The sequence below is a fragment of the Gasterosteus aculeatus genome, chromosome 1, assembly GCF_964276395.1.
Source record: "Gasterosteus aculeatus chromosome 1, fGasAcu3.hap1.1, whole genome shotgun sequence".
Taxonomy (NCBI): domain Eukaryota; kingdom Metazoa; phylum Chordata; class Actinopteri; order Perciformes; family Gasterosteidae; genus Gasterosteus; species Gasterosteus aculeatus.
Genome location: NC_135688.1, coordinates 13,197,022 through 13,452,175, shown reverse-complemented (window position 1 = coordinate 13,452,175; position 255,154 = coordinate 13,197,022). Strand labels below are relative to the sequence as shown.

Sequence of the window (255,154 nt, the reverse complement as noted above, 5' to 3'; positions counted from 1 at the left end):
TATTACATAATGTTCCACTAATTCACTTTGAGTTAGTGCAATTTTTTTTTTTTCGACAAATTTGTCACCCTGCAAGGAAGTCTCCAGTCAGAAACAAATGTGGGTGAGAAAGCATATTTTGCACGGGGCTCAGCATTACACAGCATTTCAGGCTGGTCTATGAGGGGGAGGTTAAGTTTAGTTTTTAGTCATCGAGACCACAGGATGATGAGAGTGAATGAAATGACGCTGCAGATACAATTGTTTTTTTTGTGGTCTGTAACGACTTTTGAACCAGCTGGTTTAAAACTATGAGCTGTAGTGACTTAATCCCTCAAGATGTAGCTGAGTTTGGAGAAGGAGTCAGTGCCTTACTGTTTGTGTTTTACTGACCTAGACTTGTTAACATTTCATAAACAAGGTACCTATAGATTTCACTGATGTCCAATATTGTGTGTGCATTACAGTAATGCACGGGCGAGCCAACCTGTGAAGGTTGCTTGGTAACCTATTTAACTCTGTGGGACCGTATCATCCCAGCTCACTGATCATCTGCACCATCTCTTCCATGTGTTATTTATTTAAAGAGTTATGACACTCCAGCCCCGCCCACACATGAGTTCCACACTGACAGAAAGATTGATTGTCACTATTTATGTGAATCACTTCACACAGCTGGCGTTTGTATACAGATGGAAATGAATAAATAGAGAATTAGATCGGAACCATATAATTACCATCAGCTTGCACCTCTCCAGCTTAATCTTAAAGCCCAATTTAATACCATTCACGTTTGAAATTCACATGTGTGGTCTGCGGCACCGAGAGAGGGCAGAAAGTCTTGTTGGAGACAAAATGATTCTACTATCATCGATAAAGACATGTTGTATTATTGAATATTCACATTTCAAAAAGAAATAAGTTGCAGTTTAATCAGGTTTCCCCCCCGCTTTTCGCTTATTATGCTAAGCTAAGCTAACGTCTGATGGTACTAAATCCAAATAAACACCAAGGTGGTATCACTTGTCTCATTGCACCCTCAGCGAAAAAACAAATGCATTCAATTCAGTACTGCATAAAATATTTATAAAAACAGTTTGGTTGTCATTATTTTCCAGGATAATGTTTCTATTTGCTATTTGTTTTAGAATAGTTTGGTATTAATTAATTAGAAAGGAAGTTTACAAAAGGTTTCATCAAATGATGCATTTAAGGACACGACTTTTGTGAATCCATTCACAAAACACCCTGACCTTGTTTTGAAAAGTCCATAATGAATCATCTCATGACTGTTCATGTGTCGTTGTCTGACAGCCTCTAAGTGCATCTCTTAATAGAGTACGAGAAGAAGTGAGAGAAAACATTCTCACGTTGAGAAGTTGTGATTCTTGATTAATCACAACTGATTCTGATTCTGATTCTACTGTGCTTTTATAGCGCAAGGTGACTCACACTGAAATATTGATTGTTGTTTCTTTCCTGAAAGGTCATCAACCGCATTCACACTGGCACTTCTCGCGATGCGCTAGGAAATCCCGTGGAATTTTGTCTTTATCTGATCAATCTCCAGTGGGCTTTAATGGCTGGGGCAGTGAGTGCTTAATGGTTACTTGGTTCACGGGAATCACTCAAACAGTGATGTGCAGTCTTGGTGATGATGCATGTGATGTTCAGGTCATGAGCCATTTATGTACTTTAACTGTTGAGGTCGAACTGCTGAGTGCTTAATGGTTATTTAGTTGATGCAAATGATTCAGAGACACTCATGGAGAGTGGAGAGGGGAACCGGCTTATTACAGTAAGTAGCGCATCGAGCTTGAAAGAGGGTTTATGATAAATGACACTGCTTCAGGGAAGTGGAGCTCTTTTTCTCAGGCAAAAATCCAAAGTGAGCCCAGCCAACTGAACCCGACGCTTTGGTGGCTCGTGTGAGGACGGGTGGATTCGTCTCGTTCCAGGGGTGAATAAGCGAAAAGTGAGAATGTAAGTGAAATGGACGGCAGATGGCTCTGGTTCGTGCACCGGTTGTTTGGGACGTGCTGAGCATGGCAGGCCTTGTGCACCCCTCTGGACCTGGCAACCCGTCCTGGCAACCGTCCTGGCTTCAGACGTCTGTGCTAATGCAACCTGTACAACTCCCATCAGGGGAAGGGTCAGTTACTGAAGCCCATCCAAAGAAATTAAGCCCTTCAGGCTGAAATAAAGTCTTCAGAACAGAAATATTATTATATTATATATGATTGTCACCATCAATGACGCATTAAGGAAATATGATATGTTGATATATGATGAATACTTACCTGGTTTTCATGAACGAAACACAAAGCTTCATCGTTGTTTTTGCAGAACCAAAAGGCCACACCCAAGTAACCACTGAAAACTCACTCACTTTGTGTGAGTTTTTAGGACAACTTGAAATTTGAAAGATCTACACAAACGTTCTGAGTTAAAATACTAGTCTGAAAATGTATTCGCTCATAGAGACCTCTTGCTTTTACACAGACAGCAAGTCAATACAAAATGATGCAACCGGCTGCCGGATCGGCACAACTTTCCGTGAGATCAACTTTCTCAGGTCGTGAAGCGTTGGTGGATGGGTTGGGTTCTCAGAGGTAGTTTTCATCATCTGACAGTGGTGACAACAGGAAATGAGGGGCGAGAGTAGAAAGAGAGGAAATGACACAAAAGGTCCCTCAATGGACTCAATACATTCAAGGTTAGCAACTTAGCTCCCAGCAGTCACTTTGCTATGATTAAAAATGCGGTGGTTTTAGTCTGTTAAAATGATAGATTAGCAGTTTTTGACACCAGAGGCTTGAGTTAAAGGTAAGGGGCGAACCGACCAGGTGTTTATAGGCAGCGTTATATAGCCGGCACCTGGCGCCAATCTAAAAATCAACCACACTAGAGGAAGTGTGACCCTATAGCCTGACCTTACAGCAATATACAGCAATATGCACAGAAACAAACAATACAATCATTCAACTACTTTCTCTCTTACTATATTATTATTTTATGCACGCATATTTTATAAAAGTTGTCCTAAAGTAAAGAACACCCTCCACTCATTACCACCTGGTATCTCCCAGAGTCTTAAGATCTGAACAACATTGCCTTTGCCCTTTAATAGAAATTGTGAGTTTTCCTCCACGGGGAAAGGGCCTTCAAACCACAAAACAAACCACATCATTAATGCACATAAAATACACAGCGCCACCTACTGATTACATTTTCTACATCCTGAATGACCTTCCGGGCACATCGGCTGCTCGTAAGAAGGCAGAAAAAGAATGCTAATACTTGATTATGCACGACACCAGATTATGGTCTGTTTAAGTGTTTGTGGGGGTGAAAAACAAACAGCTATTAAGATTAAGAAGTGTGTGGCAGCAAAAGCACTTAGTGAGAGTTTGTGTTTATGGTTTAATAAAAAGGCACATGTTAACTGCCAGTCTGTGGTGAGAAACAATCTATGACCGTCCTGCATGAAAGTCAGTGCCACCCGCCCACGCAAAATAAACAATGAACCCCTCCCTGCGCTGGCACTCAGCCGTGGCACTGGATTTTAATCACGAGGTGTGGATTCCTCTAATATGGACACTAAGGGTCCAGGAAAACACAGCCATGCATCTGGCAGTCTGATGTTGAATAAAAGCGTCCCTTCATATTCCGATTTCTGCCGCGGCTGCATGCGTGACAGGTTTGCACACTCTCTACTGTGGAAGATGAATTACTGCCGTTTTTGAGACGCCGACCAGAAGTTATAAACGAGTTAAAGATGCTGCTTTCGTTGACAGCAAGCGCTTAATTAAAGCATTGTGCGATAATGAGAGTTCACCTCCTCTCAAGCATGCACTGCATTAAACTCAGCTGACACAACAGAAAATTCACATGCAACCTTAGACCTGGGGGGGGGGGGCAAATTACCCTGGCATAGGCGAGGCAGGGACTGTGCAGAAAGGAGAGCAGCAAATCAATACAGTTTTATAGACCTGAATCATGCCTAAATGTTCCTTCTTAGCTCTGCTACTTCCATCTTCCATCTTTCTCTTTCATGGAGGTTGAGAGGTGGAGGGAGGCGACAACATCCTAACTGCTGTGATTGAGATGATTATGCTTCTATTAGTTGATGTGTCTCCGTTCTGCCAGTGGATGTGGTTTGGTTGCTTCCAGAGCATTTCACATCGCTCTGTGCACGTTCAGGTTACAAATGCAAAAAAGAGAAGGGAGTGCTTGATGTCAAGTTTGTGCAACAGGCTTGTGTTCAGGGTTCCAGATCAGCGAAACTCATGGCTGCCATCTATAGGCACATCTGATAAGGTTTGAAAGTGTTAGAGGAATAAAAATAGCGGATATATAGAAATGCATTTTAAAAGATGTAAAACATGAATTAAAGTCGTGTCTTTTTGTCTAGACATTGGGAGGGATTTGAGGTTCAAATATATTTAAATTGATTATATACATTGATTCTCATAGTGGGAAATATTATACTTTCATGTGCATTTGTTGTTTCATTAAGATGAATCCTACCTTTAACAGCAGTGTATTAGAGAGACACCTTCACTACATGCAGTGGTACAAAATAAAGCAATCCGAAATGGATCATTCAGCATAACTAATTTTAGTACTTTTGACTTCTAGTATTCAAGGCACATTTTCCTTGCATCTACTTTTGTACTTTAGAAACATGCCGGCCCTTTCCCTGTTTTTACACTGATCCTCAAAACAAAGTAACAATAAATTAACAAGCGTGCAGAGGGCATATTTTTATTTGAAAACGCTTATTGACGCTGATACAGTCGGACCCTGAAATGATTTGCAGCCAATTAACCACCTGAGCAGTCATACACACACACACACACACACACTGAGGAAGGGGGGCCCTCAGAAATCCCTGTGGCGCCTCTTATGTACGCAAGGACCGCTCAGTGCATTCCTGCAGCACATTGTACTGTAGGTCTGCCGTGCTAACACCAGTTTTACCGCCACGACAACAGAGTCCTGAGGGACATTCCCACACTTTCAGCCTCTAGCTGGAGGATTCACTCTTTCAAATGAGTCCCACGTCCCTGAGCGACTGTGTCCTCTGCCTCTGCCAGTAACACAGCCTGACCTTCTTTTTACTTTTGCAGACTCAGCATCTGCTGCTTAATGTAAGTTATTACAGTATGCTGGTGGTGAAGGCCGATGTGTGTCGAAGGCCTCAGTCAACATCCTCCTCGCCTCATTTATAAAAGCGTCAAGCAATCAATTCCAACTACCTGAGGTCGTTGATTGGAGACTCATTGATTCATTTAAAGGGGACAAAAGATAATGATGAGCATTACTTCTTTTACTGTGGTGCTTTGTCCCTTTCAATAGTGTATACTTACATCAATACATGGTTTTCGGAAAAAGGTGGAGCTAACTTCAAATAGACTGGAAAAATAAGTGGAAATATTAAATAGGCCCACTTACATTTTGCCATGAATTGAAGTTGAACAACAGATTGACATGTCACCAAAACCAAGTTTTGGAATCCCATTACAAATCAGAAGCAGTATGAATGCAGCCTCTGAAACCCAGCATGGAGTATTTGCACAGACTGATACATTACACCTTCAGTTTACCCTAAAAGACTCACTGTTCTTGCTTATAATTATACTTATTGTGAATAGGTCGACTGAGGGTCAGGGTTCAGTGTTTCAGGCCGCATGTTTGAAATGGATCAGTATTAATAAAACTAAAGTCATTAATATGTTTCTCATTTTCTTTTCTGTGGGACATCTTCTAGGCAATTGAACATGAATGCAATTCCTTAACATAAAAACCTTGAAACAATGCCCACTCGTCCGAGGCATTAGACAGAATAACTCACGTGGTATTAAGTGCATGCAGAGTGGGTGGATGTGCAGTAGCTGGAAGGGTCAAACAAACACAAGACCGTCGTCTTGTGATGCTGCATGTCAATGTCACGTCGGAAAATAAAAGTAAACATTGCCGTTGTCAGTCATCAGTCGTCTCTGTCGTACGTTTTGATTTAATTCGTCAATTTGTGGGTAGTCATGTAAGTCAGTTTATTTATAGCAACTGCAGTAACCCTCCTACAGACTAAATCTGATCAAATAAATTGTGTTTCTAACTCTTTGACAACTTTGAAGCCATGTCAGCTCACACTGTGATGATAAATGTCGCGTCCACAACTAGATTTAGCTGTCACCAAAAAACATCCCAATTTGCCCTCATGTACATAGTGGCTTCTACGGAACGAGGGAAACAAGAATTCAAATTCCTTTCTCCATTCGACTTTAAAAAACAGCGTCCAAGACAGTAAAAGCAAAGTCCAGAACGCATTTATTTGTTTTGAAAAGTTGACCGAAACCAACAGTGAGATCACTTGTAAACTGGGAGACACGCAGCTGAAACTCTCTCTCCAAGGTAAACACATCCTGACCAGACGCGGTGACCTCTGTCCTCGAAGGTGTCTTGGTTCGGTTGAGATGCAATCCTTCTTTGTAACACGTATGACTCTTTCTCCCTATGTAATTACTGAGGCTCTCCTGGCAAACGGCTGCGTAATGACGTCTCAAATCTTGCAAGTGAAAGGAGATAAAAGCTTTAAACGTCTATTTTGTGATTTACATTCTACTTAATAATATGTAGGGGGGGTTGAACATTTTTGCGAGTAAAGTTGGTCTGACTGGAGCCAGACGCAGGGCCCCGACAGTTTTATTGCATTGTGGGATTACCAGCTGTCTGAAATGAAAGTGAATTGTCACGGCTACCAGAACCCTGATCCTCACGCTGCTGACCTCCAAAGGTAACGCAGCCCGGGGTGATTTTTAAACAAGAACAAACGCGTACCTCAGGCAAAATAAGAAATGTGCTTTGACATTTGCTTTTAAATCCCCACAGGACACACCCAGACATTCAGCTCATTAGAGAAAAAAACACAACCTGACTCTGCAGAATGATATTCAACTCCGGTAAGTTGTTCATTTGCAATAAAGATTTTCTAATGAAACCGTAACAAAAATGCCAAAATAGATAATAACACTTTATTTTTTGGTCTTTTATTCAACTTTTATTTAACCAGAACAGGACACAGTCAACAACATTCATACAAAGAAGAATATATAGCATTTGACATTACCAGTCAACCTTTTTTAGTGTTTATGTGCCAATATGCAGCAGTGAAGGAGGTACTAAGTATACTGTGTATACTACAGTGAATGTGCTATGACGGGACATTATGGGACACTTTTGTGATCTGTATTTTTAGAATGTCGATACGAATAAAACACGGCAAGAATTCAATGCGGATTCAATGCGGCCAACGTAAAGGTCAAAGGTCAACATGAATATTATCATTCACACCATCTAACTAATGGAACCAGAGCGTCTCTTCATCTCTGCTCCAAGGAACCGATCCCCCCTGCCTTCATCTGAACGGCATTAACATGTGATTGGTCAGCGGGGAGTAACTTGGGATCATTACTGCCAATAAACCTGAGTGTGCATGAATCTGACAGGAAGAAAAAAGAGTTGTTATTCGTTGAAAATCCATCTCATCTCGACGCCATGTGGACAGCAGCGTGAGGCCTTAGCTGCTCTTATCTAACATTTCAGAAATAAAATGAAAATTCAATCAACCTTATTTTCCCCCTACTGCTGGTTGAGACAGTGGAAATGTCCTGTTTTGTCTTCAGCATTTGGTCGTCTTTCTTTCCTGTGAAGCCGCGGGAGTCAGCAGCCTCCAACTCCTGACCATCGCTGCGTGAGCGCTGCACTGGCCAGTGTTAAGTCTCAGTAATTAAGACTTCACGCTGTTCAACTTTAAAAGCTCATAAATGGGCCTCCCGCTGCCTCCCGCCCCTCCTTGTTTGAAGTAATTTATTTGATGTGACATGAGTTGCGCCTCACCTCATCCTCGCCTCTACCGCAACACACGCCTGTGTTATGCAGGAACAATGGAGTTCCTCTCCTCCTTTTGTCCCTATTTTTTTTGTCATCCCTGCTTCCTGAATATGATCGTCGCTGTGTTTAATGAAGCCAAAAGTGCCTCTGATTTAGATGAGGGTGCAGATAATTAAGAAGTCAAGTGGTCAATCGAGAAACTATTGTGATAAAAAAAAGAGAGAGTCTACGACATATAGAGAGAACAGTAGATCCACACTGTGCTTCTTTACTGACCTTGAAGAACGTTTTTCAGTCCATTATACATTTAACTATCTAGTTTACTTCTTTGTTTACATCAGTTTGTTTGGGTTAAATTACTGCTTAATTAGAATGCTCCCAAAGACGAATGTATTGATTGTTTCTTTTAAACCTAAGACTATACTGTATCAATAGGTCGTGGGCATGATTAATCATTGATCTGAATAGTCTTATTTTATTGTGAGTATGTGGGCTTCATCAGGGTCCTTTTACGTTTTATTTATACAGGTCATTTCTCAAAGAAAGTGCATGTTAATTAACAGTATTGGGATCATGCAAAGAATACAGAGAATCAAAGACAATAATCCAATACAATAATACGTTGAATATACAACAATTTTTCAACTAAATAAAACAATATGAAATACAACTGTAAGCAGAGGAAACATTACGTTGTGGCTTACTAAATTTTCACCTACTAAAAATAAGTAGTAAATAAGAGAGCAAGTCCTTTAAACCGCTTCAGGGAAACATGAAAAAACAACAACAACATGATAGCATGGTTCAAGAAATAAACAACTTTCACGGAATGTGTAGCGTATGTTTATTTATAAACATGAGTCTGTCTTCCTGAAGAAAAAACAAGCAGCAGCAACAACAGTCTTTAAAACATCTAAAATAAAACAGGCCATTATGACAGTAGGAGTCATGAAATTAACCCGGTTATTATCATAATCAGGTTGGCCTTTATCTGCTTCAGATATGTGAATGCTCTTTCTGCCCCTGCAGTAAATCACAGCCATAAATCAGATATGTTGAGGCGGCGCTGATGTTGTTGTAACAAAAAAGCACATGTCCTGACTGTAATCCGCGGGCCGAGGCGATACATCATCCAGCAGAACAGCTGAGTGTGACAGGCTCATCTGTCCCAGTCAGGAGAGGTCTCCCTGTTAGATAAAAGACTGAGGAAGGGGGGCCGCATGATAAAGGTAGCACACAAATCAGAGCCAAACAGCTGTATAAAACATCATGAAATCCAATAATAAGCTGAGTGTGCAGAGGCTTAATGTGAGGAAGGATTTTTACGGCCGCTCATTTGCTCCGAGGACCTGGAACCAACTTCCTGCGGTGGAGGTCTGCTGGCTGTTGAGCTCTGACACCGAGGCAGGCAGCAGTCACATGACGGGCGCCGTCGGTGGTGGCCGGGTGGACGTCTGGTCCGGCCTGTCAGGCAGCATCTGCACCACCCACACGGTCCAACTGTTTGCAGGAAGCATGCGGAGGGGGAGCGGTGGGTGTCTGCTCAGCCCGGATTACATGCCGCTTCTCGGGCCTTGCAGCAGTCGCGGACTGACGGACACAAGCAGGTGAAGCAAAACAAAGCATTAGCACTAAAAATAAAAATAACAAGCAGGCAATGCAGACAGACAGAAGTCCCTGGAAGTGATAGATGGGGCAATTATTGTGTCACTATAAAGTCTTTTTTAGCAGCGTGGCTCCGGGGACGGCAATGCCGGTTGTCAGTCATTCGGTCGATCCACAACTTTAGCTCAGGCTGAAAAATGTAGAACTAATGACTTTGGTGATTACGATCTCTTCCTCTAGCGCCACCAGGCGCAGATTGTTTACTGGACAGATTGTCATGGGATCGTGGGACAGAGAATACCACCTGGTGAATTTGGGTGACTTTTGTTATCCACTGACTTTTTCTCCAGCGCCACCAGGAAACTATTGGATGGATTCTCATTAAATTGGGTAGGGGCATTAGTAGTTCCCCAAGGATGAATTGTAATAATTTTCATCCACAGAGCTGCTGGCATACTCTTAGTATTTTTAATTGGAAAATGTAAGGTTCCTTCATGCCCCACATATAGTTTTCCAGGATGTAGCTGTAGTGGAGCCTCCTCCATTCCATTTTGTGTTATTGTTTCCTTTTATATACCCTATGGACATTTCCCAGGGAACATTGCATTGTTTTGCAGGGATTAAAATTCACTGAAGATTATATCTGCTCCAGCACTGCCGAACAATGGTGTGGGGCGTGAGGGTCTCCCTGTCACGGCCCAGTAAGATTGCTGCCCACCCATTCTGATCAGAGCCATGAGCCCAATTAGAAGCTGATCCATAAGAAACAACTCAGAACCTTGTAAGTTAAACCATGTAACTGTCTGCCCTTTGCACTCCAACATGTGCATGCTTTTGTCTTTGTAGGTGCCTGTTAAAGCAGTGAGCAGCACAGACGGTCCGTCTTTCAAAAGGTGCATTGATCCTATGGATTCTTTCTGTCCTCACTACGCCAATCTGTATGTTCATACTTCATCTATCCCAGAGAAAACCACTCTATCATCCCAGTTTAATTTCATACTTTGCAATAATGCTACTCTCAGTACTTTTCTTTAAACTGTCTCTAGAAAACGCTCTGCGTCAGCAGTGTGAGATGCAGGCTTGCAGAGCTTCGGAGCTTCGGAGCTTTTCCATGGTGGCAGAGCGAGCTGGGATCACAGAATGTGATCTGTGAATGGTCTCAGCGCAAAACTAGAGTAACAATGTGGCTCATCTATGAAAACCTTCATTGTCTTTGCTCTCCGTCTCGGAGCAGTCACTGCACAAAGAGTGTTTTGTCACGCCGCCCAACCTCTCGTTGTTCATTCCGCAAACAGGTCAAAGGTACTCCTTAGAGGTTGTGGATGTGGGCAGATTTGGGAAAATGCCACAATTCAGATATTTTTTTTGTTTATTCCTTATTTCTGCCTACTACTGCGGCTATCAAGACTGCTTGCATACAACTGGCGTGTCTGCACTGTTCAAATTTAAAATCACAATAAAAAACCATGCACTTGGCACATTACAAAAGGCGGCCTTAAAAAGTAGCTGGCAGCAAACAGAGCAGATGTCACAGATTCCTCACCAGACAGAGTTTGGCTGCTGGGCAGCAGAAACGAGGTGTAAACACAACTGTGAGCGATTATCACCAATTCAATTTTTATGGTCAACCTTTTGGGAAAATTCCAGACATTTTGGGGAAAATTTATATTTCATCCTGAAGTGTGTTACACTGGAACTGAATGTGAATGTGAATCCAACAGCACTCTATTTTTGGTCACGGGCAAGTTCAAAGGGAAATATCCTTTTCTTTGGCCGTTAAATGCCCCTCTATCTCCAACCAGCTAACTTTGTGTGCTGCGCGGTGCTGGACAGGGTTTTCACTTTAAAAGAGTGCTTATGAGATGTTAACCAGAGGATGATACTCTGACATAGCGTAATGCTCAGAGGGGACGAGAGACTCAGGTGAGAATTCTCTCTGACGTTGCACATCATCAGGTCGATGAGACGTCACTTCAGATGCCCAGAAAGGTTTCAAGTTCCATGACAAGTGGTCAAAATCCCGCTGTAGATGGTTTATTCAACTCTGACAACACAACACACCATCAACTTGAAAAATCATCCCACTATTCCCTCTTATGAAGAGCAGCTGCTTCTGACTGGGAGTTAGGGTTGTTTTTCTTGGAGCCCGTGGCCACTGTCTGAGCCACAGGTGGCTGCTGCCCTGGAGCCTCACACGCTTCACAGCGAGCAGAGGGCCAGCGAGACCGCAGGCCATGTGACAACATTTTTGTTGTAACTGCTTTGCTCTCTCCCACCCTGTGCAACATTTCATTATTTCCAAACCCACGAGCTCAAACAATTTGTCTGTTCAGCTCGGTCAGCTGTGGCCTTTGAAGTGAGCTCCCCGGTGCTGCGTCTGTGTTCATTAGCTAACGGTGTTTTTTTTGGAAGAGGGATGCACAAACTAGAAGCAACTCTTCCTTCTGTGTGAATGGATAAATCATGAGAGATAACAAACAGAAACAACAGTGCTCTTACACATGCAGTAAAAAAGAAAGAGACATTTTTACAAGAATAGTTTCTAAAGGTTAAAGTTTGATGCAGAACCCGTCCTGACTTTAACATCTTCGGGTGGGGTCTTAAAGAATGTTCAAAGGACCCGCTACTGTTTCACGAGGTAACAAAACTAAACACATTTGCTGACGGATTCATTAAGTGTGAAAAAATGCCCCTCACAGCTATCTGCCAAATACTCAAGAAAAGAAAAAGGAGAGGAAACTCGAGCCCACCAACGCAGCGTTATTTACCCACACGGCCTGCACAAACATGCAGATGGTAGCAGTGATGGATTAGGCCGGGGTTATCCCAGTCAGGCAACACCGTGATAATAGAGTGAGTGCTTTCGGGACGAAGCGACATGGACGTTGAAGTGATGAAAGTGAGGTCCAAGAAGGGAGATTTCTGTCCAACATGCCACAGAGGATTAAGTATCTGGTTTCTCCCCCTGCCCTTAATCTGGACCAGAGGGGGCGACTGTCAATTTGCTAAACAACCCATATTGATAGTGTTTGCGTCACCTCCAAAGCCAGGTTAACACTCGGGATTAAACACAGGCACTTAGAGTGGGAGGACTTGGATTAAGGATTCCATTGGAAATTCCTTCGTAAACGTTTTGTGGGCATAATTTGAGTGCGATAAGTCCACAATATTCAAGGAGACACATCTCCTTGAGGGGCTGATGGGAGACAGAAGGGGGTTGTGGGTGGTCAGCGGACCCGTTGTCGATGCAGGTGTGATGGGAAAACAAAAAAAAAGGTAGCCTCACTTGCTTCATTCTGTGAACCGGTGATGAAGAGGGTGCTGAGTTAGCCGGGATGGAGAGCTGTGTCAAATGGGTCAGTTAGTTACCATCACAGGTGTGGACAGTGGAAGAGGCACAACGTGACAGAGACTGATGGCCACTAGCTTGAAAGACCAAAACATCTTTACTTTGTGGGGGGGAAAAGGCAATCCATCTATTCATGGATGCAAGTCACTGTTATTTGAATCATCAATCGGTCGCTTTTGTTTCCTGTCTATAAATGTCAAAAACATGCTCATAATCAATGACAAATGATTAGATTGGATATGAGCTTCAAAGTTCCTTCTTCCTCGGAAATAGTATTTTGAAGAAACCCTTTGATTCAAGAGTGGTGTGTTTAATCAAGAGAAGGAAAACCTGGGAAAGCCTCACACTTCAAACCACAATTTATTGATTACAACAAACAGATTTCAATGTTTCTCATATCTGCTTTTTCAGGAGACAACACTGAATCTACAACATGTTCTACAAATTAACTTGCTAATATCAAAGCTGCCTGTTTTAAGTAAAATAATTGAAAAGGCAGTTTTTCAACTGCATAATTACTGTTAAAAAGAGTTTTAATTCCTTCCAGTCAGGCTTTCGACAACTCCACAGTGCTGACTTGTTCTGTTCTTGTTAAGGTTTTTTAACAAAATCCACTACGGACAATGGCAGAATTTCAGTCTAGGTAATACTGGATCTCAGCACGGCATTTGACACGGTCGACCATGACGTATTACTGGACAGACTAATCAACTGGGTGGGACTCTCTGGCACAGCACTTAATGGGTTAGAAACCTACTTGAAAGGATGAGAATACTTTGTGCCTGTAGCTATTTACACATCAGAGCTAAAGAAAGAGACATGTGGTGTTCCCCAAGGTTCAATACTGGGGCCCCTTCAGTTCAACATCGACATGCTTCAAAACAAAGTGTGTTATCACAGGTATGCAGATGACACACAAATATACACAACTATATCACCAGTGGACTACAATCCAATATAGGGGTTGGGTAAATACATTTAACAAATCCACAACTAGATGTGTCAAAACTTTCTTCAATTAAACAAAGACAAAACAGAAGTAATTGTTTTTGGTAACAAGGATGTTAAAATGTTTGAAAGTCAGCGCTGTGCTTCAGTTACTGATGTTAAAAATGTCCACTATCACCTAAAGAATATATCAAGGATTAGAGGACTTATGTCTCAACAAGATTTGGAAAAACTTGTCCTTGTATTTATGTTCAGTAGACTGGACTACAGTAATGGTGTGTTTACATGTCTGTAAAAAGTCAATCAGAAAGCTGCAGCTGATCCAGAACACCGCAGCTCGAGTCCTCACTAGGACCAAGAAAGTGGATCACATCACGCCAGTTCTCAGGTCTTTACACTGAATCCTGTCAAACAAAGAATTGAGTTCAAAATCCCGCCGTTGGTTTATAAGACACTGAATGGTTTAGGTACATTTAGGTACACAAGTACATTTCTGATGTGCTGCTACCCTTTGAACCGCCACAAAGTCTTGGGTCGTCTGGGACTGGCCTATTTCCGTTCCCAGGGTCAAAACTAAACATGGAGAAGTAGCGTTTAGTTCTTCTAACAAAATCCCAGAAAGCTTCAGGTCTGCGGAGTCCCTCAGCTCATTTAAATCCAGAATAAGGACTTTTCTGTTTGCTGCGGCCTTTAATTGACCATTTCGGAATTTCGGTACTCTACACTGATAGTTTTATTCTAATTTTAGATTAACATTGTCTCTTTGATAGTTTTAATGACTGTTTTTATGTTCCAATCAATTTACTTAACTGTTTTTAAATCCCTGTTTGGATGTTTTAAATATTTGTGAAGCACTTTAAATTGTCGGAATGTGCTACACAAATAAAATTGCCTTTCCTTTCCTTGCCTTTTTGGAGTTTCCAGTTGTATTCCAAAAACTGCCTAAGTTTGAACAGTTTTCAATAGTTGATCAACATTTTCATTAACCCAAACTCTTACCCTTATCTTAGAAGTGTTGACAAAAGTTTATCAAAAACATCTTTTGCAATTATTGCTAAAGTATGTAATGCAATAAAATGATCTACAGTACACTGTTTCTATCTGAAAAGCTCTCAAAAGGGTGTAGGTATTCTATATTAACACAAAACACAAAAGAACAAGAATATGCTCTCTGAAAATACCAGAATACCAGCAAACATTTGAGTGCAAGTCTTTTATTGCAAACAAAGAAACAAAATACAATCTACCGCACCTTCATCTGATTCCTGTGAGACATCAATCATTCAAACAAACATAGAAAATAATTGGTCAGAAACTCTCGAGAACAAATATAAAATGCAGTGAAAACAGACTCACTACAGTATCTCTCAAATGCACATGAGACCAACTAATTACAGGCTGCAACAAAAAACTAATAATAACATTTTTTAAAAAGCCAGCATATTTACAGGACAATATTTTCTTTGAGACTGGCATGTCTAAATTCCCAGTGAAACTTTACTTCTTAGTCAGTAACTAAATTGTTACAGTTGTCTTTTAAAGTATATAAGGCATGACAAACAACCTTTTGTCAACTCTGGTAACAGAAAATCTTAAATATGTAGATGGAAGACATGGAAACAGACCCGTTGTTCCTCCTCTTTGACGATATTGATATTCTTTACACTATTGCTGTTTTTCGAAGTTCCTGTGCATTGCTCAGCCTGTTTAAAGCACCAACTATTCAGCAGAGGAGTCCAGAACAAACTGTACATGAGCACATGAATCAAACTGCTATGCTAACCTATTAGCATGATGTACATGTATATAAGCATTAGTGATGAGATAAATGAACAAAGGAGATAGCAAATAATTTACATGCAACCTGTCAGTCAGTGATCCAGAAGTATAACAAAACATTCATGACTTTTACTTTTGTCAAACTTTCTTCAGAGATGTACAGAAGCTGAAAGAAGTCCATCTTTGGCGCAGAGACAACCGTTGAATGGCAGATTGAGTGCTATATAATCACACATTTTGGGCACTTGCTAAATGTAAAGTGAGATAAGTTAACTTAAGTTACTTTTCGAATGTGGACTGCGATGGCAGATATGACGCAGATGTGACGCAGATGTGTGGGGGATGGGTGCGCGTGTAAACGACGAGTGAGAGCGAGATTAAAGTAGTTTATTCTCAGACATCTAAATCTTTCAACCAAAGCCCTGGCATGGGAACACGAGGGCGGAGGAGGTTTTTTTTTAAAAATGACCCACAATCTAGAAAACCCCAATAAGAACAAATAACTCAGGACGTGCCCCCACCCATTATACAGTATTTGGTTCTGTCATGTAGCGACACGAGGGATCTTTCCAAATACCGCTTTTGCTTTTCCTTACACATGAAGTCCCTCTGATCGAGGCTTCGCTCCGCTGGAAACAACAGAAAAGAAGTGGAAAAGTCTATGATCAGACGAAGCAGCGAGAGATGACATCATCGATGAGCTCAACGCTTTTGTCTCAAGTGAACGTCACTGGGTCTGTTGTTGTTGGTAGGAGATGAAAAAAAAGAAACATCCCTTTGGGAGGTATTACATGGACAGCTCTAGCATTATATGGTTCCTTTAAGCCTTCTTTTATTTTCACTCATGGATTAAGTTTCTAGTTTCCATGATCGCCGTGTATCCTCAGAGGAGCCAAACCCCAACGTTAGAGCCTGTTCTGTGATCAGTGGTGATCTCAGCCGCACACAACCATTCCAACTCGCTGTGTGGTATAAATCATACTTCAAACACTTACTTAATAAAGCCGAAAGATCGGTTTATTAGTGCCCTTTTTTTCCGTTATTTGGCTTATTTAGCATCATGAATCGCGGCCCTGTGGAGTGTGGAGCGGGAGCAGTGAACTGGTGGTGGTTTATGGAGCCACATAACGTTAGACGATGACAGCTGTGACTGTCGCATCTGGAATTTATAACTCACCGCTTTGATCCCACGTTTAAAATAAAAACTGTAATGACCAATTGGTGTTTGTGTGCAGATGGAAATCAGACGAAACAGGCGGTGGGGGACGACGACACCCTGTTATCATGGAAAAGTGGAGAGGCTTAAAGCCTGGTCGGCTTCCTTTGATGTTCATGGACAACTGTAATAACCGAGTTGTGCTTCTTTTACTGCAAGAAAGTGACTAAGTTAACACATTTCAATAACCCAAAGCCAAAAGTCATTTCTGCAGTAATTATGTCGTTGGTAGCGGCAAGGATAAGAGGAATCAATACATGCATGTAATCAAGCACAGAGGCGGTGGGGGAGGGGTGGGGGTCTCTTATTGTTATTTGCCCACAGAAAACAAAGTATTTTTCATGATTAGCATTTACTGAGACTGTTTATAAAATTAAGAACAAAACCAAAACCAGATTACAGTAATTCTCTGGGGTTGTTTTTTTTCTGTCAGTGGAACATGTGTTTTTTTTCCAAGATTCACTCCTCCCGTCTGCTCAAAGGTTGCGGCAGTATTAAACCACAGCAGCTGTTACTACACTAATCATGTGAGGCACCAAATCAACCAGGACTGAAATATCTGTGAAACAGATGAAAGTAAGCTGAAAGTACTTTGACCGTGAGTGGCCTCTCTCTGTGTCAGGTGTACCATTTCAGAAATAATTTACAGAGGATGTAAGATTACAAAAGCTACAGAAACCAAAGAACCCAACGGTTGACATGGACTTTTCCTTGTAATGCACTTAGTCAGTTTGCTTTCCCTCAGAACAATGCCTGTCTGAGTCTCCCTTTAATCGTGTGAATGACAAAACCTTCCCTTTAACTAGATACATTTTGCTTTAAGAAAACGCATGCGTTATTTACTTTAAATACTGGTTGCAGCCATGATAAACCATTTAACAGAATGAAATCGTTGGAAGTAAATCAAATAAAAAGTTATGTAAATTCCACGTCGTAAAGTTATATGGGAGCAGAGCTCGGGCATATAAATACCTCACTAACAAGAAGCGGAACACCTGACCTTTGACCTGTGTTTAAGACAGGTGCAAACACAAACAAGCAGAATACAAAACCTCCTTCACATCAGTTGAAACTTCTCTTAAGCCTGCACACATAGCGTCACAGAGAGGTTGCAGATCTTTTGCAGCTCCTTGAAAGGCGTCAAAAGTGTCATACAATCCACAAACATGGTCCTTAAGGTTAAGTGTTAACAATCAAGGCAGAGCAATATTGTTCAAAGAGCTCCTACTCATCCTTTAATGATATTTCTGTCTCACTGGTTAAATCATTCTCAGTCAGTCGGTTCATTTGTCTGTTTTTTCCCTCCGCTCGGCTCCTCAAACATACCACTCCCTGCGTGAGATCACCGACCCGTCCATGTGAGACACGTAGTCGCTGTCTGTGCCATTGTCATAGCAGTCCTCCGGGAGGTAGGGGGAGCCGTTGATCACTGGGGGGCCGTGCACAGGGGGCCCGCAGGGGTGCACGTTTTGGTTGTTGTAATGATCCGGGTAGAAGTTTCCCTCCTTGAGGCCCCTGTGGGCCTCCCCCTTGTCGGCCCAGTCGTCCCTGTCCTTGTGGTCAGGGGTGTAGTCGGGGTAAATGATGTCCCCGCCCAGTTTGGGTTTCAGCTCCTGGCTGCCTTTGCTCATCTTGTCCCCGTAGACCTCCTGCAGCTCGTGCGGCTGCAGCACGTCCAGCTGAGACTCCTTCTGCATGTCGGAGGGTCCCAGGTACTGCTTGGTGTAGTAGTCCCCTCTGAAGGTCCTGCGCTGCCGCATGAAGCAGGCTCCGCAGAGGATCAGCAAGAGGATCAGGAATAAGACTCCGCCGACAGCCCCGCCCACAATGGTACCCAGGCTGCTGTCGTGTAAGGAGGCCAGGGTCGGGGAGGTGAACAGGGCTCGTTGCTGGTCCACAGCAGTGCCTGTTGCAGTGGTGTGACGGAGGACTGATGCAGTGGTGCTGGGGGCCGCCGTGGTGGGCGGAGGATCTGCGGAGGCAATGAGTGATGAAAAGATTTAAGACAGAGAGAAATGACAGCAGATGGAAGCAGGAGTCATGACAATCAAGGGGAAAAATACCTCACTTTATGTTCTGTAATGGCGCCCTTGAATGGTTTTTAGATTAAGTTATATCAACAGGACGCAGTGTTGGAACAGAATGCAGAGAATAAAGGCCGGGTTGAAAGCTGTGCCGTGAAGCAAAAAGAAGGAAATGAGAGGGGCAGAAAGAGGTCAAGTGCTAAATGTGGAAGACAGAGGACATGCAGTCATAAGCATCAGAGAGAGCGTGATCCCCCCCCCCCCTTTTCTTTCAACCCCCCCACTGTGGGGAAGTCATGAGAGAAGATGAAACGCTGTGTGATCGATGTGAGGTTTCTGCCTCGGATTTGTCCTCTGGTGGCCTGGCGTTTGTGATATCAGCCAGAGCCGGAGAGGAGAGGTCTGCTTGAGGCTCAAGGTCAGGAGAGCAGTCTCCATTTTGACCTCCGGCCCCTAGGGGTTAAGAGCCGCCTGATACCACTCGCTGATCTTGGTACAGGCACATCAAAAGGCCGCACTAATAGGAGGTCTGCATCTCCGGGATGGTTTTTGGCTACAAGTTATCAAATGGAGGGGGGGGTGCTTGTAATGATTTCCACAATTTGTGTAACCGAGAAAGAGTCCCGCACCTATTCTCTGTGAGCCTGAAGGATCTAAAGCAGAAAGCCTGAAAGATGATAATGGAGACGCATCAAGGTCAGTGAACTGATACACTGGCAAAGGTTCCCTTCGTCAGTCCCCATCAATCCCGCCCCGCACTGCGACATTTTAAATCCACGTCTGGTTTTGAGCATCTTTTAATCGCATAGCTGATCTTCGGAGAGAGGCAGGCAACCATAAACCACAAGGCCACACAGACAACTGGAAATGTGTAAGAGCTAAGGCGAGCAGCCGCGGAGGGGGGAGGGAAGGGAGCCGAGCTCAACTTGGCTATCTCCACAGGGGATGGGAGTGAGCGGCCGCATGCCTCAGTCTTAATATTTGACGAGTGGAGAAAGATAATTGCTGAGTGCAAGTCTGTCGTAGACAGGATGTCAGCTGTGCTTTCGTTTGGAGCGAGACTCCAATTCCGGGCCTGCACGCAGATGGAGCCTGACAGCCTTTTTTTCTGACTTCTCCAGCTCTTTCCTTTTGACAGTGAGTGTGTGTGTGTGTGTGTGTGTGAGCAGAGTTTGTGTCCAAAAGCAGCCGTTTCTGTGTTTGGAAAAGGATCTTAAAAAAAGAGCACAGGAGAAATGAAAACAAAAAGAGATGCAGAGTTCTCAGGATTCACACCCTGACTTTACAGTCATGACCTCAAGTAGAAAACCATGGGAAGACAGAGGAAGCAGACGGTTACTCCATCATCCTGGGACTTTTCTGACACGGGGTAATAGAACTAACCCAAACGCAGGGAAACCCCTTTTCAAGGGACATTCCCTCCACTATAGTTTTCATTTACTAATGAACATTTCAAAGAGAACAGCTACAAGAGTAAAAAACTGTTTAAAAACAAAGTGTTTGGAGTACATACACACACTTACAAACACATGTTAAAACAACTCATTAAGTCCCGGTGAGAAAGCTGATCTTAAACAAAGAAAAGACAAAGTGCATAGTCTGCTGAACCCACAGACGTAAACACCCTCTCTCTTATCAGAGAAATCTGATGTTGCCAAAACCACAACACTGGAACTGTTTGGGACTGATACTCTTTATCTGCACTCCGTGCCCCTACGTTGCCGGGAATGTGTGAAAGTGGATCTGGGCTGGGACATTCATACGGAGCCTCAGTGCTGTGAGGAAGTGTTGAACTGAAGACTGATCGCGCCTAGAGGCTAATCTCACATCAGAGAGGCACGCTGAATGTCAAAGGCACAGATTGCTATTTTAACCTCAGGTGTTAAAGTCGATCTATTTAAGGCAGCTGACGGGTTAAAAATGAAACACACAAAAGCACTTTATGTAAACCGAGGGGGAAAAAAAGAGACGCTACCTTGTACCCAGAGGTTCACGTCTTGACTGCGGAGCCCAATGTCGTTGATCACCTCACAGCGGTAGACTCCGGAGTCGTTGCGCTCCAGCGGGCGAGTAAATGAAAAGCTGTTGTTTGATTTCTCAACGCCATCCGGCATCAATCCATCCAACCTGTGCACAATGGAAACGATAAATTAATCTTAAGTAAAACGCATTGTTATTGCTGCATTTTTCAAAGTATAATTGAAAAATCTAGCCGTGACTTCAGTGATGCAGTGATGTCACTGTTGTGCTAGTTGTCCCGACTCTCCCGTTGATAGGCCTGTTGCAACTATCATATCATCATAATATCATATGATCACATGACCGACCGACACATGACGCTTTCAACATGCACGCAAGGTTTCAACATTAAAAGGAAAAGGAAGGGTTAGAAAAACGAGTTTGCTGTGCAGACTTTGTGAGTTCCAAAGCGGTCACGTTTCTTGTTTTTAAAGCAGGATGATGACAAAGTGTTGCTCTGATGGGTGAACTGTTTGGAACATTGTATTTATAACAGGGACTCTCCCCGATCGGTGCAGCAGCACATTTGACAATTTCAGGGCCAAGGCTCCAAAAGTCATGCCGATGATGATTTGAAGAAATAATCTTCTTTACATTGCTGCTTGAGTTTCTTTAAATCTGGTTTATTTTTACCCCACTGGACCAGGAGCTGATCCTTCATGTGGAATTTGCCATTATGTACTTAACAGAAGATCGGTTTGTCACACCACAGTTAACTGTGTAAGATTGTATTTGAACCATCAAAAACTACAAAATGACGTCCATTATTTACATTCTACAATGACTTTTCAATGGTCCAGATCATGCCATTTAATTCAACGTTAGCTGCCAATTATTAGACAAAGAGAAAACGGTTTAAGTCTAAAGGGTTACGGATCATCTAACAAGGATCATCGAGCATTTAACAAGGATTTAATACCAACTTAGCAAGGGCCGCAAAAGATATGGTTGTGTGAACAGCCGTGTCCCTGAATTTTGGACAGAGACGGCCGCCACATCTTCGTTTAACTGTGATAGAATGTCGATCCCCCTGTATTTATGATGAGAAGTTCACGGGGATACTGACCTGGTCCATGTGAAGTGACGAGCAGGTGGGTTGGCTTTGGCTCCACAGATGAACTTCACATTCTTTTGACCCACATACCAATTACTGTCAATTCCTATTATTGACACCACTGGTTCAACTGTAAAACAAAATAAAGGATGTATTTTATTATTTTACAACAGTAACTTTGTTATTATTATTAAAAGGGATATTAGAGTAGGACTCAATAATCAGTCACTGTGATTCCAGCAGCCTGATGACAAATGAGCTTTTACAGAAGGAACAAAGCGTCCATTATGAGCACAGCAGAGAGCGATGACAAAAACAAATGCTGTGCAGCACTGCAGCAGGGTTCATCTGCTGGGGAACAAGAGCCGAGAGAACAAACACATCTCTCTAGCTCGGTGGAAAGTTAGAAAATGACAGACTCACTCAGACAGTAGCGGCGGCTAATAATACGACTGCCACACCATGACTAAGAACAAAACAAAGGAGAGCAGGAGGCCTCAATGAAGCGCTGCACATGCCACTGTAATAAAACATGACAAACACAGAGTCTGGCATCCAATATGTCCTTTTGATTTCTCTGGAGGACAAATGAGAAACTCATTACAGCACGCAGGAAGACGCTTCAGCTCAGCCTGCCCATTGACCCTTTTCATGCAGCTCAACGCTGAAATTGTGCTTCTTTTGCACTTACATTCCCCTGCCTCTGCATTTGACATGATTTATTGAGCTGGAAAGCTTCTTTCTCCCTGTTTATAACCTTTGTTTTTCCACGTCTCCATCCGCTGCCCCCAGCAACCCCCCTGCTACTCGTGTTGCTGCTGAAGCCTGATCAATATTTCATGAAATACCTTCATTAGCCTGCACTCACAGTCCAAGCTCCCTTAGCACCGCTCGTCAAGGAAGTATGCGTCAACGATTATAACATTAAGATGACTCTTAAATGGCCCCTTTGTAGTAAAGGAGGGAAAGGTAGTGATCAGGGCTATTCATAAATCAAGCTCAGCACGGGTTAATGTCGATAAGATATACTGAGGCTGTTAGGGCTGCTCAATTAAAACTATAATAACCGTTACTTTGCCACCTAAATTGATTAGGATTATTAATCTTGATGATTTTTGGAACATTGTGTATTAATGAATACAATAGGAAGTTTCACTAAACTCCATGATTTGATAATTGAGCAGCCAGAGAGAGACGCAGATATGATGAAGCTACAAAAACATTCAGAGTAAAACTTTTTTTCTCTGAACATTTTGAGGTGGAGCTCGAGGCAGCTGATTATATATTTGTGTTATTGCAACTTTAAGAAGCATAAATGAAACTGTATGACATTTATTAATAAGCAAATAAGTGTATGTGGTTCACTTCTGTGTTTTTGGAGGATCAATGTGCAAAGAAAACAGCATATCTTTCCTTACTTTTATTATTGCCGCTCATTTCATGAAAAGAAACATCTTCCTCTGTAGCCGATGAACAACTAATTTGTGAAAGATGCACTTTATCAAACATATCACAGTTCTTAGCAACAAAGAAAAGGGTATGATTATGTATTGTAGGACTTACACTGAACATTTAGCATGTACGGGATGCGAAAGTCCGTCTGCAGGGCCGGGTGCCGCACCACGCAGGTCAGCACCTTCCCCTGGGCGTAGCTCTGCGGCTGCCACATGTAGTGCACTTGTACGGTGGTGGTGCCGTTGGGCTCGTCCTGACTTTGCTTCTCACTCCTTCCGTAAAGCTCCGTCTCCCAGAAGACCTCGGCGGCGGGCCGGCCGCGCTCCGCTATGCAGGTGGCCACCAGTGACTCGTTCCCACCGGCCAGCAGGGCGGCGGGGCCGGCTGACACGTAGACCTTCGGCTCCACTGTGGTAGAGAGAGGGGAAGGGGGGAGGCGGAAAAAGATTATATAATGAATATTGATCCTTTTCACTATGTATATGAATAAATAATGTCCATCATGCAGTTTATGGACAGATAGGAAGTGGCCTTAGTACACTTAACTGCCAGATTGACTTTCTTCCATTTCTAATATAAGCATTCAAAATTAATGAGCCATGCTGCTCGATCTTATGGCATTTCAGGGGAGACTGAGTGGTCTTTATAACAAACAGTGTGTTACAGGATGAGTAATCAATTGATCCTACTGTAAGGTTCCATAGTATTAACAGTATACTATTATTATTTTTGGGGGAAAGAAGTATATCCCAAATCAACATTGTGATGAGTTTTTATTCGACTCGGTGTATTGTAAGATGAGGAGCTCAGTTATTGTAACGTTAAACCAGCTTCTTGAGAATAACTGCAAGTTTGGAATGAACAGGGATTTTTTTCAATAGAGGCAAAACAGATCCATGCAGGAGGGACATGAACCCCAAAAACACAACCCCGTACCTGTAGCATGAAGCAACAAAACCGTTTGTTTAGCTGCACTGGCCGAGAACATATCTAGAGGCGGGTTAAGCTCTGTGTGTGTGGCTTCGTTGAGCAGAAATTCAACAATATACTTTTTATAATAATGTCATTCAATCGGTGCTCTGGGGAAGGCAGAAACAAAAAACAACAACAAAAAAAGTTCTTCGTTTGACGAACAGCCAATAAGAATGCATGAGGCGGTGCAGTAGTCTGTACTCTGTAGTAGTACTCTGAAGTCAACTGGCTACACAGGTTACACTTACACCATTACTACAATCTCCCTTTATGTTAATGTGTGCTTCTTTGTCTTCAAGCACAGCGCCTCTTCCTTCTCTGTCTCCCCCATAAACGAACAGCTGTCACACTTACTGCAATGGTGACCGTTTTAAAAGACACTGGGGAGGGGGCGGAGGCGGGGGGCGGCTGCACACGGCAGACTAATCCACAAGACCATCACCTTAAAGACATCTGTTGCCCCACTTCTCCCCAGTCGAGGCCAGAGGTCCAGTGACGAGTTCAAATAACTCCTGGCACCCCCCTTTTCCCCAAAAATAACCCGAGCATCTCCCGGAGCCGCTGCAGGGGCGGGGACAGCACCCTCAGCCATCCACCTCACATTCTTCGCTCTCCTCTCCGTGCCCCTCGTAACACGCCGGCTATAAACAGTAGCTGCTCTATGTTAAGAGGCGAGCTGGCCAAAGCTTCAGAATAACTAAATCAGAGAGACGTGTTAATTTGGATTTGCTGTCAGGAAGGGAGGGGAACGCTCGGGATGAGTGGAAATGCTTCAGGGGGAAAGGGTAACGATTTTCCTTCAGCCGACTGGCAGCATCGGCCCTTTCCCGCCTACGTACATGAACACCGATGCCAGAGCGGCCAGCCGTTGGAAGGAGCGATTTAACAATCTGTTCGATAGTAATGCATCACGTCTGGACATTTTTACAATAAGATTTAACATCCAAAATCTATAAATTGGCATTTTTACAATTTAAAACGGTCTCTTTGGTGTAATGATTGATGACGTTACTGAAATAAACAGTTATCATTTTATTTATTTTTTCGATTTTGGATGCTGTGCAAAGAGTTGATGCTTAAAGGAAGAAAAGCCAAGGAACTAAAACGACTATAGTTAACTGTGCAAAGGAAGCCACACACGGCAAGCAGGTGAGATAAATCTAGCAAATAGGTAACACAAGAAAAAAAGTAAGCAAAAGATGTCCATCATTTAAATAAACTGAAAAGGAGAAACTAAACCATTATAAATATGTCCCTCTTTTAGCTGAATAAGCAACTTTAAACGTCTCTGTGGGGCGAATTGTTCAATTGTATGACTCAGGAAAAAAAAGGTGGCATTAATGGTTACTTGAAGAACAGAACAGTTCACTCAAATATAATGCAGTTCATGGTTGTAGGATCATACGCAAAAGCTTATCAATAAAATCTGCTTTGCCAATTTCATGTGTGTCACATACAGGAAATTGAATTGCTTGATTAGATTTCCTCTTCACCATCCGGCACTTTAAACAAAAGGTTCATCCTAATTCATCCACTTGGCGTGTCATAACTTCCTCCTTGGCCTATTTTCTATTGCTTGCTGATGCCGACTTTTGGCTCACGTACTGCAGCGAACTTCCTGCTGAGCTGTTCCTAAAAAGCTTGGGCCCTTTCTATGAGATGCTGTGTACGCAAGAGGGAAAAGGAAAGCGAGAAAGCACCGGGCCAAAATAAAAAGTGTGCGAGTGTATCACGATGGAATATCAAAGTGTTACTTAAAAAAATGAGCCAATGTCCACAACGCCTGGTCATCATTATGTGTGTCGTGAGTTGAGTTTGTTATTCATGGGTTTGGGCGTTTTAATCAAATAATCTTTTAATTGCTTTAGTTCATTTAAAATGAATGGAAGTGAAATCAAGGGCTCCAAGCCAAATCCAGGGCAAACGTTTTTATCATTTGAAAAACAAATGTATACCTGATAGAGGGGAGCAAGGTGGAGTTGAATTCTTAACGTACATTCATTAGTCATCAGAGTTTGCTCCAGTCTCTGGAGTGGAGACATGAAACTACTGCCTACAGAGCAATCTACTTCTCTCAGCGCTGCTCGAATGCAATCCCACTACCAATTTAGGGCTCCAAACATACGCTGACCGCAGAGATAGGTACACGTCCATGGTCCTTGGAGAGGAGTCCGTTCAGTGTGTCGATGCAATACTTTGAGAAAAAAGAAAATGGTAATGAGAATCCCCATTTAGAATGTATTGCAGCCACACAGTGCGTATTTGATGTAGTGTTGTACATTTCTTATAGTTAACTTTTGGGGGCCTTCATTAGCGACTACAAATGACATTGTTAAAAAAAGACAACTTATGGGTGCGTTAAATGTGCAGATGCCCAAAAGTAGAGAATCTTACTGCACATTTTCTAAGCCGAAGATTCCCAATATGCTGCTCCTCCAGTGCATGGGAGAGCTTCAGAAACGCTAACGACTGACTCAGGGTATGATTTCATAATCTGTGACAAAAGGTATTCATGGCAGAAATGATCAGCGCCTTGACGGACATAACTGCAGATTGCAGAGTTAAGAGTGTTGCTGTGCATAAAACTTCCTCCTGCAGCTGGGTTAAATGTCACAAGAGTTGATCAACACACTGCAATTAACTTGTTACATGCAACTAAATTACTTAGTTGAGTTAAAACAGAAGGGACCACACCACAGCAGCTTATATAAAGGCTTATATACAGGCTGTGGCCTGAACAGAGCGGCCACCTGGGCTTTGCTTAAGCACAACTAACAGTGCCGTGGTTTGAAAAGTGAGGTGAAATACCAGCTTTAAGAAGCACTCCATGCAATGAAAATAAAGAGGTGACAGAGCGGTACTTTACCTAACACCTTAACGTAGGTCGATGCTTGCGAATTGCCTAGAGGGAACGTCACCACTTTGCAGGTGTAGGACCCGACGTCTGCAAAGCCCGCCCCTTCGATGGTGATGGTGGCGTCACGTGCGGAGGGGGAAACAAACGAGATGCGCTTGGCGAAGTCAGGAGGGATGTGGATTCCCAACTTAGGGTTGAAAACCGCCAGGGTGATGGTGCCCGAAGGCAAGCGCCGTTCCCAGGAGCTCTGTGTGAGGTTGGAGCCCACCTCGATTCTGCAGCCCAGCGTGATGTTCTTCCCCAGCACCGCATTCACTTTCTCAGGAACAATCACCTGGTTACCGCTCACGCCTGCTGAGAGAACGGGAAAGAGATGAGAATCTGACGAGCGACGAGTCACAGTTGATGCTTTAATTATTTGGATTCAGAGATTACAGTTTTTTGTTTTCCGGCATGTGGCAGCTGAGGAAAATGTATTTGAGAATCCAAATCTATCCGCCAAACGGAAAGTTCTTTCCCATCCACCGTGGGAGCTTTAGGAGAGATTAAAATCCAAAAGTAGCTGGGATGTGTCATCAGGGAGGCTTTGATTAAAACTGCAAATCCTTCAACAAGTGACAGTACCTGTGTATCCTACAATAATTCTGCAGCTCATCATCGACATAGTCTTCCCATAATCCAAGCTTTATCTTTTTTCATTGGGTTAAAAAAGGAACCATCTGGGTTACCCTGAGTGCTCTGCTCTCCCTCTTAATAAGCAACACACTTTCACCGCGGGACACTCAGACTGTCCGTCTTGCTAATCATCAGAGCACCTTTTAAGCCGGATAGGGAAAAAAAACTCACTGGAAGGAGATGAAACAAAACAAGTAATTTTATGGTTCTATCCCCTCTTTAATAAGGCCCTTAATTTGACTTGAAGCCCACAAGTTTTTTTTTAGTTTTTTTAATTTGAGTTACTTTAAAGTAAAGCAACTTTGAAGCTGAGTTTGGAGTATTAATGGATATTTGAATCCTATAACTACTAAAAGCAAGTCTAGACCAGATGAACATGAGACAACATTGTGCTTGCGGCAACAAACAACACAATATGAACACTGAAGAACCTGTGCTTCTGCTGTATGCTGTACGCTTTGGATAAAAGCGTCCGCTAAATGACATGTAATGTAATGTAAGGACATCAAAATGCATGATTCCATTAATAAACAGGTTTTAGAAAAAAGCACAAAAGAAAAGAAAATAAATAATTTCTTGCAAACCTAACCTGAAAAAAAATCCTAAAAACAGATGATTCTTTGATAAAATGTTGAAACGTACATGAACAGGCTAAACCAATTTTAAAGTGAATTGTAGAATAAATAATAACATAGACCGTGTGAAAATATTTGTGTAAAAAGTTGATTTCATTCAAAATATTCCAACAGTACGCCTCAGTAGTATTGACACAGTTGCGCGCAGTAAGCTATATTTGGGAGCCATAAATTTCCACTTTGTACGTAGTTTCGGATGTGTACTGGGTAGAGCTTATAAGTGGTCCACTGGCTGGTATTTTGAGTCTTTGGCATGAATTTGAATGGTACGCCACAGCAATGCTATCTTGGTTTGTGAGGAATAAAGCCAAAGCAGGGTAGGCTCCTGTGCTCCATTACGTCCCCTGTAATTTCAGTGATTATATACGCACACGCACGCACACACAGGCACGCGCGCACACGCAATCTCTCATCCAAACGTGCGTCTCTTCCCATGTGTGTAAGGCATTTTGTTTGAATGGCTGCAGAGTGCTAAATGTATGCTGCATTGTGTTGTGAAGGCTCATCCTGTGCTATAATACTTGGGCTTTCCTGTTTGTTTTGTTTCTCTGCTGACCCGCATTCTCAAAAGTATTTTTCGGATACCTTTCTCTAGTGTGTGCCCTAATCTTATCTGCACTGTATTTGGGCTGCTTAACTAATAAGCCAAAGTATTTAACCAAGAAATTTGAGAAAGTCCCTTTGCATTATTCCTGCAAAATAATTTAGGAATCCATTCCCACCTGTTATTCATGACGTTGTCTTAAAAAAAAAAAGACAAAAAGCCCACACTGCTATAATGTGCTTAGCAGTGCATGTGTTTGCATAGTGTCTGCCGGAGTCCTCTGGGTGCCCTGGGGGGTGGGGGGGGGGTCGGAGTCAGAGCCATGTGGGTTTTGCATTCTGCGCTCTGCTGTCATCTGAGCTGACACAACAGCTGTTTGTTGATACTTTGCAGTGTGACTCTGTAGTCTTCCTTAAGCAAAATATATACCACGACAAAAGCAAGTGCGATTATATCTCTAAATGCATATATTGTAGACTATAAATGTCATGCTGATGAGACTCTTGCTGCGGCCGCTGATTTTCTGATTGCTACGCGCATGGCATGAATGACACCGTGTTGATGCATGCAGAGTGCAGACACGTGGCTCAGACCCGGCTACGAACTGACATGCTCCACATTTTGCAGCCACCTGACACGACACCCCAACTGTTCCCGCACATAGTTTGTCCATCTCCCTGTGTCACCTTTCAGGACTCGCAAAGCATACAGAGAAACAAGACTCCATCTATGCTATGTTCTGTTTGTTTTACTGTAAGCATTTGGGAGTAAGTAGGAAAAGAGAGAGAGAATGGGGGGTTAAAGAGGACTCCACCCTTACTATTATGGGAGGAGAGACAGATGGCCTCTGCATGGGCCACCTACAGCCGGGAGGGAGAGTGGGGGAACTTGGCACTGCGAGTCTGAGGCAGTGGAGAACACAGCCAGAGCTCGCAAACTACTGCTCCTTGAAATATCATCAAAAATACGGCAGATAAATGTATGTGTAATGTAAGCAGTGTATTAAACAGAGCCGCCATGTGGTTTCTTCAAGGGACTGGGGTTAGTACTGCAGAGCAGAGACACCGCTCGGGACGGTCACTGGTTTCAAAAAAGGATCCAAATTTGAATGTGATAAACACAAAACGACTAGATTTTGGTGGCTCTCTTTGCACTGTTTTATTCTTCTCAAAGTGGAACACCCTTCAAAAAGCTATCACGTGTCCAGCGAGAAACAGGCTGCACTTTTGCCCCCTTCTTTTCCATGAGAAATCCAAGGAAAGAATGAACTCATGGGAAGGATATGCATTCCCTTTGAAGAAATGCTTCATATTTGTTTCTTTCCTTCCTGACATCTCTAATTGCGACAAGCTGCTCGAAAGACGCAAGCGGCAAATCAAAACCTTCCTCTTCGCCTGGCAACCGGCTCAACCGCTCCACGCCGGCCACTCGACGAGCCAAGATCTCCACCTACCCAGACCTGACCCAGCTCTGGCCTCGGACTCCCCAAAGTGGGAGGAGACGGGGGACAGCTCACCGCGATGAAGCCTGGGCTGCGCGTCTGGACCGTGTGACACACGGGAGGGATCCAAGGCCAGAAGGCTTCACACGCAGCAACCAAATAGACAACGTGTCACGTTCATGTAGACAAACGCGGTGCATAGATTATCATGTCAAGCAGCACTCACGGGGGACTCATGTGAAAACCTCACGTGAGAAGAATGCAGACATGCAATGTGTGCAGTGGGGAGTGTGCGGTTTAGGACTGAAGCAGGAGGAAAGTCTGAATGCTCAGCGCTACTAAATGAATACATTGAGGCAAGGAGGAATGACGACAAAAAGCAGGAAATAGGGCCGGAGATGGCAGCAGTTGAGAACTGAGCAGCGTGAGTTATGGTCGGACATAAATATGCGGCTAGGCCGGGTCAATCATTTCTACAAGCTGAAATTAGTTAGCACGCTGTCCCACCGTAGATGACAGTTGGACAGAGTGCTTTAGGTCAACAAGTCAAAACTACACGTGCAGTACGGAGGCAGGGTAGTTGGTTTGGACTGACAAATTAAAATGTCTAAATTTAGAACTGTGAGAACTCTGACTTCAGTGTTGGTTGCCTATTTAGGTAACGCGGTTTCATTTCATCTTTGGTCACCATATTTATCCTCTTTAAGATTTGGTTGGGTACAAGTCCAGTCTCAGTGTTTTTGTTATACACTTTTGTAAGAAATGTCATGAAGTTGCAACTAACAGGACTCTGCCGCTCCGTCCATTCCACAGAATTCCACTAGACTGTTGTCATGATCTCTCAATTTTGAGAAGGACTTGCAAATTCATCACTGAATAAACGGTGGGGGTGAAGCACTGTCACTCCGTCGGATGGATATGCCGGCAGAGGATGAGAAAACCTCATTAAACAAGACAAAAGGCAGATAAAAGAAGCTAACGTTAAGCTTCATATCAACTATTATCAATATATTGTGAAATAATGTTCCAGCCAACGTTAGCTGGTTAACTTCATGTTTTGTGCACTATACGCGCTGCACCCCCATAGGTATTCAAGACAATGTATTTTTAATGGACTTTTGAGAGACATTTTGTGATGCTGCTGCAGTAGGCAATGCGATCAACCAACAACATGAGTGTGTTCTTCTTAACCCCCTGTGATGGCAGCATTTAAGCCACACTAATCTTATACATTCATCTTTGCAGTGATTAATAAATAAAAGGACATTAATATATGGGTTTGGTTTAAGATATTTATTTGTCAGTAGGTGTAAGGTTAAAACATTAAAATTTCACTTTGGCTAAAACGTGATTTTGACCAACTTTGATGTATTAGAGGGAACATGTGGCAAATGTGATGTCTTGTTTAAAGGGATTTGGTTTAATATTTTTCTTTTTGCATTGACTAAAGTTTATCCACGCAAGCCCCCCTTGCTGTCCCTTGCGTCGCTTTTCACACCTCCTTGCGTCCGTCGAGACATTTTTCTAGGCTTGCGTCGAAAGCGACGTCGCTCGCGTCGAAAGCGACGCAAGCAACGCAAGCCTCCCGCAACGCACCAGGCTGCGATTGGTCCGCTAACTACATCCTTCACGGACTCTCACATTTCCGCTTTCATAGCCCGATACCGCCATTAAAACGAAGAATGTTTATAGAGAACGGAGCAGATTTAAGAACTTTTGTCGGAAGAAATGCGCAAATATGAGCGCTTATACAAGCCGCCATTGGCGGGTTGTAGAAGCGGGTTGGATTCACGGAGGGAGATCGACGCAAACGCCGGTTTGCCGGTCGAGAGGTGCACAAAGTTGTGGAGGAAAATACGGGACAAATGTGTCCGCGATGAAAAGCAACAGTGGCGATGCACGGGGCAATAAAGTCTATGATAAATAAATAAACAAATAAATAAATAGACGTGACTCTGTAGGTCGTCTTCAACAAAACACGTCACTCCGCCTGTTGTTCTGGCGGTGAATTGCTCTGCAACACACGCAAGACTTTAGAACCATGAATTGAAACGAGTGCGTCGACGCAAACCCAGAAGCATGCGCCGGCCTTTACTGCCATTAGAATATGCATCGTTTTGTTTCCCCGGTGCTGGCCACCTCTTATAAATTCACTGTAGTTTTGTCTTGAGGGGAAATGTTAAGGTACCCTGGGAAAGGGGTGTTGAATTTTGTTCTGTCAGTGTGAGATGCTAAAGCACAATTATGTCCTTTTTTGTTTACTGGATTTTTCCCATAAGGTAACCTGAATAGAAGAAAATGTTTGCATCTTTTTTTCTCACTAATGAGGCGTGTTCATGTTTTACCTTGCTTAAGCAAGATTTGATAAAAACTGTCTTAATTGAAGACTACTCTGTTTTGTGGCGATGGACTTAGTTTGTGTTGTGATTTGCTCAGGCTCATGGCAGATCCATCACCGCCCCCCCAGTACCCCTCCCCTCATGGCTGGGTGTTAAGGCTAGCGCATGCTTCTGCGTCGTTGCGTCAACGCACTCGTTTCAATTCATGGTTCTAAAGTCTTGCGTGTGTTGCAGAGCAATTCACCTCCAGAACAACAGGTGGAGTGACGTGTTTTCTTGAAGACGACCTAGAGAGTCACATCTTTGTGTGTGGAAGCTGTTGGTTTGTTTATTTATTTATCATAGACTTTATTGCCCCGTGCATCGCCACTGCTGCTTTTCATCGCGGACACATTTGTCCCGTATTTTCCTCCACAACTTTGTGCACCAGAGCAGAGCATTGCTATGATCAGCAATGTTGTGGTCTGTTAACTATGGGAAGCCATCATTGTGATAAATTCAATTGTGCAGCCTTGCGTTACGACATGTAAACAAACCACATAAATATTCAGCTGTGCACTCGAATTCAGACAGGAGGCATGCCCACTTAAAAATGTCCTGCTGCTCTTTTTAAATAAACTCCTGACCAGGTGGAAGGTGGGTTTGTCTGCCGTTCTCCACTCTGAGGGGGTCAGCACCAACTACAGATGCACCAGACCTAGACTAGTCCTCCCCCACCGTCCCTGCTTTTGGTCCTTTATGAGCGGGAGGTGAACACAGGCTGAAGGCCAGAGTTTCATTAGTGTTTAATGAGTGTACTAATTCATGCTCATTGCAAGCACTAAAGTTTATTTGTCTAGTGTGGGCAAATGGCAACGTTAGCAACATTAGCAGACTATTAAACGTCTATCTGACTCTCAAACTGGAAAAATTTCCATTGCCATTCATGTCTCAATGGGCTAATGTCCTTAATAACACCATAACAAAGATTCTTAAACCAATCCAAGAGGAAAAACGGCAAAAAGGTAAAAACAACTGACCCGTTACCGGCAGCAGCAGCCATATCGAGGACATTTGTCTGAAATGAAAAATTGGTACTGTCCGGACTTTGCATTAGCACTTAGGATTTTTTTTTTTTTTAAATAAATCCCCCCACCCCCATGGCCTCCGTTTTCTGAGAGACGTCTCTGCCTTCAAATAGTGAAACTCAAAGAAGTCAATAGGTAGCATGGAGCCATTTGCTTGCCATTGTTGCTCTCTAAAGAGGCATCAGGGAAAAGCAGACAATGCCTATACACCTAAAACAACCCCCTCCACCCCACACCCAACCAATGCTTTGCTTTTGTGAGGCCTATAACTCTTTTTCTGTCAGTTAGCGACAGGATAGGCCAAGTGGTGTATTGCTTGTTTTATTGCAAGTCTTTATCGTAAGAAATATTTGTGCAGCGCGAAGAAACCAATAGTTTCTCCAATCTAAACACCAGCTCTAATCTACCCCCTTCCTTCCTAGCATTGTACCCTGTGAGGGTGTGAGGCTTTTTCACTGGGCTAATTCATGGCGGAGACAAACACCGGCTGACAGGCGTTTAAAAAAGGGGCGTAAGGGCCTCATTCACATGTCACCGTCTTCTTCACAAAGCCCCTTTCTCATTACTCCCCCATTGCAAAGTAGACTCCGGTAGCCTTCTCATCCGGGTCACATTTGATTAAAGATCCATGATTAAAAGAAAGAGACCAATAGTGTTGACATACAGGGTGTCAGGATAGGTTACAACCTCATATCGGAGTTAACTACAGCTATGCTGTAGAGCTTGTGAAGGACAATGTCTGCCACTGTGCATCAAGGCAACACAAACACTCCTACACTGCAGCGTCCGGCCTCACTGTGTGGGATTCGTTATTGTTTGTTGTGGGGGTTAGGGGAGAACCCAGAGATGGGAAGAAATTTATTTTTTTCCATGCGAACAGTAAATGTTTGACAAAAATGTACAATTTCATAACAACATAAAAAGGACAAAGAAAAAGTCAGTGAAAGAAAGGACGAGTGTTTTTCAGGCTGCTGTCGGAATAAGCAACTTAGATTCCTGTGTTTTCTATTTAAGGGGAGAAGCTACAATAAGTGTTTCTCAATTAGAGTTTAAGTGTGTCACATCTCTGACACGTTAATGCTATTGGAGACGTACTGGTGAAAATTGCACTGGGGTAGAAATGTAGGTGTACAGGTCCGCTTGCTCATCAAGTATATTCTTCCTAGTCCTGTCGTCTTCTAGATCGCTGAGTGTTCCCCCACAAACGTTTTCGTGACTCAAAAGCTGACTGCTATGAATTTATGTTTAGACATTTACCACATGAAACAATTAGCCAGACATCAATCTTGAACAACTGTAGCCTTTATACATTCAGAACAAGGGCTTTTCTCACGGTTGTTCCAGTATCTGTTCGATTGAATTTAGTAGATTATTTACAACATCCACATCATGCCTACCGTCATGCAAAGCAAAAAAGACTAAATAGACCTAAATGACTTTTTTTTTTTCTTAAACTGGCTTTTGCTTAACTTTAGTCCCACTGCAAAGACAACCAACAAGTCCCAGACAATGAGGTGAAAACAAACGTAAACATAATTTTCCTCGTCAAAGTCTCCTTATGTAAGTAAGTGTAAAACCACTGAACCATACATATACAGTACCTGCGTGTAGCCAGATCCAACCAAAAAAAGTAGCATTCAAGAACCACGCATTGTTTTAACACAGGTGTTGTCACTGTCCTTTGAAAAAAAAAAAAAAAAAAAATCATTCCATTCATTAAGACAGAAATAAATCGTGCTGAGAATAGAGAAAGGCTTCTGTACTAATCACAGACTCTACTGCCCTTCACTGGCTCTAAATGGGCTTCTGTACTTTCATTAAGGCTGACCTAACGTAATGGAAACATAGTTTTCCCATATGCCACAGAGAGCCCAGAGGGAGTTACACTGTTTTTCTTTTAAATGATTCCCATCATTGTCCAATTTTAGATTTCTCACGTGACGTTTCTGTCAACAACCCTTTTGTTCAGGAGTGTACATGACATCCGTGGTCACGTGTAGGATACAAACACTGGCTAGTATTATTATGGAATGTCAAAAGATTTGTATGTACTGGAGTTACAGGGATGGCGCAAAGAAAAATACAGGCAAGTGGTACACTACCATCCAGTAAGATGCATGGATTCTCATGCATTGGGAATTTGCATGGATCTTGCACAATGACAACTATTCAAACACTATATTAGCAGATTTTGTGTTACAAGATGAAGGTAGTTTATTCAGTGTGGCATTTCAGCAGCATTACCCTGGTCAGACTCGTTTCCAACCCACTTTTTTCCCCCCGACAACTCTCACCCTGTTTCTGCAACAGATTAAAACGTTACTCTTGAGTTGTACTTACCACCCACTTTGAATGGTGGGAACCAGGAGATGTAGGCGCATTTAAAGTGACTTCACAGAAAAATAGGAATAAATGCGTTTGATAACATGCCAATGAAAATCATTTAGCCAACTCCATCCGCGATGACATTTTATTCCCCTACATCCTCTAAAACTTTGTACGGACTTCAATCGAAGGGGAATATCGTCGACACCCCTCGTTGCAATGTGCTACACACCTTCCTCCCACTCAGTAAAGTCCACAGAGAGTCAAGAAATGTCAGTAAGACAACTTTCAAGTGTATTTTTTCTGGGACTCGGGTTACATGTCTGGTTTGACATAGTGTTACCATAATATGAAGCTCACTTGGATGTGAAAGACAAATATTTCAAGGACATAAAGCTGTAGTACTCCCATTTGAATTGGTCAAACAGATTACATCAACCTTTAAACTGTGACGCTCTCTTCTTCAACTGCAATTCAATCGTAGTGTTGCCAATACTATTATAGCGGGGGGGCGGCCCTACCCTGAAAAAGTGTGCAATTAAAAAAAAAATATATATATATATATATATTAGAATATTTTTTGTTGTTATTTTTCCACGCACGGCAGTTGCAGACATTAATAGGTCGCGAATAAGTCTGTGTGGCGCTCGCAGCGGGGCAGAGAGACTACCACTTTGGCCAACTAATACGCCATCGCCAGGGCCCCTCCCTACTAGCCTTCTTGCCCCCCTCAGCCGGTCCATTTACCTGACTACTACACCCCCCACCCCCGAAGTTGTAAACCTGGGGGAAACACTGGATATCGGACTAAACAATCGGATATTCCAACATTGTTTATAAGCTCTAAATACCTGGCCCTTCATCCAATCAAAGTAGAGGCCAAAAATACAAACAGCACTGAAGCATCATGTTTGTTGTCAGTGAGCAGTAAGCTATGACTGAGCTGAGTCTATGTGAAAATGTAAAGGGCATCAGCAACAAAGGCAGAATAATGTAAAGTACAGTAGGGGAGGGAAGGGACGGAATGTAGCAGGGATGACAGGGGAATACAGAATAAGTTGGCCGATTACCAGCAGAGACAGTGCCATTACCGCAATATATCTGCATCAAGGACCAGGGCTGCTCAGCCTGCCAAAAACAGGGAAGTCTGGGACAGGGGAAGCGTCTTTATTTCCCTCGGTTTAAACGTCTGAGGTTATCTCACAGGGGGAGCACATGGTGGGCTGATTTTGTCTGCTTCAAACAATGCAAGTTAAACCTGAAGCCCTCCGGACTACAATAAACAGTTTGGGACCGTTGCTCATCAGCAATTCCATTTATAGTCAATAATGCATGCAGGGAATGTTTCCTACTCACCAGTGGTTTGGGGCCAGCAATCCTGGGATAGCTGGGAAGTCCACTACTAAATTTAGTTCATATACTATGTCATAGATTATAAATGAGTAAAATATAGCAGCGATGGATGGAAACTAGATTAACTGTGTTGCTTGATATCTTGACTCCAATGTTTTTTTTCTTTCTCCATTCCTAACACAAGAGGGGGGGTGCTTAATAAACATGTGCTAGAGACCTGAGCACTAGTGTATATAGCATACCGAGGGGCTCCAGCTGAAGCAGTGCTGAAAACACTCGCAGGGAAAAAGGAGATTAGGCTTGGGCAGTTTCAATACTATACAGGGTGTTTTGAAATCCAGATGGTGTGATTTGTAATACCCTTAAAAGATAGACTCTTCTTTCTATCAAAAGTTATGTGGGTAAGATCTGACTACATGCTCCGAAGAAATAAGAGGCAGTGTTTAACCTCTACTCTGGGTTTAATGAAAAGTGCCTGTAACAAATATACAAACATTTTCTGACGTGCCAGTATCTACCACAGCAACACGTTTCATGTGGAGCCTGTGGAGGAAGGACGTTTATTTCCTGTGCTTTCATCATAATATGGACCATCCAGATTTGAACTAGGTAGACTCTTTTCTTGTCATATACCTGGTGAAATGTCAGGAAACCAGAAAACCATACGGTACTATCCTTTACAGCCGAAACCCCAGAGAGATTCTTTCCACTAGCTACAGTATAACATAACCAATCCTTGTGTACAAGCAAATAAGACAACACCAATGAAAGCTCACTTGCTGAAGTCAGCACCTCCCTGTTTGACTGGTGGGTGTTAATAATCTCCCACTTGGGTGGTAGTGGGCGTGTCAGTGTGTACAACTGACTGTGTGCGCATCCCAAACATCATGACCACCTGCCAGCTGAATGAGTGAAACAAATAAGAGAAGCGGCCACACCTGTTTCCCATAACCCCGGTGCCCCCCTCCTGCGGGAATCGCCTGCCGACTGTGCACACCCTGCGTGTACCCCTCTTTAACATGAACTGTGAAGCCACAGTGTAGCCGAGTGACCTGAACTTCAGGGGAAAATACTGACTCCTGAAAAACAGCATGTATGAAAACGGTTTGAAAAGGTTTTTCTGTGTTCATTCACAGTAGCTAATTAACCATGGAAATATCTGGAAGCCATTTTCCTGTGGAGTTTCCTATGACTCAGTGATTGAAACAGTCCACTCCTGTCTGGCTAAGATGTATGCAGTCGATAAGACATACTAATAGCTAACAAGGTAAGAAATAGCATCCCTAATACAAGTATTTTCTATCTATATATTGTTTTGCATGTTCCCCCTTTTCCTCCTAATTGGCAATAGCTAATTACTGCCGATGTTTGCCCAGAAAGGAAGCACACAAAATAATAATGAAAATAAAATAATGAAAGCCCTGTGATTAGTCGCTAAGCCACACAGTTGGGTTAAAGGTTGCGACTGGCATTTTTCTATATTCCCATAGAACGCCCAAATTCAACAAAACATTAGTCTGCCTCTTAATGCATGGAAAATGCAATAACCTATCCGTAGCAACATGGCTCACGCCCATTCATTCCTGCGGAAGATGCAAATCTTTAAAAGCGGTCAAACTAATATAAAAAGTTAAATTGCAACAACAACTAAAAATACGTTTCTCCAAAACACTTGGGCACTGGGGTTTACAGCAAACACAAAGAGGACTGAGTGGGCCGTGCATTCGTTGGTGACTATAACCTCCCATTTGGTGAGCGAGCTAGTATTTATGCAGCGTTGAGTCGGAGTGGGATTGACTCAAAATAACTTGGCGAGCTGTTGTTGTCAGTTATTTCGTTTTTGGACAACAATGTCAGAACAAATGAAATCAGGACGTGGCCGTTAAGTCAATTGGGTTGTCTTTTCATGGGACTGCTTGACAATAACAAAACTGAAAGGATATTTCCAGCCTCAACCCACCAGGCAAAATATTTTAAATAGTACAGTACCTGCCATTGGTGAAACTCTTTTTCACCTCAAACAGTATAGCAATTTTTTTTGTTCTTTTCTTCTATGAAACCTCCACTTCCAAACAATCTTTGGGGAGGACAATCCATGCCCAACAGGTCGGTGCATCCTAAATGGACTTGTGAAAAAAGATAGTAATCAACAATTGACACGGCGATGTCTCTGTATTGGTCCGGGGATAAGCTAGGACTGGAAGGGGGGGTGGTGTTACAGCTCTGAATATACTGATGGACCACCAGGAAGCAGCTTGCCACACAAAGCCTCCGACAGTCAGTCACATCTGTCGGAGAAGAGGAAGCAACGGGTGGAGTCAACATAAGCTGGTGGCCACAGCCTGCTCCCTGAACCCCCCCACCCTACACACACATGCACCGCCTCCATGTCCCACAATAAAGCAACTCATCTGCTGATGGCCTTCCTTCAAAAAGAAAACACTGCATGCATTTGATGTGATTAGGAGTTCTCAGTCGGCTGCTTCGCAGCTGAGATTGAAGATGAAACGAGGGGATCAGATGAATGCCACAGCTGGGACTTTAGGACAGATGTAAATCCGTTGCTAAAACCTACTTCAACGCCCTTTCTTGTATATAATTCAGACAGAAAATAACTAGTGTGGATACTTAACACCAGACATTAGAGACATTTCGATGTTTGCGGGCGTGTTTCGGGAGTGGAGCAGAATTTGGTCTACTTTGCAAAGTCATGCTTAATCCTTGTTGGAAGAAGACTGACTGGAAAAATGGTGAAACTATGATGGGAATCAAGTAGAATTAATTGTAACAAAATTCTTCACAGTGTAATAAAACGCTGTAATTAGTCAGGGAGGAAGTGGACTGGAAGATAAATCTGTTCTAAAATGTTCAGTGTTGGGGGCCACATTCAGTTATCCAATCACCTATGCCAGACAAAGTAACCACAAAACATGAATTGACCAGAAATGTCCCTTGTCATGTGGTGTACACACACATTCATCGATTTGGTTCATATTAGCGATGACAAAACTAATTACGTGGCACCATTTTACTGTCAATTACACACAATCACGTTGATGAGGAAAAAATTTGGTCAGCTTTTTCAAATCTATTTCAGTTTGGAGTCTGTAATTTAAGTGGCTCCATTACAACATTATTTATTTAGATTTTGAATTATGAGGCCCAAAGAGAAGAAACCACAAAACCATGGTCTTCAATTACAAACCTCACCGGCTGTAGCCACGCCTCAAATAAATCCCCTCCTCACAGAGCCGTCGACACTACAGGGAACCTGAAATGGACACAGTCGAAGCGGGTTCCTCTGCCCACTTGTGCTCCGGTAAAAACAAAGCAGTCAGCCTGGGCCACATGGGCTCCACCATATGTTATTGACAGTAAAAAACCTGCCCCGCTTTCTGCTCCAAACACGACACCAAAACTGATCGCCTTTGGCTAGTTTGTCCTCTGTGTTAATAATAAGCTTGTCCAGGTGACTTTTTTAACTGAAAACCTGCGTGGGACACACACAAACACACACACACACACACACACACACTGCATTGGGACCTTTGCTGCATCAAGTTAGTTTACAACAATGCTTTGCTGATCTGTTCTCTGAAACAAGAGGTTTACAGAGGTCTCTGTAAAAGTATGTGTAGCAAGTGTAAGTGTGCAAATGATGAATATGATAAATATGAAATTGGCTACAGCCGCAGACAAACACACACAGGAGCTTGACAAATGAAACTACCATGCCAATAGGATATTGTCAGCATGTATTGCATTTTTTGGTACAACAGAAGTGCCAAAGGCATGTTTGAAAACCAATTCATAAAATTAAAAAAAATGTCAATTGTCATTGTCAACTAATGACCATTTATGAAACTTTTCATAGTGATGGTTGTAGTTTGCCCATTCTTCAGTATCAGCCTCACTTTCTGCCTTCTAGAAGAATGCTATATAAACACACACACACACACACACACACACACCATAAAGATGGTTTCTTTAATCTTGAACGAGTGTGGTCAGTTTTCTTTTTTTATTATCTCATGTCTTATTCTCCAGGAGATTATCTATTAACAGGGGAAATAGCTGCAGTGGTGGATGGCTGCCATACATGGGAGAATGTCAGTCATTACGGAAATAGTTGTGTAATTTTAAGAAACTGCTGCCATGGCATATCTCGATTTGAAGGTATTGTCCTTGCACTCTTCTTTTGTTTCAGCAGGCCGATCACCCATTTCGATCCCGGCCCACCAGTTGTTTGTATACAGCAGAACTCTCAGTAATGGAAGGTGCTCCGTCTGGCACGCAGCCCGACTGCAGGTCAATACTTTCAGAGACTCTGCAACTGCAGTGCCGTCCCTCAACAAAATATGTCTTCATTTCCCCTTGCCCACCCCTCACGCCTAAAGCGAGGGTCTCCGCCGCCTCTCGCGTACCACATAACGATAATCAACCCCCCTCCTCCCCCTCAGCTGTGTCCAACAACTACTTGAGCAAACTTTTCACAAAAGGAGTTCCCCTTTGCTCTCACCGTTGGGCGACGGAAGCAACGCTCAGTTTTACATTTTAGTACCAACACCAATTAATGGTGCTCGTCAGCGAACTAGTGATGGGACACGCATAGGAAACAACGTACACGTTGGCTTCAGAACGTGCGTGTGACTGCGCCTGAAGTTATCCCCCCGCCCCGCGTGCCGCGGTTCTGCATGTCTAAGTCTAACTTCAGTTGAGTTTGCTTGTGTGTCACCGCCCGTCGCTTCGTGGGTCCAAGTTAACGTTAAACCCGAGCGCGTGTTGGCGACGTTAACGGAGTTGTATCAAAATGCGAGCTTCGGCTAACGTTGTGAGCTGAGCTAGCTAACTTCACTCTCCCACCGGCGTGACGCAAACTCTTCACTGACGGGAGTCGTTAGCTCGAATAAAGCTAGCATTCTTTGAAACAAAGCCCGGTCTAACGTCGGTGAACTAACGGCAGCGGCTTGTGCGCGACTTCTTTCAAAGGCCAAACGTCACAACAACAAAAACCGTTAACTCACGGGTAAGTCCGTACAAGGTGAGGAGTGACGTTAAAAGTCGCAGTCCGTTAGATGGCCAAGTCCTCCCGTGCGGGCATCGTCTCTCCATGATTCCCGTCGCTCTGTGCGCTTTGGCACGCTCTGACCCGTCCTCTCCTCTTCTCTCTCTCTCTCTCTCTCTCTCTCTCTGGCCACTGGCGCGCGCTCCTGGGGGGAGCTGCTCTCCGTGGCAACCTATCGGCGTGGGCTGCACCACTACTGCTGGACACAAGACTGATCAAAAGCAGCCGCTGGACAGCTCCGAAATGCAGGTACGATGGGGATAAAAGTGTTATGTTGATATCTTTTTAACAAAATAATATTTATTTATCTATCTATCAATCTGTCAAAATTTTCATTCATCTGCAAGTAACTGTAATATGGTCTCCTTTCTACAATACTTCCTTTGAAGAAAGTTCATTTTACACAGGGAGTCTACCCTTCAGTATATAAAACTCGCCAAACTCACCATCTGCAACCAAAAAGAGGTGTAACGTTACACGTTAATGCATCCAAATGTATGATCCAGTATATAATATGTGAGCCATTCTGCGTAATAAGTTATTTTACTTCGAAGAAGTATTCCAATGCTAATACCTTTTTATTGAAGTAAACATTTAAATGCAGTATTTCCACACTGTGGTGTTTCTACTTTATAAAGATCTTCTACTTACTACTTACTTGCTACTCATTCTAGTAAAATATGGCATTGACAATAGTATTTAGTTGAGTATTGCAATAACATGCGGGTAGTATATAATTGGTCAGTTGTCAAAGTACCCAATGGGCTTTACTAATTTATGCCATAATATTACAATATCAATGTGAATGCATTTATGTGTCATATTTTACTTGGCCAGTCAAGGCCGATCCTAATTGGGGTTTTTTACAGTTGAGAATCTTTCTAATTTTTTGTGAAATACAAGTAGAAAGTTACACGGCCTGAACATATTCAAGTGCAGTACACATAAATGTGGTCAGTACCAGGGCAATTCACAACAATGATTAACATTGGCAACCAGACCGTCATTCATGAGACTTTTTAAAAACAGCAAAGAGGACTTAAGTTGTCAAATAGGACCTATGCTGGAGGCCCCAAAACCTCAGGGGGCCGAGGGCTCCAGGTTCTCCACATGACATTTAGTTTAAGTTAATTTGATTAATTCTACATTTGTTTAGTTATATGGGTTTCAATGCTAATGCACCACATAGACTCCCATGATAAGGGCCCAATGATTACAAGTTGTGGGCCCGCCTACAGGATTTGTATGACCCTAAATAGGTGGATAACTGCTTAATATATACATGTGTTTTATAAAAAAAGTTAACTTTACAGGAGTGCTTTCTCTAAAAAAATAATATAATATACAGGCGTAATATTGTTTGGTTGAGTGGGGAATCCCCTCGTTATGAGGACATACTAGCAAAAACAGGCACTCTGAAGATCTTAAAAGGGATCCTTTTTTTCTCAGACTGGCAAACGGTTACACAACAGTCTAACCACCAGCCTAGCTTAGTCATAGATCACGTTTTTCTATGAAGGTTTCGAATTAAAACCGATACAAATGTTGACTTCCAGTTACACATTTCCAAGGGCTCTCAGACTTTAAAAAACTCACCTATACCAAAGTTTACCAAAATTAAACATATGTATTGTCTGAATAAATTTAGGGTCGAAGAACATAAGCAGCAAATACTAAAATGTATTAACCAGCCTAACGCCACAGAAATATTCAAATTAATAAACATGATGATGATTATCAGTGATGGCTGACGTGCGTGTTTTGGAGGTAATTTGTAACCAATGTTCTAAAAGTATTTTAACACTGCAGAAAAATCCAGGAATTGAATATAAAAGTTAATATGGACCCCAGGAGATTTGCTAATGAAGGACAAATCAGTCACACGCAACAAAAGTGATGAAGTGCTTCCTGTTTCTCAGAATGTGCACATTTCTACAACTCTCTCCTAAAAGGAAGTAGTAATGAAGGACTCTCCTGCATTGTTCTTTTCTTTGAGATAATTACAGCTTTTACACATTCAGGAATCCGGCGTTGTGTGCGGGCGGCACTGTTATTATCATGCACCGCAGCATGAACTGATAAACATGCTTCCTCAGCAGTTTTAGACGCACATCATATTTATTCTCTGCACATAAGCAAAAATGCTCATCTCAATGAGATTCCTTCACGTTGAGCTGCCCATCTCGCACCTCTGTGACGTCCTCGGAGTCCGTATTACCTCATCAGGAGACACAAACTCTCCAGGGAGCCTCCAATCTGCTGCAAAATTTAACCCGCTGCCTCAACCAGCTCTATAACTCAGCATCACTGTGATTAAAGCATGACCCATGATATGTCACCAACAGCCTTTATACCCTGCGGCGGTTTATTTATATCCTCAAAGAGCTATAAATCCCCCAGGTGAAAGTGCTGCCCTTTTCACCAATCAATCTCCCCTCCCGGGCTACTTTGCATTGGAACAGTAACGGCAGTGCAGGGAGGAGGCTCGTGTATCCATGAGATGATGAATAACATCCTATTTTCTTCCACAAAACATGTAATGTGTTAATGTTATGTCAGTGGAATAGTTTCAGTGAGGCTTATTTTACACAGCTTACAGAATTTCTGCTGTAAGAAATGCTTAAACGCCCCCAGCAGCGCTAAATAGTTCATGAGCATTTATGGCCCATGACCTTAGTAATTGTGGTGACCTCACTGAGGTCTCTTAAATAAAAAATAAAATACTTCTGTGTAAGTAGCACATTTTCTTCCGGGCAAGCGACGCTGCACTGGCACCACCTCCCCTGTGACTAGTGGGTGCACATCCACACTGGCTGTCTGGGACATTTGGTTTTACAGCCTGTGAAAACAGCCTTTGTTAAACACAACATTCCTCACTAGTCACATTGGTGAGCCAGTCCTTGCTACCTCACCCCCCCTTCACCCCACCCATAGCCACTTTCATAGGCCAAGGTTTGACCACCTAGAGCAGGGAGATATCACACTGGTGTTTGCAGCTCCACATCGGCCTCCCACCGTAATGAGATCTCTCCACGCTGACCCTGTGCAGTAAACACTGACCTTTTGGAAGGCAAACATGCAGAGCGCAGTAACAGTCAGAGCACACTCACATTTGGGAAGGATAAGGCTGCTCAGAAATTGGTATTGAGGGTTCAAACTGGTTATGATCCATGCACAATCCTTAAATTGTGGTACTGTATGTAGCCACGCTGGGTTGGAGTCTAAATGCAGTGTGCAATTGTAGGGAAACGTGCCGCAGGGTGTGCAGCGTATTCACAGGGATGGTTCTCTAACAATCTTGTTTTTAAACACCATAGACAGTTAATAAAATGGGTCATTTCCATTTTAGTAAAAAAGTATAAACAATGGGAAATAGTTACTCCAGTAAACTCATTTGGACTGATTGGGAATGAAAATGGAAATAGTGCATCCAACTGTAGAAATAATTAAGTAAGAGGGCCACAATGGATTTAGAACGCCATCTGCAGGAATTAAAAGGGGTTCACACTGTTTAAGGCCCACTTTTTCTTACTGTAAATATGCACATGGTCTTTTTGGAGACTAAAGTACGATACAACTTTACTGACTGAACAAAGAGTTGAGTGAAAAAGAGATACACATAACGGGTTTTATTTTGGTAGAACACAAAAATTGGATTTCAATGAGTCAAAAACATAATATTCTTTCTTTAGAAGCAGTTGATAATCATTATTCTGATTTAGCCTTAAATGACTAAACATTGAACAGGAAGTGTTGATTTGTGGAGATGTCCTCATTTTGTGTGATTCGCTGTTTCAGAATTACAGCTGCTCATTTGAGCACAATACACATGACAATTCACAGTCAAACACATTTAAAAGTCAAAAAGAGAGAACAAATCAGTATGAAAAGAAGAAGAAGAAGAAGAAGAAGAAGAAGAAATTAAACCTTTTTTATGTGTTACCATTTCTTTTGGTACATTTGTTTCAGTCTTCTCTTAGATAAGCCTCAGGCACCTCCTCCTCTTCAATGTTATTTTGTGAGGAGGCAACATATTGCATCACCCTTTCAACCTCCATTACTTTAGTCTCGGCTAACTTCTTATCTGAATCCAATGACAGTTTCTGTGCTACCTCCACCTGCGATTGGGCTACCTGGATGTTGGACCTCACTGTGATGGCAGCATGTTCAGCTCCTGGAAACACACAGAAGAAAGAAAGAAAGAAAGATCAAAAGGTGGACATAAAACCAGCTTAAGTCCGGACATAGGCCGTGGTCATCGACAAGACACTCCTGTCCATCATCTCCATTTTGTTAGACAAAAAGCCCTACTGAGTGACAGCAAATGATCCATGCACTGCTCAACGTGCAACACTGACAGCAGCTGAATGGGAACGGGCACAGACGGCGACCTGCAAAGCTTTCAGAAGATGTTTCACAGCTGTACACATTTAATCATAGTCACAAAAACCCTTAAAAAATCAGGGTCAACACTTCAACCACGACTTCACAACAGTTTGCTCGCGCAGCCTTAAAACTCAACTGGGACATTGTCTTTTACACACCTGAGATGTATGCTGCCTCAGCTGCTGTTTCACACAGCCTGACTGCGCTGACCCAGGTTGACTCAAAGCGCTTGCATTCATCTTGTCGGTCTCTAATCTGTCAGGGCAAAAACAATCCTTGAGTCAAGACCTACAGATCAACAGGGTTTGCAAGTCCTTTGTCATAATGAATTAAATGAAGTCAATGAATTAAAAAGACAAAAGTGTTCTGCTACACTCAGGTTTATTTTGATGTACTTTTCTCAGTAGAAAACACAAACTAACCTGTGAACGTTGACCAATGATCACTTGCCAGATGGTATCTTCTTCTGTAGGACTCAGTTTTTCCAGTGATTGCAAATATCTTTTTTGCAGGGCTATGAGTGTGTGCACAGCCTGTTAGCAAACAGAGCAAGGACATATGCCGTTTACATTTGAAATAAAACCACAGAGTCGCACAGAGGATTCTTTGGCGTATGGAAGCTATTCAAAATATTATAGTCGATAGATTTAAACAAAATAGGTGTTGATTATCTCCACCACCGGACAGGACAGGGTGTTATTTGTATACAGATCTATTATTGGCAATACATGCTGAAACTGGCCATGAACCACTTTAAATGCTTAATGCTCTTCTATTATTCTGGTCTATTTAAAGTTGGACTGAGGCATAAACAACTTCACCCTCAAAAAAAGTCCTATTCAATTCATAGTATAAAAAAAACTGTGTCATCACCCTGCATCACACTGTTTAAGCTGCAACAAATTCTGTGGCGTAATGTTACTGACAGGAATCAGGAAGTATTATGTTTCTTGTATGTGGAATTATAGGGGGTTAACGTTAGATCTAAGAACACACGTTTGTAGTATGCTGTACGGATTGTAACTCATTGTCATGAAAAATAACCCTAAATTCAGTATATAGGCTAGGATATCGGAATAGGTTTACCACACAATCAAAACTTACTTTAGAGTACTCTGTAATGGCGTCTATGAGAGCCAAACTGGTCTGAGACAGAAACGTGCTTGAACTGTCTGTAACCAGAGAGGCAGCTCGTTTGATTAGAGAGTCGTGAGAGAGGTTTTCAACCTGCAAAAGAGACACATGGAGAGCAATAAACACCATGCAAGTGTACACTAAAGCAATAAGGTCCTTTCTCGTCGATAACGTTACAGGTCAAGGGTTAGGCCCGATGCGTGACGTCAGTTATAAAGTTGCCGCGTTTCTGGTAAATTGACCAGCTCACCTGTTTGAAAGGAACAGCACAAAGCCCGCCGCCCACAGCAAGAGACGCTACGCCCGTGTACACAATACTTGTCCATTTGACCGCTTTATGGACTGCAGGTTTTCTGCTGCTGAACAGGACAGGAGCTGAACTCCTGAAGAAAATTAAAAAAAAGAGAAAACGTTGCGTACCGCTGCACGAACACACCAGTTTACGTTACATCCCAGTTCTTTGCCACGTATTTATTAGTGGGTATAAAAGTGAGCTACCGCGCCATAAATAGCGTGTTGCCACCAAAGCCTTGCGATTGTGGGAAGCTAGTCCAACATTAAACGCTTATATTAATTCACATGAGTATGACAAGACACACAAATGCTAATTGTTGGCAATGAAAAATAAGTTTAACGTGCTTGTGGCAACTTCCGGTTGCTGCTGTTGCTAGAACCGTTTTGAAGCAAAACATTCTAAGTTCATCCCTTTAGAATCGGAGACAATATTCCACTTTGAGGTGCGGTTCATTTCAGAAAGCTCGGAGGTGTTACAAACGTGGTCTCTAAAGCCGCGTCTAACACAACCTACCTGAGGAGACGGAGGCATGTTGTTACTTTCCGTAGCGCGGCCATGTTTGTCCGACACTACAAATGTCCGTCGTCACTGAGCAAAGGTTCCGCCTCTGTGGAGCTGTCACAAACAACGCTGCTGCACTCACGTGGTGAAGAAAAAGCAACATTATTTTGTGCTCAGTTACGTTTTGACTGCTAAACAGCAACCAGCCATAGCATGAGGGGTGTGTAAAGTCCTGGTTGTCATTAATCATGCTGAACAATGCTTTGGAGGGATTTGTTCACTGACCTATGGAGAATCTGCTTGGTAATATTTAGACTAGTGTTTTCTTCCTCTCTATTAGGAAATTAAAGCTTCTCAAATTGAATTGATTGGTGAAGCAGTTAAGATTGGCCTGCATCAGAGTTACTTATCAATACATGATTTAATGAAGTATCATTTGTAATATTATTATATATTAATCAGAACCTGCAAAGGCACTGAACTCGTGAAAACATAGTTTTAAAATAAATGTAGGGGAGGTAATAGTCCTACAACACAGGTGTCAAACTCAAGGCCCGTGGGCCGAATCCGGCCCCTTGGGGGGGGGGGGGGGGGGGGGGGGTCCAGTGCGGGCGGCCAGCTGGATGTATTTGCTGTTGTGAGAATTACAAAAACCAAAATTGCATTTCTATAAAAGTAGCTGCTACTCCTAACGCGTCCACTGAGGGTCGCACTCTGTGAGTGAGCGCATTCGTTAGAACAGGGGGACACGTTCGCTCACTAGATCACCTGCCATTGGAAGAAAAAAAAATCACATCAAGTCACCATGCGATCGCTACTGACAGACGAGAGGCTCGTTGTGTTTTTTTTTATATTGATTTGTTTTGCGCTCCAGGTATGCAGCGATTTTGTTCCGTATTATTATTGCGGGCGACCTAGAGAATGACGTCTTTGTGTGTGGAAGTCGTTGGTTTGTTTATTTATTTATCATAGACTTCATCGCCCTGTTCGCGAACATATGTGTCCTGTTTTTTCCTCCACAACATTGTTCCCCTCGACTGGCAAACCAACGTTTGCGGAGATCTCCCTCCATGAATTGGAGGCCATCCGCGGGTCCTTATACCCAATGATGGGTTGTATAAGTGTTCATATTTACGGATTTCTTCTGACAAAAGCTCTTCAATCTGATTCATTCTTTTGTAAAAAATCTACATTTTAATAATGCTATGAAAAGTGCTCCGTAAAGGATGTAGTTAGCAGACCAATCGCAGCCTTGTGGGCTGCGTGAGGCTTGCGTAGCTTTTGACGTTAGTCTAGAAAAATGGGTCTTTACGCACCGTTGTGTCGACGCACTCGTTTCAATTCATGGTTTGGCAAGACTAAAAGTCTTGCGTGTGTTGCAGAGCAATTCACCGCCAGAACAATAGGTGAAGTAATGTTTTTTGTTGTCTTTGTGTGTGGAAGTCGTTGGTTTGTTTTTATTTATTTATCATAGACTTGTTTGCCCCGTGCATCGCCACTGCTGCTTTTCATCGTGGACACATTTGTCCCGTATTTTCCTCCACAACCCCTCGATCGGCAAACCAACGTTTGCGGAGTTTCCCTCCATGAATCGGCTTGTATTAGCAGTCATATTTACGCATTTCTTCCGACAAAAGCTCTTCAATCTGATCCGTTCTCTCGTAAACGTTCTTCGTTTTAATAATGGCGGTATTGTGCTATGAAACCGGAAATGTGACACTCCTTAAAGGATGTAGTTAGCAGACCAATCGCAGCCTTGTGGGCTGCGTGAGGCTTGCGTAGCTTTTGACGTTAGTCTAGAAAAATGGGTCTTTACGCACCGTTGTGTCGACGCACTCGTTTCAATTCATGGTTTGGCAAGACTAAAAGTCTTGCGTGTGTTGCAGAGCAATTCACCGCCAGAACAATAGGTGAAGTAATGTTTTTTGTTGTCTTTGTGTGTGGAAGTCGTTGGTTTGTTTTTATTTATTTATCATAGACTTGTTTGCCCCGTGCATCGCCACTGCTGCTTTTCATCGTGGACACATTTGTCCCGTATTTTCCTCCACAACCCCTCGATCGGCAAACCAACGTTTGCGGAGTTTCCCTCCATGAATCGGCTTGTATTAGCAGTCATATTTACGCATTTCTTCCGACAAAAGCTCTTCAATCTGATCCGTTCTCTCGTAAACGTTCTTCGTTTTAATAATGGCGGTATTGTGCTATGAAACCGGAAATGTGACACTCCTTAAAGGATGTAGTTAGCAGACCAATCGCAGCCTTGTGGGCTGCGTGAGGCTTGCGTAGCTTTTGACGCTAGTCTAGAAAAATGGGTCGACACACGCAAGGACGCAAGGAGGTGTGAAAAGGGACGCAAGGGGCTCTTGCGTCTGCGTGTCCTTTCATTTCCCTGAAAACGCTAAAGCTTAAACTAGGCTTTAGCGTCAAACTCATAGATATATATATATAAAGGCTATATGTCTTGTCCGCACATGGCGGCCATCTTGGTAGAGTCAGCTCGCTCACCCATAACATTGTGTTGGTAACGATTCATGTATGTTTTAAGTAACTGTTATTAACAATATTAACTTTAATAATAATAACTTTTTCAACCGATTGATAAACGGTTTGGCTTGTTATAAACTTCAGAGATGTAGCATGTTCTAAAAAATAGAATAATGTTCTAAATACAAGATTTCTCTTTACAAATATACATCAACAAATGCAGCATGTTGAAATCCTCACACTGTACAGAGAGGTATTTATGACACTGGAAATGTAATTATAATCATGGGTTTTCATACAAAACCATGCATGATATTAACCAGAACATTATACTGTCCTACAGTGTTACTTCTGAATTTCAGTGGAGTATCAGTATATATAAAGCAGCAGAAAGTACAGTCATCAAGTTAATGTACTTTCCACCTCTGGCAGTTTTATTGTTCAAAGCTATAAGACAAATTTAACCAAATTAAATGAAAGCAAACCAAAAATAAATGAGAGTATATTTCACAAATGATTGCAGGAGAAAGGTTTAATTAGGGTTACTGCCTGAGATGTAAGTGCTTAAATTCCTCCCAAGCATTTGCAGGCTTGCAATGATAAAAGAGAACTTTGTCATACATTTAGGCCCTTAGATGCCCTTTACTGCACACCTTTCTTCTGACCACAGAGTGGAGAGCCAGGAATATGTGCATGTGGAAAATGAGCAAACTAATTAAAACAGAAGAACGAATTGATGGCAAGACACTGACATAAGGATGGAGGATTGAGCGTAACTGTTGGCTTTTAGAAGGGATGTTATGTCCTGTTCGCAAAAGAGAGTATTAGAAAAGAGTTACATCCCATATGGAATTCTTGATTCAAGTGAAAGCTGAGAGGCTTATGAGCAGTGTTACAAAGTAACACATTACTGTAATTCCACTACTTTTAGCGGTAAAGAGCATGTAACAAAGTACTTTTTAAAATAAATTAACGCAGTTACAATTACTGAAATTGAAATGAGTTTGTTACTCGCGTTACTCTCTTTCGGGACGCGAAGCGGAGGGCCGGCAAATAGTAAGTAAATAGCTGCCTGTCAGTTCAAAAAAGTTGTGTCCACCAAACGTTGTGTGTCACAGAATAGTCGCCGTACGTGCACGTAAACAGCATCGCGTCGCTCATGACGAAAGACCGCAGGCCTGCAGACGCTGCAGGCGCCGCTCCACGCAAACAACCAATGCTCCACTTTACACGGACTGCAGTGCAGCCGATAAACCGGGAGGAGCTGAATAGATTGATTGCTCGCTATGTTGAAGATGAGATGCATCAAATGTCGAGTAAGATGCCTTCAGGCAAATGCCTGAAACAGTTATTTTGTATTAAGTTAAGTATTAAATATTACTTTTGCTTGATTTGAAGGCCTGTTGCCCTGTTGATTACAATAAATAGGTCTAACAAATATGTTTATTGTGTTTGACTGTTCAGTACTATTTATATTCATTACATTTAAAAATGAGACTTAAAAGTTACTTTCCAGAGTAACTTATTACTTTTGATACACAGTAACTGGTAAGTAATTCAATTACCTTTAAAAGAAGTAACTAGTAACTGTAACTAAATACTCATTTTTCAGTAACTTGCCCAGCACTGCTTATGAGTCAATAATTCTTTAATAATTACTTACTTTTATTACTACTTACTAATAATTCTTCATTCTTTAATATTATCTCATGTGATCTATTATGCATACCTGCGCAATGCCAGACAACAATACTTCCTTTAGAAAAATCGTGTCGCACAGTTTAGACAAACAGTTTATAGATTATAATCTGTAATTAACATAGATATAGAAAATAGTCAGTGTCATGTTAAATTGGCACACTATGGGGTCGGGTCAATGTGCCATGCATTTATTGTTTATAGCAATAAAGTAAAAAAAATGGGCGATGTATTAACAATGATCACAGATTGGGTTATAGTGACCAGTGCAATTGTTAATGTGTTTCTAAACTCACTTTACAATATGTTTTTCAATACCCGTAGGGACGATATTAAAAGAAAATAAAGATTAAAGTAACACATTTTATTCTTTCAACAACATTCGATTCAAGCATTTATTTTATGGTTTCATTAACGTGCTATAAACAAACAAGCGATTACAGAAGGTTTAATTAGCCGTGCCAACATCAACACACCGGTCTTTGAATAATTAATGATGCCATTAATCATCACTTTTAATAAGCTCCACAGGAGTTTATGTTACACAAGGGAATAAAGATTACTGGCTAATTATCATCATCATTATGTTGACAATAAAAATATTTGGACAACAAAAACACGCTAACAATATCAGTTTATTCCCTGAGAACACATCTGTCACGGTGTGGTTCACTTCCTGTTGTATTTTGTAGTTTTCTGCCACTCGTGTCCCCGGGTAACTTCACTTCCTGCCTTGTCCCGTCATCCCCTGTGATCGTCTAATAGTTTCCACCTGTGTCCAATCACCTGCACCTCCCTTGTGTATTTAAGCCGTGTGTCTCTTGTGTCACTTGTCGCGTCATTGTCTTTCGCCACGCATGTCCTTGGCCGTTTCTCAATATGCGTTCTTGTGTGGACTTTTGTTCTCGTGGACTCGTGAAACGTCATCAGTCACAGCCCGAGTACTGTTCCAATTCTCAAGTCCGCATCTGGCCGAGAACGGTCATAATACCCGGATGTGACTCGCCCCGCCCATTTTACCGGGCATGCATCGAAGCAGGCTCGTCTGTTCTTGTGAGAGACATATATCCCAGAATGCATTTCACCTCGGCAAGCTGCGATGGCAGATGAGATACTTGCGTGCGTAAACAAAGACCGCCTACTGTGGTGACGTCATCAAGTCAGCTGCTGTTCCAATTGCGGAAATGTCCGTTCTCCGTTCTCCCGTACCCGTGAGTCAGGACTCCCGAGTCTGTCTCCCGAGTCTATTCTCACGGGAACGCGAGTCCGTTCTCGCCGTCTTAGGTATTGAGAAACGGCTCTTGTCTCTCGTCGTTCGCAGTTCCTGTCTCCCGTTTTGCCCCTTGGCCTTTTGCTTTAACCTTTTTGACAATTAAAGTCCCTTTTGATTTTTAACTCTGCGTCTGAGTCCTACCTCCCGCAATCCCCTGACAATATCAGAGTTAACTATCAGAAGTTGTTTACTGTAAAGGGCACACCAAGTATTGTTGTTCATTAAGTGAAAGGTTGGTCTAAAATAAATCCATCCAGTTTTTGCCATAAGAGGCTGAAATTTGGTATTGAGTCCAAGTATGTGGAGACGGTGTGTTGGTGTGTTTTTGTGTTGCAAGGAGAGTGATCTAAAACAAAAATTCACGTTAGTTTTGAACGGATTTAGCTTAGCTTTAGATTTAGCTATAAGTAAAAACTAATTGTGTCACTAAAAGGTGCAGACCAGCCCACTGTATCAGTTCAATATTTTCTTTTAAAACCAAACACCTTCACACACAACAAACAATGTTATCCATCCGAGGAGGACTCATAATAATCCTGTTGCTGCATAATGAATTATGTAACAGCTGTTCTTTACTTCATGGGCCCTTTGAAGATTTTCTTTAACACATGATATATTTTTTTTAAAGAAACAAAAAGTAATGCATTCAATCACCAATTTGGATAATGATTGCAATGGCAACCATGTGGATGAAACTGATGTGTGGGTAGAGCCACAGCATTCGGGAAGGGTTACTAAATAATATCACTGGTTTGGGTGGGCAGTTATAAAAAGGACAAGACAATATTCAGGGTAAATTGATTTTTTTTAAAGATCAGTAGTTTTCCAACTATCTCAAAACTTTTTGTAAGTTTTGCTACATGCATCTTTGCTGAGAGCCCACAGAGGGTAGTGTGAATAATTGATGACGCAATTAACTGTGACCGTGAGTTTCCCCAGACTTTATTTGCCACTAATAGTGTCGATGGGCTCATTAGTAACGCTCCTGTGTTTTGAGTTTAAATCCACACAGAGAAAAACAAACCATATCTGCAGGGATATCTCTGTGTATGCTCCTGGTAGTTAGTGCTCAGACCTGACAACAATCCAAAACACAATAAAACACAAAGGATGACAAAGATAATGTATTAAGTTTAAAAACTAAAACCAAACGCATATGAACTTTTCTCCTAAGATAAAAATCAGTATTAATCATTTACTTTGTCCACTGCATTGGCTATGTATAATGACAAGACATCCAATACCAATACCCCCCTGGCCATGGGGTCAGGTAAAGTTAGAAAAGAACTTGGAATGGAAATCAATATGGAATATACAAACAAATGTACACATTTTAAGATCATTCATCACAAGTAGCGAGGCCTTACTGCATTAGCAAAAGAGTGCCCTCGCACATTCCTCAAAACATTCAGTCTCAGGTTGCATCATGTATGAGGTACAGGTAAGTGTACTTATTTCTACATGTGAGATACGGTGGCCCTGAAGTGCAAAACACAACGGCAAATAGGAAAACACAACGAAATTAACTTCTTACGGAAAGGGTAGGGCCTTAGAGCAGGAAGCAGAGGACAGACCCTTCTGATTGGACAGAAGGACTGTCTGTCTTTTAACCCTCTTAATTCGAAGCCTTTCGCCGGCGACGGAAAGTGACATAGAGGATTCAAAAAACTGTGACTCCTTAACTATTTGCACAATCGGATTGTGAAAGCTGAGAAATGCCGCTTTCTAGATATTATGGCAATCAATAAATCAGTGGCGGGACTGAGAGCCTGTGATGAGGGGGGGAAGTGAGCGCAGCAGGAGAGCCGCAGCAGAAAGTCACGGAGAGATGGCGAGGTTTTACGAGTGTCTTAAAAGTGTCCTACTAGTGTTTCACCATTGTTTTACCGGTGTTTTGTTGTTCAATTATATTTAGGTGTTGTAAATAAAAGGGGGGGAGGGTGCCGCGAATGCTACGGCCGGTGGACGCCGCGTACCACGGACGCTACGGGGGGTACCGCGGACGCTACGGCCGGTGGACGCTGTGGACGCTATGGTCGACACAACTCGGGGACCGGAGTCCGATTCCGTGGCGTGAGGAACTGGATGTGTGGCGGGAGTGCGTGACTGTCTCGCTCAATGCGTGATACTTGAGAGCCCTGTATCATTTCCTGTTAAAAGACAGACAGTCCGCCTGTCCAATCAGAAGGGTCCGTCCTCTGCTATAAGGCCCTACCCTTTCCGTAAGGAGTTAGTTTCGTTGTGTTTTCCTATTTGCCGCTGTGTTTTGCACGTAGTGAGACCACTAGGTGTTCCCTGCCACCATGGTTCACATTGTTATAATATTGGATCACTCATTGTAGGCCGCTTTAGTGAGCGTTCATACCAGGGATGATGATTACTTCTGAGAGGATATCGGGTCAGCATCTTTTCTTTACAGCGTCCATGGAAGTAATGTGTAATGGTTCATGCCAGCACACAGCTTTTTGTTGAAGATTGGCTTGTGGGTCTGTGCACCAATCTTCAACTTAGAATCGTGTGTGGCACACGCCGTTTCCATGCACAATGTAGTGAAGACCACTACCACAAACATGCAGCTTAGACTTTGATCATTTGTGCGCTGTAACGCAGATACACTTTTTGTGAAGGCATTGTGTTTCCAACTAAAAGGAAGACAGGGAATCTTGGACTAAATAAATATATTGCCGGGCATTGAATCCATGCATCCTTTCTAACACTAAAATAAATACAATAACTATTGTCACGAGTTGTCATGTTTACAACTGTGGTGATTCCCAGTGATCAAATAACAGAAGACACTGTGGCAATCAGTCATGACAAAATCCTTGGAATCGTGCAAGTTTACACTTAATAAAAGTAGCAGAACAATACTGAGCTGAGGATGATTGACAACACGAATGACATGGAGGGAATGAGATGGCAATAGTGATAGGGATTTTCTATACATGGACGCATTTCCATTCAACTTTTGCGTGTCAAAGTTTGAAAAATGTATTAACATTTTGTTGGACAGCACGTCTAGCACAATCTAGCTTTGAAACATGTCTTCATACTTACACCTGCAAAGCTGATGTGTATGCAACACACAAAGTGATTAGTTGAAGTAACAATGGCCTGTGAGGTGTGTTAACAATAATTAGAAGATGACGACATTGTCTGATTTGGTGTTCCCTCTGCGTCATATCTGCTCCTATAAAGTCTTAAAACACATTCCTCTCCCAGAAGACAGGACCGAACCCAGCAAAGGACCTTCATCTATGGATCTGTGCACTTCCATGTCCCATTAAGAGATGGTTTGGTAACGTGAAGCTATTATGTATGTCCCACTTATTGTTGGTACTATATAAATATTCTAGTGTGTGTGTAATCGGCTAAAATGTAAAGTTGTGAGGTTGTTCTTTGGGCTGTGTGACTGAGGAAACCTGTGTATCAGGCTGTTACAAATATCTTTGATTTCAATGATAGTTTTTTTGATAATGAATTCTTAATGTTGATCTGTCTTTAGAGCTACAATAGGTTGATTGTGACAGTGTTTCAAACCTTTGGACAGCTGGCTATAGCTGAAGATTATATGGCGGCCAATAACTCAGTGGTTGGTGTTGAATCTCCAACGTACAAGATTAACTATCGGGTAGTCATAGTTCAGGTTTTGGTGTCAGTCTTTCTTTTCATCAACTTTTTGCTAATAAGAACTTTTTTTGTGAAAGACTTCTACACAACCATGCGGTACATCTTGTTTGCTACAACCCTGCTGTCTGACTCTTTATTTTTAATCATATCTGACATCCTGCTCATTTTCAGTTACATTAAGATTACCATGCAAGTGTGGCTGTGTGTTATCATATACATTGTTTCATCTCTGTACACTTATGTCACACCGGTTACTTTGACAGCAATGACCCTGGAGCGCTATGTGGCCGTTTGCAGGCCCCTGAGGCATGGAGAGCTGTGCTCAACTCGCAGAGCTCTGCACTGCGTCCTCATCATTCACAGCCTCAGCGCTATACCCTGCGTATTTATTCTTGCCGCCTTCTTTGCATCAGCGTCCCACAACTTCTATTCCCAGGGCAGAGAATGTGGTGTGGAAATGTTCACCTTTCACAAATGGCAGGGTCATCTTCGGTCAGCTGTAAGTCAGTTTTACTTCTTCATAATGTTCATTGCTATTGTATTCTGTTATGTTAAAATAATGAAAGTAGCCAAAGCTGCATCAGGAGAGGATAAAAAGTCAACAAGGAAAGGTCTCAAAACAGTAATTTTTCATACTTTTCAGCTGTCGCTCTGTCTCTTCCATCTGTGGTGTCCATTCATAGAGGCTGCTGTACTTCAGATTAATTTAATATTATTCATTAATGTCAGGTATTTTAATTACATTGCTTTTATTCTCGCTCCAAGATGTATAAGTCCTCTTGTGTATGGCCTCAGGGATGAAATGTTTTTTCATGCACTAAAATACTACGCTCTCTGTGGCTTGTATAAGAAACAGTCGCCAAATGTACCTTGATTAATAAATATTTGTTTAAGTGTATCTTGCTTCATAATACAATAATATGTATGTACATAAAATATATGTGTGATTATATTACATTGATAGCCCCAGTTTCTTACAATACATTATAGTGACCCACACAACCTTCTTTTTGGTCTATTCACAACGTAGCAGTCTACTACTGGACCTTCAGACATCCAGACGACCTAAAATTGGACTAAGTATCTTTTCTTTAAACCAAACTAGTCCAAAGCACTAGTTTGCAGCTCGACTGGTCTTTAACCTCCCGAAATTCTCCCACATTACTCTGTACATGCGCTGCCCGCATCCAGTTCAAAACATTGCACTCCCTTGTTTATTGTTCTTTTTCTCTAAATGACATGTAGGCCTAATGTAACATCTAAAAGAGTAGTATATAACATATGTAGTCTTTATACAGTAAAAAATAGTTAACAGTTAATCATATTCCAATGGATTTGAACTTCAATAAATAGCCAAACCTAGCAGTTGTTTAAATGTATTATACAATATTTTAGATTCATCAAGTCTAAAAGAATCAATAAAATCATCATCATCATGACGTCAGCATTACCCTTGAAATCAACTTTATTCGATGAGACACTTTGAAAATATACTTTCAATAAATACATTTTGCAGCTTTTCAAAGCCCTCTGCCATCATGGTAAGCTTTATGGCATAAGTATTTTATTTTCAGGCGTATGCAACCAAAAGGGTGGTTCCTCAGTGAGGTGGTGTGTATGCACCACAGTAGTTGATAACTCAAATACATTTAAAATACAATTTATTGCACACTGACTGTTTTAAACTGTAGTTTGTGATTCAAACTCAGTATAAAAACATTGTCTAAAATGACTGAATCTAAAAGTAGTCTCAGATTTTGCAACACTGTGAAAGCCCAGTAAAAGAGATTCACCTCTATTTAAAGACAAATTAAACAGGACACTAGATTGGGCCAGCACGGACAAAGCTAACGTGGGTAGTTACTGCACGAGGACAATTTGCTTACCAATATATTTTGGGTTGCCAACCGTCCCGAATTGTCCGGGACATCTCGAGTTATAGGTGATTTTGATATGTCCCGTCAGGGACAGCTCCAGTCCCGTATTCCAATCCAATCCAGCCGCTAATTGGCTAAAAATGTGTGTCAAAATAAGTAATTTCATTGGTTACATTTTCGTGTAGTGACTTATCAACACATGGCTGATTTTAATATTCAAATGAGCCATGTGTTGATGCGGCGTAACACGTGCTCGTGCGCAGTTGGTACCACAGTAGGGTTGCCAACTCTCCCAACCCCAAATCAGGGACACTGATTTCAGGGACACGCTGACGGGGGAAGGGGGTGCTAGCGGTCTGCGGCCGGGGGGTGCTAGCGGTCGGCGGCCGGCCTGTGTATTATTTCACAGTGTAAAAGGACAAACTACTACTTTATCTCACTGCTCATTTTAACAGATAGGACAGCTCACACCTCACATGCTCCGCTTTGGCCACCCCCGCGCACGGGTGCCCTCAGAATGTCATACAACTCAGTCCTGTTCATGTCAATTAGCATAAAAAATATTATTAGACCTATGTAATCTGAATTGGAAGGGCACGTTGTCATGAGCTGTATCTTGTATATTTTTTATTAGCTATGTGGTATGTGTATGCACCTTTATGTAATCTGGTGGAAAAACATTTAAATTTAAAACCGGATCATACCAAACAAATCTGCTTGCCTGTCCCTGTGTATGCAAAGTGTCCTCCTTTTTGACGTGAAGGAATTGGCCACCCTACGAATAGCAGGTCCTTACAGTGAGAAACATTGCCAACCGACAGCTGCACTGTGTAAAAAGCCTCAGTGGACACCACGTTGTAGGATATTAGAAACAAATTGACGACCCGGTTCATAAAATTAATAAAAATGCATATAGTGTACACCAGAATACAGCCATGATTCTAAAACTATGTAATCAATAAAGTAATGACAATATTGTAAAACCACTGTAATTCTGTAATAGAATAACATAGATGTACAGTTATGATTGAATTTGATGTAATGTAATCAACTGGAATGCATGCATCCAATACTTGCACAACAACTGATATTGACTAACGGCCATTCGAAATCCGAGTTACATTGAACTCACCAGAAGTCGTGAAATGTATCGTGTTAAATACATTCGAATGATGTAAAGAAAGAGTTTAAATTGTAATTTATTTCATTATTTTGTATTGTTCGTAACCGTCATTTCAAAAAGCTCCTAATTATGAGGGTGTGCCGAGATGCTAGCTGGTGGAGGAAATTCCTTTGATTTTAGCGCCCTTGAGAGCGGATTGAGGTATGAAGGATGCATGTGATGTTTTATTTGTCATAGCGTTTTAAACATATTTCATTTCACTTTGGCTAGTATTTCAAATGATTTGTATCGAGTGTAAACATTATTTTGTATAAGTTAATTGTTGAAACTACATAGAAGCATTGTGTATTTCTTCTGTTTCATTCTGTAGTTTTCACGGTGTTCATGGTGTTCAAGATGTTCACGACGTCATGGTGCTTATGGTGCTCGTCGAGATAAACAAAATAAATCAACACCCGTTTGAAACTCTCTGCGTCTTGATCAATCAATCCGAGGGGCCGCTACAAGGAACTATAGATAGGAACCATTGTTTAGTTCCGTGAGTCACACAGACTGTTATTGGAGAAACACTGCCTTGTAACCGGACCGAGCAAGATGGACCGTACACGCGACGTGGAAGTTTATTAAAGTTTACAACCCAGTGAGGTGCGAACTGGAAGAGTGTCCTCGTGTTTGTGATTAAGTACCGCGTTATAACAGAAGGGTGGACACTAACTTTCACACCTTTAAGCATTGTTATAAATACCTGTAGGAACCATTGTTCTCGAGTTTGCTGGTGGAGACAACAAACAGGCACTAGGGATGGTCAAAAGGACTTACCTGGGGCCTGTTGGTTGCTGAGACCAGCGGCTCCTCAGCTGAGATGTTCTTTTTACCACAACACTATCTCTTTTATTAAATACATTGGATTTTAACCTTTTGATCTGCGATGCCCTCTGTCAGTCCAGCGTTTCTTCATTTTTGAATACAACAACGTCAAAGTTAATTTATTCCACTTAGCATCTCTGCGTGTTCGCTTGAGCGAGGACCCTCTGCTAACAGATAGTCGCAGTCTCAGTGCCAGCTTTTCACTGTGTTAGCCCAAATGAGGACACAGGGTTAACCGTGACCACTGCTAGATCTCCAGTGACACAATATATATATATGTTGTTCTAGTCAAACATAGCATCTCATCCAGTTAGCCTGGGCGAGAACACCCTTCTAAATGTGTTAGCCGTAAGGTCTCATTAGAAATGTAGCCAGGGCTAGTGTTGATCCAGTTAACTAGCACCACACTCAGCCAGGAGGGAAGACTTGCTAACGGTGTTTGCCATAAGGCAACAAAACAACTTTAAACGTGCTAGTGGGGCTCTCAACTTTTCAAGAAACCTTGGAGTGACATTCTATCCAGGGAAGGTCGACGTGCGTGAGAAATTGGATGTGTGACGCGAGTGCGTGACTAGATACCGGCTGTTTTCCCAATTCCCTAAAGGAGGCAAGAGTTAACCCTCTCCTTAAGAAACCTACACTCAATCCTTCTGAAGAAAACAACTACAGACCTGTCTCTCTTCTTCCCTTTTTGTCCAAAATGTCAGAGTTCCCCCCTCCAGACCCAGGTAAAGGCTGGTTTAGTTCTCCCTCTGGTGGATCTGGGAGAGGTTGGCCTCGCACGATCCGAACGATCCGACCAACTATGGACCCAGCAAACTTCGACACGGTACGTCAGGCGATCTCGTCCCAAGGAGCCATGTTGGGACAGCACCAGTCCTCCCTGCAGGGAATAATGGCCAGCCTGGACTCCCTGTCGAACAGTATCGCCGCGATCCAGGCGCACCTCAGCGCACCACCCCAGCCTCCGGTTCCGAGCCCTTCTGAACCCGTTTCTGTGGTCATGTCCATGCCAGACCACGAGCCCCAGGTCCCCACGCCGGAGAGATATGACGGACACAGCGGCCGGTGCCGCTCGTTTCTGATACAGGTGGGACTGGTGTTCGAGCAACAGCCCCGCTCCTACCGGAGCGAGCGAGCCAAGATCTCCTACATTATTGGATTACTGCGCGGGGAGGCTTTGGAATGGGCATCTGCCGTTTGGGAGAAGCAGGGCGCAATCGCCCAATCATGTGAGTTATTCACCGCGGAGATGCGGAAGATTTTCGATCACCCCGTTCGGGGAAAGGACGCTTCAAAGCGATTATTATCACTGCGGCAAGGGACACGCAGTGTCGCCGATTATAGCATAGAGTTCCGTATCCTAGCTGCGGAGAGTGGCTGGGATGAGGATGCACTACAGGGGGTGTTCTACAACGGACTAAATGAGGGCGTTAAGGACAGTCTACTCTCCTACCCCGAGGTACAGGGACTGGAGGAGCTGATCTGTCTCACCACACGGATTAATAACCGTAATAGGGAGCGGAGGCGTGAGCAGGGCTCTGCACCAAGGGGATCGGCGTGCTCCAGAGTCGACACTCCTGAGAGGGTTACAGACCCTGAACCCATGCAACTGGGCCGTACCCAAATTTCAGAGGCGGAGCTTCTGCGCAGACGCACAACTAACTGCTGTCTCTATTGTGGCATGTCGGGTCACTTTCGCTCTCGTTGCCCATTAAAGGGGGGAAACGGCCCCGCTCACTGGAAGTAAGGAGGATTCTAGCGAGCGAGAGTCTATGCCCCTCCCCACACATATCACGGACTCCGCTGAAGATTTCAGTCAGCAACGGCACTGCAGCAATGGCAGTGGAGGGACTCATTGACTCCGGGGCCGATGACAATTTTATGGATCATAACCTTGTAGACCGATTAGGACTCCGTAGAGTTCCGTTAGAGGAAGTTATTGAGGCGAACTCCCTAGATGGCAGACTACTGGCCAGAATCACGGACAGAACGGAGCCGGTCCAGCTTCAAATATCAGGTAACCATTTTGAGCAGATCAGCTTTCTTGTTTTCAAGTCCCCTCTGGTACCGGTTGTGCTGGGCTACCCCTGGTTAGCAAAGCACAATCCTTCAGTTGACTGGTCCACCAGCTGTATTCTGGGTTGGAGTGATTTCTGTCTGGCTAATTGTTTACAGTCCGCCCGTCCCCAGGGTCCCCAGCAGGGGAGTTTGACGCCTGGCCCCGACCTCACTCTGGTACCACCTGCTTATCACGACCTGGGCAAAGTATTTAGTAAACAGCGGGCCCTATCTCTACCCCCTCATCGGCCTTACGATTGTCACATTGAACTGCTGCCCGGGGCCTCCCTACCCAAGGGTAGACTCTACAATATCTCCAGACCAGAGCGAGAGGCCATGGAGAATTACATCAGGGACTCACTGGCAGCTGGAATAATCCGCCCCTCTTCCTCTCCGCTGGGCGCAGGTTTTTTCTTTGTTAAGAAGGACGGCACACTCAGGCCGTGCATTGACTATCGGGGGTTGAATAACGTGTCTGTCAAGAACAAATACCCGTTACCACTAATGAACACTGCTTTTGATTCATTACAGGGCGCTACTGTGTTCACCAAGCTCGACCTCCGCAACGCCTACCACCTGATCCGCATTCGAGAGGGGGATGAGTGGCTCACAGGGTTCAACACCCCCCTGGGCCACTTCGAATACATGGTTATGCCATTCGGTTTAACTAATGCCCCAGCCATGTTCCAATGTCTAGTTAATGACGTCCTACGTGACATGCTGGGTCGCTTTGTTTTTGTCTACCTGGACGACATACTTGTGTTTTCACAGAATCTGGAGGAACACCAGAGACACGTCCGCCAGGTTCTTCAGCGGCTGCTGGAGAACAGACTCTTTGTGAAAGCGGAGAAGTGTGAATTTAACACCAGGTGCACAAGCTTTCTGGGTTATGTCATCGCCGAGGGAGAGGTAAGAATGGACCCCCAGAAGGTGCAGGCCGTCCTGGAGTGGCCCAGACCCAGCTCCCGTAAGGAGTTACAGAGGTTTCTGGGGTTCGCTAACTTTTATAGGCGGTTCATCCGCAACTACAGCCAGATTGCAGCCCCCCTAACTGACCTTTACTCCAATCTCAGAGCGTTTCGGTGGTCTCCTGGGGCAGAGTTCGCTTTCCAGGAGCTCAGGGAGCGTTTCACGTCGGCACCCATTCTCATCCAACCGGACCCGTCCCTACAGTTCGTAGTAGAGGTCGACGCATCGGAGGTCGGAGCTGGGGCGGTACTCTCCCAGAGAGCTAAGGAGGACAACAAGCTCCATCCCTGCGCGTTCCTCTCCCATCGGCTGTCACCGGCAGAGAGGAACTATGACATTGGCAATAGGGAGTTGCTTGCGGTGAAACTGGCCCTCGAGGAGTGGAGGCATTGGCTGGAGGGGGCGGACCAACCGTTTGTGGTGTGGACGGACCACAAAAACCTTGAATACATCCGGAGTGCCAAACGACTAAATTCCCGACAGGCTAGGTGGGCGCTATTCTTTGGACGCTTTGATTTTGTTCTGTCTTACAGACACGGATCCCAGAATGGGAAGCCCGATGCCCTGTCCAGGGTCTTCTCAAAGGAGGAGGAGACGAGGAGGACGCCAGAGACCATCCTGCCATTGAGGCGGGTAGTGGGAGCCCTCCAATGGGGCATTGAAGGAGCGGTTCAGGCAGCCCTTAGGAAGGACCCAGGCCCGGGTAAGGGACCTCCGGGTAGGCTGTTTGTCCCCGAGGGAATGCGACCGGCGGTGTTGGAGTGGGGCCATGCCTCCAAGCTGACTTGTCACCCGGGTGTCGCACGTACCATGTCCTTTCTTGCGGCGACGGTTCTGGTGGCCTGCTATGGGGGAGGACGTTCGGATGTATGTGGCGGCTTGTCCGGTGTGCGCACAAAACAAGGGCTCAAACCGGCCAAGCGTGGGGTTATTGAGGCCATTGCCCATCCCTCATCGTCCCTGGTCCCACCTAGCCATGGACTTTGTCACTGGACTTCCCCCGTCTGGGGGTAACACGGTGGTGTTAACAATCGTGGACAGGTTCAGTAAATTTGCTCATTTCCTACCCTTGCCCAAGCTCCCATCGGCCAAGGAAACAGCGGACATTATGGTGCGGGAGATATTCCGTATTCACGGCCTGCCTACCGACATTGTTTCGGACCGTGGCCCTCAGTTTGCATCAGCAGTGTGGAGGGCCTTTTGCACGGCAGTCGGAGCTACTGCCAGCCTCTCTTCCGGGTTCCATCCTCAGACTAACGGCCAGGCAGAGAGGGCCAACCAGAAGATGGAGTCGACCCTACGATGCCTGGCTTCCTCTGAACCCTCCACCTGGTCTGAGCAGATCCCATGGGCGGAGTACGCCCACAACACGCTTCCCACTACAGCGACAGGTATGTCCCCATTCCAGTGTGTTTACGGCTATCAACCTCCCTTGTTCCCGTCCCAGGAGAAGGAGCTGGCCGTACCGTCGATACAGCAGCAGTTTCGCCGATGCCATCGGACCTGGCACCGCGCCCGGGCATCCTTGCTGAGAGCCTCTGAGCAGTACCAGCGACAGACTAACCGCCGACGCACCCCGGCACCTTCATACTCAGTGGGAGACAGGGTTTGGCTGTCAACCAAGGACCTGCCCCTCCGCACGGACTCCAAGAAGCTATCGCAAAGGTTCATCGGCCCCTTCCCCATCGAACGCATCATCAACCCCACGGTGGTCCTTCTCAAGCTCCCTCGGTCCCTTCGTGTACACCCAGCGTTCCACGTATCGTGCATTAAACCGGCGTCTGTTTGTCACCTCCTTCCCCCCCCACCTCCTCTGCCGCCTCCCCGAATGATTGACGGGGCCCCAGCCTTTACTGTAAAGAGGGTTCTGAACTCCCGACGCAGAGGGAGGGGCTACCAGTTTTTGATAGACTGGGAGGGTTATGGGCCGGAGGAGAGGTGTTGGGTTTCCCGGCGCCTGATCCTGGACCCCAGCATGATCCGGGAGTTTTATCGGCGGAAGCCGGGGGCTCCAGGTGGACCGCCCGGTGGCGGTCGTGGGGGGAGGGGTACTGTCAGAGTTCCCCCCTCCAGACCCAGGTAAAGGCTGGTTTAGTTCTCCCTCTGGTGGATCTGGGAGAGGTTGGCCTCGCACGCACCTGTCTCAGCTCTGCAATCACGCACCTGCACCGGAACCACAATCACCAGGGTATAAGAGGGAGAGCCTGACAACCGGCCGACGTCGGATCGTTACTCACGTCACGTATGTCGACCTCAGTCTTCGCGAGTCTCAGTGACCATCACCCAGTCAAGCCGAGAGCCGGCTGTTGTTCTCTTTTCATTCAGTGTTAATCCTGTTACTTACCCCTTGTCTCACCTCCTCGGTTACAGTGACACCTGTCTGGATTCCTGCACGTGGGAGGAGCACTGGGCACCGCGCACTGTCGAGGAGATCATCACCCGGGACCCCATCCTTCATCTGCACTCCTCACGCCCGCTCCTGCTGCACCTCCACAGTCGTGTCGATTAATAAACTGTTAAATTTACTCTCCTCCTGACGGCTGTGTCTGTCTGTTCTGCGTTTGGGTCCAGCCACGTCCCCTACCTGACACAAAACCCTTGAATGTGCGATCTTTAACCAATCTCCTCCTATCTCCACCGTAACAACCTCCTTGACCCCCACCAGTCAGGCGTCAAGGCAGGCCATTCCACAAAGACTGCTCTCCTTACTGTCTCAGAGCAACTCCACACTACTAGAACCGCCTCTCTCTCCTCTGTCCTCATCCTTCTGGACCTCTCCATTGCATTTGACACAGTCAACCACCAGATACTTATTTCCTCCCTTCAGAAACTTGGGTGTCTCGGGTTGAAGTAATTCAATTACCTTTAAAAGAAGTAACTGTAACTAAATACTCATTTTTCAGTAACTTGCCCAACACTGCTTATGAGTCAATAATTCTTTAATAATTATTTTAATAATAATTCTTCATTCTTTAATATTATCTCATGTGATCTATTATGCATACCTACGCAATGCCAGACAACAATACTTCCTTTAGAAAAATCGTGTCGCACAGTTTAGACAAACAGTTTAGATTATAATCTGTAATTAACATAGATATAGAAAATAGTCAGTGTCATGTTAAATTGGCACACTATGGGGTCGGGTCAATGTGCCATGCATTTATTGTTTATAGCAATAAAGTAAAAAAAATGGGCGATGTATTAACGATGATCACAGATTGGGTTATAGTGACCAGTGCAATTGTTAATGTGTTTCTAAACTCACTTTACATTATGTTTTTCAATACCCGTAGGGACGATATTAAAAGAAAATAAAGATTAAAGCAACACATTTTATTCTTTCAACAACATTAGATTCAAACATTTATTTTATGGTTTCATTAACGTGCTATAAACAAACAAGCGATTACAGAAGGTTTAATTAGCCGCGCCAACATCAACACACCGGTCTTTGAATAATTAATGATGCCATTAATCATCACTTTTAATAAGCTCCACAGGAGTTTGTGTTACACAAGGGAATAAAGATTACTGGCTAATTATCATCATCATTATGTTGACAATAAAAATATTTGGACAACAAAAACACGCCAACAATATCAGTTTATTCCCTGAGAACATATCAGAGTTAACTATCAGAAGTTGTTTACTGTAAAGGGCACACCAAGTATTGTTGTTCATTAAGTGAAAGGTTGGTCTAAAATACATCCATCCAGTTTTTGCCATAAGAGGCTGAAATTTGGTATTGAGTCCAAGTATGTGGAGACGGTGTGTTGGTGTGTTTTTGTGTTGCAAGGAGAGTGATCTAAAACAAAAATTCACGTTAGTTTTGAACGGATTTAGCTTTGAGTAAAAACTAATTGTGTCACTAAAAGGTGCAGACCAGCCCACTGTATCAGTTCAATATTTTCTTTTAAAACCAAACACCTTCACACACAACAAACAATGTTATCCATCCGAGGAGGACTCATAATAATCCTGTTGCTGCATAATGAATTATGTAACAGCTGTTCTTTACTTCATGGGCCCTTTGAAGATTTTCTTTAACACATGATATATATTTTTTTAAAGAAACAAAAAGTAATGCATTCAATCACCAATTTGGATAATGATTGCAATGGCAACCATGTGGATGAAACTGATGTGTGGGTAGAGCCACAGCATTCGGGAAGGGTTACTAAATAATATCACTGGTTTGGGTGGGCAGTTATAAAAAGGACAAGACAATATTCAGGGTAAATTGATTTTTTTTAAAGATCAGTAGTTTTCCAACTATCTCAAAACTTTTTGTAAGTTTTGCTACATGCATCTTTGCTGAGAGCCCACAGAGGGTAGTGTGAATAATTGATGACGCAATTAACTGTGACCGTGAGTTTCCCCAGACTTTATTTGCCACTAATAGTGTCGATGGGCTCATTAGTAACGCTCCTGTGTTTTTAGTTTAAATCCACACAGAGAAAAACAAACCATATCTGCAGGGATATCTCTGTGTATGCTCCTGGTAGTTAGTGCTCAGACCTGACAACAATCCAAAACACAATAAAACACAAAGGATGACAAAGATAATGTATTAAGTTTAAAAACTAAAACCAAACGCATATGAACTTTTCTCCTAAGATAAAAATCAGTATTAATCATTTACTTTGTCCACTGCATTGGCTATGTATAATGACAAGACATCCAATACCAATACCCCCATGGCCATGGGGTCAGGTAAAGTTAGAAAAGAACTTGGAATGGAAAGCAATATGGAATATACAAACAAATGTACACATTTTAAGATCATTCATCACAAGTAGCGAGGCCTTACTGCATTAGCAAAAGAGTGCCCTTGCACATTCCTCAAAACATTCAGTCTCAGGTTGCATCATGTATGAGGTACAGGTAAGTGTACTTATTTCTACATGTGAGATACGGTGGCCCTGAAGTGCAAAACACAACGGCAAATAGGAAAACACAACGAAATTAACTTCTTACGGAAAGGGTAGGGCCTTAGAGCAGGAAGCAGAGGACAGACCCTTCTGATTGGACAGAAGGACTGTCTGTCTTTTAACCCTCTTAATTCGAAGCCTTTCGCCGGCGACGGAAAGTGACATAGAGGATTCAAATTACTGTGACTCCTTAACTATTTGCACAATCGGATTGTGAAAGCTGAGAAATGCCGCTTTCTAGATATTATGGCAATCAATAAATCAGTGGCGGGACTGAGAGCCTGTGATGAGGGGGGGAAGTGAGCGCAGCAGGAGAGCCGCAGCAGAAAGTCACGGAGAGATGGCGAGGTTTTACGAGTGTCTTAAAAGTGTCCTACTAGTGTTTCACCATTGTTTTACCGGTGTTTTGTTGTTCAATTATATTTAGGTGTTGTAAATAAAAGGGGGGGAGGGTGCCGCGGATGCTACGGCCGGTGGACGCCGCGTACCACAGACGCTACGGGGGGTACCGCGGACGCTACGGCCGGTGGACGCTGTGGACGCTATGGTCGACACAACTCGGGGACCGGAGTCCGATTCCGTGGCGTGAGGAACTGGATGTGTGGCGGGAGTGCGTGACTGTCTCGCTCAATGCGTGATACTTGAGAGCCCTGTATCATTTCCTGTTAAAAGACAGACAGTCCGCCTGTCCAATCAGAAGGGTCCGTCCTCTGCTATAAGGCCCTACCCTTTCCGTAAGGAGTTAATTTCGTTGTGTTTTCCTATTTGCCGCTGTGTTTTGCACGAAGTGAGACCACTAGGTGTTCCCTGCCACCATGGTTCACATTGTTATAATATTGGATCACTCATTGTAGGCCGCTTTAGTGAGCGTTCATACCAGGGATGATGATTACTTCTGAGAGGATATCGGGTCAGCATCTTTTCTTTACAGCGTCCATGGAAGTAATGTGTAATGGTTCATGCCAGCACACAGCTTTTTGTTGAAGATTGGCTTGTGGGTCTGTGCACCAATCTTCAACTTAGAATCGTGTGTGGCACACGCCGTTTCCATGCACAATGTAGTGAAGACCACTACCACAAACATGCAGCTTAGACTTTGATCATTTGTGCGCTGTAACGCAGATACACTTTTTGTGAAGGCATTGTGTTTCCAACTAAAAGGAAGACAGGGAATCTTGGACTAAATAAATATATTGCCGGGCATTGAATCCATGCATCCTTTCTAACACTAAAATAAATACAATAACAATTGTCACGAGTTGTCATGTTTACAACTGTGGTGATTCCCAGTGATGAAATAACAGAAGACACTGTGGCAATCAGTCATGACAAAATCCTTGGAATCGTGCAAGTTTACACTTAATAAAAGTAGCAGAACAATACTGAGCTGAGGATGATTGACAACACGAATGACATGGAGGGAATGAGATGGCAATAGTGATAGGGATTTTCTATACATGGACGCATTTCCATTCAACTTTTGCGTGTCAAAGTTTGAAAAATGTATTAACATTTTGTTGGACAGCACGTCTAGCACAATCTAGCTTTGAAACATGTCTTCATACTTACACCTGCAAAGCTGATGTGTATGCAACACACAAAGTGATTAGTTGAAGTAACAATGGCCTGTGAGGTGTGTTAACAATAATTAGAAGATGACGACATTGTCTGATTTGGTGTTCCCTCTGCGTCATATCTGCTCCTATAAAGTCTTAAAACACAATCCTCTCCCAGAAGACAGGACCGAACCCAGCAAAGGACCTTCATCTATGGATCTGTGCACTTCCATGTCCCATTAAGAGATGGTTTGGTAACGTGAAGCTATTATGTATGTCCCACTTATTGTTGGTACTATATAAATATTCTAGTGTGTGTGTAATCGGCTAAAATGTAAAAATGTGAGGTTGTTATTTGGGCTGTGTGACTGAGGAAACCTGTGTATCTGACTGTTACAAATATCTTCGATTTCAATGATAGTTTTTTTGATAATGAATTCTTAATGTTGATCTGTCTTTAGAGCTACAATAGGTTGATTGTGACAGTGTTTCAAACCCTTGGACAGCTGGCTATAGCTGAAGATTATATGGCGGCCAATAACTCAGTGGTTGGTGTTGAATCTCCAACGTACAAGATTAACTATCGGTTAGTTTTAGTTCAGGTTTTGGTGTCAGTCTTTCTTTTCATCAACTTTTTGCTAATAAGAACTTTTTTCGTGAAAGACTTCTACACAACCATGCGGTACATCTTGTTTGCTACAACCCTGCTGTCTGACTCTTTATTTTTAATCATAACTGACATCCTGCTTATTTTCAGTTACATTAAGATTACCATGCAAATGTGGCTGTGTGTTATCATATTCATTGTTTCATCTCTGTACACTTTTGTCACACCGGTTACTTTGACAGCAATGACCCTGGAGCGCTATGTGGCCGTTTGCAGGCCCCTGAGGCATGGAGAGCTGTGCTCAACTCGCAGAGCTCTGCACTGCGTCCTCATCATTCACAGCCTCAGCGCTATACCCTGCGTATTTATTCTTGCCGCCTTCTTTGCATCAGCGTCCCACAACTTCTATTCCCAGGGCAGAGAATGTGGTGTGGAAATTTTCACCTTTCACAAATGGCAGGGTCATCTTCGGTCAGCTGTAAGTCAGTTTTACTTCTTCATAATGTTCATTGCTATTGTATTCTGTTATGTTAAAATAATGAAAGTAGCCAAAGCTGCATCAGGAGAGGATAAAAAGTCAACAAGGAAAGGTCTCAAAACAGTAATTTTTCATGCTTTTCAGCTGTCGCTCTGTCTCTTCCATCTGTGGTGTCCATTCATAGAGGCTGCTGTATTTCAGATTAATTTAATATTATTCATTAATGTCAGGTATTTTAATTACATTGCTTTTATTCTCGCTCCAAGATGTATAAGTCCTCTTGTGTATGGCCTCAGGGATGAAATGTTTTTTCATGCACTAAAATACTACGCTCTCTGTGGCTTGTATAAGAAACAGTTGCCAAATGTACCTTGATTAATAAATATTTGTTTAAGTGTATCTTGCTTCATAATACAATAATATGTATGTACATAAAATATATGTGTGATTATATTACATTGATAGCCCCAGTTTCTTACAATACATTATAGTGACCCACACAACCTTCTTCTTGGTCTATTCACAACGTAGCAGTCTACTACTGGACCTTCAGACATCCAGACGACCTAAAATTGGACTAAGTATCTTTTCTTTAAACCAAACTAGTCCAAACCAAACATGGTAGTTTGATTTATCTCAGTTTTTTAGGGACTGGACTGACAGTTCTCTCTGTAGATTCTGCCATATTAGATTAAGTGACTTAGTGATAAGTGACTTCTAGCGTGCCCTCATATCTTTGCTAGGTTCGAACTGATCTAACTCTGTTTTGCTTTCTCTTCTGAAGTAAAGCTGACTTGAACCTTTGAAACTCTCAGGTTGTCAAAACAGCAGACTGTGAATGTTCACTCATTAGGGTGACAAAGTGGTTGTTGTTTTGCACTTTGGGAGTCAAGACAAGTAGGACAAGGACAAAGGTGTCTTCCGTGGGGGATTTCGGGGCGACTGAGTGCGGCGGCTCTGACTGCTAATTTTAAATAATGTGTTTGACCCCTCTACCTGCTACTTGCAAGGCAGACCTGATCTCCGGCTTTGCTATCCAGCAGTCGCTTGACTTACTCGATCTCACCGAGACTTGGATCACACCGGACAACACATCCACCCCAGCTGCTCTCTCCTTCAGCCACACACCCAGACCCATTGGCAGGGGTGGTGGCACAGATTTACTCATTTCACCCTAATGGAGCTTTTCTCTTTACCCCAGGGGTCAACAAACTCCGGGCCGCGGGCCACATCCGGCCGCACCCCCTCGCTGGCCATACCGTTCTTCGCCGGCCGGACCGTCAGTGCCCCACCCCGTCGACCATAATGGTCCGTCCCAGTTTCGGTCGAAGTAGGCCATGCATCTGGCCCACACATTAAATGAGTTCGAGACCCCTTTCATCTTCCACCCCACTGTCTTTCAAATTCCATGCTGTGACAGTTACTCACCCGGTACAATTAAATATTGTGGTTCTCTACCGTCCCCCAGGGGATTACAGTACGATGAACGTTGTACTAAAACACACACAGATAGAACTATACACAATTCACACTATATACAACTCCCATAGCTGTATTGCACATTTCACACCCTATGCTACTTGTTGTTACAGCCTACATGCGCAAAGTCTGCAACTTCTGTTAGAGCAACGGATTTTGCGAGACAGACGCGATGTGCGCTGAGGGGAGGGGTTGTGAATGTGTGTGTATGTGTGTGTGTGTGAGTGTGTGTGTGTGTGTGTGACGCGTGAGTGACACAGACGGAGGGAGAGCAGAGAAAGGAAATGCTGCGTGATCTAAATAGCGTTAAAAAAATATATATATACACCAAACGAATGTGTGGCAGCCGGTGTTGAATCTGTGGCGCACCGGTACGAAATTAGTCTATATGTGGGAAACACTGCAATATGATCCTGTAGATACACGCTCTACAACATCAGGGGGATACGTCCCCTTCTCACTCAGAAGGCAGCGCAGGTACTGATTCAGGCTCTCCCGCCTTGACTTTTGTAACTCCCTCCTGGCAGGTCTCCCTGCCACTGCCATTCGACCTCTGCATCTGATCCAGAATGCAGCAGCTCGACTGGTCTTTAAACTCCCGAAATTCTCCCACACTACTCTGTACATGCGCTTCCAGTTCAAAACATTGCACTCCCTTGTTTATTGTTCTTTTTCTCTAAATGACATGTAGGCCTAATGTAACATCTAAAAGAGTAGTATATAACATATGTAGTCTTTATACAGTAAAAAATAGTTAACAGTTAATCATATTCCAATGGATTTGAACTTCAATAAATAGCCAAACCTAACAGTTGTTTAAATGTACTATACAATATTTTAGATTCATCAAGTCTAAAAGAATCAATAAAATCATCATCATCATGACGTCAGCATTACCCTTGAAATCAACTTTATTTGATGAGACACTTTGAAAATATACTTTCAATAAATACACGTTGCAGCTTTTCAAAGCCCTCTGCCATCATGGTAAGCTTTATGGCATAAGTATTTTATTTTCAGGCGTATGCAACCAAAAGGGTGGTTCCTCAGTGAGGTGGTGTGTATGCACCACAGTAGTTGACAACTCAAATACATTTAAAATACAATTTATTGCACACTGACTGTTTTAAACTGTAGTTTGTGATTCAAACTCAGTATAAAAACATTGTCTAAAATGACTGAATCTAAAAGTAGTCTCAGATTTTGCAACACCATGAAAGCCCAGTAAAAGAGATTCACCTCTATTTAAAGACAAATTAAACAGGACACTAGATTGGGCCAGCACGGACAAAGCTAACGTGGGTAGTTACTGCACGAGGACAATTTGCTTACCAATATATTTAGGGTTGCCAACCGTCCCGAATTGTCCGGGACATCTCGAGTTATAGGTGATTTTGATATGTCCCGTCAGGGACAGCTCCAGTCCCGTATTCCAATCCAATCCAGCCGCTAATTGGCTAAAAATGTGTGTCAAAATAAGTAATTTCATTGGTTACATTTTCGTGTAGTGACTTATCAACACATGGCTGATTTTAATATTCAAATGAGCCATGTGTTGATGCGGCGTAACACGTGCTCGTGCGCAGTTGGTACCACAGTAGGGTTGCCAACTCTCCCAACCCCAAATCAGGGACACTGATTTCAGGGACACGCTGACGGGGGAAGGGGGTGCTAGCGGTCTGCGGCCGGGGGGTGCTAGCGGTCGGCGGCCGGCCTGTGTATTATTTCACAGTGTAAAAGGACAAACTACTACTTTATCTCACTGCTCATTTTAACAGATAGGACAGCTCACACCTCACATGCTCCGCTTTGGCCACCCCCGCGCACGGGTGCCCTCAGAATGTCATACAACTCAGTCCTGTTCATGTCAATTAGCATAAAAAATATTATTAGACCTATGTAATCTGAATTGGAAGGGCACGTTGTCATGAGCTGTATCTTGTATATTTTTTATTAGCTGTGTGGTATGTGTATGCACCTTTATGTAATCTGGTGGAAAAACATTTAAAAGGAAGGAATGAAGAAGGAAGGAATTGGCCACCCTACGAATAGCAGGTCCTTACAGTGAGAAACATTGCCAACCGACAGCTGCACTGTGTAAAAAGCCTCAGTGGACACCACGTTGTAGGATATTAGAAACAAATTGACGACCCGGTTCATAAAATTAATAAAAATGCATATAGTGTACACCAGAATACAGCCATGATTCTGAAACTATGTAATCAATAATGTAATGACAATATTGTAAAACCACTGTAATTCTGTAATAGAATAACATAGATGTACAGTTATGATTGAATTTGATGTAATGTAATCAACTGGAATGCATGCATCCAATACTGTTGGTTGCTGAGACCAGCGGCTCCTCAGCTGAGATGTTCTTTTTACCACAACACTATCTCTTTTATTAAATACATTTGATTTTAACCTTTTGATCTGCGATGCCCTCTGTCAGTCCAGCGTTTCTTCATTTTTGAATACAACAACGTCAAAGTTAATTTATTCCACTTAGCATCTCTAGTCAAACATAGCATCTCATCCAGTTAGCCTGGGCGAGAACACCCTTCTAAATATGTTAGCCGTAAGGTCTCATTAGAAATGTAGCCAGGGCTAGTGTTGATCCAGTTAACTAGCACCACACTCAGCCAGGAGGGAAGACTTGCTAACGGTGTTTGCCATAAGGCAACAAAACAACTTTAAACGTGCTAGTAGGGCTCTCAACTTTTCAAGAAACCTTGGAGTGACATTCTATCCAGGGACGGTCGACGTGCGTGAGAAATTGGATGTGTGACGCGAGTGCGTGACTAGATACCGGCTGTTTTCCCAATTCCCTAAAGGAGGCAAGAGTTAACCCTCTCCTTAAGAAACCTACACTCAATCCTTCTGAAGAAAACAACTACAGACCTGTCTCTCTTCTTCCCTTTTTGTCCAAAACCCTTGAACGTGCGATCTTTAACCAACTGTCCTCCTATCTCCACCGTAACAACCTCCTTGACCCCCACCAGTCAGGCGTCAAGGCAGGCCATTCCACAAAGACTGCTCTCCTTGCTGTCTCAGAACAACTCCACACTACTAGAACCACCTCTCTCTCCTCTGTCCTCATCCTTCTGGACCTCTCCATTGCATTTGACACAGTCAACCACCAGATACTTATTTCCTCCCTTCAGAAACTTGGATGTCTCAGGCTCTGCTCTCTCCCTTCTCTCGTCCTACTTCGACGGCCGCACCTACCGGGTAACCTGGCGACGATCTGTGTCGGAACCTTGTCCTCTTACTACTGGAGTTCCTCAGCGTTCCGTCCTGGGTCCCCTCCTCTTCTCGCTCTACACCAACTCTCGGCGCTGTCATTCGTGCGCATGGCTTCTCCTACCACAGCTATGCAGATGACACCCAACTAATTCTCTCCTTCCCTCACTCGGACACCCAGGTGGCGACACGGATCTTTGCCTGTCTGACTCACATCTCTCAGTGGATGTCCGCCCACCATCTGAAAATCAACCCCGACAAGACTGAACTACTTCTCTTTCCGGTAAAAGATTCTCCGACCCAGGACCTGACCATCCACTTTGGCAACTCTGTGCTAACGCCCACTCTGACCGCAAGGAACCTCGGCGTCACACTCAAACAGCCAACTTTCCCTGACTCCTAACATCACTGCGACAACACGATCCTGTAGATACACGCTCTACAACACCAGGAGAATACGTCCCCTTCTCACTCAGAAGGCAGCCCAGGTACTGATTCAGGCTCTTGTCATCTCCCGCCTGGACTACTGCAACTCCCTCCTGGCAGGTCTCCCCGCTACCGCCATTTGACCTCTGCAGATCATCCAGAATGCAGCAGCTCGACTGGTCTTTAACCTTTCAAAATTCTCCCACACTACTCCACTCCTCCGCTCTCTTCACTGGCTACCGGTGGCTGCCCGCATCCAGTTCAAAACATTGGTACTTACGTACCATGCTGTGAATGGATCGGGTCCAGCTTACATCCAGGACATGGTCAAACCCTACATCCAGACCCGCACTCTCCACTTTTGCATCTGCAAAACTGATCGTCCCTCCCTCACTGAGCGCAAAACACTTGACTAGATCCTGACTCTTTGCTGTCCTTGCTCCGAAATGGTGGAACGAGCTCTCTGAAGACATCAGGACCGCAGAGAACCTTCACATCTCCTGCCGCAAACTAAAGACAGATCTCTTCAGACTCTACCTCGACTAAAAGACTAACAAATTGTAGCACTTAAATTGTGCTTGTAACGCCACTCATCTATAGCAAATTGTAAATTGGCTTATTTGAGGAAATTGCACTTTCTTGTTTCTTGTTCTTCTGAGTTTGTATCCCTATGGTTGAATGCACTTATTGTAAGTCGCTTTGGATAAAAGCGTCAGCTAAATGACATGTAATGTAATGTAATACCGAAATGAGTGACTGTCACGCTCAGGGTGTTTCAAACCCTTGGACAGCTGGCTATAGCTGAAGATTATATGGAGACCAATAACTCAGTGGTTGGTGTTGAATCTCCAACGTACAAGATTAACTATCGGTTAGTTGTTGTTCAGGTTTTTGTGTCAGTCTTTCTTTTCATCAACTTTTTGCTAATAAGAACTTTTTTTGTGAGAGACTTCTACACAACCATGCGGTACATCTTGTTCGCTACAACCCTGCTGTCTGACTCTATATTTTTAATCATAACTGACATCCTGCTTATTTTCAGTTACATTAAGATTACCATGCAAGTGTGGCTGTGTGTTATCATATACATTGTTTCATCTCTGTACACTTATGTCACACCGGTTACTTTGACAGCAATGACCCTGGAGCGCTATGTGGCCATTTGCAGGCCCCTGAGGCATGGAGAGCTGTGCTCAACTCGCAGAGCTCTGCACTGCGTCCTCATCATTCACAGCCTCAGCGCTATACCCTGCTTTGTTATTCTCTCCACCTTCTTTGCATCAGCGTCCCACAACTTCTATTCCCAGGTCAGAGAATGTGGTGTGGAAATGTTCATCTTTCACAAATGGCAGGGTCATCTTCGGTCAGCTATAAGTCAGGTTTACTTCTTCATAATGTTCATTGCTATTGTATTCTGTTATGTTAAAATAATGCAAGTAGCCAAAGCTGCATCAGGAGAGGATAAAAAGTCAACATGGAAAGGTCTCAAAACAGTAATTCTTCATGCTTTTCAGCTGTCGCTCTGTCTCATCCAGCTGTGCTGTCCATTCATAGAGGCTGCTGTACTTCAGATCAATTTCATATTATACATTAATGTCAGATATTTTAATTACATTACTTTTACTCTCGCTCCAAGATGTATAAGTCCTCTTGTGTATGGCCTCAGGGATGAAATGTTTTTTCATGCACTAAAATACTATGCTCTCTGTGGCTTGTATAAGAAACAGTCATCAAATGTACCTTGAAAAATACATATTTTTATGTTGTCAAAAAGTGTATCTTGCTTTATATATATACAATAATATGTATGTACATAATATACATATGTGATTATATTACAACGATAATCCCAGTTTCATACAATACATTATAGTGACCCACACAACCTTCTTTTTAGTCTATTCACAACGTAACAGTGTGCATCTGTGGTGATTATGATTTCTGGGCCTTTATTTAGTGTTGTATATTTTGATCCTGGGTGCTGGCTGCCGCTGCTGCGTTTCAGGCTGGGCGGGGCGACCAAGAGGAGCGCTCTCACTACCCGCACCTGTGGCCAATCAGCAATCCGACACGAGTCGCCTGCTGTCTCCCAGGCCTCCTCGTCGGATCATTACCTCTCGTCGATGCGACGCGACTCTACGCCACGCGCCGGCACGCTTACGCAGCCTTCGCCCCGGATCCTGCACTCGCAACCTTCTCCTCACGAGCCTCTTGAGAAATAAAGATTTTCGTTTGTTGACCACAAGACTTTGTCCCCGGTTCTGCTTTTGGATCCTGTCCTCATCAACCTTAACAGCATCTCTTCTACTGGGCCTTCAGACATCCAGATGACCTGAAATCATACTTTTCTTTAAACCAAGCTAGTCTTACCTTACCAGTGGTAAGGGGGCGGCCCAGTACGGGTGAGGATCCCAAACAAAAAACGGAGGCACCCTGTTCACTCGTGTATAGGCATGTGCACAGACACATTTGGAGGCAGGTGCTAAAACCAAAACAAAAGGGCATCCATCGTCAAAATAATTTATGAAATAAAAAATATATACATAATTAATTATGTTATGTATTGTATATTATGTAATATTTTTCTAATCATTATATATATATATATTTTTTTTTAATAAACTAATTGAAAGTATCAAATTGAATACATAATTAATATCATAGTTGTATAAACAAGTGATTAAATAATCTAAAAATAAACTCTGCTCTGAATAAATTAAAGGAGCCTCACATGAGCATCCTGGGGCCATCTCTTGAAAGATGTTTTTTGTTTTCTTTTACAGTTGAAGCATAAGCAGCATTACACCAATAATATACCACAATATACATCACAAGACTGTCATGTAGCTCAACTTAAGACGTACCTTTCATTTCAACAATTGTATATTAAACAAAACTAATGAACTTGTCTAATTTGTAGAACAGTAAAACTGCCTTTAAATTCTCTGTCTGCCTGTCGTCTCTCTCTGAGTGGAAGGAGTGCTCAGGGCGTGAGGTGAATTGTTTGATAGTGTTTTCTGTGTGTGTTGTGGTGTGAATGTGTGGTGGTGTGTATGTCTGCCTTTTGTCTCTTTCTGTGTTAGTTTTTGCGTGTTTGTAGCCATGACGGACCCTGCGGGGCTGAGGAGGATCCTGAGCCGGGGGCCCACTGACAGAGAAGGAGATGCCGGAGGAGAACGGCGGAGTCCAGATCGACCAATTGATTATATTATATTGATTATACTATATTGATTATGCTATATATTTTAGATTATATACCTGCTATATTGTGTACTTATTGATATTGTTTTATGTAAAATAAATCTTTCTCCCTCTCTCCATTAAACATGACAAACGTCAATTAACAGCTGGACAAGTGTGGCAGGCGTGAGGTGGGGGGAAGACTGCCCTGATTGTTTTTATTTTAACTTAGGAAAAAGGAAACCAGCAACGCCACCCCGGAAAGTAACCCAGGGAAAAAGAACAAATCTATGAATAAAGTAAATTACTAAATCCAAACAAAGGACATTACAAGTTTGTTACACTCAGCAGGCGTGAGACGTGTTTCCAAAAGAATTATACAAAAGTTTATTTTGGTCACAATTAAAACAGTTAAAATCTTCTATCTAAACAGTTACCTTATTGGTACAGATTACCGTGTTTTCCAGGGCTGGGGCCTTCGTGCTCAAGGTGAGTGAGAGGAGGGGTGATAGTATAAACTGAAACTCTTAACGCTCCAAACACACACAAGGGTAAAGCAAAAAGAAAGAGTGAATGAGACACTACACACGAGGGGACACCATCACCAAAAAGGGTTCACCTGTGACTGGGTGAGTGGGGAGCACGGTCGTCCTCTAATCACAGGGTTGTCGGTTTGATCCCAGGCCCTGCTAACCCACATGTCGATGTGTCCTTGGGCAAGACACTTAACCCAACATTTTCCGCACTCCAAGGCGCAGTTAAAAGCCTTTAATTTTCTCAAAAAAATGACAGTACGCCTTATAATCCGGAGCGCCTTATATATGGATCAATTGGTTCATCGGTTGATCCATACTGGTTGTACACGGCGCTCAAGGCGCTCTGCCAAACATTCCAAAGCTCGGTCTACGACGGCGAGATGCTGAGCGGCGCTCAAGCGCGTGAGATATGGAGCTTGTTTCAGGGCGCGTCGGAGAAACAAAGCTGTCGTTCTTGCCGAGCATTTAATGAGATTAAAGAGCGAGAGACGGTGCCCTTTTCTTTACAGTAGCTGAACCATCTTAACGGGGGAAATAAGTTATTCTAAAAGGAGCCCTTGGCAGGCGGCGTGGCTGGAGAGCAGCCGAAGATTTAAGGCGTGGATGGCGAGGGGGGCGGCAGGAGCGGACGCACCTCGCAGCATCGATCGGACCCTGAAAGCACCGTCTGCACCTCCCCACATCCCCCCCATCCACCCGCCCCGACGTCAAACGTTTGACTGCAGTACCTTATGCGCTTTATAATGCGATCCACCCTATATATGAAAAATTTTCTAAAATAGGTCATTCATTGAAGGTGCGCCTTATTGTGCGGAAAACACGGCACATGAGCTCCGGAGAAAATGGTATACAAAACATACATTGTCGGTTAATACATTTTTAGTCTGTTAAATTCTTAAGGTCATTTAATCATCCCTAGTTTATGTTTTGATCAGAGTTGTGATTAAAGGTTTGGGTGGGCCGCAAAAGATTTTCAGATTTCAAATTGGGCCGCGGCATTCTTGAGTTTGGGAACCTTTGCATTAGATGATCAAAATAATTATAAAATGATTAAGAAAAGTCTCCCTTGCCATCCACCTCCTGTTGCTTCAGGTAGCCAAACATAAAATCAATAAAGGACATGAGATGTTGACACTGGGACTTCAATACCCGCAACGCAGCTGCGGGCTATGTCCGTAAAAAGAGGGTTTGTTTTATCCCCACAAAGCAGCAGCAGTCCAAAATAGTACGGTTCGATTCGGGGTAGCCGGGTGCCGAGCGTGGCATAGCTCCGGCACCGAAAGTGCAAAACACAACGGCAAATAGGAACGCACAACAGCAAATAGGAAAACACAACGAATTTAACTTCTTACGGAAAGGGTATGGCCTTAGAGTCGATAGCAGAAGACGGACCCTTCTGATTGGACAGACGGACTGTCTGTCTTTTAACCCTCTTAATCCGAAGCCTTTCGCCGGCGACGGAAAATGACATGGAGGATATAAATTACCGTGACTCCTTAACTAAAGGGAGCGGGGAGTGCCGCAGACGCTACGGGGAGGGGGTACCGCGGATGCTACGGACGGTGGACACCGCGGACGCTATGGCCGACACGCAGAGGTGTCAAGTAACAAAGTACAAATACTTTGTTACTTGACTTCTTACTTGAAGTGACTACTTCTACTTACTGTACTTAAGTAGAAATTTTGGGTATCTATACTTTACTGGAGAATTTATTTTTCAGACGACTTTTTACTTCTACTCCTTACATTTTCACGCAAATATCTGTACTTTCTACTCCTTACATTTTAAAAACAGCCTCGTTACTTCCGGCTGGTCGTTCAAAAACACAAAGACAAAAAAATATATCTAGATAAATTGCGCTATGCGGACAGAGGGCCTTTGATTGTGTTTGGATGAGAATATAAACATTTAGCATCCAGACACCTGATGGGTTTTCTCTGCGATGCGCCGGCAGATCGGAGCGATACCGGGTGGGAAAAGTGGTCGGTGGAAAGTTGGTATTTAGCGACATGGACCCTCCTCCTCTTCCTCACGCAGATTCCATGTAACGTTAGATGAGTATCTTCATGACCGTGGGTTTGTCCTAAATGTTTTATTGAGAGTCTGGCACAACACAGCGACTTGCAAGTAGTGCAGCGTATTAAATAAAGTGATGTGTGTCTTAATGCGGCTTTGAAGATGATCACAAAGAGATTCGCAGATTACTTACTTTTTCACGCAGATTCCATGTAACGTTAGATGAGTATCTTCATGACCGTGGGTTTGTCCTAAATGTTTTATTGAGAGTCTGGCACAACACAGCGACTTGCAAGTAGTGCAGCGTATTAAATAAAGTGATGTGTGTCTTAATGTCAGGCAGGAAGGAGGAGGACTCGGACGCAGAGGGTTCAGCTGATATTGCTTTTTATTAATAACAAGAAAAAACTGAAAATCTCTCTTAACGAGGAAACAAAGGTCGCGATCAAAGTTCAAAAGGAAAAAACTCAAAATCTCTCTTAATGAGGAAAAAGGTTGAGATCAAAATTCAAAAGGCAAAAACTCAAAATCTCTCTTAAACGAGGAAATGTAACAGGGATCAAAAGGACGTGACAAACGTTATCGGACTTGACTTGACTCGTGACGTGAGGGCTGGTGTGCAGGGCAAAACAACAAGACACACTGGCACAGGACAAGGGGCGACGCAGACTACAAGTACCCATGAGGGAGTTGTGGGAACAGGTGGACACAATCAGGAATCAGGGGAGACAATCAGACTGGTGACACATGAGGAAGGGCAAGGGACCTGAAACGAGAGAGAGTTAGTTTCCAAAATAAAACAGGAAGTCAAAAAACAACTGGAGACAGGAAAAAAACGCAACTTGACATACAGGTGTGACATTACCCCCCCCTCAAGGCCGAATACCAGGCGGCCTTGGAATGTCCGGGTGTGCTCTATAAAAATCTCGAATGAGATCCGGGTCCACTATGAAGCTAGACGAGACCCATTGTCGTTCCTCTGGGCCGTAGCCCTCCCAGTCCACGAGGAACTGCCTGCCCCGTCCCCGCTTACGTACCGCCAGCAGTTTCCTCACCGTGTAGACCGGCCCCCCCTCGACCATTCGAGGGGGTGGGGGTGGCTTGGGGTTTGGCACCATTGCGCTCTCCTTCGCTGGTTTGATTTTGCTGACATGAAAAGTTGGGTGTACCCTCAGGGACCGGGGCAGACGGAGGCGCACAGCTGCTGGATTGATAATCCTCGAGATGGGGAACGGGCCGACGAAGCGAGGGGCCAGCTTTCGTGATTCGACCTGCAAGGGTAGGTCCTTGGCTGAGAGCCATACTCGCTGGCCGGGCTGGTACACTGGGGCCGGTCTCCTCCTGCGGTCCGCTGCTTTCTTCACTCCGTCCCCTTGTCTGATCAGCGTCTGGCGTGCCGCTGCCCAGATGCGGCGGCAGCGGCGGACCAAGGCCTGGGCGGAGGGCACAGACACCTCTGGTTCGGACTCGGAAAACACAGGGGGTTGGTAACCAAAAACGCAATGGAAGGGAGACATGCCAGTGGCGGAGGTGGGAAGGGAGTTATGGGCGTACTCTACCCACGTCAGGTGTTCGCTCCATGACGCAGGGCTCTGGGCCACCAGGCACCGGAGGCTGGTTTCCAGTTGTTGATTGAGGCGCTCCGTCTGTCCGTTGGCCTCGGGATGGTACCCCGATGTGAGGCTAGCTGTGGCTCCGATGAGCTTACAGAACTCCTGCCAGAACCGCGAGACAAACTGGGGCCCCCTATCGGACACAATGTCTCTGGGGAACCCGTGGATCCTAAACACGTTGTTCATCATGCAGATAGCGGTCTCTTTAGCGGTGGGCAGCTTGGGTAGGGCTAGGAAGTGTGCCATCTTTGAAAATCTATCCACCACGGTCAACACCGTGGTGTTCCCCTTGGAGGTCGGTAGCCCCGTGACAAAATCCATCGAGATCTCTGCCCACGGCCGGGACGGGCAGCGGCTGTAGCAAGCCTGCGCGGGCTCTGGAGGAGTTCTTGTTCCTGGCGCAGACGGAGCATGCCTCAACGTACTCCCTGACCTCCGGCTCCATGGACGGCCACCAGAACCTCTGCGTGATGGCGAACATGGTCCGACGTACGCCCGGATGGCAGGTGAGCAAAGACGAGTGAGCCCAGTGGATCACCTGTGGGCGCAGATTAATAGGGACAAACAGACGATTATCTGGGCACCCACAAGGTGGGGGGGTCTCACCGTTGGCCTGCTTCACCTTGGTCTCTATAGGCCAGGTAACCGCTCCAACCACACAGTGTAGTGGGAGGATGGGCTCAGGTTCCCTGGCCACGGGCTCCGGGCTGAAAAGACGGGATAAGGCGTCAGGCTTGGTATTTCTTGATCCCGGTCTGTAGGAAAGGGAAAAATCAAAACGGTTAAAAAACAAGGACCAGCGGGCTTGACGGGAATTCAAACGCTTGGCCTTCTTGATGTACTGCAGGTTCTTGTGGTCTGTCCAAACCAAAAAAGGGTGCTGTGCCCCCTCGAGCCAGTGCCGCCTTCACTGCCAGCAGCTCACGATCTCCCACGTCGTAGTTCCGCTCCGCTGCAGTCAGTCGTCGCGACAGGAAGGCACAAGGATGAAGCTTGTTGTCAGACTCTGCTCGCTGGGAGAGAATGGCCCCGATCCCATTATTGGAGGCGTCCACCTCCACCACAAACTGGCGAGCCGGATCAGGGAGCGTGAGGATGGGTGCTGTAGTGAAGCGCCGCTTAAGCTCCTGGAAGGCTGCGTCTGCCTCGGCGGACCAGTGAAACGCCACCTGCGGGGAGGTAAGAGCATGGAGCGGGGCTGCTGTCGCGCTGAAGCCTCTGATAAACCGCCTGTAAAAGTTAGCAAAACCGAGAAATTGCTGTACCTTCTTGCGGCTATCAGGAGTTGGCCATTCTACTACCGCGCTTACTTTAGCCGGATCCATCTGAACCCTCCCAGGGGCTACGATAAAGCCCAGGAAGGCGACAGTATCGGCATGAAATTCACTCTTTTCCGCCTTCACATATAACCCGTTGTCTAAGAGACGTTGCAGGACGAGTTCAACATGGTTCCTATGGGTGTTTAGGTCGGGGGAATAAATCAGAATGTCATCTAAATACACATACACAAACTGGTCTAAAAAGTCTCTTAACACATAGTTTATCATCGCTTGAAAAACTGCTGGGGCGTTTGTGAGACCAAAGGGCATGACCAGGTATTCATAATGTCCAGACGGCGTGTTGAATGCCGTTTTCCACTCATCCCCTTCCCTAATGCGAACCAGGTGATAGGCGTTGCGTAAGTCCAGTTTGGTAAAAATCTGCGCCTGTTGAAGCTGGTCGAATACTGAGGTCATGAGAGGTAGAGGGTATCTGTTCTTAACGGTTATGTCGTTAAGCGGGCTGTAGTCAATGCAGGGGCGAAGGGTTCCATCCTTCTTTCCCACAAAGAAAAAACCTGCCCCTGCTGGGGACGAGGAAGGTCGGATCAACCCCGCCCTCAGGGAGGATTCGATGTAGTCCTTCATGGCCTGCCTCTCGGGCCCGGAAACAGAGTAAAGACGGCCCTTCGGGATGGTGGAGCCGGGCAGAAGGTCAATGGCGCAGTCGAACGGGCGATGAGGTGGTAGAGCTGTGGCCTTGCTCTTACTAAAAACCTCAGCGAGGTGGTGGTAGCAGCTTGGAACTTGAGTCAGATTGGTGATCTCCGAGTCTGTGACAGGGTGAGTGACGACACGGTTTAGCGTGGGGTTCTTCCCTTGGGGGCATGATTCCCGACATTGGGTCCTACAACCCTCCCCCCATACCATAATGTCCCCGGTGCGCCAGTTTATGTGTGGGTCGTGATGAATTAACCATGGGAACCCGAGGATGAGATGGTGCAGAGGTGAGTGTATTAAATACAGCTGTATGCGCTCCCAGTGATTGGTGATGCGAAGCTCCACCGGTTCTGTAACATGGGTTATAGTGAACAATGCACTTCCATTAAGTGCGCTCGCTTTAACCGGTTTACTCAATGGGTCAACCCGAAGCCCCAGTCTTTGTGCTAACCCCCAGTCGATTAGGCTCTCATCTGCCCCTGAGTCAATCAATACCCCCAGCTCTAGGTTCTTATCCCGGTGCTTAATCCTCACTGTGGTCAATCGGCGTGGAGTAGGAGTTACTTCGGCGACTTGACTCACCGACTGGTTGGCCTTTACTGGACAGGCGGTGATGAGGTGGCCACGCTCGCCGCAGTAAAAGCATCTGCCCTCCTGGTAGCGTCGCTGTCGTTCCTCTTGAGAGAGCCGGGCCCTCCCCATCTGCATGGGCTCCTCCTCGCCTCCGGCACGGGTTCTTGAGAGTCGCTCAGGGGAGGTTTGACGCGATGCGGCGCCCCAGAGCGTCGGGGAAGAGCCAGGTGCAGCGGGTGTCCCTCTGGGCCCACGCTGCCGCCTCCGTTCCTGTAGGCGGTTGTCGGTGCGGATGGCGAGGGCGATGAGGGAATCGAGGTCCAGAGGCAGGTCCAATGGGACCAAGAGGTCCTGGATCTGGTCGGAGAGCCCTCTCAGAAAAACATCGTAGAGGGACGTGGTGTTCCACCCACTCTCCATCGCCAGGGTGCGAAAACGTATGGCGTATTCACAAACGGACTGTCCACCTTGCTTTATCTGACTGAGCTCACGAGCCCTTTCTCGGTCTGTTGCCACAGGGTCAAAAACAAGTCTGAGAGCGTCGGCAAACTTCTTTGGTGATGAGCAAACTGCCGAACTCCTAGCCCACTCAGCGGTGGCCCATGCCTTGGCCCTTCCCGTGAGATGGGACATCATGAAGGCAACCTTGGACCGTTCTGTGGGAAAGTGCATCGGAGAGTGCTCGAAGTGCATTTCACATTCAATGATGAAGGACCTACTTTGTCCGATGGTTCCGGAGTATCGTTCCGGAGGTGCCAGCCTCGTGCACGCATCTGCTGGTGTGGCTACGGGAGGGGGCTCAGACGGCGTGGGGGGTTGTTCGGGAGAAGCCGCGGGGTTTCTGGAGAGCAAGGTGAGAATTTGTTCTACCTGACTGTTTAGGAGTCCCACCTGCGTGGTCATGGCAGTCTTAAACCCCTCCTGGCTTTGAGCAAGTCCCCGAACCCCTCGATCGAGGTCAGCAACAAGGTCTTCATGCTGCGCCAGTCTTGATGCTTGAGCGCGCAGCGCCTCCGTCAGCTGGTCCTTCTCTGCCGAGTCCATTCTGGCCAGTGTGTACTGTCAGGCAGGAAGGAGGAGGAGGAGGACGCAGAGGGTTCAGCTGATATTGCTTTTTATTAATAACAAGAAAAAACTGAAAATCTCTCTTAACGAGGAAACAAAGGTCGCGATCAAAGTTCAAAAGGAAAAAACTCAAAATCTCTCTTAATGAGGAAAAAGGTTGAGATCAAAATTCAAAAGGCAAAAACTCAAAATCTCTCTTAAACGAGGAAATGTAACAGGGATCAAAAGGACGTGACAAACGTTATCGGACTTGACTTGACTCGTGACGTGAGGGCTGGTGTGCAGGGCAAAACAACAAGACACACTGGCACAGGACAAGGGGCGACGCAGACTATAAGTACCCATGAGGGAGTTGTGGGAACAGGTGGACACAATCAGGAATCAGGGGAGACAATCAGACTGGTGACACATGAGGAAGGGAAAGGGACCTGAAACGAGAGGGAGTTAGTTTCCAAAATAAAACAGGAAGTCAAAAAACAACTGGAGACAGGAAAAAAACGCAACTTGACATACAGGTGTGACACTTAATGCGGCTTTGAAGATGATCACAAAGAGATTCTGTATTTGCTCATGAAGCCTGAAAATACTGGTTATTTGGCCAATGTTTTAATAACCGACCACTGCCTTATTACACCAACGAGCGCCCCCCGAGCTCCTTCACCTTCCTGTTGGACCGTCATCCCCTCTTTCACTATGTCACACAGGAGACCTGCCCGCTGGGCTACATTCAACCTCCCATCCACTCACCCCCCTGACCGACCGGTTGGGCCTCACCCATCCCCGCACTCACCCCCTCACCACCCTGACCGACCGGCTGGGCCTCACCCGTCCCCACAGTCACCCCCACACTCTCCTATGAACTCTCCTCTCAATCCTGTCCTCCTCTCCCGACTATCTCTGTCCTCTTACGACACAACAGGCCAGCAAATCCCCTCCTGCTCTGTTGCGTGCCAAGAGAGACACTATGCGAGCATCGGAACCAACCTGACAACCTGCTTGCGTTTTAACCTCTTCTCTCCTCTCTTTCTGCTTCTATCTCTGCTGCCAAAAGCTCTTTCTACCAATCTAGAATTGAGTCTTCATTTTCTAATCCCAAAAAACCTCCTCGAATCCCCCGGTCCTCCTCCACCCTCCACCCTTCTTCCAGGAGACTATTTGACCAAACAAATAGCTGACATACACTCCTCTTTCGCTAACCTACCTCCTATTATTTGTGTCCCACCGACTTCACCGCCATCGCCCTCGCTTCCCTCTTTCACCCCCTCTGCCCATCCAACCACCTGCGCTCTTGACCCTGTTCCATCCCATATTCTACAATCTTTCGCTCCTGACCTTCTTCCTTTCCTCGCCTGTCTCATAAACTCTTCTGTTATCTGGCTGTTTTCCCACTCTCTGAAAGAGGCAAGAGTTAACCCACTAGAGAAAAAAACACCCTCAACCCATCCGAAGAAAACAACTACAGGTCGGTCTCTCTTCTTCCCTTTTAGTACAAAACTCTTGAACGTGCTATCTTTAACTAACTCTCCTTCTATCTCCACCGTAACAACCTCCTTGACCCCCACCAGTCAGGCGTCAAAGCAGGCCAATCTACAGAGACTGCTCTCCTCGCTGTCTCAGGGTAACTCCACACTGCTTGAGCTGCCTCTCTCTCCTCTGTCCTCATCCTTCTGAACCTTTCTGCTCCATTTGACACAGTAAACCACCAGATCCTTATCTCCTCCCTTCAGCAACTTACCTGGTAACCTGGAGAGGATCTGTGTCAGAACCCTGTCCTCTTACTGCTGGAGTTTCTCAGGGATCCGTCCTGGGTCCCCTCCTCTTCTCTCTCTACACCAACTCTCTCGGCCATTCACTCGCATGGCTTTTCCTACCACAGCTGGAATGAGCTCTCTAAAGACATCAGGACCGCAGAGAGCCTTCACATCTTCTGTCACAAACTAAAGACACTCTGAATCACAAACTACAGTTAAAAACAGTCAAACTCAATATCAAATCAACACCGTAAAAGCCCAGTAAAAGAGATTCAACTCTATTTAAAAAGACAAATTAAAAAGGAAACCAGATTGGGCTAGCACGGACAAAGCTAAGGTGGTAATTACGCCACGAGGACAATTTGCTTACAAATACATTCAAAATCAAGATGGCGGACAGATTTCTAAAATCTCTTTAAAACCACTGGTCGCTATTTCTTTGGTCAAAGTCCTCCTGTCCACCTCCACTGCGTGCTGCTCCAAATGCCGCCTTCCCCCGTATTACACCAAGCTCTTTAAAGGGGTAGTGGGGAGTGGTGCACATGCTGTCAATTCCGGGGCGAACTTGTTGACCCTGAGATGCACCATTAGACACTCACTTGATAAAACATAGATAAATAAAACCGCATCTGCAATAATACATCAACCACCACACACAAATAATCCTAACATGCAAGCAATAAAAATGAAAAATAAAAATAGAAGTCAAAGCATGCAGACACAAACATCAAAAAATTACTGTATAATTTAAACTAAGTGCTGTCTAACGGTTATTAAACCCAGGTTTTTTTGTTTAATTAAAGTGAAAAAAATTAAACTTAAATTAAATTAAAACGAAGTGCTGTCTAACGGTTACATCCACAGTATACATGTGTATATTATAAAGTATTCAGCAAGATTCGGTATGTGTCTATGTCTATAGTAATGTCCGCCTCTATAGCTTGAAAATACAGCCAGATGTCCCTCCTTTTACAAGAGAAGCATATGTTAGGGCCTTATTAAGTCATGTTGAAGTGGCGGTAGGAGAGGTCAGAGGAATTTTCACTGGGGGGCCAACAACAAGCAATTTTTGTTGATTTTATGTTTGACCTTATAGATCTTTGATTGCAATAGTTGAGCACATTACTTTTAGAAGGCACAAATGACTTTAATTTATTAATTTTTTTATTTAGTTTATTAATCCTACAAAGCTGATGTGTATCCAACAAACCAAGGGATTAGTTGAAGTAACAAAGGCCAGAGGTGTGTTGTTAACAACAATTAGAAGATGACGACATTGTCTGATTTGGTGTTCACTCTGCGTCATATCTGCTCCTATAAAGTCTTGATACACAATCCTCTCCCAGAAGACAGGACCGAACCCAGCAAAGGACCTTCCTCTATGGAGCTGTGCACTTCCATGTCCCATTAAGAGATGGTTTGGTAACGTGAAGCTATTATGTATGTCACATTTATTGTTGGTGTTATATAATTATACTGGTGTGTATAATCGACTGAAATGTGAAATTGTGAGGTTGTAATTTGGATTTTGTGTCTGAGGAAACATCTGTAACATCTTAGATTTCAATGAAAGTTTTTTTGCTAATGAATTCTTAATTTTTTTCTGTCTTTAGAGCTGTAGTAGGTCGATTGTGACATTGTCTCAAACCCTTGGACAGCTGGCTTTAACTGAAGAATATATGGCGGCCAATAACTCAGTGGTTGGTGTTGAATCTCCAACGTACAAGATTAACTATCGGTTAGTTGTAGTACAGGTTTTGGTGTCAGTCTTTCTTTTCATCAACTTTTTGCTAATAAGAACTTTTTTTGTGAGAGACTTCTACACAACCATGCGGTACATCTTGTTTGCTACAACCCTCCTGTCTGACTCTTTATTTTTAATCATAACTGACATCCTGCTTATTTTCAGTTACATTAAGATTACCATGCAAATGTGGCTGTGTGTTATCATATTCATTGTTTCATCGCTGTACACTTTTGTCACACCGGTTACTTTGACAGCAATGACCCTGGAGCGCTATGTGGCCGTTTGCAGGCCCCTGAGGCATGGAGAGCTGTGCTCAACTCGCAGAGCTCTGCACTGCGTCCTCATCATTCACAGCATCAGCGCTATACCCAGCTTTGTTCTTCTCTCCACCTTCTTTGCATCAGCGTCCCACAGCTTCTATTCCCAGGTCAGAGAATGTGCTGTGGAAATGTTCATCTTTCACAAATGGCAGGGTCATCTTCGGTCAGCTATGAGTCAATTTTACTTCTTCATAATGTTCATTGCTATTGTATTCTGTTATATTAAAATAATGAAAGTAGCCAAAGCTGCATCAGGAGAGGATAAAAAGTCAACAGGGAAAGGTCTCAAAACAGTAATTCTTCATGCTTTTCAGCTGTCGCTCTGTCTCTTCCAGCTGTGGTGTCCATTCATAGAGACTGCTGTACTTCAGATTAATTTCATATTATACATTAATGTCAGGTATTTTGATTACATTGCTTTTATTCTCGCTCCAAGATGTATAAGTCCTCTTGTGTATGGCCTCAGGGATGAAATGTTTTTTCAGGCACTAAAATACTATGCTCTCTGTGGCTTCTACAATAAACAGTCAACAAATGTACCTTGATTAATAAATTTAATTATTGTTACCCTGCTAACATACCATGTTAAATAAGTGTATCTTTCTTCATAATACAATAATATGTATGTACATAAAATATAAGCGTGGTCATAGTACACTAATAATCCGAGTTTCTTACAATACATTATAGTGACCCACACAACCTTATTTTTGGTTCATTCACAACATAACATTGTGCATCTCTACTACTGGGCCTTCAGGCATCCAGAGTATCCAGAGTATCAGAGTATCCAGAGTATCACTAAGTATCTTTACTTCAAATCAAGCTAGTATGTTAAATTTTCTGTTTATTCTGCTGTTTTAAGTTAATTTGATTGCTAGTTTGCTTAAGCTCTTGCTGCTTTTAGTGATTTGACATGTCATTTAGCAGACGCTTTTATCCAAAGCGACTTACATTACACTTTAAACCCATGGCTTTTTCACATTTTGCCCGGGGAGCAATTAGGGATTCGGTGTCTTGCTCAGGGACACTTCGACATGGAACATGGGGCAGCTTGGAATCGAACCACCAGCCTTGTGCTTCCCAGCACACCTTCTCTAACCCCTGCACCACAACGACTTCTTAGATCCTGCTGGATTTGATTGAATTGACTGCTAGCGTTCCCTCCTAGCTTTGCTAAGTTTGACCTTTTCTAACTCTATTTTGCTGTTTACATCACATTACATGTCATTTAGCCGATGCTTTTGTCCAAAGTGACTTACAATAAGTGCATTCAACCATAGAGATACAAACTGAGAAGAGCAAGAAACAAAAAAGTGCAGTTTCATCAAATAAGCCAATTTACAACTTATAGATAAGAGCCATTAAAAGTACAATTTAAGTGCTACAATTTGTTAGTCTTTCAGTCAAGGTAGAGTGAAGAGGTGTGTCTTTAGTTTGCGGCGGAAGATGTGAAGGCTCTCTGCGGTCCTGGTGTCATCAGAGAGCTCGTTCCACCATTTCAGAGTCAGGACAGCAAAGAGTTGTGATCTTGTTGAGTGCTTTGCTCTGAGTGAGGGAGGAACAAGCCGTTTCCTGGATGTAGACTGGACCCGATCCATTCACAGCATGGTACGTGAGTACCAATGTTTTGAACTAGATGCGGGCAGCCACCGGTAGCCAGTGAAAAAATCGGAAGGGCAGAATAGTGGGGGAGAATTTCAGAAGGTTAAAAAGCAGTCAGGCTGCTGCATTCTGGATGAGCTGCAGGGGTCGAATGGCGGTAGCGGAGAGACCTGCCAGGAGAGAGTTACAGTTGTCCAGGCGGGGGATGACCTGAAGAGCCTGAATCAGTACCTGCGCCGCCTTTTGAGTGAAAAGGGGACGTATACTCCTGATGTTGTAGAGCGTGTATCTACAGGATTGTGTTGTCGCTGTGATGTTGGGAGTCAGGGAGAGTGTCAAGTGTCACACCGAGGTTCCTGGGTGTCAAAGTGGGCGTTAACACGGAGTTGCCAAACAGTCACGTCCTGGGTTGGAGAACCTTTTCCAGGAAAGAGTAGTTCAGTCTTGTCAGGGTTGATTTTCAAATGGTGAGTGGACATCCACTGAGAGATGTCAGTCAGACAGGCAGAGAGCCGTGCTGCCGCCTGAGTGTCCGAGTGAGAGAAGGAGAGAATTGGTTGGGTGTCATCGGCATAGCTGTGGTAGGAGAAGCCATGCAAGCAAATGACAGAGCTTTCTCTTCTGAAGCAAAGTTGACTTGAATCATTGAAAATCTTATTTTTTCAAAATTGCAGACTGAATATTCACTGATTCGGATGGCAAAGTGGTTGTTGTTTTGCACTTTGAGGAGTTTCTATTAAGGAAAATCAACCTTTTGTTTCCTACGGACGAGGGGTCTGGTCAGCGCAGCCGTAGCCTTCTTCCACTGACAAGGGTGTATTTAACTAGAGGTTGGGTGAAGCGTTTGCGAAGAGTCGTTGCACGAAGATGAGTAGCACACAGACCCAGACGCACTGGCAGGGGTGGTGGCACAGATTTACTAATTTCACCCAACTGGAGCTTTTCTCTTTACCCTCTTTCATCTTCCACACCTCTGTTTTTCGAATTCCATGCTGTAACAATTACTCACCTGGCACAATTAAATATTGGTGTTCTAGCATCCGCCAGAGTCATTTCTTGGAAGAATTGGACATCCTCCTGTCCAACTTACTTTAAAATGGCCCTCCACTCATCCTCCTGGGAGACTTTAACATCCAGAGAGAGAAGTCATCTAACCTTTTACTCATACTTTCTTCTCTTGCACTCTCACTCAATCCCTCTCCTCCTACTCAGAAAGCCGTAAATCACCTTGACTACATCTTTACCAGAAACTGCTTTACCCCTAACATAACTAACTCCACTTCTCTCATCTTTCTGCTTCTATCTATGCTGCCAAAAGCTCCTTCTCCCAATCTAGAATGAGTCTTCTTTTTCTAACCCCAAAAAACTCTTTTCCAACCCACTTGAACGCCCCAGTCCTCCTCCACCCATCATTCTTCCAGGAGACTTTGTCAACTATTTTACCAAACAAATAGCTGACATACGCTCCTCTTTCGCAAACCCACCTCCTATTACTTGTGTCCCACCGACTTTACCTCCATCGCCCTCGCTTCTCTCTTTCACCCCCCCTAATCTCTGCCCGTCCAACCACCTGCCCTCTTGACCCTGTTCCGTCCCATATTCTACAATCTTTCGCTCCTGATCGTCTTCCTTTCCTCACCTGTCTCATTAACTATTGTTATCTGGCTGTTTTCCCACTCTGAAGAAGGCAAGAGTTAACCCACTCCAGAAAAAAAACACCTTTAACCGATCCGAATAAAACAACTACAGGCCGGTCTCTCTTCTTCCCTTTTTGTCCAAAACTCTTGAACGTGCTATCTTTAACCAACCCTCCTCCTATTTCCACCGTAAGTCACCAAAAGGCAGGCTATTCTACTCCTCTCCTCGCTGTCTCAGCAGTGTTAATGTCGTCGACAAAAACTATGACGAAATTTTTTCGTTAACAAACCTTTTTTCCATGACTAAGACGAGACTAAGACGTGACGAAAACTATCTTAAAAAATAAAAACTATGACTAAATCTATTCTAACTTTCGTTAACGAGACGAACATGTTGGTGGTTGACGAAGTCACAATATCTTTTCCCCCTAAATTCACATTCAATTCAATTCATTTTATTTTGAATAGCCCATAATCGCAAATTACAAATTTGCCTCAGAGGGCTTTACAGTCTGTACACATACAACATCCTCTGCCCTGAAACCCACCATCGGCACAGGAAAAGCTCCCCGAAAAATGAAAAAACCCTTACAAGAGGGAAAAGAGGGAAGAAACCTTAGGGAGAACGTCAGAGGAGGGATCCCACTCCCGGGATGGACAGACTACAATGGATGCCATGTGTACAGAATGAACAGCATATAATACATGCAATTCCTATGACAGAAATGATTCAAGTAATTGTGAGTAGTAAGCCAGGCGCACAGCAGAACCACTGCAGGGGCAACCACCATCAGATAGAACCACCATCCACAGAAGCCTGTGGGGAGGGAGAGCACAGAGACTTTAGGAGAGGGTAATGTTGGTTTACGAGTACAGTAATATGATTAATATCTAAAATAATGATGATGATGGCAGCAGCAGGCGTCAGCATGGCCACGGTAGGTGTCAGGACCAGGGTCCCGAAGGAACCACGATCTACGGAGACCTGATAGGGGAGAAAGCACAAAAAAAACTTCCGGAAAGAAGCTGAATTAGTCATATGCATTAATAAAACTTGAATTATGGTAGAAAGAGAGCGTGAGAGAGGAGCTCGGTGTGTCCTAAGAATTCCCCCAGCATTCTAAGCCTATAGCAGCTTAACTAAGGGCTGGTCCGGGCTAACCTGAGCCAGCCCTAACTATAGGCAGAATCAAAGAGGAAAGTTTTAAGTTTTACTTTAAAAGAGCTGACCGAATCTGCCCCCCGGACTGAAAGTGGAACCTGGTTCCACAAAAGAGGAGCTTGATAACTGAAGGTTCCGGCCCCCAGCCTACTTTTTAAAACCTTAGGAACAACAAGTAACCCAGCATCTATGGAGCGCAGTTGCCTTGTAGGGCAATAAGGTGTTACAAGCTCTTGAAGATACTGTGAGGGGTCAGGACTTCGACTCAGGTGCAGAGCAATAAGGCAACAGAAAATTCTTTCAAGGTTTGGAATCTTTTACTAGGAGAGTAAACTAATGCAAAACAAAGGGTGCACAGGCAAAGGCGGAATCCACACACTCTTGTAAAAACAAAAAGGAAGAGAGCCTGGCAACGAAGTAGAAACAAGATTACAAAAAACAGCACTGGGAATTTAACAACAAACATGTACCTCTAGGAAGGACAAAAGATAACCTGACACAGACAAGTGGGGGACTGAGGCTTAAATACAGGTGGAGGTGATCGCAAACTAAACTCAGCTGTGGGGGGAAACTAGATACAGGAAGTGCAGTGGTTACAAAAATAAAAACAGGAAGTTAATCTTCACAGTCTCTTTGAGTCGTCACAGATACAACGGTGCCTCACCAGCAAGTGCCTTGTAGGTGAGGAGAAGTACCTTAAAATCTATTCTTGATTTAACAGGGAGCCAGTGCAGAGAAGTTAATACAGGAGTGATATGATCCCTTTTCTTAGTTGTCGTTAATACATGTGCTGCAGCATTCTGAATCAACTGGAGAGGCTTAAGAGATTTACAAGAGCAGCCTGATAACAAAGAATTACAGTAGTCCAGTCTGGAAGTGACAAACGCATGAACTAATTTTTCTGCATCACTTTGAGACAGGAAGTTCCTGATTTTTTATATGTTACGTAGATGAAAATAGGCAGTCCTTGAAGTCTTCTTTATATGCGAGTTGAAGGTCATATCCTGGTCGAAGAGAACTCCCAGATTCCTGACGGTGCTGCTGGGTACCAGAGCAATTCCATCCATAAAAACTGTATCACGTGACAGCTGGCTTCGAAGGCGCTCTGGGCCTATCAGGATAACTTCCGTTTTTTCTGAGTTTAGCATCAGGAAGTTGCCGGTCATCCAAGTTTTGATGTCTCCAAGACATTCTTGAAGTCTAACTAGCTGGTCCGTCTCTTCTGGCTTGATCGACAGATACAGTTGAGTATCGTCTGAATAACAGTGGAAGTTTATGCGGTGTTTCCTGAGAAGATCGCCCAAAGGAAGCATATAGAGGGTAAATAAAATCGGTCAAAGTACAGAACCTTGTGGGACTCCGTGACCAACATTGGTGGTCTTTGAGGATTCACCGTTTACAAGCACAAACTGGGATCGGTCCGATAAGTAGGATTTAAACCAGCTGAGTGCAGTTCCTTTGATACCAATTAAATGTTCTAGTCTCTGCAACAGGATACAATGGTCTATGGTATCAAATGCGGCACTGAGGTCCAGCAAGACAAGAAAAGAGATGAGTCCTTGGTCCGATGCAAGTAGAAGATCATTCGTAATTTTCACCAGTGCTGTTTCTGTACTGTGATGCACTCGAAATCCTGACTGGAAATCCTCGAACAAAGCATTGTTTTGTAGAAAGTCACATAATTGATTTGCGACGGATTTCTCAAGGATCTTAGAGAAGATGGGAAGATTAGAGATAGGTCTGTAGTCAGCCAACACCTCTGGAGCAAGAGTAGGTTTCTTAAGAAGAGGTTTAATTACAGCTACCTTGAAGGACTGTGGTACTGTCACGTTCGGTCACGGTACGGGCGGCAAAGATCCACGCGCAGAGGGAGGTCACAAAATAAGGGTTTTAATGTTCAACAGAAACAGCGAGCCGAGCTCGATGGCAAAACATAGAACAAAAATGTATTCTCTAGGAGACCAGCTAGGCAAAAGGCAAAACGAAAGATAATCCTCGGGACAGGGGAATCTCCTCCGTGGAGAACGAAGCTCGACAGGAGCCCGCAGGATGCAGCCCCTGAGGCACGACGCTGGAGGCCGGACGAGCAAGACTTGGCTGTGCGCAAACAGAGAAGGTCTTGAGGCTGCTGGACAGGGGAAGGGTTGGCTCACAAGAATAATCCGACAAGACACAAAGGGAACACATGCAAGATATAGACAGGGTGATTAGACATGACGAGAAACAGGTGTAACAGCAAACGGCGCGGCCACTGATTGAAATGAGCGGCAGGTGGATGGGAAGGCTATGTGAGAAGTGGGTGTGTGTGTAGAGGTGAGACTAATGGGCAAATGAGTGTGTCAGTGAATGTATATGGCAGAGGGGGAGAGAGAGAGAGAGACCCGGATCCTGACAGGTACATGTCCTGTCAACAAAGACAGATTCATAATATCTAATAAGGATGTGCTAACTAAAGGAAAAACTTCCTTAAGCAGCTTGGTCGGAATCGGATCCAAGAGACAAGTAGAAGATTTAGACTTTGAAAATAAAGAAGTCAGTTGATCAAGGTTGATGGAAGAGAAGGCATCCAAACAGGCATCAGGGCCCACTGCTGCATCCAAGGTTCCTACATCGGAGGACAGGTCGGCACTGGTTGAAGGCAGGAGACCATCAATTTTCTCTTTGATAGTCAGAATCTTATCATTGAAGAAGTTCATGAAGTCGTTACTAGTGAGGTCCAAAGGAATACACGGCTCGACAGAGCTGTGAATCTCTGTCAGTCGGGCTACATTGCTGAAGAGAAACCTGGAGTTGTTTTTATTTTTCTCTATTAATGATGAGTAATAAGATGCTCTTGCGTTACGGAGAGCCTTCTTATACGTTTTAAGGCTGTCTTGCCAAATTAGCCTAGATCCTTCTGATTTGGTGGAACGCCATAATCGTTCAAGTTTCCGCACAGTTTGCTTTAGGTTCCGTGTTTGAGGGTTATACCACGGTGCAGACTTCCTTCTTGTTGCTATTATTCTTCATGCAGCTGACAGACAACAGACAGGCAAAGTACGGCGGATATTAACGCGTCATGATGACGTCATCCACGAACCCAGAACGCTCGCTCGCACCGGTGGTTCTTGTGCACCGACTACGGACCGCGACGACTATTTTACGCTTCGGCGAGTTTGAATGTGCGCTTCCTCAGTTTAGCTCAGCGGTCTCGGTTTAGCTGACTGTTAGCGCGCTGCTTCAGAGAAACATGAAGACCCGTTTAACAGACTGTCGGCCAGCAGAAATCCATGCGGACCTTTCTGCTCGGTTCTCTGGCGACGGCAGGCAGCGTTTCCTCGGTGGATGAGACGGTCCGTCACAAACAAGTCTAACACAATAAACTCATTGGAGGTTTTGAAGCCAAGAAAATAATGTACTGCAACGATTGTAGGACGTTAAGGGGTCTCTTTTGTTGGGACAAGCAATTTCACAGTGGAAACAATAAAGGACCATTAAGTTTCTGGTGGCCATGTCAAAAGCATGGCAAGTAAACAGACAAAGACAACAAAGTGTTGCATTTAGATCCCTGGTCCTCATGAAGTTGTTACACCTTTGCCACTTTGTTAAATTGCCTTGCAAATAAATGCTTTGCTATTTGTTTAAATCCAAATCCTTTCATGTAATGATTTTTCACATGTCATTTATATTAGCTCACACACCTCAACCATTTGTTCTTGGCCCGGCTCCTCTGTCAAATTTTACAACCCATTGTGGCCCGCGAGTCAAAAAGTTTGCCGACCCCTGCTATAGACCTGTCCTAGGAGGGATATCTAATGGACAACCAAGTACTGCAAGCTAGACTATTATGCAGTTGTAGACACAACAAAGGGGGTCCCTGGGGGAAGAAAATGAGTTTAATATGGCTATTAAATGTGATTAAAACTAGCCTAAAACTAATTACATTTTAGTCGAGTTTTCGTCGACGAAAACTAGACTAAAACTAAGAAGGATTAAAATGACTGAATGTGACTAAAACTAATATGCATTTTTTGTCTAAAGACTAAGACTAAATCAAAAATAGCTGCCAAAATTAACATTGTGTCTCAGTGTAACTCCACCCTGCTAGAGTCTGTCCTCATCCTTCAGGACCTTTCTGCTGCATTTCACACAGTAAACCACCAGGTCCTTCTCTCCTCCCTTCAGGAACTTTCTGATACTTTCTTACTGTCTCAGGCTCTGCTCTCTCCCTTCTCTCATCCTACCGTGACGGCCACACCTACCGGGTAAACTGGAGAGGATCTGTGTCTGAACCTTCTCATCCTCTTCCGGGTTCCGTCCTGGGTCCCCCCCTCTTCTCTCTCTACACTAACTCTCTTGACTTGGCCATTCACTCGCATGGCTTCTCCTACCACAGCTATGCCGACGACAACCCACTAATTCTCTCCTTCCCTCACTCAGACACTCAGGTGGCAGCACGGGTCTCTGACTGACATCTCTCAGTGGATGTCCGCTCACCATCTGAAAATCAACCCCGACAAGACTGAACTACTTCTCTTTCCAGGAAAAGGTTCTCCTACCCAGGACGTGACTGTTTGGCAACTCTGTGTAAACGCCCACTTGGACTGCCAGGAACCTCGGTCTGACACTTGATGCGATCATGTAGATACACGCTCTACAACATCAGGGGAATAGGTCCCTTCTAACTCAGAAGGTGGCGCAGGTACTGATTCAGGCTCTTGTCATCTGCTGCCTTGACCTTTGTAACTCTCAGGTCTCCTTGCCACCGCCATTCGACCTTTGCAGCTCATCCAGAATGCAGCAGCTCAACTGGTCTTTAACCTTCGCTCCTTCGCTTTCTTTACTGGCTACCTGTGGCTGCCCACATCCAGTTCAAAACATTAGTACTCACGTACCATGCTGTGAATGGATCGGGTCCAGTCTACATCCCGGACATGGTCAAACCCTACATCCCGACCCGCACACTCCGCATCTGCCAAACTGCTTGTTTCTCCCTCACTGAGAGCAAAACACTCTACAAGATCACCACCCTTTGCTGCCCTGACTCCGAAATGGTGGAATGAGTACTCATTCATTCATTCATTGTGGTCTGATGAGATCAGGACCACAGAGAGCCTTCACATCTTCTGTCACAAACTAAAGACAAACTAAGGACAATCTGAATCACAAACTACAGTTAAAAACAGTCAAACTCAATTTAAAAACAAAACTGTAAAATCCCAGTAAAAGAGATTCACCTCTATTTAAAAAGACAAATTAAAAAGGACACCAGATTGGGCTAGCACAGACAAAGCTAAGATGGTAATTACGCCACGAGGACAATTTGCTTACCAATATGTTCAAAATCCAGATGGCGGACAGATTTCTAAAAGCTTTTTAAAACCACTGGTCCCAATTTCTTTGGTCAAAGTCCTCCTGTCCACCTCCACTCCGTGCTGCTCCAACTGCTGCCTTCCCCCGTATCACACAAGGCTCTTTAAAGGGGCAGAGTGGTGCACATGGCGTCAATTCCGGGACGCACCAGTCGACCCTGAGATGCACCATTAGACACTCACTTGATAAAACATAGATAAATTAAACCGCATCTACAATAGTCTATCAACCACTCAAAAATGAGTATGTTAAGGGGTGGGTATTCGACCCAGCACACAGAGATTCAACCAGGAGTGATAATGCGTAGAAGTGGTTTAATGAATACAGATTTCTAGGGAAGGGGACAGCTGGGTGAGGACACCGGAGGGACGGAGGCAGACGGCACGGCAGGAAAGAACAAGGACAGCGGGATCTGGACAGAGGGAACAGGGTTAGACGATTGGAACAGTAGGAATACTCAGTGTCTTACGAGCCACGATACAGCGTTAAGTTAGCACGCGTGGGTGTGTAACGATCTGGTGCTGGAGAAGCGGACAGCCCGGGTCTAAATACTACAGGGGTGAATTGTGAAATGTGGATCAGCTGTGTGGGGACGGAGCAGGATGGATAGTAGGTGGGGACAGGCAGCACAGACAGACACACACACAGGGGAAAAGACACAAACACACAGGATGGGGAGAACATGAAGCTGACCCATGACAGAGTAATAAAAATAGAAGTCAAAGCATGCAGACACAAAAATCTAAGATTTACTGTATAATTAAACAAAGTGCTTTCTAACGGTTACGTCCATACAGGTATATATATATATATATAGGTGTCTCTATAGTAATGTCCGCCTATATAGCTTAAAAATATAGATGTCCCTCGTTTTACAAGAGAAGCATATGTTAGGGCCTTATTGAGTCATGTTGAAGTGGCGGTAGGAGAGGTCAGAGGAATTTTCACTGAGGAGCCAACAACAAGCAATTTTTGTTGATTTTATATATATATATATATATATATATATATATATTGATCTTTGATTGAAACAAATTGAGCACATTACTTTTAGAAGGCACAAAGGACTTGATTTTATAAATTTGTTGTAGAGGATTATTAAGTTTAACTTTGTTTATTAATCCTACAAAGCTGATGTGTATCCAACACACAAAGGGATTATTTGAAGTAACAAAGGCCAGAGGTGTGTTGTTAACAACAATTAGAAGATGACGACATTGTCTGATTTGGTGTTCCCTCTGCGACATATCTGCTCCTATAAAGTCTTAATACACAATCCTCTCCCAGAAGACAGGACCGAACCCAGCAAAGGACCTTCCTCTATGGAGCTGTGCACTTCCATGTCCCATTAAGAGATGGTTTGGTAACCTGAAGCTATTATGTATGTCACATTTATTGTTGGTGTTATATAATTATACTGGTGTGTATAATCGACTGAAATGTAAAGTTGTGAGGTTGTTATTTGGGTTTTGTGACTGAGGAAACCTGTGTGTCCGGTTTGTACAAATATCTTTGATTTCAATGATAGTATTTTTGTTAATGAATTCTTAATTTTTTTCTGTCTTTAGAGCTACAAGAGGTCGATTGTGAGAGTGTTTCAAACCCTTGGACAGCTGCCTACAGCTGAAGAATATATGGCGGCCAATAACTCAGTGGTTGGTGTTGAATCTCCAACGAACAATTTTAACTATCGGGTAGTCATAGTTCAGGTTTTGGTGTCAGTCTTTCTTTTCATCAACTTTTGGCTAATAAGAACTTTTTTTGTGAGAGACTTTTACACAGTCATGCGGTACATCTTGTTTGCTACAACCCTGCTGTCTGACTCTATATTTTTAATCATAACTGACATCCTGCTTATTTTAAGTTACATTAAGATTACCATGCAAGTGTGGCTGTGTGTTATCATATACATTATTTCATCTCTGTGCATTTTTGTCACACCGGTTACTTTGACAGCAATGACCCTGGAGCGCTATGTGGCCGTTTGCAGGCCCCTGAGGCATGGAGAGCTGTGCTCAACTCGCAGAGCTCTGCACTGCGTCCTCATCATTCACAGCATCAGCTCTATACCCTGCATTGTTGTCCTCTCGATCTTTTTTGCATCAGTGTCCCACAACTTCTATTCCAAGGGCAGAGTATGTTCTGTGGAAATGTTCATCCTTTACAAATGGCAGGGTCATCTTCGGTCAGCTGTAAGTCAGTTTTACTTCTTCATAATGTTCATTGCTATTGTATTCTGTTATATTAAAATAATGAAAGTAGCCAAAGCTGCATCTGGAGAGGATAAAAAGTCAACAAGGAAAGGTCTCAAAACAGTAATTTTTCATGCTTTTCAGCTGTCGCTCTGTCTCATCCAGCTGTGGTGTCCATTAATTGAGGCTGCTGTACTTCAGATTAATTTAATATTATTCATTAATGTCAGGTATTTTGATTACATTACTTTTATTCTTGCGCCAAGATGTATAAGTCCTCTTGTGTATGGCCTCAGGGATGAAATGTTTTTTCATGCACTAAAATACTACGCTCTCTGTGGCTTGTATAAGAAACAGTCATCAAATATACCTTGATTAATACATTTATTTATTTTTATCCTGCTAATCTAAAATGTTAAATAAGTGTATCTTGCCGCGTATATGTATATATATATATATATATATATATATATATATATATATGAGTGTGTGTGTGTGTGTGTGTGTGTGTCACTATATTGCACTGACAATCCCAGTTTCCTACAATACATTATAGCAGCGGTTCTCAAACTTTTCCTGTCGGGCCCCACTTTGGAGGAAACAAAAATGTAACAAAATGGTCCATGCTGAATTTTTATTGAAACAAAGACATTTTGTGACTTTAACTGTTAAAGAGAAGAAGTAAGTGGACATAACTAAACAGGGCTGTGATGTTGAACAGTGCGGTTCGATCCGTGTTCTCTCCATAATTTGCATGTCTTAGTGTCCTTGAGCAAGACACAAAAGCCCCAGTGCTTCACAGCAGCACTCTCCTCCTAAATTACTAAGGATGGGAAAAATGCAGCAAATCATTTCCCCATGTAGGATTAATAAATAAAATTATAATTTTTAAAAAATTGACATTTTCCCCAGCCCCTCACGCCCCACATGTAATACCTCCACGCCCCACCAGGGGGTCACACCCCACAGTTTAAGAACCACTGCATTATAGTGATCCACACAACCTTCTTTTGGTCTTTTCACAACAAAACATGTTCATGAGTAGTATATAACATATGTGTGGTCTTCAATAAATAGCCCAATCCAACCGTTGTTTGAGTGTATTGTACAATCTTTTAGATTTATCAATAGAATCTAAAAGAATCAGTGAGCATCATACTTGAGAAATCTGTCCAACTTTAATTAACGAGGCACTTTGAAGATCAATACATGTTGCAGCTTTTTAAAGCTCCCTGTCTGCCATCAAGGTAAGCTTTATGGCATATGTATTTTATTTTCAGCCGTATGTATACAGGTATATATTATAAAGTATTCAGCAAGATTAGGTAAGTGTCTATCTCTATAGTAATGTCCGCCTATATGGCTTAAAAATATAGCCAGATGTCCCTCCTTTAACAAGTTAAAGGACCCACGTTAAAGTGGCGAAACGAGAGGTCAGTGGCATTTTCACTGGGGGGGGCAACAAGCAATTTTTGCAGATCTTTGATCGACATGTTGAGCATGATACCTTTAGAAGGCGCACATTACTCAATTTTCTAAAATTTATTGTAGAAGATTATTAAATTGAACTTTGTTTATTTGATTTGCTAGTCCGCTCAAGACTATGTACGCATTCATTAGAATTCCGGGCTTTTTCAATATGGGACCGACTATTAATGTTGGATAGATATTATTTCTCTTTCTCGTTGAAAGTCAAATGAGATAAGATGAGATAAGATAAGATGATCCTTTACATACACTGTAGTTTTACAGAAGTTGAAAACTGCAATGCTACTGCAGTAATGGTGGCTTCTTTGTGTTCAACCACAAGATTGATTTGTCCACTGGATTTGTCTAAAGTCACAGAGGGACGTTACCAGAAGGTGGCAATGGCGGCACTGTTGTGAGCAATGGTACAATTGTGGTCTCTATGTTTGTTTTGCACTCATTCCTACAAAGTGTTATTTCACAGCCCTCACTCACAACACTGCAGTTCACCTCGATGGATAACATTTGACTTTTGTAAATTGGATTGGACCATTGATTTGGAATTGAAATATTTGCCAGAATGCTCTGACACGGAATGGACGATTTGGTAGATTGCACGACATGAATAATAAATAATAAAAAATCTGATTAAAAACAGATATTTTTGTATATGCACATGTACTAATTACGATTTCCAATTTGTAATGTCTGGAAAGGCGATGGGCAATGACAACTCATCTTCTCGTCTTTTCATCTGTTTTTAGCATCAGCCTCATAGCTTTTTATATAAAAATGTTTGCTCCGTGGAGTTATTCATTTTTTCCTTCTTGGTCCACACACTAAAAAGCTATGCCGTCTTTGGCTTATTTAAAATAATTACTCGCTAAACATAGATTCAGGAAAAGTAGGCAATTTTTCAAGGCTTTATTTTTATAAGAGTAATTCTTATTGCCTTACTTTTCAAGAAACCATTTAAGCTCCACACTATTTTCTTGCTTGCCAATAATTGGGGCAGGAGGGGGAGTTAGATTTAGTGGAGCTCATCTGTACACATCTGACAGTAGTACAAACTAATTGTTATACTGAAGATAAAAAGGCCTTATCTGAAGCTGAATAGTCATTTTTATTTAATTTTGGTGCTACTCATTTATCACTTATTTTTGTGTTTCTGCACAGCTTGTTGTAGATAATGCTTTATGTACAATAGCAATCTGCCCGTGATGAAGCCACACACAATCATCACCAACACAACATATTAATCCAGGCTCACAGGAAATGGCAAAAGACAAGGACGCTCACTCAAAAATAATTTTATTTTTTTGCTATTACATGATCAGAGAAAAAAACAATGATGCAAACAATAGCTTTATAAAAATATGTCTTTGTTACAACAAAACAAAAAATGAACGAGCTGTTGGATAAGCCCTGCACTATACATTATTTACATTACATTATTTATTATGTAGAGTCTATTATCATTACTCAATCATGGCTCATAGCTGGTATTCATTAATCAAATAAATAGTCTTAAATAAGGATTAATACAACATTACTCAATGTAATTAATGCAAAAAGAAGAGAATCAGGAAAATAAACATGCACTTTTTAGCTGTTTTTCAATATGCCTGTCTTTTATTCTTAGTCCTCTCGTAGATACGCCTCATGCACCTCGTGCTCCTCGCCGTTCTCTATAAAGGCAGTGTATTCTGCCATCCTTTGGATCTCTTCCACTTTAGTCTCTGCCAACTTCTTTTCTGCATCCGCTGACAGTTTCCGAGCTTCCCCCACCTGTGACTGGGCCACCTGGATGTTTGTCTCCACTGTGATGGACGCCTGCTCGGCACCTGGAGAAACACAAAGGTGCAAACACACGTGTTGAATTGCAGAGAAGGTTTGAGGGGTTTGATTGATTTATTCTTTTCTTCAGACCCGAGAGACACTGCAGATCCCGTTTCACTCACCAGAGGAGTGCGCTGCCTCGGCTGCCATTTTACACAAGTCGACAGCATTGATCCAGGTTACCTCGATGCGTTTGCATTCATGTAGTCTGTCACTGGCCTGTTAGGAGAAAGAGATGAGACCAATGCATTATGACCAATGTGTCTTTCTTAGATAAAAGCCGATTCAACATTTTCAGATTTTAACAGAAAACATTTCAAGCTGGAGTGCATTTAAATGTGTTTTCAGACACACAAACCAACCTTTGCACGCTGACCATTGATCACCTCCAAGAACGAATCCTTCTCTGCTGGGGTCAGTTTTCCAAGTGCGGCTAAATACCGTCTTTGGACAGCAATGCGCGTGTGCACAGCCTGTTATCAAACAGAGGCAGGACAGACGGTCAAGGACAGCACGACTTCATTCAGAAAAAATAAAAGTAAAAGTCTTAATTTTTACATGTGGAAATCAACAGTGGAAATATAAAAGCAGTATCTGAAGTTAGATGTAAAGATCTAAAGGTCTGTTTAATGTAGTAAGATCATTTCTTTCTTCAGAGCGATTAATTAAACCCTCAAATCGACAATTGTAAGTTAAAAATAAAAGGTTTCACATATGAAGGAGACCTACCGTTGAGTAGTCTGCCAGGGCATTTATTAGAGCCAGGGAGGTCTGGGAGAGCAAAGTACTTGAACTGTCTGTCACCACTGAGGCAGCTCTTCTGATCAGAGAGTCATGAGAGAGGTTTTCCAGTTGCTACAAACAGAAGGAAATGCAGTATGATGACTGTCATTGCATTCAATGTCACCAAGGACAAGAACAAACTTGTTCCGAAGCGTACTGGTCTCTAATATGAGAGTAACTCACCTGTGCAAAAGGGGTAGCGTGAAGCCCGCGGCCAGCACTCGAAGGCGCTACGCTGATGTGCTCGGAATCTATCCGTTCCCCCAACTTCTGAACACCGGGCTTCATGCTGATGAAAGATGGTGCAGAATATCGTTAGACTCCATCAATAGTACTTCAGCTCACAGTTTGGCCGTATCGTGAGTTGCAAATCTTGTAGTTTGAATCCGGTAAATATAAAGGCATTGGCTGAGTGAAGGCAAAGTTAGGATTCATACCTTATGAAACGCATACAGGCTGCTCCTCTCCTCAGCCCGGCCGTGTTGCTTCGCAGCAGCGACAGGTCTGTCTGGTTTCGCAGTAGTCCTCCGGCAGCACGACTGGCACACACTGAACACTGACTAACCGCTTGCATTTTGCAGAATATTAAGGTCTGCTGCACTTGGAGAATCTGTCTTCTATGATCTATGTAAAACGAGTTGCTGACTTTAGATTTACTGTTTTCCGCAATTCCTACTAACTGGCTTGTCTCTGTGAAACCATAAAACTACTCTTTTTTGGATGCTTGCAATCTTTCAGTCTGCTCGACGATGACCAACTGTGATGTCCTGCCCGTATTTGTACGGCCCCAGCACCTATTCGTTGCGTAAAAGGTATTGATCTGTTGACTCTTCTTACAAATGTGCGTACTTGGCTTTATCTGAAAAACAGCACAGGGACAGGAATTACGTGCAGGTCTCGCTCCCTCTCCCCCTCTCTCCCCCTCTCCCCCTCTACCCCTCTCCTCCTCTCACCCTCTCCCTCTCTCCCCCTCTCCCCCTCTTGCTCACACTTTATTTTGTGTGTGTGTGTGTGTGTGTGTGTGTGTGTGTGTGTGTGTGTGTGTGTGCTCATGAGAAAGATGCTTGATGGATTTAACAGGTTTAACAACCCTCTAACGTCATAAACTATGAACAATGTCATAAATAAACCAACACATTAAAAGGAGAGCTGCAATATTACTCTTGGTTCATATTTGTCATTATATTAAGTTGTATTTTACTTTTAAAATCTACTCTTATTGTGGTTTCCTAAACACACACACACACACACACACACACACACACACACACACACACACACACACACACACACACACACACACACACACCACTATAAAAGATACAAGCTTTATAATAATAGTGTTTGTCTGTTTCTTAATTCCCATCATATTCTTCATTTTCACAATAATACAACTGACCAAAGCTGCATCCGAGGAGAATGATAATTCTTCTTTGAGAAAGATTCTTCATCTCATGCAACTGTAGTGCTCCTTAATGCAACCGGCCCTTCAGGTTGGTTATATATAAATTAATTTACCTCAGGTGCTTCAAATACATGACTTTCATGCCTGCTGTCCTCCTAGTCATTTTATTAATTAATCCAGAGATTGAAATGCTGTTACGGCTGCTGGTTCAGAAGGTTAAAGGGGAACAGCAGTAACTTGTTCTTCTGTTTCTGTTTTAGAAAAAAAGAAGTGGAAAAGAAGTGCAAAGCCATGTCTGGCTTCAGGGGGAGCAGTGGGAATTACGAAGTAATGCTTAGTTGAGTCTGGAGACTACAAGATTGAAAAGCAAAGCAAAAAAACATGTTTTTTTAGAGCAAGAAAGACGTGATTGTAATGTCATTAGCTGATACAAGCAGAACAGACGGATATCTCCAAATGAGCTTTTGAGTTGCATTGTGGGTAATGTAGGCACCATGTGTTGTTGTTCCAGACTTGCATTACTTTGAACATGTCAGTTAAAACTTGTAGACAAAGGGGCATGCAAACTCATTAAACTGCAGAAGTTATTTAACGTCTTGCCTTGAGGCCTGTTGTTTTATCTCAAATTACTTCAGTCCAATGCAACATTATCTTACACATTATCCAGTTTTCTTTTCTCTGCCAGAAGTGATGTACATTTTACACTTCCACAGCCTGAGAAATTTAATTAAAAAAGCTTGCTGACAAAAGTTTGTCAATAGCATCCATTCTGTTCCGATAACCCGCAAGTTATCTGCTCGGCTGGAGTCTGCTGGGGGTCAGAGGAACAAAGTTGTTTTGGACACAGATATTGGACCAATCACCTGCAGCCCCCATTACTGATGCAGAATCTACGTAAAGAGCGCGCTACAGTTTCTCTCACCCGAGGTCACCAAACAAACAAAACATTTTGTTTGCTCAATTAGACTGCGTTGAGTTAATAATCAACCATTCTATTAATTACTAAGCAGGGGAAACAAGACGTGCGCTCTTGAGATGTTGGACAATGTCTCACCTATGGTGCAGCTCGTTGTATGCCGTTTACACTACATGAACATCTCGTTATGGGTTCCATCATGTTCTTTTTGACACCGTTTTGATGCGGTACCTGCAGGTCGGCCAACTTCTCTTGTGTGGTGACTGACGTACCGTGTATTTGTGTGACACTGGAACACTGTCAAAAAAGATCAGAGATCGAAGTGCATCCCATGTTTATTCAGGGATCAGCAACTCTCCAGATTTTTTTGTAAACCTTCACAAACGTCAGAGCTGCCTCGCACAAACGCTAGAAACAAACCCTGACACCTTGGTACCGACAAAAATGTAGAATGTGGATTTTGTGGAATTGGATTCGTGGTTAATTTTTTAACACAAAAGTGTTACAAGCATTGATCTTTTGTATCGGATGTCAACAACCTATACCCCCGCCTCTGTCTCTATGGTAACGTATGTTAAACCAGGTAAAATCAGCAGCCAAGTGCAATGTCCATTAACCCTGACTTACACCATGAACCTGTCATTAGCCATAAAGAAACCTATGTTGATTATGTCCACAATAGATCTGAACATTTATGAGTTCAAAATATTAACAGTGTATTGGTAGTATTTTGAGCAGGTCTACCAAACCCCCGTTTGATGCTGACAGCTGAGTCTTCATTGTCTCGCTAGACTAGTGTCAAAAAGATACACTTTTACTGTGAGTCAGACAGCAACGTTTTTATGCTTGAAATAAGTCTGTTTTTATTTTTGTGCCTGATTGAAAAAATGATTGTCAATATATATGTCAATTTAAAAGTGATGTAATCTGTTACAATTAAAAGTCCTGCATTCAAAATGTAACTGGAGTAATACAAAGGTATTAAAAATAACCTTACAGTATTAAAGTAAAAGTACTAATTATGCAGGGTGACAGATTATAATAACTGAATCATGAATGTGCACTTTAATGCTGCTGTTTTTAACGGTAGGGCTATTTTTTGCTAAAATAAGACAGCAAAATCATTTAATTTAATGATATTTAATATTAATGATGTCAATTTGCTAAGTAAATTCATAATAACTTTTGTACTTACTATAGAAGTACATGTGCTTAGTTACTTTCCTCCAATGGCTCCAACTGTTAACAGTTTGATTCGCATTAGGCAGGGACAGGCCTTTTAACCAGTCTCAAATATCATTAAGGTGCTTCCTTTAGAGTCAACAGTGAACTTTAAGTACAGCACTATGAATATTAACTGGGCATCTCAGCGCCACTCACAGCTCATGATCCAGGCCCAGGACTGTCTGTAGGTTGTCATGACTTCCCTTTACTCACTGCAACAGTATATTTGCAGCTTAGAAGCTCACAGTCCACCAGTTCACTAAAATGAGGGACGCTGCCAAAACCCTTTGCTCGCTTGCTCAATAGTTCACAAACTGCTTTGTACAAGACACAGCTGGAACAACTGACCCAGGTCCCCTGAACGTGTCTAAACAGCTAAATCACCACAGTGACGACAATCAATACGATAGGGTCCTTATCCAGCTGCAAAAGGATCAGCTATGTGAAAGTGCTCCCTATCAGCAAAAAAAAAGTCATCAGCAATGAATGACCTTGAAGAAGATGTTCCAAGAGTGATCTGTGCAAATTTATAGGAGTACACGTAGCATCATTAGATAGACCTCTGCAGCTCATCCAGAATGCAGCAGCTGGACTGGTCTTTAACCTGAATGGATCGGGTCCAGTCTACATCCAGGACATCCCAACCCGCACACTCCGCTCTGCATCTGCTTAACTGCTTGTTCCTCCCTCACTGAGAGCAAAACACTCGACTAGATCACGACTCTTTGCTGTCCTTGCTCCGAAATGGTGGAACGAGCTCTCTGATGACATCAGGACTGCAGAGAGCCTTCACATCTTCTGTGGCAAACAAAAAATACACCTCTTCAGACTCTACCTCGACTAAAAATACTAACAAATTGTAGCACTTGATTGTACTTATAATGGCTCTTATCTATAGCAAGTTGTGGGTTTGTATCCTTATGGTTGAAATGCACCTATTGTAGGTCGCTTTGGATAAAAGCGTCAGCTAAATGACATGTAATGTAATTAAAAGTGTCTTTCCCTTTGTAGCTTATTTTATGTCATGCATTGTGAGCTTGTTTGATTAACTGCTACTACACAGGATCCCGTCTCCCTTCTGAAACATGAGTTAATGAGAAACACCGTACTCCATGACGGTAGCATGTCAATAATGTGTCTCTGGAGGAATTGAATCGAGCCAAACATTTGAGATAAGGGGCAGAACCTCCCAACGATGTCGTACATTAAAGCTGTATGATAAGAAGCACAGCGCTCTAAAGCTTTTCTTCAGACAGATGAGGACATTCTTAGGTGAGTGGACGGCTCTTTTATCAAAGGTCTTCCAGAGGTTATCAATTTCAATTTGTGTTCTGCCAACCTTTGATCAGCTTGATTCTATTTAAATGTTGTCTGACGTTAAACGTATTTGTCTTTAACAGGTTTAGTGCCCAGTTGAAAAATGCATAATCTCACTGAATTTCCAGGCAATGCATCTTTCAACAAAAGCCTGTCTGTGATCGTCAAGGTGTGTGCGGTTATCCCCTTCTTCTGCGTCTTCCTCTACTGCATTGTTGTCATGCTGCACATTTTTGCATCTCAGAGGCAGTACCTGGACTCCCCACGTTACATCCTGTTCGCCTCTATGTTGATCAATGACACTCTCCAGCTTTTGTCTTCCGTGCTGCTCTTCCTCTTGGCCATGGGCCGGGTGAAATTTGCATTCATCTATTGTGTTCCTCTGCTATTCCTTTCCACGGCCACTTTCCAGAACACACCTTTAATCCTGGCCACCATGTCTCTGGAGTGCTACGTTGCCATTTTCTATCCGCTGCACCGGCCGGCTGCCTGGCGCTCAGACCGTGTCTGGGTGATCATTCTTTCCCTGTGGCTCATCAGCTGCATCTCCCCCATCGTCATCTACTCCATAGGCATGAGTGATCCTGCCGGAGTGGATGTCCTCTCTACCCCCGTGCTTTGCAAAAGTACTGTTATCAACACATCTCAAATCCAGGCTGTGTTCCAAATCAGTGTGTATATTCTCTTTTTTGCCGTCGTGGCAGCTGTCATCCTTTTTACATACGTGAGAATCCTGCTGGAAGCGAGGAAGCTGAGACAGGACAAAGTGTCTGTGAGCAAAGCCATGCACACCGTGCTGCTGCACGGCTTTCAGCTGCTGCTGTGCATTCTGGCCTTCACTCACCCCATCACTGAAAGTCTCATCGTGCTGAATGCCAACTGGCTACCAGAGGACATAGCCTTTTTTAATTATTTCTGTTTCATCCTCATGCCGCGCATTCTCAGCCCGCTAATCTACGGCTTTAGAGATCAGAATTTCAGGGGCAGCATCAGGAAGACAATTTTCTGTTGCTCAAACAAAGTAAGACCAGACAAGAGAGGCAAGCTTCGGGACAACTTATCTGCTTCTTGAACTGGACGATTAACAGTAGTTTTGACAGACAACTCAAACTTATTGCAAACAGGTCAAAAGATGTACGTGACGTTTAACCACATCTTTGCCATGTAAAAATCACTGATGACAGACTCCTTAAAAAGGCCTAAATGGTTATTAAGTCTAGAATTTATCAACAAAATGATCAATTAACAATATATTTGATTTTGCTGCAGTCAACAATATCAGTTATCGCTATTCAACAAAGAAAAGTGTGTCTCGTTTTAAAATGTATTCAGCATGCAGGGCGCCATTCAATCATTTTACATGGAGGTTAATTTAGCGCCATCACTACTGTCTACTATTGCTGTAAAACAACATCAGGCAGTGGTCTTATGCATGTGCCATCAGCATCGTCAGAGTTCAATTCAGTGAATGAATTCAAGGTGCCTCACAGAAAGCTGCTGGACTCCATCTCTCATTTTTCAATACGCACGCTCATGCAGGAATGTTCGACAGGGTTGCAACTTATGCCTCCAGTCTTCTGTAATTGCAGATTAGTAAACGCATACGTTTAATATGTTGTGAAAAACTGCTGAAGGAACACCAGAAACGGATCAAAAATTGTAATGCGGGTCTTATGTTCGTTTGCTTTTTTCTCATGATATTTTTGTGCAGGCCTATCACTAAGTCAATTATAAAATGATATGAGGAATAAGAGGTTGTGTGGTTACCTTTAGACCCCTTATGTACTTGATTGTTTTGTTACATAACATTGCATTATATGTATATATTTTAATAACACTGTATAGAAATAATTGACATATATATATATATATATATGTATATATGTGTGTTTTTCCTGTTTTTGACCCCAAAATTACTGTTAGTATTCTGTTATTCTGTTGGTATTCATGATAATTTGAATGTGTTTTTCATTCTTAACGTATAAGTGAGATAAGTGAGAAGAGATGTACTAGAAAATATAAAGCTATTAAAACACCAAAAAGTGATCGTTTTCATTTTTAGTATTCTGGATGTAGGAGGAGGGTGGGTGTGGGGGGGGGGGGGTATTAAAGCGTTTGTTTTGTATTAAAGCTTTTTAGGAAATCAACGAACGAACATAAAATACCTTTTAAGACGCATAAACGTGGGGAACAATTTGAACTATGATCATTTTCTGGAGGTTTAGATTACTGCGTTGAAATTGACCCCAAGGTTATGCCATGTTAGTAGATGTCGAGGTAACAGGATGGTTAAAGATTCCTCTAAACAATGAAGTCCTTCAAAGGCTCTTGCGGCTCACATCATCGGGTCGATTCGAGGTTTTCACCTGCAGGTGTCGCACCGACTCAATACTTTATGCGATATACCTTTTTTTTTTGCAAATAACTTCCCGTAAGAACTCACTTTAAGCAAATTAAAATGAGTTTCCTGAAAATGGAGTAAAATATACAACCCTTTTCATTTTTCATCATTTCCATGAAACGCGTGTGTTTGGAACCAGCTTCCACAGGCTGTTACGGGACCTTATAAACTGCAGGGAGATCGACGTATTCCAGGTACAAACAGTGTGCAAATAAACTAAACCTATTGACCCGGCTGCCTCCGGCCCGCAGGCCGGTACCGTGACCCGAAGGAGGAAGCCGGTCTCAGAGTAGAAGAAGGAGATGACTGTGAGGGACACGCCGTGTGAGCCCTGCGGATCAGAGAGCAGCTCAACGCAGAAGAAGAGGCGGGAGGGGGGCGGGGGAGTCGTGCATTATCACGCCGCTGCTGCACGAGATGTTCCCCGCGGGCGCTCTCCTCTCTTGGGGCCTCCTGACCGTCGCCGTGGTCCCCGCGTCTTTGGGGGAAATGTACACGTCGCTGCTGAACGTGAAGCAGGCGATCGGCGTCGAACGGAAGCTGATCGGTTACTTGAGGACTTACATCGACCACGAGTCGGAGCGACTGGATGACATCAAGCGGTGAGTGACGTGCAGGAGGACGCGCGTGGATTCGCGGTGCAACATCTGGAGAAACAGCACTGCACATTTTGGTTGAAGAAGAGTATCCTTACTGTAAAGCTTCTCTCAAACCCGGTGAATCCTCCGCAGACTGAGCAATAATGACACATGCGTTATGAGCACACACGTCGATGTTTACGGTGGCATCTTTAGACCCACGGGTGGGAATGCTGGATTTAGATTGAATTAGTACAGTTGTATATGTAACAAAGTTTTCGGTTGTTTCTTTACAAGAAGAAGAATCCGCTGCAGTTGCTTCCATTCAGAAACCTTCATTATTAAAGGCCCATCCAGTCACTTTCCACCAATGTATATTTATGATTCAGCTATTTCCGTGTGCCTTTCAATTTTCTGGAGCGCCTTTGACCACATTTACTTAATGGTGGTTGCTGTTTGTGATGTGAAGTTGGAAAATTACACATCTGTTTCTTTCCGTCTTTCCCATCCAGAAAGTCAAATAATGTATTTTGTGTAATGGCATGACATTTAAAAAAATATTACTATTGTATTCATTTATATGTTTTCATGATGTCAACATTTAGGTATCAGTAATCAATTTTTACTTCCAGTGTGTAGAATAAAACATTTAATAAAATGTATTTCTGCTCTATGAGGTAGACGTTGGTCAGTTTTTAAAGGCTTACTGCCAAGAGCGCTGCGAGTTTTCCAGCGCTCACTTGCTGTGTGTGAATCTTTCTGAGTTCTGCTTCTTTTTGTAACTGCCGTCTATATCTTGCCAACAGTTTTCATGCCAAAGTTTCAGACCTGCACACTGAAGTTTATAGAGGCCCGGCGGCTGCGATGGCAAACCCGCTGCTGGCATTCACCCTGATCAAGAGGATGCATTCAGAGTGGCTGAATGTAGTGTACAGCAACGAAGCCCAGGAGAACGCACAAGGTTGGCTCACTGGCTTCTGTACAGGCACATCTGGTGATGATAACTGATGCCCCCCCCCCCCCTCCCCCTCCCTCCTCTTCTCTGCTATCACAAGCGCCCCCCCCAGTTCACCTCTGGCCCTCTGGTGTCCAGCCCTCAGGTCCGGTTACGAGAAGGAGGAGGGCGATCTGCCCAAACTGGAAGACCTCCAGGGAGCCGCCAAGGCGCTGATGAGGCTGCAGGATGTGTATGCTCTCCAGGTCGCGAGTCTCGTAAGGGGTCGTTTCCAGAGAGTCACTGATGGCAAGTCTATCGACGTCTACCTGCCGGCAGTCTCTGTCCCGCTGTCTGGTGATGACTGCTTTCAGGTTGGAAAGGTACATCCATTATTTTGCGGAAGAACTCCAAAGTCATGAATTATGAAAACGTACAAACACCACAAAGATATTCCATTAATTTTCCATTAAGTAAAAGTCATTTTTAAAAGCATAAGATGTATATAGTAACAGCTGAATTCACTTTAAATATCAAAAGCAAAAATGTTCATACTTACGTACCGCGATGCATTAAGGTATAAGCATTTCTTCACTGTTGTTTGAGGCGGAGCTGGTTATACAGCATTAACCAAGGTGGTTGGGTCCAGAAGCTCCCAATTTATGCTTCTTCCCTTCAAAGAGTCACTTGATACATCTGAGTCGTTGATCTCCGCTGTCATAATGCAGGAGTAAGTGGAAAAAGTTCTGTTCCGTTCTTCTATCATTTCTTTTGGTATCAAACAGTTATTGAAATTAAATTAGAAGTTAATTTGGAAAATTAGTTGTTGGAGTATAAAGTAGAAGTTTATCACCCGTCATCGCCCTTTTTTGTAGTAAAATAAACTCTGATTTTTAAACTAGTGAAAAGGAGAAAGATTTGAAAGATTTTCATTGATTAACAAACCCGGTTAAAAGGTTTGCAAAATAATTTTATTCCGAACTTGTCAGTCACTGTGAGGTGGAAATTCATTCGGGCTGGGAATCCCTTTCATGGGATAGTGTGAAGTAAGAAAGGGGGGAAAAATGTTCCACTACAATATATCCGGCTGTTTATGTGATGCATTTGCCTTTACTTATACTGAGATGATCTTACAGCCTCTGCTGCTTCCAACCGCCTGATTTTATTAAAACAGACATTTGTTCAAAGCAGTATAACAGATGCTTCCATCCATCCATTGTCAAACCGCTTATCCTGCACACAGGGTCGCAGGGGGCTGGAGTCCATCCCTGCCAACTTCGGGCGATAGACAGGGTACATCCTGGTCGCCAGCCAATCGCAGGGCTACACAGAGACATACAACCATTCACACTCACACATCTACGGGCAATTTAAAGTCCCCAATTAACCTGATCCAGAGCATGTCTTTGGACTGTGGGAGGAAGCCGGAGATCCCGGAGAGAACCCACGCAGACACGGGGAGAACATGCAGACTCCGCTCAGAAAGGCCACTGGGCGGAATCGAACCCAGGACCTTCTTGCTGTGAGGCAACAGTGCTAACCACCACGCCACCGTGCCGCCCACAACAGATGCTTCCTTCAAGCTATTCTGAGACCTACAAAATATAGAAATACATTGGTTCTTTACAGACTGTCTCCAAATGATGGGATGCAAAGTTGTGAACTCAGTCGGTTTATTGTGTTTTGGGGGGTTTAATGGTATACTGTATTTTTTCGTTTGTGTGCTGAAGATGGGTTGTGGATACAGTCTTGGAGCCTTGTGTCACTCAGTTTTCATTTGGGTGCTGTCAGGCTGGTAGTCAGCACCTACTTTATTATTTGATGTCAGCTGCAAAAGCAACTTGTGGCCAGTGTTTAACAGACATGTAGCTTTATCCACAATGTGTTTGCTTGAGGTCAGTCATCTCTCAAAGAGACTAGAGCTGCACTAGCTGATTACTATTCGGAATTATTTCAGTCCTTCTCTTGAGCAAGTATATACAATATTTGGAGGTTCACTGCTTTTATCAATTAGATCAAAGACTCTTTTGAAAGAGACTTGAATACAGACATAAAACACACAACAATCCAACACAGAACCAGTCTCAAAAAGCAGCATCAATAACACATTGAATTCCTCCACTATGTTTTACAGTCTCAATAAGTCTATGGTGGTTATCTCCTATACTTCCTGCCCTATTTATCCATTCCTCCAACTTGCTATCTAAAGACTAAATGACGAGATAGAAAAATGCAGAAACTGGTCTGATTCTGGCTGCTGCCACAGGCCCACCGACTGGCTGACTGCTGCTAGATGGGAGCCCACCGTAGTTATTAAAAGTGACCCGGGTTTGGATTTCACGCAGGTGGCGTACGAGCAGGAAGACTACTACCACTCGGTGCAGTGGTTGGAGGAGTCGGTGCGTCTCTTCAGGGGAACGGGAGGCATTTGGAGGCCTGAGAATGAAGGGACTTTGGAGGACGCTCTGGATCATCTGGCCTTCTCTCATTTCAAGGTGGGTCGAAGAACACTTGAGAAATGTACATTTGTGAGATGATATATGGACGGCACCGCACTGAATTCCTATCATTGTTTTAGACAGGAAACGTCTCCCACGCTCTCAGTTTATCTCAAGAACTACTGCATTATGGTAGGAATTTTGTCCCTTTTCTTTGAATCATGTCTTTCATATCTTTGAACTTGCCTCAACCGATTCACAGACGTGAGTACTTCAAGCAACATGCTCTACGCACTTTGCACTCGTTTTCTTCTCAGATCCAGAGAATGGAAGGGTTTTGCAGAATGTTGAGAAATACGAGAAACTGCTGGTTTCAAGTTCACCCGAATCAATCAGGGCGAATGAGCTGAGGAGACCGACCTCCAATCATTTAAGGACCAGAGACACTTATGAGATGCTCTGCCGGACCCAAGGCTCTCAGGTATTTGTCACAAATAATAATTGTGAGCACATGTAATGTTTTAAGGGAAATGTATGGTTGAGAGAATAATACAACAGCCAGAGTATTCGTAATAGTTAATTTGGAAAAACTCATCAGCCGTTCATCCAATAGTTGAGCTTTTTCTAGAAGATATGTTTGTTTTTTTGTTGCCTTTTAAACAGCTCCAAGTGGTTTGTCACAGATTCGTGTGTAACGCGGTTCTCATTTGCCACAGAAATATTATTCTTCATTTTTTACATTGTGCTAATGAGATTGTGTGCAGAAATAACAATGTTAAGAGTAGTTGTTGATGAAAAATGACAAATAAATAGTTTTGAACTTGTTAATGGTCTTCAGATGCCCGTTTCTCTTTAGCAGCCGCTGCAGTTTGAAAACCCAAGACTGTTCTGTGATTACTTCACCAACGGGAATCCTCAGCTGCTACTTCTGCCCGTCAGACGGGAAGTGCTGAGCGTGCAGCCGTATGTGGTTCTGTACCACAACTTCATTACTGACAAAGAGGCAGAGGACATCAAGAGGACCTCCCATCCCGGAGTGAGTGACTTTTACTCATCATTTCTAAAGTCTAGAAAATGGAAAACATACAACGTCTTCATTATTTCCGCATTTTACCAACTAAGCCATGCATGCAGTCTCAGAGAGCCTCTTAATGATTGTACAGTAGATAAATATATTGTCATTTTGCTATTGCAATTGAAATGCCTTATTGTTACATTGAAGACTTGATTCTCTAAAAAAAAGTTTTCACACAAGTACTCACAGGTACCTATCAACTACTTTAAGCTTTCCATTACTCTGAAAATGAAAGTGAAACGGAATTGTCAGCCTTTGAGCAGGACTATAAATCAATTCCCGTGTAGAACAAAGTAAAAGAAGAGAAATGTTTCTCGGCCTGAAAGTGGATCTCCTTTTTCAAATGAACCTTTTATACACCGCCTTTAGGATGGCACACTGTGTAAGCTATACGTTGAACCACTGGTGTCCCGTGGCCTGATACTGTTCATCTACGACATGTTCACAGACATTATGTTGAATGCTGTTTTTCCTTCTGACACTAAGTATCTCATAACAAAGCTGCGTATTCACCTGCGTTGGTACTTTCTCAGTGGTGGACAGTTACCAAGTACTTTTTCTCAAGTTTTTTAATTAAGGGCCCCTTATGGTGCTTTCACTGCATGGATATGGACGCATAGAATCTGCTGCTTACAGATCAATGATTCTGCAATAATAATCATATACAACATAGTGTTCTGAATGGCTCCATTGTTTCGAATAATACGTATAATTCGTATAATTTTTATGACGAGATTGTCTTGGCTGCATTGAAGAAGGGAAATATGAAGTGATGTGTCAACAGATTGTTTGAAATTGGATAAGGGTAACTATAACAAAAATACATTTTGTAAACATGCATATATTACAATCTGCTTTGCTGTGGGTCTTGTTGGTTGCTGCAGCACAAGCCAATCTTTTCCTGCTGGAAATTCCCCATGGAGGAAGAGTTGGTCAGCTTCCAAACATTTTAGCAAGGCCGAAAGGAATGAAGGATACATTACTGTAAAAACTTGCCCGAGTGCCTCAAACTGTCTAAATAACCTTGCTAGGCTCTGCTGGTAAATATTCAGTTCAATGTCACAGTATCAATAAGAAAGCAACTATCGCTTTTCTGCTCATTTTTATGCCAAATCTTCCGTGAATGATCCTCAGAGCTGACTCCGTCTGGACTGTCTGCTGGGATTATTCATTTGGTTTCTTAGAAGTTTTGGCATTCAATGAATTTTCCAGGCCTTCCTGCGATGGAAACCCCTATGGTTATTTCATCATTATGTCAGCCTGTGGGCTTATTGAAAACAGGCCCAGGGTTCCAGGGTGTTAGTTTGGAGCAGTGAATAGCCTTCCTTAACCGTGAGCAGGGCTCCCGACCCCGGAGCTCATAGCACACGCCTGTTGTTTGGAGTCCAGCTTGATGATGAATAGTGTGTAAAATAGTAATTGTTTTTCAGTGGTTTTTACCATTTTCCCCTCTAGAGGAACCTTTGGTAGCTCAAGGACTTCATGTCTCTCACGACAATGAGGTACCTGGAAGTCATCAGGAGTTTGATCTGGAATTTTAATCAAGTATATTCTGTACCACTTCTCCGCATTGTACCAGTCTACGTACCCCTTTAGCAATTGTAAAACACGTATAAAACAAAAAAACAGCAATCAATGATTCTTTAATCTGCTCTAAGTTGGTATTTTTGACACGTCATTGCAATGCTTTTCCATGCTTGTACCCCCTTTTCCACAGGGCCTACTGATAACAAAAAGTATGGATGCTGTAACAATCACACACTCATAAAATGCTTTTCTATTCTATTTTTCTATCTTTGATGACAAGTTGAAACGATCTGTGGTGGCAGCTGGAGAGAAACAAGCAACAGCAGAGTATCGCATCAGCAAAAGGTACACAAGACGCAGTTACTTGGTAGATACTGTATATGTGTTTATGCTTTCAAGTAGTTATTTATCGATATCTTATTCCTAGCGCATGGCTGAAGGGCTCATCACACTCCACTGTTGGGAAGCTGGACAACAAGATCTCCGTGCTCACAGGTTTGAATGTGAAGCATCCATATGGCGAGCATCTCCAAGTGGTTAATTATGGGATTGGGGGCCATTATGAACCTCACTTTGATCACGCTACAGTGAGTTGATTGATATTGTTTAGCAAGTTCAGACATGTTACTGTTGTTGGTGCCTACTGCAATATATATATATATTTATACCAATTGCTTACATTTTTTCCAGTTGCCTTCAAGTCCTGTATTCAAGCTCAAAACTGGGAATCGAGTGGCAACCTTTATGATATATGTGAGTCAAGTCCTACTCTAACCGTCACATGACCCAAGTAGCAGCCAGAGGTTCTTGGGTTCTTGTTCCTGTTCCTCTAAACCACAAAACAGGCCTGTGCATTTCATGCTGCAAGACTGAAGCAATTATACTTTGATCAGCTGTCAAACAAACTCTAATATTCTCTGGCCTACTTCTATCTCTTTGCTGTTAGTGGGTTTTTCTTCATTTCAACCATGTTTATTTTGTAACTTATCAGTATTCATATATTCTGGTAGTGTTTTTATCATTAAGAGTCCATCATTTGAGTAAAATTGGATGGTGATAATAAACAAAAACAGAGCAGCAGACAGAGTGGCTTTTCATGAGGGGAGCACAGAAACACAAGACACGACTCTGAAGGAATGTCCTTTTCCACAGCTCAGCACTGTCGAAGCAGGTGGGTCCACAGCCTTCATCTACGCCAACTTCAGCGTCCCCGTTGTGGAGGTAAACAACTCTGCAAGTGGTCATATGAGCTCTAATCTGCAGTTTTTCTTTTGCCTGGAGCTACATTTTTTGCACCTCACCCGGCGCTTCACTCACATTCTCTGGTGCAGCTGTCAAAATGCTCAAAGGTCAGAACGACGGCATGAGATCCTCAGCTAGATAAACAGCTAGAATTACCAATAAGAAGGTATAAGAACCTATGCTTTACCAAACATAAACTACAAATATATTATAGTTTTTGCTTGGTGTCTTTTGTGTCGCAAATTAGTTCGAAATTTAATATATTTTATCAATCAAATTAATTGTGAAATTGTAATAGTCTACTACATTCTGACAACATATCAACCAAAAAATGAATCAATTGACCAAATCATTAATTGTCCGATTGTTTAATAAACATCTTTGTGAATTGCAACCTTTCAAACAAAAGTTTTTTTTTGTGGTTCTACATTTCACAGAAAGCTGCCATTTTCTGGTGGAATCTCCATAGAAACGGTCAAGGAGATGCAGACACGCTGCATGCCGGCTGTCCTGTGCTCATCGGTGACAAATGGGGTAAGAGTCAGTAGATCCAGTATGATGTGATTATGCTGCAAAAGAAGCCAAAAAGTTAGTTTAATATAGAAAATAAAAATGTTAACTGATCTAATATCAGTGCTTTCATACAGATATCCTTTTGTTGCATAATTTTCATGGCCTCTTTCCAGTTTGAAGCTTTCTTGGCATGCCGCTAATATGCAACATCTGACTACGCTATATCTTTAGAGATGTTACAAAGTGCAGTTGAGTTCCTGCTTATTTTGCAAGCTGAGCAGCTGCTGTTGGTTGGCCCAGATCATAGGACTTTTGAAATGTGTTTTAAGGACCCTGTTAAACTGACAGAAGTCTATTAATCATCAAAAAGCAGCATAAGAAGCATTTGGTGTGTTCTTTTTTAGCAAACACAAACATCAGAAATTAACGCTGTGGCTCAAACTAACAAAACAATATATGTATGCATTTTGTGCCTGTCATTGACAAATGAAAACATATTTCCATATGTTTCAGTGGCAAACAAATGGATCCATGAGCACGGCCAAGAGTTCCAACGCCGCTGCAGCCTGAATCCTGAAGAGTGAGAGCTGGAGTGACGGTTGGGCCCCTGAAAGTGAAAGAGCCATCCTCTACAATTAAGAGGCGCGCTTGGAGGCAGAGGGGAGGCGAGAGTGAGCACACGGGCAGGGAAGGTGAAAGCCGTCGTGGGACAGCCTGCATCTGTTATTGGAAGCCCCAAGGGATCCTGGAGCGCACAGTGCTGCAGTCCACATGGATAGCAAAAGACGGAGAGGCGGCGTAGCAGAGGGCTGGGGAAGTTTGCAATCAGCCAGTAGAAGCCAAATGCTCTCTGTTCTCCTACTGGCCAGTTCTTGGAGCAAGGCTTACAGACACTCTGCTGGTTTCTGTTAACTATGCTTGGCAAGGCTGTTTGCTTTCATTACAAAGCAACTCTGGAAAAACTGTACTCGAGTACACGCATGTGTAAATGCAGAGGTTTGAAATATGTGCTTAAATCAAAAGAAGATGTGTATAGAATGATACACGAGGCGTCTTTCATCTACCTTATGCAATGGGAATCTGTCAAGAATAAAGTTGTGTTTTAGGGTTTTAATATTCAAGTTATTTAAATGTGATGATGCTTCCATTATGTGCTGGATTAAGCGGACACACGGCATATGTCATCATATGAGTGGCAAAATATTTTAGGACAACATCTGTGCTTAGTACTGCCGATTAGCAACAGAGAGTTTGATTAAAGTTATTCCGTAATGGATTAGGTCAGACCTCAGACTGGTGGTATGAGTCAAACGAATCAGTCATTGTGAGTCTGCCAGATAAATCCCGGCTGACTGAACAATGTGGTTATTGCTGCTTGTGTGACACTCTTTCAATAACTGGCTGTCTAATGGAACAGATGAACCAGATCCAGCCGCCACTTATTGAGCCTCAAAGGCTGGGCGTCATTAATCACGCACTGCATGCCAAGTGATTGGGAACAGGTCTGCCTGAGACTCCTTGTCCAAACTTGCCTTAACCAAGCTGTCTTCATACCACTCAGATATCTGCACCTAAGTAGGTTATAACCAATCTTAAACAGTGTGTAGTGGACCAAACACAATTAAACTTCACTGTGTGAGCTCGGGCACCAGCAAGCATTTATGAGGGACCTCTACAGGTTAAATTATGGGATCTGTAAGTGTGGAAGGGGGTGAGAAAGGGAAAATACATCTGCCTGCTCACAGTGATAGACCTTTTCCTTCCAGCTTCCCACAGTGTATACAAACAGACAGACTTGGCAAGTACACACTGACTCACAGAAATGTTTCCAGAATTCAAAGGGCTTTATTCTGCACTCATCCTTAACACCCTGAGCAGCCCTCACTGTTACCATGATCACCAAAACAAACATGGCTTCAAAATGATTTGTTGCTATGCAAGAGCATAGTCTGAACTACCTAAAGCATACATGTCTAGACCTTATGCCAACATCCATACATAAGTAGTTAACACCATGTTACTGGGGAATTTATTGTGCACAACACACTTGAATGCAGCGCATTCTGCCAGAGAAGCTGCCCAGAAACAGCTGAATGAAGTGAATCAAAAATACAGCAAACCTTTTTAAATCTCATACGAGAAAATCCCTCCATGCTGCAGTTAGTGAGCAGCTTTAGTGATGGAAAGATCAGTGATGCTCCCCTCTGCTGGCCACGTGAAGAAAGGCTGCACGGTGTGAAACTTTTTTTACATTATTTTTCACACTTTTCTAAAGTCTATGCTACAATTTAAAAACTTTCAGTATATTTTTATTGAACATTTTTTTCTTAATGTGTGTTGTGTGAAACCATAATATTGACATTTGGAATGCATTCAAAATGGATTAATAGGATTGCATTAATATTTAATTACTTTTATTGTATTTTTGTTTTTGATTGAGGTAAAGAACATAATTTTCTAAATTATAAGGGCAACTTTGGGCAGAGCATGTGTTTCACAATTAAAACGTGAAAATCCAAACTTAAGCTTAAGTGAAAATAGAAATAATACAAAGTAATTAACTTAAGCGTTACTTTTTATTTAGGTCTTCTAAGTATATTTTGTTAACTGTATAATATCGAACAACATATAAAAAAATAATAATTTCCACAGGATCTAGTTGTAGAATATATTATTTCAGTAAATAGGTGCAATTATTTATAGGCACATTTTATCAATTCGATCTTAGCTATCACCTCAGACGTGTGTAGAAACACATTTTTGCAGAAACGTAACTTTTGATCATAAACATCATCATAAACTACACTTCCCAGAATGCAGCTGTGCAACGACGCGGCAGCGCAGGCGGCGGACGTTGTTGCTCAGAAACAGTTTAGCGCGCTGCCGATCCTGCGCCTGTTGGTGTATAATATGTGCAGTTCAAGCGAGCAGCTCTGTTAAACGGATTATTGTTGTGATAAAGAGCATAACTACTAAAGTTTCAGAAACTGCAATGGCCAGGCGGTCCTTCACAACCTTTATTCATTGAGCTGCGGGATGAAGAACAGAAAACATCGGTCCCTCAAAGCTGGATGTAGCAAGAAGAGAGGTAAACTGTTGTTAGCCTAACCACCTGTTAGCAGTAGAGCTAACGTTAGGCTAGGAACGTTATCTGTTAGCCTCAGCTGTCAGTCTCACGTTATTAGCCGCGGAATTAGCCTACTAGCTAATGTTATGTTAAATTCGGCTTAGTTTATCTTTCTTATGTTGTTTTCGCATGTGTGGTCAGTGGTGTTGACGTGCCTTAGTAACGTAAAGCATTTGTTTATTAACCTCTTTACGCGGTTTGAAGGTTTACCAAAGGATGATGAAAGATAAGTAACGTTAACGTTATAACATCATTTTTACCATAGAGGAACATATCAAATTTTTAACGTTGCTTAGTAGAAAAGTGTCTTTGGATATTATTTATGATATTGCTATTTCTTGCTGTTCAGTTTAAAACTTCCCAGTATTTGTTTTTGAAAACTTCTGCTGCATTATGTTTAGATATATAACTGGATAAGATAGATAAGATGGAAATGCAAGTAACTGAGACTTTTCAATACTTAGTGTGCGTAGATCTTGACTATAAGCATTCAGGATATTAGCTGCTCTGGTGCATATGTGGCATTCTTGTCAGTGGTTTCTTACATGTTAAGGTCATCGATTTTAATGACAAATGTTGCAACAGGAATTGGTACAGTAGCTCAGAGGGATTGGTTATTGATATTATAAACAGTTTCTGTTGGTCAGATGTTAAAGTGTCAAATCGATCTTCAAGCCATTGAACAGTTTTCTCCTACATATTCCTCTAAAAGTAAATAACCATTGAGCTCAGATCTGCAGCAAACACTGCTCTTAATTGTCCTATTTAATGTTTTTCTCAGATGTCATTATTTACAGTATTTGCATTGTTTGTGTCTTGACCTTGCTGTAATACAAAATTACTCTTTGCAGTCCCCAGCGACGTGTCCCCCGCCACCAGCCTCCCTCCTCTAGTGGAGGGCGAGCTAAGATGCTTCCTGCAGGTATCAATAAGCCGGGTATTGTGGACAATTCACAAGCCTCCCTCTGCAACATTCGTCCGTCTGCGCTGGTGGGGAGAGTCTTCAAATGGGACACACTTCTTTCCAAGGGATGGATCCCATGCGTCACAGAAGACTATCAAGACCACATCCCGCTTCCCCATCCGCTGTGGCCCAAAGCAGTTCACCTCATATTTGACAGGTAAAAAAGGCTTTGATATTTTTACATTTCCAATAATGTTTTTTTTTTTTAAACATCTGCCAACCTGTCTTTGATGAGCAGATATGAGCTCGCTGGTGCTGGAGCTTCTGACAAAACCGGATCATTTGCCAATCGCACGGGCTGAGGTTGCGGGCATCTCTCGTCTCTCTCTGTCACACCCCATCAGTGGATTTTACACGCTTGTATCTCCGACATCTGAGAAGTTGGGAGAGTTACAGGTGAGTGGAAACCTGAACCGCATTGAGGTTTGGGACCAAAAGAGCATCGCAAGTTACTTTGAAAGGCACAGGAACCTAAAACATTGGATGCAGTGTGCCTTTTAAATCATAATTTGGAATTGTGGCGCTGACAAACAAACAATTGATTTTATGCACCATTTTGTAATGTTCAACATGTTATAACTTTAATCACATTGTATTTGACTTCCTCAGGTTTCCCTTAATTTGGAGCCTCTTACAGAAGCCTATGACAGCAGCAGCTCAGGTCCCATCCCAGAAATCGGCAAGGAAAGACCTCAAATCACCACGCTGGCCGTGCCCTCTCAGCCCAGAACGCTCTCAGCTGGCAGTGGGAAAGGATCAGCTGGGAGCAGCAGTGGAAACACTCCAAGGTTCGAAGTTGTTCTTGTTGTCGTTGTGATGTTGCCCTTTATAATCAAGTTCCTGAATAATGTATTAAAAGCCTACTGGTACCTTGGTTAAATCTTGAGGACAATAATCTTACCGCATATCTTGCTGTATGTTTTCAGAGGAAAAGACCACTTATATTTCCAAAATGCACAGAAAGACGAAGAACCACTTGAGAATCTGATGCCCACAAAAAACAAATCTCACAACAGTGAAAGTAAGGAGCCTTGTGGCCAAGCAACCACCGATATCCTTGCAGGTTGGTCGCAGCTTGACTAAACATCCCATGTACAGGACACACGGTGACACACTCTATTGACTTTATTTTTACAAATACCCAATATGTTCCTTCATCTCAGTTATTCTAGAGCGTGGGAACAAGCTCAGAAATGCTATGGTGGTATCGGCTTTGCATTGTGACACGGATTCTGCCCCGGCTCTGAAAGACACTCCACTACCTCTCCCAAAGGATAACATCCTGCTACCTTCAAAGTTTGTGTTTCTAAAGTTTGGAAAAGAAGCAACGACAACGTTTTCTATCATCTTTTAATGCACATTCTATAATAATTCTATCAAATCTATATTATAATATAATAATAATTTGTCTGCAGGCGCTTCCCTTCTCCCACTGGAGGTTTTCTTCAAAATATTCTTTTTGCTGATTCCACTCTAAAGCCCTCTGAGGAAGTTGCTGTCATCTCAGACTGCAGTTTAGACTGTCCCGTTGACATGGACAACAGAGCTGTGGACCTGCTTCTTGGCAGGTACTTGACTGCACATCTACTCCCAGAGACAACAGAATATATGAGCCGCATTATTTTTTTCTTTCTTTCCGTTTGGTTTAGCTTGAACACATCTCCTCTGCATCTGTGGGATGGAGATGGCTCAATCCCTGATTCTCTGTCTGGCCACAGCAGCGTGTGTGAGGACAGCGAGCTCAACGATCCGCAATATGATCAGAGCTTATTGGAGAATCTCTTCTACAAAACTACTGTAAGAAGACTATTTTCACTTGATTGTGTCACATCACTGTCGGTATTCTCCTTTTTTAAAAATTATTATTGTTTTAGATTTCAGATATCAGACCAAACGACACAGAGGCGGAGGGCCAGGGAACAGTGTCCCCAAGCAAACACCAGCTGACGCAGGCTGCACCCCACCTCGCTGGAGGGTAAGAGCTTTCCCACCACCCACAGCGGTGTCGCATAGCACTCATCTCTTCAACTCTCACTCACATTCTCACTATTGTCATCTGGTTACGTGACGAAATAACAGAAATACTATTTTTTTTTCTGTCTGTGTGGTCCTCTCCATAATGTTGTTAGACAGTTATAATAACAATCTCATCCTGTCAGCGGCAGAAACAAGTGCTTTAAGTCATCGTACTGCAGCACAATCATGAAATAAATATGAATAAATAACTAAATGCTCTTTAGTTTGTTTAATAAAATTAACGTTAAATTACTTCTGTAATATATATATATAAAAATAACACTAACTCAAATTATCATATGGGGAAATACTAGTTTACACAGGACGTTTAGGATACACACAAGGTACCAATATATAGACCAGACATAGCACAGACCAAACATTCAGTATGAGAATATGGATGTGAACATCCAACCCTTTTGTACTTTTAAGACACTTATTCGTTGTATTTTGACTGGGTCCAGTTCAAACTCTGCAGGTGCTGGTGGGATTCCTCCTGGCGTTAGTGCAGAGCTGATGTCGCTGCTGAGTTCGATCAGACTGGCAAGAGTGGCGATCGACTCCCTGGCCGTGTCTACAGGCGGTGCAACCGGCGCACATAGAAAGACCCCGAGCAAAGGGAAACCTCCTCGAGCGGTAACCGGCAAGAAGTGGTGGGTGAAGCATTTTAAATGATTTTCACCTCATTCCAAAATAACCTTGCAGTTATTGGTAAAGAAAATCATGCGATGGCTCCGCTCTCTTTCACTAGCACATATTTCATCGAGTACGTGTTCCCAGTGGCCTCCACTTCCAGTCGACATGATCGTAGTAAGAGTGGAGATGGAGAGGTGACAAGAGCTGCTGCCAGTAAAGTCACAGGAGGAAGTATGACCTCTTATTACACGCCTTATTGAAATGCTGGTACGGGTTGAGGGCTGACTCTGACACACTCTTCCGTGCTGTTTAGTGGTGAAGTTCCATCAGCCCTCCGTGTTTCCGGTCCACTTTGATACATCAACAGTGAAGAAATGGTGGGGAACTGATCTGATTTTCAACATTTACTCACGAAAGAGCGACCAGAAGAAAGTAAGTACCTAAGTGGAGTTCTTACGTGACTTTTCCTTGGAATCATACATTGTAATGTTCAACAGTGAGCACAACCTCTAAATAGGATTATTTTATAAACTACAGCCTTCCTTTAAGAAAAATATATATACCCTCCTGTTTCTAATAAATGCCACTAAACTCAGGTAGACATTAACTGAAAAAATCCCTCAATGAACGAGGTGCCGGTAATGACGTGATGTCAATGTGATGATGACTTCTCTTGTTTTCAGCCGGTTCCCATCGGCAAGGCAGTTCACCCACTGCGATGTCTGCTGGAGAGCAAGCAGCTGAGTCAGTCTGTCGTCTTACCTGTGCAGAGTGTGGAGGCAGACGGGAAGACACAGGAGATTGGACCGCTCAAGGTAATGAGCTTCTTTTCTCTTTTTTTCACCCTTAAGTTTATATTTACACGGCTGATATTTATCATCTTAATGTCTGGCATAGAAGTAATACTATTTTCTTTCTCAGGTCTCACTAGCACTTAGTAGAGAGAACAGAGATTTCCCTTCTGAAAAGAGTAAAAGAAAAGTGGCTCAGAGAGATGCTTCACCTTCCCACACGGCGCCCAGTCCTCAGAGAGAGACCAGCTCCAGGTCTCCACGTGTTCACACCGACAGGGAGGAGTTACCAACTCACTCCTTAGAAGTTCCCAGGCTGAATGTTTGGACTCCTCAGAAACCCTCGAAGGAACCCTCACCCCATCCCGGACTCCACACATCTCCTCATCGTTCACGGCATCAGGAGGAAGACTCTCAACTCCTGCTGCATACGTTGCTCATGGTTCCAGATGGAAAGAACTTTAACTGTGGGCCCATGCAGGCTCCGAACGTGTACTTGAACTGCAAACTGTGGTGTGATGAGACGGCGAGATCTGTCATCAGCTGGGGTCAGGCAAACCCCTGTTTCAACTTCGTTCAGGTTAGTCCAGGAGATCAAATCCTCTAACTAACTTTTATTTTTTTTATTAGGCCTCTTTATTTGAAGCAAAAATCTTCTTTGTAAATGCCGACTCTCAGTGACCCATGTGATTCTGTCTCTCCATCCCGTCACTCAGGTGACGCCTGTCGCCTTAACATCTAAGCTGCTGGAGCGAATGAAGAATAATGTGATGGTGATTGAGGTGTGGCAGAAGACGGCAAGTTCGGGGCAGGATCGACTCCTCGGCATAGTTAAACTACCTCTCCACCAGTTCTACATGTCATTTAGGCAAGTGGTAGAGAGACAATGTTTCCAATGTGTGAGTAGGTATGAATTAACCCAGAAAGGTCACTAGGTAGGAGTAAACAAGTAGCATGAGTCATCCTATTTTTTTTCTCTCGTTATTTTCAACCTATAACCTGCCCTCTGGGGGGCGCTGTGGCACCCTCCTCCAAATGGCATGCGTTCTCTTTTATCCTGCAGGCATTGAATTTCTTAAATTCTCAGAATGAAATTCCGGGAAAGTTCTTGCACATATTAATATACACACACTTTTTAAATGTGGAGGCAAACATACCTGCCACAGAGATTAGTAACCCTGCTCTCTATTTTTACTTCCCATCCAGGGATCCAAAGATCACCCACCTTCTTCTCCAGGCCCAGTACCCAGTGTTGGGGGTGGACTGCTACATGCCAGTCGTCGATGTGTTCTCAGGTAGTTGTAATGGACACCTCAGGGTCGTTTTGGCTATGGGCCGGTCAGAGCAAATAATCTCCCTCCAGCGCACAAGGGATGAAGAATACGACCGCTTGCCTCATCTACTGAGACCAGTTCATCTGCTTGATCACCAGCCTCATTCAAACACAAAGGTGTGTGTTCATGTCTGTGACACAAAGTGCAAATCATTTTGTGAATGTATAATAATCAAGGTTAAGCAGCACCTTCCAGCGTTGTTCATAGAAAAGATTTAAATGTCCACCAAAATGTTGCGTTATTGAGAATTTTTGTTCACCTGATTTTCTAAGAAAAAACTATTCCAATTGCCCAAGATGCAAAGCATTGACACGTGAAACAGCTTAATTGCGCACTGTGGAAGTTAATGGATGATTCTTTTTTTTATCGACTGCCCTCGGTTATATTTGGAATTCGACTCATAGTCTCAAATACAATTGATTGTATTATTAATTTATTTTTCTATAATTAATTTTTCATAATTTCTAAGCACTGAAGAGAGGATTTCCTAGCTTAAGCCATACCTTCCGCGGCCTTTTAATCGGACGTTTACAGTTAGGGAAACCCAGTTCTTTTCTGAACTTAAATGACTAACTTGTTTACAAACAAGTTAAACACTGCTTCTGTTTAAATGTTAAAATGTTTGATTCCTGTGGATTATTTGAGATCATATGAAGGTCATGAAAATGTTCGCTACTGAAATCGCATCCTAATTTCACATGAAAAGGCTCATTAAATTCTTACATGACAGTGCTGTAAACTGTTCGTGCTGTTTCGTGCATTTATGTCAGCCGAGATATTTCGCACCTGTAGACTAAGTGCATGCCGTCGTGGTTTCCACTTTGTTTCCTCCTCAGGGGCGATCGGCACAAGAGAAACCAATGAGAGAACATCTGTTTGTGATAAGAGTGGAGGGGGTTAAGGGCCTCACACCTCTGCAGTCCACCGTTTGGGGAGAAGCTGACTGCTACGTCCAGTACGGCTTCCCCTGTCAGGAAGGTGACCCCGCTGCAAATTTGGACCAAAGCCTCATAGAGAGCAGTAAGGCCATTTTACTGTATTAAACCTTCACCATCAAGAATTTCCCGAGACGTTTCTCCTCCCTCTGCGTCAGTCTGACCTGTATCTCGCCTCCAATAGGCGTCAACCTGAAACCGTTTCGTACCACTACAACTCTCTGTGTCCCTGACCCGCTGTTTGGACACGCTGAGACTCATGTGCTTCTGGCCCCTGAAGGCCTTCCAGTTCAGAGGCTGCTGCTCAGCTCTCTTTCTAGTCAAGGCCTAAGCAGTGGAGGGGGTGTCCAGTTCGAAGTGTGGTGCAGGTTTGTGGTGGTCATTGGAATTCCATAGCTTAATATGGCTTAATACTTACCAGTTTCATATAAGGGATTGTGTGCGTCTGTAGGTATTATTATCCAAACGTTCGCGACCAGCTGGTGGCCAAAGGAGTGCTCCCATTGGCCAAGCTGTGTGCCATGGTCACCATGCAGAGACAGCATCCGAATGAGGCTCAAAAGTTCTCCCTGCCCCTGATTCCCAGGACGGACAGTCCCACGGGGCATCAGCCTCATCCCTCAGGTACTCAGACAGAGAAATGGCAATAATACAACGCGTCGACTCGTTCTGTTTCTTTATAAGTTGTGGCTTATCCGCCATGTTTTTCAGGCCTACTCGATGTGTGCATTCGGTACAAGCACCGACCGGTGCGACCTGAAGGTCGGACCAGTAAAGGAGTCGCCTCTCGCGTCGTTACGCTCGTGGTCCAGGTGCACAGAGCGTCAGGTCTGCAGGCCGCAGCGAGGTACATTCTTACCAATGTCCTACTGAGAGCTTTATTGGTCTTTACAGTCTGTGTGGAGAGCTTTGTTTGCTCTAGTTAGTATGTGTCAAACCGTCTAACTGTCTGGGTTTTAATGCATTTTCTAGTTAAATAACTAATTTTACTTAAGATTGTGTTATGAGATAATGCCAGTCATCTATTAGCTATTAGTACTGCCTCAATGCATTCATCCTTTTGTGCTTCTGCCTTTCTGGTTCAGGGTTTTATCGGAGCAAGATGAAAGATTTAGCTACTTTGCCGGGGTGGGCGTGAACTCGTTCATCACGGTTGAGTTCTCCTTCTTGCCTGAGAGTGAAAGGAGGTGCACCCGCATGGCCCCCAGAACCTTCTGCCCGGAGTTCGACCACCACATGGAAGTGTCCTGTGATCTGCTTCTTGTGAGGAGCAGCGGAGAAACCTGCAGCTTGGCTGAGCAGCTGGTGGAAGCCTCTGCTGTCTTCACTGTCTGGAACAAAGACAATCGCAAAGGTTAATCAGGCTTATTTGGTTTTACATACCACAATTCCATTATTGATTAAATATTACAAATGTATACATTATATTGTGTTATTTTAGCAGTAAGAAGTGATCATTTTGGGGGAATGTGTCTCCATTTTTTCATTTAGTTTTTTTTTCATTAGTTAATAAGACATTTCTATGGGAGCAGTGATCATTTATTTTGTGGTATATTTGTTGCAGCAGTGCACACTTCTAGACCTAAGGATGTGGTGTTGGGCACAGTGAAAATACCTCTTGCTGATCTCATCCATAAAAGAACGGGTACGCTGCGCTCTCTCGCTGAAGGCTTGGTCCAATTGCTCTACTTTAAAATAGCCAATTCGCTTTCAAATAATAATGTGTTTGTTTCTTCTTCCAAATCTAAAGGTATTTCTGGCTGGTTTGGAGTGTATACACCTCAGGACCAGCACACCTTGGTTGGGGGCCTTGAGATCTCCGTCACCTTTGCCCACCACTCAGACAGGGAAAGAGTCATCAAAGCTGCTCAGGGGCTCAGCTGGGAAATATCCCAGAATGAAATGCTGGTTGATGAAGAAGCTTTGGGAGAAGGCAGGAGAAGAATGTCTGTGACATTCGCGATGCCCAGAGCTTGGATACCTGTCCACTGCCTGCTTCTGCCGGGCCTCAATGAGTTGGAGCGCTCCACCTACTGCTACTTCAGGTACAAGTTCTACGACCAGGACGCATTCTGCTCCCAGATGAGACACCCCGCTGTCGAGGAGGGCAGCCGAGCCACGGTGGCTTTCCAGGAAAGTAGAACTGTGGAGCTGAAGGGCACTCAGCCCTTAATGTGGTATCTTCGGGAGGAAAAGCTGGAGGTACAGGTGTGGGTTGCCTTCACAAAAGACAAAGCCCAAAGGCCCCGAGACACAGACCGACTGGTGGGTTCAGCGTTTGTCGATCTGTCCCCTCTCACAAAGACACCCTCGCGGAAGCCAACTCTCAGTGGTAGGAAACGACTACTGGTAATATAATGTACATGTTTACTATGCTGTAATAATACGATGACTGTATTTCTCTACAGGAGTGTATCCCCTGTTTAGACGCTCAGCAGCAGATCTACAAGGGGCTGCTCTCAGGGTGCACATCGCCCTGACAACGGGGCCTCTACATGAGGAAGCATGGACAGCCCCTGCTGGCGTTGACCTCCAAGTGGACTCGGACAGCCAGGAGGAGCCCTCATCAGAAAAGGTGGAAGCAGCAGATCGAGCCCCCTCGCCCACTACACCCAAAACATCACCACGAGGACACAGGAACAAATCCTCCCGATCAACCCCTCACATCGCTTCGGGGCAGCACACAGGAATGAACGAGGATGACTCTTTCCCTGTGACTATTGCAGTGGACCAGGCCATGCACCTGAATCTGAAAGGTGAGCTGGAACCCTTAGTTATTTTTTGTTTCATTCCTAACATCGTTACCGTTACCAATGATTGTATTGCTGTGGCTTATGCTTGTCCGGCAGGCTGTCCCCTAGCAGAGCGCAGTGAAGGGTCACCATCCTGCTGTGTTTCGTACCTCACTGCAGACTCGGCCGAGCCGGTGTCCACAACTGTCCTGGCCAACACCGACTGCCCTGTGTGGGACCATCAACATGAGTGCAGGTTGAGTTATTTAAACAGAATTTAATCCAAATCTTTTGAGAAAATGTGTTATTTGAAATCTCATATCAGGCTGATGATTTGCATCAAATTCACAGGCTTTCCAAGCAACTGCTTGTGGATCCACAACAGTCGCTGGTGTTCAAAGTCTGGCACAAAGGAGGTACAGGAAGCAGTTTCACTGATGTATGTCACATTGATTGGCTCGATACATCAGTTCACCCTTGCGTGTGTTTTTCTTTCATAGAAACAGAGCGGGTTATTGGATTTGCCCCAGTAGACCTGTCCCCTTTAGTCTGCGGCTTCCAGTCAGTGTGTGGTTGGTACAACATCACGGACTTCAGTGGTCAGTGTCACGGCCAGCTTAAAGTGTCCATCACTCCACAAAAAGGGGTCCAAGACCTCAGAGAACAGAGAAAAACTGTGAACGAAGAAGCTTCCAAAAATTCCCCGGTGAGAGAAATTCTTCATGAATACAGGCTGGATTTGAATTGTCAAAGAAATGACCTCCTAACCACTAATCCATCCAATACGCGGTCATGGAAAGATGGTTAGGAGAATTCATGACGAGTTACAACCACGGTGTTAAAGGGAATCCAACTCACTTTCACTAAGCTACGTAGTTTTGATGCTACGGGAGACGCATGTTAGTGACGTCAGTCAGCAGGAGCAAAACTCCGAAAATGGAATACAAAGCATGATACGTGAATATTAACTATTGCCCCCGCAAAGAATTGTTAAGCTAAGTAGGGAAGCATTGAAGCTCCTGTCCTTAGAACTCAAACAGCTCTTGTCATGGTGGCCACTTATTTCCGGGTCATTTCACTCAGTTAACAACCTTTCTAAGCAAATTTGTCAATTCCAATTCAGCCACAGTAAAAAAAAAACAGAACAACTTGTTTATTTCTCATTTTAATCGTGTTTCTTTTATTAGAAATCTTTATTCCAGGCACTCCCCCTCAGCTACCACACCACAGCCACAAACAGCAGCTTCCCCTCTCACATCAGCCGATACTCCGAGCAGAAGATCTCGTCGCCTGACCACACGGACAAGCTGTTCTCCGAAAGGTTAGTAGAACAATTACCATAAGCTTGCATGAGATATGGACATGGTCCGTGACGTCAACCAAAGGATCCTCAAGAGCCGTTGTGAAGCTCAAAGCGGGCCGCCCCAGCCGACGGCATCTTGGTTGTGGCGACAAAGCCCAACTCCTGGCTAATCAAAAAATGATGAGGAGGCGGAGCCGAGGCTGGCTGACAAAGCACAGGAGGCAGCCAGCCGTTAGCAACCTGTATCTCTAAGAGACCACGGCCTGAAGGAAGCCTTATTTAGGACAACACTTTCTCTCACTTTCTGTGAGATAATGACAACAACAAGACTGAGCTTTTTGAGTTACTGGCTTACAGATTTGTGACATTGTGTCTAGAAAATGTTGCAATTGTGACCAAAGGGGAACAGGGAACAGGAGTCTGGAAGTCCTTGCAATCATGAAAAGGTTGACAGCAGAATTTTCCTGGAGCACGTAGGCCCTGAAAAATCTATATTATTACATATATATTTGGAAAAATACATTCCACGTTGTATTTATCCGTCGCCTGTACTTCTGTTCAGGTCAAGTGAGAGTGAGCGCCACTTTGAGCACATGGACCAAGTACGTCATTACCATCAGAGTCTGCAGGAGCAAACAGCGGCTCATTCTGACATCAGTCCCTCCAGCTCCTTTCTGTTTTCAGCACTCAGGTATCATTGGTCTGAAGTACAGTTCATGTAGTGGTTGTCTGCTCTCTTTTTCTCAAATGTTAGTTTTCACAGCTCATTGCTTTTACAGAAAAAAACTAAGTGAGCTGGACCACATGCAGAGATACTTCAGCCGTAAGATTTCTACACCGACGTTCCCGTCCGTAAGTGAGCAGGAGGGTCCCGCCAAGCATGAGGAGCAGAGGGACACAGAGACGGACACGTCTCAGCTGCTCCTCAAGTCCAACCACTTGGTTGGACAAGTTAACAGTATCATTAATGGTGAGCTCTTCTCCATGCTTAAGGGCTCCACGTCATGGGTCTAAAATGACCAGGAATGTGTTGCAGTAGTAGTACTAGTTGGTACATCTCAAGTAAGAATATTTTAGCCTCTAAATCTGTTAAAATGATAGTATCTGTTTTTCTCAAATGTCCAACATATTGTATGCATATGTAATATATTTTTTCATTTAAAGATCATTCTTGGCAGGTTAACTTTGCTCTTTTTTGCCAACCTTGGCAGTTCACCCAGAGTTCATTGTGGACACAGTCTACTGTTTAGTATATGCACTTTTACCCATGAATGGAGGCATCACTGTACCTTCTGACTTCTTAACAAGTCCCTAATAAGGACCAGTGCTGCTGAAATGCTTTTGCAGTTCTTACATTTTACTTTAAGGCTGCATTAATGTTTATTTCTATCATTAATCTGCATTGTTTTTTTGATTAAGCAGTTCATAATTTTATCTCTGTACTTTCAAAGGTGATGAATTTGAATCACTTGTTGATTTTCTTCTTCCAGGTCTACGAGGAAACCACCTCGAAACGATTCCCTCAGATCCCCAGAGCAACTCAACCACTTCTCCTGTTGGAGACAACTCTGAAACTCTGCCTGAGAGCATCTCCAGTCCACGCAGAGCTACGCACGCTTTCCCGGAAGATCTCTCTCCTCTGCACTCGCCAAAAGTGTCTGGAGTCCGTACTGACTCTGAGGCTGAGGAAGAAAAGAACAGTCGAATCAACAAGGTCACTGCCTCCGAGGAGGAAAAAGTATCAGACAAAGATGAAGATGGGACAGGTAGCACCCAGGATGAGGAGGCTGATGATGATGATGAGGAGGCTGATGATGATGAGGAGGATTACGAGGAGGTTGTGGTGAAGCCGAGGCATCTGAATGAGGTGACCTCGCTGACAGACAAAACCAGTCCTTGGACCAGCATCCTGTCGGAGCCCGACTGGATTTCTCTGAGGAGCCCGGAAGCGCCAGAGGAGCCGTTTCTGAGCGAGGGTGAGGACGAGAAAAGACGGGCGGTACCTCGTCAGTGCGAAGGTAAAAACAAACGTGCCAGAAGTGAAGGAAGTGGCGGTTTTAATGGATCAGGGGGAGAGGTTTCGGACACAGAGCGAGACTGTGAGAGGACGATACCATCTTTAGACGAAGGACTATCAGACGAGCCCGACCACCCCAACAAGGAGGCGAGGGACAACGCTTCATCACCCACCACAGATACAGACGATGCTTCATGCTCCACAAGCGTCCCACTCCAAACGTATCCTTGATCCACATTTGCTAACAGATTAGGTCTGGCTGTCATCATTTGTTTTTTAGATAACGCTTGAGACACAGTCTTTGACATGCATGTGTGATGTCATTAACAGATGCAGGCAGCCACCATCAGTCCCCGGTTCTTTGTGTGGTTCAGTTTGGAACGGTTTGGTGTAACTATTGGTTCAGACTTCTTTTTGCTAGTTAATGGGAGGATGCAGATTTCTTTCACATTCACATTACCGGCGCAAATTAAGACGAACACGCATCACAAGATAACAACTTGTGTGCATTTTGGCTTTTTGAAACCATCTTCAAAAACCACACGCACAATAACTCCGAAAATGTAAAGCTACAGCTACAGAATATTACGATTACGATTCATCTCATGAATCTTTGATCTTAAGTGGAATGCCATCATACCATATTTAACTGTTTTCTTTAACATTTAACATCCAGCTTGGTCCCTACGGAGATCCCTAATTTTTTCCTCCCCTCTCACCAACTGGAGGCATCTATGAGAGTCATACGTTTAGCGCCTTCTTTCTCCAACACAGTCAGAGACCCGGTGAGTATTTCTCACCAACTGCACTCTTCTGGCAATAACTAGTTATTTGTAGATCACGTTGCACTTGATCTGAAGCATACTGAACAGAGTCCTGTCAAGAATAATGACACCGGAACAGCTGGTTCAGCATTATTTAACCCCCCCCCCCCCACTTCGGCAGTTTTGGGGCCCGGCTACTATCTGACTTAAACAAATATTTAAACAATGTGCTGTACATACTGTTACAAGATCATGAGCTGCTCTGTGTTGTTTGTCCATTGTTTAACCTGCAAAGGAAAATGCTTCATCTATCTGCCCTCATTCAGTTTTTATGAATTTATTTTTTGAAAGGAGTTGACAAAGAAGTTTTAACAATGTTGAGGATCCGGATCCGGATTTGTGATGTTATCCAGTTTTCCCTTCCAGTCCACCTGATTTTAAAACACTTCAAACAGCGACAACAGCCAGAAAATCTTTATTCAAGAATAAAACACTTCCCCTTTGCCCTGATAATAAATCCTTCTTACAGTCAGGCGTTTGTGCACCTTTGTAAATGGATGCAGCTTCCGGGAGGGCGCGGCCATGTTGGATATGCGTAGGCGCTGGATTCTGAGGTGTGCCTGTCTCTGGGGGAGCCGGTTCAAACTAGTCACTTGTTGCTGATCTCCTGATTGTACTCCCAAGTACTACGGAGAGACACGTGACTATCTGTTAAGCCAAAGAAAGGCTTGCTCTGTTTGAGCAGTCATTCATACCACACACACCTCAAACGCACAATAAACTATCCTATCACTAATCACTATGTTTGTTTTGATTTTTTCTAATACAACTAGAAGGTAATTTTCTTAGGCTGGTTATTTGCTGCAGCACTCACACTGCAGGAATGTTTCCGTTTGGATCTTTCCAGGGGCCGAGCGCTCCACATCACAGAGGTCCCGGACAGCGGCCCAACATGTCGCCGTCATCCATGAAGAAGGAGACTGAAAGAATTAAAAAAATATTTGCGGCTCGCTTTGATGTAAATAACTAGTTTGTGTTTTTTGACTGTTGTACAGCGCAGCAGTTTGATATCATGTAAATTAAGTGTAATATTTTGCATTTTTATAAATAAATAACTATTTTTTTTGTCTGTGCTTGTACAGTGGATTTTGTTTTGTCTTACCAGAACCTCCTTGTAGGAATAGGCCTCAGGCTACATTAAAACTCGTGTTCCGACTGATGCTTTATTTCTGTTTGGTTAAAGGTGAAAACATTTCCATGAATATTTATCTACTGAACATCTGAACACGTGTCAAGGCCTCTTTCTGTGTACCCGCATAACTGGATATATTGGTAGTTGTAAAATGCTGTTAAAATATGCTCATGCAGGTGCGTTGCAGAATAATACAACAGTGAACATTCATACAAGTGTCTCTACAAAGTAACTGCATTTAAGAGCGGCGCAAAACAAGTTCTGAAAAGCCTCACAAAAAGACCGCCGTTGTGTTTTTCCACATCTTTTAATACTAGTTACACAGCAGATGTTAAGAACTGTGTGTGTGTGTGTGAGAGTGGTGGGTGTGTGTGAAAGAGTGATGTTTGTGTGTGTGTGAGAGAGTGAAATTCATTCATTACTGGAGAGCTTTGAAAGAGGTCCGTTGGATGTATATGGGTTTCTGTTTTTGAGTGTGTGTGAGAGAGAGAGAGAGAGAGAGAGAGAGAGAGAGAGGGAGAGAGAGAGAGTGATGTGTCTTTAAAAGAAGCGGAAGCAACTTTTCCAAATGGTGTCGGCATGGGGAGACTCGTCTGCGCGTGACGTATTCAACTTTTCCTCGCGGGGCGGTGATGACGCAACAGCTGACTGCGGAGGGGCCGGACCCCCCCCCCCCCCCCTCCCTTCTCACCCCCCCGCCGGCTTCGGCACGTCGCTCATAACGCCGTCAGGTGTTTGCGGAGGCTGGACGCTGTCGTCTTTCATCAGGAATTGCTGGGGGGGGGGGAAGTTATTTAAACATTTTAATACCTGACGTCGGCGAACTGGACGCGACATGAAGGGTCAGACGGTTCATATTCAAGTACGTAAACTAAGTTAGGATATACTTGTTTAACGCGGACGCCGGGCCGTCGCTGCTCAATCTGCGCTTTCTACTTCTACTTCATGCGACCGTCGCTCCTCTGAGCTGATCGGCGATGGGAAGCGCAGGAGCTGCTGATCCGTCCCCAGCGGCCGCCGTCAACATCTGTTCAGCCGGAACAGCTGGCTGCGTGGCCGAGCTGGTCACTTTCCCCCTGGACACGGCCAAAGTCAGACTGCAGGTGAGCGCTGTCACCTGTAGCCCACGTAAAGTCAGTGGTGCCGATTCACTGTTTGAAAAACTGAGGTTATTATTACCCCCCATCCCCAACCAATCCCGTCACATATTTGTGAGTATATCCTCCTTAAACACCAAATTCTGCACATTTCATAGATTCATATTACTGTTATTATTTTATTTTTCAATTGATATGCATTGTTAGATACCCAGCAGTATGAAGTTAGTAAACCTACAAGTGATACAACAACAATTATGATCCAGTTGTCCCTTATAATATATATATAATATACCTTATAATGAATTTCTGTGAGGCGTCCTCAAGACTCAAACATCAAACCCACTGTGCCCTTCTGTAGTTCTTGTTACAAACTGTTTCAAACACTGACAGAAATAAGTTGGCGAGCTTGCAGTTTCCAAAGCAAGACGGGTTATTTGACTTTGTTTTGATGGTACTTTACCAACCTAAGAAAGGTCATGAGTACTTTCCCTTCCTCAGGTCCTCACATCCTAGTGAATTCCCTGGATCAAGGCACTCGGTGGTGTAGGACGCTGCTTCTCGTATTGTTTATCAGCAGGAAGAACAATCTTAGAATAAGTGCTTGTTGGAACGTGTCAAATAATAACGTAACACACAACAATTTAAAAGCAAACTGGCAGCAAAAGACGCAGCCTCACATTCCACAGATCACCAGTGGCCTGTGAGGGAATGTTTTGAACATTTTGTTCTCTGCTTCTATCTGACTTTAGATTCAGGGTGAATCCAAACCCTCACTGGAAGCCCAAAGGGTAAAATACAGAGGCGTTTTCAGGACCATCTTCACCATGGTGAAGACCGAGGGTCCCAGGAGTCTTTACAGCGGGCTGGTGGCGGGGCTGCACCGACAGATGGGCTTCGCCTCAGTCCGCATCGGCCTGTATGACACCATGAAGCAACTCTACACAAGCGGGTCAGACAGTAGGTGTCCAAATGTGTCAGACACTCAAGCTGTTGAGAAAATGATCTTTCCCTGATTGACTTAAACCGTATAGTGTTAATAAAAGAATCCTGATTATATGACGGGGCGGCACAGCAAGACGGTCCCGCCAATTGTGATTCACCACCAGTCCAGGAACTGGACCGACATCTGCACGCCAGACGCCATCTGCAACGTAGCTGCCGTCTTTACACCGCTGTGAACTTGTTTGTGGCATCAGAGGCAAAACGAGCGTCTTTGCTTGTATCGAAGATGCAGGAATCGGGGCTCGGCTGCTGGCGGGCTGCTCCACGGGAGCGATGGCGGTGGCCGTCGCGCAGCCCACCGATGTGGTGAAAATCAGGTTCCAGGCTCAGGTGCGGCTGCCCGGCGGCGGCACCGTGAGCAGATACAGCAACACGTTTGATGCCTACAAGACCATCGCCAGGGACGAGGGCGTCAGAGGGCTGTGGAAAGGTGAACAGGAGGACTGGGCTTTCTAGGTTAACGTAGCAGGCACTCAACGCCTGCAAGGCGGCATATTTCCATTCTACCCTATTTTGTCTGGATAAAAATGGGAAACTGTGTTTTCAGGTTGTCTGACGAATATAACTCGCAACGCCATCGTTAACTGCTGTGAGCTGGTGACGTATGACGTCATTAAGGAGCTCATCCTGAAGTACCACCTGATGACAGGTGAGGGTGAACTTGTCTAATCAAGTCCTTCGCATTTCGGCCTCGCCCTAGTAACTAAAGCAAATATTTTTTGTTTTCCAACAGACAACATGCCGTGTCACTTCACAGCGGGCTTCGCGGCGGGTTTCTGCACGACCGTTGTGGTGTCTCCCGTGGATGTGGTGAAAACGCGCATCATGAATTCGACGCCTGGGAAGTACAGCGGCGCTCTGAACTGTGCCATGACCATGCTGACGAAAGAGGGAACTACAGCGTTCTATAAGGGGTGTGTGGTTTCATTACTTTTGCCATTTACTTTTGCAACTTTTGTATTTGCTTATGAAGCTTATTTGATTCCTTCCATCTCAACTTGCTTATTTTCTGTTGTTGTTGTTGTGCTTTATTTTATTTATTTTGAAAATAAATAAAATATAAAACGAGCGGTGTGAATCAAAAGCAAGCACGTTGGAGCCCCTAATACAAGAGAGTTTGACAAATCAAAAAGGAAATGAATTTTCTCCCGCTTCATCTCATTGTTTTGTAGATTCATGCCTGCGTTTCTGCGTCTGGGCTCCTGGAACATTGTGATGTTTATGAGCTATGAGCAGCTCAAGAGAGCCTTCGTTAGATTCCAACAGTCCCGGGATTCAGCGCTCTGACAGCTGGTTTGCTGCTGTCGATGTGCCGTCTGCATCGTGCTGCCACTGCTGATCCAGACCTTCTCTCCCTCTCAAGGAATACACTTCCCTTGCTACAGAAACTCCACTTCAGAGCAAACCTGCATGGATTATGAATGTTGAATTGTTACTGACGTTGGGCACATTACCAGAATAGATCTAGCAATGTTTCTGCTGTGCTTTTTAAATTGGCCTTTTTCATTGGGAGCCTCTTTGGCATGTCACAAGATGTATCGATGAAACAAACAATGGCTGAATTCCATTTAGCTGCTTGAGTTTCTGGGTCTTGGAATTGCCTCACTATCATGCTTTACTGAGACATTTGACTCAAACAGGGTCATTTTTACTACTAACAAGTCCTGTACTTCTCTTACTTCAAATTCAAAATATAAGGAAATGAAGTACCTGCACGGGGAAGTGTGGTGTGGATGCTTGCAGGTTTCCTGCACATGTTATTTCATATCTAGTGTCATGTGAACATTTTTTATGTAGTCTTTCAAATGAATGTTTAGGAATTACAGTTGTAATTAACTGTTATATTACATTATGGAATTATTGTTTCCAACAAATTACACAATTGTGTAATATTCATATGTGCGCTCGCGAAGAGCAACAAATCACCACAGGGGAGAAGCTGGAACCCGAACTTCCTCAAATATATCTGATACTCTCCGTATCATATAGGTAATAATAATCCATGCAGGACAAACCCACTGAGTATCATTTCCGCATCATCTACTGCAGGCTGCTGTCATCGATACTCTACTGCATAATCCCCTTTAAATGCGACTATTCAATGCGAAGATAGAATGACCCCTAACTGTGCGATCCGTGTCTTATACTGACAGCCAATGGAAAACCTTTCAGACATGGTTCTAGCTTTATAAAAGCTGTGTTTTCATTAAAATTAAGCTTTTACTGTGTTTGACTATATATTTAGAACATGGTCCAACGTCCCTTGTTGTACAGAAAGATACTGTGTGCTTTTCAGCAAAGGTGACTTAATAACTGTCGTCATATGCTTTTGATCTCCCCACATTTCTGTGCACGAATGACTCCATATTCCATCAAACAATGCAAATACACGAGGTGAAAGAGACCAGAAGAACAAAACATTCAACTGACTGATAAGAAAATTGACCCATTAGAGTCTTGTGGGACAAAAGAGGCTGCTGACAAAGTTGTAATTGAAGTCTGTGATGCAAACAAAAGGGTTGGGTCGCACACAAAGACACCGAAGAGGTGATGCACTTTACACGTTTACCTTTGCCCTTTTTATGAAAATACATTAGTCGATGTAGTTAATGCTAAGATGAAGCGGGGAAAGTGCGTAAATGAAAGCGTCGTTGCAGACCTCGGCAGGAGTCGCTGCACACGGATGTTCACAGGCATCGAGTGTCGGCGAGCAGTTCAAGTTCACTGAGGCAACAGCAGCCGACACATTTCTGACTCGAGGAAGCACTCACTTGATCTCACCAGATACGCTGCTCCACATTTGCTTCTGGAGCAGTGAACTATTTAAAGTCGGCGTGGTTGTCATCTGGATGAACCGGTTGTTGATGCAGTCTGCTGACTCCATTGTTCTCCCTTAAACCATCTCTCCCTCTGTCTGTCTGTCTATCGCTCATCTACCTCCTGCAGATAAATCCATAAATGTGATGTGTTAAGTAACAGTTAATTACCTTTCTTTTAGATTTCCTTTCTCTTTGGGGTGAAGACTTTGGTGGGAAACCATCAATGCCAATTTGTCCAATATAAAAATAATAAGAAACCTCTTATTTCCTCTATATATAGAGGATATAACCTCTTATCACAGAATTAGTTATGAAATTATTTAAAGGTTTAGATTTTTTAAAGTAAACAGTCATGAGGAGAATTTAGTTGTCCCCCTGGATTTATATTGTGGTGGACTATTTTAAAGGGAAGATTATTAAGGATCACTAACACAACCTTTAGAGTTATATATTATATATCATCATATTTTTCATTAGTGTAAAGTTTTAGAATCGTGACAATTTAACAGTTGGATTAAATAAGACCACAGTTAGTGAGATAGTCAAACGTATGAAGCTATACTGCTGACTATATTTAAATCTTATTGATATTATCATGTAAACATCTAAATTTCTACGTTTATACTTTATCATTACGCACTCTGCTCCAGAAATACGAGCTGATGTCTGACATGCAACTAATGAACATTTCCAGTTTAAATCTGATAACAATGGAAATAACTATTTTCCCTTTGCTATCCCCGTTGCAAAGCAGATATCTGAGACTGCATTTTACTTCATCGTGGTGCCTGTTGGTGTCTTCTCTGATGCACCTTCAGGGGCTGAAGATGGACGGGTCTCGCTGGCCGTTTGGAGCCCCGTCCCTGCGCTCCTGGACGAAGGGACTCGCTGTAATCGTGACAAAGTGGTAAATGGTGAACGCGGTAAACGGTGTTTGCGAGGCCGCCAAAGGGCAGACGGAACACAGGGCGGCAGCAGGCGGGTGAGACAACAGCTGCGGTGAGGCTGCACAGCGGGAGGCAGTCGTCATGTATTTCCTCTGCGGGAAAATGCTGACGTCCAGGGTGAATCTCAGTGAGCCTGTGGAATGAACCAAGTTCAACAATTCCCTGCAGTCTCTTCACCAGAGTCATCCTGATGTGTTGGAGTTTCCGCAAGCTGAGAAAAGAATTGAGGAACTCTTCCAGCGTGGTGTTCCCCTCTGCGAACTTCTGAAACAGCATCTGTTGGGAGAAATATCTCATTATTAACAAACACGACAACGGACATTACGTTGCACATAATTACGCTTCTCGTTTGCTGCTGAACCAGCCTGAAATATTCTCTTTCAGCTGTTTCTCTGACAGGTCTGACATTTCTCTTTTCTTCAATGACGCCATGTTCCGCAGGCCTTTTTATGGGTGGTGATGGTGTGTTAAGACAGGACTGTATATGTACGTTAACGTACATATACAGGAATATGGCTACAGTTGTGCAATATACAATATAAACGTTTATATTGTATATTGCACAACTGTAGCCATATTCCTTGCATATTTTGTATACTCTAATAGGTGACAAACAACAAAGTGATGAAGACCTCTAATCTCGTTGTACAGAGAGTATTTGCGAATTACAAAAAGTCATTTGAAAAGCACTATCGCTGTCTACTGTGTACTGAAACAAACTCTTAACAAACAAATTGAATACAAGCGGTATTTCTACACTTGAAAGAGAAAGAAAATACACACAGACGGACATAACGATGCAAATCAAATTGAACACTTACATCACACTCTTGCTCTCCATGTTTTATCTTCTGCATGAGACTCCGCAAAGCATCATGGACACTGTATTTTTCGGCTGCAAAACCAAATATGCAAACAGATTAAAACATGGAATACAATAAATGGATTATATATTTACAAACTCACCAATGTGTTCTTGTTTGGCCTGGATGATGCTTCTAAGGTTTTCCAGCAGCCTGTACTTCATTGCTAATAGCAACTTAGTGTCTCTAAATTTAGGTTTTTGAGAAAGACCTTTTTTGGCAATTTCTTTATTTGAAACTTGCATCTTCTCTGCAGCCCTCTGCAGCGCCTGAAACTGAGAACGACCACGAATAGGTCAAGAAACATTCAGGGAGAACTTTCTTTCCTAGTAAAGGGAATATGTTCTCCATAATATGAAAAAATCTGCAGTCCAAATGATTTTTGCCAGAGTAAAATGGGATTTTTTGTTATGTCACTCTACACTCACCTTCTCACGGCACCTGATGGTCTGATTTATTTTGTCTTCATCTTCCAGCATCTCCCGCAGCTCTCCTGTCCTCAGAGAACCAAACGGCACCCGGAGGGACATGATGATGACTCCTCTTCGCTTCACCAAAGTTCGGTACCTGTTTGTTCGCGATCCGTCCAGCTGGGGCGCCTCGTGACGCCGATAACGGTGCATTCAAGGGCTGTCGGAAAGCCACTCGTCTAAAACGCACCATCGCGAATGTCTCTAGAAGTCACTTCATTAAAAAGAAAACGATGACGACATTCTGCAGTCGCGTTTATATTTCATCCACTTTAAGTTTCCGTTCATTTTACAAAATGAGTAAACTAACATAAAATAATGTATTCACCATAACAACGTCTCCTTACAACGTTTTGTCACATGCATTTTACTGTAAGGATACTATGGCCTTGTATGTATTTACCATTAGACGCGTGTGTACACACATGCACGCACACGCTGACCCGTCCCTGCCGTAACAAACAGGACGTGTCCTTTGCCTCGGCTATATGTAGCCTCAGTTAATCCTTTTAGAGACGAGCATTGCTGCTTGTCAGTGAAGGTCCGTCCCTGACAAACAGTAACAGATCAACCTCATCAGCCATCAGCAAAGGACTCCTCCACCTTGTGAGTAAATCAGATCATTCACCTCACCTTTCTTTAATCTTATTTTACTCTATCTTGTTTTATTCTTATGTTGCACCAATGCACCAAGTCAAATTCCTCTATGTGTAACATATGTGGCCATAAATGACTTCCGATTCTTCTGCCTGCGTTATTAGTGTTAGATTGCAGTCCAATGAGTTTCAGGTTTTCACTGCTGGCCAGCTCGTTCTTATTTAAATGTTTTATAGCTTTGCTCTTTGAAAGCCATGTTTGCTTTAAATACTGATGTGTGCAAACAGCCTTGTGTGAGGATTGTGTGAGTTACATCCATCTTCTTGCTTTTTAAAGCATTGTTACGTAAGAAGCTTTTCAGTTCTCTGTACTCCTCTTTAGGTACACTCACACTTGAAAACCACACTTGGTTTTAACTCAAAAGGAGTTTTCTCCCGTCTGCCGCCAGACTGTAAGAGGGAGAGATTTCTCATTCTCAAAATGTGAACAAGTAATTCACTCATACAATTTAATGTGTTCAATGTCGATTAGAATAAAAAACCTTCAATAAGTTTCATCCGTATGTTGCTGGTAAGAAGACAGAATTATCTTAGTTTGTCATTCTAACTCCTGGGTGAAAGGTCACAGACCCTCTTTAGGTGTCTTCCCTTACGATCCCTGATTAGACCCGTGTTAGTGAACCTGTGTGTGTACGTGTGCTTACACTCTGTTCTTCACTCGACTTTGCAGCCTAACAACACGTCTGAGGACACAGAATAGCTTAATTAAAACCCCCTGTGCAGGTGTCCAGAGAACGTCTTAGTTCTTGTGAAATGTTAAAGGCCTATTTGCAATTTGCTTGTATTAGCCCATCTACTAAAAAATACTACCCTACCTTTCACGCGTTTTGACCACTTCCTTTGAGGAGTACACGCACGATGGGCAGGTGTTAAGAATGAATGCTGGCTTGATGAGGAGCGGGTACACAGGTCAGCTAAGATCACTTCTTCATATCCTTACAGCTTCAGATTTCTGCCTGAAAAGATGTTGACTAAAGTGACATTACTTGAGTACGATAAGATCTGCAGCCGTGCAGAGTTTAAACTGGCTTGAGAGAGATACTGCATCTCTAGAGAAATGAGAGCCGGCCGCTTAAACATCAGTGCATCTGCAAGCTGTGATGTCAGATAATCGAGCCTTTTGGAGTTATAGTCTTTGGAGTACGCCAGAAGCCCTTCGGTGCGACGCGGGGAGTTTCCACAGAAAGGAGACTCAGCTTGGTCCACCGAGTTCAAAACCTCTGGCAGCCGACGCGGCCGGTGTTCAACTCACCCGTGTTTGTCTGCCTCTCACAGTGCGGCGATGCCTCAGCAGCTAGTGATTTCACCTCGCCAGCGCTGGGACGTTAAGCCGTGAGCGAACGGGGACCAACCACCACCAGCACGGTCCGCAGGACAGAGATGGACTCGGAGCTCCACGGCGAGTTGGCCGACTCTGTGGCGGCCATGAACGTGGCCGCGACCGGTGCTCCGACGACCAGCCGGCTCTCGGGCAGGAAGATGTCACTGCAGGAGAAAGGGAGCCGCATAGCCAGGCAGCCCACCATCGAGACCAAGCGCGTGTCCATCACAGATGCTGATGTGAGGAGACTCTGAACTAACGGAAAATACGCACTGCATTTTTTACTTTGTTTCACTTTTTTTTCAAGATATGTTTCACTGTTTGATTTATTTTCTTACGTTTCTGCAGGATTGTGTACAGCTCAACCAGTATAAATTGAAGAAAGAGATCGGAAAGGTGAATAAACAGTGTTGCACGTAGTCACCAAATGAGCAACGTGAAACAGAAGTGAGGACAAAAGATTTATAAAGCTGTTTGCTTTTCTTATTCCTACATCCTAGGGCTCATATGGAGTGGTGAAGTTGGCCTATAATGAAGATTCTGAGCAGTACTATGTGAGTTGAAGCTGATGAATTTTGTTTGAATCAGTTTACCTGCTAGTTCTTCATCAGCTTCATTTGCTTTAACTAATTTCTTTAAGGCCATGAAAGTGGTTTCAAAGAAGAGGCTGATGAAGCAGTGTGGATTTTTGCGTGAGTCAAAACCGTCGTCTCTGTCTACAAATGTCTCACAAGTTTTTTCCCAATTCCCAACCAATTTCCCAACTCGTTGGAGACACATCTCGGTATGTCGTTTCAGGCCGCCTGCCTCCTCAAGGATCCAACACTGTGTTTCCTCTGGAGAAAGTGTACAAGGAGATTGCCATTCTGAAGAAACTGGACCATCCTAACGTTGTTAAACTGGTGGAGGTCAGTCAGAAGATTGTGTAGGAACTTTAAAAATGTAACGTTAAAAAAACGTATTTGTCTAAAATATGAGGCCACCGAACTTCAAATGTCCTGCAGGTGCTTGATGACCCTGATGAAGATGGACTTCATATGGGTAGGAACTTATCTATCTATTCTACACATACTTAATTTACCAAATTATGTCAATAAAAATGGGCGTGTCGTTAAAGTCTGACTATTTGTCCTCAAGCCTTCGATTTGATGAAGAGGGGGTATGTTTTTGTGCAATTCTGTGTAGGCATTTGCCCGGTTCCATAACATACAACATACGTAGTTACTTTGAAGCCTTCTCTGTACCTGTGGTGTTGTTCAGCCAGGTGATGGAGGTTCCTACCGACGAGCCTTTCACAGAGGAGCAGGCTCGCTTTTACTTCAGAGACATCGTCCTGGGAATAGAATACTGTAAGTCTGCAGATTAGTTAATTACACTCAAAACCTCCTGCAGCCGTAGCTTTTAGAAAAAAATGTTTTCACTTATCTCGGTATGTAATTTTAGGCCACTTGCTTTGAGTCACAAATCTTAAGTAGTCTAAAAATGAGTCATCTAAAAATATCGGACTGAAAAGTGTTTGGTTCCTTAAACAAGCTGAAAGTTGTTCCCCCAAACTTGAACAAACTGTGCTCAATAGGGTTATATAAACTGACATAAAATCTGAATTAGAAAATAATAAAAAAATTCTAACTGCCAGATGACGTTTTGACTGCTTCATGTAGCTACTAAGACACGTTGTTCACTTTTTGTTTCATGTCCAGTGCACTACCACAAGATCATCCACAGGGACATCAAACCCTCCAACCTGCTGCTGGGGGACGACGGTCACGTCAAGATTGCGGACTTCGGCGTGAGCAACGAGTTTGAGGGGACGGATGCTCTACTGTCGAGCACGGCGGGGACGCCGGCCTTCATGGCCCCTGAGATGATGAGCGAACACGGGCGGAGGTTCAGCGGCAAGGTGAGAAAAAAAGATGACAGCAACCGGGCAGTCACATTGCCTTTAGATGAGCTTCGTTATGTGTGCCTGGGTTTTATTAGGAAACATTTCCACCCGCCTACTGAGAGCTTTTCACGGCCTTGATGATTGCTGTTTTGTTTACCAGGCATTAGACATATGGGCGATGGGAGTCACACTTTACTGTTTTGTCTTTGGAAGGGTAAGAAAACCAAAGCACATCAAATATAGAGCCAATGCCACATTTGGTTCTCACAGTTTTTTTTAATCATGTCGCTTTGTTTTGCCTGTTCCAGTGTCCTTTTTATGACACATGCATCCTCTCTCTGCACAACAAGATCAAGAACAAATCTGTGGAGTTTCCAGAAACGTAAGAAAACATTCAAAGCATTTCGGTAGAATAGCTAACTGGCTTATTACATAACAGGAAAGTAATGTATACAACATAATAGCACTATGTTTGAGACTACTGTAGTAATGACCCAGGACTCAGGAATCAGGAACATTTATGGCCAAAAAATCTTAGACATACGAGAAATTTGACATTTCAGAGCAGTGAGAGCAGTAAGTGACTTTTATTTTGATACAAAAACACCTGGCTGCAATTACCCTTTGTAAAGGAATTACCCTTTGTAAAGGTGTGAATGTTTAATTCAGGATAAGGAAAAAAAATTCGAGTTTAAAAAAGCAGATTGTTTGTTAGTGGAAGAGAGACGCACAGTCAGTTTCTATGGTTTTTTCTCATATTTTTGTTTTTCTGTTCCTTGTAGCCTCTGAAACATTTTTTTGATCAAAAACAAGTTTAATAAAATGTCACGCCCGTTGATGCTAGTTTCTCACACAGAGGATTTTCACAGCTGACATTTTGACTCGTCAAAGCACAGGTGGAAGTCATCTCGTTAAAGCACAGGTGGAAGTCATCTCGTTAAAGCCCGCTCAACTCTTGGCCCGATTTCTGTGTGATGCTGCAAATCACATGTTGCACCGGTAATTTGCAGCATTGCAGACAAGAAGAGAAGTCTTTAAAAGATTAAGTCTAGAACTCTTCTGCATTGTCTTCTTCTTGGTCCCGAGTCAGGAGGAAACAGGGATGTACGTTTGTGGTGTTTCTTTACCTGGCTTCCCAAACTGTTTCAGGAAGCTCTCAATTAACTTACTCATCCTATCCAATCATTGGCACCGGAACCGCCTCTCCGGAGGTCCTTCCTGTCCTCGTCCCTCTGCGTCACTTCGTTTACACTCTTGTTCTATTTCACCAGTTAATCCAACGTCGTCTGCTCTTCCATGTTGGTTAAGCTGGTCTTATCATGTTGTGGTATTGTGGTGTATCAGGAACCAAGGTCGAAAACATTTATCTGTAAAACAATGTAAAACTTTTTCCGCAGACCATTAATAAGTAAGGAACTGAAAGAGCTCATTGAGAGGATGCTGGACAAAAACCCTGAAACAAGAATCAACATTCCTGAGATTAAGGTGACCCCATTGACTAATGTTAAATAAGAGATTACGTTCATCGTCGTTGTTTCATGCATAGTGATGCTGTCGTGTTGTTACAGCTCCATGCGTGGGTGACCGAGAACGGCTCCAACCCTCTTCCTCTGGAGGAGGAGCACTGCACGGCGGTGGAGGTCACTGAGGAGGAGGTGCAGAACAGCGTCACGCTCATCCCAAGCCTCTCCGCTGTGGTAAGTCGCTCATCGCTCCCTCGCTTAGCACTGTTTAACTGCTTCGATGGTAAACACTGGCTGGTGATTTTGAGTATTTCAATTGAAATATATATTTAATTTCCTCTCGTCATAAGTACAAGCCTGAAGATGGTCTTCACTTATATGAAAACCATTTACTTCTACAAAAGTCTCAAGACGCAGACATTACAGAAATGAGCAGACACAAAATTTGGACATTTGGTTCATAATGTTTCCCAGTATAGGTGTCGGGGTGATGATCTAATGGTAAGGGACGGGATTATAGTATTAAAGATGCTCTGTGTTATAACTACTGCTTTCTCTGACGTCCACTGCAGATTCTGGTGAAGTCCATGCTGAGGAAGCGATCTTTCAGTAATCCCTTTGAGTGTCTGGGCAGACGGGCGGAGAGGTCCATGTCTGCCCCCGGAGGTCTTCTTACGTAAGTGGCCTACTCGGCAAATCCTGCCGGCTCCCACTGCCAAACCGCCAGCTCTGTGACTGCCGGGATTAAGCCTTTAACAAAACACAACAGCAGATGCTTAGATAAAAACAGATCGGCCAGCTACGTCGTTTATACGTGAAGCCTTTCTCAAACAGGCAGAAACTAATTGAATATAAGATCAGTGTCGTTGAAGCTAACTTTACTCCAGTTTTATGTCTATACGTCCGGCCACACAACTAAAAATAGAACACGTTTATTTTCCAGGGCTACAATCCTGCCACAATTATTCTGTGTTTTTCATTACTAAGAGTATGAATTCTGACCTCTTACATCTCCTTCTTGCAGGGGCTCTTGGGGCTTATTGGGGTCTTCGACTCACATTCATCCTTCCTTGAGGTAAATTTGATAAAGGTTGAGCTAAAACTCCTCACATATGGCAGAGCTCATCAGTTGTTTGTTCAACTTTAAGAGTATTTGAGGGAGACGAGCTCATCGACGAGCTGTACCTGAAATAACGGGACACACGAGTGATGAGCTGATCTGTGGAGGATGTGAAGTAATATGGCATTTTTAGCGATTGTGGGATGGTGATATCCTTCTCCTCATCCTGTGCAATCCTACTTGGACCCTTAAACATGAGTGAACATGTGTTGCCCCACAGGAAAATCAGCAAAGAGGGAAGCAGAGAGGAGTTGGAGGATCTGTATGAAGACGATTCATTTACAGAGTCAAAGGAATGAAAAAAACATGTGTTACTTGTTTTGTACAACGTTTTCCTAATCTCACAATTTCTTGTGTGTGCTTTAAAATGTTTGCTGTGTTAACGCGTCCGTCACTTTTGTGCATAAAACGTATACTTGTGGCATTTATGCACGTATGAGTATTCTATGATTATAAATATACATTAAGGCTTTTTTTTCTCATTCTGTTTGTTTACTGATGGCATGTGTGATGTTGCTCATGGATGTGATATGATGCATTTGCTTTGAAAAATAACATCTTTTACATTTTCCTACTGCTGTTGAAGATAATAAGTATGTCCTTAAATAAAAGTTTTTGTTTTAAAAATGACTATGAATGACTGCAGAAAAAGGTATTTTGGGGTGTAAGTGGACTTTTTTCTTTTGATATTGTATGTTTACCTGCGTTGGTTCCACATTCAGCAAAATCACTGTATTTTATGTCTCTGGGGCCTTTTAAAATGGCAGTCATAGTTACATTTCCAAAATTCTAAAAAGTTTGATTATTAATACATAGACAAACATTTAAAGATTCTATCAGACAACAGAAAGGGTCACATCTCCAAAACATGCAAACCGGGGTTTGGTTTTACTTTGAAGAAAGAACGGTTTCACTATCTAATGTACGTCACCCTGCAGACCAGTAGAGGGCAGCCTGGTGTAACGAGTAAAGACAACGACAACAAACCAAGAGGCCTTATGTTTGAACCCCTGTTAAGAGCAAATTGAGTGATGAAGACACTGAAACCTGTCGAGCTCCATAAACGCTGTTCTCATTAACTTGTATACAATTAATGTTCAAAATATCATTCAGAAATAACACACCCTTTGTAACCACTGGTATATTTGAAACGGAGCTACAAAAATATAATGTGAAATGTCAATAAAATCTAAAAATATATATGACATTGTCAGTTAGATACAGTATTTCATCCAAATGCAAACTGCATCACTTCTTTCTTCTCTCCCTTCAATGTGCTTCTAAAATAGAAGCCTTGTTCAAAGATAAGTGAGAGGTATGATGCTGCAAAATGTAAATTCCCTGAGGGCCACAGACAGTCGTCATGGCAGCGTTGCTGGTTTGTGAGAGACAGGTTTTATTGAAGAAGACGGCCATTGTAGAGGAGGCCTGAAGGTGAGCTGCGTGAAGTGGGGACATTTTCTGTTCGTGGTTTGAGACAGAACATTGTGGACACAATGGCCACTATTGTACACTAGATGTACAAATAAACAAAACAAAATGGCAGAGTGATGCTGTGTCATTGCAGCTGAAGAGAAAATCACAATTATAAAAAATGTAGAAAGTAAAGTTAAAGTAAAAATTATTGAAGACAAGAGGGAACTACTATGGTAGAAAAATCTAGCTAACTTGACCATAAACAGACTGGGTTGTATGATTTGACAGTCTGCTGGCCCTCTAAATACCATACATGTATGCGCAATGATGACAACTTTAAAATCTATTCAGTAATGCTGCGAGAGTTAAGAGTTAGGTGTGACTACCAATACCAAACACAAGAGTGGTATACATTATATATCGTCTCCCTCTCTGCATGAAACTATTTACCGTAATGCTTAAAGAACAGGATAAAAAACTTCATTGTCTTTCAAATATATCTTCATCAAATGGCTAGAAATAATGTCACAGAGGAAAGCTGTTTGCCATTGCAATTATCTCACTGGTATTATGTGATTAGTTTTGTATGGCAGCTGTACTAGCAGGTGTTCCATCACAAACAACATCCCACATCCACTGAAAACATCCCACATCCAGTGCAGAGCCTCTGCGAGATGGTTCATGAGATCATTTGTATTCCTGCAGTCAGCCCATTTTTCGTGTGTGAAGACCAAAGCAAAGATTTCTGTGGAAACTGTTGCCATGCAACAGCACAATACTGCGCTCATACAGAGTAGTAACTCCACTGTGCGACTGCTTTTCCTCCTGAGCTCAATCCCTGAGTAGTGCTGCAATGTTACATTCTATTGTTCATTACGAGCTTTATATTTAGGGCTGTAACCTCCGTGTCATTGTTTCACGGAGGGTCAGGGGAACCTCAGCATCTGGTCCCCGAGTCTCCCCTCGGTTTTCCACATCCAGCGCTACTTAAAACTGATCCTGGCTCTCACTACTTAGTCTGTATTTCTGTGACCTCACCACTGTTCCCCCCTACAGCCCCCCAACCCTTTTCTGTCACCACCACCACCACCGACCCGACCGGCCCGCTGTCAACTGGGCTGCACGTCCCCTCAAGGCTGCAGAGTGGAGGAGGGTTCTTCTTCCTCTTCTTCTTGCCTGCGCTGTTGGGAATCCCCTGTGCTCGCGTACGTAATGAGTCACCGGCTCAGACATCCGCCCGACCCGCAAACACTGCGAGGTGTAATTTGTCAACCAGTCGGCACCTTGGGAGCTGATTGTACAACAAAGCAGGACTGCTTAGATAACAAGGCGAACGAACACACAGAAGGATGATTGATGATTTATAATGAAATGCGAGTATCAGACTGTGTGTTTGTATCAGACCAGCCTTAACAGATGAATTCCCAGTATTCAAGTATTTGATTATATTTGATTCATTAACAGTTAATTAAAACATTGTGAGCCTCTTTTTGGCCTCTGGAGTTAAGATTTTCAAAATAGATGACAGGTTACGAGGCAAAGACTTGCATCACAAACTGCCAGACAAGTGACGACATTTGATTATCGCGTTCACGACTACGAGCAGATACCTGAGAGAAGCTGGAGAAGGAAGCAGAAAGGGAAAAAAGAAAATCCTTTTCTTGACATTTGATTATCGCGTTCATGACTACGAGCAGATACTTGAGGAAAGCTGGAGAGGGAAGTGGAAAAGGAAACAAGAAAATCCCTTTCTTGAACAGGTGCTGCTAAATTTAGCCCGTTGGGCCGTTAACTGTTTTCACCGTGCGCCTCCTCCCTTCTCGCTGAAGACGCCTCCCCTGGTCAGCGATCCGTCAGAGGGGGTCAAACAGATCGCTCACGTCCTCTGATATCGAGCTCTCTGTGGAGGATACTTGTACGTGTCACAGTAGGCTGGAGTACTCCCGGGGGCTCATCCAGGTCTCCCAAAAACCCAGTGCTCACTCAGCGTGGGCCCACAGACAATATGACGTATATACGTGTCTCGCTGTGAAAATGAAGAGCTTGCTCTTCAGTTGGCAGGTGGTGATCTTGCAGAGGACTCATGTTGTGAAGAAATATTGTGTGAGAAAAAGAATTCTCTGAAACTGTATTTTAGAGAAAATGTATGACATTTCTTAATCTTCAGCTTTATAATTTTTTATACAATACAAGACATCATCTTTGTGAATCCCAGGATGTGTAACACATCAAATATGTCTTAAATAGTCAATTTGGAGCAGAATACGCTGAGGGACTGAGATCATTTGGCAACGTGAGGCCTTGAGAGAACATGCAGGATGATATAAGCGTCGGGGTGGGGACTTAATTTTAGACTCACCTTTTACAAACTTCTGTTCATCACACAAGCCTCTGTAGTTATGAATAATCACCAACAGTATTATTAGCTGATTTGACGATCTAAAATGACAACGGTGTGTGTTGCACCCGGATGGGGAGGGTTTATTGGGGGGAAGGGGCGGGGCTAAGCTTCTTCCTGTGTTGAAACTTTTCCATTGCCTGCTGTATCCTCTAATGTTTTGGGACAAGTGCTCTCTTAAAATAGCCTCTTAAAACCTACAGCAGAATATTGTGACACTTTTTGATTAATAATACAAAGCCTAAATGTTAGCGTGAATAATTTATTTTGAAGCAGTCAGGCGTGCAGCAGCTGTCTTTGTGCCTGGAAGACTCTGCAGCAGCGCTCTTTGTCCTATAATTACTCGTAACTCAAACAATACTAATAACTGCGCGTGGTGAACTTTAAGATAACAGAAGCTGATTATTTGTGTTATCTGTGTGATTTCGTCACGTCCTGTGCTTGTTCCGCCGGAGGGAATACAAACTCTCAGGAGCCATAGAGAGGCAGAAAGTCTCCATAGTGGATGGGCTGTCACATTGATGTCTCTGGTCCACTCACTGTCTACTCACTCGCTGCGGGGAGGCCTATTTATAGATCTGTCTCTGTTCTCTGCGTCTACGTCGGCCCCCTCTTTCTCCACCGTCCCCTCCACCCCTCCGCCTTCTAACGGGTGGATATTTCTGGAGCCGAACTGCTATTTATCTCCGTTGCATAGATCGCATTCAGTCAGATAGTTACCTTTTCAAAATGACGTGTCAGCATATCTGCTGCTCAGAAATGTAATCTTGTGTTTAGTCTCAGTTCCTGATGAATCTATTGCCGAGCCAAAGCATCCTTTCCAATCACTTGATTGATCACAAGCTGCAATGTTTCACCTCCAGGCCGCGAGCCTTTATGTACTGAGTGGAGGGGGCCGTATGTTGACTGTGTCAAGTCCAGAGCCGCACAGCCAGCCGTGACGGCCCTGTGGTTTTGTAGACGGGTAATGTGATGTTAAAAGGGGGTTGAGGGTGAAACAATGCTGACATGAAGGTATAATGTTTACAATGGTGACCATCTCAGTTCAGCGTGTTAGCATACCAATATTTACTAATTAGCATAATTCAAATTTGTTCAGTTGGACTAGACTATTTATATCAGTCGTATTCATAACATGAGGCTCCAGTCAGCAGCTATTTGGCTTTGCTTAGCTTAGCATAGCTAGCCGAGCTCTGCAAAGGTAACACAATCTGCCTTTGTGCACCTCTAATATGCAATAATTTTTAACTGTAGAAAAAAAGAAGTTTTGAAATAACCTAGTTATTTGTCGCCTTAACGCGTTGAATATATCGGCCTACGAGCCAAATATCTCTCTTCAATCAAAACAGCTTATTAAAATTAATGAATGAAAATTATTTTTATTTCACATCGTCTGTCCCTTTTTCAATGAGACATTGCGGAAAGTGGCATCATCGTCCACTGAAGCTCACAGGAAATTTGTTCCAGTAATTTAGAAGGCGATTGCCTTTCTGGGACATGATTAAGACTGAATGATCTGTTATTGCTCCTGCCTCCCGTAAGGGGAATAAACTTCTGTGTGATGAAAGTGATCAGACAGAGCGGTTATTGGTTATTTAAATGGAACATAATGAAACATCATCCTCTCCAAGGATTTTATCAAATCAAATGAACTGCTTTGACATATATGTTTCTTCGATTCAAAGGTCATTATGTACATTAATTTATGCAGCTATTAGTTGTTGTTTTTATTGGTAAAGGTTAGTTTTTAACCATCTCAAATTGAATCTGTGGCTGCTGGAGATTCAATCACACGTCCCTCAGCAGGGCCCAGCCCTTTGTCAAATGTGACCAACATTTACCAATGATGAAGACACCAATCTTCCTAAAACTGAAGAAGTGGACTGAAATAGGCTTCTTGGTGCTGCATCCTAATGAGCTGTCTGCTTTGAGCTTTCATTTTTCTACGGGATGCAATAGGTATCTGTGCAGTGCAGCAAGGAGCCAGCTAATAGCGGGATACTTATTATAGCCTTAGCAACAGGAAGCGGATTGGTGGCTGCAGAGAGTGAGCCTGTCAGCGATTGGCTGTTGAGAAGGACCTTGCAAAACTGAGAATTTAATCTCATGAAAGGTTGAGTGCAGCAAGCTGCAGCACGGTGCTGCAGTCGGAGAGTGAGCAGTCCAGCAGTTTACCACTTCAGGTGATCGATCAGTGTGACTTCCTGTTTATGCACAGGTACTGGGATGGACCCGACATATATGTGTATATAATATGACTTGCATGTAGCCTTAAAAGAATCCTCCATTTTTAGTCATGAAATAGAGGATTTTATATTCATTGCAGTGCTCTCCTGCTGCAATAATTAAACCGGCTGTATTTTTCATTAATGCCCTAATTTAGTTAATCTTTAGCGAGGTAGGCTTAAAATGAACTCATTTAAGATATAGTGTAGTTGTTAAGGGAGCTAGCAGTGCATCAGCACTGGAGCTTATTCATACTCCATCTCTATAGTTCACCCACAGACACTCAACACACAGCAGGTGTGTGTGTGTGCTTGTGCATTCAGATATGGATGCACAAGCGCACAACGCACACACCTGCCCACACAACTTCCTGTGTCATTGCTTGGGCGGTAAAATTTCTCCGACATTCAAAAAAAAAAGTGTTTTTATGCAAATTTTAAAAAAAGAGCTGAAGTGTTTGCGTTATGATATAAACAAAAATATAGAGTAGAACCGTTAAACAAATAACTTTAATGGGCAACAGATGGCAATCAAATATTCCTCAGAGCATACAGTTTGCATTCCTGTCGCCCCCCCTGCAAATATCCAGCAGGTCAGCTTCGCTTTAAACTAATTCACGATTTTCTCCTTTTCACCTCACTTCCTGTAATTGTTTTAATGTCACAGCGGAAAAATGGATCAACATCCAACATAATATAAACAATAAATAACTAATTATTAAAAAATCAGCATAATGCATGTATTCTTGACAATGTCTGTTATTTCAAAAATATTCACACAAAGATAATGAGAGAAAAATGCCGATCCACTCTTTTTTAAAAACTCACTAAACATAAAACAGATCAAATCCACTGTAATATTTATAAACTGTGAGCAGTTGTGCAGCTTGGCATCAGGATTTCATGCTATTTGTATGGCGAGCCTTCAAGACCAGCAATATGTTAAAAATAAATCAAAGCAGCTGTGACATACAGTGTGAGCTCATGGAGGCTGACTCATGAGGGTGACATGTGAACAAGGTTGTGTGACTGACCTTAAGGCTTTTGGTTTCTCTCTTAAGCCATCACATCTGTGATAAGTCCCCAAAAACTGCTATCTATTAGGAAAAAAAGGAAAACTGCCATTTGTATGAATATATTAATGTAATAATCTATAGCAGTAGCAGCATTATGAAGATAAATGCATTCAGCAGCTTCCTGTGACCTGGAGCGCCCTAGTGTCTAAAGTCGGTTCAGAAGACGTTAATTATCACATTAGCTAATCTGTAAAACCAATATTACTGAACTGCCTTTGCTTTCCCGGTGACTCCATTTGTGCATTGGTGTTGAATATTCATATATATGTGCTGTACAGAGAGCGGTACCATCCAACACATATCAAAGTGAGGAAAATACAAACATGCATATGGGAACTTAGAATACTGGCAGATACATCCTTTTTTTGTAAAGATTGACTTGCAAATGAGGCATATTGAAGAGTGATACAGGAACAAAAAGAAAAGCTGTACTGGACAATACACTAGACCACCACAGAAATGGTGCATGTATAATTTAGTCATATTCTTTTTTATTATCATAGCTATTATTTCGGTTCTTGTGCAACTGCTACATAATGACTCACATTCAAGATATTTTGTCACTCAGGAACAGCAAAAAGGTATAAAAGAAATGTATACTGTCGGAAATAAAATATGGTCCATGTTTGTGGATTCACAACAGAAACATTGAGCCTGAAAACGTCACCATTAAAACTGGGTAGCAAGACAAAAAGTACTTGAATACTGTTCAATGTCATAATCATACTTCAATGTGACAAACGCCAGCTGGTAAGATTGAGTGATCACTGGTGAGTTTTTATATTTTTTATCTTTTCTTTCAGTAACAAATTAAATACACATATTGCATGTCACTATAGCAACACTCATTACAGGTCCATTTTTACGATCACCATTTTGGTAAAGCAAATCAAAAAGCCATTAACAAATGAAATAAATTAGGGATTAGAAGTCAACATCAGACGAAGCTTGTTTTTCTCAATCATATGAATACTTAACACCCACAGTATAAGTTAATAAAGTCAAGCTACTGTATATAAATACATCACCAGCATGCACAATATTGAATATTGGATATTATTGTTGTCATCATCTTACACTGAAGAAACAGTATAGTAGGCAAGTGCATTTAATAAAACAAACACAGAAGTAAACCACAAACTCTAAAGCTGCTTTTATTTGTTTTTTGTTTTTTTGTACTTTTTATGTTTTATATTGTTAAGTCTCTGCCTTTCGTAATCTTCACCTCCAAAATAATCTACGGTTCAAGTGACATTACATACCAATCTGAACTTTAGGAAGGGGAATCAATGTTTACTATTAAGTCCTCAATTTGACTTCTGCCTAATTCATCCTTTCAAACGTTTGGGGAATTAATCTAATTACAACTTTCTCTTTTCTCGTTGGTGTGGGTTCAACGTCAGGCTGAGGGCCCCGTTTCTCATAGAAAGACTTACTACTGGAACCAATGCAAACTAGTTTTGTGAGGCATTCCCATTCAAGCACCTTCTCTCTCAAGTGAATCAGATGCATCCCTATCACGCAAAAGCCTAACTATGCAGCTTTGTCTTGACGGAACGAGATCAGTTCCTACGCCAGTGTGAGGCTGCCATTTCAATCCAACGACAACCACTTCAGGCTGATTGACTGACACATCAGTGGTTTTGGCAAATGTCAAAGAGAAAATCAAGAAGACGGAGGCCCCTTTCAACTGTATATATATTTCTATATATATATTTAAACTAAGATTTAACCTCCACTCCCACCTCTCTTTTGATTCTTTTCTTTTAACACATGGAAAAATAAAGAACTGCTGCTGCGGTTGTATCGTCGGCAGAGGTGGCTGCCAAAGTCCACCCGCCCCTTCATAAATATATTTTTTTTCAAAGTGTGGTTTCTCTTTAATTGGCGCCCTCCCCTCCCTCGTCATCCTGCTGGTCACTTGTCCACAGTGTCAAGTTGTCTCGCAGCAGCTGCATGATGAGAGTGGAGTCTTTGTAGGAGTCCTCGTTGAGGGTGTCGAGCTCGGCGATGGCGTCATCGAAGGCGGTCTTGGCCAGATGACAGGCCTGCTCCGGGGCGTTCTGGATCTCGTAGTAAAACACCGAGTAGTTGAGGGCTAAGCCCAGGCGGATGGGGTGGGTGGGCTGCATGTGCTCCTTGCTTATCTCGTGGGCCTCGTTGTAGGACTTTTCCGAGGACTCCACCACGGTGGCCTTCTTCTCGCCCGTGGCCACCTCAGCCAGGTACCGGTAGTAGTCGCCCTTCATCTTCAGGTAGAAGACCTTGCTCTCGTGCTGCGTCTCGCTGCAGTTCTTGATCAGGAAGTTGTCCAGAAGGTTGAGCACATCCTGGCACACGGCCTCCAGCTCCTTCTCAATCTTCTCCCTGTAGGCCCTCACCATCTCAATCTTCTTCTCATTGCCGTCGGCCGAGGTCTTCTGCTCAATGCTGGAGATCACCCTCCAGGACGAGCGACGGGCACCGACCACGTTCTTGTAGGCCACGGACAAGAGGTTCCTCTCCTCGTTGGACAGGGCCTCGTTCAGCTCTGTTACCTGCAAGAGGGAGACAATGGACCATTTCATCACCTGAGCATTAGTCTTGACTGCACCAGGTATACAAATATATTCACTATGAAGACATATAATCCAAGAGAACCAAGTGTCTTTTCTAGAGCCGGCAATCGTTTTATTGTTCCAGTTACTTTAAAAGGGAGGATTTTCTGTTTTATTTTACCATATAGTTGTAATCTTCTTGGAATATTTGTTGGAAGAAAGAGGCAATTGTAAGATGTCACATTGTGAGGGTGCCTCTTTAGTTTGTGGATTAACATGTTAACCGCTGGAAACTCAAGTGGATTCAGCCTGGCTGGTGTCCATTGATGCAGTTCATTAGCAAAACATTTTTCTTGAAATTAGTTTGACCAACCAATCTATAAACAAAGTGATCAGGTAGATGATCCACAAATTGTTAGTTGCGTCCTTATTATAAAAAGGTCTTTTCATGTTAAAGACAATGGTCCACAGAAAAAAAGGAAAATATTTGACTTGTCATGTTTAAGCTGTATAGTCTCCATGACCATTTATTCATTCAGAAAAATGACATGTAATGTAACGTAATTTAGTGCTCCAGGAGCTCCAGCTGCCAAATGGAAAAGCTACGCAAGTAACAATATTCAAGATAGTTGGCAGCAGTGGGGGGACGAGAAAGGAAAGGAGGGCTGGAGAGCTAAAATGTTCCCACAAGCACTCCGGGCCAGCTGCACTGTCAGTGAAACGCATCACTACACAGGCAGTTCACATGTCCCAGTGACCTTCTCTGTGGCTCAAACTGACCTTTTTACCTGTCAAACACCAAGCTGTGACATCACTCTGAGATCGACTGTTAATTTTAGATGTTGACGGATCAGTTTCATAGTTGGGTTGTTGACAAAAGAGACTATGTTGCCTAGAAAAGGCCACCAATTCAGGGTTTAATTAATTGTAAAAGTACCATTGTGTTGGGTTCTTTCATCAATAAATACATAAGGGATGTAAAGTGATGCATAGTGTAACTTGGGCTTCACAAAAGCGTTTTTCTGCTTTTATCTGAAAAATGTCTCGTTATTAACATGCTGAGCTGCACAAAGATGGCGCAAGATCCCTGACGTCACAGACTCATGAAGAGCAGGGCTCGAGCTACAGAGACGCAAAGGCCTACTGTACACCCACTGTACGCATGCAGACATCAAACATGAGACATTTATTGTCAAATATTCAAAGAATAGCTGAGAGCATCCAAGTGACAATAATGTCACACGTGTGTAAATTCAAGGGCTACATAGTCCATGTCGAATACCAACATCCTCATTTAGAGCTAAAAAGGCCAGAAAGCTTTGACGAGCTGTAACAATAGTGGACTAATGAATCAGGAACAGAAAATAAATCAGTATCATTCGTTTCAGGTATGTGTTGGTTTTAAAAGGTTAGACGGAAGAAATGTCGCTGATTAATCATTTGTACGGAAATCATTAGCCAAGCATAAATATAAAAACTACATGTAAAAATCTCCACAAAAAGGATACATACAGAATATATTTCTGACCTTAATGGCCAGGGATTCCCTTTGATTAGACTCAGAGTACACGGCCCTGCAGAAAGGCCTAGTTTGGACCGCACTGACACGGCAGATTGTTTAAAGGGAAAGGAATCCCTCCCTGCACACACACACACACACACTCCGTCCCCCCCCCCTGCAACCAGAAACCCCCCTGATGACAATCCACAGGGGCTCACTCCGTCCCTCCTGAGGAACATCAGACAAAATGTTCCTACTTTAAAGCACGCATGACAATCTGTGTGTGAGCTCACGCAGGCTCCTGGCTGAGACCTTCATGATGCCTTTTTTTCCAGTATGAGCTGTTGTTACACAGCATTTTATTGAACACATGGGGGGGATAGCATCCATATAGTTTCTTTAAGGGTGCCGGGATTCGAATAGAAAAAAGGCTGTGCCCCCCCAGTGACAGCTATTAAGAGGTGAAAAAGATCCTGTCAGGCTGATAATTCTTCTATGCTTCATTAGGGTCCTCAACCCTCAACCCAAAATGACTTTAAAATTGAGAGAGCCCGTCCACATGAATGAGGAATGTAGTTAGGTAAAAACAAAGCCCACAATCCTGATTATATTGACTCACTGCAATATGACAGAACATTCTAGAGAGAGATTCTGCCGCCTCCTACGTTAGTTCAGAGTACAGAGCAGTTTAAGGGCTCCTTTCAGAGCATTCATACCAATCATGCTCCAAAAAAATCCCTCTATGTGATTCTTCCATGAAAATGGAGTAGATTTTGATCATGCATATCATTTGGATTCATGTTACAAAGAGAGGAGGAAGGAGAGGAGGAGGAGGAGGAGGAGGAGGAGGAAGAGGAAGAAAAGAAGGAGGAGGAGGAGGAGGAGGAGGCAGCAGCCGTTGATGGGCTTTTTCGGAGCAATCTCGCATGGTGGCAGAAGCTTTCGTAAATGAGGCATTATCGAGGGAGGCGGGTGGTAAAAACGGAGGAAAGGCAGCTAATGTAATAGAGCAGAGCCTCCATATGACTTGAGCTTCTTATTAACCGGGAGATGAAGCTCATGTGTGCATTTGGATGTAATATCCCTTTGAATGAAATTAGGCTCGGCCAGCAGAAAGGCACCGCCCAAGGAGCCGACGATTTGGACTCGACACAGAAAGAAAAGCCCTGAGCAGTAAATGAATTACTGACACGGCAAATACAGAAATTAAATATGTTCCCCCCCCCCCCTTGATTGTAAAGCTGAAATATCAAGCCAGCAGTCCAACAACTACATGTACGGTCAACACAGTGGATATTGTAGGACGCGCCTTTACGCAAAGTAGCATTTCTCATGCACGGCATCATTAATCATATTCTGTATATATTAGACTTACCGATTTCATGGAAGCTGCCATATCATCATATCTCTCAGCCTGTTCAGCCAGCCTGGCTTTCTGCACCAGCTGCTCGCGATCAACCATTTTTCTAATGACGTGTAGTTGCTTAGTCGAGCTGCTGCACTTGAATGTTTTTGGGTGGTGAAATGAATGATATTTTAATCGCAATGCAGTGAAATCCTTCGCGAACCGAATGCTGCAGCTGTTCCCTGCTGTCTGCCTGTGCTGCGCGCAGACGGGACACCCTCTCTTCCCTCCCTCCCTTCCTCTCCTCGCTCCCTCCCTCCCTCGGCTGCGTCATCACCCGGGAAGGTTGGTGTCCGTGCCAATGATGTAACGCTCCATACTTGGAAACCAAAGGCGCGCAGCGATGGATGGGAGCAGCTGGGCCCAATGCCTTGTGGGACATGAAGTCCTTTGCGCTCTTCGCTAGAGCTGAAGACCTGTGGGAAGTAATGGATTATGGAGGAGGGTCACATAACCTAACACGGGTTGTGCACACGTTTAAATATCAGTTACATAACAGTGGGGCTCCAATGAATTTGAATTGGTTGAAGCTTTTTGGTCTTACGTAAAATAACAGCTGCGTTTCATTGAGCAACCCTGTTGCACAGTGACAATGAATAATCCCTGATCCTTGAATTTTTAAATGTTGAAGTGTGTTTTGTAACGCACAGTACTGTATATACCAGGTCCAGAACCTTCTTATCTCTTGCTTAATCAGACTGGACGTTCTGACTTCCTAAACAAGTCTTAACCAAGTCGTTAGAATTGACCTCTCTCCTCAGGCCGCGGGGCCGCTAGACGCTTTTCAAAGAAATGTAATGAACGTCAACCTAAAAAGGTAAAAGTGATGTCCTTCCCTATTCCCTGTAGAAGTCACACCTCACGTGGAGTGTGGAGAATGCAGAAGAGAGAGACTGAGAAGGGTTGTGTGCCTTGTGATCCTGGACCCGTCATAAAAACAGAATTGGTCTCCGGCAAACAGGCAGATAAATAGAGTTTTATTAGGACGCCCTGCTGCCTAGTTTGCTCACCACCATGGTGACGGGTACAGGTTCTACTGGTGAGCTCGAGAGGCTTTTAAAAACTGTTGGATTATCAGAGGAGACATCAGACATTAGAATAGATCCCTACATATAATGTTGGGAGCATTTCTGTTGCCTCTAAACCACTCTGACACGGTGCCGGCTACGCTAGCAGCTAACAGGGCTAGCATGCAGCATACATTTAGAAATAGACCATTAACAGCTCTACAATAATTTTATCCATTTACAATGACACAACTGGGTTTCTTATGAAAGCCTCAGACAACTACTTGTGTGCCATTTGGAACCTCTCTGTTATTACCAGTATTTCTCCTTAACAATCACATTGTCCTATAACAGCATTAATACTGTCACGACTAGGCCGGGCCTCCTGTTCCCCCCGTGTTCCCTTCTCTCCGTTTCCCCCCGTCAGTCTGTGTGTGTGTGTGGCTCCTGGTTTTCACTTATTCACCTCACTTCTGTCTACTCAGCTATCCTTCCATCAACCCATCTACTCAACAGTATCTGCCTCGGCTTTCCATCCACTCACTGTTTGCTGTTACAACTAAAGTGCTTGTTAGTGGTTCTCGACTGTTCAGCATTTCGTATATTTGAGTCAACTTAATATACGGATTGTATTTCTTATCTGCTTACATGTGTACCTGTGCGCAGAGGATACCCTCCTATCCACCGTAATACGTTCTGGATATATTTAATTAGAGAGGCAGAAACATTTGATTATTTATTTGATTTTTAACCATGTGATTCATTTTTTAGACACACAAGTGTATTTCACACGTTATGTCATTTTTTATTTGGTATAAATTGAGATTGTCCAATCAGATCAAAGTTTGTGTCTCTGGATGCGGAAGAAACTTGATAAAAAAAAGTTCCTTAATGTCATTAATTGAAGTTGATTTAGTTTACTTTTAAGTTAAAATGTATTATTTTGGAAAACACACAGGGAGGATATGCAGCTATTCGGATGGACGTCTCTGTGAGGCTGATCTGATTATTACTCACTGCGTCGCCATAAATGTCGCTCTGTCCTTCCTCTTCTTGCCAAAGACGATTGTACTTCATTTCCAGACAGATGTGTTCCAGGACCTTACTACCAATACACCTTTTTTGATTCCATCTTCAACTCTCTGTTCTTGGCCGTTCTCCTCCATTTAGGGAGTAATATTTTTCCTGTCAGGCTTCATTGCTCTGAAGGAGTTTCGATTTTTTTCTGCTCGGCCGCAATATTTTCGTTTGTCAGCTGAAGGTTAATAGATGCTTTGCAAATTTAAAATGAATACATACAGTAAAACATTTGGGATTGTTATTCTCTCTACTGTCTAATAATGGGGCAAAAAATGCGCCACAATGATCATGGTTAGGTCACAAATTTTAACATTAAAGTAAAGTTAACATAAAGGTTTTAGAAAAAGTGCTTAATAACTGAACGTGAAAATAACTTTCAAGTAGAGAAATGTCATCTGAGTTTTATTCCCTTCTTTCCCCCCACTGCATTTTCCAGGGGAGAGTAAAGGGGTTCGGTTTGACTTAAAGGACCTGGATGGACTTGTTCCATGTTCTCAGATGTTACATTTGAATGTTTTTATTTTACCGTGACATCAGTGATAACTGAACTCTAATCACAGAACACAGCACTTCGGATCCTCAAACCCTTAAACTTAAGGGGATGAGTTCATGAGCAAGCTGCCAGTGAGTTTGTGCTTTTATAATAAGATGCTTTAGGAGCAAGCAGTGCGAATAGGGAGAGAGAGTCTTACATCTCAGCGTCAAATTTCAATTTCTGAATCTCAAAACACTGTCGGCTTCACACGTTTGTTCATAGCTCCCTCCTCTGGCCAAACATGGAAATAAAGGTTTCTGAGGTTGAAATGTCAAGTTCTGCACTAAACCGCTGATAAATTCGTCAAACCACCATCTTTTTTTCTCGCGGGAGGCCTCGCACCAGAAATTTGTTCACAATAAACCCACAGCCTACGTGTCCACAATCAACTTCTGAAACTTTCCGTTTCCCTACAGGGAGAGATTATCACCTGCTGAGCTCGGTAAAAAGAGAGTAAGTGCTGACTTTCAGCGTAAACTGGTTGTATGAGAAGGAAAATCCTGCCACTTCACATTTGACCCCTGGCTTGATGTTTCAATCCAGATGGTTATTGTACAGAGCTGAGGCTTCAAACTAAGGAATATTTATTTTATTTAAAATACATCCTCGTAGTTATGCTGAACTTTTTTAAGAGCATCAATTTATTTACATTCATTTTTGAGAACCATAATATTATAATTCGGGCAACGAACTTGATTCAATTTCAATGGATGCTTGTTAAAACCTCCTATTTAAGTTTTTCTCATAGATAGATGCATTGAACCGTGTATTAATATTTACACGGATCTTTCAGCTGCCACTTTATGTTATAAGCAGCCTAAATCTGATCCAGATGACATACCAGAGGTTGCAAACCAGTACTCCCATTACGGTGCACTGTACACTCTTATAGTGCATGAAGTAGTGCTGACTTAAGGGATCCACTTGCTTCAAAGAGGATTACAGTTCTTTCTGCTTAACTTAGTTATCTCCAATCAGGATGAGGGCGAGGCGTGGTTTGCTGTTTGCCAACAGCTGTCTTTCTGCAAAGTTGACAGTGGAGTGCTGACGCTGCTGCAAATGGACACAAGGCTGGAGGTGGATGTTTTGATCTTCCCAGATAAAGTGAAAATAGCTTCTCCGGAGGAGCTCTCGGAATGGGAGCTCGAGACCGCGAGCCAGGTGTCGATTCCCAGCGTACGACTCTTTGTGGCACTTTACCCCTACAACCCTGCTGCAATGTCCCCCAACTATGAGATGGCTGCAGAAGAGCTACCTTTTGTTCCGGGCCAGATAATCAAGGTAAAGCGTAGAACAGGTCAAATGGAGTGCAATTATTTTATGGAGCTCTTCAAGTGTGCTGGCATGTGTATGTTTGAGTTATCAGTATGTCCTTACTTCATCCGTTGAAAGGCTTCTTTATAAGAATGTGATGGTGTTTTCTGTTTGGCCGGCATCCAGGCCAGCTGAGTGTGTAGGAATCAGCTCCGTTCTTTATTTCCTCTCACCTTTCCCACCTGGATGGTGTGACTTCCACTCAATATGCTTTCTTTTCCCTTTTCTCTGCATTTTTTAGGTATTTGGAGACAGAGACTCTGACGGTTTCTATCGTGGTGAGTCGGGGGGTCTCTCCGGTTACGTGCCAAGTAACATGGTGGATGAAATCCCAGTGGATGACGAGTACCTGAAGCATCTACTTATGCAGCAGGGCTTCCTCCCTGTGGACCATTCAGGTATCAGCCCCCCCTATCTGCGCTGTAACGCGCCACATGAGCACTAAAATAGGGGTAATATATTTTAATATATTAAACTGTTTTGCCAAAGTTGTAAAAGTTAACAATAGGAAGTTCCTACAATAAATGAACATGTAGAAATAATGTGAATGAAACACTGATTTTTTTTTTTTTTACTCTTCCGTCAGTTTTTTAAACAGTTATATCCATAAGCATTGCTGCTATATGGAAGATGTGATTTCGGAGGAGTGCCGTGTGTTTGGGCCTACAGGCATGTCTTTTACACCTGATCTGAGCGAGGTGGCCAGTATCCCCGATGACGTGGTCGTTCAACGAATGGTGGCCTTATTCGACTACGATCCATGGGAAAGTTCACCTAACATCGACAATGAAGTACAAACTATCATAATACATTAACCACATTCTGTTTTGGGCTTATTTCTTTTTTCAAATAAAACAGTATGGTTTGTTGTGACACTCAAAACCCTTTTTGCCTGTTAAAGGTTGAACTTGGCTTTCGGTCAGGAGACATTATCTACGTGTTAGGTGACATGGATCAAGATGGGTTTTACTACGTGAGTGTGCACTTTAAAATGAAAGTAAAACAATTTGTATTAGAAGTTCTTGCACTGAATTCTGCACAAAAATGTAACTTTCATTTCAAATTCAGGGGGATCTGCACGGACGGAGAGGTTTGGTTCCATCAAATTACCTGCAGGCGCTACCCTGGAATTAGAAGAAAACGTCAAAGGCCCCCAAAGGCACCCAGAAGGATCAGTAGCTTTTATTTAAAAATAATGTATTTTTTCAAAAGAAAAATAGTATCATAAATTGGAGCATAATAGTAACAGTGATTAGGAAAAACTTTTTAAGAGTGTGTACATACATGTGCTTTACATCTCGAGAGAGTATTTTTATAGTACATACATTTTGCCTTATATCCTGTGTATATATTTTTTGTAATTATATCATAGTTTTTCATGAGGAAAGTTGAGGAGAAAGGTTTTTGCAAATATTTTATTTATATATTAATATTTTATTTATCAACAGTACAAAGGAACATATTAACGTTATAAGTGGCAGACGTGTAAAGCAGAGACTCATATTAAAATACATTGGATTTGTACAGTGCTCACCGGTTTTCTCTTAACTATGAATCTCAGCTACTTGTTTCCACTGATGTGTGTGATTTTACTATGTTCATTGAAATCAGTTACAGGTTGAATCATTCGCCATTATCATTTAAATGTGTAATAAATAATCATTGAACAAAATGACAAAAGCAGGAGAAACATTCTATAGATTTGTAAGATCTTCACACAGAGTCCGTTGGTTTCTTCTTCTCTCTGCAGCCAACAGTACACTCATCCATAAAGTAGGAAACACTACACTGTGTATTGAAGATTAGTAGTGCTTTCTACTTTATGGGTGAAAACACTGTAAATCAGTAGCCTGTAGTCGTTCCACAGCAAAGACTCACGACATGATGGGTTCAGTAAAGTCAAGTTTAACACATTTTCTGACAACGATCAATATCTGAAAAACATGAAAACGCACAAACAGCATTTCAAAGTAATTCTGCTCAAACTGTCCCTGATATAAAACATCAATGAGGCATAAAGCGCTTGTGAATTTAGGTGAATTCGAAATGGATCGATGGAACAAATGAAAGCCGAGATCAGATTCTTGAATGAAGTCACATGTTATCAGGGCCTTACCAGCTTTTGGACTCCCCAGCAGAAAGAACAACCCAGAAGTGAACAGGGTCTTTTTATTACCCCCGTCTGAACCACGTGGTTAACACAGGAAAAGCTGTCACATACACACACCTACACACATGTAAGTTCATGCCAGGAAGTGTATGCAGATGTTCACACACACGCACACACACACGCACACACACACGCACACACACGTAGTGGTGAGAATTGTATTTGAAATATGTACTTACAATTTTTACTTTTTACTACTATGTTACACTAGAAGAAAGATTCACAATCTAGAAATACAAGAGTAAAGTAACAGTACCTCTGAATTGACTTGCATTGTGCACCAGTTACTTTTCACATTTGCACACAGACAAACGCCCGCACACACACTAAGAGACACACAGTAACACATGCAAATTTAAAACCTACGCCCATGAGGCTCCGTCAGACTGCACCACTGCCGCCAAACGTTTGTTCATCCCTTTTAAGGACATGCAGTTAAGAGGTGACACCTGTTTTTAAAGAAGGAGCCATACACTGAAGTAGACCAATATTGATGATCACAGTGATTACTAATGCGGACGTGCATCAATAATCTCAGGAACACAGTACTCTAATGCAACACCGCGGCGTGCGCTTCGACTGAAATAGCAACATAATAATACAACATCAAAGTAAAGATTAGCAGCAGACTTGTTGTTTGCGTGAGCATCTTTTATGTCAAATGTTTGCAACGGGAGTTTGGTGGACTATTATTTGAGACACTGTCCTCTATTTTAGTCCAAAATGATCTGTATGCATTATACAGGAAGAGATTCATAACGCGTCTACGTTTCCGAGAACTCATTCACGCCTGCATGTTTCTGACAAGGTGTGGGTTGGGTGGTGGTGTTGGTGGTGCAAGGCTCTACACGATCCCAGCAGCCAATGTGCAATATGTTTGCAACAACAGAAACTTTGCAAATAGAATAGACAAGTGCCTGTGTCCTCCGTTGTCACGACTACCCAAACCTCAGAGTCACACCAAGTGAAATAAGAGGAAGTGGGGGAAGGGCAGCACTCTCAAACCAAGAGAAGATGTCCGTGTAGAAAAGAAAAAGAAGAAAAGACGAGCGAAAAGAACTGCATGCAAATGGTGGAATTGACAAAAAGTTGAATTTCCTGCAAAGGACTCTAGAGGAATATTGAATGCATTCACCCTGTCAAATACCACATGCACATAAAGGCTATATTTTCACGTGTTAATGGGTGATAATAATGTGTGTTCTCCAAGACAACAACAGAACCTTGTGAATGACTGTGCATGCTGCAGATTACCTCAGTACTCCTCTGCCAAAGGTTGGGGTCACATTAGACATCTATTCCTGTGCAACATGGGAGTTTATCCAAAGCGAATTCTCCTCAAGTACGGAGTCCTACTGTCGGTAGTCAGGGGGCCAAAAACAAGTGCATCATCTAATGACACCAGGGGGTATTATCCTTGCAGGTCACTGACTAGGACTGATTGAGTTATGTCCTTGCTGACTGATCTCAGACACAGATAATCCTCTTCTGTTGTGTACAGGGGCAGATGTAAATATATATTTCCCTTAAATGAGTTGCTGCAGTTTAAGTTATTTTCTGAGTAGTTATATTTGAGTATTATCAACTGCCTTATGACATCATCACTTTAGGGTCTCTAGCAATTCACACCGTGAGAGGTGAACGTTTACCACGCCTGTCAAACATAGAAATCAAATATTTAAGGGTATTAATTTACTGTTTTAACACTGTATGCAGAAGGCTTCTGCAACCCATATTTGAACACATTCAGTGAAACGAATCTGGTTTGGTGCTGCCACGTAGTGGATGTTAGGGGAGGCGACGCTCTGACTGATATCAGATTAAAGTGCATCATGGTAATGCGGACAGGAAGAACAACAACATATACAGCTTTTCTACAAAGCACGAATCCAACTAATGTTTTCATTGTTTATTGATTAATTGTATAATATAACAACTGAGACAAAACAGTGTGTAACATAATCTGAGCTTTCTTAACACACACAGCATCATTTAGACTATTAACTGGTGAGAAAAGACTGCAAGAAAGGACAGTTAATTTATAAAGAAAACACTTTTATATTATAAATATATGCAAGAAAGAAAACTTTATAGAAAGTTTAAAAAATAGAAATAAAATATAGATACGTAATTAGGTGTCCAGGTGCTAAGTCTACATCTTGAACATAAAATGAATGCGAAATTAAGCAAATAATGCAAATTAAGCATGCTTTGACATATCAAAATCACACGCATTACATACAGTTAGATTAGTTTCTATTTTCTAAATATACACTACATAAAATGTCAATAATTTGACAAACATCAATGGATTCAGTTGTTCATTTATCAAGGTGTAGTAAAGTAAACAGAGGGAGACAAGAGAGTGTAATGGATACCAGCACTGACGTGATGAGTAACACATTGTTAAGCCCGGCGCGACGGCCTCCGGAGTAGAACACCTGACGTCCATTCAAGGGCTGCACGGGTCTGTAGGTTTGAACCATCTGCTTTCCGTTTGAAAACTGAAGCTGGGCGAATAGAGCGAGCTGCAATAGAGATCACAACAGACAGGTGAACGTTTTTTATAAATACATTCGGATGCGGTGGTAGAAGCTTCTCTTTGTGCCATGACAACGATATAATGGACATTGATTGCCACAGCACATGATATTCCTTAAGTTTTGGGGTTCAATTAAACAGCCTTTTCTGTTCCCATTAAGCATGATAGCATATCTTAATTATAAGCTAACGTATCGCTTTGAAGTGGTACAAAAACGTGTCAAAATACAGGAAATTGCATTCAAATCAATATATATTTAAGATATTTTTTTAATAATTACCTGCTTCATGCTTATTGGAACTGTGTTTTCAAACAAGCTCCAGGTGACAGCTTCAGCGCAGTCGGGTGTGGTGAGGGAGCCATCGTAGCGAAAGTACTTGGTCATGTTCCTCAGAGGAGGTATGAACATTTCCAGCGACACTCCCTTTAGCGTCGTACTTTTGGCTGTGAGATAAGTTAGCCAGAAATGTATTATTAGACAAGAAATGGTTCAAAGTGACAGCTTGGTTGTCCATTTCTTTGTTGAAATGTTATAAAAGCAGTTTTACGACACTGTTATCGATCAACAATTGTACTTTAGCCTAACGCTGGAGTAATGAGCCGCCCCGAAGATAATGGTGCAAAATGATCTTATTTTTCTATGACTGCAGATGTTACTTACTAGGTTGTGTGATGTATTTGAGGGCATTAAGAAGGGGATCAAGTTTCTTATTTGCAGACTTGGACTCCTGAAAAGAATAAAATGTTGATGTAACATGGAAATTTTGTAGAAGTAGGTAAAACAGTATAAACTGTAGATAGGAGGTTTGGTTCAAACAGAACCTGGTGCTGAAGGTTTATGTCTTCCTCTAACCTTTGATCCACAAAAGTTTGGAAAAGGTCAATGTCTTTTTTCTCCCTACATTTAAACACTCCTAGTGTCTGTTGATCCCAGAGTGGTAGTTGATCAAGAATAACAGGAACATTATGACAAGGAAGCGTTAAATACACTTTAAATACATTTTCACTTGACAAATGTTTGTCCAGAACAACAGATATTGCACAGGCCTTTGGCATCAGCGGGACAGTTAAATATTAGGGTCATCATCCATCCAAGAGGCACACAAAAATACAACTATAGTTTCTCTGGAGTGTGTGATCACAGTGATTGGTGGTGGAATTGGCTGCGATGCCAAAGACACCAGCTAACTTCTTGCCTGTAGGGCACCGAGTTGATAAGAGCCGGCTCCGTTCATCTTAGTTGAATCAAAGACTTTTCAAACAGATAGATTTCAAGGTGATTTTGTATATGATAATTAAATTAAATCACCTGAAAGAAAAAGCCAAGAACAGCCATGTCTGTGTGGTCCCCTGAAGCCTGGGACAGATTTTTGTATTCTTCTTTTATGTGGACTATATGCATCTGTAGAAGGAAGAAAATGGTTCAGTATTTAATTAATGTGAACACAGTACGGAAGGTGGCTTAGTCATATGATTATAACACTTCTATACTCCCATATTTTTACCTCCATCGGAAATTTTTCTCCATCAACCGTGTGTTCGGACCCGGGTCCTCCGTCTTTGCCCCAATGCAGGTGCAGTTGAACTGCTTTATATTCTGCAGCCATGTTTCCTCCTTTAATCCTTATACTAGAAGGCAAATCCAGTTGAACTGGGAAAATACTTTTACATTTAAAAGAGTGTCGACATTTTGCAGCATCATCAGGTTTAAGTACTGTAGGCATTGTTCACCTTGTGACTATTTCCCAAAGTCTTTGCCAAGCTGATTTAAAATCATTTATTGTCATATTTTTAACAAATCTTTCTCAATTAAAACTGCAGTTATGACAAAGACGTACCACTGTGACCCGTGTTTATGAGGTGACCATGAAAAGCTTCTTCATAGCCAATGAAGTGAAAAGGAGCGAGACGTTCATCTAGCAGCATTCTGCTTGTAACAATGTTAACTGGAGACTGAGATCTGCCGTTGCAGTGCTGGGAAACCACTCCCCATTCCTCTGGACCTGAGGAAGGTAAAAGAAAAAAATGACTCCACGGTTTGTATTTTCTTAACTTACGGAAACCCTTAATGGTCTATCTTTAGGTTTACCTGCGCAGGTGTGGTTGCATGTGACTTGGGATTGGTAGCACCAATCTACAAGAAGATGTTTGAAATAAATTATTGCGTAAACAATATAAGACAGCGAGAACAAGCCCAGAGCTAAACAAATTAATAAGACTAATTACATATGTAAATTGTAATCAATAAATTGGATTAATTTCTTTGAGAACGTACCTGACCCTGAGACAATCCTCATGGAAGATGCAATCAAAAATAAAATACGTGCCAACAGCATTGTGAATGTATGTGTCTCGCTCTGCTTACTTTAAAATGAATGACTTGAAAGATGATGACGGAGCTCAACCGAGGTCTCTACAGGAGAGGTAGCCTCACCTATCAATCACGCCCACACCACATGCTCCAGATTTAGGACTCCTGACCCTGTGACAACACTGATATCTGCAGACTGATATTCAGATTTGATGGGAAAATTCACAGCCTGAAGAGGTCGTTTGTATTTTTACGACAGAAAAATCGCAGACCGATCAAATATAATTTAGGTGCAACAAGGATTGGGTTATGTTCTATGAGAAGTTATCACTAAATGACGGGACAGATAATTAGAAGTAGGTGATAGCAGGGCGTCTAGTGGCAGACGTGAGCTCTGCTTTGGGCCCCTGCTGGCTCTCTCTCATTATGCCTCAACAGCCTAACATTGTCTTGTCTGTTATTTTAATTTGGGTTGACCTCTAACCTTAAAAAAAAAAATGCTTTCTTTATGTTGTGCTTATGCGGTTAGAGTTATGCATAAACAACACAACAAAAAGAGGAAGATTTGCATGTAAGATTATTTAATTTCAGTGGGCTTGTAAATTAATTTGTAGTTGTTGTTGTACACAGGTCTTCATGGCACGTTTACTGTATTCAGACTCCTTACTTATTTGGGCTGAAACCCCACAGGAACCATATGGGGCGTTCTACCAAATTGGTTCAAAGTCAGGGTGGAAATATTTTAAAATGTTGTATGTTTTATCCCCTAAACGTTGTCCTTATATATATACATATCTAAGGTACATATATCTAGTAAAAGAACCGTCAATTTTTATATTGTATTTTCGGCACTGTTTTGTTTGCAAGACTGTATCATATTTCCTCAACGTTATTGCTTAATCTCAACTCATAACATACCTTAGATTGGGAATATTACAAACACAAATGTTTTGTGGTCAATAGAATCATTTTATTTTTGAAGACCTAACTGTTCGTCCAGAAACATCCAAAGTTCAAACATTACTTACTGGAAAACCCCTCAGTCTCAGAGAACAGGAAATAACTCATAATATCAGTTATTTGACAAATAACTGAATGTTCAGACACCATCACAAATCCATTCACCATTTATTTCACAAACGTTTTTCACGTACTGCTGTGAACACTCTTGTGGTGATCTGAACATGTTTTCTGGTGGAGAGATTAGGTGCCGACCTTGTCCACGGTGTACCAGATCTTGTCCTCTAGGCGTGACTAATAAAAGCAGTTTTGCCGAGTGTTGTGCATGACTTTGAACTTAAGGGCACCAGCAGACAGATAACGGGTAAAATAAAACAACTTGGGCTAGACTCTTGTGGTGATCTGAACATGCCTCTGTGTGACGTTTTCTGGTGGAGAGATTAGGTGCCGACCTTGTCCACGGTGTACCAGATCTTGTCCTATAGGCGGGGCCAATAAAAGCAGTTTCGCCCGGTGTTGTGCATGACTTCGACCTTAAGGGCACCTGCAGACAGATAACGGGTAAAATAAAACCAGTATTATTAATTAAGTCAGTATTGCTTGTATTGGAAGTTTGAATCAAAGGGAATGGGTATATGAGAACAGAAGATGGACATGTAAGAAAGAATGGAAGGAGAGAAACATCATGGAAAAAAAGAAAAGATGTACCTTCTTTTACGTCTTCAATGGTTCCAGGCGATGGCTCATCGTCATATGTGTTTTTTTGTTTTTTTTTACAGAAATTGACATTTAGAATAGAAGGTACCCTACAAATAATGATTTTGCATATATTTAGCTTATCAGTATCTAATTAAATGTATTGGTTTAAAATAGACCATAAAATATTCTTGGTAAATATCCATGTCTGAATACTTAGTTAACTTTTGTTAAATAGTTTTTCTTGCTGGGGGACAGCACTTTTAACGAAGTCAGTAGGATGCCACTGATTAATGTACTTGTTAAAACATTAATGATTATTAATAACATAACAATCAAATTAGATGGTATTGTTGGGGAAAAAAGACTAGATTAACTATCTGTCTCCGGTATGAAAATATAAAAATGTTATTTCCAGTATTTACAAACTTTCATCTGTTTCCAAGTGGTTTCCCCTAATTTATATTTACATGCATTTTTCTGAATGCAGCGCGTGCACGGTGCATGAGCGAGTCAAAACTCGTTATAGTACAAATGCCTGTGCTGCGTTCACGAACACTTCCGGTTCCTCCTGCTCCACTTCCTCCGCCGCCTCGTTTATTGACATGGATTTGTATCGCGTCCCGGGGCTGTGATGGACCGCTGGGGGGGGCAGAGTGGCAGAGTGGCTCTCGTGACCGGAGCTTCGGTCGGGATCGGCGCGTCCGCGGCGGAGGAGCTGGTCCGCTCCGGTATGACGGTGGTGGGCTGCGCCAGGGACGTGGAGAAGATGCAGGTCTGCTCTCGACTCCAAAGTTCATTTCTGCACTTTTGGGAGGTGGGGGTTTGTTTGATGTGGGTAACGATCCACCGGAGGCAAGACCAATAAAATAGTAAATAGCAAAACAGTAACACAGTACGCAGTAACTTAACGCCAGCTACCTTCACTCGGCTGCAAATCTTAAAGTTGATGTTTCTGGGGACCAGATCAGTACACCGCTCGATGGACATTGGCCAAAATGTTGTCTTCCATGCACCGTTCCACATAGAAAAAGCCCATAAGTTGGAAGAGCGCATATATGAACACAACAGGACTAAAACTAATAGTAGGCTACTAATAATACCTCCCTTCAACCACTTCTAAATACTGAATTGGCAGAAGAAAAAAAAGTATATTCTAAAGTTGATAATCTGACACCTTTTTCCTTCTTGGTTTCAGAAGCTGGCGGTTGAGTTGCAGGCTGCAGGCCACAGTGGGGTTCAGGTTCCTTTCCAGTGTGACTTAAACAGCGAGGAGGAGATTCTGTCCATGTTTGCTGCCATCAAGGAGCAGCACCGAGGGGTCGACGTGTGCATCAACAACGCCGGCTTGGCTCATCCAGAGTCTCTGTTAAATGGAAAAACCAGCGGCTGGAAGAAAATGCTAGATGTACGGTTGCACATGTGCTTTTCTTTTTACACTTTTGAGCTTTTGAATTTTTTGAGCTGCTTTTATGCTGTTTCAGCATAATACTGTCAGGGTTTAGTGAAACATTTAAATAGCTCAGAGCCATCCATCATTTTATTGGTGACACCTGGGTTGAAAGGTATTGAAACAATAACATTATTTTAGATCAGTGAATCGTTAGTTTATTAGATATATTAGTTATATACCACCCTCTGGACTAAACAAATCCCCCACTGTGAGAACACAGCAGATGTTGAGGGGAACATGTGAATGTGTGCAATATCTGACACATAGCTCAGTGTAAAAGGACAAAAAGATGCTATTGCCACTGTGGCACTTATTTTTCTCACTGTGAGATTAAAAGCATCAAAAGAATAGCTAATGTCTATTCGTTTTAACTTTTTCTTGCAGGTGAATGTTCTTGCTTTGTGTATTTGCACCCGTGAAGTGTATCAATCTATGAAGGAAAGAAATGTTGACGATGGGCACATCATAAACATAAACAGGTATGTCTTGTGAAATGCAGGATTTTATTATGGCATTATAAAATGTACAAGGTTAATTAATCATCCTTTTTATGGACCTTACTAGCGCTGCAGTTCTAAAATAATATTGATAACGCAGATTATTTTCTCCATTTATCTTTAGGACTGTTAAATGTCTGAAAGTAGTGACAATTTCCTGAAGCCTGAAGGCACAGTCTTGTTCCAACTTGTATGTGCAACTGTGCTGATAATAAATAAATAAATATTGTTTGTTTTGGTAAAGCAACAGTAAAAACCTAAAGATAATTAAGTTTACTATCAAGTAAGGTTAGGAAAAGTTGCATATTGGAAATGTTTTGTTTGAAAACTGACATTATTAATTTCTCAAAATAGATTATTTTTCTGTTGAAAGATTTATTAATTTATTTTCTAGATTTTTCGCAGACTTTTCCTCAGAGCACTTTACACGATTGTTCTAAATTCAGTGACGAGACCATATCAATACATAAAGAAAAATGCTTGTGACGACCTACAACTCGTACCGTCTTCTCCTCGTACCTTGCTCTGCTGATGGACATTTGTACAGCTCCACCAAGTACTCGCTGACGGCCCTGACGAAGGGCCTGAAACAGGAGCTGCGTGAGGCCAAGACCCACATCAGAGCCACTGTGAGACAGAACTAAGAAATACTTCATACTCTACCAAGGTTTATTGAGATTGTCTCAAAGAAGAGAAGTGTCTGTTGTACTCTTTCTAACTGGCTAATAATGGAGCGAATTACTTTGGATAACAAGTAAGAAGTAATTAGTTATTAATACTTCTTAAAGGTATAAAAGGTTACTAAATCGCCCCAAAACTGTTCTTTTTGCAGTGTATTTCTCCCGGTATACTGGAGACAGAATTCTTTTCTCGACTCTACAAAGATAATGCTGAGACATTCAGATGCGATTAGTGGAGCAGGTGGTGTAGTGCGATTATGTCTACTGACACATTCTTTATCTGATTAATTGAAGACAATTGGTAGAGCTGATCATGGAAAAACATCTAAAGTTTCTATTATTTTTGTAATTGTGGATGAAATTATTTCGGACTTTATTACTATATGGAAGGAAAAATGGTCATTTCATTCAAAGAAAAAAAAAGCCTGTTCAAAAGTTGTTTTTGATCTGTTATCTATTTTATAACATTCAACATCTGGGCTTTTGCGGTGCGATCCTTTTTTTTTCAAAGATAATGGTCAGGAACATGGACATTAGACAAGAGGCAGATGGCGATACCTTGTTAGTTAATAAAATCTGCAGACTTTACTGATTTAACTTAATGAGAAATGCATATTGAATTATTCTATATCTTCCTCCTCCAGTGTAGTATTTTATTTCTTCTACAGCATTTAAAAAAAGGCTAACAAAACAATAAAATATTAGTAGTGTAGTGGAATAAATGACCAATCCCACTAGTGTGAGTCCATAAAATGCTGAGATTAAAACATATCACAGTACCAAACTTGTCTTTCAAAGCTTTATTCGTTGCAAAGAAGGTTCAAAGGTCGTAAAGAATGCAGGTAGTCCGCATGAGTACACTCAGGTGTGTCTAATATAACATATACAGGGACAACGGGGGTCGGGGGTTTACACTCCCACTACACAATTCGCCCTCCAAGGTCAGCACAGAGGAGAAAAAAAGTCAAACTCAGACAGGTGTCACATTGGTATCTCACACAGACGTGAAAGTGAAGGTGGGAGTGAGGATGGGAGACGCTCTGTGCCACCAACATGTGGCTGGTTGAAGCAGACATTCCTAATGGTCTCACTTTCACCATCAAAGAGAGCTGCAACATCCGGCGATGGGAATGGTGTTCAGGTTAAAGGTTAAAGTAACAACAATATTGATAATATTCTAATACGATACACGAGTATAACATCGGGCATTTCTTCTGTCACAATAGACATACATTATGAGTATGGATTTCCTTTTAAGAAACACGACGTGATGAACATTTCTTTAGGTTTTGTCCACTAGAGGACACAAGACGCAACATTATGAAATGCCTCTTGAATGCTGATTTCATGGTGATAACAAGACTCACATAGAGAAGTTTATACAAAAACTTGTTGTTGCTATATTTGAATTAATTTATTGAAGGAGAACTCAAAATGTTTGTGTGTCTTCTGAAGTAATAAAGTTAGAGTATTCCTACATAATGGAAAGGACGCAACAGTGAAGCATGATATATAATTGTTGTATAAAGCAAGCCATATGCTTCTGTTTGGTTTTGTTTACATGTATTGTGCTAAATGTTGTTTTACACATCTGTTTTCTTTAAGTGACAGTTAGGCTTGGAGATGGATTTTTCATATAATTTGGTGACCTCTCCTTTCTGTGGTTTCATAAAAATAAAATCATCTGATGAGCAGGGAAATGAAATTCAAACCTTCTTCAACGTCTATTCGGTCTCCAACAGGAGTGTTCAGCCTCATTGCACAATACCACAGATCAAAAGAGAAGATGATCGGATTACTAGATACAAGGAACTTTGATTTCACCCATTTTCAAGCGTGTTAGCAGCATTGCTGCTCTGTCACACCACTTTCCTACACGCTGAAATGTCTCAGCCTGTCTTGCTGAAAGGGAGGCGTTTCCTCACTATCTGTGTTTGTGACTGCAGAGATCTGCCAGGGAGGCTCCTGCTCAGCTTCCAGGCCGGAGGAAAGCGAGCTGGGGGACCGCCAAGCACAACCACCCGCCATCTTTCTGATGCTAATGAACAGCCATTAACACAGTGCACAACAGTTGTACACAAACGTTGGCCAAACACTTGGCTCGCTGTTTCGTGACCAGGCTGAAGCTCCGTGCACCCAAACAGTAAATGTGTGTCAGAGAAAGAGGGCGAGACTTTGCCAGCATCACCTAACAAGGATTATTTTTATAGAAGCAGGTAAAAGAAGTGTTTAGTGATGTAACATTTTTTTGGTTTAATTGGAAATCAGAACAGGAGTATTAAAATGTTTGACTTCTTCTAAAATTCTAGATTTTTTATTTAATCTGAAGGGTGTTTGATTGACAATTCCCTTTTTATAGTAATTGCAAAACCCTTGCACTGTTCTACACACCCCACTTTGTCCAATTGCGGAGGAAGGATCTTCTGAATTTAATGAGGGGTCAGATTGCATCACTCTGAGCAGAAGCAGCATCTCTCTTCTTCACCCATCAGTGCCGATAAAGTTTCTCTTTATCGATAAATCCTCTGTGTAAATGAACACGGGTATTATGGGTTATTGGATTCTTCACCTCATGGGATGCCACAGAATGTGTTGTCTCCTGTCTGAAGGTGCCTCCTCCGAGCACATCTCACTTCTTTCAAAGCCATCCTTGCTGTAATGGGAATTTGACCAATGTGAGGGAGGACACACCTCAATGACACGGTTCGCTGTAGAGCTCAAAGATTTTCCCATTGTTTCTTTCTTTTTTTTGCACAGATGTCCAGTAATGATGGTTGCTGCACCAGTATGAAACCCGTCCTGTATATTTAACATCTCTCTCTCTCTCTATATATATATATATATATATATATATATATATATATATATATATATATATATATATTCCTGCTGATGAAATGGAAAATTCCTTCCCCCTTTTCTCCTCTCCCTGTGAACAAGGTCTTATCACAGATCTAACTGTGTTAGTTGCTCTGCCATTCCAGCTTATGCTTGTGTTTGAACGCCAAGCTCCTTTTGAATGCTTGGGTGTCTTCCAACAAAACGTCAGCCGTAGCATGAAAGTCTGCATTGTCACATTGTTTCCCACTGTTTGCAAGATTCACACAAAGGATTCTGTTATCGTTAAATACATCTGAAAATGTGTCCTCAGCAGTAAGTATGTAACGGATGTGATGGAGATCTAGTCGCAACCTCTCAGCGTTTTTAAAGCATATACATTTGTCTTATCCAAGCATGTGAGAATCAGCTGACTTGGAAGGATTTCATCCTCTGCACAACCCTCAGTGCTAATAGGTGAAAGTAAAGTGCAAAGTGACCACCTAATCTGTGTAGAGAATGTGACCCTTAAACTAAACCTTGGAGGGGGGGCTGCAGGAACAAAATCCCATTTAATCAAAAGACCACAGTGCAGAAATGTGCAGGTCTTTCATGGTGTCGGAGTGTACAGTATGGAAACGTTGACAGAAAGAATGATGTCAGTTTAGATCGGAGTTAGACCTGTTGAGTTTTAGATTTTCAATTTATCCAGCTTTGATTAAATATTTCCAGCTGAGATGAGAATATGCACAATAACCCACCCATCAACACCTTCAAAACTCAATGTCTCAATGTCAGATCTAGCTTGAAAAAACCTAACTGTAAAAAACCTATTGCTGTTTGCTGCTGTTTGTACTTATTTATTGTACATATTTATTGTATGGAGGTTGTAACAAACTCTCATCTAGAAAATGATTAAGTATATTACCCACAGGAAAGATAGCTTTGTTTATTGTGTTTATTCCATCATTAGATATAAACATGGGCTCTTCTAGATAGGCTAATCATTTGTCAATTTTATTATAGACATGCAGAAAACAGAATTACAAAACATGATTCTCGCATTACAATCAAGCCTCTTTGCATTTTGGCGCTTGAAATGCTGAAGCAGAAACGATCATACTTTTTAAATACATTTTGTATGTAGACGTTTATCTGATCGACAGGAGCTAGCCTACCAAGCTAAGTTTTCTTCCAGCCTTTCTAGTTGCACCACATGGCTCACTGCTGTCTGACAGACAGTGCGGCTTTCCTCCTCTTCTTCCTGGTGAATTGGGCTTTGGCTCTATCAATGGATAACTGCATCGGACGCATGATGGTAGTGGCTGAGGTGATCCCGTGCGCTTGCTCCTTGATCTGTAGATTGAGCACTTTGGTGGTTGCAACGTTAAGTGGCGTGGGCGAAAGAGTCATTAGTGCATCTTCAGTCTGTTTGGGGATGGATGCTCCATCTGTGAGTAATGCAACCTTGGCTTTCATGTGTGGTCTTCTCTGCTGCTGGATTCTCTGCCTGTGTCGTTGTGCAACGACAGAAGGGGCTGCCGTGACGGCGGTAAAAAGCATCCACTCGCTGTGACCGTCTGTTCCCCCTGCAGAGGCGCTGTGAGGGCGTTTCACTGCGTCACTCTTCTCTTGAGTTGTGACAATAGGAATCACATTTTCAGAGCCATTGGGAAAAAGTGGATTTTCACTCAAAAGAGGAACGACTGTTTTCCTCCTTCTGCTTCTCGGTCCTTTCAGCTTTTGTCTTTTCCGAACAGTAAAATTGGGAGCCGTAGCTCGGACGGTCGTCTTACCCGTGTAAACGTCCATCCTGTGTGAAACCTTTCTCTCTGCGGCGGACACCGACGGCACGGTGGGAGCCCCAGTGAGAGGGATCACTTTCAGATTGTCCGTGGAGGAATTTTCTTGGGCAGCGGCCACAATGGAGGAAGCAGAGTTGAGTTTCCTCCTTTTCTTCCTCCCCTTTCTGTCTCCTCTCTCCTTTGACCTGTTCCTTTTGACATTGGGGAATCTAATGGGGGTACTGGCAGTGCTGACAACAGAGCTTTGTTGCTCAGGCCGGGCTGTTTGGGTTTTGGTGGTGGCGGTGGGGGGAAAAACTACTCCTACATTGTTTGTTGTGTTCATATCCAGCTCTGTAGAAGGAGGAAGAGAGATGTTCTTGGTCTTCTTTTTCCGTCCCTTTCTGTGCTTTCTGCTGTGTCCTTTATGTGTACTAACAGCTGCTGGTGGAGACGGAATGGTTTCTTCTGAGGACTCTGCTGGTTTCCTCTGGACTGTTGTAGGTGACGTAATGGAAACAATCTCCTTATCTATCGAAGGTTCATCCTTCATCACTTCATTAAAAGGCTCTTCTTTTTCTTCCATCTTATGTTCTCTGTCATCAACTCTGTTTCTACTTGACTGCTGGTGTTGGTGTTGCTCCGCCATGACGTTACTCAGAGCGATGACTTCTTCAGCTTTGCTGCCAGAGGGTGAAACTGCAGCCCCTTCTTCTGCTTTCTGTTTTCTCTTCCTGCCCTTTCCCTTTGGCTTTTTGTTGGTTTTCTTCTTCCTCCCTGTGTTCTTCCTCTTCTTCTTCTCTGAGCTTTGCGACTCGCTCTTGCTGGAGTCGGCGGTGGAGCTTTGAGAGGTGGAGACGGTGGCGAGGACCTTGATGAAGTCCTCGGCGGCGGTGACAACGTTTCTTAGAGAAGGCTCTTCGGGGCCCGACATTGGGGACTGTGTTGTACTCTCGGGTTTCACATCATCTTTGCTCTTCTCAGAGTCTTCCGTCTTGGAAGGAGGCAACGGCAGAGCATCAATGGCGTCGATCCCACCAAAGTCGTACGGGACGGCCTCTCTCAGCACAGCAATGGGAAACTTCTCATAACGTTTACACCTGCAAAAGAACAACCGGAGGGGTTGTGTCATGAAATCAGAAAGAAATACAGCTCAGTACATAGAAAATCTACATTTTGGTTCTTATTTTAACGCCAAGGAACATTGATACTTACAGGCCGTACCAGTGACGCTCTGCACACTGATCTTCATATGCAAGCTCAAAGCAAGGCACACCAATGACGTTGAAGAACGCTTGACCAACTACCCTGGAAGATGTGTCGTTGACTTTCCTCAGGCAATCTTTCAACCTAATGAGAACAGAAAGTCAGGTTCATTATTGTCTTTTCCTGCAGTTTGACAGGTAGGAGCAGAGTTACTGCATAAAAGGACGTAGACACGTTAGCTTAGTTTAACTTGTTACCACCATTTCTCTCCTGCAAATATGAAGTATCTAACGAGTTGTTCCAGACTTAGTTTAAAGAAAGGGGCTATTGAAAAAGCTAAATCCCTTTCTTCAACCTACTTGTATTGATTTAGTAAAAAGGATCTTGTCAGTCTCCCTTTCTCAAGCAGATCCTGGCCTCTCAATTTAACAAAGACTCGGGGGAGGACTTTAAACGAGAGTCCCAGACTCCACGTACGGTTTCAGATCCAAACCTCGACAGAGTAAAAAGGTCAATGATCCGGCTCGACGGCCCAATCATACTACATAAATTCTTACTCAACAACTGTGGTAAACAGGACATTTATTATTATTTATTTTTATATAGTTGTAACATTCAAATTATTACTTTTAAACTGGGGTGATAGTCAATGAAAAATGTTAATAAAAATGTTTTATATGAATTAATTACTGTTTGCAACTTGTGCATCACCTCATTTAGTTGTGATATTCTTAAGCAGTTGGTTTTGAAACAAAATAGGTTGATTCATTCAAAAGAGAAAACTGTGCTTTATTTATTTATTTTTCCTCGATAGATAATCATATTTACATTGTTATGCTGTCGTTCCTACTTCTTTTTTTGCGCGCGTTAGTTGTACATTTGCTTAAGAGGAATACTCACGCATCATCACAGGCACAATGGCAGATGGAGTGCCACTTGAAATTAGTGTGGCCATAATTGGAGGAGAAGGCGTGGATGACGTGAGGACAGTGGTCATGAATACGGCAGCAGCTGTCGGTCTTTGCAAATTCTCCTGCAACGAAGGAGTTTATTATCATTACCACGCATTCATCGAATTAACTTACTTGAATATATTGAATTCATAAAACCCACCCAGTTGGTCATAATGATCCGCCATGTTTCCAGCTCCACACCATAGCGTGCCGGGATAAGTGAAGCCTCTCTTGGATCTTTTAAAAACCTTGTCCGGCCGCTGCGAGTCATCGCCCTTCACCACCGTGCCTCTGCGCTCCGACCTCTCTTTAAACTCCCGGCACATCCGCTTGGCTTCATCCGTGCGCGCAAAACGCGCCTCCATCTGTTGGTCGGCTCTGTGTTCTTTCAGTCCCAACCTGCACTCGTGCATGAACGACTTCACCTGCATCTGGTTCGCTGTGACCGAACAGTTTCCAAACATCCCGGTGGGGCTGATGACGGATCGCACCACCTCGGCTCCGTCTGACACCTGGTAGAGGAAGCTCTCCCGCACGGTGGACATTTTGGCACAAAAGGTGCCGTTGAGCATGGAGAACATCTGTTTGCTCTCCTTCTCTGCGTCCAAAGCTCGACTCAGGAGGTCGCCCTTAACGAAGTTTCTGTCAAGATAAGACAGAAAGACAAAGAAGACCGACCACATGATGCGGCGAGTGGCACTTTCAGCACCATGCGTAACGGAGACAGCTCCTGGAGGTTGTCCGGCGCTCCCGAGCAGCCCGCTCACTTTTAAGGCGAATCACAAGTGGTGTGATTATCAATGCGAGAAAAAAAAAGCAACGCTGGGAGGAGTCAGTCGAATTAACCTCTTTAGATTCACAGGACCGGGCAGGGTTTCCATTATCAGCCGCGGAGCGCGGACACAATCCGAGAGTAGATACAGTAGCCAACTGTATCTCAACGTGGGTTAATTTGTTGCTGTAGATCATGACCCCCCTTCCCCCAACACACACACACCACCAGTCGGCACCTTCCATTGCCCAGCGAGATGACCCCGAGTTACCTCCCAACCCCCTCAGCTCAACCCCGCCCCCCCAGGAAAGCGGAGATTTACTTTGGGAACGCGCATGGAGGAGGTTCTATTTTACCCCCGCTTTCCATGGTAACTGGCATGTGGTGATTGTGCCAACCCGGGAGATTGGACATCTTTCAAATGCCACAAAACAGGCAGTGAATTGGTGCTGACCTAAATCACAACGCAGGGACGAAGTCTTTCATTGTGGAATGTGGCGAAATGTTGGCGCCGTCGCACGCAAACCGCACAGACTGGGGGGCCTCAGGAGCCCAAGAGTTGATATTTTCCACTGTTGAGGTGTCCTGAGTATAAGACTATCAGCCGAATTATACCAAAAGTAGTTCAATTAGTTTCAAAATTCAATCAGTCTGTTATTAATGATATTTCTTATTTGTCTAGTGCCCTATCTTCTTTGTTCTAAAACAGTTTGTTTGTTTTCTGCATTTCATGATGATAAAAACCATCTAGCAACTGCTTTTTATAATGTATATCACAGTTCTCGGTGTTCGGGTTTTGTTGTACTCGTGAGGACCAAATAAGATTGTAAAATATATTAAAATTGAGTTTCCTGAATTGTGACCTTTTGGTACATTGTTTTAAAATGTAACAACAGCATTCTAGATCGGGCCTATTGCAGCGGCGTTGTTGCTGCACTTTTCATGATCAGGAAAAGTGTTTCGTGCGTGTTTTTTTTTGATGATCTATCTGACCTATAGCTCCATATATATGGTGGCTTGCATTTGAAAGGTCTCACGTCTGCTCAGAAAACGACACACAGCAAATTCCTCTACATGTTCTGAACAAGTGGCTGTTCCCAAGAAAGAAAACCTTGTCAGGTTGGGTTTCTAATCAGCCGAGTTGTGTCACATGGCATGGTCTTAGCCCTCAGAGGCGGAGATCCAGCCTACTCAAGGCTCTAAAATCGGATTGTTGGAAGGCGGAGAGAAATGATGTCAAATCACCAGATGCAACATTCGACAAGATCTTGAGGGAGGGGTGGGGAGGTGTCTTTTGAATTCAAGTGCAGTGCAACAGAGGGAAAGGGGGGAAATGAGGCTGAGAACTTCCATGTGGAGAACAGCGCACGGTGAAACAGAAAGGTGACACTGGATGAAATATGTATCGTCTTTATTCCTGCTGGGCGAAGCTGCTTTCAGCCAGGTGCAAAATGATTCTTGCAAAGTTAAGAGATATAATGTTACCTCATCAGTATTTTTGCTGTATGTAATTCTAAAGACATTCATACATTATTTGACCGGCTAGAAACATTTAGATTCAGAAGAGCCTAATTTATAAATTAATATATATAGCATGAAAGATCATTTTTGGTTAACAGACATTGACATTCTATGTATTTTCAGAAATGTTTAATGGCAGCATGAAGTTTAAGCGACTGCTTCAATTTAAAGCAAATGATCTGAAAGGAGTTCAAGCATTAAATTGTAATACATATGTAAAGGAAACCAACGGCAAGAACGCTATTACGGTAAAAGCCTGTATGGGATTGATAGCAGACAACCTCAGAGAATATCACAACAATTCTCAAATAAAAGCCCTTTAAAGTATTATTCATGAGCCAAATTCCTTCTACATGCTCTTTTGATTTGAAAGAAAAAGGTCAATAGTTACTAATACATAATAGGCTATACATCTTCAGAATAATAGCTCACTCCATTCAGCTCAGACAATATTGGGACTCTTTGATTTCAATTTAAAAAAATCATGAGCTAATTTCCAATCACATTCACCAGCCAACCATTTCTCAATTTTCAAATTAGATTTAAAAGGAAATGGTCACATGATCACGACGTCTCTGGGGGCTCAGGCTATATTGCTGGGAAGAAAGGCACCGACCAGAACCAGAGCCAGGACCAGGACGTTGTGGGACTGACTGCAGGACCCCAGCTGCAGTGACGGACATATTTTCATGTCCGGTGGTCGGAGACACTTCCACTTTAGTTCACATGGACTGGAAAAAATCAACAAAACTGAAAGTTCCTCATACAGTTCATAATGTTGTATTTCGGCTTGTTTCAGGTGCCCCCAGGTGGCCATACAACATCATTTCATCAGCCTAAGTTAAAGTTAAAACAATACTCAGACAGACACAATTGTTATTATGGAGACAAATATATCAACTTAGCTTCATTACCTTACCCAAATTTTTACAAAGATGTTTCAAAATGAAAAAAATGGCATGTATGCGTCAAGATTACTTAAGGTTCATTTATTTGCTGATACACATGAGACAGAAACGGTGGGAAAATAATTGATGGAAGAAAGGTGAACACCTCAGCACAGCTTGGACTCTGGGATGAAATTCCAGATCTGTTTATTTAACAACTACAATAACTTTTTTCGTCTGAGAATATACTGTAAAATAATGGGTTTTGTTGCTGCAGCTGGGAGCATGATGGTAAGCTGAGTTTCTTTTTACATCCTCTGGGGATTCCCAACAACTGAGACAAGCGTGAGAGGAAAAATTAACATTTTTAAAGTATCATTGTCCTCAAACCTTCTCCAGTGCAGTGTTGATATCAATTAGTATCAAGTACAGAGTTGGATTGTCTGTGTTTGCACAACATCCACCTAAAACTATCATTTATTGACAGGAATTGAGGTATTTGGAAGAGTCCTTAGAAGTACACAAATCTCTGATGTAATAATGTTTTGTAAAGAATTCAAATTGATAGTAATGCTTAAGGACTAAAAAACAATCAGTCCACATTACTAACTTTACTAAGCATAGAAAGCCGAGTGAACTAGTAAAAAATGCAACATAATAATGCTTCATCCATCCACAGCACAAAGGGCCTCTTTCACAAATATCAATTAATTCATTTAAAATAGGCCTAGCACACTTTATACACCAATTCAAAGTGCTTTACAAATGAGCAGAGGTGTAGGTGTAATGCAACGGTTCCCAAACTCAAGAATGCCGCGGCCCAATTTGAAATCTGAAAATCTTTTGCGGCCCACCCAAACCTTTAATCACAACTCTGATCAAAACATAAACTAGGGATGATTAAATGACCTTAAGAATTTAACCCATTAAAAATGTATTAACTGACAATGTATGTTTTGTATACCATTTTCTCAGGAGCTCATATATATTTACTTTAATACTACAAGAGGGCGCCCCATTTGACATTGTTTTGTTTGGCAGCGCCTTTTGTTGAATAACGACAGCCGGGACAAGAGCAGCCGTTTCGAGCGAACGGATCAAAAATAGGTCAGATAAAAGAATAACACGTGATTTAAATCCTAAATATTTTTGTATTAATTTCTAACTTTCCAAAATTGAAAATTAAAAACATTTTATTTATTTATTGTAAATGACCTCTCGCGGCCCACCTGCAGTACCTTCGCGGCCCACACTTTGGGAATCGCTGGTGTAGTGTGTATTTAATAAAACAGACATACAATATGTGTAAAATAATAAAAATAATTAGTTGCAAAATTATAAAGGGAGAGAAATATTCCATTGTAAATTAGAACGGTAGAAAACGGTATAACTACTTATTTTGTGCAAACATGTCAGCTCTCAATTGTGTGTGAGAGTGCTCTTCTGTTCTTACCTAAGAACAAAAATATCAAATAAGAAAACATTGGTGAATGCCAGAATCTTTGTGAAAACTGCGGAAGTTGGGGTAAAGCACACATTTGTTCTTAAGAGCATTTGGTGAATGAGGCCCAATGCTTTTGCCAGATGAGGGACATTTTTGCATCTTGGCTCATTTTTTGGAACTGCACTTTTTAAGCACTTATGTTGCTATTACCACAATGCTAATGTTACATGTTGGCCAGGGGCTTGGGCTTCTAATAAGGTAAGTATCACAATCAGTAACTAATTTCAACTTGTTAACAAGACCCTCCCATTCCTCCCACTGCAAGGTGAGACGTGTCGCCCCTTCGTCCACGCTGCCCTTCATTCATCGCAGTTTCTCTGGCAGCAGGCGTGACGTCTTCTTTGGTCAAACGGACGTGTCAGTCGCTCCCGCAGACAGACACAAAGGATGGTAACTTTTTCTATGATGGCACCTAACACAAAAAGACCCTCGTTTGCCTGGCTGGACCCTTCCACACTATACAGCAACTCCCAGGTTTGGGCGGGGGAGGGATTTCTACTTACTCTACTAAGTCTTCTACTTTACACAGTCGCCCTTCTGATAGAATTTGTCTCTTAACTTATATCCAACAGAAAAATACAATCCGTCTGTCCACATTTTGCATGTTGTGCACTAACTGTATTTGCACTTCCTTTAGTGTCTTGCAAACTGTGGGAAAGTCCTTTTAACAGAAAACACTATTGACCTGGTTGCTGGGATAAATGCAATGGGATTCATTCTTAGTATGAAAAGCACACCGATGCACTTGAAGAAGGAAAGTACATTGTAGTTGGTTGAAGGGTAGAAAGACACTTGGTGTCCAACACTAATTTTACTTCCACTTACAAAGGTCAGGATACCTAAACCCCAACTCAAATGACTAAATACAGATATCTTGACTAGATCTTGCTCATGCTATTATCATTTTCAGTTTGCACTGCAGGTAAGCAACCAAAGTTACTTTGGATGACTGTTTCTGAAAAAGGATTTTCAGGTGAGTCTGTTGCTGCAGCCCCTCGGAAAAGCATCCATAACAAGTGGCTCACTAACCCAAACCAGAAGTACACAGACTACACAGGCAGAAACAACACTGTGGAAGTAAGACTGGGTGTGCTAACACCAGGTTATATATCTTTTTACCATTCAACCATGTCAGTTATTTCTCTTGAGGAAATTAATGTTTTCCGGCTGGTAATTTTTGGACACCAGATGGTTGTTACAGAAACATCTTAATGTACATATTTTTTTAAAGTTTAACTTCACAAGGATATCAGTCAGTTTAAACCTCTGCTATGTTGTTTTTGTAAGTATTCAGTCTTGTAATGGGATCATTTCTGCCCTGCCACCAAATTTCTGGAATTTAAGAGCAGTATTAGGCGTGGCAAGAATGAGAGAAAGCTTGAATGTAATGCTGAGCTGTATTTCTGTTTAAAACTTAGATATAAGCAGAATTTAAACACATTGATTTGAAGATAAACTTGATAAATTTTCATAATCAAGCAATTTATTTGTCGACTTATTTTTATTTTACAATGTATTATTTACAATATATTAATGATTTCCTTTAAATACTATATTTGGTGGTTGACATGTTTGTCCTTTCTGCAGGAAAATTGTTGTATTGTATTTGATTTGTAGTTAACTTGCATTTCCATTTAATGTATAAAGTATTCTTCTAATCCTAACTAAATAACTGTTGAAATGTTTTACTTTTTTAATATATAGTTTTATTACATGTAAAACATGAGCTATTTTAAAGAAAATAAATGCTTAAACCAGTACAGTATTTCATTTTTTTAAATAAAAAAATGGATTATTCGAATTCAGTCATTTTAAACAAAAAGCAAAAAGTACCTATGAAAGATAAAGTCTAAAAGTCAGCATCTACAACAATGAATCTGGGTCGGGAGCTCTGAAAGGTCAAAAAACAAATGTGAGGGGCCATGAGATAACTAAGCAGAAAAATACCTGTTCAGTGTTTCTTCAGATTGTTGCTTGTTTCTTAAGAATTACTGCAGAATATTTTAGGTTAGGGCCATCTCGTCTACAGTCTATCGTCATGAAAAGAGGTTACTTGACATTTGTGGTGAAGAAAAATCTTAATGGTTTAACAAAAATAAAGCAGCGAGACTGAATATTTAAGCATCCTCAGTCACTCTTTGGCATCTCCGCAGTAACAGAACAGTCATTCTGAGCATAATTCCTGCGTCACTGTAACTCTAGACAAGCTCAACTGAGCAATACCACAAGAATCCACATCCCACAGAGCAGAAATCTTTCCAGGCCAAGAAAAACTAAACTCAAAGATTTCAGGAAGTCAAACTCCAGCGTCCCTCCTCCTGCCTCCACCGCAGAAATACCTCCAGTCTTTTCCCTCATTTTCCCTCATCAAGTCTGTACCTTCGACTAAACGTCTGCCGCCATCCTTACTGACAGCAGTTTGTCTGCTTCTTCTTTGATGAAGCGTACACATTGTTTGAAGTGCTGTTAATTCCTGAAACAAATAAATATCAGGGAGGTTAAAACTATGGGACCAATGAGAAAGTTTTTTCGTCATCGCAGGGATATTTCGCATACTCACTGACGACGCCCCCAATTTGCCTCGGACCACTTTTCTCCAACTCGGCAAGAACGTTGGTCTCAAAGGCCAACGAAGCGACTCGAAAGAAAAACTCTTTGACGTTTTCTCCTACGGCAAGGAGGAAATCTTGGTCAGTTAGGGCTGCAGGAAAAATAAAAGGTGCCACACCCAACTCCCTGATTACTAGACTCTGGTTTAAGGATAAAATGTTAATTGAATAATTACTCTTGTGCGCTCCAAATCATAGCTTTTTAGTGGAATTATAAATAATAAACATATTGTTTTGTTATTAAACTACAAGCTACTTACAAGTTACTAATTCTCTTCTCTGCTTTTTTTTTCTCTCTTACCGTATCTTCGAAAACAAAAATGTCTGTTTCAGAGGATTAGTCTTTATAGAGAATATGGACTAGTAAAAGTGAAAAATAAATGCTCAATCCCTAGAACTATAAAAATGTACACAACAAATTGAAAAATAAGCCCTGTTGACACAATTACTGTCCTCTGAATATGGAAATCAAACAGCTTTGATCAATGCTGAATACCAAAGGCATGTTTTTGACATACAGTAACTATTCAAACCTCTGGGAGTAAACCTCACAATGTAATCAATCAAAAAATAAATATGGGCTATTAAAAAATAAAAGACCTTCTGCCCCCAAAGAAATTGGACCATACTGCCTTCAGACAAAAAGAAAAAATATACTCTTTCCCTTTTTTGACGACACCCTATGGACTCTGAGTCCCATAACTGTATTTGATCCAAACCCTCACCGGTCAGCGAGGACACGGCCCAGTACTCCGCTCGCATCTCATGTGCTAGTTTGAGGGCATCTTGTTCAATCTGAGAATACTGTGCAGGGGACTGTAGGAGAGACCAGAGAAGACCATGTTATTTATTATTGTGTATTCTATAAAATGGTAGAATGAATTAAAAGCTAGCGGTTTCCAACTCCTTGCTTTGGCCATATTTAGTTTTCTGACATATTCATTCTAATGCAAAGAAGTTCACTCAAGGACAAGAGAATAACTCTTTAAATAAAAAATGAATAAATGACAAAATCTGATAATCTATGTTAAGAGACAAAACAAATGATTAAATATTCTCTAAAAATCATAAAATAAGAGGCATAGTTCAAAAAGTTCAACAAAAGTATAGAACTTATTGAAATAAGTTTGGTTAATGAATCCATTAGTAATGTCAAAGAAATGTCCATAGTTTCGGCCACTAACAGAAGTACATGAAGTAAAGGGCGGGTAAGATACATTATTACTGAACTCCGAGTACACAAATGCCTCGAGTTGAAGTCCAAACTATTTCCACCTGACTTCACAGGCATGCCGCCTTCAAACAATACCCAGACGTACACTCAGGTCTTTCTTGGTGCCAACAAGGAACAGCTGAACAGCAGTGGGGTCGTTCTCCCGCAGGGCGTCTTCAAGCCACTGTCTGCAGAAAGAACAAGACCAGATCAAGTCCCCCAGCTGGGGGTGAAAACCTGCTCCGAAATCTGCTCCTTGTGAACGAGCTCACCTCACGTGGCCCAAAGAGGCGACGTCGTTTACGTCGAACGCTATAATCACGACTGGAAGGAAGACAATGTGTTAAATGAATTAACGGTTTCAAACGCACAGGTTCTAGTAGTGTTACGTATCCACGGCTTCCTTTGCGTTCATGGACAGAGAAGAGCTTTAACATCAGCAGAGAAATCTCTCACCCTGGGCTCCTCTGTAGTACGTGGAAGCGATGCACTTGAACCTCTCCTGGCCTGCAGTGTCCCAGCTGTCAAACAGGGACGGACATTTTAGCAACGTCGCATCAGACGGACTTGAGCGGCAAGTAAGATGGTGACGATCATATTGGACTTACAGCTGAAGGCTGAATGGAACGCCGAGCACCTCAAAGCGCTCCATCTCAAAGTCAACACCGATCGTTGCCTTGTAGTTTTTATCAAAAGCATCTTTGCAAAACCTGAAAACATAAAAAGCTTTTTACCCTAAACAGTAATATATGAATATATATATATATATACATATATATATATATATATGATATAGATATCGGTACTCTGCTTAATGTTGCATTGTTTCATATATCATGTAATTGAATTATTCCCAAAGCTTTAACTTGTAGCCTGCAGTGAAATGTTACAGCTTGAGGAGGTGGGATACATTTTAACAGGGTCATTTACTGTTGGATAGTTACTGTATATCATATTTTCATGGACCGTATGTTTTGTTAAACATGATCTGTAAAGTAACAAATCCAGCTGCCAGCTAAATATAAGTTAGTAGAGTAAAACATATTATAGTTGTCTCTGAAAATGTGTGAGTAGAAATTTATAGTAGCAATTGAAATACGGAAAAACTGTACTTGAGTAAATATATTTGGCCTCGGTATTTAATGTAGATTTGTTCCTACACTTCCTCGAGTTATTTATCTCCAGAACTGCGACGGTGCCGGCGTTTGAGCTTACCGATTAATCAAACAGGTTTTCCCCACAGCCAGGTCACCCACAACAATGACCTTAGAGATTTTAAATCTGCTGAGAAGAACAAAAGGGAGATCCAACATGTAAATGGGTGGCACAGAGACGTTGCATCATCGGGCTGCCGGTGGCTGCGCCTCACCCCACGGTGCCGGTCCGCTGCTCCTGACAGGCCGTCTTCACTTTGCTGTTGAAGTCGTCGGCGGTGTGAAAGGCCGCCTCTTCCCTGAAATACTGCAGGAGCGGACGAGGAATTAGTCGGTGTGTTTCAGGGGGATGGTTACGACTGCACGCACGACAGCATATACGGCTTTTTACCCGAGGGAGCTGTGCCACGATACGGTCCTTTCGGACCGGAGGAAGAACGCTCATGGCTGAAACTCGGAGAGACATGAAGCTTTCAGGTGGATGTTAAGTGGAGGGACACGACGCGAGCTGGACAGAGAGAGAAAACATGGGTTTAGAAATCGGTTTCTGCTGCAGTGAATGAGTTTTAGGCCCGAACATCAGACTCGGTGCCAACTCTTACTTTTGCTACTGGAAGTAAAACTGATGCAACATGAAGCTTATAATGACACGAAAACAAAATTCTCTTTGAAAAGAAATGGAAGGATTTGCTGCTTCTCTGCCTGTTGACAAGGTGGTTGTAAACGGACTAATGGACGTTTTTTTACTATCAGACCCTTTATATAGAGATTCATCCCAAAATTGTGTTTACATTTTTACATCTAAACCTGAAATCATTTTGAATGACTGTTTAAGTCCCTCATTTAAGAATCTTATATCATCTACTTGAAACGTTATTTTTTAAACAGCACAAAAAAGGACTCACAGTGTCGTATTGGCTCACATTCAATTTGCGCTCGCTCATGTTCTCTTCCTGCCACCTTTTTTTTTTAATTTGTTTAACTTCACCAAACAATCACAACAGTCTTTATTTCCCCCCAATTGAACACACACACACATATTCAGCTCACTGAAAAAATAAAGAGAGCAGCCCAGTCAATTTAGTAACAACAACAAACTGCAGTGAGGGAAAATATCTGTTATCTATTGTAGCAACAGGAACACATGCAGAGCCAGACAACTGTAATCGGAGTTGATCCACTTACTCTGCAGATGGGTTTTTAATCCTCTTGCTCATCAAAGCTTCTGGCAATAAAGAAGAAGAAGAGGAGGAGGAGTTTGATTTGCTTCACCACTAAACGGAAACTTCATTCCTTTATTTTACATCCAATCGCCATTTTGAGCATATAATTAACTCTGTAAAGTTCCACGTTACGAAAGAAACAGGAGTGAAAGTAACACGCACGTGATTCATTTAAAGTAAAAACAGCGTGTCTGAGCCTGTGAAGTTAAACGCACCTCATGGAGACGGACTCCGGTGTTTCGGTCTTCTGCTCCCCGCAGAAAACGCGTCGTACCGGGATGCAGACCGGTGCAGACTCACAGTCCGCCGTGATCGCGGTGATCGCAGCTCAGATCGATCCACGGAAGCAGGAGGAGAAGCGGACTGAAGCCGCTGTGGCTGCTGACTCAAGATTCCTGGATTTGGGTTTTTTTTTTTTCCTCCCAGATTTTCTCTTCTCGGTCCCCTGCTGGAGGAAATGAGGAATGATCGGACATTTTTGAAAGGAAAAACAAGCCCTGTCCATCCATCTTTTCTCCATCTAACTATCTATCCATCTATCCATCTATCCATTTATCCATTTATCCATCGATCCATCGACCCGTCTATAAATTGGGCATTTATTGTTTCCTTTTATTTTTATTCTCCGTATTTACTATGTATGCATGATCATTCATACTTGTCCTTTAACACCTTTTTACGTTAGTGTTTCTATAATACATACGCTATATTGTCCTACTTCTCTGCATGCTCATGTCTTTGTTATTCGTAAAGCGTTTTCTCTCTGTAAGTTACATTTGTCGACAGCAGAGGGCGCTCCAGCTTTGTTTTCACTGACCTCGTTGTCAAAACTAGTTCCAACTGTGTGTCTGTGTGTGTGCATATATATATATATATATATATATATATATATATATATATATATATATATATATATATATATATATATATATATATATATATATATATATATAATGTGTGTATATATCATTTGACGTATCTGTGGTTTACTCAATGTAAACAACATAAACATGAGGCTGCACCTCAATTGCCCACAAAAGTAAAAATGTCTCCATCGCATTGATGCATCAGTATTATAACTTTAATAGTGTAATATTTATGTCAGTCGCACTCTGCACAGTAACAGTCAGTGCTTTTGATACATTTTGCCAGTCATACTTTTGTTCTCTCACTGAAGTAAGATTTTTTAATGCATTCTTTCACCAGCGGTTATCTCTCTCGAACGGGAATGTCAGTAACTACACGTTATAGAGAGGGAAATAATACTTTAAAGCATTACATATCACAAAAATTGAAAGATCGTGAACAAAATTGGAAGCCCGCTTGGGGTTATTCGGCACAAATTCAGCCAAACAACTTCTCTAGTTCTGGTATTTGTCAGATCACAGGTCAAGTATAAGCGCTGCGTTTGCAAAGGCAGGAGCAGTTCTGTCGGCCCGCGGGCCGGAACAACTGACTAACATAAGGAAAAACGTTACATTTCATATTTCTTGTTAGATATAAAAGAAAAGATTTCTATTGTCCCTAAACTGGCGCCGAGGAGGAGCAGGTCCTCTTGCCACAACACAAGATCCAATCACATGCAATGTGTGGTCTTCTAACATAATGAACAAAGCGCGAGTGTTGTGTGGTGCTTGGTGTGTCTCTAAATCTCATCCAAAAATATGTGTACGATTATGCGTTATTAAAGTCCTGCAGTCTGAGTGTAGAGATCGGGTCATAGTAAATAAAAGACATTTTGAGGAAAGAGGTTTTTAAAAAAAAGGCAAAGAGTAATGTGGGGATTTCTTCTGTCACTGAACATCCCGTCTAGTTACTGGTGAAAATCACTATTAACACGGATCATCTGGCTGCCTGCTCGTAGTGAGGGGTTTCTAAAGGTGCCCACCTGATGAGCTCAGTTATCCGACCGTTGGACGGCAAGAAGACCCCGCTTCAGGCCCACTTCCCCCAAACTACAACAGGTTTCATATGAGCAGCATTATAGCGCCACACATGGCCCTTCATTCCTGTTTGTGAGTCACAGCCCAGAATGGCTTCAGCCACTGATGGTATCACAGAGACAGGCGGAGTCTGTTGCTGCCAAGTAAGGTGGTTGTTGTTTAAGGCTGCATAAAGGGAACAGCATCGCTCTGCACAAAGGCAAATATAGTATCTACCTCACCTCTCAGCCTCACAAATGAACTAGTTAGATTTTGTTTACGTATGTATCTTATGAGGCAAGCTTTTTTACCAATTTCCAGAATATTAACGCTTCAAATCGTATCACGAAACAAAGCAAAGACCGCAGTCGCACAAAAGGGAAAAATGGAGCAAATATACCTTTTAGAGATCCCTGATTGTTTATAAAAAGGTAATACTTTTCAAAAAGGATTTATGCAAATTTCTCACCAACACTACATTTTTAAGAGATCATATGTGAACACATCATGATCATTTCAGAAACCTATTCCACCGTTGCCCAATACTCATTTTGAAAAGAGCCTGAACGCATCATAAAGTAACGAAACAGAACGCTCGTTCTCTTCCTGTCAAGTAGACACAGGTTTGACAGTGGTCCGCTACACCACAGATAGATAAACTAATATTACAACGGTATCAGTCCAGGAAGTAGATTTTCTAAAATGTCAAACTATTCCTTTAGGTTGCGTTAATGCAGAAATGTAATTTTACTTTAAATAATACTTTGAGATCTGAGATACAGCCAACCCATTTTTCTGTTGCTATGAGTTAAAGGAAAACCTAAAACTCTTATGTCTGTAGCCTAATTATAAATATTACGCTAAAGCTAGCTTTGCATAAAAGTAGGAAATAGCTAGCCGGCTCTCTCGAAAGACCAAATCTGCAAACACATCTAAAGCGCCATTCAGTAGGCGATATTGTTGGTTTGACTTGTGCGATCACAGAAGGTAAAACAGGTTTTTACAAGAAGATTTTTTTTTTTTTTATTTACCTTTGGACAGAACCATGCTAGCTGTTTCCACATGTTGATGTTCTTTATGCTGAACGAAGCTCACTGGCTGAAGCTTCATCATTTTCTACACCGACGCGAGTCATGGCCTCGGCTTTCTCATCCAACTTCTGTCAACAACGCAACTAAGCAGGTTTCTGACAAATATCAATGCATTCCTTCACGCGATAACCTTATGATACTAAAAATACAAAGTAAAAGCAGCCAATTCTCACACGGTCTAAGAGATGAAGAATTTATCCCAGAATTTTGGCTTCAAGTAAAGCTCTGTTGCATTGTACTTTTATCCTCGAGAAGCTACATTTCTGACATTCCAACATTTCTGAACAAGCCTGGACCTTCTCCTACCCAAAAGCATCTTTTTTTTTTCCTTTGGCATTCAGACACAACAAATGGACCGTTCATCAACATGAATGGGGTCAGTTTGTAAAAAGACAAAATGTGTAAACACGCACCCGAAATACAAACACAAGGTACGTCCGTAAACCTTCCCCACTCAATCACAGGGAAACTTTTTGGAGTTGTTGTTGTGCGTCTCGTTGGGCCTCACAGAGCTCCTACTCCTGGGGAAGAAGTCGGCGCGCAGCAGGCGGAAGAAATAAGTCAGGATCATGATATTCATGGCTATCATGGCGGCGAGGAAGTATAAACCACGGTCCAGCCAGGTGTAGTTGTTGATGATGTACCAGGTGAGGTAGAACTGGGTGCCCAGACGAAACGACAAGTAGGTGGAGATGTTGACGAGTTTGTTGATGCGGAACAAGGAGGAGGACTGAGCGCTCGCCAGCTTCAGCAACAGCCTCAGGTGCAGAGTGACACTGTTGACCTCCACAAAGAGAGCGATCACGGCGCCGGCTACATACAGCTGAGTGTAGAGGGCGTACAGGAAGCACGAGATCACCTGTGGTGGACACACACACACACACACACACACACACACACAGTTGATTTTTTTTTCTTCTTTTTTACAGCTAATCTTCTGTGTTTGATAATGCCATTGTTTGTCTATGCATTTCCTTCATTTCATTGTTTGCAATGGTGTTCATATAACCTCCTAAAGCCCCAGTGTCAAAATGCTTGACCCACACATGAATTCTAGGGATGAAGCCAAAGTTTCTCAAATATGGAGTTTGAGAGAATCCATTTATGTGATAAAAGACACAATATACAGTACGTGATCTCCTCAGGCTTGTTTTGTTTTGACCCTTAAGGTTACTTAAGAGGGATAATTGAAGGAAGGTGGATGGTTTGAAAATAGAAACGGAACGAAAAAGACACTACGTGATGCAGAGAAGGCGCAGAAACGACACTTCTGCTAGCTGAATTGGTAAATAATATTCTAAATAATAATTCAGCTAAACAAATTAGAAAATAAATAAGTAAAATTGAAAACAAGAAGGCATATGGTCTTACCAGCACATGATGGATTAAGAATTCCCACGATTGTCTTGCGTGTCCTGTCAGGATAATGTCAGCCGCATCATGCACAAAGTATCCTGAGGAGGAAGAGACACGGTGAGGAAGCGGACTAATGAGGTTGAGAATAAAATCTACAATTAACCGTTCATGCCTCTCTTTGGCATTATTATCAGAAGATGCCGCATGCACAATTCACAACATAGCCATGGTTATCAAACAGTGTGGCCTTGTTTAGCTGGAGATACTCAAGTGACTCATATTCTACCAAGAGTTATTCTGTTCGCCAACTGACACGGCAACAAACACACAATCAGCCTCTATATTAAACAACAAGACCTCTAGTATCTGGTGCGGCTGGCCTCAGTGGAGTTGATAGTTGTTTGCTGTTGTTAGTGCAGATCTCCACAGATTTACGTCTTCATAGCAACACGTGGGATATAACCACGTGCACCTCAAACACACCGCGAGTCCTCGGTGGATTATCTTTCGTGTCCCCGGTAATTAAGAGTTATGCGAGAGGGGGAAGATCTTTTAGTCGTCTCAATATAAAGCAGCAACTTCAAGGTGGCTCTTTTATGGCCCCAAGATGAATGCAAAGCTTAATTCAAGGATGCGAGACTCAATAAGCACCTTTTCTCCGTGTCGCTCTTGTGCATTAAACCATTTCTGCAACAAGTCGTAGTACAAATTGTTAGTTATACAATATTTATCTTTGAGTTTTGGCAGTGGAAAGTTATATCATCATCAGCACTTTTTATCAACTCTTTGACTTTTTATAGTCAAAATATTTTTTTGAATAATCAATAATATAATTAGCTTATGCATAAATGATGAAAACAATGCTTTGCTGGAGCGCTTTATGAAATAGTACAACTCATCTGCAGACGGAACATTCAAAATGAAGTTCCCAAACATATTGTTAATCTTGCATTTTCATTTAGCTTCCAAATCCTAACCGCAGTTGTTGAACTGGTTACCCTGAAGAGACTTCTGCCACGATGCATTCACTGACCTGTAGAGACGCAGACGAGCAGGTAGGACAGAGGGGTGTGGTATGAGTGAATGTTGTTCAACGTCTCGGGCCAAACAAGCACACTGCAGAGGGACACAGGTTATAGAAAGTTGGGTCTCTGTTCACATCAGTCAGACAGACAGACTCACTGCTGCAGAGCAAAGACGGACTAAGCAGAGACGTCCGGTGCTTGTTTTAACCCCCGGGGAATAACAGACCCTCCTTTCAGCGGTTTGAAGAAAAAGTGCTCTTCACGTTTTATTGTTTGATTTGACAACTATTTGGATCACGCCTCTATTGGTGTGTGTGCATGATTTCATAACGTCTCTGTCTGATCTTGCAGTGTTCTTAGTCACTTTGCAATGCTGTTGGCAAATGGTGACACACCTGAAAAAAAGAAAAAGGTTCCTCTGTGTTCCCTCCCTGTATAAACACGCCGCGACAGAGTTAGTGTGATAATAAATGAGACGGGTTTCCTTGAGAGTACAAAAACATTATTGTCTCTCAATCATTGCTTATTTACTTATAAACACAAACATATCAATAAATTGTCTGAGATTTTAATGAAATCTGATCTTCCCAAACAGTCTCCACCCCAAAAACTAGTTTCCCATGATGCTTGAGCTAGCAGGTTTTTCTAGTTAATATATCAGGAAACTGTCTCATGAGGAACACTGCGTAAAGGGTGTGTGTGTGTGTGTGTGTTTGGGGCTGAAAATATTGTATTTTTTTGCAAATCTTGAAGTCTAATTACCAAGTGCAAGCAAATAGCAATAAGAGCGTTATGCGGTTCGTAGTGTACAGTGATATTTCTCTCCCCACTTAAAAATGCCATTCTCTCCCCCGTCCCCCGTCCCCCGTCCCTCCCGCCCTGTCTCGCCATGCCATTCTTCTCCTGGCTGCCACAGACTGTCACAGCCCCACACAAACACACAACTCCACAAAAAGCACACAGGGCAGGCTGTGAATAGACAATGGTGTGCCAGTGTGCGGAGGGATTGATGGATGCGTGGATAGACAGATGTTCAAATGGAAACTTACCAGGTCAGGGCCCACGATCCAGTCAGCAGGGAGTGCACCATGGAGACCGAGAGGTTCTTCCACTTCCAGGATTTCCAGTCATCCTGCTTCACCACTTTGGGCACAGGCAACCTTTGCAGAAGCCGGTGGATCACCTTGAAAATCAGAGACACCACCAGCACTGACTTGCCCGGGTGGCTCTTCAACACAGGAACCAGGGAGTCCATCCTGTCCTCCCTCTGCCTTTGGACGCCTTCTCTTACTCTCTGTAGCGTCCTCAACGTTCTCCTGTCGCCTGCACCGGGTTGTCCACGGTCCTGTAGCGGTCTCCTGCGCTTGATGGGGGACAGATTTAGCACGGTATGAGACGGCAGTGTTCTCCGGTTCAAGGGAGAGGCCGCTGCAGGCGGGTGTGGGGGGGCGAAGATCTTCCGTTTTCTAATAAAGTTTTGACCAAGTCTTCCTACCTCGGAGCTGCGTGTCTGATTTATGCAACAGTCCCTTTTTTCTCCGAGCGTTTAAAGTTCTGCGAGTCGGTGGAGAATCTGCAAACTGCTCAGTCCAACGAAATGGTGTTTGCGTTCACGCGGCGCGTTCGTCTTTGGTGCGATGCCGCTCTTCGCCCGCCCGGTGCGCGCACAGCGAGGAGTGGGCGTGGTGGGGGTGGGCGTGGTCGGGGAAGGGGGCGGGGCGGTGTTGCTGCACCCTTTAAACGACAGAAACAAGGAGGGACAGAAACTGTGATCACGTTGCACAAGTTGTCACACAGCATGGCTGCCGAAAGGAGATTTTAGGTAAGGTAAGGTCTGGAAGACTTGATGTACACGCGCGTGGATTGTCGCAGTCAATGTTTCTTTTCTTACTGGCATAAAGGGTCACAAATGAAATAATATATCAGCATATCCATTTTTGGTACAATACATTATAGTAAGGTATCTTGCCCATAAGCACAAAAATAGAAATGTCTCAGAATGTTATATAATTATATTCACTTTATATTATTGTAACAGTGAAGTAGAGAGCACAGTTTATAACCTCTGATGTTTAGTGTTGCAGAAGTGCGTAGGTGAATAAAATGTAAATACTCAAATATGTAAATCTGTACTTGAGTAAACACACTCACAATATGAATAAGGAGAGAAAGAATAAGGGTCTCAATTGATTTTTCCCCCTTCCTCTTGTTAATTTGCTCTGTTGAAGTTGGTAAGTAAAGACTAACCCTCCCAAGGGCCCATCTGGTCTGAAGCAACTATAGCTACATATTTCACAAACATGGTATACATTCCCATGTTTATGCTTGTGATAACTACACGTTCCCCTTAAACCCAGTTGTTCTGTTAATGTAGCAGACACTAAAGATGACTTTCTGATCTTTTTTGTTTGATGAGCAAATGTCTTTTAGGTGATAGTAGGCTACAATCAACGTTAGATTATAAATTCTTTCTTAAATTGGAATAATACGTTGATAAGTTTCTTTTCATTTTTCAATCGTTTTGCTTCATAATAATCACGTCTTACTCACTTGACCACATGCACTGCATAAAATAAAGGAAGCGCATAAAGATACGTACTTTAATACATAAACGATTATGAAATTCTAGATTACATTTCTCTTAAACCCTTGAACCTTATCGTAAATTAGCCTCAACAGTAAGTACTGTAAACACATACAATTGAGAACACAAACACATATTTTTGGAGCATTGCTAAATCTGGTTTGTGGGCCGTAACTCTTTCCATAAGCAACCATCCCATTCCCCATAGTTCGCCCCTCTGGAGCGCAGTGAGGTAAAAGGAAGTGAGATAGTAAGTGTAATGAATCAGGACCAGTAAAGACCCTCTGCACACTAACACCTGCTCCAAGGATGCTTCTGCAAAATATAAACCCACTAGCTTATTCTGAAACTGATGTGTAACTTTAATGTCATCTGTATTCTTTTTTTTGTGAATAATTATATTTCTTATTTAATGTCTATTTCCTTCTTATTCATTATTTATGCATTGCGGTGGAAGATCTGCCTGCTGTGTGAGTCTTTCAATGGAAATAAAAAATATCCGAAAGCAGAAGTTGTCTTCAAGAGTATTTCTTTGCTGCACAGAAGGGTACAATCCTCATACAGAATGTAAACAGCGAGGGAGACAAAAAGAAAAGCACACATTATTTATTCCCCCTAAGACGCGAATAGAAACAGCCGTCCCTCTCATCCGCGGCTTATAATACTGAGATTCAGAAAATAGTCACTGCCATATTCAAAAGGTTGAACCCGTTGAGGAACACACCCCCAGCTGGTATATGCTCCATCATATGGAGACGCGCTACGGGAAGATCCGAGTGTGTCTTCAACCGCTCATTTAGATTCAGAGTAAACAGGTTCCTGCTCCATGGTCCTGGATCCTTGCCTGCTGGCTGTGCTGCTCAGATTCCAACACTGTGGCCCTACAAGCTCATTCCCTCAGGCAGACGCTTCGGAGTCCCCCAGTGCAGACTCCACCCGCTACAGCTTTAAGAAGTCCTTTGTCCCCCTGTCCATTGAAGCCATAAATGGCAAGCAAGCCAAAGCCTAATCCCTCCCAACACTGATTTCTATCTACACACTGAAGTGAAAGTTTATTCTCCTGTCATGTTATTTTTTGTATTTCTTAACAGCGGGCCTGTAGGTTTCCAAGACAAATTCCCTTCGTTACAATAACACATCTATCGGATCTACATCTGTTAGTGGTGATGTTTGCAGCGTGTGTATTACGGTCAAACTGCTCACTGACGACCACGGTCAGATTCTCGTGGAGGCGCTGGAAACGGGAGCAGCTGCCCAACATATACAAATCCCCTACAAAACCCCCCCTGCTGTGCAACATTTGCTCTCAAGAAACGTGCCATCGAACACAGCTTCTCAGGAGAGGACATCAAAGAGGCTGTACTGAGGTATTCTTATGTTGTCTGATGTCTGGGGGGCGAGGCCAAAGCCCCTGGAGATAAACTGGAGGACACACTGGCGAGCTGGATCTTGCCAGTGTGGAAGAATTGAAACAGTGGGCGAGCAACCAGCTGCTGATTATCACCCACCTGAGATTAGATTAGGTAGAGCTGGGTTGTGGATAACTCACATCCCTCACATTCCATTCACATATGCCTATGAACTGGCTCTTAAACTCCTTTGGCATGGTTCCTCAGACACACCATCCTATAAGCAGCGTCCCATCGAGTAACCAGAATCCACCCTCTGCAGTGTATATATCAGGTGCTCCCAAGGCAATGGTATGCCATACAATTTATTGCACCTCACACTACCAGAGCCACGAATGTGGGATAACAAGAGGGACTGGGATGACCCGTCACCTCCTCAGCTTCAGGCCTAGCAGGAGCGGAAGATCGAGCTCCCAGCTCTGCAGAGCGACACCCTAACTAGGTGTCACAGTCGGGAATGGACACTGGGAACAGCCAGTCCGCAACCTCGCAGAGCTGCCATTTGGCTGGATGGCCAACCATTGTCGCACTGGCAGGAGCAAAGCTGGCTAAATTGTTGGCCCCCACAGGATAATATTATTCAGCGACAACCCCCACGCTCCTTCCGGTTCAAAGAGTTCAACCCGTGTCTCAGAAATCCAGGAACCTAATGGCAGAAAGTCATGGCAAATCCCTGCGGGTGGCATCATCCGTGGTAAGCACCTTCAAGATCGGTGAGCAGTTGTTGGTTCCGAGGCCGTGCCTAACATTACAGCATTATGCATGCCCTGCTATGTTTACATGAAGAAACTTTAGGTCGAAGGTGCATTCGTTGAATGTATTGCAATGTTGAAATAGTGAGGAACTGTCCAGATAGGTTTCAGCTTCCAGATGGAAGCGCAGAGGGATGTCACACGGACAACGTGGGAGGAGCTACGTTTGAATGTGTAGCCAATAACATGCGGCTGCAACACAAAGGACACACCCCACGAGATTCAAAAAGACGACTACACAGAGGGCCATGCTTTGAGGTCGGAGTTGACTGTGGGGAAATAGATAGCTGGTTGTTAGCCACGGCCCAGATCCCACAGGCGGCTGTTTACACTCTGCTCCCCACCGACAAATACAACGAGGCAACTCTTAACGAGCGCGGCAGGATAGTTTCCCCTTTGACTGTAGGCAGACTGAGGGAAATCCCTCTCAGGCAGCAGTCGCCTCGTATCTGTCACCCCAGAGTTTGACATTTCATCCGCGCTGGAATGATGAGCCACACTACTGTCGCTCCACACAATCACCCTCGATCCAAAGCGCAGAAGCAGCTCTTCATCCAGCGCTATAATGACCAGCTTCACCATCTCGGAAGAGAGCGGGTGACAAATTACTTACTTACTACCTGTTAGAGTGGTATGCTCCACATCTCCCCTTAGAGTGGTATGATCTATCTCCCCAGTATAATTCACAAAAGCCACAAGATTTTTTCTGGGTTTGAGACAGAACGCCAATAATCCTAAAACAGGTGATGAGAGAAGGTAATAAGAAAGAAGGTTTGATGGAACTACCTGAGTGTTTGGGATTTGATCAGTCACTATAGTTGTGGTTTTCAGAGATACCGCCTCGTTCTTTTAGTTTTGTTGGTTTGGGGCGGAGGACTTGTTTGGTTAGTAATCATTTTAGCAATACATTTTGTAATACAATACTTCTGGATATCACTATACAATTATTTTAGCTAAAATATAGGAAATATAAAAGCATCGACCACCTTTGCGAGCTGCCACATTAATGATGCTCACATAGAATGCATCACTATTTGTAACATCATGTACACTATTCTAGAATGAGTACTTTTACATTAAATTATATTTTGATTGACCTTTACTTGTAACAGTATTTTTACACTGCAGTACAGGAGTACAGTGTAAAAGCTATAGTGATAATCGGAGATGACCCTTACATCACAAAACAGGATACAGAAAGGTTAACCTGCAACACACAAAAAACATCACTAGATGGAAGCAAAAGCTCATGTGAAGAACAAACAATTCATTCAGACTGAAGCTGCTTTTCAGCACAGTGACTCCCAGTTTTTCATCAAACCCCTCAGGAGCATTTCTCCCCAAAAGCCTTTGGGATAACCCGCCACGCTAGTGATGATGAGATCATTCACGGATGAACTAGAAAATTCCCTGTTATTATTCCTTTGATAAACCCTTTCCAAAATAGTGTGAAGTGTGAAACATGAAACACGCAGCATATAATTAATCTACATCCATCTGTTGAGTTCAGGCTTCTCTGTAACAAGACACATTGCAATTAGTGAGATAAATGGAACTTAATACCATTTATTGTGTTTCCTGGTCACTTCAGCATTGCAATTTTGTGAGCTCATAAATTTATACAAAAAGCTCACGGAATCAAGTTTCAAAAGAAACAGCGTCGGATTTCTGCCAGAAGGTGTTATTACACCTAAACCACAGCAAACAGCAAAATATTCAGAAGGAGTCCCTATATCATTTGATTTGTTTGAGGCAGGGGCCTTTGTGCCTGGCTCAGCACAATATTGATCTTGGGGTTATTTTTCTTTCTCCTGAGAGCTGTTGCAAACGGGCTGTGCAAGAGGCCGTTCAAGTCTGCAAGAGAGAAAATCTATGGGTTAATGGATTGCCAGCAACCGCATCGTAAATAGCCAAACAAAAGCATGTTTATCTTGTTCAATGGGAGATTCGTTTCTGTTCTCAAGCTTTATTTTAATTTATAAAATTATTTTTTTTGTAACTAATTTACATTGATTAAATACATCCAAGTGCTGTGTTCCGAACTCCAAATGTCCAATGCTTAAACTGCTATAGGTGCTACAGTGAGAACTGTAATCATCTAATATAGACTGCTGTACAGAAGAACACACACAAACATACTTATAGAGATGACATGTCTGAGAAATATGCTTATGAGTCAACGATGCGAGAAAGTGAGGTGCAAGCATCAATGCAAGGAAACATTCTAACCCACAACTTCCTGTCAAATCTTTGAAATCTTTAAAGATTAAAAGTTCACGCCTGAGGGTTAGACGCAGTTTCACTGTCCTACACAGTGCATTCCTGGTCACTGAGTGTTTTGAGAAGAATGTCACAGAGCACGGCAGCTAAGAGGCCAAATATGCCACTGAGCTGGTCTTAAAAGGAGTGCCGCTCTAACTGCAACGCTCCTGTAGGTGCTCCTTTGTTGAGACATTATATCCCTGAGAAAGAGCAAACTATTGTTTGTGAAACCACCTACTCGCTTATCTCACCTCCACCGAACTTAACTTCATTTGGAAAACTGCAAATTGCAGAGGAAAGGTTAAATTACATGAAGATAACTGTTTGTGGTGATATATCATAATTCCTGATTGATGATAATAGAGGAGGTACTTTGGTATACAACAGAGCAGGCTTTGTCACAGCACAAAGCATTTATTATCCCCATGGCAGAGGGGAAACAGTCCTCATGCAGCCCGCTTCCTGCTTATCTCAGACATGGGGAAGGCACTATATAATCACTGGCCGTCTGGATGTCAGACTGTAGTATCTGAAGTCCATGCTCTAGTTGTTTCCTGTTACAAATGTTAGACAACACTGTGCTCAATACATTTTCTGGCTTTTCCGTTTCTAATAAAAAGCACTTTGTAACCTAAAATACTGAGACACCTTGCAGAGAGGAAATTATATGGGTTGGATGAGATCATTTCTTTATCGTGACAACAAAGTATAGTAGGGCAGACACCAAAAAAAAGTGGAAATTGTAAAACCAAGCATTACATAATAAAGCCAGTGTACTTGCCTTTATTCACTCTTCACCGTGGCAGCATGTCCTGAGATGATGACCTATAGTGTATTTGTAGTTATGTCTATACTGTATTTATGTGATCTAATAAATATACCATATTCTTATCATACATTAAGCAGTTTCTCTGTATATAAGTGTTTACTATTTCCGTGACCAGCACTGTGCTAATAAAAAATAATTGAGCCCGTGGATTACTCGTGGTTACATAATTAAGTCATAAAATGTGGTCTGAAATTCATAGCAATTGACCAGCTTCATCTACCTGACAAATTAAAGCATTAACATGTCCGGTGTATTAATTGAACTGTTTCATTGAACAGTCAAAGTTATATTGGAGAAAGAAAGTTACCTTTGGTGTCTTCTTATCCTTTTAGTGACATTTCACGAATGACTTCAGTGAAGGGCTCTCTTCAGTTCATGTTACTGAATCTATATATATGTAGAAACATATCCCCCCCTTCTCGTTCATCCTATTCATTAAACGTATCCTCTAAATAAAACACTGTGTCACTCTGTGTCTAAAATATATGCCACCAACAGTAGACTACTCTACCTTCCATCATAATTATTTTTCCAGCTGGACATGTATTATGAAGTTTTCTTCTCACTCTTTTTTGTCCCTCGTCGCTTCCCATACGAGTGGTGAAGGGTTGCCTGGAGACGGCGGAAACGTTAGGAAGCCGCGATGGAGAAGTATGAGAAAATCAAAGTTGTCGGAAGAGGAGCTTTTGGGTAAATTATAGACTTCAGCTACACTTTGTATAACGTTAGCTGGTTTGTGCTACACACATTATGTGGGTGAAAATACGCCGTTACCAGCCGTAAAGTAACACATCTAAAACTCCCCCAAATGGGAAAACGGGATCCATCAAATGTTGTCCGTTCTCAGAAGAAAGACAACACGTCTACCCGTTACAAGTTAACGTTGAGTATGAAAAAAAGAACTTTTTTTTAGTATATCTAAGCTTGCTGTGTGTATGCAATGCCACAGCATCTCTGTGTTGGTTATTAGCTAGTTGAACTTGGTATTTATTTCAGCATTTAACGCTAACCAACGTTAGCAGCATTCTTTTACATTTTAGCTAACGTTAGGCTACATCACATCCGTTTGAATGGCTAGTGGCTCTACTTCACATTTGAAGTATAAAGTTGTTATTTAAGGATACGTTCTTGGAAGAGTTACATTAAACAATATACTGTTTCTAGTATTATTAATTACTACTAATATTGTATGATGTTCTCTATTCTCCTTTGTTAGACGACATGCAACATCTCAAAGTAATTTTACCCATGAAGAAAAAAAATCAAAATCTATACTCTTGAAAATAAGGTGTTCATCCGTCCTACATGTGTTGTTAATGTTTTTAAAACTCATTTCCTGACATTATTGTTTATGAAACATAATATTTATTATTCACACAGTTGTATTAATTTTCCTCTCCTGTCAGAATCGTCCACCTGTGCCGCAGGCGCAGTGACGGGGCCTTTGTCATCCTGAAGGAGATCCCAGTGGAGCAGATGTCACGAGATGAACGTCTGGCAGCTCAGAACGAGTGTCAGGTCCTGAAACTGCTCAACCATCCAAATATTATCGAGTACTATGAGAACTTCCTGGAAGACAAGGCCCTCATGATAGCTATGGAGTATGCACCAGGTAAGCTTGCTGTAATATGATATTGCATGACCACCTTTTGTTCATTGTCCAACGGTTCCCTTTTCCCCAGGTATAGTACCGTAGGGCTCCATACCGTTTATTGTTCCCATGTCACCATTTAGTATCAGTCTGCCCGGCAGTGTTTTGAGGTGATCAGATATCTTTACAGTTAATCTAGCTAGTATTCAGCCTGATGAGGCGCCTTCGGCTGTCCTTGTGTTCAGGTTAAACACAGAAACCTTGCAGTGGTGGACCCTAAATGTCCGGATGACCTTTCTAAATAACATTTTCCCATACTTGATGATAATAGAAATGTGAAAAACAAAGGTCTCTCAATTGTTCTTTTTTATAATGTTTTCTGTGGGATTGTTTGGTTTTGATATGTAATTTCTCATTATCATTCCATTTTCATATCATTGCTCTCCTGGTATTGTAGTAGTTTGGTGTAGGTAAATCATCAATTTGTCATGTCATCCTTTACATTGTTACAGTTGACTGTGATTTATGTGCACACAATGCTTATTTTATCGATCCTACTTCCCTCTTTTTGTCGACAATAATATTTGGAACAGCTGCTGTCTTCTCAAAAGCTATTGAATCAATTTCTTATTAGCTTTGATTTTAGCTTCTCACTGCTTTTCAATCCATCCAGTAACTTGATTCATTTCTAAGTGACTGTGGTTTTAAAGAACAGAACGCCTTCTTTCTGTTGATTTCTGGTTTTCCTGCTCTTTTTCCTCATGCAGGTGGAACCTTGGCTGATTACATACAGAAGCGCTGTAACTCTCTGCTGGACGAGGACACGATCCTTCACTTCTTTGTACAGATCTTACTTGCTCTGTATCATGTACACAACAAACTTATCTTGCACAGAGACCTTAAGACACAGAATATTCTTCTTGACAAGCACCAGATGATCGTCAAAATTGGTGACTTTGGCATCTCCAAAATCCTTGTCAGCAAGAGCAAAGCTTACACGGTGTGTTTAATTGCCTTCGCTTTGGAACTGTGATTACTTCTGCAACATACATGTTAACATATGTTGAATCATATCATGTGCTAGCACAAATGAATTCCTCCTTCTTTTCCCTCTGCAGGTGGTGGGTACCCCTTGTTACATCTCCCCAGAGCTGTGTGAGGGAAAGCCGTATAACCAGAAGAGTGACATCTGGGCTTTGGGCTGTGTGCTCTATGAGCTAGCGAGTCTTAAGAGAGCCTTCGAGGCTGCTGTAAGGAAAACCTTTTCTTTACAAAAATCTGTAGTTTACTTGGATGGGGTGATTTCTGAAAATAGTACCATTGCCTATACCAAAATTGGGTACTAATGTGAAAGTCGTGCTCGTTTGCCGGGGATAATATGTTTGTTAATTTCACTCTACACTGTTTAATTTTGCTTTCAGAATCTACCTGCGCTTGTTCTTAAGATCATGAGCGGAACTTTTGCTCCGATTTCAGACCGGTACAGCCCAGAACTTCGACAGCTCATCCTCAACATGCTCAATCTGGATCCATCCAAACGGCCTCAACTCAATGAGATTATGGCTCTTCCCATATGCATCAGACCCCTGCTTAATCTCTACACGGATATAGGCAATGTCAAAATGCGGAGGTACTGCCTTAAAGCATGCAAATGGAAAGACAATTTTCATGCAAATAATTTGAGATTAGGATCACATACAACCTTTTTGTGTGAGTTCTTTCTGTTTCTATATTCTAGGATTGAGAAGCCGCTGTCAACTGTGCAAACTGGTCCTCAAGGTAGAGGGGGGAGAGTTCCTTCAAACAGATCCAGAGGTCAGACTCATTACATTTTGAGTTGACAACACATCTAGCTGTACTTTTAACTGCAAATTTGATCGATTTTTCTTGGTATTAAACAGATGGATCAGTCGGTTTAGGATCGGGGAAGGTGCATAGCCTACCACTGTCAGCGGTGTACACTTGGGGAAGTGGGATCTCGGCGCCTCTCCGCCTGCCGATGCTCAACACTGAGGTGCTTCAAGTGTCTCTGGGCCGCACTCAGAAGATGGGAGTGACTAAGTCTGGTCGTCTGATTTCATGGGAGGTCTGTGTTAAACATTACATGTTTTTTGCTTTGATCATTTCTCAAAGTCTTGCAATACAAGGAAAAAATTATTGTTCCTGATCCACTAGCAAGGAAAAAGCTGTGTCAAATAGTTTTTTGTTATTATCACAGATAACTTCCCAAATACAGTTTGGGCACCTCAGAGATCTTCCTCATGACCTACACCACCACATTAAAAGGGAAAATAGAGTGTTGAAGTGGCAGAAATAGCACAGCCTACATCAGTAGTTGCCTTAGTGCAAACAGCCACAACTAATTTGCTGAAATGTTTTGGGAATTTATTGCATTTTCTGAGTAAAATACAGCTGGCTTGGGAATATAGATACTCAATAATAGAATACTTGATGGAAGGCATTGAACATCACACAACGATAGATCCCAGTTACATTCTCACGGTTTGGTCTTGTTAGCACTAACCTTGATTTATTGTCACAGGCTCCATCAGTGGGATCTGGTGAGGCCAGTCTGCCTGGTGTGGTGGAGCAGATTCAGCCTCAGTTCATTTCACGTTTCCTTGAGGGTCAGTCTGGAGTCACCATCAAGTCTGTGTCCTGTGGCGATCTTTTCACCACCTGCATGACAGGTATGTGGGCTCTACTGCCTTTTAGAACTATCAGCGACATCACGCCAATGTCAATACAGCAGGAGGATTTTTTTAATCCAATGTGTTTAATTTCAATTTGCAGACAGAGGCATTATCATGACGTTTGGAAGTGGGAGCAATGGCTGTTTAGGACACGGTAACTTTAATGATGTCACACAGGTAAGTGTGCACCATTCAACGGAAACAATACTCACATTAAATGTACACTCAGTTGCGAGTTTATTACAGTAGATACACCTGAATAAAACCAATGCAGTTTGCTTCAACATACATGCAATCATTTTTATTTGACCTCAAAATGATCATGAAGTTTATTTGTCTAACTTTCCATAATTATCATGGAGGTAGGATTTATTGCAGCACTGTTTTATTATAGTATTTCTTTTAGCTTTGTGTAAATGGTAAGCTGGCTACTTGAAGTATATTTTTGATTCTCATATAGTCTCATAAGAATGTATTTTGACATTTTAACCTTTAAAGAAAACGGGTCATCCAGAATGCTACATCCCTTGACATCTGTAGCTTCAACGTTACAATCATGATTTTCATTTTTTTCCTCAGCCCAAGATAGTCGAGGCACTCCTCGGCTACGAGCTGGTTCAGCTGTCATGTGGTGCTTCCCATGTGCTTGCTGTGACCAATGAAAAAGAAGTATTTGCATGGGGAAGAGGAGACAATGGTAGTAATTTAACCCGGTTGTTTTTAAATGTGTCTTAGCATCCATCTCTTGGTGTTCATTTTGTATGTTGTAGAATCATGACTCATCAAACTGCTTGGCTGCTGTGTCTTTGTTCTCATTTCTATTCATCTGTCTGGAAGGTCGCCTCGGGCTAGGCACCCAAGACACTCACAACTCCCCACAGCAGGTGTGTTTACCTGGGGAATTTGAGGCCCAGAGGGTGGTGTGTGGAGTCGACTGCTCCATGATTATCAGCACCCAGTACAGTATTTTGGCAAGTGGAAGCAACAGGTAATTATGATGAACAGATGAGGACATATTTTAAATGTGTGATATTTTAAAAGTAAAACTCATTGTACATTAAAGGAGTGGTGAATGAGGATATACTAAGGGCAGTTCTCTCTATTCCCCTTCCTGTTGTAAGTACCTGCATTTTGTTGTTTTGCTGCGATTAGGTTCAACAAGCTTGGGCTGGATAAGATAGCAGCAGGAGATGAACCAAGTCCATCCAATCAGGTGGAAGAAGTCCATTCCTACTCTCCTGTCCAATCGGCCCCACTCAACAGTGAGAAGATTGTTCACATTGACATTGGCACATCACATTCTGTCGCTGTAACAGGTAAAATAATCCAATTTCCAGATTTTAAGTGATGCATCTCAGAGTGATTGCCTTCATAATGATGTGAAATAAGTGTGAGAATTGAGTGAAACGCCATCTGAAAAGATCCCTACCAGGGCCAAAGTACATTTCTGATCTGCTAATACCTTATGTACAAACCCTCGGGTCGTCTGGGACCGGTCTTCATTCTGGTCCCAGAGTCAGAACCAAACATGGAGAAGCAGCGTTGAGTTTTTCTGCTCCACATATCTGGAACTCCCAGAAAGCTGCCAGTCTGCTGACTGTCTCAGCTCCTTTAAATCCAGATTAAAGTCTTTTCTGTTTTCTGCTGCCTTTAATTGAACGTTTTTGCACTATGGAATTTTGGTACTTTTAAGCTACACTGCAAATTCTATTCTATTTTTAGTTTTTTAACATTATTTTTAAAAATCTTTTGAATAACCGTTTTTCTTTTATATTTTAATCAATGTTGTTAACTGTAAATCTCCTTCATTTCTTGCTCATTGCTTTTGCTCCTTTAATGGCTTTATGTGAAGCACCTGTTGCCTTGTTGTTGAAATGTGCCTTGCCTTGCCTTATCAACACGTTCTACAGTAAACTAAGCCTAACTTATATTTGAAAAAAGTTTCAAAGTCTTAACACATCTGTTGATTTTTAAATATTGAACACATTTACCGTCACTACACAGAGAGAGGTCAGTGTTTCACCTTAGGCAGCAACCAGCACGGTCAGATGGGCTGTAGTTCCCGTCGTAGCAGCCGTGTTCCCTACCCGGTGCCCGGCCTGCAGAGCATCTCCATGGCTGCCTGTGGAGACGCTTTCTCCTTAGCTATTGGATCTGGTGAGTAGAGCTTACTATATCCAATATTTGGGCCGGCTTGGTTTTAAAGGCCCTTCACACCTCCATAGGTTGAAGGCTTACGTGGATTTGAGATCTCCAGAATTTTTCAACTAATAATCTATAGAGGTGTCATTTGTCCCTGCGTACCAGGAGCTGGAATGTTAGCTCTGCAAAAGTTTTCTCTCATAGTGCCGGCGAAAAATCCAGGGAGACAGGAAAATTGTTTTCTCGTCCGTGCACGAAGATGCTAGTGCATGCTGTTCTGCAGCTAACTAGAGACTACAACGTTTCCAACAAGCACTTGTATACAAAACAATTTAAACTCTTTATTTTTCATCATAGTTAATCCGCCACTTCCTGAAGAGATATGCATGAGTAGTAGCTGCAGAAGTTGAGATAACATTGCTTGGATATCTGTGGTTTAGCTACTTTGGAGGAAAAATGGGGGATTTTAATGAGGGTCAACCAGTTTCACACAGATCAACCATGGGACCACACGACAAAAGGGTGTGTTGAATAACTGTTGTTATTCTTTCAAGTCTCTAAAGGTTTATTTTAGAGACTTGAGAGAACTGGAATGAACTGAAAGTTTTAATGGTTACATGTAACATATACTATGGTTTGGAAAAATGGTAAGCAGAACAATGCAGGGCTTCAGCCAATAGGCCTAACATACAAAACCATTGGTCTGGTTCTTTGAACACAGAGGTGAACAGATGTAGAAGTGTGTGTGCTCTGTCTGTTTTGGTGGTTAAATGGTGAAATGTCCCATTGTGGCAGCGACTGGCTCCCCGTGGAGAAAGCCAGCAGTGGCAGCACCGCCTGTAGGTTTTTCTTTGTTGAGCGAAGTCTTTGTGCATCCTTCAGTTGGAGCCATTGTGCTGCTGCTGCAGGAGAGACCGAGCTGTCAGCTAGCGGTTTCTGTGAGAGACAGTGACCGACTTCTTGTCCTCCTGCTCTCCACAGATGGGGACGTGTACACCTGGGGAAAGGGGGCCCGAGGACGCCTCGGCAGGAAAGAAGAGGATTCTGGGATACCTAAGGCGGTGCAGCTCGACGAGAGTCACCCATTCACTGTGACATCGGTGGCTTGTTGTCATGGCAACACTTTGCTGGCAGTGAAACGTAATATTTTGCTTATTAGCCTTTGTTAACAAACACTGAGATGTCGGGATGGTGGTGAAATGCAACCGAGAGAGCGCTAATCCCCAGATGAAAGACAGGCTGAACTTGAGACAAGCTTCTCTTGATAGCGTCGACAGATCTGCATGTTTGTGAAGAATTGATTCATTCTGGACTCATTTGTAAGTTTGAAGGCACACAGGCTGGTGACATGACTACAGAACATTGTCCTCTGTTAACATTAACAAACTGGTTCTTTCCAGCTACACTTGATCAGAACTCTTCCGTCTGCAGGCCAAATGTAAGAATTTAGTTTAACTTTGCATTGTGGCTCTTGATTGTGGCTCAAGCGATTATGACGTTGCAAAACCATCTTAGTGAGAGGAACAAAAAACAGCAATCTGTCCCTCTTTGTCCTGACGGTGACTGTGCAAAGCCACAGATTGACATGAAAACTGAAAAATAGTGAAGGTGGGAATCGAGAAGATTAAACTACATCAAAATGGATGTTAAGTAACAAAGATGTTGGTAATCCGCGCTACAGTCTGCACGGCTGCTGTGTAAATGTTTTGTTGACCTCGATTATGTGTAGAGGACATGGAGCCAGGAAACTGATAAGAATGACAGCAGGTATTACAGGATCCTGGTTTGTTTGTAGACCTAAAGACGTACTGTATTGTGAATGAAGTGAGAGTCACGTCTTTGTTACAACAACTCAAAAGAAACCTTGAACTGTTTGATTCCCCGACTGAGTGCCCTTCCTAGTTTAAGGCTCATTAACAAACAAACCAAATCAAGGTCGGTGGTGGAGTTGGTTTCACTCGAAAACCTGAGTAACTGGGGAGGAAGCTGTTACTTATTGATCGTAGAGCATGACAAGGTTGTATCGATATTTAATAAACTGTCGGCCACTATCGCCCTCGTTAATGGATAATTGATTTATCGTTGTACACTAATCTAAAAAACATGACGTGATGTTTGGACGTTAAGGGCTTAAACTAACACATGTTTCCATTACTGATTACTTATTTGAATTTGTTCTCAATTTTTTCTCAATTAATGAATGTATTGTCTAACTGGACGAGTGAAATATTATAATTTTGATTATTTTTAGAGCCAGCATCTTTAAAACTCTTTGTTCTAACCCACCATCAGTCCTAAGGGTATTTAGTTATATGATGATGAGTCACAGTTCCTCCTCCTTTTTAACACTATTGCTGAAAAATGAGGGAAACGGCCGTTTAATTTCAGCTCTTATTGACGTTTTATCTCTTGTTTCAGCTTTGCTCGAAGAACCTGTCCCCAGATGATGCTGTCCTTAGAGCGAACCCTCGCCCCCTCATCGGCCGTCTGGAGGCCCAGCGGTGGCATGAGGTGAAACTTCCTCTGGATAGAACTCTTCCCAGAGGCCCATCTGTGCTGAAGTTGAAAGATTTCCTTTCACGCTGCAGCTGTGCCCTCGAATTTTTACTTGCTCTTCCTCTCCCTGTCTAGTTTTTTTTTATTCCAAAAAGAAATGTTTGTTTCATTCGGCGGTTTGACAGAAAAGATTAAAACCTGTGTGGTTCAGCAGGTGTAACTCTCATCCGCTCGGTTGAAAGAATGTTGCAACAGTGTTACTGAAGATGGGTTACAGGAAGTCATTAGGCAGCGCTCACGTGGCGAGCTATTGTCCTTACTGCAGAGAGTAACTATGATAAAGGCCACTAAAAGTGGAACTGGTTCTGAGCTCTCTTAAGCCACTGGTGAATGAGGTGACACAATGCAGAGAAAGCAACAGAAGCAAAGGCACTTGAATGTCATTAGTCGAGTGACCCTAACACAATAATCTCGAGCGCCTCATCAGCTCTCACATTGGGCTTTATTGGATTAGTCCTTAACTCGGCAGCAGCGTTCACAACAGATAACGATGTGTTTTCAACTGATCAACGTCTTCGAGTCTTAATGGATGTGTCCGGAAAAACCCTGAATAGTTTACGTATGAATCTTCTCTTTTCTTTGTCTTTGCCACAGACATGTATGTCATTTGGCCCATTGTATTATTAGCACAAAGTAGTGTAAAAAATAGTAAAATAAGATAAGATATAACTTTTTTTTATCCTGAGGGAACTGTTTGTACAGCAGTTACAGTGCGTTGTAAGAAAGAGTGCAACAATAAATGAAGAAAAGAATGAAAAGATCAATAAACAGACACAGAATCCCAAGTATAGGCAATGAAAAAATATGTAATGATCGTAAGCTTCTACTATACTTGGAGAACTATTTTTGGGGCATAAATGTCACACTCGACACTGAGGTCTCTCACAAAAACGTAAACAGAAAACAACGTGCACTATACAATAAATGTGTGATTTTATAAACATATTTCAAATGACATTGTGTAAACTGTTTTCATAATATGAAACTATGGTGTAAGTCAATGAATAAAAGTACTTAAATATTTACATTCAAATATAGAGGTAAAATGACAGACTGTACAGAAATATTTGAAGGTTTTTCTTTATTGTTATTTTTACATTTCCTAATGATAAAGTTTTTATTGTCCCCTCAAAAATAAAAATAAAATGAAACATTCATTGTCCCAGATGTCCGTTGGTTTCTGGGTTAGGGTATGTTTCTCATGGCTGCCACCTGGAAAAAAAGAGTTAGATATTTATCGCGACTGCACATGTTGACTTAAACAAAATCATCATTAGAATGAATAACTTGACCTAAGGTATAATGTTGGTTCTCTAAATTAGTCTTTTATTTCCTCAGCTGACATTATATTGTAGTTAAACAGTGTTCTCTAGCTATATTCATCAAGTTTCTGATTGAGGTCCAATATTTGTGCAAATATAATTCGTTTTTTTTTGGGACATTATTCCTTATTTATTTATTTCCTGAGGAAATGGATCCTCGACCTTGTTGTCTTGTATGATGACGTAATGATGATGTAATTCAGTGGCAATACAGCAGGTGAAAAAAAATGTCTCAATATGTTGATGTGCTCTTTATTTCTATGGTGGTAAAAACACTTCCAGTTGTGTTGTGTAACAAAATGTGTCAGGTTGTGTTATAGTGTGTAAAGGCAACAGCCCAGTAACATTACAAAGAGATACGTGACATTGTTCTTTGTGTGTCTGCTCCACCACTAGAGGGCGTCTGTCACCTCTGACTGCACTGTTGTCTTCTGCATTAGATCCATGCAAAGGACATGTATTGTTTGATTAAGACACCAACAACAAATCCTTCCTTCCTCTGACTTCCTTCTGATAAAGACCTATTTATTATTCCTTAAGCAAAAGGCCTCAGTGTGTTTCCACTAAACACACACACACACGCATAAGACCAACGCATAAGCTAATGCACACTGAAACAAAACAAACCCACTTCTCTTTCATTAGCAGCCACACAAAAGCCCCCCAATTTAAGCCCCGCGAGGACAGAGGAGAGGAGAGGAAACGGTGCGAACGGCATTTTTCAGCTTCTTGACTCCTCCTGCGCGGAGGAGGAGGCGGGACTCGGTGCACGTAAAACAGACGGAGGGGTTATGCGCTGTGCACACTCTGTCAGTGCTGCATCCACCCAAGGAGGAGGAGGTGGAGGAGGAGGAGGAGACGACGAGGGCCACGCATTAACCCCGAGCAGTAAACGTGCAGTGAGGACCAATCTGTGCTCACCTCGCCACCGGTTGTTTTTTTCCCTCCCCCCCCCCCCACCCCCCCGTTGGACGCTGCATTGTCGCTCTTTCTTGTTGCCACCGGGCGCCTGGAGGGGGAAACGCGATCCGGAGAGGACGCGCGTCTCTGCGGAGCCCGATCGCGGTCGGTTGGCGGAAAAAGGGACGTGATATGAACCCCTCATCGGCTTAGGCGGCAGTGCAGCTAAAATAGCACTGTTTTTCAGTGAGGAGGGGGGCAGCAGGAGGAGGAGGAGGTGTGTGTGTGTGGGGGGGTAGCGGGCAGTTTCACGGAGGATCAGAGAGGACATTTGTATCCATTAACCTGCAGCCCGAAGGCCGAAGAAAGAAAACAAAAAACAACAACAAGAAAAATACCCCCCCTTTCCCTCCTGGAACCTGTAGCGATGCCCGGGTTTGATTACAAGTTCCTGGAGAAGCCAAAGAGACGGTTCCAGTGTCCGCTCTGCAGCAAGGCGATGCGGGAGCCCGTCCAGGTGTCCACCTGTGGACATCGCTTCTGTGACACCTGTCTGCAGGAGTTTCTGAGGTAAGCCGGCGACACCCGAGACACCGGAGCAGCGGCCTCGTCCAGTTTCGGTCGAGCGGCGGTAAATAAAGGACGTGTAGGTGTGTCCTCCTCGCTCCCTTTTCACCTTTTCCGTCTTCCTCAGGCATTGTTTTGTATTTCCACGGCGCCGCACGACGAGCGGCTCCTAAACGGGGGGCCTGGTGGACCTTCGTGTCTCGTGTGTGTTGTATCTGTTGTGCTTTTGTCGGACAGGTGGAGGATTTTGTGGTTGTTGTGCTGACGGGGAGATGCTTTTGTTGTTGCTGCATCATCCTTGGGTTAAAAACAAGCTGCTATTTTGTGTCAATCTTTATGACTTCCTGTTAATATATTTCATGTTGTGGTGTCCGGCCAAGGGGCCCCTCCCTCCCCGTCCTGGCTGGGTTTTTGCCCTCAGGGTGGCTGATGATGAGGGTGTGTGTGAGTGTGTGTGTGTGTGTGTGTGTGTGAGTCTGCCTATAGTCCAGGATTAGACAGATTCCTTCATTGGTGTCGGCCAGGGGGCCACTGAGGGACCTTTCACTCAGAGGTCAGCAGTCTGATAGCCCCCCTCACCCCTCACCCCCCCTCTCCTCCCTCCTTTCATCCTCATCAGCTCAACATTGAAGTCTGTGTTAAGACTTGTAGAAAGAAAGTCTTTGTTTCAACCTGAGGTGGACCGAAAACAGTCACAAACTAGCATGAAGGCAACCGGATAACAACCACAACGTCCAACATTTAACTGCAAATGATGAAGTTGCATCATGGACGTCTTACAGCATGAATCCTTTGTGTTGAACTCGTAACAAGGTGACTTTTAGTCTTTTGGAGTTTGAAGAAAGACAAATCAAATGTTATCTCCTTAGTCTACAAGGCAAAGATCTTCACAGTTGTTTACTCCGCTGATTTATTTTTGGGCTATTGATTTTTATTTTCGTTATTGATTATCCTGTCGATTATTTTCATGATGAATCTATATGTTTTTGGTCCAGATCCAATAGCAAAGCTAATTGTCTCAGCTCTTGTAAAAAGCCTTTGTGTTCCATGAAATATTATGCTGTACATATGATCAAAATTATAATGGTGCTTAGTGTAGAGCTGCAACAATAAGTCAGTAAATCAATAAGTAAATGGTCAGCTTAAAGGAGAAATAGCTTTTATACGATTGTAAACTGATCATTTGTGGGTTTAGGACTGTTGTTTGGACAAAGGCCATTGAAGACATCAACGTAGGATCTGGGACATTTAGTAGACTAAAAGATGAATTAAAAAATCATTTTTATTATGAAAGTTGTTTTGGTTTTCAATTTTAGTTCAGATGTTCATCGAAATTTCATCCGAATCTTTTGTTCCTTGGTTGACAGCACACCAAAAAAAATGTTGAATGAATACGAATATTCTTTATTTACAAAAATGCCCCCATTCTGATCTAGATGATATAGAAGAGCACCTCCCTTGCCTGAATCAGGGCTTCAGTGATGCATTTGGAAATATAAAGAGAGGGAGACAAAACAGAAACCAACAAAGGAGTTTCCTTTTTTTTTGTTGTGAAAAGATAAAGCACTCACATAGACTTCCAATATTGTTAAAGTCAGTGGCGAAGTTTTTAAAAGTGCTGTGTTCAAGTGAGTAACTCTGGTCAGCACTAGTTTTAGTAACAACATAACCAACAATATGTCAGGAAAGAGGAATTTTCCATTTCATTGGGAAATATCCACTTTTTAAGGCCGTTGTGTCAGAATAACCAGTCTGCTGGTGGAAAGGAGAGCGGTGGAGACGTGAACCTCTGCGTCATGCTCCTCTCGCTCACTAGACAGCAGAAAAATTTGCGTCAGGCTGAAAAGCAGAAACGCGGTGAACAAAGACAGCAAGGGAGGAACAGTGTTTGCTGCTGATCCATAAGTTCGGCCCGGCGCTTTGTCTGCCTCCTCCTGCCCGCCTCCGTCTTTGTCCTCCCAGTTTACGCTCTTTTCATCTCCGCTCAGACTGACTGATTGTAGCAAAAGTTTCCCGACTTGTGCAAGTTTTCGTTGAGTAACTCTTTGGTCGGGAAGTCAGTGCAGATGTGAATCTCAGATGTGACTCTTATCTCTCTACATGAAGATCTAACAGCTGGTGTTACATCTGGGAGATCTGTTCACCTCCAGACAAATCTGCACCAAGCTAAAATATAGACCTTTATAAAGCAGTTATAACTCGTAGCTTTAGCGCTGCTCTCAAGAAAGTCCTGGCTGACCACACTTTGTTTAACAGTTCCTCACACAACAACTGGAAAGTTGCCTTCTTTCGTGGTTCATCACTATAAATTCTTTTAAATCTTGCAACAGTCTAAAAACGTCCTTTCTTTGACTCGTGACTGTTCAATTCAAACCCTGTTTATAATGTTTTTGTCCTTCAAGCTTGATGAATAAAACCATTTATACATGTGTTATTACCAAATGGAAACGATAAACCAGTCAGGGAGATCTCTCGCAACTCTTCAACTCAAAGGTTATTCCTATAAAGCCTCAAACATCTATAAAGCATTAGTAAATGAGTAATTAACCATGAATAAACCTATGAGTGACAACTTACAGACTTTACAAAAGTGGTGCCCAATAAATATTCTATGACATTATCTTCAATCAGATTGTGCGTCAAATGGTTTTGGGATTTCAAAACGCGTTACAATCATTCAGACATTTGATATAATCTTGATGAAAGATGACATTATTTCTCCCATAGATGACAACTTCTTACGTGGCACAAAGCCTAAACCAACACTTCTATCAACAGCGAATGATATTTCAGCAGCTCTTCCTCTTTCTTTAGCTCTAACAAACAGAAACCAAGCTGCTGTGCTGCGTCATCCCTTCAATCAACAACGCGTGCCAGGCGAGGCCACTTTCGGCTCACTTGGCCGCCGAGTGCATCTTTTAGTTGGGAGTGTTCAAGTTTATTGAGGCTGACAGGGAATAGTTAGCTAATGCTTTGCCCCATTGTGCAACTAGCTTGATACTTTTAGCTGTAATTATGGAGGACTGTGTAACATCCAGTCAGGGCTTGCCAGCCGACCTCGGCCCACTTTTGCTACTCTGTTGCAACAAGACGTGCAAGAATGCTACCGCGTGGCGTTTCTTCACTGTTAATCATCCTTCATCCTCCATATCGCCTCATCAGCAACACTATAGTAAATGCTTTGTATCCAACTTCAATGTAGATTTGATTGTTTATTCACGTATGTTTTAAGAGTTGTAGCTTCTCCTGCGAAGACATATTTTATATTATTGCAACAATGTTTTATTCTATTGTCGTTCATTATCTGTATGCAAACCGGTCTCCACGAATCGGTGCTTCCTCGCACGAGTTAGTTGCTATTTTGTACGTTAATAACCACTGGTATCTGCTCACAAACACATATGAACAGAGGTGGTCAAAATAAACCTTCCCCGAGAAGCCCTGGAGGAAACGTTTGAATGTTTATTACTTCCCTGTGTTGCGTGTCGGTGCCCCGCCTGCGTCCATAGGCATGTTAGCATGTGACGGGCTTCCGCTTTCAAGGAATGCTTACAAGTACTTCACAGTCCTGGAGGCCGCCCCGAGCTCCGAGGGCAGAGTCATGGGGCAAAAAGCGGCCCAGCCCTGCAGCCTCGCTGCCCCCAGATATGAGTCACATGCTTCAGCAGTTGACCGTGACCAGGACGGCCTTTGTTTTAGCAAAACGCCGGCTCTTTAATAAAGGACAATCAACAACTAACGCCATGTGACACAATCGCCTTCAGCGTGTGGGGGTTAAGTAGCCCCCCCCCCCACAACACACACGCCATTCCTCGTCGCTCATCAGTCCCGGGGTCCACTGAGCCACCGTTTCGCCGTGCAACGTGACAGCGTTGTCTCCGTGGAGAGGTTGCGGTGCCGCGGCTTCGCCAAGGGTGTAATTGGTTTGTGCTGCTCGGGAGCTTCTCCGTCCACGCAGTCGTGTAGCGCTGCAGCCGCTGACTTAGACGGAGTCACGAGCAACTACAAAGTGGGCCAGTAGGAGAGAAGTCTTCACGACTCCATTATTCACTGTCCAAAAGCCTGCGGGGGCTGAGGAGGGGGTTCTTTCTTTTATTCTGGAGTGATTCATTTGAACTTTGAAACATCACAGCGTACACAATCACTTTCATCAATAGTACTTTACTCTTTAACTTTTCTGCAGCAGTATTGTGTTATTTAAAGGAGCCAGAGTAAATTATTGATACTACTTTACGATACATGGTGAGACAAATGGACTTTATTGATGGTTAATAAATACATCAATCAGGGCTGCAATTAACGCTAGTTTTTCTTTGTCAACAAATCGGTTAAGCAATTTTCCAAAGAATCTAAATAAGTGAAACACGTCAATTACAATCTCCCAAAAAGACCAAATGACTTCTTTGAATGTGTGTTTTTTTTACATTTTGAATATAGCACAGATCATTAAAGGTTATTTCAGGTGGATTATGTTCCTCCCAGGGTCTCCCGTCTTTCATGCCGTACTAAGATAACTTCTTAGCTGCAGCTTCATATTGATGTATTTTTTTCCAAGACAACAAATAATCTCAAGGTTTACAAAGCTCAAGAGGCACTTGTCCTGCTGGAGGATAAACTCTCTAAATACTACAACATTTATTTAGATTATTAACTGATCTGTAAACCATTAAAACACGTAATAAAGGGTGATTTGTTAGAAAGTAGCCCCATAAATACCCAACGCTAGATCTCACTGTCGTCTCACTCTGTCAACAACTGACAATTAAAGTTGTTTTCTCTCCTTTTAAACACATGATGAATCCACTTCCATCCATTGTGCACGCAGCCGTGCAGCGGGATGCATAGAGAGGCACTGAGGGTGTTTTTTAAAGCGCTAAATGGAGCTGCGTGTTACATGGGTGCCCAATGTTGGGTGTAAGTCTGCCACTTGAGGCAGCTGGGGCTTTGTGTCTCAGTGGGTATCTGTATCTGAATGGGAGCAATGCCATGGATGGCTGATGAATGACTGTGTGTTCATTACCACCCCAGTCCTTCAGTCCCATCACAGAGACATTCACAGTCCCCTGCAGGTGTCCGCGGGCTGCACAGGCATCCCGGCTCCAGATCCGGACTATCTGGGGAGGGGGGGCGGGCTGGGGGGGGGGGGGGGGGCGGTCTGTGCTGTCCCATCCTGTGGTCAGCGAGCCTCGCAGATAGAGATGTTGTGTTTAGCTGAGTGAAAGCCCTCAGGCCTGCGCTCTGCACTTTGGGGTCTGTGATTCCTGCTCAGTGGTTGTGCTGATGGACTTCAGCCCAGTGAATGTGAACACGTCAACGCAGAGAGGAAGACACGCTCACTCGGAGAATAGATGCAGCTGCGTTTGCGTGGGGAAAAGAACAGTGCGTACTCTAAACACCTCCGTGATGTACCTGTAAAGTCAAGAGGCGAACCAGCTACTGTGAAGTTTTGCCACCCGCGTGTTGCTCTCATTACAGCGGCTGAATGTTCCTGAACTTTAAACGTCATATCGCTTATGGACTTTGAAACTAATGATCATGCCGGAAGTCACTGATGTGTAAAGTTGTTCATGGACGTTTACTTCCTGCTGTTTCCAACGTGTTGCCTTTTTTTATTGAAATTAGAAGTTTAAGAGACAAAATATAGATTTTGACTCTTGGGGATTTGGTCCAGATTGGCATTATGAAACACGTCTGCAGCTGCACGTCTTCTCATTGCTGAATTATTTGCAATTAATGTATTTTCATAGTTCATTCTTTCCATTAGATATCAGAAAACAGCAACGGTTTGTTATTAGTTATTAATATTAGAAGGTTATCCAAAAACCCCAAAGTTATGAAGTTATTTCCACTTCACAATGATGTAAAACAGAGAAAAAAAACTAACACCAGTTAAGGATCAACATCTTTGCTTAGAAAATGATTAACCTGTTATCTAAAAACCTGCTACATTTAGTGTCAGCTCAAGTATGAACAATCACACACATTAACGGAGGCCCTGCACAAGCTGCAAATGAAAGCCTGAGAATGAACTCCAAACAAATGACAGGAAACAACCCTAAATCACAGTATTTTATGGGTTTAAACAAATTGCTGTTGACATTGGATGGTCAGCCATTTCCCATATTTAGAAAAGAAATCACAACCTGGTTTAAAATGTGTGAACTCTTACTTTGCATTAAATACAGAGAAGATAGTGTTACAGAAAACCCAATATTTCAGTTTTCTGACTGACGCCGGGGTAAATGAAACGTGAGCCCTTGTGAAGTTTGTTTACAAGCTCTGTAAACTTTCCCACCATGGATTGTAGTAAAGAAAACGAACAGCAGATTAAGAATTTCTTCTTTTATGGACAAAAGGATATTTGCAGAGGAAACTTCCGTAACTTAATATCAATTCTGCACAGATACATTTCAGCTGCCTAAAATTGTAATTTGCTGCTAGTCTCCTGGGAGGAAGCTGAGAAACTAGATGCAACTTTGACGATGACATCGCTGAGAAAAGTGCCATGACCATCTTTGCACAGCTGCAGAGTTCCAGAAAATATGTAATTGTGAGACTCGTATTGTTACAGCTGTTTGAATGTAAATAAATGGAGACTCTCAGAGGGATTTTAAACGACTCAGGTGGATTTTCTCATTGCCTTGTTTCAGCCTCTCGTTGTGACGAGGAGGCTCTCTGTCGCTTTAAGGCCACAACATCTGTCCGCTACAAGAGACTTTATTAGAAACAAACAGTTTCTAATAAAACGCAATAAACAAACGCAAAGAGTAATTTATCGCTTTTGAAAGATGCTTGAAATTGGCTGTATTTCAATGTGTATAACCATTTATACATGCGTTTTATTCACTTAGTCTGTAGCTGATATGTGGAAACATGGCTTGTCTCGTTACAAACAGGTTTGACCGGGAAAACAATTCCATCAGTGATTACACAGTGAAAACGAAACTAAGGACACTGAATAAGCAGCCGTGTGAATGCAGCTGCCTACTGGAGCTAGCCTCAACGTGCCCGATACGACGTCCTTTAAAATGAATCTCACAGCCTTTTGGGGCCAAACAAATAGTGAAAGCATTTCAGCTATGCAGCAAAGCACCTTGCCACGAGCACGGCGAGCATGCTGGGACCAAGCCGCCAAACCCGGCCCTGCTGCCGCCGCCGCCGCGCTGCTGATGATGCTGCTGGACTGCAGCCAGTTGGCTCAGATCTGGGAAGCATGGCCGGTGCTTACACACGCCGGGGTATGCACGCTATTTGAAACGGCTGAGATGAAGGTACGGTTGTCATAAAAACACGCATGCTCTCTTTTCCCCACAGAGCGCGTGACCCTCACGCTACGTAGTTGGGGTGTTTAACTGCAGAACATGCATGAGATACCAAAACCATTTCGTTGCTCAATCCTCACCTGCGCTTTACTCGCGATGCTACTAACGGACCCCTCCAACCAATCATCGTTTGTATTGTGCACAGGTCAGTGAACCAGCCGCAACGCCGACTGTGTCAATGGGCACACAGCAGCACACACGTGTTCAAGCTCCCACAGGGATCCTTCCAAAAGGACGGTTTTTCCTCATTTGCATAAAATATTTGGGCATAACTGACTTTCCAAAACGGGAGACTCAGACATCATTTGATTTTTGTCGATTCAACGCAAACTTAATTGGCATCTACTTTAATCATCAGTTAACTTTTTATGTCATTTTATTACACAAAAACATTCCGTTGTTTCAGCAATGTGTGAACTGGCTTTTTCTTTCTTATATGGCAATTGTATGTTTTGGGGTTCACTATTAGTGCAATTTTTTTATTTTTTATTAATATATTTTAAATGATGAATTGTTATTTGAGGATTAAGTGTTACAATGATGAACAGTTACTACCCCCCACACTTAGAAAGTCATGACTTAACTTCTCTTGAATTTAAAGTCAAACTGAAGTGGTTGCTGAGCTGACAGGCCGGCATTTGAGGAATCTGATTCTGAGGTCTGAAAGGAGAGCAGCTGGGCCGGAGCGGAGGGCCCGGGGAAGTGGGGGGCGGGGGTCTGGGGGGGTCTCGCTCGCCGAGGCACCTGTCCTCAGTGAAAGGCTCCTCTGTGGAGCCGAACAGGTGTCGGCAGAGCAGTTGAGCCCTTCGCTTGAAGCCAACACTCTGAATTATCGTCATTTATCCACAGGGGCCGAGTCAATGTTAAGGTCATTGTCCAGTTGCCTTTCCGCTTCCTTCCTGCCAAGACTCTTCTACCTTCCTCTCGGCGGCTGGGCTGTTTACCGCGGTGGTCCTTTCTAACCAAACAGCTCAATGACTGTGAAGTACACTGACTCCCTTGTGTTGTCTCGCAGCTCATTCTCACATATGTCAACACGGTAATGCTCTGAACCAACGTCGTCCTTCCTCTGCACAAGCCAACTATTGATCCCACGGAGCGCCGCACAGGAAGTCGCTCTGTCAGGCGCATGTCCAGATGGATCAATCGGTCAACTCGCTCGGGGTGGGGGAGCGCTTGTTTTCTAGACTTTCTCAGCCACTCAAAGCAAATTAAGAGGAAGACAGATTTGCTTCTACGAATGGTCCCATTTGTCCAACCAAAAGTCCATTTTCAATTAGTCAATTATGTACTAAATTAGAGAAGGAAAAGCAGAAGAAACATACTGCAAAATTGAACAATAATGAAACAAATAAGTGAGTGATGCTCACAGAAATATGTGACATCTCAATTTGTTGCTAATTCCTCTTTTGTTTCCTTTCCCGCCCTCCTGTGCGCTGATTGAAATACTTTGTAATTTATCTCATTGTTGCTCCGAGCAACAGGAGCATGTTGAAGAATTCATTCAATGTAGCCGAGGCGTTCTGAAACAAAGGAGGCGATTTGACGTCAGCTCTTCGCCTCGCTGAACAAAGACATTGCCTCCACAAAGCAGGGAAGTGGACGAAGCAGCTCCGAGCTGAGGAGAGCATCTACACGCCAGGAGTTGTTTTTCTGTTTCGCTACAATCTACTGTACGTACACGAGATCGCAGCTGATACTGGGAGCAGTGGTTGTTTGTTTTATTGTTAATTAGTGCCTCTAATGTCCGTCTCTCGCCGTCTGCAAACCGTCTGGCTCCCTCCCTCACAAACCCACACACGCACACGCACATTTGCACACACACACACACACACACACATACCTAAAAAGCCCTCACCTTCCTTCCCAGTTACCATGGACACAAAAGCACAGGACCTAAAATTGTCACTGTCACGTATGTGCGCTGTGCACGGGCCCGAATCAGCTGACTGACAAATCGGGAAACGCAGCGTTTTTTCTGCGAGTGGTTCAATGGCACCAAAAGAAGAAATTCACATTATGTAACTGTTCTCTTTTAGGAAATGTGAGAGGGAAGCGAGCTGCCAATTTGAATAGTTTTTTAAGGTGAAGAGCGTTGAAGAAGAAAGACGAGGTTAAGAGGATACGAGAGTTATTTTTTCTGCCCGAGAGGAACGCAAGTGATTCATGAAACATCAGACTCATGGCTGCGCTTCCCACACTCAGCTGTGATAACGGTGGATCACAGTGAAGCAGGTCACAGACTTCGACAGGGGGGGGGGATCCAAATAATTATCCCATCTCCATTCTGTCTTCGGTTCACTGTGACCTGGTTAAGTTCAAGTGATGTGAAATCCAATGTGCTTATCAGTTTCACAACTTCTAAAACAATCCATGAGTCATTGTGTCGACACTTAAAGCACATTTTCACACCGCTACTGTAAGATTAGACTCCACCTTCAGGTAACTATGTGTCACAGAGGGCGTTCGACTTATTTTGTTCTTCTAATCGGACTAAAATAACTCCCACGTAAATCTGATACGATTTGCCCACATCGGCTATCTTATGCACGGAAAGCAGGTCAGCTCGAGAGGTGTGCGAGTACTTGTGAATGGTTGAAAAATGCTGACCTGCTCTTTTCTTTCCTAACAGAGTCGGTGTTCAAAGATCCAACCAATGGTGGATAGTTGCAAAGAAAAATGTATTTTATAAATACAAAATGGAGTTTTATGTTCATTTAACTCAATTTTGTGAAGCGGATTACACCAGGTAACTTGTAGCCGTGATTGCAGGTTCTTACATTTCCTTCTGTGGTGCATGAGGTGAACAGGTGCGGGTTGAGTAGAAGATCTGCCCGTAAGATGTTCCTTATTGGAGGGATTATATGCACTGACCACCTGCTGCCTTAATGCTGAAAATTAGGAGTTACAAACCTGCCTTGCTGGACTTGATATAAGTTACTGTTCTGTTTCTATGTATTTTTCTCCCCTTTAGTTGTTTACAATAAACATATTTTCAGAGAAGTGATCACTTTACAATAAAATAATTGTTTTAATTGAAGGGTGATGAGAGCAGTGCCTCACTGAGACTCAGGGGCATGAAGCAGATTAACATATTACAACAAAATCCACTCTAGTGTTCGTCTGTTGTTTGGGTTTTTGGCATTGAGACCGAACTCAATAAACTAGTGAAGTGAAGTGATTGCAAATTGCTATAAACTTGATTCCTGTTAAATCCATGCAAAGCAGCCGCTCATCCTTTTTACGCTTCTGGGGCCATGAGCTCATGTGTCTAAAGGTGCTGCTAAATCGTAAAACTTTACCTCCAAGTGGCCTCTGATTGATGCTTTTCCTCTGGTGGCCAACAGCAGGGTAAGTGCTCTTTATAGAGAAACCCTCCCTCTTGGCCTTTGGCTTGAGTGAGACAGATCTTGGTGGTTTTGAAAGTCGTAAAACAAACCCTACAGAGAGCATCACGAGGTCGTTACGCAGGAATAATGAGACGTTCGAACCAGCTAACAAGCCATTGGCATATTCCTCTGCATTCTTCCACGGGACACGAGACCGTCTTGACAAAAAAAGGAATTTCAGCAGTTAATTCACACTGAAATCCACACTTAATTTAGGAAATGGCTTGCAATTTATCCTGCTGTTGGATGACTGCACACATGACGTCTTAATCGGTTAAAGCAGCATGAAAGCTTTGGAAGTTAAATCCTTTTTTCTTAACACAAACGCCTGGTGGGTTTTTGCGGTTTCATATTTCATAAATGCATTTCTGCTCTGGATGCTTGAACAAAAACGTTCCCGCCATCAAACTCCACGATGGGACATCACTATCGCTATCAACCATCTGTCACATTGTTTGCCAATCCGCAACACATCAGTTAAAAAAATCCCATATAAAATGCCTCCTTCTGGCCACAGTTAGATAAGAACAACACGGCTTTGGTAGCTGTTCTAGACATTAAGCTGTAACGTTACAGCTAGCAGCCGGTAAGCATAACGACCGGAAACAGCTTTTTGTATGGATTAAACAAACAACGTATGAAGTGGGGATTTTGTTACCTTCGGAGTGCCAGCTATGCTGTTTCCCCTTTTCTCCCATTTATTCTAAGATAATTAAGCTCAACAGTTGCTTAGCACGAAAGCAAATAAGCACCATTTTCAAGTTGTCCAGCTTGCTTTAAGTTTTTAATAAACAAATTAAGAAATCACACCAAACACCTGCACATTAGCCACTTTCTGTTTTCTGAATGACACTTTTAAGGCTACTACTGTGGCATCTACACAGGCCTCTGACTGAAAATGCATTTTTGCAGCTTAGGGGCCTTTGCGCACTGCTGCTTTCACAGTTAATCTGCATTAGGGCTGCGGTTTAATGCCGGCGACTCCAATAGCTGAATCATTAATGCCGTTCCTCCAGCGCCATATGCATACAGTTGGCAGCCAGCTCTCCCTTTTCAACAGGCCGGGCAATGCCGTGGCAATCTGCGAGCTCCTCCGTCCTGTGCAGGCATTCCACGGGATTAGCCAGGCAGCGTCGCAGCTCCTCCAAGCCAGCCGCCATCGCCCTTTTCAGCAGAAATCTGTCCTCTGAAGCTGAGCTAAAATTAGACCAGCCATCTGTGATTAAAACAGCTAAAATTCCCGCACGTCAGGAGTCATTTATAGCATGTCACTGCTTCCACTCGGTCCGAGTTGGCGAACAGTTTTTTCGCAAATGTCGCGCCAGTGGGTAGTAAAATGGAAAGTGGGGTTTTTTCACACGTGCTGCAACCTTGTAAGGGCTTTTAGCACTTTTTCACAGACCAGTAGGTCCTTCTCACATGTGCGACATGTTAAAGCTCAGGACTTTCATTGATCTCCACGCGCAATCCTCCACCCACTCGGCCCCTCCACAAACCGCCCTTCAACCAGATCAAACGTAACGCATCTCCTTTCAAGCCCTCCTTTCCTTTCATGTACGCAGTGCAGGCCCTCGTGAATGTGGGGACGCCTCCGTTATGGTGGTCTCTCTTTTTCTTTTTTTTTTGTCGCTGTGTGGGTGAGGACGAATCCACTGCATTGCATGCATGAGCTCATCTCCCAATACAATTGATAGGACACTTCTCCCTCCAGCCCCCACCGCCACCGTTCTGCACCCCGATCAGCAGCAGTTAATGAAAGTGGATTGATTTCCCTGCACCTCTTGCATGCAGCGTTTAATATAGGGGATGAAATCGACCAGGGAAACCAAACATCCTTCAACATTCCATGACATTCGCGTTTTAGTTTTTTTTTGACAGGGCGGTAAAGTAATTGTTTTACATTTCGATAAAAGTAGTTAATTTATTTTCTGTCAAGCTGCAGCCCGACATTTAGCGTAGTTTAGCAGACAGAGTTGGAAAAGGCCTTTCTCTATTAAAGCTTCAGCGCCTCCAAATCTCACTAATAAACAAATGATGTCGCTTTTGTTTAATCTGTTAGGGCCTGTTCCTGTCCTTTGCTAAACTAAGCTAAGCGCACACATTTAAGAGTGATCAATCAGCTCATCTAACTCCCTGAAACACAGCAAATAATTGATTTCCCAAAATGCCAAACTATGCCTGTTCATAATATCACACATGCAAGTTAAGAGGAAGTCAACAGAGGCAAACTAAAACGAGCTGGATTAGCATTTCATGTTGTAACCGTCTGATAGAAGACTCCATGTCAAAGCCCGATCACACTGATGGAAGGAGACAGTGCGGGGGGATTATAAATACTTCTAAGCGCTGCCTCCCGTCCTCACACACTTAAGGATGGATTAAGGCGTCTTGCGGGCTTGTGCTCACCCTGCAGATGGCTCTGCTCCTCCTCCCTCCGACCCTCCATCCATCCGTCCATTCATCCATCCCTCCTTCCTTCGTTTTTCGATCTGTCTTTGTAGCCGGCTTGTTCTCTGGCAGGTGGCTCCTTCCTTTACGCTTCGGTATCATAACACGGAGTTCTCTCAGCTGAACCGCTGGCAGCTCCATGAGTCAACACATTCAAACTGACTGTCGGATTTTGCCTCCCCTGCTTCGTTGAGCTTTTTGTTTTATTCTGAAGAGAAGTTGTTCTGTTGCAGTAAATAGTTTGAATGCAAATATACAAAGTATAAAAACTAGATTTAAACAATTGCATACATGTAAACAAGTAAAAAGGAAATGTGATTAATATAAACTAAATATTCAAATCCCGAATATGTTTTTGTCATGAGACTGTCCGGGATTATAATTTCTCTTAAACTAAAAGTTATTCACAAAAATGTTGTGTTGTAGTCGGGTTAAAATGTAAATCCGGCTACAACGTAGATTATAATTTAGGAGTACTCTTTATCTTCTGCCAGTGCCACTGCAAAGTTGACATTTGGGAAAAACAAACTGAGAATTTGTTAACCTTTGGACGCTCCACAGCTGTGTGAACTTGCTCACAGATGGCTTGTGCTCAAAAATGTCAGAACGATGAGGTGAACTGCGAGGAGAAGTGAATATCATTACATAAGTACTGACGGATTGAGCAGGCATGGCCTCAGGTGTCCGAACCGTCGCCATCTACTGTTTGTAAAATGATCTCTGCAAATAAGGATGTCACACAAAAGAGAGGAAACAAAAGCATCCTTGTATGCTTTCTTAGTAGTAGTAGAAGTAAATATAGTTCATAAAAAAAACATGAGGATAATTTGAGTTTTTTTCTTGGTCTAAATGTTGTCCTAGTGAGTGTGTTACATGGGGTGCTGGAGATGAAGCCAGGGAAAGAGGCCAGACATCCACACACACACACACACACACACACACACACACACACACACACACACACACACACACTTGTAGTAGTGCTTTTCTTCCACTTGCATCATTTCTTCCTGCCGTGGCAAAGCATCACTAAAAAATAGTATCAGTCTGTATAAGGAACAGAATTTTTTCACTGCACACTAGTTAAGCCCTGCTGGATTTATTTGAATAAGTGTTATCACCACTGAAAAGCGGTCAGATGTTTCTTTCTACCTTGTTGATGACCGTGACCTGCAGGCTCTCAGCCATTGTTACTTCATATGAAACAGCTGCCAGGGGCTGCAGGGACCCGCAAAGAAAGCTGAATGGGATTGTACAGGTGTCATATTCTGGACAAGCGTCTACTAAACTCGACAAATAGGTTCCTGCCATTCATCGAGAATCTTACTGTGAAAGTGGTTTTTAAGGCATTTTCAGAATTCCTCAAATGAACAAAGCCTTGGATTTCACTAAAACGTACTAACCATTAGATGCTTATGCAACACTGCATTACTACATCCACTATTTGGTTATTAAATAATGACACTTTACTTTACAAAGTAAGGAAAGAGCAGACTGGAACGAGGTTAAGCACACAGATGACCTCTTTAAATATTAATAAAATTGCAGGAAGGGCAGCAGGTTATACCAGTCCCATTAAACAGAAAAGAGGATTTACAGTAAGTATCTAGTGTTTAACTGGCCAAACGGCTTTGCTGGGTGCTGAAAAATCATAGTGGATGCTTGTCTCTCTCTCTTGCATCTGTTTTGTCTGACCACCAGATTTTGAGTTTGAATTATGTATCTTTCTCAAAATGATTTTCATTAACAATTAATCTGCTGATTATCTTCAACATTAATTGATCAATCTTAAGGGCAATGTAACATTAGAAAGCTTTAAAAAAAGGGTTTCTCTAGAGCCCAAGTGACATCATCAGTTTGCTTAATATAAATATTACTGATATACAACTACGATATTCAACATGTAAGTTAAGCTTAAACCAGAGAATGTTGGAATTATAAACATAGTTTATATTGAAGTTGAAGTCATTTCATCTCCTTGCCAAAATTGGAATAATGGTAGTTTTCTACAGCATGTTAGCCATTGTTATGGACCTTTTGATGAATTTAGAGGTAGATATTTGTTTGTCTCAAACTTCAGAGTCTTTTTACACAATATCGTGTATCCTTGAAAACCACAGGTATAGACAGCTTATCCTGTCGGCATTAAATCCCACACAAGATGCTGTCGGGGCACCACTCTGTGAAAGTCCCACACAGAAAGCCTGAGACGGACCAGTCGATCCACCTTTGTCATCACTCTCTGTGAAAGTAGGAGCCGCTCCTCCCGCTGCAGACAAACAAGAGCCAAATCAGCCGTGGGCGAAGGGAGCTCTGCGCTCGCGTCGTATCAGGTTGCAGCAGTGGAAACGCCACCCGGCCTCGGCCCCCGTCACTCGACCCCGTTTGGGAGCCACTTTAGTCGGCACAGACTGCTCAAGTTAATCCAGCTATAGAGGATGAGAGGAAGGGCGTCTGCACGCTGAAAACAACTTCTGCAGCTTTAAAGTCCAGGTAGCAAGAACGTGTAGGTTCAATGACGGACTGTCAGTTGGTTTAAGATGTAACACAGCCCGAATTTTGCAAATGACAAAATGTAAATATATATATACAGAAAGATGACAGTATGCTAATTATGTTGGTCCTCTGAGCAACAAAAAAAATCCCTGACAGATTCCTAATTTTCATATGTAAAAAATGACAGCAAAGTGTGGTGTTGCGGTGAGACAGCTTCAGAGACCGCTGAAAAACATAAAAATAATATATTAAATCTGTGGAGAAGACATTAGTTTCCCCTTTGGGAAGTTTCTGTAAAGTGTCAGAAGCTGTCCAGTCTCACATAGTTCATCATTTAATATCAGTACTTGCTGCTTACTGCTTACTTTGACTATATGCCTGTTTAATTGGTCTACTTTGAGTTTACTTTGAGGGCAGAGAATAAAAGTGAGTGGAATTGGTATCCAGTAAATATGAAGCTGCAGCCAGCAAGTGCTTAACTTAGCATAGCATAAAGAAAACAGGAAACGGGGAAACAGCTAGCTCTGCCCAAAGGAAACTTAATCAGCCTAACAGCACGTCTGAACCTCACTCATTTTAAAGGTGTTGCTGAATTTCTTTGGCATGTCCCCATAAACCCCAAATGTAGGGCGTCAGCGAATAATAAATAAAGAAAAAACACCCTGTGATTGATAGATTAACAAAAAAACTACATCCAAACTATAATGTAAGCCAAGGGAAAGCATTTGAGAAGCTGAAAAATGCGATATTTTCAGTAATAAAACATTTTCTTGCCAAAACTTCAAGATTAATTGATAGAAAGATACGGTGAAAGAATATCACTGTGCAATGTCTCTATATAGTTCACATTCAGAGGCTCAAAAGAAAGAAGTCATGACTGGACTGAGTCTTAAACACACAAACTGAAAACACGATGGATTTGGGGGGATTATAGTAACTCTATATGAAATAAAACTATATTCCTTTTTTCTCTTCAACTTCCTGACTGAAGAATCGAGGAGTCTAGTTTCCTCCGTGAGCTCGACAGTCCAAACAGAGGACTCTGGTGGAATTCAAGATTTTGTTTGTGCATATTAATGTTAATCCAGGCCATAACTTGAAGAGACAAAAAGGTCTTAGAGCAAGGATCAACATAAAAGCTGGTGGTGAGCTCCAGTGGGAGCAGGCAGGCAGTTCAGACGAGGGTCCTTGATTCTATCTGAGAAAATACCTCATGAGACAGAGGTCTGTTTGGCGTGTTAATGTGCCACAGACTTGTCCCCTCCAACGGCCCCATGCTTTCCATCTGGTTTGTTTAGCATGTCTCCACAGCCCTGCCCTCTACGATGGCAAACACAGCGCGGTTTGTTTAGGAGTCCCTCAGTTAGTTAATATAGAACCGCTTTCAAGGTCACCGTCCCCAGCGACGCTCGCTCCGTGCGGCCCGCACTGTTCGCCGCCGTTTGAAAAAAAAAATAAACCCTCCGCTCCGGTGAGATTAAACCTGAGCGATTTGTACTTCTCACCGTCTGCCTGTCGGGAGGCGCGCGCGCGGAGTGACGCAGCACGTTGTGACGGCTGTCCTTGTGGTACCGCCCGGATGAATGGACGGCTGTTTAATCTGGGCCTGAAAAGGAGATTTGGGCGGATGGGGCAAAAAGAGGAGAGGAAGGGTTTGACTAGTGGGTGTATTTCACCTGCAGAGGGTTTGAATGCAAACACAAAGGGATAATGTGTGCGCGCCATTGTCTGACAGTGAATCTGAGGTGATTTAAACACGATCGTCTCTGCAGCAGAGCAGCTGGGGAGCCTCGGCTGCTCTCGGCAGTACGTGCAGACAGAGGGGGCGCGATGAAATTTTAATGAGGTGATTGTATTATAGTCAGTCTGCTGACCGGTCTTAAGCCGCTCCCCAGTGACATCCCGACGTGACCCTGAAACACTTGTTTATCGGCCTCGCACCCTGGATTTTCCCTGACAAGGGTGTGAACCGCGGTCGGAAACAAACACCCGTCGGTATAAAAAAAGCCCGGCTGTTCGTGAGGTGCAAGTTCCCCTCCTCCAAAGATGTGTATGTGAAGCATACACGTTTCTCCTTCAATGACTGCATTAGCTGATACAAAGAACCTGGTGTAAAAATGCCACGCATTCTGTTGGGCTTCCAGTATTCATTATGGATCCCTATTTGTCATCTTCAGTGTTTTTGGTCATGCTGCTTTCCCGTCTCTTCTCGAAAGCCCTCAGCAGTCAGAGAAGATGGATGTAATTGAACTGGAGCTGCACATCGGCCGAACCTTTCGCTGCTAATGTGCTGTCACAAAGCGGCAGAGAGTTGGACTCACGAGCGACCAGGAGACTCAAGCGGCATTATCAGCAGTGGGGCCCCACCGCCAGAATGTGTGGCTGCGGGAGCTTCTTTGCGACCGCGGGAGGAATCGTCCTGACAGCCTGTGACTCGGCTCTTTTCGCCTGTCTGCCTCTCTGTGTGTCAGATACGGGGGGGGGCGAGTCGGACGGGAGCCTCCGGCCGTCCCACTGTCCGGAGTTGAGTGCCTGTCGCTTCCCATCTCCTCTCGCATGTGGTCACGGTGCTCTCTACACTTCCGGAGGAGTCGCGGGCGCCGGGCGATGAGCGCTGTAAATGGTTTCACACTGCGCGTGAGATGCTGACTGGGCGGTTCTAGCCTCTAATCGATTGACCCTCTTTTACAGTCCTCTGTGGCTTGTTTAATTGGACTCCAGCTCTCATGCAGGCGCAGTGACCCTAATGGAGTATTACTGCTGTCTCGTCATGCATTAACCCCCTCCCCCTTCCCCAGCCCCTCCCCTTCCCTCTCCACCCCCTTTTTTTCATCAACCCTCCCACTGAGGCCTAACCTCTGTCACCCGCACCCTCCCCCCCGGCAGCACGCTCCCTTGTTTCATAGCAGCTGGGTAGACGGAGCAAAGTGCACTCCCGTCCTGTCACATGCCGCTGTGCCTCTGGGAGCCGCGCGGTCACGTGACACTGCAGCCAAACACATTGAAGCGCCGGGAGAGAATTGGTGGACGTTTGCGCACTGTTGTTCCTTAATTAGTTTTAACATAATTTAGTCATGGCCAGGGTTACCAAAGGCCTCTTTGCACGGTAGGTCAGATCAAGCTTCAGGGCAAGTGACTTTTGATCAAAAGCACAATGCTGTGCATCTTTGTTGTCGCAATTTTCACTAGATTGAAAAACAAACAAACACTGGGGCTGCAGCTAAAAGTTTTTGCCTTATCAGCCGATTTAAGCAACCAATCTGTTGGTAAAAACGCCTTCCAGTTTCCCACAGTCACAAAGTTGCATCTTTAAAGCAAAATATTCTGTTCTTCTTTTTCGTGATCAACAGATCACAAAGCAAAGGGGTTTACAAACACAAAACATAAAACGAGCAGCGTATTGGAGAAGGTGGAACTAATGAATGTTGAAATGAGACAATCAGCTGTGAGAGCATCTCGCCTCCAGAAACAGCGGGAGCGCTCCAGACAGTCATGACGCCGCTGACATCTCAAGAGATCCGCCTTTTGTGTGTTTCTTTTTAAGCAACCTTTGTGTGTCTGGGTGGGTGCGAGCTTAGATGATGTGTAGCAGCTCCCCCCATGTGGCTGCTGCCTCCATTATTTACCAGTGTGAATATTTCATTACGACATCAGGATATAATAGGGATGTCCTAATGAGCCGCGGCGCTCGCTCGTCTGGCCCTCAAACAGACGAGTGAGGACTCCACTGTGGCGCCACAAAAATGTGTGTTGGGAGGGGGGGCCTGAAATAAAGTGTTAGCGAATCAGCAAATTAGGACTTTTTTCCTGAGGAAGAGCCTTCAGCATGAAAGCAGGGCCAACGCTGCTTTATTCTCGTCTCGACTGCATAGCGAGGGCAAAATGTAACACTCAATCGCAGCTGTGAGAGAATGTATAATTGTAGATGTAAAGTCATCATTTATATATGCATCATAAATAGAGCATATTTTGGTCTGTGTGTTGTACTATAAATCTGTAAGACGTTTCCTCCGAGGGGGAGAGAATGAAACAGTCAATGTTGTTGAAGACAGAATCTCAAAGATGTGACTTTATTGTGCGGTGTGTGTAGATGGGATTGTGTGTTTACGTCAGACAGAGTGATGAGTCAGAGGCCGGTTCGTTTTGAGAGTGGATGGAGAGACAAAAACAGGCTAAAGTCAATGCTGTGGCGCTCTTACAGACCATTACAGTAGTTGTCTCCGCTGAGAGCCACAGATCTCCTCAATCCCTCAATCATTCTTTTTGAACAGTTCTGTATCCAGTCATCTCTTTTTTAGTGATTCTACTATTAACGAAGCTCTTCTGTTGTTTTGTTGCAGTGAGGGGGTCTTCAAGTGTCCGGAGGACCAGCTGCCGTTGGACTATGCCAAGGTATGATTACCACTCTCACAATACCCATGTGATAAAACATAAGACTAAAATGTGACACAGTGGTGCTTTGCGCTCTGTGACAATACTAACTCATGTTGAGCAGGTAGATGTTTACCATCCAAGGGTGGAAAACACACAAACTATAGCTGAGGTTGTTGAGACGTTTTGCGGATAATTACATAATAAAAGTATAGGGCAAATTAAAATGTTGACCCAGGAACATGAACGTTTGTGCCGACTTGAATGTCAATCCATCTAGTAGCTGTTGAGACACTTAATACGAAAACACATAAGACACAGCGTCATGATGGCACTACCGAAAAGATCAGAGGATAACCAGAGTGAATAGGATTAACCCTCTGCAGATCATGAATATTTGCAGAAAATTGAATATTAATCCATCCAGTAGTTGTAGAGATATTTCTGTCCGCTCCTAAAAATATGGACTAACCAACAGATGGGCATTTCCATTCCTATGGCCATTTTATTTATATATTCATTTGTTTAACAAGGACACTATGTAGACACAGTAAAGGGGCAACACAACCTTTTAGCAGACCCTATCCTTATTAAGAGACACATATTACAACATCATATATTTCTATATGTTGCATATGCGTACATGTTGGTCCGTTCCCTAATTCATGACAACATGCGCAAAACACAACCTCGCTCAAGCAACGCGAGAGCGCTGCTGCCGTCAAAGGATTGTGCTGCAGCTGCTTAGTAGAAGTAATAGTTTTTGTAGTTTGCGACTAACAATTGCTAAACCAGACAGAATAAACCCTCTAGTTGGAGCTCCAAGGAGCTTAACCCCACCCCCCCGGCGTGCCTGGGACTGAGTTATTAAAAGGTCATCATTGCCATCTCCCTGCAGATTCCAAGACTGGAACAATGAGAGAGAGTCTCAGTTTGCTTTAGAGGATTTTTTTTCTCCCTCTTTGCCTTTGCTGAAAGAATGTGATTATGGCAGCAAAAACGTCTACTGTCAAAGTACCGCTAGTCAAACATCTGCTCCAATGTGCGATATACTGTATCTGTGTCTCTAGTTTATTTTTAACAGGTTGATATAATCATTTAGCTTGACAGAAGCCTATCTACCCCCCCCCCACACACACAGCAGCTAAAGAGTGAGCGAGTTTAGTGTTTGACTGTACATTATTTTTACAAATAAGATTTAAATGTCAAGGCGATGGCTCCCAGGTTTCGGTGCAGCGGCACGCGAGCACAGTTGGACTTTTACTGAGCTGCTGTTTGTTTGGAGGGCTGTGGTGGCATTTTGAGGAAGTGGCTTGTCCTGTTTGACCAGTCCTCTGCTGGTGTGACAGCGCGGGGGGATGGACATGCAAAGCAGAGCTGTAAATCCCCAGGACAGCGTACTGTAGGGAAGGATTTGGGGTGTTTGGGTAGAAAACTGACTCATCCTCATTGCTCAGTGACTGCGGAGCAATAATTATTTAGCTTTTCCTTTGCTCCAATCTCTCAAAGGTCCCATAAACCCATAAACTATTACTGCAGCAGTTTGATGATCTCAACAGATTAAGTGTTTGTGTCTGTAGCCCAACATATTATTGGGTTTACAATATCATAAATCTGCACCTCATTGATAGTTTCCATTCGCACTACTTAGTGCTGATAATGCCGCACGGTGATTTTCCTTGAGATAATAAAGGTTCAGCATTGTCGGGTTTTTCCGACAGGCACCAGCCAAGAACAAATCTTAACTGTGTGTGTTAACCTGCAGTATGGAAGGATTTGTTTATCTCAGCTTACCATAAAGGCTCAAAGCAGGGTTAGGATCAGACACTTGCACAATTTTTCTTGTTCGTTTAAAGGTTAAAAATACAAAACCTGAAGCATTTTGATTTGATCGCCTGGTCGCTCCTGCCACCTGCTACACTGACCTCGTCCTGCTTATCTTCTCTCAGATCTACCCAGACCCAGAGTTGGAGCAACAGATCCTGGCTCTGCCCATCCGCTGCATCCACAGTGAGGAGGGCTGCCGCTGGACCGGCCAGATGAAGCAGCTGCAGGTGAGAAGCTTCGACACCCTCTCGTCTGTCTCCCCTCAATCTTCTGTTTTTTTTATTTTTTATTATTATCTGCTGCCTCTTGACTCATGTACTTTCCTAACATGCGTGTGTTTTATGTGGGCGCGTCTCCCCCTCAGGGCCACTTCTCCACCTGCGCCTTCAATGTGATACCCTGCCCCAACCGCTGCTCCGTCAAGCTGACGCGCCGCGACTTGCCCGACCACCTGCAGCACGACTGCCCCAAGCGCAAAGTCAAGTGCGAGTTCTGTGGCAGCGAGTTCACCGGCGAAGCCTACGAGGTAAACGCCGACAGCAAACCTGTTTTTACTATTTTTCTTTCCTGTGGCAACTCAGCGGGAGCTCGACGTAAACAACTCAGAGTGACGCCACATCATTTCCATGTCCATGTGAAAGAGCTCTCTGTTTAAAGCTGCAGGAGAGACTAATGCACGCGGCTTGGTCTCTGTTGAAATAACACGTGTGTTGGCAGAAGGAAAGTGAGTGGGTCTCTCGTGCTCAATGTTTTTTCCTCAGCCAACGTGCTGAAGTAGCGCAAAGTCTCACTAGCGCCTCTGTCATTTCCAGCGCCCCTCCTCTGTTTACTCCGGCCCGCCGTGGCCGCCCCTCTGCACACAGTTACACCTTCATGTACCTTTTGGCTCTCACGCTGGAATAACTCACACATGTTTACTATTTAAAATTATTAATGATTCATCGGCAGATTCCTTTTCAATGGATGGATGGTTTGTTTAGATCACGAGATTCATATTAATTTCCAAAGGTCCTTGATGATTTCTCTCCAAACCCAAATATATTCATTTTAGTGACATAAAATAGGGGAAAGCAGCAAATCCTCACATACTACTATACTATACCGCTACAACCACAGAATGGTTGGTAGTCAGGCAAAATACTTTAATGATTCATGCCTGATCAAAAAATTGTCCGATTTTAGTATTTAGATAATATTTGTACTTGACATTTCCATGACACACCGGCTTACTTTTTACATTTCTGGATTAATCATACATTCTATCAGTCAACCTTAAATGAAATTGAAAACCCCCTCGAACTGTTACATTGTTGGTCAGTACAGCCTCTCGTACCTCATTGCTTAATTAAAATACAGTTTTGAGCTGTAAAAAACACATATATACTGCATTTGTGCCGACAGTAGCACCTACTTTACATGTGTTGACCCCTCAACCCTTCTTGAAATTGTAATCACGTGTTTCTTCCCAAACCCAGAACCACCAGGGCGTGTGTCCTCAGGAGAGTGTTTACTGTGAGAACAAGTGTGGGGCGAGAATGATGCGCCGTCTGCTGTCCCAACACGGCTTGGCCGAGTGTCCCAAACGCACACAGCCCTGCAAGTACTGTGGCAAAGAATTTGTGTTCGACACAATCCAGGTCAGTTCCACGCATGGTTTACCACCTGTACCTCGCGTCCTGGTTTTTGTGTAATGACTTCATATTTTGGCATGACAAAGTCAGTGAGTCAAGTCTTAAATGGGACCCATGTCCTTATTGTTGCACTTGTCATACATGGTATACATGACAAAACTAGGCACACATTGTATAGTTTAAATAAATATTCAATCAATCAAAAAAAAATTGAAAAGTACTGAAAATAAAACTAATTAGTAGCAGACATGTTTTCATTATTAATTGATCCACAGATTATTTGTTTGATTCATTCTTTTTTCTGTAAAATATAAAAAGTTGGTGATCAATTTGCATATTTTGTCCAGCCAAGAATAAAAAAGCACAAATATATATCAAGTTGAATGTATTTTTTTTAAAAAGGAGAAAGCAGCCAGAACAATTATCAATCAGTTTATTGGTTCAGCGTGGTTGATTGCCAAATTTGCATGTTTTGGTCATACATTTTCTCTGGCTTCAGGCTGCACGATCCATGTTCCTCATTTTTAATACCACAAGTATTTTTGTTTCACTTTCAAGGACATTCTCCGTTGTGCAACGATTAATCTGCAACCCCACCGTGCAGCATATGTTCTTATTACTCACCCTGTTGGACGGCAGTGGACACATTAACACCATCCTATCCTATACAGAACCACCAGTACCACTGCCCTCGGTTTCCTGTCCAGTGCCCAAACCAGTGTGGCACGCCCAACATCGCCCGCGAGGATCTGGCTAACCATGTCAAAGACAACTGTGGCAGCGCGCTCGTTCTCTGCCCCTTCAAAGACGCTGGCTGCAAACACAGAGTAAGACAGCATTTAACCTTAAACGATTATACACTCCATTATTAGTTAAGCAACTGTTTTATTAGTTTATTAGTATAAGTTTTTTTGTCTCTGCTCATTGTTTGCAAAGAACAGATTTTTTTCTTTTTGAAATATACAGCACTGTGCCTGCAGGGTCTATTTTAATGAGATCAACACTATCTTCTGACAGTGCGTTTCCACCTATTTTTAAAACTGACATAAATTATAGAAAATGCGACAGATGAGCGGCATACTCTCCCCGCATTCTCTTGATGTACAACATTTATAGATGCAAAGCAAAAACACACAGGAGTAGAGTGACTTTCAAATATAACATTACCCACATCTTTGTATATCTATGACATTTTGTGGACGTAAACAAACACCATATTCAGATAATGCACACTAAACTGAACATATACAAACAGAATACACATTTTTGCTGTATTATGTATAGATTCCCTTCATCTCAAAGTCATAGTTCAGGCAAATAAAAAGAGAGACACATCACATCATTTACAATGCTACAAAGAGGGAGCAGGACTTTACCCTGTGCCCAAATGCAAACATTTAAGCGGTGAACTATAAATAATCATAGTTTTTCATGAGTGTTTACCAGATTCTTCGGGCAGTGAAACTAGTTGCAAGTGTGTTGCTTTTATCTCACTATCCTGTATTGTAAACTTGCACCACACGAGACTCAATGGTAGTTCGGAAGCTGAAGTAAAGCACTGTCTTAAAAGTGTGAGAAATGCCCTCAATATCATTGCAGGTGCAGCTACTTTTTATAAAATCCTGAGGCAAATAAAAACAAAGGGTGCAATGTGGTCAAAATGTGTTGTTACTAACACGCTCACCCGCTCACCGCGCAACAGCCTTTTAATAATTAGTCTCTTTGATTTCTCAGTGCCCCAAACTGGCGATCGGCCGTCACCTGGAAGACACCACTAAGTCTCACCTGACTATGATGTGTAACCTGGTGGGGCGTCAGCGGCAGGAGATCCTGGAGCTGCGGAGGGAGATGGAGGAGTTGTCCGTCAGTCACGATGGGGTTCTCATCTGGAAGCTCAGCGACTACTCGCGCAAACTCCAGGAGGCCAAACTCCGAAGCAACCACGAGTTCTTCAGCCCGCCTTTCTACACTCACCGCTACGGCTACAAGCTGCAGGTGTCGGCATTCCTGAACGGCAACGGGAGCGGCGAGGGCTCCCACCTCTCCGTCTACATCCGCGTGTTACCCGGAGAGTACGACAGCTTGCTGGAGTGGCCCTTCTCCTACAAGGTGACTTTCTCCATCCTGGACCAGAGCGACCCATCGCTTTCCAAACCCCAGCACATCACGGAGACCTTCAACCCCGACCCCAACTGGAAGAACTTCCAGAAGCCCAGCAGCAGCCGCAACTCGCTGGACGAGAGCACCCTGGGCTTCGGCTACCCCAAGTTCATCTCTCACGACGAGATCAAGAAGAGGAATTACATCCGAGACAACTGCGTCTTCATCAAGGCTTCTATAGAGATTCCCCAGAAGATAATGACTTAAGATCTGACACTCGCTAACAATTTTTACAAAAGAGAAACGTAGGTTGAAGACAGGAGGGTGACGCTTAACTTTGAAACTAAAACTTTTACCCTTTAGATACTTTCTACCCTCACGGCCTGTCCAGCACAGAGCGAGTCCGTCTGCTGCGTGAGCTGACTCGGAGGACCTTGATGCATCACAGAGGAGAAATTGTTTGGTCTGCAGAACCATCACTCCCTGGTGTTTCTTTTCATTATTTTTTTTTTTTTAAATCTGTTTGCTGACCTTTTATCACAGTCTACAACTAAAAGCCTTGGAAATCAAACAGTGCCTAGAGAGATTATCTTAAGTTATATTTTTGTTGTTGTTATTTCCGCAGTACAAATGTTAAAGAGTTATGAAAAAACAACGGCGGCGAAGGGCTTCACTAAGCCAGTGCACTTGGGAGATGAGAGAAAGTTAGACTCTGGTTAGAGACTCGCTGTTGGAGTAAAAGCTGAGCAGACTTATGCGCCAGCCCGACCGCCTTTGTTTACGTGCTTATACAGTACAGCCCCAGTGATCCGTTAACAAACACAACGCTGTTGGGTAAGAAACCGAAAGAAGTCTGTGTACACACAAACATCAAACCAATGTTTTCTAGTGAGAAACTTGCAGCTTCAATCTTGGTCATTTTTGTGTTTTAAAGGAAGGGTATTACACTTTGGTTCTGTTGATTGAGAAGATCAATATCACTCGCGTATCTGTGTGACCAGCAGCCATGTAGCTTAGCTTAGCATAAAAAAACGACAAACAAGGGGAAGCAGCCAGCGTGGCTCTGTCCACATGTAAAACAATCCATCTACCAGCATCCGCGAAGCTCACTAATCATCCACTTTATGTGTCATTTGTTGAATCCACACAAACGTTTTTGATCAGAACCAGAATATGCGAGGCCTCATGGTCACAGTCCTAATGCTAGGCTAGCCGCTAGGCTGCTATGGAAAGAGGATTCTTAAAAACAACGGGAGAGTGGTATTTATCTTCCGACAAAGCAAAAATAACCAATAAACAAATTTTCCAAAATGTCAAACTATTCCTTGAGAATATTAGTTATAACAAATAAAATAAATATAACCTGCCTCTCTTAATACTGACAAAAGCCTGACCAATGTTGGAAACTGTCATGATCGACCAAGCTATTTAACTGAATTATTTTGAGTGGACAGGTGTTTTACCTGACAACATTAAAGCTACATATCTATCTCCTCTACAGTAGCTGTCCGTGACTTGTGTTTGTTAGTAGTGCGACCCAGTCGTGAATAGCTTCAGGGGCATGCTCATGTACCAAACACACACTTTGTAGTGACCCTTTGAGGCTGCGTGTCTCTTGTGGACTCCACCAATACGGAAGAAGAAATGCACCTTTCGCCGGTCTTAAGATGAGCAGAGCAGACAAAGAGGCAACAACTTGCATTTAATAGTGAAGAAAAAGCCATGTGGCCTTTTTATACAGTATGTCTTCGCATGAGGGTTTTGGGGGTGAGCAGGGCAACATAAACACGTGCATGCTTCATGTGCTACAACCTGGACCACATTTTTGTACTGTAACCTGTATTCTTGAAGTCCTCTCCCGTTGATGGCTATTTCGTCTCTTTTTTTGGACCGTCTGAAAGTTGACTAATTGTCAAAATGTTTTTTTTGTTGTTGTTTTTTTATATACAGAAAAATGTGAACGCTGTTGGTAATAACCTATAAATACACGAACACTTGGCTGTGAAGTGTATTGTTTTACAAAGCCTCTGTATGGGTGGTGTACTGTTTGAAATGATGGTTCGGAACTGACTACACCTTTGGTCGTTACCACGGTCACCGGGGTGTCTACCTATTCCGCTCGGCACCCACATGTGACAGGGGAGCAATCGGAGGGAGTCTCCATCACAGCACCATCACAGCGGTGGAGGACTTTGGTGATACAGTAATACTCATGACGTATGTGAATACTAATTGTAAAAATGCAGAAGCACATTCTGTTGTACATGAAAAAACTCCTGATTTCTTGTCATAATGCCAGCTGATATTTTACAGTGATTTAAAGAGGTGAGAAGATAAAAAACTTTTTTGTAAGACTCTGTATTTTTAAAAACACTCTGCTGTTTTATACAAACACTTTTCGTTGGAGAGTCGGGGTTGACTTTGGGAATTTTAGACCCTTTCGTCTCTTTTGACATATGGATAATTTGTACTTGTGGTTTGAGCCTCACATATTCTGTCTGTATTATTTCCTCTTAAAAGTATTTATTTTAAGGAGCCATCGTGTGAGTTTGAACAGATGGCAAAAACGTTTTAATATGTTGATTGATGAGTGCTTGTCATTTTCTTAATTGAAATAAAATACCATATATTATAGTTGTTTTACCTATTTGTGTTTCATATTGTGCAGTCTTAAACTACAGGTTGCCCTGGTTATGATATCATATGGCTCTGGAATTGTCTTTAAGGGGTTAGGGTTAACTTTGTTGATTTTGTGTTGTACTTACACTTTCTAAAGGGTCAGAATCTGAACAGCGGTCAAATCTGAGCAGCCAGGTTTAAATCACCTTGGCTTTCAGTCCCTAGTTTAAGTCAAGCTATCGATCCTACACTCGTACTCCGCGATGCTGTTTTCAACTCTTCGGTTTGAAGAGGTAAAAGGTTGATGCGTGCAGTGCACGACCTGTAACCGAGTTGAGTTTACATACAATCTGATGACTCAACATACGCCAACCCTTTTTTTCCCATTTCACCAACTTAAGTAAACTAAGAACAAGTAAAGTAAGAATTGCAACCAGTTTCTGACCTGCTTCATTTGTACATTTTGCTCCAACGCCGCTCGAGATGGAGAGAAGTGAAGGAGCAGAGGAAGTGAGGCAGACACCAGACCTGCTTTGAAGCGGTGCCAGGAGTTTGCATAAGCTTGCAGTTTGAATGTTTGAATGTTCAATGCAGCGTGATTTAAGGAAGAGGAATATTAGCTTTCAACGGCAAAGTCCCTGAGAGGTCCCTCGGGAGGACAGTAACGTTTTTCACTTAGTCCACAATGGTTGGCCAAAGTCTTCCTGAAATCTCTTGAAATTATTATCCTTTAAAATCCTTTAAAAACAACATCTGCTTTAAGAGTACAGTGGGACTTTTCTTCTGTCCTCCTTTTGAGGAAATTGCCAAGATCCTTGAAAAGACCCCAGCTTGTTTTTCCATTCAGGAGAACTGTTTTCAAGTTTCCCTTCTGTGAGAGCGATCATTCATTTCAGGGACAGGTCCTCTAGTCCGTACAGTCCACCCTGTCACTCCTAAGACTACAGAATGTTTGTGGATGAAGTTGAATTGTTTAAGACTCAAAAGATAGCCTCAAACTTTTCTGGCGCTTGCTGTACAACCCTGTGCTGCATCAAG

General features: G+C 42.9%; 20 protein-coding genes and 2 pseudogenes across 32 annotated transcripts; 14 read left to right on the top strand and 8 right to left on the bottom strand.

The window, feature by feature from the left end:
- Positions 1-14,975: 14,975 nt before the first annotated feature.
- nectin3a (nectin cell adhesion molecule 3a) lies at positions 14,976-42,796 on the bottom strand. Of its 2 annotated transcripts, none has more exons than XM_040179576.2 (6): positions 42,557-42,796; positions 27,163-27,504; positions 23,433-23,732; positions 21,882-21,999; positions 20,772-20,923; positions 14,976-18,744 (listed from the first exon to the last, which is right to left on the bottom strand). In XM_040179576.2, exons 1-6 carry the CDS (start codon positions 42,642-42,644, stop codon positions 18,089-18,091), a joined length of 1,656 nt encoding a protein of 551 aa, XP_040035510.1. In that variant the 5' UTR covers positions 42,645-42,796; the 3' UTR covers positions 14,976-18,088. The 2 variants fall into 2 exon arrangements, with proteins under 2 accessions (XP_040035510.1, XP_040035509.1); XM_040179575.2 differs by having other exon boundaries at positions 27,163-27,507; positions 42,557-42,739.
- Positions 42,797-46,211: 3,415 nt separating this feature from the next.
- Positions 46,212-49,087, bottom strand: LOC120821169 (diablo IAP-binding mitochondrial protein). The gene is made up of 6 exons (XM_040179577.2): positions 48,926-49,087; positions 48,368-48,500; positions 48,088-48,210; positions 47,406-47,516; positions 47,142-47,238; positions 46,212-46,771 (listed from the first exon to the last, which is right to left on the bottom strand). Exons 1-6 carry the CDS (start codon positions 48,967-48,969, stop codon positions 46,563-46,565), a joined length of 717 nt encoding a protein of 238 aa, XP_040035511.2. The 5' UTR covers positions 48,970-49,087; the 3' UTR covers positions 46,212-46,562.
- Positions 49,088-56,047: 6,960 nt separating this feature from the next.
- Positions 56,048-58,896, top strand: LOC120830575 (odorant receptor 131-2-like). Its single transcript, XM_040195358.2, has one exon. It carries the CDS (start codon positions 57,940-57,942, stop codon positions 58,870-58,872), a length of 933 nt encoding a protein of 310 aa, XP_040051292.2. The 5' UTR covers positions 56,048-57,939; the 3' UTR covers positions 58,873-58,896.
- Positions 58,897-70,554: 11,658 nt separating this feature from the next.
- LOC144388422 (odorant receptor 131-2 pseudogene) lies at positions 70,555-73,776 on the top strand (annotated as a pseudogene).
- A 4,657-nt stretch (positions 73,777-78,433) lies between these two features.
- LOC120829377 (odorant receptor 131-2-like) lies at positions 78,434-79,366 on the top strand. The gene is made up of 2 exons (XM_078089674.1): positions 78,434-78,695; positions 78,906-79,366. The coding sequence occupies exons 1-2, from the start codon at positions 78,434-78,436 to the stop codon at positions 79,364-79,366; spliced, it is 723 nt and encodes a 240-aa protein (XP_077945800.1).
- Positions 79,367-92,014: 12,648 nt separating this feature from the next.
- LOC120829368 (odorant receptor 131-2-like) lies at positions 92,015-92,947 on the top strand. The gene is made up of 2 exons (XM_078089616.1): positions 92,015-92,268; positions 92,497-92,947. The coding sequence occupies exons 1-2, from the start codon at positions 92,015-92,017 to the stop codon at positions 92,945-92,947; spliced, it is 705 nt and encodes a 234-aa protein (XP_077945742.1).
- A 10,781-nt stretch (positions 92,948-103,728) lies between these two features.
- LOC120825473 (odorant receptor 131-2 pseudogene) lies at positions 103,729-104,746 on the top strand (annotated as a pseudogene).
- Positions 104,747-107,111: 2,365 nt separating this feature from the next.
- diabloa (diablo, IAP-binding mitochondrial protein a) lies at positions 107,112-109,668 on the bottom strand. Its single transcript, XM_040192141.2, has 6 exons — positions 108,877-109,668; positions 108,623-108,728; positions 108,386-108,511; positions 108,019-108,129; positions 107,779-107,875; positions 107,112-107,661 (listed from the first exon to the last, which is right to left on the bottom strand). Exons 1-6 carry the CDS (start codon positions 109,011-109,013, stop codon positions 107,456-107,458), a joined length of 783 nt encoding a protein of 260 aa, XP_040048075.1. The 5' UTR covers positions 109,014-109,668; the 3' UTR covers positions 107,112-107,455.
- A 3,613-nt stretch (positions 109,669-113,281) lies between these two features.
- or95a1 (odorant receptor, family 95, subfamily A, member 1) lies at positions 113,282-115,319 on the top strand. Its single transcript, XM_040205127.2, has one exon. The coding sequence runs from the start codon at positions 113,405-113,407 to the stop codon at positions 114,371-114,373; it is 969 nt and encodes a 322-aa protein (XP_040061061.2). The 5' UTR covers positions 113,282-113,404; the 3' UTR covers positions 114,374-115,319.
- A 285-nt stretch (positions 115,320-115,604) lies between these two features.
- On the top strand, positions 115,605-125,123 carry p4ha3 (prolyl 4-hydroxylase, alpha polypeptide III). Of its 2 annotated transcripts, none has more exons than XM_040191213.2 (13): positions 115,605-116,304; positions 117,087-117,241; positions 117,374-117,597; positions 119,560-119,709; positions 119,793-119,844; positions 119,970-120,133; positions 120,509-120,688; positions 122,535-122,599; positions 122,682-122,841; positions 122,945-123,007; positions 123,407-123,475; positions 123,934-124,030; positions 124,523-125,123. In XM_040191213.2, the coding sequence occupies exons 1-13, from the start codon at positions 116,120-116,122 to the stop codon at positions 124,591-124,593; spliced, it is 1,635 nt and encodes a 544-aa protein (XP_040047147.2). In that variant the 5' UTR covers positions 115,605-116,119; the 3' UTR covers positions 124,594-125,123. The 2 variants fall into 2 exon arrangements, with proteins under 2 accessions (XP_040047147.2, XP_040047154.2); XM_040191220.2 differs by having other exon boundaries at positions 115,697-116,304; positions 120,512-120,688.
- Positions 125,124-126,843: 1,720 nt separating this feature from the next.
- Positions 126,844-141,757, top strand: c2cd3 (C2 domain containing 3 centriole elongation regulator). 5 transcript variants are annotated; one of them, XM_040169132.2, is made up of 33 exons: positions 126,844-127,097; positions 127,988-128,257; positions 128,339-128,496; positions 128,710-128,888; positions 129,027-129,163; positions 129,264-129,396; positions 129,516-129,668; positions 129,750-129,897; positions 129,975-130,075; positions 130,581-130,769; positions 130,868-130,983; positions 131,066-131,184; positions 131,436-131,567; positions 131,674-132,123; positions 132,260-132,411; positions 132,750-132,993; positions 133,714-133,897; positions 133,997-134,180; positions 134,264-134,436; positions 134,524-134,659; positions 134,898-135,166; positions 135,380-135,457; positions 135,563-136,144; positions 136,221-136,568; positions 136,662-136,800; positions 136,896-136,960; positions 137,045-137,250; positions 137,732-137,865; positions 138,410-138,538; positions 138,627-138,817; positions 139,338-140,085; positions 140,541-140,649; positions 141,536-141,757. In XM_040169132.2, the coding sequence occupies exons 1-33, from the start codon at positions 127,046-127,048 to the stop codon at positions 141,656-141,658; spliced, it is 6,531 nt and encodes a 2,176-aa protein (XP_040025066.2). In that variant the 5' UTR covers positions 126,844-127,045; the 3' UTR covers positions 141,659-141,757. The 5 variants fall into 5 exon arrangements, with proteins under 5 accessions (XP_040025066.2, XP_040024985.2, XP_077954136.1 ...); XM_040169051.2 differs by having other exon boundaries at positions 135,377-135,457; XM_078098010.1 differs by having other exon boundaries at positions 129,516-129,897; positions 135,377-135,457; positions 138,627-138,767; positions 138,798-138,817.
- A 417-nt stretch (positions 141,758-142,174) lies between these two features.
- LOC120813158 (dicarboxylate carrier UCP2) lies at positions 142,175-146,150 on the top strand. The gene is made up of 6 exons (XM_040169278.2): positions 142,175-142,923; positions 143,670-143,877; positions 144,149-144,352; positions 144,470-144,571; positions 144,656-144,836; positions 145,095-146,150. Exons 1-6 carry the CDS (start codon positions 142,798-142,800, stop codon positions 145,207-145,209), a joined length of 936 nt encoding a protein of 311 aa, XP_040025212.1. The 5' UTR covers positions 142,175-142,797; the 3' UTR covers positions 145,210-146,150.
- Positions 146,151-149,428: 3,278 nt separating this feature from the next.
- Positions 149,429-156,093, top strand: camkk1b (calcium/calmodulin-dependent protein kinase kinase 1, alpha b). The gene is made up of 17 exons (XM_040169202.2): positions 149,429-149,627; positions 150,953-151,237; positions 151,347-151,394; positions 151,499-151,552; positions 151,639-151,690; positions 151,797-151,906; positions 152,003-152,039; positions 152,136-152,157; positions 152,259-152,347; positions 152,699-152,898; positions 153,044-153,097; positions 153,192-153,265; positions 154,281-154,368; positions 154,452-154,580; positions 154,919-155,022; positions 155,371-155,421; positions 155,687-156,093. The coding sequence occupies exons 2-17, from the start codon at positions 151,058-151,060 to the stop codon at positions 155,763-155,765; spliced, it is 1,371 nt and encodes a 456-aa protein (XP_040025136.2). The 5' UTR covers positions 149,429-149,627; positions 150,953-151,057; the 3' UTR covers positions 155,766-156,093.
- Positions 156,094-161,996: 5,903 nt separating this feature from the next.
- On the bottom strand, positions 161,997-168,261 carry ywhag2 (3-monooxygenase/tryptophan 5-monooxygenase activation protein, gamma polypeptide 2). Its single transcript, XM_040169353.2, has 2 exons — positions 167,995-168,261; positions 161,997-165,118 (listed from the first exon to the last, which is right to left on the bottom strand). Exons 1-2 carry the CDS (start codon positions 168,079-168,081, stop codon positions 164,462-164,464), a joined length of 744 nt encoding a protein of 247 aa, XP_040025287.1. The 5' UTR covers positions 168,082-168,261; the 3' UTR covers positions 161,997-164,461.
- A 3,345-nt stretch (positions 168,262-171,606) lies between these two features.
- Positions 171,607-173,725, top strand: LOC120829073 (RIMS-binding protein 2). The gene is made up of 5 exons (XM_040192867.2): positions 171,607-171,927; positions 172,202-172,358; positions 172,630-172,751; positions 172,862-172,933; positions 173,029-173,725. The coding sequence occupies exons 1-5, from the start codon at positions 171,706-171,708 to the stop codon at positions 173,092-173,094; spliced, it is 639 nt and encodes a 212-aa protein (XP_040048801.1). The 5' UTR covers positions 171,607-171,705; the 3' UTR covers positions 173,095-173,725.
- A 2,299-nt stretch (positions 173,726-176,024) lies between these two features.
- ca4b (carbonic anhydrase IV b) lies at positions 176,025-179,033 on the bottom strand. Its single transcript, XM_040184339.2, has 8 exons — positions 178,948-179,033; positions 178,762-178,806; positions 178,511-178,675; positions 178,178-178,323; positions 177,982-178,074; positions 177,334-177,400; positions 176,953-177,116; positions 176,025-176,658 (listed from the first exon to the last, which is right to left on the bottom strand). Exons 1-8 carry the CDS (start codon positions 179,006-179,008, stop codon positions 176,452-176,454), a joined length of 948 nt encoding a protein of 315 aa, XP_040040273.2. The 5' UTR covers positions 179,009-179,033; the 3' UTR covers positions 176,025-176,451.
- A 2,182-nt stretch (positions 179,034-181,215) lies between these two features.
- Positions 181,216-185,572, top strand: LOC144389385 (dehydrogenase/reductase SDR family member 11-like). Of its 3 annotated transcripts, none has more exons than XM_078094057.1 (4): positions 181,216-181,414; positions 181,841-182,047; positions 182,477-182,571; positions 185,216-185,572. In XM_078094057.1, the coding sequence occupies exons 1-4, from the start codon at positions 181,274-181,276 to the stop codon at positions 185,382-185,384; spliced, it is 612 nt and encodes a 203-aa protein (XP_077950183.1). In that variant the 5' UTR covers positions 181,216-181,273; the 3' UTR covers positions 185,385-185,572. The 3 variants fall into 3 exon arrangements, with proteins under 3 accessions (XP_077950183.1, XP_077949732.1, XP_077950621.1); XM_078093606.1 differs by having other exon boundaries at positions 181,838-182,047; XM_078094495.1 differs by lacking the exon at positions 185,216-185,572 and adding an exon at positions 183,137-184,967 and having other exon boundaries at positions 181,838-182,047.
- A 1,458-nt stretch (positions 185,573-187,030) lies between these two features.
- On the bottom strand, positions 187,031-191,051 carry proca1 (protein interacting with cyclin A1). The gene is made up of 4 exons (XM_040187961.2): positions 190,190-191,051; positions 189,977-190,109; positions 189,086-189,220; positions 187,031-188,970 (listed from the first exon to the last, which is right to left on the bottom strand). Exons 1-4 carry the CDS (start codon positions 190,710-190,712, stop codon positions 187,308-187,310), a joined length of 2,454 nt encoding a protein of 817 aa, XP_040043895.2. The 5' UTR covers positions 190,713-191,051; the 3' UTR covers positions 187,031-187,307.
- A 5,345-nt stretch (positions 191,052-196,396) lies between these two features.
- LOC120827337 (ras-related protein Rab-34) lies at positions 196,397-201,362 on the bottom strand. Of its 4 annotated transcripts, none has more exons than XM_040190192.2 (12): positions 201,128-201,362; positions 200,875-200,914; positions 200,081-200,197; positions 199,905-199,996; positions 199,751-199,816; positions 199,144-199,245; positions 198,992-199,056; positions 198,808-198,859; positions 198,642-198,723; positions 198,048-198,138; positions 197,274-197,381; positions 196,397-197,186 (listed from the first exon to the last, which is right to left on the bottom strand). In XM_040190192.2, exons 3-12 carry the CDS (start codon positions 200,153-200,155, stop codon positions 197,119-197,121), a joined length of 801 nt encoding a protein of 266 aa, XP_040046126.1. In that variant the 5' UTR covers positions 200,156-200,197; positions 200,875-200,914; positions 201,128-201,362; the 3' UTR covers positions 196,397-197,118. The 4 variants fall into 4 exon arrangements, with proteins under 4 accessions (XP_040046126.1, XP_040046124.1, XP_040046127.1 ...); XM_040190190.2 differs by having other exon boundaries at positions 199,751-199,819; positions 201,128-201,357; XM_040190193.2 differs by having other exon boundaries at positions 200,875-200,911; positions 201,128-201,333.
- A 615-nt stretch (positions 201,363-201,977) lies between these two features.
- tlcd1 (TLC domain containing 1) lies at positions 201,978-208,040 on the bottom strand. 2 transcript variants are annotated; one of them, XM_040188801.2, is made up of 5 exons: positions 207,802-208,040; positions 207,356-207,669; positions 206,315-206,397; positions 205,297-205,379; positions 201,978-204,784 (listed from the first exon to the last, which is right to left on the bottom strand). In XM_040188801.2, exons 2-5 carry the CDS (start codon positions 207,559-207,561, stop codon positions 204,380-204,382), a joined length of 777 nt encoding a protein of 258 aa, XP_040044735.1. In that variant the 5' UTR covers positions 207,562-207,669; positions 207,802-208,040; the 3' UTR covers positions 201,978-204,379. The 2 variants fall into 2 exon arrangements, with proteins under 2 accessions (XP_040044735.1, XP_040044746.1); XM_040188812.2 differs by having other exon boundaries at positions 207,356-207,664; positions 207,802-207,970.
- Positions 208,041-214,726: 6,686 nt separating this feature from the next.
- nek8 (NIMA-related kinase 8) lies at positions 214,727-224,677 on the top strand. The gene is made up of 15 exons (XM_040180105.2): positions 214,727-214,832; positions 215,549-215,754; positions 216,501-216,733; positions 216,852-216,983; positions 217,155-217,363; positions 217,472-217,548; positions 217,635-217,819; positions 218,276-218,423; positions 218,527-218,603; positions 219,006-219,123; positions 219,264-219,414; positions 219,579-219,742; positions 220,431-220,583; positions 221,550-221,708; positions 222,987-224,677. Exons 1-15 carry the CDS (start codon positions 214,786-214,788, stop codon positions 223,013-223,015), a joined length of 2,088 nt encoding a protein of 695 aa, XP_040036039.2. The 5' UTR covers positions 214,727-214,785; the 3' UTR covers positions 223,016-224,677.
- Positions 224,678-225,219: 542 nt separating this feature from the next.
- Positions 225,220-254,131, top strand: traf4a (tnf receptor-associated factor 4a). Its single transcript, XM_040180138.2, has 7 exons — positions 225,220-225,916; positions 245,909-245,960; positions 247,889-247,993; positions 248,131-248,292; positions 249,242-249,403; positions 250,069-250,224; positions 251,132-254,131. The coding sequence occupies exons 1-7, from the start codon at positions 225,774-225,776 to the stop codon at positions 251,762-251,764; spliced, it is 1,413 nt and encodes a 470-aa protein (XP_040036072.1). The 5' UTR covers positions 225,220-225,773; the 3' UTR covers positions 251,765-254,131.
- The last annotated feature ends 1,023 nt before the right edge of the window (positions 254,132-255,154 follow it).

Excerpts from the sequence above, each read along its gene's own strand:
- c2cd3 (XM_040168912.2), top strand. The coding sequence starts at position 127,046 with ATGAAGAACAGAAAACATCGGTCCCTCAAAGCTGGATGTAGCAAGAAG. Across the intron at positions 128,889-129,026 it reads AGCAGTGGAAACACTCCAAG|AGGAAAAGACCACTTATATT; the intron begins GTTCGAAGTTGT and ends GTATGTTTTCAG. Across the intron at positions 135,458-135,562 it reads TCTCATCCATAAAAGAACGG|GTATTTCTGGCTGGTTTGGA; the intron begins GTACGCTGCGCT and ends CCAAATCTAAAG.
- diabloa (XM_040192141.2), bottom strand. The coding sequence starts at position 109,013 with ATGCAAGCGGTTAGTCAGTGTTCAGTGTGTGCCAGTCGTGCTGCCGGA. Across the intron at positions 108,729-108,876 it reads GCCTGTATGCGTTTCATAAG|CATGAAGCCCGGTGTTCAGA; the intron begins GTATGAATCCTA and ends ATCTTTCATCAG. Across the intron at positions 108,130-108,385 it reads CCCTGGCAGACTACTCAACG|GCTGTGCACACGCGCATTGC; the intron begins GTAGGTCTCCTT and ends GTTTGATAACAG.
- tlcd1 (XM_040188801.2), bottom strand. The coding sequence starts at position 207,561 with ATGGACTCCCTGGTTCCTGTGTTGAAGAGCCACCCGGGCAAGTCAGTG. Across the intron at positions 206,398-207,355 it reads GGATCGTGGGCCCTGACCTG|TGTGCTTGTTTGGCCCGAGA; the intron begins GTAAGTTTCCAT and ends GTCCCTCTGCAG. Across the intron at positions 204,785-205,296 it reads TCTTAATCCATCATGTGCTG|GTGATCTCGTGCTTCCTGTA; the intron begins GTAAGACCATAT and ends TGTCCACCACAG.
- LOC120829368 (XM_078089616.1), top strand. The coding sequence starts at position 92,015 with ATGGCGGCCAATAACTCAGTGGTTGGTGTTGAATCTCCAACGTACAAG. Across the intron at positions 92,269-92,496 it reads ATTAAGATTACCATGCAAAT|CTTCTATTCCCAGGTCAGAG; the intron begins GTGGCTGTGTGT and ends AGCGTCCCACAG.
- LOC120830575 (XM_040195358.2), top strand. The coding sequence starts at position 57,940 with ATGGCGGCCAATAACTCAGTGGTTGGTGTTGAATCTCCAACGTACAAG.
- proca1 (XM_040187961.2), bottom strand. The coding sequence starts at position 190,712 with ATGTGGTCGGTCTTCTTTGTCTTTCTGTCTTATCTTGACAGAAACTTC. Across the intron at positions 190,110-190,189 it reads GGATCATTATGACCAACTGG|GAGAATTTGCAAAGACCGAC; the intron begins GTGGGTTTTATG and ends CCTTCGTTGCAG. Across the intron at positions 188,971-189,085 it reads GAGCGTCACTGGTACGGCCT|GTGTAAACGTTATGAGAAGT; the intron begins GTAAGTATCAAT and ends GTTCTTTTGCAG.
- camkk1b (XM_040169202.2), top strand. The coding sequence starts at position 151,058 with ATGGACTCGGAGCTCCACGGCGAGTTGGCCGACTCTGTGGCGGCCATG. Across the intron at positions 153,266-154,280 it reads TCTGTGGAGTTTCCAGAAAC|ACCATTAATAAGTAAGGAAC; the intron begins GTAAGAAAACAT and ends CTTTTTCCGCAG. Across the intron at positions 155,422-155,686 it reads CACATTCATCCTTCCTTGAG|GAAAATCAGCAAAGAGGGAA; the intron begins GTAAATTTGATA and ends GTTGCCCCACAG.
- LOC120827337 (XM_040190190.2), bottom strand. The coding sequence starts at position 200,155 with ATGTCTCTCCGAGTTTCAGCCATGAGCGTTCTTCCTCCGGTCCGAAAG. Across the intron at positions 198,724-198,807 it reads GCCTCTTTGGGCCACGTGAG|ACAGTGGCTTGAAGACGCCC; the intron begins GTGAGCTCGTTC and ends TTCTTTCTGCAG. Across the intron at positions 198,139-198,641 it reads GCACCAAGAAAGACCTGAGT|TCCCCTGCACAGTATTCTCA; the intron begins GTACGTCTGGGT and ends TCTCTCCTACAG.
- LOC120829377 (XM_078089674.1), top strand. The coding sequence starts at position 78,434 with ATGGAGACCAATAACTCAGTGGTTGGTGTTGAATCTCCAACGTACAAG. Across the intron at positions 78,696-78,905 it reads TACCATGCAAGTGTGGCTGT|CGTCCCACAACTTCTATTCC; the intron begins GTGTTATCATAT and ends TCTTTGCATCAG.
- p4ha3 (XM_040191213.2), top strand. The coding sequence starts at position 116,120 with ATGTTCCCCGCGGGCGCTCTCCTCTCTTGGGGCCTCCTGACCGTCGCC. Across the intron at positions 117,598-119,559 it reads ACTGCTTTCAGGTTGGAAAG|GTGGCGTACGAGCAGGAAGA; the intron begins GTACATCCATTA and ends GATTTCACGCAG. Across the intron at positions 122,600-122,681 it reads GAGTATCGCATCAGCAAAAG|CGCATGGCTGAAGGGCTCAT; the intron begins GTACACAAGACG and ends TCTTATTCCTAG.
- nek8 (XM_040180105.2), top strand. The coding sequence starts at position 214,786 with ATGGAGAAGTATGAGAAAATCAAAGTTGTCGGAAGAGGAGCTTTTGG. Across the intron at positions 216,734-216,851 it reads GCAAGAGCAAAGCTTACACG|GTGGTGGGTACCCCTTGTTA; the intron begins GTGTGTTTAATT and ends TTCCCTCTGCAG. Across the intron at positions 219,124-219,263 it reads ATGGGGAAGAGGAGACAATG|GTCGCCTCGGGCTAGGCACC; the intron begins GTAGTAATTTAA and ends TCTGTCTGGAAG.
- ca4b (XM_040184339.2), bottom strand. The coding sequence starts at position 179,008 with ATGCTGTTGGCACGTATTTTATTTTTGATTGCATCTTCCATGAGGATT. Across the intron at positions 178,676-178,761 it reads ATGCAACCACACCTGCGCAG|GTCCAGAGGAATGGGGAGTG; the intron begins GTAAACCTAAAG and ends TACCTTCCTCAG. Across the intron at positions 176,659-176,952 it reads TTCCAATAAGCATGAAGCAG|CTCGCTCTATTCGCCCAGCT; the intron begins GTAATTATTAAA and ends TCTCTATTGCAG.
- LOC120829073 (XM_040192867.2), top strand. The coding sequence starts at position 171,706 with ATGGACACAAGGCTGGAGGTGGATGTTTTGATCTTCCCAGATAAAGTG. Across the intron at positions 172,359-172,629 it reads CCTCCCTGTGGACCATTCAG|GCATGTCTTTTACACCTGAT; the intron begins GTATCAGCCCCC and ends TTGGGCCTACAG. Across the intron at positions 172,752-172,861 it reads CACCTAACATCGACAATGAA|GTTGAACTTGGCTTTCGGTC; the intron begins GTACAAACTATC and ends TGCCTGTTAAAG.
- nectin3a (XM_040179575.2), bottom strand. The coding sequence starts at position 42,644 with ATGGAGAGACGATGCCCGCACGGGAGGACTTGGCCATCTAACGGACTG. Across the intron at positions 23,733-27,162 it reads GACCTACGTTAAGGTGTTAG|TGGAGCCGAAGGTCTACGTG; the intron begins GTAAAGTACCGC and ends TCTCTACCACAG. Across the intron at positions 18,745-20,771 it reads CGTGAACCTCTGGGTACAAG|ATCCTCCGCCCACCACGGCG; the intron begins GTAGCGTCTCTT and ends TTGCCTCCGCAG.
- LOC144389385 (XM_078093606.1), top strand. The coding sequence starts at position 181,274 with ATGGACCGCTGGGGGGGGCAGAGTGGCAGAGTGGCTCTCGTGACCGGA. Across the intron at positions 181,415-181,837 it reads GGGACGTGGAGAAGATGCAG|AAGCTGGCGGTTGAGTTGCA; the intron begins GTCTGCTCTCGA and ends TCTTGGTTTCAG. Across the intron at positions 182,048-182,476 it reads GCTGGAAGAAAATGCTAGAT|GTGAATGTTCTTGCTTTGTG; the intron begins GTACGGTTGCAC and ends TTTTTCTTGCAG.
- ywhag2 (XM_040169353.2), bottom strand. The coding sequence starts at position 168,081 with ATGGTTGATCGCGAGCAGCTGGTGCAGAAAGCCAGGCTGGCTGAACAG. Across the intron at positions 165,119-167,994 it reads TGGCAGCTTCCATGAAATCG|GTAACAGAGCTGAACGAGGC; the intron begins GTAAGTCTAATA and ends TCCCTCTTGCAG.
- traf4a (XM_040180138.2), top strand. The coding sequence starts at position 225,774 with ATGCCCGGGTTTGATTACAAGTTCCTGGAGAAGCCAAAGAGACGGTTC. Across the intron at positions 225,917-245,908 it reads TGTCTGCAGGAGTTTCTGAG|TGAGGGGGTCTTCAAGTGTC; the intron begins GTAAGCCGGCGA and ends GTTTTGTTGCAG. Across the intron at positions 250,225-251,131 it reads ACGCTGGCTGCAAACACAGA|TGCCCCAAACTGGCGATCGG; the intron begins GTAAGACAGCAT and ends TTGATTTCTCAG.
- LOC120821169 (XM_040179577.2), bottom strand. The coding sequence starts at position 48,969 with ATGGCCGCGCTACGGAAAGTAACAACATGCCTCCGTCTCCTCAG. Across the intron at positions 48,501-48,925 it reads ACATGCCTCCGTCTCCTCAG|GAGTTCAGCTCCTGTCCTGT; the intron begins GTAGGTTGTGTT and ends AATTTTCTTCAG. Across the intron at positions 47,517-48,087 it reads CCATTACAGAGTACTCTAAA|GCTGTGCACACACTCATAGC; the intron begins GTAAGTTTTGAT and ends GTTTGCTAACAG.
- or95a1 (XM_040205127.2), top strand. The coding sequence starts at position 113,405 with ATGCATAATCTCACTGAATTTCCAGGCAATGCATCTTTCAACAAAAGC.
- LOC120813158 (XM_040169278.2), top strand. The coding sequence starts at position 142,798 with ATGGGAAGCGCAGGAGCTGCTGATCCGTCCCCAGCGGCCGCCGTCAAC. Across the intron at positions 144,353-144,469 it reads CGTCAGAGGGCTGTGGAAAG|GTTGTCTGACGAATATAACT; the intron begins GTGAACAGGAGG and ends CTGTGTTTTCAG. Across the intron at positions 144,837-145,094 it reads ACTACAGCGTTCTATAAGGG|ATTCATGCCTGCGTTTCTGC; the intron begins GTGTGTGGTTTC and ends ATTGTTTTGTAG.